General features: G+C 47.1%; 1 protein-coding gene and 1 long non-coding RNA gene across 7 annotated transcripts in view; both read left to right on the top strand.

Moving 5' to 3' along the window:
* The window catches only part of LOC124959025 (uncharacterized), a 17,165-nt gene extending 1,994 nt beyond the window's left edge, over positions 1–15,171 (top strand). The window contains exons 2-7 of one of the 2 annotated variants that reach the window (XR_007103959.1): positions 2,316–2,398; positions 2,496–2,593; positions 2,845–3,050; positions 3,155–3,278; positions 3,714–3,822; positions 10,962–15,171. This is a non-coding gene — a long non-coding RNA (uncharacterized LOC124959025). Of the gene's footprint in view, positions 1–2,315; positions 2,399–2,495; positions 2,594–2,844; positions 3,055–3,154; positions 3,279–3,713; positions 3,823–10,961 lie in introns of both variants that reach the window. The other variant, XR_007103960.1, reaches the window with a different exon arrangement.
* Positions 15,172–46,613: 31,442 nt separating this feature from the next.
* On the top strand, positions 46,614–273,117 carry Ldlrad3 (low density lipoprotein receptor class A domain containing 3). 5 transcript variants are annotated; one of them, XM_047519352.1, is made up of 7 exons: positions 69,017–69,041; positions 116,116–116,262; positions 153,010–153,135; positions 159,538–159,645; positions 165,022–165,156; positions 268,955–269,300; positions 270,195–273,117. In XM_047519352.1, exons 1-7 carry the CDS (start codon positions 69,032–69,034, stop codon positions 270,433–270,435), a joined length of 1,113 nt encoding a protein of 370 aa, XP_047375308.1. In that variant the 5' UTR covers positions 69,017–69,031; the 3' UTR covers positions 270,436–273,117. The 5 variants fall into 5 exon arrangements, with proteins under 5 accessions (XP_047375312.1, XP_047375311.1, XP_047375308.1 ...); XM_047519351.1 differs by lacking the exon at positions 69,017–69,041 and adding an exon at positions 71,753–71,835; XM_047519353.1 differs by lacking the exon at positions 69,017–69,041 and adding an exon at positions 89,577–89,666.
* Positions 273,118–287,765: the final 14,648 nt, after the last annotated feature.

The raw sequence follows: 287,765 nt of genomic DNA, 5'->3' as shown, positions 1-287,765 counted from the left end.
TGGGATCTATTCCCTGTGCTGCCATTTAGAAAGTGTCACCGGCAGAAAGCAAGATTGAGGGTGCAGCTTGCCTCATGTGTTTCCTTTGCTCAAGATTCACTGGCTATATTTTTGTAAATTTTTACAAGCACTGAGCAAAACTCTTGGCACATAATAGGCGCTTAGTAAGATGTTTTTAAAGGAGGATCTTGTGATGAATTTGGCTCATTTAAGTCTAACTTCTGGAAATACCCACAAGGCTATTCAAATGACCTATTCAGAGAATCAATCTCCATCTCCCTTACCCACACCCAGCTTCCCCTCAGGGGTAACCAATTTTCCCTTCCGAAGCTGGTAAGCAGCTGTGTATGTGTGTGTATGTGTGTGCGCGCGCTCGAGAGAGAGAGCATTCAAGTGACTCAGTTTGTAAAGCGTTGAGCACTTAGAGAATGATCAGAATTACATTCATCCACAGTTAAGATGCACACTGTTCTCTGGGGGATTTGATACACTTTTTCCAAATCAGCTAAATGCTCTCTGGAAGAATTATCGCTGGGGAGGGGAGGCTGTGGACAACTTAGCATAAATCACCATTCAGAACGGATTCTAGAAACCCTGCATATAGATTTTCATGTTGCCAAGAAAAGAGCCTCTGAAAACTGTTTGAAGTGGGAGGAGGAAGGGGCCATGGGGAGGGAAGTCCCCCCAGAAGGGAAGGCTCCAGGCTGAGGATGTTCTTAGGAGGAAGAAACCCCAGTGAATACCTCCTGGCTGCAGGCATTCACCTCAAACAACCGCTAGGACTTATCTTCCTGTGGCCCATTTTCTGGGCCAGTGAACACAATGAAAGATAGGCCATTTTCTTTTGTTTTCGCCTTGACTGGGAAGAGCAGGTCTCCAAAGGAAGGATTACTTCAAGCCTGCTTTGGAGATTACGTTGGGATTTTTCACACTTTGCCATTATCTATTGACTCCCTCATCTCTAACACACACACACACACACACACACACACACACACACATCAATACCATCCTCTCTGCTGTGAAAGATGTATCATTTGGCTTTGTGGCCCAATAACACTATTCTTTCTTTCTTTCTTTTCTTTTTTTTTTTTTTATACTGGGAATTGAACACAAGGGCGCTTTACCGCTGAGCCGATCTCCAGCACTTTTGTATATTTTATTTAAAGACAGGGTCTCACTGAGTTGCTTAGGGCCTTGCCAAGTTGCTGAGGTTGACCTTGAACTCACAATTCTCCTGACCCAGGCTCCTGAGCTGCTGGGATGACAGGTGTGCCCCACCATGCTTGGGACCCCCCATTCTTGTCTGAGAAACTCTGAGTGGGAGATTTGAGTTCGGAATCCCTAGAGTTTTGCCACGGGGACTAACCCTCCAGCTGAGACTTCCTCTTGATGCACAAGCACTTTTCTCCCCTGCTTGCATTTTGGTTCAAAAGCTCTAGACAAACAAGGGATTGAAAAGACTAAATATGTGAGCATTTTAATTTTCCTCTGGGGGGTGGGGGGAGACAAGTTATGATTTTCTTCCAAGCAAACAAACTGTTTTCCATATGTCTCCAAGAGAAAACTGCTTTTCTGTTTCTCTGCGCGTTCCACGGATAATTCCAGTGGGGAGATCCTAGGAAGCAGCACGTTTCGTGTCTTGCAGGGAAAATGTGTTTTTTGACTCATGGAATAGTCTCTAAGCTCTCGTAATTGGACTTGGGAGCCCACCCCAGCTCCATGCCTGAAAGGGCGCCAGGGAACACGGAGGAGCAAGGGGTGCTTGCTGGGCGGTGTGTGGGTGGGAGGAGGGCAGTGAGGCCTGGCCTCCTGGCCTGAGAAGGTGCTGCTCACACTCCCACCTCTGCCCCCCAAAGAGAGCACCCGCCCCTCCCCAGGGGATGGGAGTTGGGGTTGTGCACTGTGCAGCTGGTGGTTCAGAAACAACTTGTGCGGGGTTGCCTTCTAGATTCTGACTCCTGGGGACCAGAAGTCCCTGCTCTCAGACCTTGGAGGGGGAGCCTCAAGAAGTGTTCACGACTCTCAAACGCCCTGGGTCCTCCTTGGGGCTGTGGTGCTGCTCCTGGGCTGTAAATGGTATCCGGGCTCCTCTCCACACTCCAGCTGGGCCTCACTCCCACTGGAGGCTGTGGCGGGCACCCTCCTCCTGTGCCACCATTTGCTTTGCTGTACTTACCTCGTTAGGATTCTTCACCCACTTATTGTGGATAAGTTCTGGGAAGCATGGGAACCGACTGTAGCGGGTGAAGTGAAGACCACCTCATCCTGTTTCATTGTGACTTCCTCTTCCTGCCTCTCTCCACATTAGATAGCAAGCTCCTCCAGAGCTGAGATTTGGGTCATCTCCTCTTCACTTCTAGAGCCCAGCTGGGGCCTCGCCTGTGGAAGGCATTTGGTGAGAGTTTGCCCTAGGAAGCATAACTATTTTTTGTTTTTTTTCTGGCCCTATTTTCAACTAGGCTGGAAATTTGAAATTTCAAATCTCTTTCCAGGAGGGATCAACTGGGTAATCAAAGGGACAGAAAAAACAAAGACCCTGGCTCATCTGGGAATCGAACTCCTTTCCTAACCTATGGAGAATCTATCACTGGTATGGCAATACGATGGTTTTAAAATAAGTCCCAGATTCTTTGACAACACTCCCCCAAAAGAGGTAGCCTACTTCTCCTCCCCTTGAGTGTGGGTTGGTCTTAATGGCTAGCTTCCAGAGAACAGAATGTTGCAGGAATGATGATGTGTTAATTTTGAGGCTAGGTTGTAAAAGACAAATATACTGTCGCTTCTGCTGCTCTTCCATCTTGCTCTGGGGGAAGCCAGCACCATGCTGTATGGCTCTTCCAGCAACCTACAGAGAGACCCACACAGTCAGGGGCAGAGGCTTCCTGCCTGCAGACAAATGAGCCATTGTCCTGGGAATGGCTCCATTGGCCCCATTAAGTCTTCAGATGACCGCAGCCCCAGTCAAAACCCTGGCCGCCGTCTCCTGAGACAGCGAAGCCATGGCCACCGGGCCGAGCTCTTCCCAGACTCCTGAGTCCCAGAAATCGGTAGGTAATAAATGTTTTGTTTTAAACCACTAAGTTTTGAGGGTCATTTATTAGGTAGCAGTAGATAATTAATATAATTTGTCTGCACAATTGAATTTATGTAGGAAAAAAAGGAAGTAAGCAGGGACTCCTCTGGAAAAAAAAGGCTCCTTCATTCCAGAGAGGAGGGGAGACTTGTCTGCAACCAGAAGATCATGGCCCGGACTGGAAGTCTGTGTCTCAAAATGCGTATGTTTAAATTCAATCCCCAATGCAGGGACATTGAGAGGTGGAGCCTTGGAGGGCGGGAGGGTTGTGTTTAGGACCTAAGGGTGGAGTCCTCGTGAATGAGGTTTACTGTCCCTTTTCTTCTTCTTCTTCCTCCTCCTCCTCCTCCTTTTCCTCCTCCTTCTTCTCCTCCTTCTCCTTCTTCTGCTCCTCCTCCTCCTTCTGCTCCTCTTCCTCCTTCTGCTCCTTCTCTTCCTCCTTCTTTTGCTTCTTCTCTTCCTCCTCCTCCTCCTTCTCCTCCTTCTTGTCCTCCTTCTCCTCCTTCTCCTCCTTTTTTTTGGTGCTGGGGGTCGAATCTAGGGTCCCTGGCATGCTAAGCAAGTGATCTACCAGTGAGCTGCACCCCCAGCCCTGGGGGATTAGGGCCATTATAAGAGGAACCCTCCTTCCCATCAGAGCTCTCTTGTGAAGACACAGAAACAGCAGGCAGTCTGCAGCTGGAAAGGATCCTCACCAGAAGCAATCATGCTGGCACCCTGATCATGGACTTGCTGCCTTACAGCAGGTAAGAAATGGATTTCCATTGTTTGTAAGCCACCCCGTCTAGGGCACTTTGTTACAGCAGCACAAACTTGGAGAGAAGTTGCTTGTTTTGCCTGCTAGGACAGTGGACCAGTCTTGGGAATCCCACGTTTCCGACCTCCTCTTAACTCTCCGGTGGCTCTAAATGAGCATGAACATAAGTTGGCATGTCATAGACCATTCCTGTTTCTTGAAAACTGTCTGTGTGCTTCACATTGTTCTCTGCACCTGGCAGAAGTTACCTCACTGAATCCTCATAACCCCCCTGAGAGATCCTGTTACTGTCCTGCTTTACAGATGAGGAAACTGAGACACTGAGCAATGAGATAACTTGCCTAGCCGATTTTTCCTATTAGGAGAACGGCCATGATACAAATGAAGGCCTATTATGTACCGTGATTTGAACAGCGACTGTTTTCTTTAATACACAAACACAAACCTGCAAAGAATAGATCAAAGCCTCTTCTTTTAAAGATAACAAAAGAAAGGCTCAGGGAGGTTAAGTGACCTGCCCACAGTGGCACAAGGAGTGGCAGGCATGGGTTCTAGGCCACTGCTCCCAAAGCCTGCTTCCCACCGTGCTCAGCTCCCTCCCTGTTCCCACCAGCCTCTCGCTGCTCTCAGCTTCACATGTGTGTTTGGCAAATTCAGAAAAATCGTCCAGGTGCTGGCCAGCTGCCTAAATGAGGAACGGAGTGATAGCCCTGAACTCTCGTGTCCCCGGGCACCTCTCGGCAGCTGTTACCTGCGCGAGTCTGTGTCACTGTGCTCTACTGGCAGCAGGAAGAGTGAGGGAGCATGTGGGGAACAGGCAGGATAAACGGGATGCAGGAGACCCAGCTGGCCGGCTTAGAGGCAGGAGTTCAGTAAATCCAGAGGCACCGGAGCCGCCCGTGACATTCCTGAGGCCAAAGCCGCCTCTGGTCTTGGCTCTACTTCATGGGATGCAGCACAAATTCAGAGTGGGAGAAAGATCTCTGACTGCCAGGAGAGGAAAGGACCCCAGTAGATGAAGTCGGAGGGGGAAACCCCAGGACAATTTGCGAAATGAAAAAAAATGTATGTTGTGTCCCATCATCCCGTCCGTCTCTTCTATGTGGCTGGAGAAGAATCTTGTCTGTGTTAACCATCTCCTTTCCAGACACACTAAGCCCAGGTGGCTTCCTGGTGAGCTACGAATGCTTGGTTCTCCCTGCATTTCTCTGAGAAAGTGGCTGGGGATTGCGTTTTGGTTCTTGGGATGATCAAGCTTTGCCGTAATTCAAAGGAGAGGAGAGAGCGGTGTGGTTCCAACCCCTAGGACTGAGGGACCACTTGGAGAGCAGGTTAGAAATACAGACACAGTTTTACACCAGCTATCCTGATTCATTAGGTGCCCCCCCAATGGATCTGTATTTGTAAGTCATTTTTTGCACACTTAGGGAAACTCTGGGTTAACAGTTTCTCCAGGCACAGTCAAGAAAAGCATCCCACATCCATCTCCCCTGAAAATTACTGACTCTGGTTATGATGGTTACCTTAAGGAGTGGGTAGTGATTGAAGTGTGTAGGACAGGGCTTCAGAGGTGCTGGTTGCCGGGGGTGTACAGTATGTAAAAATACATCACACCGTGCCCTTAACAACTTGTACATTTTCTCTTCGTATATTATACTGCAATAAAAGTTTACAAAAATCAGTTCCTGGGAGATAGATAAATATGACTAGCAACTAACAAGACTGACAACTTCTTGAGTAACATAACCAACTGACATGTTGGGAAAAGAAAAGAACTTTGGAAAATAAGATACTGGTTATATATTGTAAAGCTAATGGCAAAAGAACTATGGAAATATTATACTCTAGTGAAGTTAAGTTGCTTTTCATAAAGGGCATGGGTTGGCAATTCTGAAATTATTTTTATGTGTACACTAAGTTTGTGCAAATAAATACATTGTAGATAATGAAGTCAGTTTTTTCACTATCAAAGAAAGAAGATAAAAAATGTTGGTAATGGAAGAACCAAAGGAGCTCTGCAGTATTAGGTTAAAGAATAAAGTGTGACTTCATGACTTTTATTTTATTTATTTTTTATGACTTATTTATTTATCAATATACATTCATACAGAATGCATAGGTGTAGAAATAAATGTGTGTGTGTTGCACATCCTCACACATACTCCATATACTGCCTAGTTTTCCCTCTTCAGAAGCCTAGAAACAATGACATCCCCATAGCAATGAGCACACTTAGCCCAAGATATTGGTTTCTATTACCATCCTGTGATGAAAATTGGGGATTCTTGAGAAAATGATTGACTCCAGGTCCTGGAGAGGGAAAATACAAAATGAACCTGGAAAACCTTGTGAGACCAGAATGTAAGGAAGATGATAGATGATGTTGATAGGCATCAACCTGAAACAGCAGCTAATGGTTAAATATATCTGGGACAAGTTGAACAACAAAATAAATACGAAAGAAGTAGGTCATAAACCATAAAATAAAGTAAATGCCCATGAGTCCATATTGATATAAGGGAATAAATAAACAAGAGCAAAAGGATAGCACTTCCTCAGAGCAGAATTCCAATTAACACACTTGGGAGGAGTTACAGTTACAGAAAATCATCACTAGGCAAACAATGGAGTAATAATTATTGCAGGCAAGAATCACCAAGAGATGCTAAAATTAATGTGTGAAACTATAATGAGAAATAGGATATTTGTATAGTCTCAAAGAATCTCCCTGCAGGGTATTATTACTTATTAGTTGCAAAGGTAAAAAATAGTAACTTTGCTATAGAGAATTCTAGTACACATTACCTTAATCAAAATATTGAAGTTTACCAGACCAGTAATACTATTAATATTATATACACTCTGATATGATGCACTAAAAGCAAAATGTCACATTGATGGTTTTCTTGTCAAAAACAAAAAACAAAACAAAACAAAAATAACCTCGATCTATTCATGAAAGAACCCCAGCAGTATCAAGTGCTGACAAGGATATGGAACAACTAGAATTCTCACATATTGCTGATGAGAATGCTAAAGGGCATGGCCACTTTGAAAAATGGTTTGGCAATTGTTTGTACATATAGTTAAATGTGCACTTAGTTATGTGATCTAGCAATTCCATGCCTACGTGTTTACCGGACATCTGTGAAACCTTCTGTCTGTCTACACAAAAAACTGTGTACACACTGCTATGGTGCTTGATTCATATTTGCCTGAAGCTGGAAACAATTCAAAAGCCCATCAACTGGTGAATGAAGAAACAAACTGTGGTACCTCCATGCATAGAAGACATCTTAGCATTAAAAAAATCTTAGTATTAAAAAAAAAAACTGATAGAACAATAGGAATGTACCTCAAATGTACATATGTTAAGTGAAAGAAGTCATACTCAAAAGGTTCTATATTCTGTGACTCTTTATGGCAATACTGAACCAAAACAAAACAAAACACATAAAAACAAAAAACCTAGATGAATTAAAAATAGGCAGTTGCCAAGGGGTAGATCTTGGTTGTAGTTGCATAAATGTAAATGTTTGCCAAAATTCAGAACTGTAAGTTGCAAATTTTACAACATCTGACTTAAAAAGAAAAACTCAGTAAGCCAGAACTTCATGTTTATTGTTACTAATGATTGGAAGAGTGTTGATAATCATGAGAAAACATCAGATAAACCTAAATTAAGGAACATCCTACAAAATCACTATTCAAAAGGGTTAAGGTTCTCAAAGACAAAGACTGAAGAACCGTCCCCAATTAGAAGAGCCTAAGGACACATGACAATCTAAAGCAAAGTAGGAGTCCTAGATCGAGTCCCGAACTGTAAAAAAGACATGTGGATTAGGTCACAATATTGTGAAAAAATTAATTTTCTGGTTTCAATAAGGTACTATGGTTATGTAATGTGTTACTGTTAGAGGAAGCTAGGTAAAGGGTAGGTAGGAATTCTCTGCATTATATTTCTAAGTCTAAAATTCTTTCAAATTTTTTGTTTGCCAAAGACTCTTTGACAGTGTAAAAAGGCAATTTACTGAGGGGAAGAAAGTATTTTCAATACATATAAACAACAAAAAACTCATTCCCATAAAATATAAAGAAATTTTACAAATTAATAAGATATATATATATATGTATGTGTGTATGTGCGTGTGTACAAATATATATAATATATATATTATATATATATATATCACTTGACAGCAAAAGGCAAAAATTGTTCAAGGCACTTCATAGAAGACGATATCTGAATGCCAATAAACCTAAAAGATACATGCAGTTTCATTGATCATCAGAAATATGCAAAATAAGACCACAATGAGAAACTGTAACACACTTAACACAACTGCTGTAATTAAAAGAGAATAATACCAAGTGCTGGCAAGGATGTGGATTAATAGAGGACTTTCATATGCCTTTGGTGGAAGTGTAAATTGGGACCATCTGCCAATGGTGATAAGCAGAGCTAACCCCCACCCCACCCCCTGTAATTCTGCTTCTAGGTGCACATAACTGAGAAAAAAACGCAGACACATATTCACCAGAAGACACATAGAGAAACGTGGTACCCGTGCTATGTGTAATCATCCCAGGTGTGTATGGACCAAATGGCAATCGATCTAAATTGTGATGTATTCATGAGACAGAATAGCATGTCACAGTAATGGTGAAGAAACTACCAGCACACGACAACACTACTGAATCAGACAGACACAGCAGCCAGCAAAGAGGCACAGTTCATCCCAATGCCTTCTAAGCCAGAACAGTGCTTATCTTTGGGAAGAGGCAGGAAGTGACAGGGAGGGAGCATGAGGGACAATACTTACACAGGCATGTTCAATTTCTGCAAATGCATTGAGCTGCATATGTGTATCTGCATATGTGGTATTCTTACAAGAGAACTTACTTTTTTAGAAATATTTTTAGTTGTCCATGAACCTTTTGATTTAATTTATTTATTTATATGAGGTGCTGAGAATCAAACCCAGTGCCTTACACATGCTAGACAAGCGCTCTACCACTGAGTCACAACCCCAGTCCCAGTATTTACTTTTAAAAAGCCTTCTGGGGCTGGGGAGATAGCTCAGTTGGTAGAGTGCTTGCCTCATAAGCACAAGGCCCTGGGTTCGATCCCCAGCACCGAAAAAAAAAAAAAAAAAAAAAAAAAAAAAGGTCTGGAAGGTGGAGAATAGAGATATAGAAGCATTTTCATTAAAAAAAAATTCAAAAGTCCCTTTGTTTTATTTTTTATTTTTTTCCCTTTGTTTTAAAGAGAACGTAGTTGTTTTCTGTGTGGAACACTTCCCTGTATGGGGGAAGAAAAACACCTAGGATAGCCCTTTAAACATAGATATGCTATAAAGTCCAAGACTTCTCTCTGCTGAAATAGTAAGAACAACATAACTAAAACCAAAAGGAGGCAGACAGCAAATTAGAAAAGAAACTAACCATACACACCTGGAGATCTAAAAGTAAGCAAACAAACAAACAAAAAAACAGCTTCCAACAAATCAAACTGGAGGCGTGAAAATACATGCTGTACAGCGTAATCAAACCCCCATGCCCGTGGTGATTTGGGGAATCTGCCTTCTCAGGGTGAAAGTCACGGGTTACTTTAAGGAGCAAGGATAAGGCACAGAAAAGCTACACTGCATAATGAAAAGGGCATCAGAATGAATAGAAGATAATTCCCTTGGACATGAAATGCAATCAAGTCAAGACCTATATTTTATCTCTGCTGAAGGCAGTCTTATTTGTTAGTAAAGTACTGGGATAATCAACCATTGTTCTCCCTGCCAAGACTGTCAAAACAAATACAAGCTTCTTTGCTCAGTGCTAAAAATGTCTAGGCCTTTGGAGAACAGCTGGGCAGAAAGCAATCTTGTTCAATTTCAGCACATTTTTCCCCAAGTATTAGGCTGTCCGAACGCAGCCCACATCAAAGCATCCCAGGCACCCACTGCGGGGACAGACCTGTCACGAGAACACATCTTATCAAACTCAAGCAAGCAGAACGCACAATGAAACCACTTTAAACTTGCCCAACTCCCTGTCGAAAGGGGTAAGGACTTTGAAGCATTAAAAAAAAAGCTACTCTAAACAGATAATTCCTTGGAGGTGCTTCTTATAAATATTAAAAAAAAAATAAGGTTGCTGTACTTGCAAAATGCTACGTATTGATAAGCCTCTGGGGATGTGAGAAGTGATTTGTGATCTCTTGGTTACCAATATCAATGGTGCCAAAGGGACATCTTCTCTTAAGCATTTGCAGGATTATTCTCCTGCTATTAAGTCGACTCTCATTAAAGCATGTCTTACTTGTGCCTTCATAATGTGTATTAATTAGGAGGTGTGTCAGTTATGATGTCTAGGGAATACAAGTAGCTAAAAGTTAATAATCAGCTCAACTGCCTTGAACAATAAGAACATGTCTTTCAATCAAAGAGCAAGAATCCTGCAGGTAAATCGATCTGAGGTGGGTCAGCACCCTAAGTCGCTCAAATGATGCTGTTGGGTACTTAAATTCTGTCATCTTTCGGCTCTTGAATCCTCATGCTGAGTTCCTCCTTGGTCGTAAGATCCTGGCATCATTCCCACGCACAAAAGCATCTAGAAGAGGAAAAGTGTTCCTGAGGGTTTCTTTTCATGTAAGGGGAAAAAAATCTTTGCCCTGCCCAAGAACTCTCAGCAAATTCCCCACCATGTTTTACTGGTCAGAATTGTGTCACATGCCAATCACTAGAAAGGCAAATGGGGCCACAATGCAGCCATTGGACTCATTCACTTCTCAACACAGGATTGGGGTCCTCCTGCTATGATAGGATGGAGCAAGACACTTGAATAAATGTGGAGCCCTGCCAGCTAGGAAGGGGAACAGGCTGCTAGGTGGGGAATCTTCTGTGTCTGCTACAATTGAGATGCAGGGGGAAGTAAGTTTGAAATTTTGCCTAACTGTGGGATATGTGAAAATTCTTTTAGTTTGTTCCCCTGGTTTTTGAAAACTACTATGAAATGTATTAACTCACTTTCTTTCCTACTATGGAAAGTGGAATGATTCCTTTGGCGTGTCTATGTCTAATGATGCCTCCCTCCCCCATCCTCAGAAAACTCTTCCTTTATCTGCATCCTCAGGACCCCAGGAGGAAGCCTGCAGCAGCCATATTTGTAGAATGGGATCCTGTCCCCCTGGCCAAAGCTGACTGGAGCTGAGGTGGTGGTGCGCCCATCAGGTTCTCGCCTCTTCTGGGGAATTTGGAAGGGGGGCAACAGCTGCCTGCACCAGGCTCTTCATGTGATTGGGCTGGTAACGTCACCTCTAGAATTGTGGGACAGTTGTTTTTCTATCTTTCAAGAAGCGAAGAAAAAGCTGGTGTTTGGGAAAGTAAAAATGAAATAAATACAAAGAAAGAAGCAGACATGAGTTTTGGCTTCAGAAGACACATCGAACGTCCCCCTTATCGCGCATGCGCACACCCAAGCCAGCTCGAGGTAGTCTCTATAACAAGCAACAAGAATCTAACCAACACATGAGAACACAGTGTCCCTTTTCAGACACGACTGAGGATCTTGCGGAATGTTAGGGTCTCCGTTAAGAACGTTTAGTTCTTATTATTCAGAAGGCTGTGGAGAGACCAAAACCAGTCACCCCTGTCATAAGTTCCCTCCAGAGCCCGCTCTAAAAGTTGCCTTTGCTCACTTTCAGTCTTCACCATTGGTTCAGCTTCTAACGCTTCAACTCTTTCTCCTAAGCAGCACTCAAGGAAGAACCCGCAGTGAGCACAGATCACTGTGTGCTGTGTGTGTGCGTTGTTGTGTCTGGGAGAGTAGGTGGTGGGACCCACATACATTGAGTTCCAACTGCTTGCCTTTCCTGGATGGTTTACTTTCACCTCTACCACGTACTGGTGGTACTCATGATAAAACCATTCTATGGTTGAAAAAGCTGCGTCTCAGAGAAGCATGTGAATTTTGTTAAGGTCACATGGTTAGAAAGCCATAGAAGATTTCACACTCAGGTTCAGTTCTCCCAGGTCCGTGGACAACCAAAGTTGGTGCTATTTTCAATATTTCATGTTATTACACACACACACACACACACACACACACACACACACACAGTTCCTTGATTGGATGTCCTGTTAGGTAGGTTCTGGTTCACTGGCATCTGACTCTGACTCTTAGATTTGCACAATATAGGAGATTCTTGACCTTGGGGGAAAGAGACAGGGACAGAAAGATCTCTCAGCACCAGAAATACTAGGGATATTTCTGCATATTCTAAATAAAACATTGCTATATCCAGTAAGAACTGGGATAGCAATTTTTAGCACCTTATTTATAAAGGTGGGAAAAACAAAAGCCAAAGAAAGTAAATGAGGAACACAAGATCTTCAGACAGACCCAGGAGCCCACTGCAGCCTTCTGACTCTGCCTGTCTCAGCAGGAGAACATTCTGGAGTGGTTGGTCTTTCTTGACTAATTAAAGGTGATTGGAGTTTTAGTGTTGGCGTGGCTTTTGCCTCCCGCTGTTCCCCATCTTTCTCATCCTTGGACGCCATACTGTCTGCAGGTTGTCAGTTACCAAGAAGTCCGGGAAGAGGTGGTGCTAGCTGAAATCGGTTCGGACAGAATGAGATTAGGGAGATTCAGGCAAAACCCTGGACCTCAATGTGGTTTGACCTTAGCAAAAAAAAAAATCATGCAAGTGCTTAAATCAGACTCTGCAAGCGCCTCAAAACTGACATGGCTGCACAGCATAAAGCTCCCGTCTGGAATAAGCAAATCAGAACCAAACTTATGTCTTCTGATGCTCTCAATTCTTCTCAACCTATTCAATGTTTTTGTTTTATTTAGGTTTTTAAAAAAAAAAAACCCTCACAGTTGATTTATCACAATGGAATGTTGTATGCTTATTTTAATGCATTCCAACATTACCAAGGTAAAATGCAGAAAGGGAACATTTGGAGTTGAGTTTGAAATACCATCAGTAGCCCTTCCTGTAAACCCTGCCAATGTCAAGAACATGTTAAAGAATGTAAGCTACAGGAAAACTCCAATTAGTCAAAATGTCCAGGGAATGGGAGATTCCAGGTTATTTCTGAGAAAATCTTTTTCACATCAACTCTTGACGTTGGAAATCTTACCAAAAAGTATGAGTTGGGTTTCCTGTCTTAAGAAGCACAGTTTATTCCAGAAGTAATTTAATGTTTGTCTGACAGTTGAGGGTCAGGCTGTATCTCAGGTTAAACATTCTGGACCCCAATTCCCATTGTCCAGGAAAAAAAAAAAGCAGCTAAACAGGAGATTGGGGAGACTTTGTACGCCACCCTAGGACATGTTTTTGATGTCTCTGAAATGAGACTTTTCCTTTTGTATTTTGCTCCTTTCTCCTTGTACGGGAGGCGGGGGGAACATCTGCTAGACTTGGTGCTTTGCCTGCATAAATTCCAGCTAAATCAAGATTTCCCCATACTTACAGTTTTGCATTTTGTCCTTATAAAATGTAAAAATATAAATGCCTTGGCCATCAGCAATTGGAAGCCATCCTTCCTCTGGTCTGTACAGGAGGACTTGGAGAAGTGAGCCCACCTGCTGCCCTTCCCCCCACCAGTGGAGAGCAGATCAGCAGAATTCGATCATGTCTTCCCAGATCACTTGTCACTGTCGGGACCAGGCTCCTCAACCTTAGCATCCATGACATTTCGGGTTGGGTGATTCTTTGTTGAAGGAAGCTCTGCTGTGCGTTGTAGGACCAGGACTGTCTCTGCCCCAGCTGCCTGGAGGCCAGTGACACTTCCCCATCTTCTTAGCTGTGACCACCAAAAATCTCTCCAGACATTGCCAGATGTCCCCCGAGGGGCAGAGTTGCCCCCAGTTGAGAATTACTGGTCTAGACACGGGCTCAGTTATTCCTTTTCTTCCTCTTCCCCTGTCATCAAGATTATGTGTTTTCTTGACCTTGGCAAGTAATTTCATAACATATTTCCTGCTCTATTTCATGGAGAATAAAAATAATTCTCTGATGAAAGTCATATTTTGACTTGAATTGCATGAGGCAGGCCTTGTTAAAACCCAACCGCAGGCTCCTCGTTGTTTTTGGAAGGCAGCAAATTTGTTTTCCGCTTCGATCCTGATTTTGATTTTTAAATACTGACTTTTCCTACTCTACTCCGTTTCCCTGGAGGTCACTGTCATTATGGACGTCAAATCGATGTCTCAGATAGTCTCTCTCAATTTCATTTTTGCATCTGTCTCAGAATTATTTTTGCTACTGTGTCTGCTTCCTAATGTTTAATAGATTTTTTTTTTCACCCACTATTCCTTTAAGTCCATTATTCCCTTTTTCCAGTGAGTTAAGTTTAAATTTTATGTTCTTGGAGAATATTTCGTGGACTTTGAAAATCTGCTACGTGTGTTAAATCCAGGTGGCAATTTATAGATGCCCGACTTCAGTCGACAGTCATATTTCCGCCATAGAAAGAGGGAGTTGTTGAAATTGTTTGGGAGAAGCAGATTTTGTGATTAGGAGAGTTACCTGTATATGTTGATTATCAAATGTCAAACAATTTAATTATGCTACAGTTTGGATTTGGAATGTCCCCCCCAAGGCTTGGTCTTTAGTGTGGTCCTGTTGGAAGGTGGTGGGAACTTTGAGAGGTAGGGGCTGCTGGGAAGTGGGGCCACTGGGATTGTGCTCTTGAAGGGGATTGTGGGGGCCCAGTTCCTCTCTCTCCCTCTCTTTTACCTCCTGGTCACCAAGAGGTGAATGGTTTTGCTCCCCTCTGTATTCCCTACCAAGAATTCTGCCTCACCATAGGCCCCAAAGTACTGGGTACAACTGACCAAGGACTGGAACCTCCAAAACTGGGACCCCAAATAAACCCTCTATCTTTGTAAACTGGTTATATCAGGTATTTGTTATGTTAACTCAAAACTGACTCACACAAATTAATGACTCATATATCTATTTTGGACTAAATAAGTGTATGCACACTCAGAATTTTCCAGATTCATCAGAGGTTTTGCATTTGTATTATTTTACTTAGATTGTAAAACATGGAACACAAAACTGTGATGATCTCCAACTACATAAAAATATTTCCAGGTTGAGACCGTAACTCAGTGGTAGAGTGCTTTCCTAGCATATGTGAGGCCCTGGATTCAATCCTCAGGGCTGAAAAAAAAATTTCATGTACATAAGCAAAGGTTAGCATATGAAAGTTAGCATTTAAATTAGCTAGAGATGATGAACATTTTTTCATATGTTTGTTGATTGATTGTATTTCTTCTTTTGTGAAGTGTCTATCCAGTTCCTTAGCCCATTTATTGATTGGGTTATTTGGGGGAGGGTTGGTGTTAAGTTTTTTGAGTTCTTTGTATATCCTGGAGATTAGTGCTCTATCTGAGGTGCATCATCTCTAGCAATTACAGAAATGCAAATCAAAACTACTGTAAGATTTCATCTCACTCCATTCCAAATGGCAATGATCAAGAACACAAGCAATAATAATAGTTGACGAGGATGTGGGGGAAAAGGTACACTCATACATTGCTGGTGGGATTGCAAATCGGTGCAACTACTATGGAAAGCAGTGTGGAGATTCCTCAGAAAACTTGGAATGGAACCACCATTTGATCCAACTATCCCACTTCTCTGTGTATACCCAAAGGACTTAAAATCAACATACTACAGTGATGCAGCCACGCCAATGTTTATAGCAGCTCAATTCACAATAGCTAAACTGTGGAACCAACCCAGGTGCCCTTCAACGGATGAATAGAAAAAAGAATGTGATATATATATATATACACAATAGAATATTACCTGGCTTTAAACAAGAATGAACTTATGGCAAATTATTACAGGTAAACGGATGGAATTGGAGAATATAATACTAAGCGAAATAAGCCAATCACCAAAAAAAACAAAGGCCAAATGTTTTCTCTGATAAGCGGATACTGATCCATAGTTGGGGGGCAGGGTGGAGAGGGAAGAATGAAGGAACTTTGGATTGTGCAGAAGGGGGTGAGAGAAGGGGTGGAGTTGTGGGGACGTGAAGGACAGTAGAATGAGACACATTATTACCTTGTATACATGTATGATTACACGACTGTGTGACCATACCATGTACAGTCAGAGAAAAGAGAAGTCATGCTCCATTTGTGTACAATGTGTCCAAATGCATTCTACTGTCATATATACCTAATTAGAACAAATTAAAAAATTGATCAATGTAAAACAGAAAAAAATTAAATAAAAATAAATTTTAAAATGTTATTTAATAGTTGTATTGATTATAGCAGATCCTTTCCTCCTTTCAAAGTTTTCAATGGATTATTGTTTACATAAAATTTAAATAGTACATATTTATTTCTTATTACCTGAGGAAGTTTCTCACTCAAAATACAAAACAGTGAACTGATGATAAATTACTTGAGGTATCATCACCCAGTTACAGTCACTATCAACAGTTAGTCTCTTTTTCCTTTTACAAAACAGATGCACCCTATATAAATAGTTCCTTATCCTGCTTTTAAAATCGTAGTGAGTGTGAATATAAATATACAGCTATCTATTGGTATCTGAGGGGGATTGGCCACAAGTCCAAGTGTAACAAGTACAATGTTATAGTATTTACCTGTAACCTACACACATCCTCCCTATACTTTAAATCATCTCTAGATGACTTATAATACCCAATACCATATAAATGCTATGTGAATATCGTTTTATTGTGTTGTGCAGGGAATAATGATAAGAAAAAAAGGCTATATATTTAATACAGATGCAATCATCCTAGGTCAACTACATCTCTGATCTGTGGTTGGTGGGATTCATGGATATGGAACCCACAGATAGGGAGGGGCAACTATTAACATGTGTATTTCTGCCTCATATTATGGAACTTTTGAAGGTTTCCAGTTTCTCCCCATTATATATATTAGGCTGCAAAGAAGGTCTCCATACATAAATCTTGCACACATTTGAGTAACTCTAGCAGCTAAAACTATAGCAGACAAATACTGGGTCAAAGGGTAAGAATTGCCAAGACTTGATCCATATTTTTAAATTATCTCTGGAAAGTTGTTCCCACTTTCCATCTTTCCTTATTGTCAATTGTCTCGAAGGGTCTCCATCTTGTTCTGTCAGCCTTCAGGCCTGTGCAGACATTTCCCACGAGAATTCTTCAGATATGTCAATGTAATAAGATCCATTGCAAGATATCTGTCAACAGCCTGCCTGGACCCATCTCACACCATCTGTCAGTGGCAACTCTAATATATTTTGGGAAGATGCTCACGCGGTTGCCAAAAACAAGTTTGCAATTGAATCAGGTTTTCTTCCAATCGGTTAGGTTGCAGAATTGAACTGTGTTAACGACATGTAACAAGCTTATTACAATATCCAGAGACTCCATGTAGGAAGGTGTCTTTCTGAATTTAAGGGCAGGCTGCATGATGGGGAAGGTGGATTGCCTTTCACATGAGTTCCACAGAGCTCACACAATCACAACTGTAGTGCAAACTTGGCAGCAAGAATCGATAGCCAAGTCTTAGCTCTAGGCAAGACTGGGTAGAAAAATATCACTGAGATGCTGAGCTTTATCACCTAGAAAGGCAGAGTGATAGTCTGACTATCACACAAACAACTGGTGCCTTGCAGTGGGTTTGAATTCCATGCTACCGAGTGACCTTTGATCAAGACAAACAAGAATGCTAACTTGTGTACTCCCAAGAATTGCAGAGGACCGGTCTTAGTATAGTATGTGAAAATGTTTTGGAAATTAAAAAGCACTGCACATGTGAGTTTATTATTGTTGTCATTGTATTTTTTTTACAGGTTCTGAACTCTTAGATTCAGGTTTTAAAATACCTGAGATCTCATCCCTCTTATTTTGGAGGCACAAAACTGTGTCAGGAATTGCTTAGTGTCATGCCCTCGCCAGACCCTTCCTGGCCATTTGACCCCCATAAAGAATCATGGAGCCCATGTGAACCTTTCATTTTCACTGGTGTGTATCTCCAGTGTAGAAGTGGTGAGTTGCCTCTGCTGTCAATGTTCACAGGTTCTCCAAGGTTAATTGAGTTACTTTCTGAAGTCCACGGACACATGAACTCCCCAGGTACACAGGCTGCTCCTTAGCTCACTGGACCTTATCATTTCCTTGGAATTGAGTCTGACTGACACGGACCACTGAAGCCAGAGCAGACAGAAACCACAAAGAACACGTAACAGACAGAGGTCAAAACTTACCACCTTGTCAATGCGACAGACTTGGAAGGCAGGTCTTCCTGAGCTGCTTCTCCCTAGAAACAGCTCTAATAAGAATGGATTGTCCTTAACTCAAAGCATCTTGTTTGTGTCTCCTGCATGTGGACTGTTGGCAATGTTAAGAATGCCCTGATTTCTTTCTGTCATTGTGCTGAAGCCCAAACTCATCCAAACAGCATTCTCCTGGAAAGGAGACCAGAACTGCATTTATTTCATCTGCACGTATTCTATGGGTTTATTCCCATACTGAGGATAGAAAGAGAAAAGAAGGGATTAGAAGTACTCACATTCTTAAAACACTTTTACCTATTTAATTGCCTGCAGTTGTCCCATTAATTCTGCAAGCCAGGACTTATTTCTTTCAAAGAAGAAGAAACTGAGGCCCAGAGAGGTTAAGTATCTATCCCTAAGTCACACAGGAGAAGAATGGCAAAACCAGAACAAGAAGCTCAAACTGTCTGATTTCAAGCTCTCTGTTCTCTCCATGATAGTATAGAGGAAGTCTCAGGTAGGCCCAACCCTTCTGAATTGACATCTGAGTGACCTTGTGTCTATGACACAATATTCCATCTCAGATGTTGGAGATAAGTAAATGGGAAGGAAGTGAGTCACAGAGAGATCTAGTCACAAAATAACTCAAAATACTCCATCACTTTCATGAAACATTACTATTACAAGGCACGTTTGATTGCTAATACATTTGTGCAATTTTTATGGGTTCATTCTTCTACCTGAATGACCCCAATCTATTCTATAGCACTGTAAATAATTTGTGTGTCTTCTGTCAGATTTCGCTAAGTTCCAATCTCCCAAGGCTGGGAGCCCTGACCATCTGCGACATACCTAGAGTTTAGCATGGCCTTTCCTTTACCTTCAACTCTGATTCAGAGTGGAGTTCAGGGTTAGCTGCACAACTTGAGAAAGCATGTTTGTTGAAGAAACCGGCTGCCCAGCCAGGGCCACTTTTCCAGCCCTCTCTGCATCTCGCTGGGCTCATGTCTATAGATATTGCTAAAAGACTGTGAGGTCATTTCCGGCCCAAGGTGTGAAGAAACGCGTGTGCTCCTTCATGCTTCCTCTTTTCCCTTCTACCTGGATGCAGAAACTTTGGGACATAAGATCTCAAACTAGAACATGCATCGGAATTAACTGGAAGACTGTTGAAATACATGCAGGGCTCCATCCCCAGAGTTCTTACACAGAAGATCTGGGTGGGGGAACCTGAGAAGGTGCATGCAGATGATGCTGACATCCTGGCCTGGGGACCACATTTTGGGAAACACTGCCCTGAAGCAGCACCCCTGAGCAATACAAGCTGCACTCCGGATACTTCTTGAGGTTTTTCCAACATCCCTATTCTCAGGCTCTGATTCAAGCCAACATATCATAATTTTTTGGGGGTGGTGCCTTTGTGTTAGAATAAAGCTCCTCAGAAAATTATGAAGTTCAGGTAAAGATGCAAACCATTACTTTAAGAGGAAGTCTCTTAAAAATATTTTAAAATTTTTAATCGACACATAATAGTTGTACATAGTTATGGGGTGCATCGTGATATTTGAATTCATGTATACAATGTATAATGATCAGATCAGGGTAGTTGGCCTGTCCATCACTTCAAACATTTAACATTTCTTTCTCTTGTGTATCCTTCAAAGTCCTGTCTACTAGCTGCTTTGAGACACATAATTAAATTTCATCAACCATAGTTACCCTGCCATACTGTAGAGCACTAGAGGACATTCCGCCATCCATCTGCACCTCTATACCATCAACCATGCTCTCTCCATTCCCCTAGATGGAGTCTGAAGGTGTAAGAAACATGGGTGTTAAATAGGAAGTACTCACCTTGCATTATTATATGAACAAGAAATCAACTTTTATTGAGTTCGGCTGCTGAAAGACTAGCCTTATCTTAACTGATGCTACAATGTTGACTAAGAAGAGCTGGCTCTCCCTCTCTAGCTTCTCCTCTTACTCCCTTCCTTCTCTGATCAGAGAGCGCTGATCTGATTGGTCAGATTCCAAGACACCTATGGACTCACAGTTTCTAGAGGTGGAACTTTCAACAGAAATAAGGTGAACAGCACAGGTAGCATAGGCAGGGTCCTTTTTCTCTCTTCTTCCTTGGTGTCCAGAAGGGCAGGCAGTTTACTCTCTTCCCTTTCCTTATCCTGTGACCTTCTCCCTCCTGGACACATATTCATCTTTTCACCAGGAAGCAGGTTTCTCATTCTTAACTGAGCCTGAAGGGATTCTGGTAGCCACCACTGGGCAAAGATGGCCTTCCCTGAGACATGTTAAAAACACAAATGAAAATCAACCTAAACCAAAGAACAACAATAAAAATCCCAATCCACTACATACCAGCTGGTGCCAGAGGATATGGAACCGGAAGGACAAACTGTCATATCTGAGAATTGGGTTTGAGCATGAGAGGAAGATCAGTGAGGTCCACTCCAGCTTGAATTTGCATTCTGGATTTGCAATAACACTCTCTTTAAAAATAAAGCACGGGGGCTGGGCTTGTGCCTCAGTGGTAGAGTGCTTGCCTAGCACGTGTGAGGCACTGGGTTCGATTCTCAGCCCCACATAAAAATAAATAAACAAATAAAGGTTAAAAAAAAAGAAGGCTTTAAATTTTTAAAAAAAAAAAATAAAGAACAGTTATTGCCCCTCTGGGGGCATCTGCTGAAAGAGGTTTAGTGGACCAGGGGCAGGATTCAGGGATTTCTGGGTCCGTTAGCCAAGGGTCCTCCTACACCATCCCTCAGTTGAAACGAATGTAATTTAGGTAACATCATAAGCACTTAAAAGTCAGGGTGACCAAAAACAGACACAGATGGCTTCTACTGAGGAATCAACCTGTGTCTGTGTTCACTTTAAGACATACCCAGTCATCACTTAAATAATAAATTGGACAGATTCCCCCCGCCGTAAAAATGTCAGTTTAGACAGGAAATGGAAAAGCTATTGGCTCTAAAAGCACATGTTTCAGTTTCTGTCTTTTCATGATAAATGTAAAGGGACAATAGCCTCAGGTGAGAATCGCTTTCCAGGTAGAAGGTCTGTGAACTGCCCTTCCGCTCCTGTCCTTAGAGCTTCCCCTCAACCTTCCCAAGGGGCAAATAGTTCTTGCCTTGCAAGAAAGAGGAAATCCACCCCAAGTAGTGCTTGAAGGAAATTTACTGAAAAACATAAATGTGTGTCTGGAAGCAAGACTTGCTGCAGACCTGATTCAGATGCTCAGCACTGTGCCCAAGATCCAAGGTCCCCATTGTCCCCTTACTGGCTTGACTGCATCCTCTGACTAGTGCTCCCTGCGGGCAGTGGGATGGCCACAGCAGCTCCGACCTCTCACCTCTCAAGTCCAACCAGGATGGAGCCAGCCTCCTTCCCAGAATTCCAAGTAAAATCTCACTGCTCTTCTGATTGGCTCTTTCATATAACTCCCAATGAGCCAATCACAGGAGGCCGAGGAAACGGAAGGCCCTGATCGGGTTAGGTCTAACTCACATTCTCAACCTCTGAACCAGGCTGTGGTTCTGTGGGAATCAAATGGCTGAGGAAGAGGATCAGATGGTAGAAGAGTCGAAAGAAGGGATATTCGATTCTGGACACCCCAAAACTACAGATGTCCTGCATAGTACAGGTTGGGTATTCCTACTCTGAAAATCTGAAATCTAAAATGTTCCACAATCCAAACGTTTTTGAGTGCCGACGTGACGTCACGTTTCTGATGATTCAATGTGCACAAACTTGATTTTGAGTATACAATTATTAAAAAATGTAGTATAAAATTATCTTCAAGGTATGTGTATAAGGTGAATATGAAACATTAATGACTTTTGGGTTTAGACTTGGGTCTCATCCCCAAGATATCTCATTATGTAAATGCAAACATTCCAAAATCTGAAATCATTTCTGGTCCCAGGCATTTTAGATGAGGGAGATTCAACCCTTGTCCCCCTAACTTCCAGAGCAGTTCCAGAAAAATTCTTCAATTGTACTGATGAAGAGGCAGTTCAGCTGGCAGGTCAATACAGATTTTTCAATGAGCCAGAATAGAAGATGGAGATAAGAATAAGAATGAAGAAAGAACAAAACTCATGGACAAAGAACTCACCCCCACAAAAAGGGAAGACTGAGACTTCTGGATGGAGACTTGTTATCCCATCTGGACATCATGGTTTCCCCCAGCAGAGCAAATCACCCACACAGGAACTGGATCCCCAGTGTTGACACAGTACTCTCCTAGGGATCCGGGGCTGCTTCCTCCCCAGCGTGCCCTGGCCTGCTTCTCTCCCTCCACTCTGGACACACACACATAGATCCTCTTATGATGCTGCATGGAAACCAGAGATGGAATGAATCAAAAGTGGTGGTCAGAGGAAGCATTGTTCTCCCTTGTAAAATAACCAAACCCTTGTTAATCTGTTGCCAGTCTTACATTTCTCCCAGAGAGATCCCCATTGGATGGAGACTGTAAACAGGAAACTTGAAACCCTCAGTCGTCTTTTGTATGACTTATTGTTTATGGGCAGCTGCAGGAGATTTGCCATCACAGAGCTTGTGCCCGAGTTTGGCTTCTAATGGGGAGAAGAGCAGTATGCATTTCTAAGATGGAGCACACAGAGGAGAAAATACACCTTTTCAAATTGAGAGCAGAAATGAGGCTCAGAGATGGGCTGAGGGTCATTTTTAAATAGGTGACAGATTTGCAAGACTGGTAAAATCTCTCATAGTTTTACTTTGTGTGCCATCAGCATAACCACCCACAGTGGCCATAGGAAAATGTAAAAAAAATTTCAGTTCTTGTAGTCTAAATGAAGATGGATTATCACTATTGACGTTACTGATGCTTTGGGGTAATAGGAGTAAATTGCGAGGCATAACTCAGAACTGCCTCCAGATGTGACTGGCGCCCACGCTCACAGGATCTCTTTTTGCAAAGACCGTACTCCGTGAGGGTTAGGAGCTAGGACTCAGAGTGTCTGGGTGTGGCTCTCGAAGCTCTGACATTCACTAACTGGGACTTAGGGGAAGTCCCTGCACATTTCTCTGCCTCAGTTTTCTCATCTGCAATTGGGGGAATAACAGTAGAACCTACCTCACTGAGTTACGGTGGCATTATGTAAAGTATCCTGGGTAAAGCACTCAGGGCAATGACTAAGTGCTAAATACAGCAAGTGCTTGTGTGTTAGCTGTCTTTATATTACTAAAGAACGACTCCCATCAGTACTGTGTAGTTCTCAGAATAGGGGTTGTTCTCCTTCCATTACAATGTGAACCCTGTGAGGTTGGGGACCTTGGGTTTTTGTTCACCAGTGTATCTCTGTCTAGAGCTGGGTAGCCACTGCATTTGTTTGTTGAGTGAATAAATAGATCAAATCAGACTCAAGTCACATGTGGGACACCAAGGTGTCAGTCCAGGTTGTATTTTTCTCAGCTTCATTTCAAACCTCAGAAGGGACTGGTGTGTGGTGAAGCTCAGACCTGTGCAAACTTTCTGCAGCCCTCTTGGGTCTCCACTCCATAATTTCTGGAAGCTAGCCACCCCTCATCACCTCACAAGTCCAGAAAAACAAATGAAAGGGCTGCGCATATGGATCAGAGGCCCTGGGTTGGATCCCCAGCACCACAAAACAAAACAAAACAGAACAAAACAAATCAAAGTACAGTCTAAATCCATGCAGTGGAAAAATAAAAAGACCTCTTTAAATAAATAAAAATGAATAAAGCAATATTGTTTGTCAAATAGGCGCTTTACCAAATAAAACATTCCTTACTGTATGGAAGGACTTTGAAATGGACCAAATAAATTACTTTAATTCAATGGAAATCGAGGTGTTATCTTGGGCACCCTTCCAGGTCATTTGATTCTGTGGACTCTCTGCTCCTTTTGTGGCCTTGAGCTATTTACAACTTTGTAAGTTGTAACTAACTGGTGCCTTGCAATGCAAAAATTATTCTCAATGGACAAATGTACTCATTTTCTACTATTGTTTAACAACCACAAACTTAGCGACTTAATATAACATGTACCTATGATCTTATATTTTCTCTGCATCTGGGATCCGGGCACAGTTTCCCTGGGTATTCTGCCTGGGGTCTCAGCAGAAGAAACCAGGGTGTTGGCCCTGGTGGCCGTCTCATCTGGAGCTGGGTTCCTCTGCCAAGATCGCCGTGGACCAACTTCATCTCGAAGTCTCCGGGTGGAGGGCCAGGATCTCTCGTCCCTCCTGGCTGTCTAGAGCCTGCCTGACATTCCCCGCCAGGTCTCCCTCACCAGAGCTTGCTTTTCAAAGCCCTGCCAAAGTCTTCCTGCTTCAAATCGCTTCCTTGATGAGGTCAGACCCATTCAGGATAATCTCCCTTTTGATTAATTTGTCTTAAAGATTTAATTACACCTTCAAATCCCTTCACCTGTGTCATCTAATGTTTCCTGATCATGACAATGAAATCCATTGTGTCCCCAGTGCCGCCTCCCTCAGGGCCTGCACACTGGGGGGGCAGGAACTTCAGAAATCAATGACATGTGAATGAATTAAAAAATTGTCCCCACTATCCTCCTTCGAAGGGGGTTTGCATCTATTCAAGCAGATTTTTGTCAGTATTCTTGATTGCCCACATACCTATGTATCTGCTTTTTTAATTTGCCCTTGAACCTGTCGTAACATCTTATTGGTTCCCTCATTCATTAACAAGTTAAATAAAATCTTGACACGTATTCACTTCATATTTGTGAGTCATGATTTTGCTTTTAAAAGAAGTACTGGCCTGGGGTTGTGGCTCAGTGGTAGAGCGCCTGCCTAGCACATGTGAGGCACTGGGTTTAATCCTCAGCACCACATAAAAATAAATCAATAAAGATATTGTGTCCATCTACAACTAAAATATTTTTTTAAAAAAAGAATTACCTTATAATATCAAGTTTTATATGAATATTTGTTTCATACTTTTCCTTAAAAATAATGGGTGCATTGCTAATTTTTTATATGCAAAACTAAAGGATCTTTTCCTTTTTCCATTAATTGCCCCAAAGAAGAATTTGACTTCCAGCTCTTAAGACATAATATTATTTTTTGCTTTGAAAGGATGATGCTTCTGACTTTTACTGGTCCCATCTTAAGTGAGTTAATCCTGAGACTCAGTTACATAACTACCATCACATTGGCATTAGAGACACCCATTCTTAGATTAATCGTCTTTGTTGTGAATGAATAATATTGAAGTTTCCTGATGACATTTCCTCTTGGAATCCTGAGATTCCAGGATATTGCTACGAGGGTGAGTAGAGAATTTTCTTCTCTCCATGTCCAAAATGCACTTTTCTAATCACTAACAGCACCTTGCCAGAAACAAATGTCAATAAAATTAGGCCCTGTGCCTAGCACGGGACCTGGTACATAGTGGGTCTATCCCCTGCCCAGCCACACTAGGGGGACTGAAAAGAGGAGGCCTGGAATGGTTCCCAGATCCCCTGCCTCTCCCCCAGGATCATGGAGCTCTCTGAAAGCAGAGCCAGCCCTTCGGTGTGTGTAGCCATGCACAGTCCGCTCTGGATCCCCTCCCTAGCAGAGTGTTCTCCTGCCAGAGAAGCAAATGAAAGCTTAATACCAGTTAAATAACACATCATTGTGAGATCGTTATCCTGTCCCCTCCCAGTCGGCTGACTCTGTGATGTGTAAACGTCATGGGGTGGATAATTTCAAACAGCGAGGACTCCTAGAGAGGGAAAGGAATGATTCTGACCAGCTAGCCTGGTGACACACAAGGCCAGAGGAATGGTACTCTGCTTCCCCTTTCCAGTCGGGAGCCACGCTGACCTCCTGGACAATCATCGCAGGACACCTTTTCCTCCAAATCTGCTGGCCTCCTGACCACCACCCTAGGGCTCCCCTCTCTCTGCTTTCCAAAGCAAAGACTCTGCAGTTACAGCTTTACTTCCAAAGCCATTAGCAAATATTGAGCATGTTTCTTTAGCAAGGTGTGTCCTGCAGACCCAGAAAACCCACACGGCTGCTTTGATCCATTTTTCATTGCAGTGCAATTAAGAATGAAACAACAAACTAATTTAGAAAGAGCAGTAAAGAGGGGCCGGAAGATGGGGGAGGAAGTATAGTTTGCAATGTAAAACTCCAAAAGGCAATCAAATGCAAGCCATGCAAATTGTGGGAATTGTTTCCGAATCTACTCTTACGATTACATTCTCAGCTGGCTGTATTGATTGCTTTTATGTAATTTATTTGTTAGAATTTCTGCTAATGGACACTTTGGGATCATCTTTTGCATTTAATGTAGCTAACATTCATTGATCAGGTTATTGGCTTATTGGTTACACACTTAGCTGCCAGATGATTCTCTATGATCACTTTTTTTTTTATTACACATTTTTCTTACAGGAGTGGCTTCTATTGTGTTCCATTACACTAATGGAAATTATTGATATGGAAATTACTAGACAGTGAGCTCAAGAATGCTGTGATACACAACCTCATCGTTTCTTCAAGATGTAGATGTTCTTGTATAATTAGCAGTAAATATTGACATGTTGGTGAAATGAGGGAATTAATTTAATTGAAAGCGAAAGAACAGGAAACAAGGAAACACCAAATATTTTGCAGAGCTATGTAGACTTCAATAAAAATGAATACAGTGACTTTCCTGTTTAGCACTTTGCATTAACATTATTTAGCTCAAGTGTTCTTGACCTTTGTTGTTCTAAGGATGCCCATGTCCAGAAGTTCCATCTGTAACATAGACGGGAGAGTTAGCCCTAGCGTGGCTGCTATCTTGGTAGTGTTGTTTACATCTTAGCCAATATCTACCTGGGGGGCTGTTGAACCCTTGAAATATGGCGAGTCCAAATTTTGAGGACCTCAGTATGAAAAAGTAGGAATGTCAACTATCTCAATATTTGTACTGATCACGTGTTGAAATGATAATATTTTGACTAGTCAATAATAAAATATATTATTGTAATTAATCACAACTCTTTATTGTGACTACTAAAAAAACTTACATTACCTATGAGGCTCACAGAATATTTCTGTTGCATAGCCCTGGCCTGAGTGGGTAATTGTCCAGCATTTCACTGTCCAACAAAGAAGCAACCAGCCACATAGGGCAAGTATGCTTAAATGTAAATTATTTAAAATTAAACACAGTATAAAATGTAGTTCCTTAGACGTACCAGTACTCATTTCAAGTGCTACAGGTGGACATCCCTAATGTGAAAATCCAAAAGGCTCCAAAATCCAAACCTATTTGAATGTTGAGTGATATCACAAATGGAAAATTCCACACCTAATCTCACGTGACCTGTCACAATCAAACAAACACAAGTGCACTGAAAAGAATGTATAAAATCACTGCCAAGCTACATGTGTGAGTTGTGTGGGACCCGTGAATGAATTTTGCGTTTAGACTTGGGTTCCATCCCCACAATATCTCATGATACATATGCAAAACTTCCAAAATCTTAAAAGTTCTTAAATCTCAAACGCTTCTGGTCCCAAGCAATTTGGATAAGGAATTCTCAGCCTGTATTGCTACATGGGGCTAGTAGCCACCCTACAGATAAGAAGATACAAGATTCACACCTGGAAAGTTCTACTGGAAAGTGCTAGTCTGACACATCACTGGGCAAGCACGGGACCCAGAATTCCTCTCCACTGAGCCATTGTCCAGGGAGACTAAAGGGAAATGGCATGAAAATAAATGTCACATCAAAGGTAAAACTGTGCAAACAGCGATAACGAGGTTGGCAGGGATTGTTATTAAATCAAGTATGTGCCCTTGGAAATTCTAATCTCTAAGTACTGCTTAGAATATAGCTTCAGAGATGGTATTTACCCATTGGGTGACCACTTAATTTTGATGGACAGAAAAGATGCAAATCAGGCAGGAAAAACTTAATGGTATTTTAATAAGTTGTAGTAAGAACTTCCATTTCGGGGCTGGATAGTTGTGCCAGAGAGGAGGTACTTAGCAAGTGCAAGGTCCTGGGCTCCATCCAGCCTCAGCACCACTGAGTGACACCAAAAAGAATTTCCATCTCAGTTCCAATCCCCTCAGATGGGACCTGGTCTCTGTGGTCTGGAGTTACAGGATGAAATGGGACCTGTGGTCCAGCAGGCAGAGTACAAGTCAGAGTGCTTCTTCCTTGGAACCTCGCTGTCTCCAGAAACACGCAGAGAGCGGCATGTTTCTTTAGGGGTTCAGAGGCCATGGGACAGGGAGGCCACAGGTTTTAAAGCATTACGGGAACTTTTCTATAAAGTCAAGAGTCAAAATTATCCACCAGGAGTTTCTCACTTTCTTTCTTTGGCACACTCTTTTTTTGTGGGGGTGGTGCGTGTGTGTCTAAACAGATTTATTTGGAAATATATATATATAAATAGCTGGGATGGCGTGCGTGTGTGTGTGGGGTGTGTGTGTGTGTGTGTGTGTGTGTGTGTATTACTTTTGTTACCTTTATTCTCTTTGTCCAGAAGTGCGCATATCAAGATTTCCCCCTACTGTCCACCTGTATGTTACTGTCCCTAGTTTTCAGAGGAGGAAGCTAAGGGTCCCAGTGGTTAAGTCTGTTGTTCAAGGTCACCAGCAGGTTAATAGCTAAACTGGGATTTAAACACAGGTCTTCTGTGAAACCAAACTCTGATTTACATGGAAATAGCTCTCTTGGCACCTGAGCTGGGGCCCAGTGGGATTCCCTGCCAGGAGCATTAATGTGGGTATAAACGAGTTAATACGCATATTACTTCTGAGAGCAGGATTTAGCTTGAGAGAGTCTCCATGGACTCTGAGTACAGAAGCTCAGGATTTTCGTTTTGTCACTGATAAATGGTCTGTTCATCCTGATCCCATATTCCCCATTTGTAAAGCTGTGGGCATATTTGCCCTGAACAGATCACTCTCTGCCAGCTTAGCTTCCCATGGCACTTTGGGATAATTTTTTTTTTTTCTTTAAGATTTTATAAAGCTGAGTGTAAAATGGGAATGTTTTCATAAACGCTTAAGCATCTTTAGTGAAGCTAATTTATAGAATTTAAATGTTCCTCTCTGGCAGTTTAAACCCAAATTCCACAGCAGTGGGGGGTTGGGGCTGAGAAACAGGAAATGGCTCCATTTCATTGTTCATGCTGAACAATAAAAAATTAACCGGCCTAAAAAGTGCAAGCCAGAGTGAATTTTTCAGACATTCTCTCCTCTGAATTTGAGAGATGGCAATGAAATCAAAAATTGGGTTCTTGTCTTTTCCCTCCTCTTCCCTTGCCCCACCCCGCCCATGCACGGGAACCACACCTGGCAGCCTGCAGCGCCCTGGACCTCAGGGAACTTGCCCGCAGTGCCCAATGCTAGGCACATACTTAGCGTTGCTCCAGTCACCTGGGCCAGCAGCTTCCCTCCCAGATCCTCCCTCCCCTGGGAGCACACCAGAGAGCTCAGCTAACAGAGTCTGCAGCCGGTTCCCCTGGCAAGTTTGTTTATTTGTTTTCTTTTCAACTGCTTTCTTTTTAACTTTATATCCCCACCCTTGTTTTAGCATCTGTTTTCGCTTCGAAGCAAAGATGGCCTGAAGTCTGACCCCCTCCTTATTCTCACACGGAAGCAGGTGGTATAGAAATACGTAGATATTTATCAGAAGGGAGATCTTTCACCTCACTTCTCTTCTATGGCTTTAAGAACTCAAGACCCTCTTGGTGCCCTTTACCCCTCAACAGGAACTGCAACCGGATGTGCTGATCCATTTTTTAAAAATTGGGCATAGTTGACATCTTCCTAGCCTGCAGTTCAGAGATGAGGACTGCAAAGGAACAGAACTAATACAGCAAGCAGCGTCTAGTGTGACCGTGCTGTATCCTCTGCCACAAAGGAGACGAGACACCTCATCTCATTTATTTCTCACAACAATACTGAGATGATAAGCACCATAAGTACCATCCCATTTTACAGAGAAGAAAACTGAGTCTGTAATTCCTCCGGAGTCATATTACTTGCAAGTGGAACATCAGGGTGGCACTCTGCTCTGTGTCATGTGTGTCTCATGTGCCTCAGGAAGCAGAATCTCAGCCTTCCAGATCTCCCATAATGAAAAAGGAAAGCACTCCCCAGACTGACCTCCAGGCCAAGAGAGCAGAAGACAGGGTAAATCAGGCCCCATCTCAACACCTACTGGAAAATCATTGTGTTAGTTCAGGATATGGTGGTCTACCCTGCAGTAGTAAACAGCTGAACTACTGGTCACTTAGCAGAGTGAAGGTTTATATTTCACTCAGGCAAAATCTACTGTGGCCATGGCCATGGCCCCAGGCAGATGGAGGGGGATGTCAGAACTTCATGACAGTCCCACAGAGTTCAGTCCCACTCCCAGTCTTCCCAGGTACCAGGTTCGTGAAGAAAGAAACCTCCAGATGTTTCCTGCCGCTAAATTTCAAGTCACCTCAGCTATTCATGCTACTGAAGACTGGATGTTTGTGTCTCCACTAACCCAAAGCAGTGGTATTTGGAGATGAGGTCTCTGAGGGAGGATTCAAGTTAGATAAAGCCACGAGGGGGACCCTGATGCAAAAGGACAGCTCCTTTATAAGAAGAGCCAGCGGAGAACTCACTTGCTCTCTCTCTTTCCCAAATAGGAGGACACAGCCAGAGGGGCTTTATGCAAGCCAGGAAGAGAGCCCTCACCAGGAACCGAGTTGGTTGGGCCCTTGGTCGTGGACTTCCCAGACTCCAGAATAGTGAGAAAATAAAGTGCTATTGTTTAAGTAAAGCTGGTGTTTAGGTTTTGGTATTTTGTTATGGTGGCAAGAGTTGACTAAAACACAGTTTTCCAACTGAGGCCTCAGACATCATGGAGCAAGACAAGGGTTCCACGGGGTCCTGCCCCAAGTCCTGGCTCACGGGATGCACAAGCCTGTTGAAATGGATGCTGTTTGAGGGTGACTGTTTAGGAAATCATAGATAACTAAACACACTGCTGTCGTTTAGATCTCAAATGTTCCCCAGAGGGCTGTGTGATAAAGACTTGGTCCCCAGGGCCATGCTGTTGGGAGAGAAGTTGGAGACTTGTAGAGGACCTTAGGTCCTTGGTAGTGAGCTTCTGAAAGGGATAGTGGGACCCTGGTCCCTTTCTCTTTCTCTCTCTTTGTTTTTGTTTTGTTTTGTTTCCTGGTTGATAAGATGAGTGGTTTTACTTGACCATGTGCCCCTGCCCCCACTACAATGCGCTGTTTTGCCACAGGCCCAAAACCCTGGCCAATCTATCAAGGATCAGAACTCCCAAAACTGTGAGCCAAAATAACCTTTCTCTCTTTTAAGTTAATTATTTCAGGTATTTCATTATAGTGATGGAAACTGACTAATATACACACATATAACAAATTTGCACTGCCACTGGGCATAACTTTCAGACATTCAACAAATATTTACTGAGCACATATTGAGAGCCAGATGCTATTCTGGCATTCCCCAAAGAACAAAGCAGATGAAGACTTCTGTCCTCATAGTGCTTATATTCTACAGGGACAAACATTGCTGTCTTAAAAAAAAATCATTTTTCTAGTTACAAAAGTAATACTGAATAAACTTTGAGAAATAGACGAACTGTATTTAAAAACACCAAAAACAACCACAGAAAACAATACTCATCAGGCAGAAATAATACCTTACTACTGTTACATTGCATTATTTTATAGTCTTTTCTCCACACTGGAGTCATATGTATATTCAGTTTTATATCCTGCTTTTTTTCCATTTAGAGTTAATGCAAAATTTTTCTCATATCATTTAAGTATGATTTTTAATGGTTGCATATTGTTCCAGCTGGTAGCGATACCAATTACGGAACCATTCCGCAACTATTTTACATTTCAGTTGATTCCAATTTTTCACTGTGATAAGCAATGTCTTGAAGAACAACTTTGTACATGAATCTTTGGCTGCACCTCTGATTAGGTCCTTAGAATATAATCAGAGCAGTGGGGTTAGAGGTTCACAGGGTATGCAAATGTTCAAGTTCTTGATAAATATTACCAGATTGCTTTCCAGAATGAGAGTACCGATTAACATCCTCACCTGTATTTTATGGGATGCCTCTCTGGTGTTCTTGCCAATATGTAGCATTAGAATGTTTCTAATCATTGCTAATTTGTTACATTGAAGAATAGCATTTCATTTCAAGATTGGTTTGCTGCCTATGTTGCTGAATAATGATTGGGATTTGCCTAAACTTGAGTATTTTAACCTCAGTTCTGGCACCTTCTAACAAAATGTGCTATCTCACCAAGCCTCAGTCTTCTTTCCTGTCTAATGGTGCCATTTTTTCTGATTTCTTGCGGGGGAGCTGATTGGATTAAATACATTCAAGTTTATAGAGTATTTAACATAGTGCCTGTCACAGAATGAATACATGGTAGCAATTATCAACAGCTGTGACAATTCAAAAATTATCAACATGTGAATAGTTCCTGACTTCTTTCCTTCCTGTGTGTTAAAGATCCTGATTTGGGGGGCTGGGGCTGTAGCTTAGTGGCAGAGTTCTTGCCTAGTATGTGTGAGGCACTGGGTTTGATCCTTAGCATCACATAAAAATAAATAAATAAAAATAAAATAAGTTTTTAAAAAAGATTCTGATTTTGCTTTATCTTTTTTCTCTCCCTTCTTTCTCCTCTGAGACTACCATTTTGGCAGCATTCGTGAATTAGAATGAGGAGGAATGAGAGAGGAAAAGAATAGGGCATGCATTGGCCAGGGACAGACCACCCAACACCAACGGGCTAACAACACAGTTTATTCTTCCACATGTGGGTCTGCTGTTGGCTGCAATGGGTCTGATGGCCCAGGCTGGGCTGAGTGGTTCTGCCCCATCCTGTGGGTTGACCTGGCTTGGCTCCAGGCAACGAATGGGTTCAGATGGGTTCCTTGTGTGCTCGACATGGGGTTCCTGTTGATAGAGCAGAAAATACTCAGAACATATTCTCATGGTAGATCACTGGAGCACAGGAAGTCAAGCCAAAAATCACCAGCAAACTTAAGACCTGTGCATCTATTCCATCTCTGATACTGAGAGAGACCTAGAAGGACTGAGGCAGCCCGGGCAAGATGGCGGGGAGGAGGTCAGGGCCAGAACAAGGAGCATGGACAGGGTCTTACAGTGAGGTCAACTTCCTGCCTGATGAAATTGCTTGTGGACACAAGTCAGGGACCCGAAGAGACTTCTGTACTTGTGCTCCTAAGAGGGCGATCCAATAGAAAAACTGAAACAGACGTGTGGACAGAGGAGCACCAATCAATAACAGTGAGGAGTGGGTGGACAGGGGAGGAGATAAGGAAAGGAAGAAATTCCAGAGACCATAAAAAGAACAGGCCACAACTCCCCCAATGGATTCCCAGCCCTGTGGTCTCTTCTTTTTGGAGAAGAGTCTGTATCTCTGTCACCTTTGCAATAAACCTGCTGCTTGCTTGCTGTCTCTGTGTCCTGTTCTGCAATTCTTTGTTGAATGGAGACAATGAACCCAGCACCCTAGACAGTAACTATACTCTGTTGGCCAAAGTGAATGCCAAGGAGCAGCCCACCAGTGGTCCGGGAAGCCTCCTCTTCCTACAATGGGAGGGGGAAAGAATGAAAATTTGTTGAACAAATAATCATAATGAGTGTGTCCAGGAATTTGCAAGAAGAGGATACTCAACAGGACAATGTAAGAAAAGGGAGAGGGGAAAAAGTGACGGACACACGCTGGGTATGAGCGAGAGTGTACAGATCAGGTTCTTCTTAATTTCAATAAGACTCCAATTAAGAACTCCTTGTAAATTGCTTTTTGTCTGTTTGGACTGGGCTTTATTAAATGTGACTTCCCTTGGGACTGGCCTTATGATGTAATGGCTTCAACAGGGTTGCATGAGGGGAGGAATAATACTATTTTTTCTACGGCTCCAACCCCATGCAGTTCTTCCTCTTTGGTATTTTAGGCCTTTGAAGCATTTCTAATGGTTCTATTTCTTTTTCTTCCACTAGGAGAGCCGCTTTCTAAGTGTGATTTGCCAAGCCAAGGCACAGACTCCACAGGAAATGTATCAGATGTCCCACCGTCACCTCATTTAAAGTAGGACAGACACCAAACTTGAGAAAAGTTGGACAGAAGGGCCCAGAGGGAGAGAATGAGAGCAACCAACTGGGTCCCAGGCATGTTTCCAAGCTCCAAATTCACTTACAGAAACTTCTAGCGAAATCAAATCGATGGTGCGCTCAGGGCACAGCACTGATCAGATGGGGCCAAAAGAGATCTAATAAGAGGAACCATGTCATTTCAGTGGCCTTAATCCTCCCTGAAAGAGCTTCCTCTTGCCTCCTCGGAGACTGTTGGTTTGGAACTCTATGGGAGACTGAGGCTCTGATGGTTGCCTGACTCTGCAGGTGATTGGGACATCACCTACAGATCATTGCCTGCCTCTCTAGCCATGCGATAGTCTGTTAATGAGTCCATGCCCACATTTTGATTCTCACTCACCTTGATTGTAGATAGACCAGCTGAATGGTGAACTGATCAGTTCTGTTTATCTCTAAATGTTGTCGGTCTTTAACTTCCTCCAAACCCTTTTTTTTTTTTTTTTTTTTTTGCTTTAGAGAAAGCAAGAGTCTCAACATCTCAAAAATCCAAGCCAGGAAGAATTACAGTATAAGAATTTTGCTACATATTTGGCCCTCAGCCCTCCTGGAACTGTGGCATGGATGTAAGTGGTCTCAGTATCTACTGGGTTTTTATTGGAATAATGGGTAACACATGGGCTCTTAAAAATACACTTTGAGTGTTTGGAGGAGGGAATTGTTTGTGATTCTGTCTCAAGTCATTACCAGATATTTTTCCAAAGTTTTTTTTCTCCCTTAATCTATAGCCAGATTGGTCATCTCGGTGTTTCCACAAATAGGAAGGGTAAATGCACATAAGCTTCCCTGATACTGTCTCTTCCTCAATCCCATGATGTCCCAAAATGGTTCTTTCTGTTTGTTTCTTTCTTTTCTAATGTCCTGGCGTATTGTAACACGGCTCAAAGCCTAGACAGGATCTGGACAACACGGGCTGAATCTTCAGCCATCTCCTGTCTCTTCAGTGAGGTTCTTTACCTCCCCGAGTCTCAGTTGAGGGAATTACTAGGGCCTACCTCTGCAACGTGTGACACCTGCCTATTGGGAGCCCCATGCTTGGCTTGGGTGGGACTTGGTGGCTGCAGGGGACAGGTTCCCCTCGCTGTGACCCAGTCCCACCTCCTGCGCCTGAGCTGTCTCTCAGCTTTTCTACCTTAGGGTCTTATCCAAAGTGGGCAACCAGGAACGTGCAGAGATTCAATGCTTAATCAAAGGGTGGGAGTTGGGGCCTATGGATAAAGCTCTTCCCCAGCCCCTACTTCAGAGGGATAATCTGAGATGTCTTCTACACAGATCCTGGAGTGTCCACAATAGTCGTGAGTCTCTGTGGCCTGCAGTATTAACCTGTCCAACCAATGCATCTTTCACTGACTCTTCTCCTGTTATTGTTCCACCATCTCCACTCCCTCATTTCTGCCTCCTGGGATCACCTCACAATAAACTATCTGCACCCATGTCCTTGACCCAAGCTCTTTTCAGGGGAACCCAAATGGAGAAAATGCTCGGTAAACATTTGCTCTTATTATTTTCAAGGGAGAACTTCTTTATTCCTAGGAAGACTCATTTTGGAAATGAAATGCAAAACACTTTATTTAAATGTAAAAACATACAAGAAACATTGCCTCAATGAGTTATTCATTCAACAAATCCCATTAAATCACACTGACCTCAAGCTGGAAACTCAGGGTTTTGTACCTCTGTGTCTTTCCTGCCACATCTCAGATCTTGAGCTGTTGATACATACAGAGTTACTCTTTGTCCCATTTCTCTGGGAGATGGCAAGATCTGAGTCTGATTTGTTTTCCTTGCCTCTCTGCATACAAGGCCTAGGACCCTGCATACAAGAGGTACTTAATAAATATTTGTTTACTGAATGAATGATGCATGGATGAAAGGATTGCTGAGACCGCCTCCCCCCCAAAACCTTCTGCTTAAATCCTCCCACCTGGGGGGGTCAATTGATCTCTCTACACTTCTCTGAATGAGTTTGTACATACCAGTTGCATTAGTTCATCTTGCATTTCAAAATACCTGCGACTGGGTAACTTCACAAGAAAAGAGGCTCATATTTATGAAGATCCAAGGCCAATGAGCTGCATCTAGTGGTGGCTTTCTTGCTAGCAGAGTTCCAAGGTGATGCAGGGCATCACACGGTAAGGGAAGGGGAACACACGTTTCTCCCCTGGTTTCTCTCTCCTTGTTTTGTCTCCTCATAAAGGCACCAGGATTCAATCACTGAGGCTCCACCCTGATGATCTTATCTAATCCCAATCACCTCCTAAAGACCCATCTTTTAACAACATGGTTGGATCAATTTTCCACCTTCTCAATACCTCCCCGTAGGATTAAACACTGCTGACATGAGTTTAGGAGGATAAATTATATTCAAGCCATAGCATCAGTCTATAGATCAAGAAGACCCTTTTTCCACATGAAAACCACACTATTGATCTGCTATTAATGTGACAGGTGCCCCAATAAAGAATCATTGAGTGAATGATTAATTGAATGAATGCAGGTTATTTGCTGTTTTCTAGTAGTTGCAATCACAAAGGATATCCAAAGGGCAGGGCATCAACTTACTAGAACCTGGTGCCCTGCAGTCACCCAATCACGGGATCTTTGAGCTGGGCAGATGGGGTGACAGGGAAGGCACTCAGCGGTCTCAGCCCTATTAGCCAACTGGTCTGAAGTGTTTTATTATTTTGATGTGTTGTTCTGTGCTGTCTGCATGTCATGCCTGCTTGTCAAGATGAGCTTTAGATACTGTTTGCCCGACACATCACTGAAGGAAGGTTCTGCTCATCCAGTCACCATAGAACTTTTTCTTCCATAGTGCAAGGCCAGCTGGCCCGCACCACCATCAGCCTCACAGGCCCTATGCTGTGAGGCCTGAGCCAACTGGTCTACGTGGGCAGCTTCTAGTGTTTCTCCAGCCAGATCTCTTCCACCTTGGAAGTCTTCATTGTAATTACTCTGGATTTTTGCTGTGATCAGACCTGTGGTTATAAGGCAGAGATCTGATAGTTGCTGGGCAAGTTGGCACACCTCTTCAGATTGGACTAACAGGGGCAAATGTTCTCCTTCCAGCACTCTTTTGATCTGATCACCCCTCTGGCTTGGCCGTGAGGGACAAGCTTTGGCAGGGGTCTTTATTGTGTGTATCCTGGAGCATGTTCCCTTCTGTGTGTGTAGCTCTGTTTCCTGGAATTACTGTTTCTGGTAGGATCAGGGCTGATTTCTGGCTACTTATAATTTTTCCAGCTAAAATTTTTTATTCCTTTACTTCAACATTTCATGAGACTTTGTGAAAATACCCACAGAGAGACTTATAAGTTTTACAAACAGATAAAAGCGAGGTGTTACAAGCTGATGTGGGAAGGGGAATCTTGATCTCATAACTGTGCCCGACGCACAGGGGTCTTAACTTCCTTTTTATGGTGTAAGCAACTGGGTCAGAAAGATTGAGTAACTTGCTCAAGGACACACAGCCAGGTAGCATGGTCAGCTTTCAAGTATGATTCCAGATCCCTTGCTTTTAACCAATATTCTAATCTGTTCACGCCATGTCCCTGCTTGAACCTGACCATTTGTGACTTCGTAGCTCATAGGATAGTGACTGAACTCTTTAACATGCCCAACTGTCCTGCCTGCCCCTCTGGCTTCACTCTTCAGTCCCTTCTCTGTTCCCATTGCCATGAAGCTCATGGAGAACGTACTCAGTTAAGAAATCTGAACTGTTCTTATGGGCAATAGGGAGTGATAGAGGCTTTAGGCAGACCTGAGAAGGTCTGTTAAGAGGTGTTTGAAGCAACGGAGACACAGGGCATGGGTGATGGAACTTGGGGAGAGACAGGAGGGAAGGAGGGGGTGAAATGGATTCAAGAGACATGATGCAGGTGGAGCCTACAAATCATGGTGACCGATGATGTGGGGAGTCAAGGGGAGCAATGACTCTAGATTTACAGCCAGATTCCTGGCTTGCACAACATACAGAGCGCACAGCTGCTATTTTTAAGTAATTTCTGTGAATGCCGAATAGAAGCAAAGAGGGCTGATCGCGCTACTGTGTTTTCTTTCCTTGCTTGTGGAAGGCCCTGGAAAAGGCAGCATGACTTCCTTTCCTTGTCCCTTGCCTGCACTCCCTTGCACACTGGGTGTGGCAATTCACTGAAAGCTTCCCCAAGTCAACTACAAACCCACACAGTGTCAGTCCCTGATTAGACAATGAAACAGCTCCTGGAATTAAGCTTTTAAACGTTAAGATCAATCAAGCCCAGAGAATTCAACTTGAAATGAAGAGGTGTTTAAAAGAAGTAGGCTGAGGTACACCGAGAAAAACAACTTAAATTATTAAAGTGGAGTTTTCACGGTGCGGGGGAAATGTTCCAATAATGTCAGATTAAAAATGTAAATCTATTTACCTTCCATCTGGGATTCGAGAGTGCTTGGATCAGGGCCTCCTGCTTACCTGTTCGTTTATGAACAACTGGTTACCTGGGAAGGGACCAGGCCAGGCATGCTGGGTCCATTCTCCTGCATGTGTCACCAGTAGAATATCACTTGTGATTTCTGATTTGCTAATTAGGGTATAAGTTTCCCCCACTGATCTTATTCAGTGTTGTGCTCTTTCTGAATCCAAGTGCTACATTGTCTAGAAAAGATGGCTTCTTTGTTCCCAATTCATTTTGCTCTTCCCACTCCTTGGTGCATTTGTAATACAGAAATTATGACATTCAAATCACTTTCATATCACTGGACTTGGATGTCTAGAGTACCAGGGCAAGTGGGCTTCAAGAAGAATTAGACAGATGGAGTAACAGGGAGGAAAACAAAGTTGACTTACTTCAACTATGACATAAGGCACTCCAAAGAGTCATGGATTCACTCACAAAATAGAATATCGTCTGTAACAGTGCTGTTCCATGGAAATGTGCTGTGAGCCCCATATGCAAGCCACATACTGAAATGTAATATTTTTCCTAGCAACTACATTAAAAAAATCAAAAAGAAACCAGTGGTATTAATTTAATATTTAGCCTCGGGTATCTGGATATATTTTAACAAGTGATCTATGTAAATGCTATTGAGATCTTCTGCATTTTTTTTTTTTACTAATTAATTTTTATTTTTAAAATTTCTTTTGGTACCAGGGATTAAACACAGGGGCACTTAACCACTGAGCCACATCCCAAGCCCTTTTTTGTATTTTATTTAGAGAAGGGTCTCACTAAGTTGATGAGGGCCTCACTAAGTTACTGAGGCTGGCTTTGAACTCCTGATCCTCCTGCCTCAGCCTCCCAAGCACTGTACCTGGCTTGTTCTAATTCTTTGAAAGCAGTTTATGTGTTGTACTTAGGGCATGTCCCTATTCAGAACAGTTACACTTCAAACCAGAGGTAACTCCTGGTTTCAGACACAGCAGATCTATGCAGTTCAATGACAATTTCCCCATCAATTTGGTAGACAAATAGGAGGTTTTTTCCCTCTCTAATTGAGAAAATAAAAGAAATGCAGACCTGGGGTTGTGGTTCAGTGGTAGAGCACTTGCCTAGCGTGTGTGAGGCACTGGGTTCGATCCTCAGCATCACATAAAAATAAATGAATAAAACAAAGGTCTATCAACATCTAAAAAATTAAAAAAAAAGAAAAGAAATGCAGTTGTGGTAATACAAAACAAAACAACAAAAACTGGTCAAATGGCTTTCCTGATAAACTGCAGGTTAGATTCTTTATGTGATTGCTTCTTGGTTTTTAAGACTAGTCACGTGAGAAATCACCCTTTTAAAGGAATAGACAACTTCATTCAAGGGGCTATAAAATGGAGGCATTAAAATAAATAACAAACTGCACATTTTAAAAGATAAGGGGTAAAACCATCAACATTTCAGGTGGTGCAAAATTTTCATTAATAACTGTCGGCAGATCTCTCTTCTGCAAAGCTTGTGAGCACATTAAACATGAATTACAAGAACTCTGTTGGTTTCAGCAATATTAGTCTGACAATTTAAAAATATATATATACATTTGGCAGCTCTGGGATGACTTTAATTTCTAACTAGGAGAACTGTCATGCTCAGCATTTTTTGGGGGGTGGAGATCGTAACAACTAATGCATCCAGAAAACTTTTCTGAGAGTTGAATTGCATTACACAGTAAACCAAGTTCTGTCTGTCACCCTGAGCATCTTTAGTGTTGCAACCTAGTGAATGTATTATCTTTCCAGCTGCAGATACACTCTGTGTTCCACGAAGTGGAGATTGATGTGCTGTAGTAGGTGACATGATTTGATATGGTACTGTGGGAATCTTTGGGAATCAGAAGGATTTGGCTTCAAGTCTCAGTTATTCACTGGGTTTGCTGAGTCAGCCACTTAAATACTCTGAGAATCAATGTACTAGAGACCACAGTACCTAGCTCAGAGATTGTTGTGGAGATTAAACTTGATCATAAATGCACGATGCTCAAAGTAGGCGCTTGATTCATCTCTGTTTCCCATACTGCCTGCTTCAGCTGACTGGTAAAAGATTCAGAGAGGTTAAGTGTCCACCAAGTCAAGGTTTGCTGTAAGCCTTTGGATTACCTGTTGTATACTATGCATACTTGTTGCAATGTAACAAATTATTAAAGACTTAGTGGCTTAAAAATGGACATATACAATCTTACATTTTTTTTTCTCCGTCAGGAGAAGGGACAGAGTTTAGCTGGAGCAATTGCTTAAGGTCTCTCTTGAGGTTGCAGTCAAGTTGCCACCAGGCTCTGGTCTCAGCTGCAGGCTTGGCTAGGGAAGATCTGTTCCCAGGCTCACATGAGTGGTTGTTGATAGGTTCATCTCTTTGTGGGCTATTGGATTGAAGGTCTTGACTCCTCACTGGCTGTTGGTTGGAGGTCTTTATAGTTCTTTGCCACATGAACGTTTCCATAGGGCAGTTTACAACACGGGAGCTGTCAGGTGTGTGTGTGGGGGGGGGCATGTGTGTGCGTGTGCGCAAGGATAGGAGCCCAAGTCTTCTTGAAACCTAATTTTAGAAGTGATGTCACATCACCTTTGCCATATTCTATTAGCTAGAACTGAGTTCCTGGGTTGGGTAACACTCGAGGAGGGCATTGCTTAATGGGGGAGATATCTGAAGACTAGGGTCGGGGTCGTAGTGAGCCATCTTGGAGGTTGTTGGCTTCTCCTGCAGCTTTGACTTCCATATTTCCTGGCATCACTCTCACATGTAAGTGCTAAGTCTGTTATTAAAAAAAATGGAAACTATCAGAACTCTGCTAAATGGTTCACATGGTCCCCATGAAATCACATGCTATTATGACCTTACATGACATCATCATTGGTTAATGTGATATTTGTCCACCTTTCTAATTAGACTCTGAGGACAGGGAACTGGTTTTGTTCAAGCCAATCCAGAGCCTACAATAGTGGCAGAGAGTCAATTCTGAATAAATGTTCATCAAATACATAAAAAAACGAGAAAGCGTCTTTTTGCTTTACCTAGTGTTATGGTTTAGATGTGGTGTCCCCCAAAAGCTCATGTGTGAGACAATGCAAGAAGGTTTGGAGGAGAAATGATTGGGCTTTAGCATTAACCTAATCAGTGAATTAATTCCTGGTGGTATTAACTGAGTGGTAATTGGAGGCAGGTAGGGTGTGACTGGAGGAAGTGATTCATTGGGGGTGTGCCTTTGGGGTATATATTTTGTATCTGATGAGTGGTGTCTCTCTCTGCTTTCTGATCACCATGTGAGCTGCTTCCCTCTGCCATACTCTTTCGCCATGATGTTCAACCTCTCCTTGAGTTCTGAGGAATGTAGCCTGCTGTCTATGGATTGAGACCTCTGAAACTGTGAGCCCTTAAGTAAACGTTTCCTCCTCTACAGTTACGATGGTATGGTCTTTCAGTCACAGGCGTGAAAAGCTGACTGAAACCTCTAGGATGTGGTACCATCTCACAGGAAACAGAGATGCTGTGACAAAGTGACTTTCTCGGCCTCAGGCAGCTAGTAAGTAGTGGGACTCAGGAGCCCAGGTGTGTGGAGCCACCTCCAAGCCCACCATTTTCTTCGTCACTTGATTCTGTGGTCCCCTGGTAATATGTTGGGGGTAGAAAGGGCGGGTGTTGGGAGGGATTTGGTAATGGGCCATTGGGCAGCAGACTCTCAGAATGAAAACCCAATAGAGGAAAGAGGAAGCCTGGGGCGAGGGTTATGGGCCCTGAGATCTGGGGGTAACAGGAGTGCCCCGGGGAGCTGACCTTGTGCTCTCTCTCCGCCTGCTCTTCATGAAGCAAATGAAGTTCTGGTAATTGTTTTTAATAACATTTTTGTAATTTTTTTTTTCTGGATCCTTTTAGTGTCCTCAACCCTTTGACTCTTTCATTAGTTCCAATATGTTTCTTTTCTTTTTCAAGTTTAAAATGTTTTTGTTTGAAAGTTTGAAAGGTCTGGGTTTTAGGTGCTTAGAAGAGAGGAAATGATAGTAACAAAACTAACATCTATTGAGTGCTTACTATGTACCAGGGAAACGTCTAAGTGTTTCCCATTTATTAACTAATTTAAAAGGTTCTGTGAACCATGAAGTCAGCCCTATGGATGACCTAAAGGCAGATTTACTAGTGAGCTTCTGCTGCATGGAGAATTACCCTGAAAATTAGTGGCCTAAAACAACAGTGAGCATTTATTATCTCAGTCAGTTTCTGTGGGTCAAGAATTTGAACTGGATGGGGGTTCCATTCAATTCACAGGAAGGTCAGTTAGAGGTTGGCGGAGGGTAGTTATCTGAAGGCTGGACTGGGTGCAGGATCTGCTGCCCAGATGGTTCACTCCGATGGCTGGCAAGCTGGCGGGAAGCTTAATTTCTTCTCACACGGACCCGTGCACAGGGCTGCTTGAGCATCCCCATTGCATGGTGGCTGGTTTCTCTCAAAGCAAGTGATCAAAGAGATCAAGGAAGAAATTGTCATGTCCTTTGCGACTCAGCTGTAGGAGTTACCCACTGTTACTTCCACAATGTGTATTGGTCACATAGGACAGTTGCATTCAGCATGCGAAGGTCTTTGAGAGCCATCTTGGAAGCTGCCTACCAGGGTGGGGTTTCTGGCAGGGTGAACCACACCACAATAACAGCTAACTTCTCTTGAGCAATTCCTGTGTACAAGGCACCGTGCCAAAGACGTTACATACCTTATCTCTCTTTATCTTGATAGCACCCCTTAGGGGCCAGGTGTTCTCGTTATTTTTATTTTACAGGTAAGGAAACCAGGGCTCAGAGAGGCTAGTCATTTGCTTAAAATCACACAACTAGTATGTGGCAAGTGAAATGAGCAAAAGAACTTGTCTCAAAGACAAGTTCAATTCCATCTTGTGCCATTTTCACTTGTGGTATGACTGGGGCTGCTGTGAAGAAAAAGATGAGAAAATATAGGGAACCACAGAGCATTGTATTGAAGACTATAGAGAGACAAAATTCTTCCTCCCCTCCTTTGTTACGGTAGAGCTGTTGGAAGTTCATAGTCAAGGTTTTTGTGTCTGCCTTTTGGTAAATAAGACACATGATGCATTCTGCTTTTGGTTTTTATTAAGCCAACCTTATAAAAAGATGGTGACTGGCTCAAAGGACCTGAACAATTAGCACTGGAACCTCTGACATCCCTGGACACTGTGTGTCTTGTGCTTCTGATGGACTTCCAAAGACCCGGGGAAGAAGAGAGAGGAGAGGAATAAAGACCAAGTCGACAGGGTGTATTCGAAATGCTTGGGACCACAAATGTTTGGGATTCAGAATTTTTTAGATTTTGGAATATTTTCACATCCATAATGAGATATCTTGGGGATACGATCCAAGTTTAAACATGAAATTCTCTTGTTTCATATATACTTTCTACGCAGAGCCCACAGGTTATTTTATATAATACTTTTAAAATAATTTGTGGAATTTTCCACTGGCGATATCACGGTCAGCACACAAAAAATTTTGGCTTTTGGAGCATTTCAGATTTTAATTTTCATGTTGGGGATACTCAACCTGTAAAAAGAATGGTTTCAAATGATAATTTACTGTATGTGTGTTTTTAAAAAGCTAGAAGAAGGAATTTTGAATATTTTCACCACAAAGAAATGATCATTGTTTGAGGAGCTTGATATGTTTGCCCTGAGTTACATACTACACAATGTGAATGCCTATCAAAGTATCGCACGGGACTCTGTCAGTATATATGATTTCTATATATCAGTTAAAAAGTAAAAAAAATTAAACTGTAAATTTGATATAAAATGAATAATAGTCATATCTCCTATCAGGTTTACATGGTGAGAAGGTTGGGAATGATTTAGTATAAAAATAACAATTGAACTTGAAGAGGGCTTTACACTTGTCTAAATGATTTCAAAGATATTAGTATATTTAAAAGAAGTGTAGCATGTGTGTGTGTGTGCACAAAAGAGAGAGGAGAAAGAGAGAAAGAGAGAGAGAAATAGAGAGAGAGGCAGAGAGGGAGAAAGACAGAGGAGGGATGGGGAGGAGTCTGTGGAGACAGGCCCACTAACTTGTTCCCAGAGTTCATGTGCTCAGAGGAACCTAAGGAAGCAAGAATAGATCTGAGTCAGGTCCACTGACTTTGTGTTCCTAATGTTAGCAGGCAAATCAGCAGCTACAGGAGAAATTACTTGCCTTCTTGGGTATTGTTATCAAAGGTAGGGGGCCTCCTCTCAATATGCTTTCTGGAAAAAGGCAAATGTCCACATATGCTGGAAAATTTGCATAAAATTCCCTGAAACCCACAGGATGGTCTTAGTGTTCACCAGTCCCTGGATAAAACATCTGAAGGCTAAAGCTTTTGGAAAATTTGTCTTTCCTATGTGACAGATGACTTTGTAAAATGAAACTTGCTGAATTTTCCCACATCACATCACATTTTCTTGTTACCTTGAGCTATTGTTGATATTTTAAAATTTTGATCTGATCCACGTTTGCCTTCACATTTCCAGACTACAACAGGTAATTAAAATTAAAAGTCATTGAATCTCAGTATCCTTGAAGCTGTCTCTAGTGCAAAGGATGCAGGCATCCTTTATAAGCCTCTCATAAGTGATCAATAAGCCCCAGCACACACACCTTCCTGACTCCTCCAGAGAGGAACAATTTATACACAATAAATTTCACCCTTTTTAGGGGTACAATTTAGGCATGCAGTTATACAAGTTTTCACAAATGTATAGACATGGAACAGTCACACGGTCCCTTTGTACTCCCCTCTCTCCCCACCTTACTGGTAACTATTGTTCTGATTTTGGTACTCCAAGTTTTGTGTTCCTTCGGCCCCCCACATGCAACTTATAGGATGCAACCCTTTGTGGCTGGATTCTTAGCATCTTTTGCAATTCAACCATATTGCTGAATTAAATGATATACTACAATTTATTACTCCATTCACTTTGGGGTTAAGGGACATTTGGGTTGTTTTTCAGTTTTCGGCAATTACAGTATTTGCATTAGTTTTTCTTTTGTTTTTCTTTTTGTTTTTTGTTTGTTTTTTTCTCTTTTTGAGGTTGGGAGTAGGCTGGAGCACAAAAGTGTCCTATTCATTCTTGTCATCTAAATCCTTTGGGATTTTTCACCAGTGCTATTTGAAAGCTCCAACTGCTTGAAGCAGCTAATCTTTTTGCATCTGTGTTGTTTGCCTTTACATTTACCTTCCTTTTCTGCAAATTCGGGCCCAAACGTTCCGCTGGTCAAGGTGGACACCCTGCAGGTGAAATACCCACGAGGCCACGGTGTGTACACACGGTGTTAGCTTCTCACTCCCCCTGCGGTTCCGGCACCATCCGCCTCTGAATCACTTGGGAGCTTATTAGAAAAGCAGAATCTCAGACCCTACATCAGACCTACACAACCAGAGTCAGCATTTTAACTAAGTGTGTCTGATGCACCTTAAAGTTTGAGAAGCACTGGTTGTATTCTACACCCGCTACATATTTTCTCACAAGCATTGGCTCTTTGTTCCAACTTTTTCTTTCCCTCCCTGGAGTACACTTCTTTTGTAGTTAATAAAGAACTCAAGTTGAGGGTCTGGGGAGATGGCGAGCGCCGCATCCTCGGAAGATATAGGAAAAAGGAGGAGGAAAGGGGGAGAAACCCAAGCAGAGTGCAGAGCCAGGGCAGTTACGCGGTCTCCGCAGCCAGATGGCGGAGGCAGCGACCAGCCGAGAGGTCGGACCCTCCGCGGCCCCCTCCGCGGCCCCTTGGAGTCGCGACACAGTGCAGGACGCGGACGGCGACGCGCAGTCGGGCGCTTGCAAAACTTCGCGGAGCCGGGCCGGCGGGGCGGGGGGCGGGCCGGCGGAGGGCGGGGCCGGCGCGAGGGGCGGGGTCAGCGCCGAGGCCGCGGGGGCAGCGACTGCGCCGGGCAGCGGGAGCGGCGGCCACGCCATGTGGCTGCTGGGGCCGCTGTGCCTGCTGCTGAGCAGCGCCGCGGGTGAGTTGCGGGGCGCGCGGCGAAGTTGCCGCGGGGCGCGGGCCCGTGGCCGGCTGCGATCGCGCCGCCTCCCCACGCGCGGGCCGTGGCTGCGGGCGTGGGTGTGCGCGGAGGGCGGACCCCGGCGCCGCGCTGGCCCGGACCCCGTGGAGGGGCCGCGCGGGGTGCGCGCGGTGCTATTGTGTGGGCGAGCGCGCCGGGTGGTGTGTGTCGGCTGTGCGCGGGCGGGGCTTTGTGTGCAGCCCTGCTCGCGGAGCCCGGCGGCCGCCCGGGCTGGGCGTAGCTCGAGTGCGTCTGAGTGTGTTGTGTGTGTTGGGGAGGGGAGGGGAGGGGAGCACTCTTCCCTGATCGCGTCTTCCCAGACGCCTGGCACTCGGTGCCGCACTGCCCTCCCCAGGGCCTCTTCCGGAGTCTGGGGCGCGAACCATGTGCCTCAGTCTCCCCACTTGCACTGTGCGCGGGCTGGGTAGCATCGCCGCTTCCCCCATCTGCTCCCTGGGACTGTGTTTGGTTTGGGCATAGTGAGATGAAGCAGGGCCTGGCCTGGGAATTATTAGTTTTCTCCACCAATCCTGGGCACCCGACCTGTATTTAAGTCATCTGCTGCGGGCGCCCAGGCCTAGGAGGGGCCCTGGACGAGGGCCAGGGTCTTCCTCTGACGGCCTTTGAGCTAGCATCACACAGCCTGTGCATCCTGGGGGCCGGGAGAGCAGCGAGCCTTCTTTCCTCCCTAGAACGCATGATGTTCGCAGGAACTTTTCTCCTGATGTGGGCCCGCTCCGAATTCCAGTTTGGAGCCTTCCTTCTCTGCGCCTGCCTGCCCTCCTCAGCTGTCAGCCGCCCCTCCTCGCCCCCCACCCGCCTTTGGCCCCCTGGTGTTTATTTCTGGGCCGCTGGTGCCCAGAAAGTGGGCGACAGGGTCCGGGCAGTTTTCTGAAGCAGAAACGTGCTTGCCCGGCAGTTGTGCATCCACATATCTGATTTATGTCAGATTTTACCAAATGTTGCTAGCAACTTGCCTGTTGAGGTGTCTTTGGTGATGTGTTGGTTGGGGAAGTAGGGACATTCCATTTTGAGCTGTCCCTTGGAGATGTGAGCGCTTTAAAGGGAAGTCTCTCCCTTTCCTAGAAGTCCTAGTCCCTGAGCATCATCAGAATCCACCGGTCAGCTCTCGCACACCTATGACATCATCCCCACTCCTCTGAGACTCCATTTAGACATCTGTGGGTTTATTCTTCTTTCAATGAGGGGCTAGGCCTCCTGTGGCTGCTGTGGGTTAAACCCAGATCTGGGTCAATTTGCCATTTTTTCCTGAGCTATTGGGCCACTCTGGGAAAAGAATTCTGAGGGGTTTTGGGCACCCACCAGCAGGTGTGAATTATTTCGAGACCATTAGATCAGGCCCACTTCCAGGGCATCTCGGATACTGAAGATAGGCCTGGATTCATATTCTTGATTCTCACAACTGTGACATATCCCCTGACAGTCTGGACTCTCCTGTGTGTACAGCTACTTGTGGGTCAGTGGACCCTGTTATTTGTTGCCTCTCCAGTTGATCCTGGGTGGCTTGGGTTGAATCTTCTTCTCTAGAAAGATTGTGAAGGTAATCGTGTCCCTCCCTGGGCAGCAAGGATTATTTAGTATGTGTGTGTACATATAGCACAGAGCTAAAATAAATAACATAGTCATAGTGGGAGGGTAGTAGGGGGAGGGGAGGAACAGCCCAACTGTCCCTGGTGGAGGTTGTCCATTATCTGTGGGCTTTGCATTACCTGTGTGGTTGCTGTTTTACAAGAAATGTCTAGATGGGTTGGAGTGTGCATTTTTCATGTTACATTAAGCATCATCTTTTAAACATGAGTTCCATTTTGACCCACGTGTTGCTGGGAACAGGGCTGGTCATTTTTCCCAATACTGGGGTTCACAGCCAGACCAGATACCCTAACCTGTTCCACATCCTACACTTCAGTACACTTCTAGGAATTTGATAAAACAAGAGAGATTGTAAAAGCCAGACTTTGGATTTTTATCTCCTTTTGATAGTCTGTAAAAGAAAGTTGGGGTCAAAGTTGATCTCTAGTCTGAGCCCTGGGTCTTTGTGGGGCCAGAAGGCCACAGGCATTCTAGGAGCAATTTGGAAGCCTTTGTTGTTCAGGAACCTTCTCAGACACTTTCATATGTGTGTGTGTGTGTGTGTGTGTGTGTGTGTGTGTGTGTTTCTTCCTTTGTTTTTATTGTTTGTGTTAGGGAAGTGAAACATTGATTTTGGTTATTATATTTTAATGTATCCTGCTAGAGAGCTCAGCCCCAGTCTGATGTCCAATTTTCCTGCATGTGTGTGGATATGGTCGGTTTAAGCATGTGCCTTGAGCCATTTCTAATGGTGGCCATGCCAGATGGATGGGTGGCCTCCTCCTGGGTGACCTTTGCCAAGTCTCTCTGACACTCCCCTTCTGTCGTGAAAAGTCTCCATTTCCCCTGTTCTACTTCTGGGAGTGTGGGTGTTGACCTTTTCTCCTGGAAGGATCTGCTTAATGGCATGAGGGGTCAGTTTGATTTATTTTTTAACTAGCTAAGTAGTGGCACAGCCCAGCACAGCCCAGTCCGGGTAGATGATACTGTGCACCCAAAGTACAAATAAACACACCTTGCTGCTTTTCATCTTCAAAGAGGTGCCACAGGGCCTCCCTTTGGGGTGTGAGGTGTTTTTTTTCCTGATAGCCCACTGGGCTATTTGCTGTGGCATAGGTGGGGGAGGGACAGGGATGTGCATAGAAGAGGGTGGGATGGTTAATTCTGGCTTGGGACAGAATAAGTTGACAGTGGGCTTGTATTGTCACCTTCGTGAAACATCTTGGAGACTTTGGGGCATCAGGAATATTTATGATGAAATAACTTCACAGGAAAATCCTGGCTTTTACAACTTTGCCAAATTGCATGGGCAAGGGAGGAAAGGGATTTGTGGCTCATCTCCTGTGTGTGAGAAGCTTTGCCTACCACTGAAAACACACTATCTTGTTGAGTTTTTGCAGCAAGGTCACATAACAGGACTATGGTATATGGTTCTGGAGTGATTAATAACTCCCAGAGCACCATGGGAAGGTGAGTACTGAGTTAGATTCTAACTCGACTTCTCTGGGCCCCACCTGGTCTTTGCCTGCTGTTCCTGGGCTTCCAGCATGGTGCTGCTGGCCTGTTCTTCCAGAGGCCTTTGTGAATTAACACAGTCCACGGGCTTGTTCCCACCTTCCCCCCAAACTTTTCATTTTGAGGTCTCTGCTCTGCATATATTCAACAGAGGCATAAGCTTTCTCTGGAGGACATAGTGGTGTGTCTGGCAAATACATAAAATAAGTCTCAGTCCTTGAGTGATGCTGCATACCAAGGTTCCCTTGCGGGACCTCAGTGGTTCTTCCACAGGGGTTCATTTTTATTCATTGAACTCTCTATTGGTATTTCTCCTTTTGTTGTGTGTTTATTACATTTTATAAATAAAAAATAAGAGATAACTGTATGCCGTGGAAGCATCTTAGGGCATTGGAACTGTTTTTAGCTATGGGATAGCTCCAGGGACAAATCTATTTTTGGTTGTCGAGTTTTCTTACCCTCTTTTTTTTTTCCTTTCTCTCTTTGAAATATTTTGGAGCTGCCTGGGCCATCCTAACTGTAGTTCCATTTATTTGTTTATTTATTTTTGGTCAGTGCCTTTACCTGACAACCAGGGAGTTTTTTTGTTTTTGTTTTTTTTTAAGATGGTGGCTTCTGTGTGTGTGTGTGTGTGTGTGTGACTTGTGGCTCCCCTTTCTTCCACTGAAATCATAAAAGAATCTACTCACATGTTGTATTGAGGAGTATCCTGAATGAATTTGCTGGGAGATGGGCCGGGTACCTTGAAGATAGTGCTTGATGTTTAATATTGCTTCTCAGAAGTGGACTTTTGGGGTAAGGTAACTGCTTAATCAGGGGGACAGCAAATTATTATTTTTTTCTTTCTTTTCTTTTTTTGAGGTAGGATTGTTGGATTTGCTTTGGTGCTGGCAGGAGTGGGGTTAGTCTAGTGTAGGGTTTCTCAGTGTGGGAACTGCTGATGTTTAGGTAAACAGCTCCTGCTGTGGGGGCCAGCCTGGGCATTGTAGGATTTTCTCCAGTGTCACTGGTTCTAGATTCCAATAGCAATCCCCACTTCCCTGCAGTTTGGACCACTAAAATTGTCCCCAGGTAGTGCCATCTTACCTCCAGTTGAGAATTCCTTGTCTAGTGGGAGCAAGCCTCCTTGCTGTTCATTATTGCGACCTAAAAATGCCTTCTGGGTGCAGTGGGTCAACATATCATCCCATTTCCCAGGGGGCCATGAGGCCTCTGCTTTATGTTTCTGCAGCCACACAAGTTCAGGGGGAAAACACATTCTTAACTAGAAATGTCCTCAGCACCTGCCCTCCCCTCTCCCTTCCCCCTCGTACTGTAGTGAAAACTTCTGGAATTTTCGACTGTGGTTTGGTTCCCTTGAGAGAGACATGTGCTGGGAATGAGGTAACAGGCAAGTGACCACTGACATCAGAAGCCACCTGGCTCCCGAATGTTAAGCCTGGGAAGTTCTCAGGGCCTGAGGACCAGAGCAGAACAAGCTGCCCCAGAGTTTGCCCTGGAGTGGAGTGTTGTAATCTCTCCCTGGAAGTCCCCCTTCCTCCGCACTACAGAGCAGTGATTGTTCTCTTTCCCTCCCTGATTCCTTCTCCAGGCCACCAGAAGGCTGCAGGAGGTGAGTGGGTTCTGCAGGTGGTGGGGGAAATCGTCCCTGGTTTCTCAAAGTTTTCCTCTTCCAGTCTCTTCTCTAAAGTCTCTTTGAAGTTCGGTCCTGTGTTGTTTTGTAACACTTGAGTTCCTTGCAGACGCTGGGCCCTCCAGCTGTCATTTGTCTTTGTTCTCTCCCAGCTTCCTTGAGTTTTTTTTTTTTTTTTCCTCCTCTGTTGTCTGCTGCCTTCATCTTTGGGCACGAATTTGCAGGACAACCAAAGGCAGGACCCAGAGGAGGGTGTTGAGCTTCATGGGAAGAGGGGCACATGGTCTCAGTTCAGGTGCCTTTGCCTCTGTCATTCCCTCTTCCAAAAGCCTTCTCCGGGGAGGAACTCTGGCTTCCCAAGCATGTGGTCATCATTGTCCTTTTTGTCTTTGAGTAACTAGAAAATTCTTCTTAAACCCTTTGCCTTCTGTGTTGTGCTCTAGGAGTGCACAGCCATGCAGAACCTGCTCTTTGCCCTTGAAGAGCCCAGCAGTCCACTGATGGGCGTGAGATGGCGTATTGTTAGCTGGGGATTGTAGAGGTGTTCCCCGCCCGCGCCTCCATGGTACCTTCAAGGCATTTCTAAATGTGAGAATCTTGGACCTTCATGGGAACAGAGCTGCACAGATGTCACAGTGCCCCAGCAAATGGACCCCTGGTCTTTCAATCCATATGTCGCTTTTGAACAGTTTCCAGAGCTGATAACACATATTCTAGCTTGCTTCTTTAACTTTGCAGATAAAATATCCAGGTATGTGTGTTGGCATTCTGAAAGTCTTCTGACTTGAGGCTTCTGAGATTTGAGTAATTTCTTCTGATGCCTTTGGACAACTGTCTTTAGCTTATGTTATGTAGGTATGTATACGGTCACCACCCATTATCCTTGGGAATGGGTTCCAGTATCTCCCTCTGATACAGAATCCACATCTGTCTGCAGTCTGTTGTATAAAGTGATACAGTATTTGCATATAACCTAGGTGCATTATCTCATATACTTTAAATCCTCACTACATTACTCTGTGATATTTAACATAGCATAAATGCTATGTATAAACACTTCATCGTTTAGGGAAATATGACAAGAAAAATCTGTACATGTTCGGTACAGATGAAGTTTTTCCCCAAATAATTTTGATCAGTGGTTGGTTGAATCCACAGGTGTGTAACCTGCAGGTCGATGTTGACTATATTACCTTAGTTTTACACACACACACACACACACACACACACACAGAATCTCACCTCTGTTAGTGCTGATCCTACACGATTGTGCACACATTGGGGGCTGGGATCCTGTGTTCAATGTATGTGTCACATTTCTCGCTGTTTCTGTTGTATCTAGAAAAGTAAGAACGGCTCCCATTTGATGAAGGTTTGCTCTGCCTGGCAGGGTGCCAAGCACTGTACAGGTATTATTTTGTTGTAATCTTCTCAAATTAAAAACACTACCAAAATAGAGCATACCAGGTACCTGCTCATTGTACAGAATTGGAACAAAATAGAAGTATTGATGATAAAACATTAAAATCTTCCTTAGTCTTCCTTTTACATTTCTCTCCTCTTCCCTTAGTAACTGCTATAAATTGATACATGTATCACTTCAGCCTTGGGATGGATGGAGATGTAAATACGCATGCTCAGGCAGAGGGACATAAGTTAGCTCTTACCTGTCCACAGGGGTAGTTTTTTTTTTCTTGTTTTTTTACTGAATGACTGTATTTTAACCGTTGTGCTTTGAGCCGCGTGGCTGGGTCACCTGCCTCTGTTATTCAGATGTCTCTGTTGCTCCAGAGCGTTTAGCAGTTTCTCTCACCTTTGCTTGTTCTGCTGGGCTCATGGACAGTGTGCCTTTTGTCTCTATCTCAGTGCCCGGTTTCTGAGATATGGAATAGCTGTGCTACAGCATAGCTCTTTGTATCTTTCTCTTTTCGGTCTCTTGCAGAGCTTGGCTCTTGCTTTGCAAGAAAAGATGGAGTTGTAGTCATCCAGTCAGAGATATTTGCTTCACTATTATCAAATTTACCATTTTCCTACTCAATGATTTTTCATTTCAATGCCATATTTAAGCATCATCTTTGAAAAGACATTCTAAATAGCAGTGCATCCAGCCAGGGCAGCCAACAATGTTCGGAACTTGACAGAAGTGACAACACAGAAATGGCTGTGACCAGGTCCACCCAAGCCCCACAAGTGACCAGTAACTCAGCTTCTGCCTACCCTGTGCTGGCAGAAGATGCAGGGCCATCAGGCACATCCAGATGTGGGCTATGTTAATGTCAAAGCTGCTTTTCAGCTTTTCTGTATCTACCTCGTTTTTGAAAGCAGCTTTAATAACATCTTTCTGGTATACATAGTTTACCATCTTACAGGTGAGGAAACTCAAAGGTGAAGTCATTTTCCCTAAGCCCTCAGCAAGTACTAGTGGTTTCATAATTGGCATGTGCATCTGCACAACCTGAAACCTGTGCTCTTAACTGCTGGCTCTGTTGCTTTCTTGTTTCTTCTTTGTTGGAAGAGGAAGTATATTGTCTGGCTTGTGCTAGAGAATTCCATCAGTGATACTGCTGTGATTATTGATGTATCGCGTTGGATGCAGTGATCTATTAGGAACCATTGGAGTAGGGGGTTCCCAAGTTGATTTTATTCCAATGACCTATCTTTGGTAGATTGAGAATGGTTTTCTGCCATTCCCCCTATGTGGAGAACTTATCCTTATGGGCATTTAAATTGGCCTTTGCAGAGGCTTGATTTATTAAAAGAAACAGTAACATCAATAAACAAATTATTTAGTACCATGAGAATTGTTTTTGAATATATTAATGATGGAGAGACTATTCTTCCCCTTTCATGGAAATATTTTGTTGGAATGACAAATCAAAAGCAATTTCTTTATAGTCAGCCTGTTTCTCAAATAGTACTGGGTGCTATAGGGAAGGACCCACTGTTTCAAAACTCTAGAAATAGATTTTTAAAGCAAAATTAGAGTACTGATGATAATGCCTCATATGAAAAGAGAAATTTAAGTCTTTTAAAATGTTCTTTTCTGACCTTGAGCTTGCATGGGGTAACTTTTTGTGACCTGATGGTATTTATTGGGGCAGGGAAAAATTTAATGCAGAGCTTCAGGGGCTGGGGAGATAGCTCAGTCAGTAGAGTGCTCGCCTTGCAAGCACAAGGCCCTGGGTTCGATCCCCAGCACCGCAAAAAAAAGCTTCAGGAAGATACTAGGATTCATGTCCCTGTCTTGATACCTCAGAGCAAAGAGCTCTTGCGGGCAGTGGTGTCTGGTGAGAGAGCATTATTCTAAATTCAGCAAGTGTAATTCACCATGGGCATACTGGAGCGAACCCCGGGATCTCTCCAGAGAGCTGAGAACTAGACTCTCCTTTTCATGAGTCCCCATGATATCAAGAGACTGGTCATAAGTTGGGCGCATTTGCTGGCACCCAAGTCCAAGTGTGATTTTTGACAGTGTAGTGTGCAGACCAGGCTGTCTCCTTCCTGGAGAGTGGCCACAAAGACGGAGAGCAGCCTTTTAGCTTACTCTGGAACAGGCCTTTGGCATCCGGGAGCCGGAGGGATGTGGAATTTATGAATAACTTGATTTAGAAGACTTGCAAACCCCAGGTGCGGGTGTTCCAGGTGGCAGTGGGACACTAGTGTGTGTGTTGGCATAGAGAAATGAAAGCACAAAGGGTGTTTAATTTTATTGAGTTAAAAATCCCGGCTCCTTATTATAACGTCCAGTGAGGTTCGCGCTGGGGGTGTCAGAGGCGCATTGTCTTTGATGGCGTTGTTGGAGCGTTTTCCTTTGGCCTTAGCCTTGAATCAGAGCAGTGTTCTCCGGGAGTCGTTAAACTAATTGGAAATGGCTGAAAAATGAACCCTGGTCACACTTGAAATTCCATAGTCAGAGAAGCCTCTTGATGGTTTGGAAAGTTCTAAATTTAACTTTTTTTTTTTTTTTTAACTATAAAAATAAGATGAGGGAGTTTGGGGACGATGGAAGAGTAACTAACAACACAGGGTTTTCATTTCATCACAACTGAAGCCATAAAAATGGTTGCTGCTAAGAGAAACCAGAACAAAACTGAGTAGGGGGTTTCAAAAACATGTTTATAAAGGCATCATCATAAGTGTGATTAACAAGTGTGATACTAACATGTGAGCCCAGCTGGCAGGGAGTGGGGAACCCCAACTGCTAAGAATTGATGCTAACTCCTGTCAAGGGGATAACACTGGAAAGAATGACTTTTGCACCAGGGATATTCTGTGTCAATGAAAGAGGGAACTCATCTTGCAAATGTTATTGAGAGACTGTAAATGTTGGTGGAGTCCGTGGAAGGCAGCAATGATGTGGTAGGATAAAGATCTGCGTTTTCAAAATGCATTTGTGTGACTCAAGTCAATGGTAACGACCATGCAAGAAAAGGAAAAGGATGTTGAATATATAAAGAGTTTGTTCATTTTTTTAAAAACTGAACATATCAGTACAAAGAGATGATCAAAAGTTGGAATATATATATTCAGGGGAAAGATCACCTCCCAGAAATGACGGGCCATTTCAGTATCTTTTTAAAGGACCCATGAAGCGTGGGACTTGGCAACAATCCTGGACAGAAAAAGGCACTCTTCTTTCCCTTCCGAGGAAAGTTCCTGACGCAGGTGGGGTCTGTTGTGTTCTTTGATGTCTGCCTTGTCACCTGATTTAGTGTTTGGCATCGTGTCAGCCACACAATAGGGTTTCCTGGAGGAAGCAATGGAGGGGTCACTACTCCTGGGACGATGACTTTGAAGAAGAATTGAAATTGAGGGCAGAGTCACACAGAGCCAGGGTGAATGAAATTTACCTGACCTAAGTTCACTTTGCCCTTGGGTGACAAATCGTTTTGGTACTTCTAGATTTTGGAACAGTCTCATTGATCTTCAAAGACCTGTAAAGATCTTTACAAGAGACATGCTTGGCTTAAAAAGACAAAGAAAAAGAGGCCCTTGAGAGGGAAATGGATTATAGCAATTTCAAATGGGGTGATAAATTAGATAGGTCCATTATGAAGCTAGCATGTGGCATATAAAGAAGGTTTCTGACAGGTTAATGAAAACAGCTGAGCACCTTGATTCCACTTGAAGGGAGTTTACATAGTTGACCAAATGAATGGGAGAACTTACTAGGAGGAAAAATGAAAATAGTTCTGTTTCATAAAATATCAGCATTAAGACATTAAGTAGTAATAAACTTATTCTTCTGGTCTAGTTTAAAAGGAAATAAAAATTTGCTGGTGTACCCGCAGAAATGGATTCCAGGAAGGAAGCACATCAATAAATACAATCTTTGAGGGAAATGGAGGGTGTTATAAATACATCAATTGTAAGACTAAATGCAAAACAGAATATCACTAAACCTTATTTAAAAAAAAAGAAAAAGAAAGAAACCCACTGATCTGTTTCTTAGGGGAGACATAGTAAAAACCAAGAGACATAAAGAAAATGCAAAGTTAGGGAAATTCAATCTATTATACAAGGGCTACTTTCATGGGACCAGATAAGTTATTGCAAATGGCAAAATGTTCATTAGACAACAAATATCTGATCATCCCACATAAGAGACAGGAAGAACCATGAACCCAATGAAAGTGTTGAAGTTTCTCTTAAGTGTACAGTTAACTAATGCTTGGAAGTTTGAAACTAGCCTTCCAAGAACAGGGAAATGCTGGGACCTAAAGGGAACTAAAGTGTCTGTGTTTGGGAGTGGAGAGGGGAACTGACTGGTTCCTCTGTGAGACCCCAGGGGCCTTTCCCCCTTGCTCCTGCTCCCTGGATCTGTAGAAGAGTTGGCTCAGGGAAGCTTTGGGGATAAAATCCTCCCTGCTAACGAGATGAGAAGGTTGATGAAGCTTCCAGTTGGGCTTGGTGAGCTGGTGGCTACCCAGGGGTGTGTCTGCTAGTGGGAATTGGCAGGAGCCCTCTGGACCTGTCATATGGTTGGGAAAGTAGGGTCTGGGGGTCCTAAGAAGGAAATTCTGTTTTCATTTTTCTCTATTATTAAGCATTTACATTATCAAATTTTTAGGAATCATTTTCCTGGCCGAGTCAAATGATTTTTTTCAGTATTATGGAGTGTGGATTTTGGTGGAGAGCTTTGCTACTCAACGGTGTGGTCTAGGGACTGGGGTTGTGGCTCAGTGGTAGGGTGCTTGCCTAGCATGTGTGAGGCACTGGGTTCAATTCTCAGCATCATTTATAAATAAATAAACATAATAGAGGTCCATCAGCAACTTAAAAGAAAAAAGAAAAAGATGTAGTCTACCCATCAGCAGCGTCAGCATCTCCTGAATCAGAATCCGCACTTTAACAAGATCCCCAAGTGACCCGAGCACAGAAAAGTTGGAGATGGACGTGGTGGCTGAAAACAGAGGCTTCAGCATAGACCAGGCAGGCTTCTGATCCCAGCTCTCGCCTTGACCTTGGGCAGGTTTCTCAAGCATTTTCAGTCCTCTTAAGTCTTTATTGGTCAGTAGGGATAATCATTGTCCTTACCACGTAGAGCTGTTTTAAATGTGATACTGCATGTGAGCCACTTGGCATTTATCATTGCTCACTAAATGCTAGTCACTTATTAGTAGTAATTAGATGTATAGTAAAAAATTAGATAAAAGAATCACACACCCTTGTAGTAGTACAATGTAGAGGTTGTTCACACGTTGAGTGATGGTTGTATTTGGTTTTGTATAGTTTTGAGAATACATGGGCTATAATTTCATGTCTGGCTTTTTTCACTTATGAATATAACATGAGCACTTTTCCATGTTCAACTAATCTGGGAGAACAACTAGAGACCTGCGTTGCTCCCTGACAGGGTGAGTTCTGAGAAGGTCTTGGTTAGTTGGTTGCATGCGAATATCACGGAGAGCTTGCTGAAGCCAGAAGGTGAGGCAGTCAAGAACTTGGCAACTTGAATCGTGGGAGGTTGCTGTGAATATAACACCGCATATGCTTTTACAGAAAAGTATTGTAATACTTAAAGAGAAGGGGAACACTTAAACACTGGTTAAAAAGTATAGTAGAGTCATGTGCTGCATGGTGAGATTTCAGTCAACGGTGGGCCCCATAGGTGACAGTGGCCCTCTCAGTGATATCACCTAGTGGCATCTTAGCCATCTTGGTTTGTGTAAGTACACTCTGATGTTCATGGAACGACAGAATCACCCAACAACATGTTCCTCAGCCCGTACCCCTGTCGTTAAGCAATGTGACTGTTTTGTAATGTAGGCGTTGATTGACTGGCATCATCAGGGATTACCTGTTGTACTTGATTGTGTATCTGCCATACTCTATGTGAGTGGCAGGCCAGTAGGTTCGTTTACACCCGCATCACCTCAGAGAGGTGAGTGGCGAGTTGCACTCTGTCTGTCACTGGGCTCTGGAAATCTCTCAGCTCCCTCATGGTCTTGTGGAACCACCTTTGTGTATGTGGTTTGTCATTAACTGAAACTAAGCCAACCCAACCAAGCCAGGGGCAAGCGTTCCCATGCATCATTTCCTTGCCTGTACCCTGGGGGTGCTGTTACCTGGCCCGTCTTGTCATGAGGGTAGTCACGAGGACCCGGTGACAATCATGTATGTGGAAACGGCTGGTAGAAGGCAGAATGCTGTCCCCTTCGGTCATTAAGAGCAGATTGTATTAAAATGTAGGAAGAACCTAATGACATATTTACCTATCAACTCCATGACTTCACTTCCAGCACTGGACCCTAAGGAAGTAGTTTAGGGGTGCATACAGAGGTTCAGCTGTGAGGATCTTTGTGGTGGCGTTGTTTTGAGTGGTGGATCATGGGGTGCTAACGACACTTTCACTCCTGGGGTGAACTGCCTCACGATGTCCTGAGATGCTAAGCACACCGTGAGAGGGGTTTGCAGACCTGTGCTCTCTAAGACGGTGCTCATATCCACCTGTGGCTACTTAAACTTAGTTCAGATGAAATAAAATCAAAACTTCAGTTTCTCAGCCACATCAGGCCCATTTCAGGTGCTCAAGAGCCCCAGCTGGCCCTCGGCTACCATATTGGATAGCATAGATGGAGAGCTAGTCCATCCTTGCAGAAGGGTCTAGCAGACAGAATTGCCCTAGAAGACTAAATCGTACGTGGAAAGAGGATTCTTAGGAGACGGAATGTTTCAGATTTGTAGTGTGTATGTAGTATAAATTGTGCCATGGGACTTGTGATACAGCATGCCGTTTCTTTATTTTTCTAAATTCAGTCAAATCTGGCTGTAGGGGTCCCCACTCACCATGAGCTAGAGGTTTGGGGTCAGCCTGCCGTTGAGTCCCCTCCTTCTCCTTGGGTTTTATCAGGACTCCTGGGTGCCAGGTTGGTTGTTGGTGTTATTGCCTTTTTTTCCCCCCCCCAAAGCCCATCACCTAGAGTTGGCTCTTATATCTCCAAAACTCTTTAATCCACCTCTTGCCATCAGTTAACTTTCCTCTGAATTTTACAGCAATGATTTTCAAGGGTTGGTGGAGAAGAAGCCACTCTACCCTCTCCCTCTTCTGTGTGGTTGGGAAGCGAGGTGGATAGAGGTTGGAAACCAAACTACCCAGACTCCTCCCATCCATTTGCCAGTGTGTGCAGACCCTGTTGGGTGTTGTAAGAGGGCGTCATGGCAACCTGCCCCTCCTCCCCATCAGGCCTCCAGCACCCAACCTGCCAGCCTGGCCAATGACACAAATAAAGATGGTGTCCAGCCAGAGAGGCCCCCGGCCTCCTGTTGGATTTTTAGCAAACGATTCTGGCCAGCTGGTCTGGGAAGGAATGCTCTCGCCCAGCCCCTGCCCTTCCCCACAGCTAAATGCAGCCTTTGGGATGTGTTTGCCGTCTGGCTGTGTCTGTAGACAGTTTCTCAGGAGAGCTTCCTATTCACCCTTCAAAACCCAGCTAGTGAGTCTCCTTTTCTAAAAACAGCCCTTCCATATTCAGCTCCTAGTACAGAATGAATCTCAGCTTTTAAACAGCTGCCTCTGCCTTCTGTTTGTTCGTGTTGAATGTAACAGCCAGTTTGGCCATTATTTATTCTTGTTCCCTGCGTTTGAATGGCCATTAAACCTAAATGACCATAAAAGTAACCTAAAATCTAAGTGCTTTAAAATATATATGTTTTAATTACTTTAAATTCTGGGATCTTTCAAGCGTCACGCAAGAACTGAGAATATTGTAACAAACATGAATGAGCCTCACACAGATGCACCAGGTTTTTAACATAGGCTACTTAAACTCAGATTTGTTTTTTAAAAGAAAAATGTATTGCTGATGCCACCAAAGACTGGCCGTCATCCTGTTACTTTCTGTCCCACTCAGAGGTCACCACTGAGTCCCCAGGCTGGTTTGTATCCTTTCTGTCCATGTTTTTAACCTTTTACCACGTGTGTGAGCACCTGTTTCCAATGCATAGCATTTTAATCGTGATGCCGTAAAAGCAGCCTAACGTGCTGCCTGTATTTTTGCAACTGACTTTTCATTTGGTTTTACAGTCTTGAGGTCTGTCGTGTTGCCACATAGAGATGTGGTTTATTTTGACTGTTGAAGAGGATTCCGCTGTGTGGATGTACCTCAGTCAGGCAGTTAGGTTATCAGAGCCACATGACAGTGAAAACCCTCCTCATGGTGGCAGAACTTTCTCTATGATAATTATCACTGTCTAAGTAGATTCGCTGATCAAAGGTTTGCAGGTTCTCAACCTGAGCTGGCGCTGTCATGCTCTCTAGGAGGAGGTCCTACCCACTGGTGCTGCCGTCCTCTGCTGGTTTACGAGAACACCCATCTCCCTGCGTCTCTTTCAACCTTGGGAACTGGTGTTCTAATTTAGTTTCCCCAAGGTGTACACCGGTCATTTGCTGGGGTTTTAGCTTTTGCCTCCGCTGGATTTCTAACTGAGGCCAGGCTTGTCCCAGAAGTGGATATGGATGGAGAAACGGAGACCACGGGGCACAGACAGGTTAGAGGTGGCAGTCGCCGTGTGGGCCATGCCAGCATTTCCAGGCCTGAACGCTGGAATTTAGGGCTGGGAGATAAGGTTTCCTTTTACCTGGATCCTGGTGCCCCGGCTCAACACAAGGTGCGAGTTGTGGTTCTGTGTCCCTCCATTGTGGTGGGTGTCGCACCCTGTGAGGCCTGTGGGAGCCCCGCTTCTGGGCTTTCCTTCCAGTGGAGGTTTTGGGCAGTGATGTTTCAGGCCAGACTGAGGATCTGGAGGCCTGGCTGAGTGACCCTGTGCCTGTTGCAGAGGCCAGAGGCTCAGGAGCTCTTTCCTTGTAAAAGGAGGTTAAGTCTAATCCCAGGCTCATTGCATTTTTAGGGAGAGGAGATGAGATCACACGTGCAGGATGCTTTGCCCAGTGCTGACACTTTGTGAACACTTGATGTGTGCTTAAAAATCCGTGTTCTGAGACTGGGTTTGAGGGTTAGGCGTGGCATTGATTTCAGAATCCCCAGTGCGTCAACGGAGTGGGTACTTGGAAAAGGATTGTTGAATGACTCTGTGAGTTTCTACTCACTGACTCTTCAGTTGGCTCAGTTTGTACAGCTGGCTGTTACCTTTTCAGTTTCATTTTAAGAGCACTGAGAATTTGGGAGGCTGAGGCAGGAGGATTGTGAGTTCAAAGCTAACCTCAGCAATTAAGTGAGGTCCTAAGCAACTTAGTGAGACCCTGACTCTAAGTAAAATATTAAAAAGCTCAGTGGTTAAGTGCACCTGGGTTCAGCCCCAATACCAAAAAAAAAAAAAAAAAAAGCCCTTAGAACATTTTTAATGAGGAACTACTGTGGTCTTAAAGCAGAGATGAAGACTGTTGATCTACTTGAAAATTTCAGTCTTAAAATTTTTTTTTTTCCTGGGTACCAGGGATTGAACTCAGGGACTCTCAACTCCTGAACCACATTCCTAGCCCTATTGTGTATTTTATTTAGAGACAGGGGCTCACTGAGTTGCTTTATAGAGCCTCACTTTCGCTGAGGCTGACTTCGAACTTGCGATCCTTCTACCTCGGTTTCCCGAGCTGCTGGGATTATGGGTATGCACCACCAAGTTCGGCTAGTCTTGAAATTTCTAATCACTAGCCATGAACTTGAAATTAGATTTTTTTTGTGTGTGTGACTCTTCATTTTCCATGAAGTTTTAAAAAATGTTTTTTTCCTATTTTCTCCTCCCTGAAATGTTCTTCTCTCTACCTTCTAGATCTTTTTGAAATATTTTCAAATAGCCTTTCTCTTTGGTGACTCTGAAATCCCCAAGGATTTGACTTTGAACTTGAGCTTGTCTCTTAGCTCTAGGGACCTTCCCCTTCATGACCTCGGACTGACCGCAGGGCTGGGGCCAGGTAAGATTCCAGAAGCAGAGCCTGAGAATTTCTGATATATTTTGCTTTTGCTGCTCTTTCCAGCAGCTCCTCTCAGTCCATTTCTGTCTCTACAGACAGGACCTTTTTTCTTTCCACACTTGGGATGGAGGGGGGCATTCCCAACCTGTGGGCCACTGTGAGGACTCAGTGTCTCATGATCATTTAGCGTATGTGACTGTGTGTGGCTCCTAGGGTTTGAGCAGCCGCTCTGGGAGGCTCTGGAAACATCCTGGGGTCTCTGGGGTGCCTCCCATTGTGGAGCCTCAGAGATTAGCCCTAGAAGTGCCCCTTCTCCAAGGATATTTAGGAGAAGACACTGAAGGTTCCCTTTCCTGTGTCAGTTTTACACATTGGAGACGTGGAGAGTGGGAGCAGAATGGAGAGACATGAACATGTCTTTAGACTTGAGTTATTTGCATCCCCAGGACACCACAGGAAGGACAGCGAGTGGATTAAGAGCTCAACATGGGTGGGGAACCAAACAGGGGAGAAGCTGGGTTTATAAAATGAGTAAGAACCCGATGCCTCTCAGAAATGGTGCTCTGCTCTGCGTGAAGATATGGAAATAATGTAGCAAAGACTCAACCGAAAGAAGGCTTCATCAAAAAATACCTCGTCGCAGGGGAGAAGAGAGTGGAGTCATACACTGGCAGGTGGTCAGCACCCTAGGGGGAAGAAAGCCAGCATCCAAGGACAATGGACTGAAATCCCATTTGGAATCCATTTTTAAATTACTGTCCCCTTGCATTGCCTGAGATTTGGGGATGAAGGTGTGTGTGTGTGTGTGTGTGTGTGTGTGTGTGTGTACACATACCTACATACACACATTGCTTTCCTTGGTCCTAGGAAGAAATTCAACACTGGGAGAGGTCCTCACACTGTACTGTCCTATCTGGAAGCATGTCACTGTTTTTTAAGAACATCTACTGTTCAATCTTGTGTAAGGTGATGTGGTAGGTGTGGTTGCATATCCAGAGTTTCCCCCTGACCTTAAGTAATTAAGAGTTTGTCAAGAGACGGGAAATGAGGGCACAGGTCTCAGAGCTGGGTGCTTTATATGGTAGTTGCTGAGCTCAGTGGATTCCAGGATGGCTTGGGCCGGTCCCGGGGCTGGGCAGGTATACATTTGACAGCATATTAGTTTTGCTGGAGTCTTCCAGAACAGAAGGAGGCAAAGGTAGAAAGACAACATACTCTACTGTGAATACTTTTCCTATTAATGGTGTTTCCTATTATTAGGCACTTTCTGTATCCCAGGCCTGGTTTTGTCCAACCCCTTCCAGATCCATAAAAGGTAGGGACTCTTGACATCATAACTTGACCCCGTAGGAGACTGAGGGTCAGAGAGATGGAGCAACTTACTGGGATTTGGGCAGAGACTGGGCTTTGAGCCCTTTGCTTTTCCAGCTCCCAGCAGCCCCTGCTCTGGGCTGGGTTTGGGTGAGGTTGGCCTCCTCTGGGGAGGCTGAGTGAACAAGGGCCTGGCCTGGTCTGTCCCACGTAGGCTGGAGTCAGGCGTGGCCTGGATCTGGAGACCTTTGAGAGCAGTTTCACTTGAAGGGCTAGAGCAGAAGCTGGGGATGTAAGTGAGCGTTGAGAAATGGAGCTGGGGAGGAAGTGGAGGCAGCTAGGCGAAACTGAGTCCCAGGGCCCTGCGGTTCCCAGGCTTGGTTATTGTGGACCCGTAACCTAATGAAAAATGAAAACAAGAGAAATAAAAAGAGTCGGGCTCCTGATGTTGGGTCACTTATTTTATCCAATGAGGCCATGAGAAAAATATTATTCTCTGTTAGAACATCACCGCTTGATGAAAGAAATCACCTTTTAATAGGAAAATGGAGCAGTAGCTCATCCTCAGAAAACAAGGTGTGGGACACAGTTGGTCCTAGGAAACGCTCACGCTCACCGTCCCTTGGTTCTCTACCCTTGTCGCTGACCAGTGAAGGCGTCGTTGTGGATGGGGTGTTCTTGTAGGACTCGTTTGGACATCGCTGGTGGAGACCGTTCTGTCTGGAGGCTGATGCGAGAGAGGGGGCGCTGGCAGGTGGGGGGATGTGGGTAATTGGTGTTCAGGTCTGTGGGTGGTTAGGATTCAGGGAACGGATTTCTGGAGCAGGGCGGCTTCGCTATGTGCTGAGGAACTGGGGAGACCTTCGCGAAGACTGAAGGAAAAACGTCCGAGAAAGGAGAGGGGAAACAGAGGCAAGGAGTGGACCTAATTTTTTTTTTTATTTTTAAAGCACCTGCCAGGTGTGCCTTAGGAGAGAGGAAGCACTGAATCCTCCTAGAGTGGCTTTTGGGGCAGGGACAGCACTACTCCATTTCACAGAGGGGGAACCTTGAGCTCTGGGTGTGTTACGTTTCTGTGTCTCCTCATAACCAGGCCACAGTGTCGGGGTTCAGACCGAGTCTGGCACATCTGTCTCTTGTCTACCTGGACCCTAACCCTGGGATGGCACTGACTTGCTCTCCTGGAGCTTTTTTTCACCAACGTTAATTTATTCAGGGTAACAGTAGTGACATGTCCGGGCACTCTGGTATTTCCCTTTGAAACTCAAGCAGTTGGTTGTCTTGTGATGATGTCAGGGGGTCCCGTTCCTGACCTGTGGCCTCGGCATTGGGTAAGAGGCAGAGTGGTCTATCATATGTGGATCTGCCTTTTATGAGCCATCCTTCCCAGAGTGCATGCCGAGTGTACCCTGGGTGTCCCCAACCCCGCTGCACAATCTTAGACTTCTGTCTGCATGTGGAGTCTGCAGCTCGCAGGAGGGCTTAGACCCTGGGGAAACCCAGGCTCGGAGAGAGGGCAGCAGATCCCCCGTGCCAGCTGTGGCCAGGCTCCTACCCCTGGCCCCGGCCTCCTCAGCCAAGGCTCTTCCTGCCCCCGCCACAGATGTGCAGCTCAGGTTGGCGTGAACCCCACGGGGCTTCCCTGAACACTCATAATGGAAGCTTTGAACAGCTGCCCAAGGACGGTTTTCAGATTTTCGGCCGTTTTTCTCTTCTAATGGAAGCTCTGACTGACTAGCTGGTAAATGGGTCCCAGGTTCTCCCAGGCCACTTAACTTCCTAATTTTCAAGCATTATCCGTGGAGAAAATCCACTCTGCAGAAGCTTATGTATGACTTAATGAGCTCAGTCAAAGTCATCCTCAAGTTGTGGGCAGCGGCTCTGATCGCTGCGCGGGGGGTTTGGTCTCCACAGTGGCGGGGACGGGAAAGGCTTTGCCCATGATTTATTAATCACTTCCTTGGCTGAGCTGGCTGGCCTGACTCCCTTGGGAGCCCGGGGTGGAGGCTGCTCAGGATTAGCCTCGGGAGGGCTGCTAGTCTCAGGGTACCCTGCACTGCTTCCAGGCCTTTGTTTCTGGAAGCTTCTGCTCTGGCAGGCAGCTGTGTGCTGGACCAGGGGCGCTCACCCAGAGCAAACCCTTCCTGCTTTCAGAGCAGCCCATGGGGCTCTTCCTTGGCAGAACCAGCTCCTGCAGGGAGGGGATGTGTGGGCCACGTGCGTGTGTGGGGGTTTCTCCGAGAGACCCGCTGATAAGATATGGACATCACTGACTTGGTACCGAGTAAGTCCTGGTTGGTTTGTTTTAAAAGTCTTAACAACACATCAGCCATGAGGATGCCGGCTTGTTGGCTTTTGGTTTCTTGCTTGTGGTTTTTGTTTTTACGAAGAGCAAAGGGGTAAGCCTGCTCTTCTGGGAGGGAAGTGGCTGTGCAGGGAATACCATTCTGTGTGTGGGAAGTGCTAACGGCAGGTGACTCAGGGCCCCAGGCGCTGGCCTGGTTGCCTTCCTGCCAGCATCTCCTGAGTCCTCTCAGGTAGGGGTAGTACTTGTAATTGTGTCCCCCCAAAATATACATGCAAACCCTTGTCCCTAGCACCTTTGAATGCCACCCAACCTAGGTGTGGGGTCTTTTTGGGTGTCATTGGTTAAGATGATCATTCTGCGTGAGGGTGACCCTAACGTGACCGACATCTTTTTTTTTTTTTTTTTTGGGTACTGGGGATTAAACTCAGGGCACTCCACCACTGAGCTACATCCCCAGCCCTATTTTGTATTGTATTTAGAGACAGGGTCTCACTGAGTTGCTTGGTGCCTCGCTTTTGCTGAGGCTGGCTTTGAACTCGTGATCCTCCTGCCCCAGCCTCCCAAGCCGCTGGGATTACAGGTGTGTGCCACAGCACCTGGCTACAACTGGCATCATGCTAGTGAGAGCAGCCATAGAGACACACACATGGGGGAGACGCCACATGAAGGCAGAGGCAGAGTCCCGAGTGCTGTATGCACAGGTCAAGGGATGCCAAGAATCGCCTGCAACCCCAAGCTGGAGAGGCAAGGAACCATTTTCTCCCAGAACTCCCATAGGGAGAGTGGTCCTGCCAACCTTGATTTTACACTCCTACCCTCCAGAACTGCAAAATCGTGGATTTCTGTTAAGACGCTCAGCTGGTGGAAATTATTATGGCAGCTCTTGGAAATAACACAGATGAACAAGATAAAGGGGCATATTAACCCCATTTTACAGATGTGCAAATCAGGGCTCAGAGGGGCTAGGCTTCCTGCCCCAGTTCTTAGCTCCTGTGTGGAGACAGGTCATGCCGCCACCACCACGTCTGTGCTCTCATCGGTTCCGCTGAGCAGGCGAGGTGGAAACTTTCTGAGGCTGGTTATCTAGGACACCTTAATGAGCAGCGTCGCCTCCCGGGGAGGTCGCCCAGCTGCAAGGTAGATCTCTGCCGTTTCCTGGGTTTGCTCAGAAGTTTCCCTGAGTGACCTGGAGAGCATTTGGTTTCCCTGAAGGGGCACAGAAAGCTGCTTTCTGTCCAGCGGGTCTAAGTGTGGGGTGGAGATTTGATGCCGTTCTCTCCCTGTCATGTCAGTGAGGACTGGGGGTGACCCAGGACCACCCCCATGCTGGAGAAGTCAGCCTGCCTGCCCCAAGTCTGTAGTTGCAGAAGGTGATAACAAAAGGAAGCCATTTCGTATTCATCTCTCTGCTCCTGCCCCTACCTTCCCCCCATAGCTGGGAGGAACGGTAAGCAGGGGTCAGGTTTTGAAAAGGGCACTCTTCTAAGGGCCTTGGGACACTGAGGGAGGACTTTACTGAGGGCAGTGACATCACCTGTTGGAAATGTTCTAGGCTTAGTTATGTCCCCCAGAATTATTTGCTGAAGCCCAGTACATCAGAATGCGGTTCTGTTTGGAGATAGAGCCTTTTAGAGGCTGTTATGGATGGGTGCAGTGGTGGACGCTTGTCAACCCAGCAACTCGGGAGGCTGAAGCAGGAGGCCCGCAAGTTCCAGGCCTGCCTCAGTAACTTAGCAAAACCCTGTCTCAAAATAAAAAGGGCTGGGGATGTGGCTCAGGAGTAGAGCACCCCTGGGATCAATCCCCAGTATGGGTGGTAGAGGTTATTCAGGTAAAATGAGGTCACGTGGGTGGACTCTAATCCAGTGTAACTGGTGTTCTTCTGAGAAGAGGGAAATTGGGCACTGACACCGGGGGTGCTCCCCACAGAGCAAAGACTGTGTGAGGACACAGCATGAAGGTGGCCATCCAGGCCAAGCAGACAGGGCTCAGGAGAAATCAGCCCTGCCCACATCTTGATCTTGGACTTCCAGTCTACTGTGGCATTTTAGGGCAGCCCTGGGGAGCCAATACGGACTCTCAAAAGGTGAATCTAGCAGCAGGGGCGTGGCATGGTGGGCATTAGTGCAGCGGGGTCCCCCAGGGTGTAGAGCAGATGGGGCCTTGAAATCGGTTAGTGGAGCGGGCTGGGGAAGCAGTCTAGGAGGACCCAGGTTCCTGCCTGATGTGGCTGCCCACACTGGGGGTCAGGGATGCGGGTGGAGCTGCAGGCTGGGGAGGAAGACAGGGAGTGGTGGGTGGGAAGCCTGGAGCAGCGGGATTGTGACAGGAGCCGGGAGGAGAGATCTGGCAGGGTGGAGATCTGGCCAGCTCCAGTGTCTTGGTGACAGGTGGGTCATGGGCACCAGGGAGAGTGTGTGGGGGACAGGTGAGCTTTGTTGAGCTCGGCACAGCTCAGGTAGTAAGGGAAGGTGCTGCTGAGGGAGACTAAGGAGAAGACAGAGCAGAGCACTGAACTGAGAGCCCAGGGAAGTGATCGAAGATGCCATCTGGTCAGGGCTGGGCAGAGGCGAAGGGCTGGGGCCCATCAGCCTGGGAGGCGGGATTCCCGGGGAGAGTGGAGGCCTGGGAGCCACAAGGGCTCGAGTATTTTTTTAATGGTTGGTTTTGAAATTGGTGGTAGATACAATGTTATGAAATTTGAAAGGAAACAGGGAAGAAATACCTCCCTTCTTCCTTCCTGCTGGTGAGCAGTTACCAGCTCAGAGGAAACTGCCCTCCGATGCTCACCTGGTTCCTGTGGTAGCTGTTCATGTGTGTGTGTGTGTGTGTGTGTGTGTGTGTGTGTGTAAATAGGTAGTCTGAATTTAACTTGGCAGAATTTCTAGCATAGCATGCAGGCTGTTCTATAAGTAAATGTGTTTATTAATTGGAATTTTTATTATTCTGAAAAAGAAATACACCAGATGGTTCAGTATTTAAAATGTCCACAAAGAGCACAGAAGGAAAAGTCCTCCTTTCACTCTGATCCGGTCTCCCCAGTGTCCTCCCTGGAGGCACCTCCGCTTTGTTTTGTTTGGGTTATTGTTTGTTTACTAAATGGATTTCAGAGATCTCTCAGAAGGGAGAGAGAGTCCTCATTCTGTTTTTACAGTTCTTGGTATTCTGTTAAAGGGATGTACCATAAATCATCGCTCCAGTCTCCTATTGATAGACAGGTGGTTCATATCTTTGCTGTGGCACCAAACACTATTTTGTTTGATAGCTTTATAGGTATGTCATTCTAAATATCCACAGAGGCAGAATTGTTGATTCGAGGAGTCAAGTGCGTTTGTAATTTGGATAATTGCTGCCTGATTGTTCTCTAGAGAGACTGTATAAATTTACTCCCCACCAGCAGTACTTTTTCATGCCGATTTCCAACCCATTGTGTTATCACACATTTTGATCCTACTAGGTAACTGTTGTGTTCCTCTTATAGCAAGTGAGCATCTTTTCAGAAGAATAAGAACCACTGTAGTTTCTTTTCTAAAAGCTGCTTATATCCTTTCTTTTTCTCCTACTGAGGAATTAATCATATTCTTATTGATTGTAGGAGCTACTTACATATTAAGGAAATCAACTCTTTGTGATACAAGTTGCAGATGCTATTTTCCCTGTATCAGATTTATTAGTCCTTTCTTTCAGGGCTTCTGGGCTTCACGTCACAGTTAGGAAGGCCTTCCTCACTCCAAAATTACATATGAAGAAACAACTTTGATTTATTTTTCCTATTTAAGTCTTAAGCCCATCTGGAATTATTTTGGTTTCATGTGTGAGTAAGGGACCCAGTGAAATATATTTTTTCCAGGTGGCTATTCTGTTATTGTGATCATTTGTTGAATGACCCATTCTTGCTCACTGACTTGACCTGTATTCATTTGCTCTTGTGTAACAATATTGTCACAAACTTCATGTCTTAAGGCAGCACACATTGATCATCGCAGTCTCTGGTCAGGAGTCTGAGCCCTGCTCAGCAGGCTCTCTGGAGGCTGAGATCAAGGTGTCCCAGGGAAGGACTCACTTCCAGCCCCCTGTGGTTGCTGGCAGAGTCGATTTCCTTGCAGGCAGCTAGGCTAGGGGCCTCCTTGTCTTGCTGGCTGTTGGCTGGAGGCTGCTCTAGCGCCTTGTCATGTGGGTCCCCAACAGGGCCTTTCGTTTCGTCAAGTCAGCAAGAGAGAGAAAAGACTCCATCATGGCAGGAACCACAGTATGGCCATCTGGTCATGTTTTTCTTATCCTGTCGATTAGAAGGAGGTCACAGTCCCTCCACATGCAGGGTAAGAGGATCACATGTGGGCATGATGCCGGGAGGGGAGACCGTGCCGCGACCTTGAGGGTCAGCCTGCAGCCCTGCCTTAATTAGGCTTTACATCTCTACGTGCGCTCCAGCCTGTCTGTCGGCTACGGAGGAGCGAGTGAGGAAGAGAGGCCCGCTGGGAGGTGGGAAGTTGGTGCCATGGAGCTGAGCGTGTCCTTCCGAGTCCCTGGCCTTGGAGCCTCGCCCTGGCTGGCTGTGGACCTCATTTCATTGAGGCCCTTTGGCTTCAATCCTTGTCTGAACCTGACACAAAGGCTCTGTGTCTCAGGCTGAGAGAACCTAGGAACTGCTTGGGCGAAGCGGAAGCTCGCGGCCTCGCTTCTGTGCACTTGGCCTTGAAGTTCCGTGCTTTATTAGGGATCAGGCTCGTATGGACGAATCCGGTTTTCTGGATGCAGCACCGATGTCACTGAAGGCGGGTGTGCCGTTCCACTTGGGCACGCCGTCCTGGTGGGATGCGGCAGGTCTCGAGGGGAGCAGGGGTTGTTTTGAGGTGCTGATGAGCAGCGCAGCCACCTCCTGGAAGGAGGGAGGCTGGAGATTCTGGCAGCTGCGTCCTCTCCATTATTTCTGTTTTCTCCACATTTCCATAAGTCAATTTTGTTGCCCACAGTTTGCAGCCAAAGAAAGAAAGCCCCCACTGTTCCCTTTCCCAAAAGTCTTTATGGATTGATTGGCCTGCTGAGTGGAGAGAATTTAAACTGGAATTTAAAAGGGATGAGTTAAAGAAAGTTAAAACAAACCGCAGCAAGCCTAGTGCTGTGGTGTCTGCTTGGCTCTGTAGGGAAGGACAGTGTCCTGATTCCTGATGGAAGGATGCAGGAGGGGCGGAGCCAGAGAGCTGGCCAGGAAGACAGCCCCAGGGGAGCGTCAGAACCCTGGAAGGATGTGGAGCCTAGGAGGAGCATTTTGGTGGCGTCGGGCTGTGCTGGGGCAGTCCATGAAGAGGGGCCCTTTCTGGAACCAGGCAGCGGGGGAGCTGGCAGGTGCTGGTGGAGCGTCTGTTTTCCCTGGGAGTGTAGGGTGCCAGAAGGGGGAAACTGGGACCATGTCCTGAAGCAGATATGGGTGGTCTCAGTCGGGGGGCTGCCTGGTGGCGGGAGGTGATCTTGGCCAACACCTGCCAGGTGGTTATTTAAACTTGTTATGAGTGACCACAGGGTCGAATTTGAACATGGGGGTGTATGCAGTTAGATCCATGTCCCTGTGCCATCCAGGTAGATAAGTTCTGTGTGTCCAGCTCTTTCTGGATAAAGAGTCAGTGTCCTGGGGAGAAGAAGGGGGCAGGGACTTTGGCTGGCAGGAGCTGGGAGCTGGCTGGGGGCAGACGGGGCTCAGGAGGAGATTGTGCAGGGGAGGAGGATGAGGGGTGGGGGTCTCCCTGGGAATGTGGACAGTCAGCTGGGAGGCATTGGTGTATCCTGCATACTCACTTCCCTGTCTTCTGGGCCAGTGGATGAGTTTGGTTTCATTTATATCCAGCTTACTGAGTTCCGGGTTGTGTTAGGCCCTTGGGGTTTCTAGGGTGAGTAACAGACTCTTCTCTCCAGGAACTCATTTTAATTGGGGTGGAGAAGAATACCTCCAAGTATCTGAGGTGATGTTGGAATAAATGAGATTTCCTTTCACAAAGAGTCAGTTTTAGCTGAATTGTGTTGTGTGGTAACTGAGGTATGTGGGCACGTGTGTGGGTGTGTACTGCTTTGCCTTTTTGTTTTTATTGGTGTCTTGGGAACCTGCATACTTAGAACTGATTTGTAAACTTTTCTGGGGGGTGTTATTGGTCTGTTGAAATTCAGGTGAAATTTAGCACTTCATGAGACAGGAGGATCACAAGTTCAAAGCCAGCCTCAGAACTTAGCAAGGACCTAAGCAACTTAGTGAGACCCTGTTCTAAATAAAATATGAAAAGGGCTGGGGATGTGACTCAGTGATTAAGTGCCCCTGGGTTCAGTCCCCTGTACCAAACGAACAAACAAACAAACAAGAAAACTGTATCACTGAAGCACATGTATGGTTGTTGAGTGACTTTCAGAAAGTGCTGGAAGTAGTTCGACATTGGTGATTCAGGCTCCGTTTCTTATGTGCTTCTCTGCAACCTCATCACCCAAGATGACTGCTTGAGTACCAGCCATGGCATCTGAATTCCAGCTGGAGGAAGGCAATAGGAAGGATCTTTCTTGGAACACTCAAGCAGAACTTCTACTCAATTCCATTGACCAAAAGTTAGTCTCATGACCACAGTTTGTTGTAAACTTGATGGGGGAATGTGCTCTTAGTAATTAGTAATTTACATAATATGGGGGGAGGGGTTTGCATGTTCACAACTCAATTTGGAAGGGGACAGGATCAAACAGAAGTTTACTTCTGCAAACCTGTTTTCAGGAAACTGGTTTAGAGGGTATAGTGGTGAGTTAAAGAAAATATGTGTTACCCTCCCAAGTGACTTCAATAGGGAAGTAAGTGGTACCCTGGCAGCAGCCAGGCAGGTAGATACTCAGTTATGTTCCTGTCTTCGTCAGTTTGGTTGCTATAACAAAATACCTTAGACGGGTAATTTATCAACAACGGAAGTTTACTGCTCACAGATCTGAAGGCTAGGAGGTCCAAATCAAGGTACCAGCAGATCTGATGTCTGATGAGGGCCCTGTGCCATAGATGGTGCCTTCTTGCTGTGTCCTCACATGGTGGAAGGGGAAAAAGCTCCTTCAAGCCTCTTATTTATAAGGCCCAAGTCCCATTAGAGTCCTCTTTACCTAATGAGCTGCCAGAGGCCCTGCCTGTTAATAGGATCACCCCAGGAAGTAGATTCAACACTTGAGTTTTGGGGTGACGTGAACATCCAGTCCTCGGCTGGGCTCTGGTTAGAGAAAACGGGTGGTGTTTCAGGCCAGACCCGCATGTCACCGGTCACTGTGGGTGGCACCTGGCTTGTGGATGTGGATTTGTGTGGGAGACTCTGTGGGACATGCCATGGAAGGAGATGACTTGGGGGGGTCTTTATTGATTTCACGGTGGCTGTGATTCTATAGAATGATGCAGGCTGAGCCAGCTAGACAGGAATAACTAAGTGCTCTCACATTTTGGGGGAGGAAGGAATTGGCTCTGAAGGGTGTCCCCCTTTGCATCAAAGGCAGCGTGGAAACCGTAGCCCTCTGAGTCCTGCCTGACCCCTGCCTGACCCCAGCCTCATTCTCCCAGGGGTTTGAGTGCCTGCACTTCTGAGCCACAGAGCTAGCACCTGCTTGGGAGGCCAGTGGTCCTGGGCAGAGCAGCCTATCGCTGGCAAGGTCCTTGGACCCTGTAATGCCGTGGTGAAGTGTCTCTCTGAGCACCTGTCAGCTCTCCTGGTGCACAGGCCCCGGGGTTCAGGGTGGGACTGCTGCCACATCCCCAGCTCTGCTGTGCTCGGGCCTGTGGTCTTCCCCAGTGTGCAGCCGGCAGGGCCCCTATGCCCAGCATTCTGCCAGCATTTCCTGTCCTCTGAGGCTGGAGGTCTCACCTAAGCAGGAAGCATCGGAAGCATCCCTCTTCCTAGAAATGATTATGGAGCTGGAAAAGCCAGTTAAAAGGTAAATCGATCACCAGCTGAGTCCAGGAGCATCCCCAACCTGATAACATTTAAATTTTAAACACCCACAGGTCTCTAATGGCCGGGTGCTCTGAGTTGGGAGAGGGGGAGTCAGTCTCGCTTATACTTCATGCAGCTTATACTTCAAGAGGCATGGTGATGAGTATATTGCTTCCCTAAACTTGGGCTCATTTGATTTGTTGGGTGTTTTTTACACATTTCTCCTTTACTAATAAATGCTAGAATCTCAAATTGGAAGAGGGCTTTTTAATAAGGCGGACTGACTTTCAGCCATGTTCTGGCATCTTCCTCTCATCATCGAGCTGTTTTTCTTCCCACACATTGAAGAAAGCCCCACTCCAGGTCTGGGGTGGTAGCTGGGGTGTTGCCTTCTTAGCCACGAGGAGGAAAGACAGGAATGAGGAGGCCCAGGCTGTACAGACCGACCTGGCAGTGCCCCTAGTAATGGCCCCCCAGATGGGATGATGTGGTTTCTGCTCTGAGTGCTCTGGTTGGTGGATAGCACTGGGTTAGAGTTGATCACAGGACAGCCCAGGCAGGGGGACATTCTGAGAGGCGTTTGCAAGGAAACACCCAGCTTTAACAGTTCCTTAGTTTGCTGCTTGATTGTCTTGGGCTCCACCAACCTGTGACCTCTCTGACCTTGGGAACTGAAGTTGCATTTTTTGGCAACTTCCTAGGATGTGAACATGTGGACATGTGTGTGGCATGATGTCGTGCCCTCTCAGGGTGGCCTTGGTCTGCTCCTCCAGGCAGGGCTGGGTGTAGAGTTGAGGTACCCTGGACCTTGTGGTTCTGTGCTGAGGCATGTGGTGTTGATGTCCTACTGGGGCAAGTTTGATGGACTAGTGGCTCCTTCCCACGAAGATGCTTCTGGCTCTCGGCTTCAGCCTGACTTGCAACTGTTCTCTGAGGCACATCCTCTTCCATTCTCCTTGGCCACCTGTTTATCAGTGCCAAACTTCATCCAGAATTTTAGAGAAAGGGGCTGTTATCCCTCCACTGGAAATATTTAAAGCCCTCCTGTCTTTAAAATAACAGGGCGATGGAAAGTTTTAAGAAATGGAGTCTCTTAATTGAGCCTTAATTTCCATTGAAGTATTTTTATAAGATTTACAACTGTGTTTAGTAGCTCTTTAATGATATCGTCAATTTGCATGATGCTGATTATCCAGGCAATTCTAAGTCATTTATAGCTACGTGTTCATTACCAGGTGGCAGATATTATCCCCATTTCATTGCTGGGGAAATTGAGGCTTTTTATAGAGAAATAAATGACCCGTAGATGATCAGGTTGCAGGATTCCCTAGCATACTTTGTGCCTTTACGCCTTGACTGTGTTAGGATGGGCGGGCCCTTGTCAGGGGACTGGTCCACTGGCTGCCTGGTTGGTGAGTTAATTGATTTGAGTTATTCCTTTTGGAAATGGGATTTCTGTTTCTCTTTGTACATCTAAAATGGAAATTGTAGTCCATTTAGCTCCCCCACTGTGAAGGTTAATGAATGAACGTGAACTCTGTTGAACAGTCAGGGAGAAGGACACTATGAGAAATGGTTTTTATTAATGATAAACTGGAGCTCAGCTATGAGCCTCATGAAAATGTGCAGTTTTCCAAACGTGGATGGCAGGGGCTGATGAGGCTTTGTCTACTTACTCCCCATCCAGATCCAGCCGGGTTCAGGACTTCTTTTATCATATTTTTCCCATGAAAGCAGGTGTTTTGAAATAGCCTGTTACCAAATCACAGTTATTAACCGTTCACTATTATATTTACAAGGCAGGTTTCCACTGGAAGTAAGTAGTTATCGCTACCACACGTATGTGTTTTGGTTTCAGCCAAGGAGAAAGATTTGACATGTTGGTTGTTTAACATTTAGGCAAATGGACAATTTGGGCTGCTGCTTTTGAACTAGTCTTGGGAGTTTTGGCACCTCCAGTCGCTTGGGAACCCCAGTTTGGAAATTATTATTGTAAACCCTTGGGAAATTGCTGACCTCCAGTGGAGTTAGAGTGTTACTCAATGTAGATTTTGGTTTTCTTATTGACTAGGAGAAATCTCATATGTAGTAGTCTCCCCTCATCTAAGAAGGATCTGTTCCAAAATCCTCAGCGAATGCCGGACACTGCAGATAATATCAAACCCTTTGTATGAATGAAATGGTTGCTAAGTGACTATTGGGCAGGTAGTGTATACAGCATGGATACGCTGGACACAAGGATGATTTACAATCCAGGCAGGAGGGAGTGAACTGGTGCAAGATTTGATCATGGTACCCAGGACAATGTAAGATGTAAAACTTATACTTTTTTGTTTGTTTCTGGACATTTTTATTTAATATTTTCAGATGGCAGTTGACCTCAGCTTACTAATACTTTAGAAAGTGAAATCAAGGATCATGGGGACCTATTGTACAAGAAAAAAAAAAAGAATGTGGAAAATGTTCGTGTCTGGGATTGTGGTCTACTTGGAACTATGACTGGGCGCTTTCAGTTCTCCGTGGTCATGGTCACTAGGTCACATTTTGGGGAAATACAGAGGGCAGCGAGGAGGTGGGGTCTGGGGAAGGCAGGGTTATGGTGAGAACAAGGGCTCACACGCGAGCGTCAGGGGACCAGAGCTGTGTGACCTTGCCCATGTCGTGTAACCTTTCTGGTCTCAATGTCTTCGTAAGACGGAGGCAGTAACTACCTTAGTGAGTGTTTTTGAGGCTTAAATGGAATGTTTGATTTTTTAAAAAGTAGAATTCCATAAAATAACTCCCGGGGATCCCAGACCCTGGTGGTTGAGGAGATTTGTTTTCAGATCCTCATGTTTTGAGAGTACGCGTCTCTGATGTCCATTTAGGTGGTCCTGTTGCTGTGACTGCCACCCCTCTCTTTGGGGATGGAAATTAACTCAGAGGTCCTCTCTGCCTGCAGTCCACCAAAACCACCCTGAGGTCAACAGCCCCCCTGGCAGATTGGCCTTGGACACCCCCGGGTGCTTGGCCTCTCTTGCAGAGCCGGCCAGGAGCCCGCTGTAGCCCTGCCCAGCCCCGACTGTGACACGGGCTGCGTGGGGGTGTTCCAGGCATACTTCCCTTGGGTCAGACAGCAGCATGTTCTACTCATGGTTCTCCCGCTCGAAGCTGAGTAAACTCATGGACTGGGAACTGGAGCAACTTGCGCCTTGTCACCAGTGGTGTCTCGCGGCTGTCCTGGGCTGCAGTAGGCAGCGCCACGAGCAGGGTCGCGCCGTGTCCACACCGAGGCCCAGGCTGCACACAGCCAGCTCCCAGGAGAGTTTCCTGTGGATGTGGGTTTTCCTGTTGACTGGGGGCATCTCCGGAACAGTTGTCTTTCCTTATCCGAGGGGGACGTGTTCCAAGATCCCTGGTGGCTTCAACAGTAGAAGTTTTGTGTCCTTCAGTTCTGGGGGCCTGGGATCAAGGTTGGTGCCTGTTGGGGGCCCTGAGGGCGACTCTGCTCCCTGCCTGTCCGTAGCGTCAGGGTGACTCCAGGCAGCCTCTGGCGTGCTTGGGTGGTGGAAGCCTCCTTTGGTCTTGCCTGCATCTTCTGGTGTTCTTCCTGTGTCTCCACATGGCCTTCCCTGCGTCTGACCTGTCTGTGTCCTATTCCCCTCTTCTTCCCTAATGACCTCATTTTTATTTGATTGACTATGTAAGGACCTTGTCTCATCGATAGCAACACACCGAGGTACTGAGGCTTAGGACTCCAGCCTATTGCTCTCAGGAGACATGTTTCAACCTGCAACAGGCATGTTTTGCTAATTTTCACAAAGGCACCTGCTACTTTCCAAGCCATGCTGGACATGACCAGAGGGGCTCCTTTGACACATTCACCTGAGGGCATGTGTGGGTAGTTGCCACCTGCCCAGGGGGCTGTCTTCCTCCTTCCCCTTTTCCTGTCCACGTCCAAGTGCAGCCTGAAGACAGCTCGACTCCTCCCCGTAGCACATCTGGCGATCCTCTTCCTCTCTCAAGGCTATTACTCTGGTACACCTTGTGACGTTTCTGGTTGCTCCTTTGAATTCGTCCTGAGTGTTGCTTGAGTGTTCCATCTATTTGGACCTTATTTCCTTACCTCTTTTGTAAGCACTTTGAAGACAAGAACCATATCTGCTCTATTGTAGGTATGTTGGGCTAAATATATCACAAAATTAATTTTACCTCTCTTTTATGTATATATATATATTTTGGTTGTGGATGAACCTTTATTGTATTTATTTATTTCTATGTGGGTGCTGAGGATCGAACCCAGTGCCTCACACATGCTAGGCAAGCGCTCTACCACTGAACCCCAACCCCAGCCCTAATTTACCTCTTTTAATTAATTTATTTTTTAATAATGTGGCAACTGGAAGCTTTTAAGTAAATAGGGGTTTGCACTGTATTTCTTTCGGATAGGCCTGGTTCCTGCTCACTCCCTGTATTCCATAGAACAAAGTGCAAGAACTTGCCTGGGCTTGAGGCTGGTTGAGGGTCGCCTGTCAGAGTACCTCATGCAATGCTTGACCCCCTGCAGAGCTGTGTGGTGGGTTGAAGGATGGCTCCCCCTAAAGGTATGTCCATCCAGAGCCTGTGAGTCTGACCTTATGTGGAAAAAGCACAATGAAGTTGAGCATCTTGATATGAGATCATCCTGGATCATCCAGGTGGGCCCCAAAGTCAGTGACAAATGTCCTTTAAGAAGAGAAGTGCAGATAGAGGAGAAGACAGTGTGAAGATGGAGACAGGGATTGGAGTAATCGTGTGATGGTCCTGCACCAAGGACAGCTGGCCACCCACCACCAGAAGCTAGGAGAGAGGCATGGGATGGCTTCTCCTTCGGAGCTTCCAGGAGGAGCCAGCCTTGCTGACAAAATTAATTTTACCTCTCTTTTATGTATATATATATATATATATATATATATATATATATATATATATTTGGTTGTGTATGAACCTTTATTGTATTTATTTATTTATTTATGTATTTATTTATTGTATTTATTGTATTTATTTATTTATTTATGGCGCTCAGACGTCTCTCTTCCAGAACAGTGAGAGAATAAGCGAACTGTTGTTTTAGGTGACCCTGTCTCTAGTCATTTGTTGTGACAGCCCTAGGAAGCCAGCATCTGGGGAAATGGGAGTGGCAAGCTCACCAGGCTTGATGACAAGGAGAGAGGAGTTCTCTGAAAGGACCAGAGGAAGCCCACACTGAAAGGCCTGGCCATCGCGGACCACTGCCCTGCCTGAAGATCATTCTAGAAAGCACAAGTGAGGGTGTATATGAAGTATCTGCAAACTTCCCACAGTGAAGGAAGTTTTCCTTATGACCTTGGAAGGTGCCGGGCCTCTGCCCTTAGCCTTGAAGATGAAGTGGAGGCAGTATTCCTTTGTGCCAGTCATTATGGCCATCTCAAGATGCTTGGTGTCTAGGCCTTGGGAGATGATCCACCAGGGTTTCGGTTATTGTCTCTGTTCATATTGTTGGCTAAGGAAAGAAGAGGAACAGTTTGTTCATTCTGAGGGTTTTTTCTGCTTGAGGAGAAAACTTGTGTCTTCTTGGGGCTCATTAAATACTTGCTGAACTGGATCACTCCATTTTGGGGAAAACAGCTTGACTTGCTGCTTTACCTAGCGATTTTGGGTTCCTATCAACAATTTTAGAAAGAGACCTCACACAACTAACCGTAAAGTAAACATCTTTAGCCCGTGTACAGCAGACTTCTTGGCCGGTATTTTTATTTACAGGGAAGAGAAAAAGACATTTGTGGATTGTTTATAGTGCATCAGGGGTTTTTGCATAATCGTTGAAGTTAATCCTCAGGCCAGGCCTGTGAAGTACTCTTATTGCTCTGATTTATAGACAGGGATCCCGTCTCTGAGAAGTGAATTGATTTGTCTGGGGGCACACAGTAAGTGGGAGAGTGGAGCCCCACCCAACCAAGCCATTGTCAGAACCAAGGGTTTTTTTCTCTAAGGAAATGTTTACATCCAAGCTGAATGTTTGAGCCAGGTGATCTGGGCTGCTTTGGTTGGGTGGGGTGAGTTGGGTGCGGCCAGCTCATCCCCTCCGCCTGGCCCCTCCCAGCACGGCCACATCTTTTGAACATCTCTGTTTTACTTGGTTCCTCCCCCACTCTCCCTCTCTCTGTGAATTTTCCTTCGATTTGTGGCTTGAGTTATTAACTCTCGAGTGTTCTCAACTTTTCAAGTTGGGAACTGTAGTGAACACCATGGGAGACGGTATCTCTGCAGATCCCATGAGGTAGCCTTCCTTGCTAGAGGTGAGACTTTCTGGAATTTGGGATGAAACTCTGCCCGGGGACCTTTTAGCACTTGGTGCTGGTCAGTCTCGGAGGAAGGCAGAAGTGAGTTACTCTGGTAGAGTTCAAGTTATGGTGTGAGAAAGGATAGAAGGTAGGCTGGGAGGGGCCTGAAGAGAGGGACAGGGAGCAGTATACCCTGCTGTCACTCTCTGGAGGGTTGGTAATTGACAGGAGAGGTAGACTGATGAGTCTGGGCAAGAATGCTTCCCTTTTCATGAGAAATGGTCATATACTAAACATTTGCCAGGTCCAGGATGGTCCAGGCCCTCACAGGCAAAGGATCACAGAGGTGAAACAGTTTCTCCTCCTCATAGAGCCTTTCCGGGTGTAACTTGAGGACACTTATTTAGCTTTAGGAAGAGGCTCAATTCTGGAGACAGTTTCTACATGTAATGCCTTGAATGGGTTATTGGAAAGATAATTCATTTCAGTTTCTAAAGTGTCCTTTGGTATAGAGGCAAAGAAATCATTTGAACAGAACTCGTATAATGTATTGTAAATTCTTCACCAGAATATTCTTGATGTTCAGGGTCAAAGAATTACTTAGTTTTATCTTGGAATTCAACTGTTCTTTATAGTGATAGGCATGTGTAAGAATGTGTGTTAGATCATGTGTTAGTCAGGATAGCATAGGTCTATGCTGCCATAACAAATTTCCCCCAAACTTTGTTGGTGTAACACATAGAAGTTCAATTTTCACTTACCTGAAGGCCCTGCCGGTTGAATGGCAGGTGCGGGGAGGGGATTCTACTTCTCATAATTGCTTTGACCTTGCTGTTGGAGGGTCTGCTGCCTGGAATGTTGTCACAACAGGGGAAGAGATCTGAGTAGCCACCCTGTGCTGGTTTTCTGTTCCTCGCCCTGTTGGTGATGTCATCTTTCCCTGCATTCTACTGATTTAGATTACTTAACGTGACCTGGCCTAACCTGGGAGCTAGGGGACAGTGCAGTTGGACTTTGAGATGAGTGATTCTCTGCCAGAGATAACACACAGTTCCCCCGGTGGTGAGGAGCTCCCTGAATCTGACTGAAACTTAGACTGGAGTAGTGTTGGGGTCATTGACTGGGTGACGAGATGAACCCTGGAGCTCCTCAAAGCCAGGGATGGTCTCTGTCTCACTGGACTGTCAGCCTCACACTTTCTCAGCACTCATCCGATGCTGGTCGAGTTGAGTGCTATGAGCCATTTAAAATCTGTTCTGGGTTTTGGTCTGATTTGCAGGGCAGCCTGCCTTACAGAAGTCTTGCTATTGTGGCCATCTGCTTAGTGAATGTTCCTGCCACCTGTCTTGGAGGTGGGTCAAATACCAGTTATGGCAGGTTCCAGTATTTTACCACCAGAGTCTCTGCATGTTTTAGGGGTCATCTCCTTAAAGACCTTCTCATAGGGAACCTTTTCCACACATAGTGGCAGAATTCAGTGCTTGCTAGCTGGTAGTGAGGTGCGGGTGTTGGAGTTAGACCACCTTGGCCTGAATTCTAGTTCTTCCACTTGATCTTTAGGTGACTTTCAACTAGTTAATCTTCTTGAGCCTTAGTTTTCCCATCTATTAAGTGGGTGGGAGGGAGAGATGAGGATAAGAACACCTGCGTGTTTTCAAGGGTTCTATTCATAGATTGGTTTGCCATAACAAATTCTTACAAGCTGGCTGCCTAAAACAACAGGAGGTTTATTCTCTCAGAGTTCTGGAGGACACAGACCTGAAATCAAGGTGTTCCAGGGTTGTTCCTTCTGGAGACTCTGAGAGAATCCATTCCAGATCCTTCTCCTGGCTACTGCGGGCTGCAGGCACCCCTTGGCATTCCTTGCTGTGCACCTGACCGACTCGAATCTCCATGTTCATGTGACTTCTTCCCTAGGGGAGTGTCTGGTTCCTTCTTATGAAGATACCAGCCATTGCATTAGGACCCACCCTGATCCAGTGTGACCTCTTCTTAACTAGACTATTTCTCCAAAGACCCTCTTCCCAAGCAAGCTTACATCCACAGGTATTGGAGGTGAGGCCTTGAACATGCCTTTTGGGGAACTCAGTTCTACTCACTCAATGGCTTGATAAAGTACTAGCGCAGCTCCCCACGTCACAGGCCTTCCGTAAATGGTACTTTTCATTACCCTTCTGTGTCGAGTGTTTGGGAAAGCCTTCGTGGAACTTTCTAACTGAATTTTGCTGTTTTTTTCAGAGACCTTTGAGGTTATTGTACAAATAAAACTGGAGTGATTTCTGTTGCTCTTTGGTAATTCACAGCTTTTAGTTGCAGTATGTGTTCTTCTAGGATGTGTGTGGAGCTGCCATGCATCTCAATTACAGAAGACGCTTGGCATTCGGATTTTGAGCGACTTGAGCCGGGTGCTGTCATGGTTTCCTTCTGGCACTTTTGTCTTGCTTAACGATGCAAAACAGAAAATGCACACAAATGGTTCCCCAAAATGAGGCCTGTCGTTATTGCTTCTTTTACCTCCGGGGCCCCAAACTGCAGAAGCTTATTCACTGCAAAGGAATGAGGGCTCTAAATCTCCTGCCTTCATATATTACATTCCGAATTACAGTCGAACATGGCGAAATTAATTGTGGCCAAGGCAGGGAAGACAGGAAAGAAACCTATAATGGTTTATCATATTTAGTAGGCTTTGTGAGGGCTGTAAATTGGAGGTATATAGGAATTGTATTTATTCCTTAGATTTTGCAAATGTCTCATGTTTCCTTTTCCTTGACGGTGGCAGGTTCTTCCAGACCAAAGGGTCTCTGCTGTTGAAGTGGCAAAGGGGGCATCCTAGAGATGCAGACCCCTACGGAGCTGTCCCTCTCATGCTTTGGTTAGTTGGCTGTTAATAGCTAAATTATTAATGCAGGTTTGCAGCTGGAGGGAGCTGCTTTTGACCCGTGCCTCTCATTTTACGCCAGCTCTGTAGTAGCAGCAATTGTAGGGGTCCCATTCCGTGTGGAGTGGTTCAGAGATTGAATAGTTTATGTGTGTGTGCACAGCAGGGCAGGGCAGGCCTCTGGCTGCATGGCTCTGTTTGTAAGCGCCCTTTGTCTGCAAGCTTGTGATGCAGGAATTTCTTGGAGTGGGAGCTGGCTTAAGGAAGGACATTTACCCATGTGACCAGGTTGTCCTGAGAGTTCAACAACTTTTATCACCCGCATGGAAGCACCCCTCATCTCAGTCTGTTGGACAAAGAAGATGCATATTTCAGAAGTTGACATTCTCAGACGTGATCTGTTCTTCACGATGATAGTGAAGCAGTTTTGGCCACGGAGATTCCCAGGTGGCTGCATGAACCTGGGAATGCAACCTTGGTTTGATGGTCTTTATTCCCTTTTCCAAAGTGAAAGGCATGAATTGGCTTTTAAAATGTCACAGAATGGTGTCACTATTTGTCCCCCATCCTGTAGCTCACAGGCTTTCAACTTCGTTGATAGTGACACACAGAAGCACATTCACATGTCCACACAAAAATTTTGTACAAAAATGGGTCGGGGCAGCACCAAAAATGAAAGTGTCCAGCAGTGGAGAAAGGGTGCACCCATGCAGTGGAGTATTGTTCAGCCATAGGAAAGGACAGAGTATTGGCACCTACTTGCAATGTGGGTGAACCTTGAAAACATATGCTTAGTGAAGGAAGTCAGTTATGTAAGGTGATACCACTTATGGGAAATATCCAGCATTGGCAAATTCGTGGAGAGAGTCAGGGAACTGGGGTTGCCTATGACTGGGTGGGACGTGGAGGAAATGGAGAAGGGGGTTTCTCTCTGGGGGTGATGAAATGTTCTAAATTGGATTGTGGTGGTGGTTGCACAACTCTGTGAATATGCTAAAAGCCCCTGAGTTGTGTACTCTAAATGGGTGACTTGTATGTGAATTTTATCTCAATAAAGCTGTGAAAAAGTCACATTTACATTGCAAATTAGAACATGTATATATATAAAGTTGAATCAAAACCTACTCTTCCTGTGCCTAATACATTCTGATTTATTCTAATCTATTCCTATCCACATCTTTAAAAAGTTTCCAGGCCATATTTTTAAAGAGTTGCTGGACATGTACCCATCATGCTGAATCTAGAATCCATACTTTGATAGATTTTACAGATGGAAAACTGAGTCCCAGAGCTTAAGAATGTGGGTACAAGATTACCCGATTTATTAGTCGTTGATTGGAGAAATGGGGTCTTCTGACTCCTGTGTCACCATTGTACCAAGAGGCTGGATATTGTTTTTAAAAGATGGAGTGAATGCTGAGATTAAGAAAAGGTGCTGGTAGTAACTGGCCTCCATGTCAGTGGATTCTGTTGGGGCTGGGGTGGTCATGCTGTGCCTGACTTTGCATGCAGTACCCAGTGCTTGGCATGTCTCAAGATCCCAGCGAGGAAAGGAGGCCCCATTTTAATTTTATTTCTCAGGCCAAGATGCTGTTTTCTCAGCACTTCAGAGTAAAAACATTCAAAATTTCTAGCTGTCTCTTGTTTGGGCAATCTTGGGTATAACCTTTCCGCTGAAAGTAAAGTCTGAGGCACAGGATAATAGAAAATGAGGAAACATATACAGGAGATTAGATGGAAAGAGGACCTGGTGTTTCCCTGCTGCCGGTGAATTAGCCCAGTGGGATCTATTATTGTGCCCTGACTACTCAGCCCTGGCCTGAGATGCAAAGAAAGGAGAACCTTTTCCTGGAGAGGACAGGAATGGTATTAGGATTGGGGTTGAGGTACCAAAAGGGTCCTGGGTTGTCCAGAGGTGTGCATTTTTAAAAAAATTATTTACTTATTTTTAAATTTTTTACAGACTGCATTTCGATTCATTGTACACAAATGGGGTACATCATTTTGTTTCTGTGATTGGACACAATGTAGATTCATACCATTCCTGTAATCATACATGTGCCCAGGGTAGTGATGTCTGTCTCACGCCACCATTTTTCATTTTCTGTCATTTCCTTCTACATAATCCAAATTTCCTCCATTCTTCTCTCACCCCCAACTCCCACCCCCCATTACATATCATCATCCACTTATCAGAGAAAACATTTGGCCTTTGTTTTTTTGGAAGAGGTGTGCATTTTTAACAGGGAGAGGGCTCCTTTCTGGGGATGTCTGAGTGGATTCTCACCTGCTGCTTCCTGCTAGTGTCTAAGAGGCCATTCGTGGCCAGGGCTGGGTTCCTGGCCAGGACTGTCCACCCCACTGCCCCACCAAGTTTAGCTCAGTGTTTAGAAGAACATTGTACCTCCTGAGTTAATTTGGTACATAATATTTACTTCTTCCCAGTGGGATCATTTCCTGTGCTAAAAAAGACTCATGTGGACTTAAAGGTTTTCATTTCTCTCCCTTTTTATGAATTTAGTGCTGGTAAAAGGTGCCCCTCTCAGAGACAGAAAACCTCTGGTTGGTTAGGGGCCTGAGTGGAGGCTTACAGGAGGAGGTATTCTTCAGCTTGTTCAACAGTGCTGGCCTTCCTCTGGGTTCCAGGTTCTCCTTGGTGACTCGGAAGGAAACGTGCCATTGGCTGGTTTTCATGACGATAAATAGAGTCTACTATGTTTCAGGATCAGTGGGAGGTCTCTTCCTTGGGTCAAGACTTTACGTCCTTCCCTATCTGATGAAAGGGCCAGAACAAGCAGTGCACTGCAGGGAATCAAGACAGCAAATATAAACAACAGTGATGAGACAATGTGGTTAACCATTTCTGGTGGAAAGTGCCAGCCCCCTTGTAAAGTGCATGGTCTCATTCCAACACTCCCAGCCTCTTGGCACAGCCACCCACATGCTTTTGAACTTGGGCAGGTCTGGCCCACGTCCTTGCCCCTCCACGCAAACCTCGTGCCTTCGGGAATACCAGTGCCTGTTTCCTCCATCTGTCCAACGAGGATCATGGTGGTGATCCTGGGGTGACCAGCAATGGCAAATAGGGTAATACATGCACAGTACTGGGCACACTGAGTGGCCCCTAATGGGTCCTTAAAAAATGATTACTATTTTTATGATTAGGTGGAAACTTTTCTTATTCCCGTTTTATGGATCGTGATACTGAGGTTCAAACAGGTTCTTTCCTTTGCTCAAGACTTACAACCAGGACTGGTAGTGTCAGGACTTAGGTCTGTCTGACTCTGAACCTCAAGTGTCTACTGCTGTCCTCTTTGCTCACCCTCTGAGCTGTCATGAGTAGAGAGGACACATGGTGAGGGTGTGGACCCATGTGGCCTTTTCAGATTTGATGGTCTTCTCTCCAGGGGAGCTAACTCATCCAGGTGACGTCAAGGAGCAGGATTAGTGTTCGCTGGAGGAGGGAGTTCACAAGTACATTCACATGGACAGAATTGCCCAAACAGCTATCTTTGGTCCACGTTTCCTCTAACCTAGAATTAGCCAGGTGGAGGAGGTAGATTCCATCTCTGTGTTGAAGACCTCGGAGCCGAGTTATTCCTTTGTTACCCAGTTTGAATACGTGTCTGATTTTTGTTCCTTTTGTCTGTTCAAGATTACAATCCGTCGTGGCAGATAAAGGCCCTTTCCCTCCTCCTCCATCCTGAGACTTGGAAGAACTCCCAGGGTGCATTGGATGCACCTAAGAACTAGAATACGCACATTTAATATGCGAGTGATTCTCTGAGGCCTTCATCCTGTCTCCTTTCAACCATGGCAGATCCTCTCTTTATCAGGCTTGTGTTCTCAGCTGTGTGGAATGACGCAGAGCCTGCAGAGCAGGCGGATTCAAAAAACCCCAAATCCAAAACCCCAAACCAAAAAAACCAACCTAGAACGAACCTCTGAAGAGGATCATCCTGGATTCCTTTGGAAAAGACCCTCTGTGAATCCAGGGAGGTCAGCGATGTGAGTCGAGGGGTCTGTGGTTTGTAAAGGCTACAGTCATCTAATTGGGGCCTTGGTCTAGTGGCTCCAGGAATCTTTGGACTCGTAGTAGTAGTAATAGCAATTTAAAGTGGACTCATTACTGGAGCAGTTATTGCTTTTGTTCAGAATGGCCCATCCAAGTCAGGCCCTATTAAATACAGCAATTCAGCTGACACTTAGCATCTTTAGGGAGATGAATTATCCTTTGGCCTGGTCACCTCGGCTTAGAAATCTGTTCACCGGGATGAGCCCTGGGAGAGCAGTTCAGGCAGATGCATTTGTTCCTGTGGCCCCGTTGCAGTCATTCATTCAGGACACGTTTAATGGGACCAACTGGGTACCCGACTCTGTGAAGCTCTGATCTATGTTAAAAATGAAGCCGACAGGGGCCCTGCATTTAGGGAGTGCACAGCTTTTATTCAGTCATGAAAATGGATTGGGCACCTACTGTGTGCAAAGCCCTGTGCTTGGCATTGTCCAAGAGTGATTAATGGCAGGATGTTGCCACAGGGCCCTTGCGGTGTGCTGTGGAGTAGACTATGGTTGGTTACCTGGGCCCAGCCTTAGCTGGATGTGGGTCCTGAGACACAAGGGAATGCAGGCACGGGGGAGGGAAAGAGTCCCTCAGGGGGCTGGACCTGAGGAGCTTTGTGGTGGAGGCAGCTTTAACAATGATCCTTGAGGGCTGTGGCCTGGGCAGAGTGGATAAGGGACGGAGCCTGCAGAGGAGGGAATGAATTAGAGCCCCAGGAAGTGGAAGGACCTGGGAAGGTGGGATGTGCATGATCACATTGTCAAGGGAATATTCGCTGTTGAAGTGGTAGAACTGGTTTACCCAGGCCTGGAGGGCTGTGTGTTCTAGATGATTAGTGGTACTTCCTCCAGCAGAAAACTACCAGGAAAGGCAGATGACAGTTGGGAAGAGAGCTTGGGGGGCAAAAAATGACTCTGAGCCCAAGGTGGTCATTTCCCTCAGTCTGAGTGGTGAGGTGTAAGTCTGTATTCCTTTTTTAAAAATTTTCAGTTGCCAATGGACCTTTATTTTTATTTATTTATATGTGGTGCCAAGAATCCAATCCAGGGCCTCACACAGGGTAGACAAGTGCTCCACCACTGAGCCACAACTCCAGTCCCAAGTCTGTATTCTTGATGTCTAAAAATACTGATATATTTTTAAATCACAAATTAGGTTGACACCTGAAAATTCTGTGGAGGAATTCTTCTAACATCATGCTTCATGTTTGCATCCCTGGGCAGTTTCTTTATCAAATCGTAGCTTCTCATTTAATAATTAGGAGGCAGCGTGATCCCCAAAAGCTCCACCTGCTTTGACCAGTAATCTAACTGGGGACATCTGTGATGTATTGGTATTCTTATTGTTAGTTGTTTACAAAATATATTTAAACAGAAAGAAGAAAACAAAAATCACCAGTAATCCTACCACTCAGAAAAATTTTGGCATATAAGCCTTTCAGTCATATCCTGGATGTATGCGTGTAAATAGTTTTTTTTGTGTGTGTGTGTGTGTGTATAGTTTTTAATTCCTTTTTCCATTTTCCACATGGTGACCATTTTTCTATTCATTGAACAACTTCCATTTTAAGTTTTTCTTTGGTCTTCTTTACCCCAACCTCTTGGTCAATTAAATTTTCCCTGGCTTTATTTTCTGCAGTCTGCATTGTGTAAACAGTTGGTTTTTAAGTTGTCTCCCAATCCGGAGCTCTATTCTAATACTAACTCATTTTCCCAAACCACACAGTGCATCTCCCAAGCGGGCTGTCCTTCTCTCAGAGGGGTTGCTTCACTTTCTCTTCCAAGCCTGTTTTAATGACTGTATTGAATTTGGTCCAGTAGATGTTTCATAATTTATTTAACCACTCCCTAATTTGGGGCATTTATGTTTTGGTTATTATAGGGATGGCTCTGGATGGCATGTTTGTGGCTATTCCTAGTGTATGCTTGTAGTTCTAGAAGCTCCACATCCATCTGTGGCCCCAGAGTTGAATGGTTTGGAAGAGTGACGGCCGCAGGGCTGGAGCCTGTAGCTGACCGCATTGTGTAAGTTCTCACTTCTTCCCGTGCATCCTTCTCATGACTTCCACAGCTAGTGTGGCGCTGGCATGCTGTTCTCTTCCTGTTGCTGCCCTGCCAGGAGAGGAGCACTGATCGTTCAGAGGTCTCCACTGGTACCCTCAGTCAGTGTCATCTGCTCCAGGTGCTTTTTCTGTAGTACCTCATGTTTAAGAGAGTGGGTTCTCGAATCAGACAGACCTGGTTCCCCAACTCTTTGGCTGTGTGATCTTGGGTAAGTTATTTAGCTCTGAGCCTTTGTTTCCTCTTCTGCAAACTTAGCACTGGTTCTTCTTTTTCTTGGATGGTGTTGTGGGTAATCCTATGAAGATGCTGGTGGTGGGTACTTAGCTCACTCCCTAGCACATGGACATCACTCAGTTATCATTACTTGGGGTGAAATCCCTTAAGGGACTCAACGTCTTAACTTTAATTGTCTTAGCAGCCTCCCTGAGTGCCATTGGGTCTCCATCAATGCCCCCAGCTCCCCAACTGGAAAGGGTCCACTGGAATCTCACCTGACTCTAGGGTAGTGAGCACAGGCAAGGTACCAGGAATTAAGAAATCCAGATGAGTGTCTTTCAAACGATTTTTATCTTGGCATGCCCAGCTGTGGCCAGGACCCCAACAACATTCCTACCCCAATGCTTCCCAGTCTCTAGTAGAAAAGAATTAGAGAGGATCTGCCTAAATTATGGGGTGGTATTTATGTCACAGAAGTTCACAGGCACCTTACATATTTATTATTTAAGAACAGTCATTTCCTCTACAGTGGTGCCAACTTTATTCATTGGTTTTCGGGTACACAGTGACCCTGATGTGCTATTAGGTTACTATCACATTTTTGTTGGGTAAAACCATACACATTTCCAATTAAGACAGAGAATGAGCAATTTCCTGAAGCCAGGATTGAGGTCATAACCTTGAGTGCTTCAGAATTCCAAGTATAATTAATCCACCGAGTTATGATCGTAGAGAGGAAATGCTCTACCAGTATCAGATGTGAAGGCCACACATACCGCAGCCCACCTGGCTGGTCCAGGTAATGTCTCCCGGCAGGGAGTGTGTGCCTCCTCTGGGAGCCACTGGGTGCTCTTCCAATTCCCTTTTTCTGTTTAGGTGTGGAATGCCCACAGATTTGGTGTTGTGAGCATGACGTGTTGCTTTTCTTCCGTATTTTCTGTCCTTCTTCCTCGATTTCCTGCTGAAGTCTAAGCTCTTTCTGTCAGGATGCCTGGGGGCTTTCTAAACTGAGCAGGGACAGAGAGAAAGAATGTTGATTCCGTCTTAAAGGGAACAGAGTCCTGCCACATCCTGCTTCTTGGGAGGAATGGAATGTTCTCAATGTCTTTGTCCCTGTTCTATAGAGTCACAGTCCAGGGATGGAGCATCCTATCAGTTCAGCTTAGATCACGTGGCTTGCACTTGACTAGGGAGGGTAGGAACCCTGACTGTCGTTTCATTACATTATAGCTCTTCAGAGGTGGTTCCAATAAAGTAATAGGCAAAATGTGCACCCTCTAGATGTGACCAGAAAATGGCCTGCTCTCTCCCCATCCTGCTGGAAGTGGAACCTTGCAGGAACCTTGCAGATGGCACCATTGGATATTCCTGTCTAGCTCCAGGGATTTGGATCTGTTTAATCCATTGCCCCCCTAAGTTGTTCAGGCTCCGCAGCTATGCGAATTACAGTTAACTCATAGATTTGGGGCAAAAGCCATGAATTCAGAAGGCATATATGGTTGGGCTAACCTTTGCTCTGCTACTCTCTGGCTGGCTGATCTTACCTTTTCTCAGCCTTGGTTTTCTCATGGAGGCAATTGAGGGGATGAGACAGCTCCCAGCATTTTCCCCAGAGTTATTGGGCAACCTCAGTAACAGCCCTCAGCTGTAGGCCAGGGTTGAAGGAGGTAGGAGGTGTTGAATGTCTGTGTGGTGGTGTTTTCTCCCTTCCTGAGCCCTGTGGGGCGCCTCTGTTGTCTGCCCCTCAGCGGATGCTGTAGCACCTCATGTTTAAGAGAGTGGGTTCTCGAATCAGACAGACCTGGTTCCCCAACTCTTTGGCTGTGTGATCTTGGGTAAGTTATTTAGCTCTGAGCCTTTGTTTCCTCTTCTGCAAACTTAGCACTAGTTCTTCTTTTTCTTGGATGGTGTTGTGGGTAATCCTATGAAGATGCTGGTGGTGGGTACTTAGCTCACTCCCTGGCACGTGGACATCACTCAGTTATCATTACTTGGGGTGAAATCCCTTAAGGGACTCAAGCCTGTGGATCCAGACCTCGCTTCTGGCTGCATCTGCCCTGCTCCAGCTGGCAGCCATTTGCCTTCTTGCAGGAAAAGCAGAACTTGTAACTCAAGAGGGAGGAAGTTGCTCCCGTTGTGACCACCACGCTCGTTGAGGTTTTCAGCTATAGGGGACCTCTATTTGTTGCTCGATTTGGGTCAGTCTGTCCTCAACCCCACACATGGTGCCTCAGCAACTCAGTCTATAAGGAGAACGTTAACAATTCCAATTGCAAGAGCTTTGGAAAAGACCCACCCACTCAGCAGTCATTATCTATTTATGCTTTAATCTTTGTAGACCTGAGTCACCTGATGCTCTCCAGAAAGCCCCCAGCAAGTGGAAGTTGTACATGCACCTGAAGTAATTAATGCACTTTCTACGAGCGAGGGAACATGTAATTTGCAGGAATGTGTGTCAAGACCCACCCTGCTAAATTTATACCCTGTAATTTGCAACGTTTGCTGGCACCTATTCGGCAGATTGGTGAGACTGGCTTACCTGCTTTGCAATTATATCTGTTGGCTGTATTGAGTAACTGGGGAGAGGGGAGATTGCAATCACTTAAGTAAATTAGAAGCAGCTCCAGGATCCATCTGAGATCACCCTCTGGTAGGGGAGTCCAGTTAATCATGTTTCCTTAGTGGAAACCTGAGAGCTGATTGGACCAGGAGGGAAGAAACCGAGGACACCCAGCCCGAGGCCTTTCTGGGAGTGGATGGCCCTGGGGCTTGGGAAGAAGTTTCTGCCGCATTCTCCCCTCAGACAGCCCTCTGGAAAAGGGAAACACAGGACTAATATAACAGAAATGGTTTTATGGTCTGTTTTATGAGCTGCATCAGCCCTAATAATTGACTCTGGGGAGACTCTTGTTAGTTTTTAAAACTGGAAGTCACTTTGTAGCATCTGCAGACCAGTGATTTTTATAAAATCCTCATAAATTTTCTTTTCTGGGAAACCTGCAGGAGAAGCTTATAGGCTGCAGTACAGCCTTCTGGGTCTGTCGAGCTAGGAAGAGGGTGTGACACGGGTTTGCCCACGGTTTCGTTTTTTTGTGGTGGATGAAAGAATCCAGCGTAGACAAAATGATGTTGAGGCCAATCCTGCCCTCAGACCCTCAGTTTATGCCGAGTGACCTTGGGCAGACTGTCTAACCTTGCTGAGCAGCATGTCTGTGAAATGGAGCTAATGATTCCTTTGGTTAAATCTTTTATAAATATTAGAGGTTTGTTGAGGCACTTGGTGCGTGGACCCCCAGTAGGGCGCATTATTTAGCGGATGTAAAGAATGCTTGGCTGTAAAATCGGGTAAAATGGGTAAACAGGTGGGGTAGAGTCCTATATTCTTTTGAAAATCCGTTTGTGAACCCAGAGGCCTGGGAATGTGGATTAGACCCAGGTGGGGCTGTCGCTTGGAGCAGGTCATAGCCAAAGAAAAGCTTTCACCACCCTGACTCCAGGGTTCATGGAACAGGGTGGCTTTCTTCTTTGGTCCTGGGACCTCCTCAAGAGTTGGAGAATTAAAAAAAAAAAAAATTATCTAGAATCTGGGGAGAGAGGGCCTTTCTCCGAGGTATTTGTTGTGACCAAAGACTGTAGTTTGAAATGCGTCACTGCGAGTGGGGGTCTGAGATCTGGGGATAATTCCATGACTGTCCCAGACTTGAGGGAGAAGGAATGAGTGTTTTCTGTGTGTGCACACGCGCCTGAGTTTACTCCTCCTGAATATTTATGGGCTGGCAGACAGCAACCGGGAAAGGCCCACGTTTAACTGGCTAAATATTAATAAGCATATTTAAGAGAATCGAGGCCTTTGTTTTGTCTTTTTAAGAAATGAATCCTTTCTTATTCACGGTGTTTCTGCAGGAAATGGCACCGCGCGAGGAAGAAGCGCTGCCTTGTTTTCCTTGAAGGTTTTCCAGCTTGGACTTGGATTTCCACTGAGACCTTATTTTTAAAAACATGTTTTTACAGCGGTGTTACCACTGTGAAGATTAGAGCAATCTCTCACAACTTCAGTTATGAAAATAATATATGCTGTGCTCTTATTTCTTTTCATTGACCACTCTCTTTCCTTACCTTTTCTCCAGATGGGGACAGTGCCAGATACTCCCTCCTTTGTCTTTTCCTGCCTTCTCCAGCCCTCTGAGATCAGGGCCCTGTGCATACCTTCGCTCTGTCCTTGCTTTCTGGTGCTCACTGATTGGACTGGAGACTGTCCCAATGTCCATCCTTTCCCCAGTTGCCATCTCTGGCTCCTCTACCTTTTTTTCTTCCTGGAACTTTCTGGTTGAGTTTATTTCCTTATCTTGGCAGCGTTTTCCAGGAAACCCCTTTTCTGCTGAGATGGGCCCATTTGTTTCATGCAATCAAATGCTTCCCAGTGGGGTGGGAGTGCGAGAGTCCCTGGGCTGGGAGCCATCATCACAGGCAGGGCCTCAGAGGACCCTCTGTGCAGAAGGGCCGTCCTGGTTGGCTGGCTGCTGCTCACCAGGGTGTGAAGAAGCCAAGGAAAAAAGTACAGAAGAGAGTCCTGGGTTACTTACCACTTACATAACTGACAACCTGGTTTCCAGCAGAATGAAGAGGGATTCTTCCCTGCCACAGGGTTATGTTCAAAGATGTGAAGTGGAATCAGGAAGAAGGAATTAAACTCCTCCAGGGTGAGTGGGCCTCCCACCTTCATGGCTGTCTCTGGGGTCCTCACAGGTGGGTTTGCTGCCCCCCCTGTCATGCAGGTGCTACTTGCTCAGGTAGTGATGTGCTTACACAGAGTTGCAGACACCTAATCTGTGCAATAAAGTCTATGGTCACTTCACTTCCTGTAATCGCTTTATTATTATTATTATTATTATTATTATTATTGTTGCTACTCTAGAAAGGAGCACATCAGAGAGGTAGGTCAGGAAAACCTGGTGTTCAAAAAGATTGTTTGATTTGTCTTAACCCTTTATGTCCCAGTATCCTACATATAGGACACCTCTAACAACTTAAATTGGGTAATAAAGTTAATTTGTTGCAAAATTAATTAGTTGCTCAATTTTAATTTTTAGAGGTGTCCTATATATAGGATACGGAGACATAATAGTTTAATAATAACTTTTCCCCAGAAATCCGGAACCACCCGTCAGGAATTTTCCAGCTTTGCATACATAGCCACATATTACCATCTGATTTTTTTTTCCTCTTATTTTCTTCTGGGTTTTAAAGATTTGCAGGCAACTGATCAGAATTTTTAATAGAGTGGTGACCTCAAAAATTGTCAATTTGAATGGAAAGGAGAGCTTTTAATATTGACATGTCTTAATACAGAGATTAAAAATTAAAAAAAAAAGTCAACATAGGAGATTGAAGAATATAACCTCCTCTTTTTGTATTTACATCTGGATTATCTGAATGCTAAAATTCGAAGCCCAGATTAGCAGCTTCCTGTATTGCTCGCTATGTTTTGGGACTGCCTGCCCCTTGCTCTGATGATGCCGAAGAAATGCAAACAAAGTACAGCATTAGTCTGAGCAAAACATAACTAGGACAGCGGATCCCTTGCCAGAAATACCATCTGCTGTTTTCCAAAGCCAAAGATTGATGACTTGAGTTGTCTCTGCCTTCAGCAAATAGTCAAAGAGACTAAATATATTTATTTAAGTTCGACCGGCCTTTCATAATATTTCTCGTTAGAAGAGGAATATATGTTGGAATTATTAAAGGAAACCCTACTCTTTGATTCCAAAATAGATGCTTATAAATTTCTAGTAGCTTCGAGTTTTGCTTTCTTCTCGTTTCGTTTCCCAAGTCTCTTTGTGCAGAGTGTGGCTGGGTTAACCTACCTGAGCTTTCATCTCAAGTCACATCCCTGCCCCTCAAAAACTGATGGTGTTGATTTTTCACTGAGCAAGCCCAGAATCCACAGCCCGGCTTTGAAAGCTCTCCCCCAGCCTCGCAGCCCTCTTTACAACCATTTGCTGTGGTGCTTCCATTTATCTCAATGTTTCGTTTGAAATCTAGGTCTACATTTCACCCAGTCTGCAAAACCATCCTGGTTGACAATAATTCCAGGAAGCACTGAATGATGCTTTGCCTTCAATAGGTTTCTTCCTCTGAGCAACTCCTACATCTTAGTTCTTAGCCCATTTCCTGACATCTGTAACCTCCTGCTTTTCCATTACAGTGACTTAGTGCTCAACCCTCTCTGCTGGTCACCGTGGCTTTTCCTTGTTCTCCTACCTGGTATTCCCTACAACCTTGAGTAACTGGATGTTCCACCAGTTCTTCCTGTGTGATGCGTGAATCAGCTAGTTGAGTGAATGCACGTGATAGACAGGAGGCACACCTTAAATGTAACTATGTTGTTCTGTGAACCCAATGTCATTGTCGAGCGGAGGGTCAGCTCGGGTGTGTTAGCAGCCAGACCAAGTGGTGGCCAGTGTGATCCAGCTTTGCATTTGAACGGTCCCTGTCACCCAGTACTTCAGATGTGTGATTAAGTCAGGATTTGTGCATCAGAAGCTCTGCTGTCTCCATGACACTCAAATTGTGATTCTGGTGGGTTGGACCATAAGCAACTGTAGTGTTGTGTTCTTCCTAACAGGGGGGTCTTGTTGTTTTGGGGTCACAGAGGTGGTCGAGAGGAAAAAGTGCTTTGTGGAGTCGGATAGATCTTGATTTGCTTCCTAGTTCTCCATGACTGTTTTGCCATCTTGAACCCCAACTTCTTCATCTGTGAAATGGGCATGATAGCTACGCATTAGGGATGCAGTGTGGACTAAATAACATACGCCAAGTCCCAGCAGGCCCTCACACTCGGTGGGCCCTCCATAGAGGTAGACGTCACTTCTAAGGGAAGTTTGAGTGCTGGCCTGTCACCGGCATCGTTAGCATTATGATGCTGTAGTCTGATTGTGTAACTATGGGAGAAGAAGGCAGGTAGGGCCACAGTTGTTTTTAATTTGAAATGTAATAGTGTCGTCTTCCTTTTTTTTTTTTTTTTTGGTTTTCGCTCTTGTCTTTAAATATGGTTCCTTACTATTGATTTTAATTAGTCAACTTAGATTGCCTTCCTTCCTTACTCTAAAGTTGCTAGAAGTTAGGAATTCCAAGTAATAGGTCTCTCTTTCAAGATGTGAACCTCTGGGTATTTTGAAAGATACTGGATGGAAAAAATGGAAAGAAACAAACCCTGGTTTTGGGGGCCAGCGTTGGAAATTCTCTGTGTTTCCATTCCAGTCTCTGTTGTGGTTCTGGAGGTCCGAGTTAGTGTTGGTATGTAAAAACCCTGTTCTGTGTAGATTGGCTTGCCCAAGACCAGTGCCGCTGGCGCACTTGGCAGCGCTGTTCTCATTGGTTTGGACGCTCATTCTGAGGAATATTTTGTCTTCTCCACATTTCCAAGCGTTCTGACCGTTGTCCTTCAAGCGCTGCTGGGGACAATACCTGATTCACAGGGGGACTTGGGTAAGGGTGCGCTTTTCTAGAATCATGCTCTTAGCAGGCCCTCCCAGCCTCTTGGAAGCCTGTTTGCAGAAGGGGCTTGGAGGGACTGAGGTCCATTTCGGGGCGTGATGTTTTACACCATGTAGCTCCTTTTCTCCTTAGGGCTTTGTAGCCCCAAGGGGAGTCTGCGGAGGTTTTCCTTCTGTGCAGGAGTTGGGGTAACTGACTGGCCCTTGCTGATGCCTGACATTACTGTGCCTCCTCCTTCAGCTCCTCCTGTCCTTCTGTTTGTCTGCGAGGGTGGGAAGTCCGGCAGGAGGGTGGGGCCCAGGCTGGGGGTGCTGGCACCCTCTCCCCGTTAACAAAGACTCTTTTTAGAAGGCCTTTGGCTGGCTCCTGCTCCTTAAAGTTTTCCTGTGTGATCTTTGGAACCTGACCTGCTTTGGGCCCCGTGAGTGTGATCTGAGGTGCTCTCTCCACACCTCGTCACCTCCCCTGTGGTCTTTGGGTGACCTTTCCATGGGATTTTTACTGGGGTGGGAGAGATGTCTAGAGATTGAGTTGCTCTGGGCGGAAGTTTGAACAGAAGCTGTTTGTCTTGTGGGAAAACAGAAGACGCCCCGAGGAAAGGAGACAGACAGGTGTTTGACAGGAATGTACCTGTGTACAGTGGTCTCCTGCTCTCATCCACGATTTCACTTTCTGTGGTTTCAGTTACCTGTAGTCAACAGAGAGGCCTGAAAATAGCAAGTGGAAAATTCCAGAAATGAGCAGTTCATAGGTTTTGAATGGTGAGTAGCGTGACGTAATCTCACGCTGTCCTGCTCCATCCTGCCCGGGGGACATGAATCATGCATTTGTCCAGCATACTGTATTGGAGAAAGAACTTTCTCTTCCTTTCTGGAGGTTTGATCAACTGGGTTGGCTGAATGAGCCGGCGATAGAAGCAACAGAAGAAACACTGGGGTTGTTTTCTGTGTCCTGGGGGCCAGTGCAGGAGCGCTAAGCGAGCACCCAGTAGCCCAGAGAGATGCTTAAGTATCGTCTTCATAGGGGAGATGGAGGTAGTGGCCATAGGCAGATTTAGGAGGGTTAGCAAATGATTTTTAGGAGAGATGAACTGGCCCAAGAAGCAGATGATAGCCTGGGTCAGAGTTCCTCTGGGCTCTGGGTGTGGTGTCAGCACTGATGTCTCTTCTGTGATCAGCATTGGTCTCCCCTGGCTGGGGAGGTGGCGGGGGAGGGGCTCACAACAATCATATCCACTGGAGGATCCAGCCTTTAAGGTACTTGGGGAATTTCAGAGAAAGCCCCTCCCTGCACTTGCTGCTCCCCAGGGACCCTCAGTGGGGAGTCCATTGCGCATATTCTGGAGTGCCTTCTTCTGAGCCCCAGCAGCCTCTGCGCTGTGTACACCACTCAGTTGCCAGATCTGCTGTGGCTTTGTGGCGCCTGTGTACAAGGCTTGGTGCTATCCATGGTTTCAGGCATCCACTGGGGGGTCTTGGAAGGTGTCCTTTGGGATAAGCGGGGACCTCCAGGCTGAATACAGATGGATGGTGGTGTGCACCAACCTGGCCTTGAAGGGGAAGTGCTGACCTCGGTTGTGCGAAGGAGCAGAAGTGACTGGGAGGGTGAGTGGTGCCTGTGGGGGTGCCCAGCGTGCTCCCAGGTCACAGGCTCCTCTTGGTTGGGTAGCCCTCGTTGCCTGCCCCCTCCTCTCCTGTGTGCTGTCCATCTGGAGTTGGTAGAAGCCTTGCTGGGGAGCCGAAGACCAGCTCTCCTATCCTGGAGTTGAGCCGTCTCGCCCTGAACATCTGGGCAGTGGTAACTTGGCAGTGCCTTTTTGAAAGAGCTCTGAAGGCAGGGGCCAGGGGAGAGGGAGAGGCAGACTGAGACATTTCACTGGGCTTCAGACAGAAATCAGGGCTGAACTGCCCAATCTGTGGGTTCCCTCAATATAAATAAATATGGATTGCTTTTCTCTCTAGAGTTTGCTGTGAACTTGACATTTTTCTTTTTTACCAGAAACAACAAAAAAACCTTTTATTGAACAAAAGAAGAGGGAACCTCCAAACTAGCCCTATGGAAAAGTTTAGTGAAGACCTTCCCCCAAGATCTCTGATAGCCAAGAATAACCCCAGGAGCATTTGAGGAGCGAGCTCGATGGTAACCAGAGATGGAGCTGGCTTCTCGAAGGGAATCCCCACCTGTGGTTCAGACCCACTTTGGAACGAAACAAGAGCAGTCACGCCAACCCTTCCAAAAGCAGCTCTGGGTCTAGTTCTTCAGCCAGCTTCAGGAGATGTGACCACAGAGCCTCGCGCCAGGCTTGAGCAGTCTGCGTGCTTGGGGTTTATCAGGGTGTGGCTGATGCCATTTTGGGCATTTGAGAAAAGAGGTAGGGCTGTTTTGAGTATTAGGGGAAAATGACCGAATCAATTAAAAATAAACCCTGGACATGCCATTCTCCCCTCCTCACGCTGCCCACCCCGCCGGACTGTTGCACCATGAGCTGCTGGACATACGTGACTCTGACCAGGGAGGGGTTTGCTGGTGGCTGAGGCTGTGGATGGAAGGAAGAGGGAGTCAGTGCTTGTAAGCCAGCAGTGCCCCTAGAAAATGCGTTCTTTAATTTTTTTCAGTAAGTAAACTTTTTATAGGAATTTAACACACCTACCGAAGGTGCACAGATGTTAAGTGGGGCACTCTCTGCATTCCGTGAAGTAAACACACCTGGGGAACCAGTGCTCAGATTAACCCCTAGAGCGTTGCCACCCCTCCCAGAGAGCGCCCCCGGGAGCAGGCCCGCACTCCCACCCCCTGCTGCCCTGGCTTCTAGCGTCACTGATTCCTTTGTCCTCCTGTTGAACTGGAGAGACTGCCTGACTCCTTTTCTCAACATTAAGATCATCTCGTTTCCATCTCCTTTTCCAGGATGACCTTCCACGCACTTGGGTTTCGAGGACAGTCCTCAAACCTTGGCGACCAGACGCCCCATCAGCCTTGGGCTCCAGGCTGGCGTTCCTGCTCCGGGCGCCCTTGAATGAGCTCTTGTGTCTTCCAGCAGGAATCATGGCCTGGTGCCACCTGGAAGACCCAGTAGCATGGAAACAGGAGTCCACAACAGGCTATCATTTCGGGCTCACAGACTTGGAGAGACATGTTGCATTTCCCACTGGGGACGAATCAAATGTACAGCCCTTCATCAGGGACCCCTGGCACTCCTGCCCCACCGCAGCCACCAAGGTCTGGCGGGCCTCTTGTGGGGCTGGGCAGAAGGGAGGGGAGCCCTGTGGCCAGGTCGGTTCACAAGCTCATGTAGACTCTGCTTGTGTTCTAAAAGGGGACATGGCTCCTGGGTCATTTCCCACAATAACCCATTAAGGGGCAGCCATCCTAGGGCTCCTCCAAACATTCTCACTTCCCCTTTTTAGTTTGAGCCAGTACTGGGGACTGTTGGTTTCATTACCATGTCAAATACTCTTCTCCCAAACAACTTCCATCTCCCAAGTTTTAAGGTTTTGTTGTTGTTGTTGTTGTTTTTGTCTTTTTTTTGCAATTTGATGAATAGGCTGACCTTTTCTGTTTGGCTTTTGTTTCTTAAGGTTAAGGGAGCTCTGTGTGTGTGTGCGCGCATGCACGCACACATGTGTGATTTATGAACAGTGCCGTTTAGCTCCCCCCCCCACTCATCTTGGATGCTCTCCTACACTCTCCAGGTATATTTACCATAGTGATAGTTCAAGGAATTTTTGTTGAAGAAAAAATGCCAGGGGAAAATATATCCACATCTTTCAATTCTTTGTCCTGTGAGTATATACTCCAAGATACAAGTATGAAGACAGGTACACACACATTAAAAGGCACATCCGTAGAGATGAATAGCCTGGGCTTATGCTACGCATACTGTTCTGCAGCTGGCTTTTCCCTCTGTCTGTGTTGTAGATATTTTTCCACGTCAGTGCATCCTGGCTTCTAAGTTCTTTTTAAAGGCCTTCTTGTGGGTGCTAGCATGGGTGGACTATCCATATCATCTTCCCATCTCCCTCATGGTGGATGTTTAAGTTCTTTGTAAGTTTTGAGCTTTTAAAATAATTCCATAAAGAAAACAAAACAACACTACTTTCTGCGTGCTTCTGTCTGCATGTATATGTTCCTAAGAGTAGATTCCCGGATATGGAGTTGCTGGGTCCAGAGGTGAATTCATAGTAGATGGTCCTGGATATGCATTTATTGCCAGATGGCCCCAGGGAGGTTGAACCAATTTATACCCCCACCAGCAGGGCAGGAGAGCCCAGTTTCCTCACACCCATGCCAACTCCTGGATTATCCACCTTTTTAACTTTTGCCGAACATATTGTTTTAAAGAAATGATAATTTCATTTACCTCTGTTTAATGACTAGTGAGGTTCTGCATCTTTTCATTTGCTTATTAGCATCTTATTTTTTGTGCCACAGCCGATCATTTCCTTTATCCATTTTTCTCTTGGTGCATGCAGTTTTCTTATTTATTTTTAAGGAGTTCTAATTAGGGACCCAGAAGATTGTTTTAAAAGATGCATTTAGGGGGAAAAAAAAAAAATCATTGGCACTCTTGACTCTAAAGCTCCATAAAAGATCAAGTTGCTCTTCTTCTTTTTGGCACTAGTTGAAGGCTTTGGTTTTCTGCTTTGTTTTTATTTAATTAGGTGAAATTTTCCTTCTGGCTGGAGAGTCCTGGCTGTCTGTAAATGCATTATCGCTTGTGCAGCACGGGGTGGATCCTGGCGTGAGGTGGCAAGTGAGCCATGCCAGGCGGGGGCAGGAGCCTGTTGGAGCTGATTATCGCAGGCATACAGCAAGGCGCTGGATGCCTTGCCCGGTGTCCCTTATAAACTGTGGTCTCTTGTGCGGTTAGTGCAAAAGCACACGATCCACCTAAGCAGAGGTCGGGAGAGGCTCTGGGCTGCGCTGGCAGCTCTGCCTCAGTGTGGCTCTTCATTCTGCTGGCCTCGGTTTTGCCCTCTCCCTTTTCCTGGCAGGAGCACGTGCAGCCGGGATTCTTCTCCTCACATCCAGAGCCTGTGGAGTGTTGCCACCTTCCATACTGGTAAACAACCTGGCTGTGAGTTCCGAGGACGCCAGGGCTGCCAGGAATGGGGGTAGCCGGGGCCATGACCATGCATGTCACACGCAAGCTCTTGACCGAGCCCCTTGAGGTCCCTTCATTCCTGGCAGGCCACTCTCAGCGCCTCAAGTAGCAAAGGGCTTGCTTCTTTGCTGCTCTGGATGAGAGTCCCAACCCCAAATGCCACTGGCCTGCAGCTGTCTCTACTCCCTGGATACAGAAAAAAACAAATAAAAGCCAAGGGAAGGGTGCTGATGGCTTGGGATGTACCATGGGGAGAGGGGAAACCAAGCCCTCTGAGGGTGGAGGCCTGTAAGCTGCGGAGGGGCGTTCTCAGTCGCAGGAGCACCTGGGCCTGGCCCTTCTCCCGATCACATGTGTCCAACCTTGACTTCTCCTGAACTGGCTCTGTGACAGTGGATCAGCCCAGAAGGTCGCATTTGTCTCCTGGGCGGCCGTGTCAGGCCACGCTGACAGTGCAAGTCATCATATACCAAGACATGAGTTCTGCCCAAGAGTTCTGGAGCCTGCGGAGGTTGCTGTGTGAATCTGGGCTACATTCGAATTTTTACTTTGACCCATGAAGAATCATTGGTTTACACTCAAGCTAATCCAGAGGTGAAGGTTGCTTTGTAGAAACCCCCAGTGTCTGTGGACTTCTTAAGAAAGAGAAGAATAACATGAATTTAAAATAGTTTTGATTCCTGCCCCTCCCCCTATTTTTCTTATTAAGCAAGTTTGGATGGGATCATTATCTCAACATGAAGAAACATGTTTCAGTTCCGCAAATCTTAAACTGTTCACAAGTGTGGACTCTGCATAGGATTGAGGACTAATCCTAACTTGCAGGAATAATCCACAAAATGTTTGTTGGCATGCTTTTCATAACATCATAGCACAAGGAAGCAACCACCCATATCCATCCGCCCACCCCCACACTCCCCGTCCCTCCCTCCCTCTCTCCTTCCTTGCAGCACACATTTTGTCTGGGCCCTGGGCTGCGTTAGGGTGCATTCCCTCCTTTGGTGTAAAAACTGCTCTTGGGGTTGTGGGGGAAACAGGCACAACAGTAGAAGCTTATGGAGCCTTAGTAAGTGGGGAGATGAGATTTGCATAAGTTATGTTGAAAGGTCGAAGGGGGGCATATAAACTGTCCTGTGGGGTGCGGGAGGAAACCCCCGGGGATCCGGGATTACTTGTCCACACAGACCCTCCAGCACAGATCCAAGGACCTCCGGCCGCATCCTTCATTGGGTGGGAAGCTACGGGAAGATTAGAAACAGTGGGTGCCATGATCAGATTGGCTCTATGAAGCTCTGTGAAGGATGCCTCTCATGGGCGGGGGTTGGCAGAAAGGCCACTGAGGTTGCTGTTTTGTGCAAAACAAGTGGGAGAGAAGTATCTGCACCAGGGGCATGAGTGACATGGAAGAAGAGGAAGGGTGGATGTGAGAAGTAGTGACCACCTGTTGCTCGATGTGGAAGGGGGTGATGGTCGGTGGTTCTGCCAGTGGAAATACCCGACGCCGGAGGAGCAGGCATAGAAGAACCGAGAGTTCTATTTCAGATGTGCTGAGTTTGTGCTAGGGAGGGAAGCATCTTGGCCAGCAGAAGAGGGAAGCTGTGGGTGGAGGATTCAGTTGACAGGAAGAGAGCTTAGTGGAGGCATCAATGGGGGGATATTGCCATGAGGGTTGAACCTAGTAGTGGATGAAGTGGCACGTCCAAGGTAGATGTCCCTTGATTGTGCAGACAGGAGCAGAACTTGGGGATCATTGAGGGGTGGGTGGAGGAAGGGGCCTCCAAGGTGATCAAGCAGGAATTTGCAGAGAACCCGGTGTGTAGGGGAAGCAGGGGCACAGAGAGGCATGTCAGGGAGACCAAGGGGTTGACCTTTAAAGAGGGAGTCACCCAGCTGGTCCATTGCAGCAGAACTGTGCCTAAGGTAAAGTACGAAAAGTAAGCTTTGGCTTTAACAACTGGGAGGTCTGGGAGGCCATTGGTGACATTGCAAGGACAGATTCAGGAAAGTAATGGGCGTGGGGCCCAGATGGACACCTCAGCGTTCACCAACCAAGCCTTTGACTCCTGGCCAGGGTCGTGGTATTGAATGCTCCCCATCAGCAGAGAGCAGTGCAGTAACAGGAAGACCTGGAGCCACACCATAGGACACGTTGTTTAATTTATTGAAAAATCATTTCTTAATGAACAACTCCCGTCTGCTCTCTCATCTCACCTGGTATGATTCTATTGTATTAAATTCGGGGTGGATCCTTTTACATTTCAGATCACCCTTCCTCTAATTATTAATCATGTAGCTACATTATAATGGTATGCTTTGCAAAATGACATGTTATGTATCTACATTACATCTAGTTTTTATATAACAGTGACTTTAATAGTGAATAATGGAACCTTTAAGAAACGAGCCCTGGTTAATCTTATGGCCTCTTTGTGCCGTTAGAAAGTGTGTGAAAAATCTTCACGCTTTCACTGAATTCGTAGTATTTTTTTTTTTTTTTCTCGAGAGGTTTTCTGGTGTGTGTGATACTCAGTGGGGGTTCTAATGTTTCAGGCTGTGACTAGGTGGCTCTGAGGCCCAGGTGGACAAAGTGCACCTTATCACCCTGGAGCTTGCTGAGGCTGTGTTCGGTTGTTTCCATTTTTCTAGATGAGTAAACAGAGGCACCAAGGATTCATTCAGATCATCCCGTGATCATGAGTGGAATTTGAATTCAGAGTCCCAGGGCTTCAACTCTACAATTCCACTTTAGTTTTTAAATTTGCTTTAGTTTTTAAATTTTCTGGACAGTCATGAACTACCCTTTGCATTCTGGAAAACCCAAACAGGGTTACTCGAAGTTTCGGTCCTTTGATTTACTGAATCTGATGATCCACTTGCAGAGGTAAATCGCTTGCTCTGGAGCTCTGAAAGTTGCAGTTATTTGAACATACATGCCCAAGTGAGGACTCCACCAGCAAATACTCCTGACTCTGTCCCTTGCTAGATGTACCAACAGTGTTTGCTGAAGAAGTCAGCTAATTCCTTCTGATGGAGGGCCTGTTGTCGGCTCAGCGTGGAGGGAGGGTGCCTGCGTGAGCAGATTGCAGGAGCAGTTGGGATGGTTTAATGGATTAAGCTACTTAAGGAAATTTAAAAAGACGCACCAGTTAATATGCATCCCCCCTGGCTTGGCGGTAGCAGGCTGGCGTTTTTTATTTCCCTGGCAGAGTTCCTGTCCTAATCGGAAGTGATAAGCCAAACAATTGTTCATTTGCCAAGACATGATGGAAGACTGTGGATAATTGAAGTGAACCCAAGAGGCCCTGGAATCCACAGGGTGTGGGAGGCGGGTCTGATTCCTGGCCCTTTGGAGATATTTTCTCCTATTGCAGGGGAGCAGGGGACCAGCCACCTCCCAGTGGACGGCAGAGTGGATCAGAATTCTAAAATGCAGAGGCCAGAGTTGAGGCTCATCAGGGGCCTGAAACCTGGCTTCTTTGGTCAACTTCTAGTCTGCCCTTTGACAGGCTGGTCCTTCCCCGGCTCCTTGTCTCTCTGTGTTTAAGGAGGAAGGATCTTCAGTCCCTCCTGGCAGGGTGTTTTCTGTTCTGTAGGGGAGGACCTCAAATATAGACCCCAGGCATTATTTTCAAATGCTGACGAACGTGGCCAGGACAGGCGGGTGATGTGTGCTTGCCTGCTGTGGGGACCTGGTTTGTGTGCAAGGAAACAAGGAATGAGCAAGCTGATAATTGAAGAGGAATTTGGCCGCCATCTCCCAGTGCCCTGTTTGACACATAGGGAAACTGAGACCTGGGTGGTGAAGTAGTTCCCCACCGGTCCCAGGGCGAGTCCCACAAGTTTCTCTTGCGATTTCCTTCATAACCACATTGTTTGGAAGAGTCAGTTCCTATGTGTGTTTTGGCTGTTATTAGAGAGCCCAAGGATGACCAAAGAGGGTGAATTGTATTTTAGGAACTGGTGAGCTGAGGCGATCATGTGCTAGAAGACACAGCCAGGGTTTTTACTGTGAGCTCCTTAACTGTGTCCTTAACCTGACGTCTGTCCCTGAGGTTTGCATTTCTGGACCTAAGTGACCTCCGGGTCCCAGCCCCGCAACCCCAACTCCAGCTGGCTTTGCATCTGTGCCGGCTGTGCCCTTCCTAGACAGGCCGGGAGAGGAAAGGGACTCAGCCTCCCCTGAGTACCACTAACAGCAACAGAGCTATGGACAACCAGTGAGAAGGAGGAGTTACAGATACTGGTACTAATTATTACACTCCAAGTGTATACCACTACTCTCTCTCTGTATATATATACTCAATCCATCTGTTCATGTTAGTTTGTGTCTGTCTATTATCCTTCTGTCCCTCAGTGACACTGGCAGTGAAGTGGTGTGACTCAGTTTAATACATGGAGAATTGAGGCTCAGAGAGAGTAACTCACTTGTCTGGAGTTAGACAGTGAAGATCTGGCGACTCCTGAGTGCATGCTCTTTGCATTTTAATATATGATTTCCCGGTCAAAGGGAAGGACAAGGTAAAGGTTGTGATTTACAGTCTGGTTTCCTTGTTTCCCCGACTCCACATGGAACCTCCTCTGTGCTCCTTAGTGGCAAAAGTCAGGGGTCCTACTTACCAAATCGCAGCCCCTCGGTGAGGGTCAGGAGGCAGATGGCAGGGCTGTGGCCAGGAGGACAGCCTCCCTGTGGTTTTCCCACCCTGACTTCTTGGGAGTCAGTGTTTAAAGAACCTCCCACTTGCTGGCCAGGCCTTGCTATTTTTATTTCTGGAATGTCATGGCTTAATAATTCGGGTGGATAAATCTATCCTATATGTTTATTTTTTTCCGCTACAATTGGCGTTTATCCTGCAACTGTTGCTGCTTTTCATAAAATGAAAAAGTTCATAACAGACAGACTCTCCCAGATGGACATTCTGCATCTGCTCTTTCTTTTCCAGTGGGAACACTGGTTGTCTTAGATGCTCATTCCTTTATAGTCAAGGGGGAGTTTTGAAGCTAAGAGTACTAATGGTAAATGATTCCATTTGTCTTTCATAGGTTTTTTTTCCCCTCAAACATTAGTGATATTTTTATTCTTTATAATGAATTTCATTAACACAACATGTTTTAAAGGGCAGAGAAAAGTTGCCAAGAATAACACCAAGCAAGTTTGTGTGCCAGCCTCCTGGCACCTCTGTAGTCTAATATTTGGCCATGCTGGTTCCTGATTGTTTAAAGAAAGACATCTTGCAGTTGAAGTTCATTGGCACCTTCTCTGATCCCATTTGCCAGAGGTGACCACTGTCCTGAATTTGGTCTTTACATTTCCTGTACATTTAAACGACACCTTTCCATTTTATGCACCCATTAAAATATCATGTTTTTGAGCTTGCTGTAGGTGATATTCTGCAGATTGTATTGGTGACTTAGTATTCAGTTTCTCAGAATTATCCATGTTGATTCATGACGCTGGTGTATGTTCACTTGAAGCCTGGGTACTGTTCCATTGTGTGAGCATACTCTGCTTTTGATGAACAGTGAGTTTGTCCTACAGTTTCCTGTTATGGCACTGGTCACAGAGCGCATTTTCTTATTGTTGTCCTGTGCAAGTCCGTGTCTGTCCCCAGCCTAGGGTGAGGACCGGAAGAGGATCGGCCGGGTCAGCGTGTGTGAGCATCTCCAGCTTCCTTAGGAGCTTCCAAATTGCTCTCCAGAGTTCCTCCACCACGCGCACTGTGTGAATTCCTGTCATTCCTCGTCTTCTCCCCACTTGAGAATGTCAGACTCACATTTTTGCAAGTCTGATGGGCGTGAAAGAGAGCTTCCGTGTTCCATTCATCATTCTTTGATTAGAAGTGAAGCTGAGTACTCATGAAGTGCCTACTGGAGTTTCCTCATCAGTGGAAGTACCCGTTCTTAAGCTTTGTCCATTTTCCTATTGGACTGCTTGTGTTGTCTTCCTAGTTCTGTAAGAAGATTCTAGATTCTGACACTTTGTAGGTCTTCTCCCAGCGAGTCGCTTTTCTTCTAACTCTGTTTTCAGTAGCTGTTGATGATTAGGAGTTTCACATTTTAATGCAGTCATATTTATCAGTCTTTTCATTTATGTTGTCTATGCTGTTTAGAGCCTTATTTTCAGAAATCTTTTTCTTATTCTGAGCTCATAAAAATATGCTTTTGGGCTTAAATAAAGATCGTTTTGCTTTTCTGGCCTTGTTCCCTGGTTGGCGTTGCTATTTTGCCCACCCTGCCTGGGGGCATGAGTGTGGCCTGCAGAATGGTTCCCAGTGACCATGGAAATGGTCACATTTGTCCTGGGGCACAGGAGGCTGAACTTGGGACTGGAGCACAACCCTTCTTCTGGACCCCATGCCTGTTTCTGAGAGCTGCTGTCGTGCAGCGTCGATTGGCCCTCTCTTGCTGGCCTGGTAAAATTGATCCCCTGTCCCTTCTCTCAGTTTAGCTTCACTGCCTCTGCTGCAAGCTGAAAATGCGGAAGGTCTGCGCGGTGGCTTCAGCTTGTGGCCCTTACTCATGTCCAATATCCAGTCGTCCTTGATGAGCTGAGCAAAAACAGTGCTCTGAGGCTTGGGAAGCTCTTCGCTTCTCTTCCTGGGAGCGTCCAAGCATTCTGCAGACCCCACCTCACTGAGCATTGTATTTTGCACAGCAAAGCATAAATGGGTTCAAGTCAAGTTCAGATATTCACAAAACTTACGAGTGTCCAAACTGGGAAGGATTCTCTGGGGGCCACAGCTTCTGTTTCTCACCCATTTAGTCAACAGTTTTTTATGGAGTGTCTGCTGACTGCCTGGTCTCGGTAGTTGCTGAGGAAGCAGTGACGCCAGGGTGGCCGAGGTCCCTTTCATGGAGGGGAGAGCAGCCAGTAAACACTGGGCCTGTTTCAGAGTCTGGGCGTGAGGGGACGGTGAGGAAGCACCTCGAGACTGGACCCCTTTGTGATTTCTTATTTTACATAGATCTGTTTTCTTATGGCATAAAAGTTGGTTGGTAAGTGGGCCAAAGCCAGCCCAGCACCTGTTTTTAGACACTCCCTGAGCTAAGAATGGCTTTTACATGTTTAAATGGTTGGAGGAAAAAAAGAAAAATCAAACATTTGCAAGAGATTTTGATGGGAAGGAACACTTACTATGAACCTCAGTTGAGTGAAATGTTAACTCTCCCCCTCCCTAAAGAATTCCATACTCCTTGGTAGACATACATTATGGAAAATGGTACTTGGTGATTATGACAATACTTTGAACTCCATCCATAAGAATTTTGTGGAATCTTGCTTTCTTTCTTATGCAGATACCTACATAGCATTCATAATTTGGCCTCTTGGTCTGCACAGCTGAAACAAGACTGGTCTAGTGCTGTGACTTTGGTCAGGTTACTTCCTCAGGCTCAGTTTCTTCATCTGCAGAATGGGTAGGGTACCTAAGTCACAGGGCTATTGTAAGAAATAGAAAAGAACTGATGTTCAACTCCTGCCATGTTTAAGTGCTTCAGTAGATGTTAGATTGACCCTAGTGAAAAGTCAGTAAGAATCAACTTCCTTTGGGCTGTTAAAGGGAGCCCAAGGAGGGGTGGGGACCAAGCTGGGGTGGGGCTCAGGGCTCACCTTGCAAGTTGGGTCATGACGAACAGCATGCTCTAGTGTTGCCATTAGGCCCCAGAACTGTGGCCCCCAGACCCCACAAAAGCTGCATCCCATGACTCCGAAGACCCCCATTCCATTAATGCCATTGCAGTATAATTTTCCTTGTGAAATGCAATGAAGCATAACTTAAAAAATGTAAGTAACAGCTTCAGGCCCTTAATGAGGCTATAAATACAGGAGAAAAATAATTTATAAAGCTCTTTCTGGTGAAAAACTCTCCTTTCCCTAGACTCCTCCACGTTCTCTTTGCTTGCCTTGTTAATACTACCCATTGGCTTTCTTTGCTTAAACTCGTTTTTATAAGAAGGAAACAAAACTTTATCATTTTGGAATGCATGCATCTTTGTACTTTGTGGGAGAAACAGACCATAAGGCTGCAGACCTGGGTGGACAGCTAGGCTCCCTCACTGTCCGGGGGACCTGCTCCAGCCACAAGTTTTTCCTGTGGCAAAATTACATAGGATCTTCCTTCAGGGTCTTGGGCAGTGTTACTGTGACATCTGTGAATGCCGAGGGTGAGCAGTCCGGGACTGAACCCAGGGTCATTGTATATTTTCAGCAATTTCTCTTTGTCTTCCTTGAGCAGATGGGGAAACTGAGGCTGGGACTCGCAGGTTGAACTCCCAGGGCAGAGTGGTGTGCAAGGTCTGGACTCCGCTCTACGGAGACCTGGCTGGGCTCAGGTTCTTGGAGCCAGAGGTACATCCTCGTCCCAGACTCAGATGTCCTACATGATTGCTCCCTTCTTGGCGACAGCCAGAGTGCCCCTCCACAGCCAAATTCCAGCATAGGTAGTTTGTTCGATGAGAACTGAATGGCTTTGGGAAATTCTCAGGACAGATGTCTTTGTTCTGTCTGAGAGTGAAGTCACCATTCAGAGCATTCAGGAGTGGAAGAGACCTTTAGAATTTTCTAGGCACCTTCGCTGTTCACAGACAAATCACCCCAGACCAGCTCACTTGGTGGCTTTACCTGTGCCCATGTGTGGATGTGTGTGTGTACATGTGTGCACGCATGTGTGCATATGCCTCGAGACGCAAGTCACAGGGAAGACAGACGGTTCCTTTCAGTGGTCTCATAACACTGTGTTTGTTGGCACCAGGCAGTTGGAAGAGGTTGTTAATTCTCTGGGGAGGTTTTAGGGAAGATCTGTTGGAGATCTGCAAAATTGAATGCTAAGCTGCATGTGCGTCTGCACATATGTATGTTTTTGCATCTTGCTTTGCTGTTGGTTGAGGCTACAGACGCAGACCGTCGGGAAGTGAAGGATGGGAATGAGAACCGTAGAGCAGAAAGCAGAAAGCAGGGCCTGCGGATGGTTTGCAGATGTCAACTCTGCACTGCACCATGATGGGGGTAGCCCTAGGGAGAGAAGATGAGCAGAGAGAGAGGAGAGAATCCAGAGGATCCAGCTGGTGGAATAGAACTCCCATTTCTCAGCCGGAAAGGTTAACATCACTAACTGCGTGTTCTGGAACGATCCTGGTGGAATGCAGCAGCTGTTGGAGTTTGTGTGGTTGCCCCAGCCTGGGCCCCTTGTCAAGTGTAAATCTGTGGAAGAAGCTGCTGGAGCCCAATGGGGGAGGACTTGGATTTCTTTTCCTTTCCCCCATTCTTGGTACAGATGGTGGAGTTATTTTAAGTAAGTGATGTGCTGCGGTGAAAATGGGCAACTCTTTTTCATTTTTCAGCGTAATGAAAAAAAGAAAAGGGAGGAGGAGAAACCCCAGCTAGCCAGCTCCGTGCTAATGCTTGTCTTTTTTGGATTCTAAATGTGTCCCAAGATACTGAGATGGGATAAATATTTCAGCCACTAGAAAGTCCTGCGTCGGGCTGAAAAGATTTCTAGCCTCTTTTAAAGTGGACAGGGTAGTGATTTACTGGGGTAAGTCTAGACATGCCCACATCCCCTATTTAACTATCTGTGTACAGATCCCACTCACATACCGGGGAAATGGTGCAAGGAGGGGCTGGAACTTTCCAAGGAGTGAGGGAGATGGGAAAGGAGGTAGTGATGCCGCACTTGGTTTTCTTAGAGTGGTCACAGATATTCACTGGGGTCCTGTGGAGTGGCAGTGCCTGGACTGAGGGGTTGAGTGACATGGTGTCCCTCTGCCTATAGGAGTGTTCGTCTGGTGGGGGGTTAGTGGAAATGCCTCCATAATCCCAGGTTGGGAGAACTCAGGACAAGACCAGAGAGAAAAGCAGGTCCAGCGGTATTTTGTGGAACCTCCTGACTTGTGACTTAGGCTAAGGTCTGAGGGGTAAACACCAGGAGTCTGCTGTTTGGATAGGACTGCAGAGGCTTCCATGATATAGAGGGGCTTAAACAACAGGAGTTCCTTGTCTCTCAGTTCTGGAGGCTGGAAACCTGAGGTCAAGGTGCAGGGCCAGCCTCTTCTGAGGCCTCCCTCCTTGGCGGGTGGGTGACTGTCTTCTCCTTGTGACTTCACAGGTTCTCTCTGTCCTGATCTCTTCTTCCCATGAGGACACTGGTCATATTGAGTTAGGGCCCGCTTTAGAGACCTCATTTCAACTCCATTGTCTCTTTAAAGACCCTATCTTTAAATACAGTCACCCTGAGGTATTAGGAGTTAGGGCTTCAACATATACATTTTTAGGAACAAAATTTGGACCCTAACACCAGGTTAAAGGGGGGCTGAAGTGTCTCTGGGATCAACAGCCAGCATGCCTGAGGCTTCTCAGCAGGGAAGACATTGGTGTGATCAAGGGAAGGGTTGGAAAGGAAGATCCAGAAGTGGGCAGGGTGACATCTTGCTGGGCTTTGTAAACCTGGCAGGAGTTTCGGATTCATCCTAAGGCACAGAGAAATCATCAATTGCATTTAAAATCTCACTCTGTGAAGAGAAGGAACTGGAGGGCATGAGAAGTGGCATTTGGCAGCTTAGCTTAAACCAGGGTTTCTCTGGCTCAGCATGATTGGCATTTCTGGCTGGAAATGATTTTGCTCTGGGAGGTTGTGTTCTGGGCACTGCTGGAGGCTTAGCAGCACTCCTGGCCTTTACCTGCTAAATGCCAATTGTACCCGCCCCTAGTCCTGACAGCCCCCCCAAAAAATGTACTCAGACACTAACATTTGTTCCCTGGGGGAACAAAATTGCCCCCTATCCAGAACCACTGGTTGAAAGTGGGACAAGAGACAGTGGTGGCTTGCTTTGGGTGGTGCCAGGTTGGTGAGCCAGATTGGGTGGGTTTGAGGAAGGTTTTGAAGAGAGAATTTGACTTTTCTTTGCTTTGATTTCTACTTGTGCCAAGTTTGAGGCTGTCACTTCCCTGGAGCACTGGCTGTGTGTCCCCTGCATGCACAGTGGAGAGGCACAGAGATGTGGCTCTGTCTTATCCTTCACCAGGCCTGGGAGCCCGAGGCTGGCAGGGCCACCTGTGGATAACGGCTGTGGTATTTCGTCTCTGCATCCACCCATTCATTTGTCAAGTCCATGTGGAAACAGATTTATTGACTCTTATTGCAAGCACTTTGGAATTTTATCTGGCTAATTTTCTGGTTGTGGAAATCTGTTGATCAGAACAAGATTTCACAGTTGTCGTGACTTTTCCAGGGGACTTGCCTTTGAGGAGCGACCTCTACAAAAGCAAGTTTAAGTGAATTCCAAACCAAACAGAATGACAGTTCTGCATTGCAGAGCCCCAAAGAGCTCTCTGCTTGCTGAGAAGCCTGTAGCAGTGGTTGGGAAACAGCTGGATGTGTCAGGTTTCTGGTTTGAGCATTTGGTGTCTGGCAAGGATCCAGCCCTGGATGCCCTCCTAGGTTCCTCCCTATCACACCCCCTCACAGTGAATCGGTTTCATGTTATTCTTGGGGTTGATGATAACTTTTTGGAGTTGTCTTCAGAGGGAGTCCATTGAGCCTGGGCTCAATGGGACAGAGTGTGTTGATTGATTAGTGATGTCTGATTGGGTAGTAGAACGTGAGAACTAGTAGCACAATACATTTGCAAGTCCTAGCAGCCAGAGCTGTGTGCTTTTTTATTCCAGACCTTTCTGTGCCCTGGGCTGCCCCTTCCTGCACCGTGTCTTTGCTGGTGCTGTTCTCTAGGCCTGGAGATCTCTTATTTTAAATGTCTGTGTATCCATCAACATCCACTGTAAATGCCACCTCTTTGCAGGATTCTTTCTTGAGTCCCCTGAATTTTGACTAAAGAGACTAGGGAGCTCTTTGGTGACTTTTACAGTAAAGAAATGTGTAGAAAGATCCTTCTGGGCACAGAAAGGAGAATAGATTGGAGAGAGGCAAGGTGGGAGGCAGGGAGGCCAGGCTGGGAGATTATGGCAGGCAGAAATCCCAGAAAGAGAAGGTGGCCTCTTGGACTGGAGTGGCGACCGTGACATTGGTGGCTTGGTGATGGGTCATCTGTGTGGGCAGTGGAATGAGGAAGGGACAGGCAAGATTTCTAGGTTCTGATGTGGGTAGCTGGGCAGAGCAAACCCCTGCTCTAGCTTCTCGTCTGGATCTTTCCACAGGGAGACAGGGTGTGCAGTATTGGCCCAGGTGGCAGATGGTCTCCGAGGGAATGTCCATACTTGGTGCCGTAGCTCACGTGGTGCTGCTGGCTTGTGGCTGTGTCCTTTCCAATTGGTTGTTGTCTGCTTCTTCCTGTTATAAAATATTTTTAGTGTCATCCCCAGAGCAGCATAACCAGAAAACCGGGGAAGCGCTTATCTGTGCTTGGAGAAGCCAGGGTCGCTTCAGAAGGAAGGCTGCCCAGGAGGTGCCTGCTAAAGGGTGTGCCAGGAGACCGGGGGTAGAGGGCATTCCAGTAAAGACAGCAGCACCTCGAGAGGGGAGAGGCACTGCAGGAGGATGTGAAGAGGCATCCCGAATGGAATATGGAAGCCCGGGGAGGCAAAGCCTGGAAAGTGCACCCTGGGCCCTCTTTCCTCCTCTCACCGCCAGGCATAAAGGCCACGTTCTTATTACAGTGTGCCTGTGTGCCTGTCCAGCCTGTGGCCTTGGGTCTTTGTCTTTGGGACGCAGCACAAGTCTGGGACATTGTGCCCAGTAAGTGCTCATTGAATGACTCAGGAGGGAGCCCTGGAGCTATGGGAGAGCTGAGGGAATGGTCTGTTTTTCCTCCTAACCCCCAAGACTCTTTCACTTCCAGATGGCTCCTGTCCATCAGTCATTGATCACACTGGCTGGGACTGATCAGATTGATCAGATCCTGGCCCCTGGGAAATCCGCCTTCAGGGTTCACTGTGGAATGAGTTCCTGGGCTCCCCCACTGCCATGGTAACGCCTTCTCTGTTTGCTTTCTTGCCTAAGGGTGGTTTCGGGTGGAGACCTTGGCACTTTATGACTCTATTCAGTGGAGTTGAACCTGAACCTCAGGGCTTGGTTCTGAGCCTCTGGTAACACTTGGCAGGTAGTGTAGTGACCAGCATAGCCTCTTGGGGGTGAGAAGGCCTGAGTTCAAGTTTCCTCTTGGCCTTTCCTCCCTATTAGATCTCAGGCAGGTTGGTTTGTAGATCTGAGCATCTTATTTCCTAGAGTGAATCGAGTCCCCGGTATTCTTGCCAACTTGGCCCAAGTTCAAGGACTGCGACTGTTGGGGCTGCGGAGTCTGAGGCCTGGAAGGATCCTACTCTTCCTGCTGTTGGAGATAACCCGGAGTCCAGTGTGCTCCTATCTGGGGCTTTAATTTTTGTTGCTGCTGCTGGCTACAAAGGAACATTTGGGTTTTACAAGCTGTCTTTTGAGTGGAGAGGGAGAAGGAAGTCAGTCAGCAACGATTTTGTGGCCAGACATCCAAATGCTTTTCCCATAATTCTCCTTGTAACCCTTTTGCCATCCTCGATCCGATCGCAAGCACGGAAACCAAGGCCCGGGTGGTGGTGGGCGGAGACATCTCCCGGAGGCCTCAACTGTGCTGCTGCCGCGTGCCCTCTGACCCCGCCCCTCTCGCCCACAGATAGCCAGCTGCTGCCCGGGAACAACTTCACCAACGAGTGCAACATTCCAGGCAACTTCATGTGCGGCAACGGGCGGTGCATCCCGGGCGCCTGGCAGTGCGACGGGCTGCCCGACTGCTTCGACAAGAGTGACGAGAAGGAGTGCCGTGAGTGGCCCTGCCCTGGGCTGCAGGTGGGGGTGGGTGGGCGGACTCTGGGGCCCAGAGGAGGAGCCTCTGATCCGACGTCCCCCCTACACCCTGTTCGCGGCAGCCTGGTGGGGCCAGGGCTCTGGCTGGCTGTCCCGTCTGTCCCTGTGTCTCATAGCAGCACGGTCTGTGCAGAAACGGGGGTCATGATGGCGGTGGAGCCCCTGCTCGGACGAGCTGAACGTTCTCCCGGGATGCTCTGGATGAGGAGGCGGGACCCGGGTGATGCTGTCGCCTTCACTTTCCATACCAGCCCTTGAGAATCCGGGAGTTGATGTCGCTGCTGTGTCTCTTGCTGGAAGCAGCAGCTCTGGCATTGGAGCCCAGGGCTCTCCTTGCCCACAGGACACTGTGCAGTTTTCTCGATGAGTCTGGGAGGTGTAAGGTCATGCAGGTGCCCAGCTGGAGTGGGCACTGACTTGGGAGTCCTTGGCTCTCTTGCCCCTTCTCTCTGCTCGTGGGTACAGCCTGCGCCTTCACGGGGGCCATCACCTTTAGCTGGGCGCTGCCAGGATCTGGTGGTCCTTGTGATCCTCCCCACCCGCCTCCTCATTCAGCCTCTTACTATTTTGTGTTCCTGGATCATGTGCGATTTGAGTTGGGGATAATCTACAAGAAAGGAGGCAGGAGGCTCAGGGTGTCCAGTGGTCATGCTCTGGGCCTGGCAGAGTCGGTTCCTCTTTCTTCTCCAAGTTTGTCTCTGCAGGGTGAGCGTGGCTGTGGCTCACCCTTCTGGACACCCTGTTAGGGGTGGGCACAGGCTTGTCAGAGGGGGACTGCCCTGGGGCCGCCAAGTGGACAGTGGTTCTTGGCTCTTTCACGGGCTTCGGGAACCAGGCCATGTGGCCTCTGACAGGAGAACTGTGTGTTCTGGCTCTGGACCTGCTGTCTGTCTGGAAGCCAACTGAGGAAGTGGCCAAGGATGGGATAACAACGTGAACTTTTAGCATAGCTCTAACTGGGACATGAGGCCCCGTCCGACACACAGGAAGAGCCTTGGATTTGGAGCCCACCTCAGGGGGCCTAGGGATGTGCTTGGAGACCAGCCCCTCACCTGGCAAAGGGGTCTGGTGTCCCCCATGCCTGAGCCTGCTCTTCTGAGAAGTTTTAGAGAGGAAAAATTGGGCCAGTGATTTTGGGGAGAATGTTTGTGATTTTTCTGAATGAATCATTAGTCCTAATGCTTTCCCCCACCCCTCCATTGCTTTTGAAAAGTATCACCTCTATTTCAATGTTTCCCTATATCTAGCACGGCTTCAAACTGCTAGAAATGTAACATTTAGTAATTTGAGTTTGGAGTGAGATTGGGTGTGTGAGCTCTATCCTCCTCTAGTTTTAAGGATTGTTGAACATGATACAAGTATGTGGAATTGCCACTTCCGGACAAGGGGGTGTTTTGAACTCCCGTGAATGCAGATTGTCATTCGCTAGCTGGGGGTATCTGGCACACAAGAAGTTTGTGAAGAGATGCAAGATTAGGAATCAGATTTAAGCTTCATTACCAGCTTTGTCGGTAGAAGCTGTGTGATATTGGTAACTTCTAGAATATTCTGTGCCCTCTGTGGGTATAGCTCCATGATTTTAGAATTCGTGCTCAAACTGGACGAGAAGGTGGACAGAGAATGTTTTTATTTTATTTTACTTTATTTTTAAATGGTTCCAGCAGCTGCGTGGAGCTGCCTGGTTTGGTTTGGGATAGGCTTATTCATGGCTACCTCTATCCGGCCCTTCGTGTGGTGGAGACGTGACTGGCTTTTATTTAGTCTTTTGATCAAAACATAATTAGAAAACCATATACACAAACACACACATTAGCCTCTCCTCTGTTGCCCTCCCCTCCTTTTGCTTTAAATTGCAAAAACAGAACCCTAGAAAGTTTAGACAATAGGCAAAATGCCCCCTTTTATAACAGACATTCAACTCTCATTTTAAATTTCTTACATATTCCCTTCCAGTCTAGGTGTTGCGGGCATGAGCTTTGGAGAAAGATGATGGATATCCAAAGTCCAGTCCTTTCTCTTTTCTTAGGGGGCCATGTAATCCTCCAAAAGTTTCCAGAATGTTCTAAACCATAGCCATAGGGAGGAATACAGAAAATTCTTTACTCTCTTAGAGCCTCAATTTCCTGCTGTCCAAAATGGGCAAGAAGACTTATAATACTTAGCCTTGCTGTGAAATTTCGACCTGCGTGAGGCACGCAGTGAAGTGCCTGCTTGCAGTAAGTGGCCCATAAACGTTAACTGTTATTGGTCAGTCTGCACAAACTGTTATATGGTCATCATTATGGGGACGTCTGATGGAATCACTTGCTTTTTTCTCCTTACCATCAGGACCTTGACCATGTGACTGTATTTCATATTCAGTTGTTTTGTGCGGTTGGTTCAAATTCCATCACATAGATGCACTGGAACTTAATCATCCCTTTCTTGTTTAAATCGCTATTGCTTTTTTACTTCTACCAAGCAACATATTTAGAATCACTTAAAGAATTTATCCCTATCCAGATGACAGAAATACAGGCCGGTTCCAGGCTGAGCCCAGGTGGCAGGGCCCAGGTCTATGGGAGGACCAGCTGCCTCGCCTTCTGAAGGACGGACGCCCTGATGCAGAATTCTCACGGCCTTCCTCCAGGGCAGGACTGGGCTCTGGGCCTTCTTCAGGAGAAGAAACCCTTTCTCTGATTGTGTGGAATGACTAGAGAGGGGAGTGAAGGGGGCCATGTTCTCATCTCGGGGGTGATGGCCTCACATTTAGTACTGACAAAACAATGTGCTTAAAAGAAGAGAGAGAGAATGCTTGTCCATTCTAGAGGGCAGGGCAGGACCTGGAGAGGGGTTTTGTGGTGGGGTGTGGGCCAGTGAGCAGCTATATTGTATCCACAGCAGAGGGAAAGATTTCCAGAGGACAGGAAGAATGTTTATTAGAAAGGTAATAAAATCACATATTCTAAAACCTGAGAGGAAGGCGAGGCGAAAAACAAAGATATCCCACCTGGGGTCTGTATTCCCAGCAGACCCTCTCTGAGCACCCTAAAGCTTCCAACCGGGCTCCCCGCCACCCATGGTCACCATGGATATTCAATTACACACTTCCATTTCTCCCTGTAAAACATTTCAGCATGTTAACATTTTTCTGGGTTTTTCATATTGCTCTTTATCATTTTTAATGCCTAATTTCCATTAATGGTATCATATAACGTACCTCGCATTCTTAGCCTCTCATTGATTATATAGTATTTTTATTTTTTATTTTTTTGCAGTGCTGGGATTGGAACCCGGGGCCTCCTGGCACATCCAGGCAAGAGCTCTCCCACTGAGCCACACCCCGGTCCCCACACTAACCTCATGCTGTCTTCCACTATTGGAAATGGTGCTCGCTATTGTGAGCGTGAGGCTGGGCATGACTTCCCCCCCCCCGTTTTGAAAAACTGCTGAAGGCTGGATTCTCAGAAATGAAATCGCTGGGCTGAAGGGTGGGAGCTTTTTCTGGCTTGCACATAGACTGGGCCCTTGTTTTGCTAAAGCTCTGCACCAGTCTGCTCTCCCTGGCAAGACATGAAAACTGGAACTTTATTTGAGTCTTGGCAGCATTAAGCAATATCTTTAAAAAACATTTTTTTTTTCTGGTTAATTTAATAGCTGAAAACAGTTCATATATTTTAATTCTTTGTTTTTTTTTTTTTAAACTAACAAGGTTGAAGTTTTTCCCATACCTCTATTTACTAGCTGTATTTCCTTGTGAAATGTCTATTAATGAACGAAAATGAATGTCCAACTGGGTGAACACTTTACCTTTTCTACCTTGTGCTTCTGGAGAACCTCTCTCAGAGTTTTGAGAATAGGCTCATTTGGGGACACTTGGCGTGTATTTCTGTTCTTGGTTAGTGGGTTGTCCTAAGTGATCATTTTGTTCAAATCTTTTTTTCTTCTCTTTGCTTGGAATGAAAGGAATAGGGGTACATTTGAGGAAAGCATGGAGGTTCTGTGAAGACCCTGGCTGTAGAGGAGCCATAGTGTGTTCTGGTTGGAGCCTCCTCTGGGCCACACTGTCCCAGGAACTTGGTGTTTTATGAAATCATTAGATGGTCACAGAAGCCTTAGTGGGAAGGAACTGTTGTCATCTCCAGATGAGAAAAGCCCAGGCACCGATAGCTTTGTTACCCAGAGCTTGCCTGTTGGCCTGGAAAATAAGTCACTGTACCCTTCCCTCCCCTGGAGACCCACAGGGTCTTTTTTCTTTGTGTACAGGCAGCTGTTACCTGCTGAACAGGATCATGTGGGTTGAATGGCTTCATGGCAGAATCGTGACTGTGTCAGTCAGCTTTCTGTTACTCTAACTAATACCTGAGATAATCAACTTACAAAGAGAAAAGGGTTTCTCTGGCTCACAGATTTGGAGATTTCATCCATGATCTGTTGGACCTGCTGCTTTGGGCCTGTGGCAAGGAAGCACATCATCATAGCAGGAATGCATAGTATAGCAAAATTTCTTACCTCATAGCTGTAAAGAAAGAGAGAAAGAGAGAAAGAAGAAGAAAGAAGCCAGGTCCAGCTACTCAGGAGGCTGATGCAAGAGGATCACAAATCCAAGGCCAGCTTTGCCAAATTAGTGAGACTTTGTTTCAAAATAAAAAAATTTAAAAAGGCTAAGGATGTAGCTCAGGTAAAGCACCTCTGGGTTCAGTCTTCAGGGACCCTTCCAAAAAAGGGAAAAGTCTGGGATGGCCTCCTCCCCTTCTAGGGCACACCACTGTAGACCCCCCACTGGGCCCCATGTCTTTTTGTTGGTTTTGCAGTGCTGGAGATCAAGCCCAGAGCCTGGCAAGTGCTGTACAACTGAGCTCCACTCCCAGCCCTAAGCCTTCTCTCTTAAAGGCTCCATCACATACCAGTAGTGCCACTCTGGGGATCAGATTGTCCACACATGGGCCTTTAGAGAAACTGAAGATCCAGACTATCGCGATGACTAACTTGCTTTTAAAAAGTTTTAGAGATGCCAGTAGTATTTTTCTATGTTGATGATTTTTAAATTGGCCTTCAGTCCTGTGAGTCTCTGAAATGTCCTGGATGAGGGTGTACTTTAGCCACTGCCACTCCTTATAATGAACACTTCTAGAATGTGCACGTGACCTGGAATTGAGTAACTTAAGATCTCCTTCCACTTCATTTTGGATTTTGATACCATTTCTCTGTATCGTGATTGCTTGGGATCCTCCTACAAGTAATTTTCTGCTCCTTTAGAAAATTGTATTAATTAAATTGTGTTAATCTCTGGCTGGGAATGTGTGGACTTCTAAAATCTCGGGACCCTTTATGGTTTCTGTGTGTGTGCAAGTGCATGGGTGTGCATGTGCACACATGTTTGTGTTTGGTGGGAGACCAAGGGGGGAATAAATTTGAAAACCTTGTCAAATGATAAAATTTAAATGAATCGCCAAATCCAGAGACATGGGGAAATATTTGCAAAAACAGAATTTGAATTTTATTTGTTTTTACCGTTCCCAACTATAGCTTACATGCACATGTCTTCTCCTGGCTCTGATCTGCTGGCAGAAATCCATGAGATAGGACCGGAAGGGCAAGTTTGGGGTAATAATCACCTCCTGTAAAGGGGAAGAAATCCCCTTCCTCTTTCCTCTGTCATCTTCCTCATCTGCCTCTAGGTGGCGCCACATGTAATGATTTCTTTAAACCTGGTGCTGTTGACTGGATTCTGAGTTACCTTCCTTACCAAGCTTAATGGTGATTCAGTTATGGCACCTGAGGCCTTCAGGAAGATTCAGAAAGAGCCTTCCCTTGAGACCTTCAGAAGGAGCCAACTCTGGTGAAACCTTGATTTTGGATTTCTGTCTTCCAGGATTATGAGAAGAAATGTCTGCTGTTTAAACCACCCAGCGTGGTACTTTGGTACAGCTGCCTTGGTAAAGGAATACAGCCCTGGTCTCCTCACTGTTGCATTTTAAAATTGTCACCCAGTGAGTGACGCTTGTCCTGCACCTGTGTGACAGGATGGTTTCCACAGACATCCTACTTCTTGTTCCAACGATGTGGAAGTCGGAGTCTTACTGCAGTGGGGTGAATTGTGTCCCCCTGCAGCATGTGGAAGTCCTAACTCTTGGGATCTCAGAAGGTAGCCTTATTTGGAAACAGGGTCGCTGCAGATGTAATTAGTCAAGATGAGGTTGTCCTGGAGCAGGGAGCCCTTAATTCAATCCGAATGCTCTCCTTATAAGAAGATGGCATGAAGGTCTGAGGGAAGAACGCCATGTGACAGTAGGGACAGGGGTTGGAGTGAGGTAGCCACAAACCAGGGGGCACTGAGGGTCGGCGGCTGCCCCCAGAAGCCAGGGAGTGGCAAGGAAGCATTCTGCCCAGAGTCCAGAGGGACCGCAGCCCAGCTAAGACCTGATTCCAGACTCTGGTCTCCAGAATGTGAGAGTAGCTTTCTGCTGTGGGCCACTCGGTTCACGGAACTTCACGATGGCAGCCCCTTACTTCCCAGGGTCCACTGAAGCCAGCTGGGGTCCTGTGAGCCAGGAGACGTGGGCCTTCTTTTCCTGCTGCCTGGCCTCCCTGTTGCTGCTTGGGTGCGTGCCTCGTGCTGGGAGTGAAGTTTCCCTTTTCCTGCAGGTCGTGGTTCTTCCTGGCAAGCCATTTTGAAGTGCTGAACTCCAGATGCCCTCTGGAAACAAAACCAGCCCTTCGAAGAGTCTAGATAGAGAGGATCACTGTGTTTTAACACTGTCCGTCAAACCCTTTCGAATGAAAAGACCCACCCATTCCCAGCGCTCACGGTCAGGAGGAAATCTGAGACCTGGGTGCGTGCGTGTACCTGTGTGTTGCCTCCTTTCTAAAGGAGTCTTTTTTAAAGGTCTCGGTCACTCCAGGCGTACCCCTACTCCCATCTCACTTAATTTCTTCTGTCTTCACCTCAAATTCCAGACCATAAATCCTGTGGGGAAGAATAAAGGGTTTGGGGCCAGACCATGCTGGATTCTCCCCAGCCTTGTTTTATGATCTGAGGCACCTGTTTCCTCAGCTGTAAAATGGGATCATAACTGCACTGACTCCAGGGGTCTTGAAAACATGTACTAAGTGGTGGGTCCAGGCCACAGCCTGTGATCTTGCACATCAGTGTTGTTTGCGGGGGTGACCCTTTCCTGGAGGCCACTCCACGCTTCCTAAAGGAGCGAATGCCTGCGTGCGAGGCCTGTGGCTGGTGCTGGCTTCGGTGGCGCATTCAGTAAATGCTAACTGCAGAGGTCCCTCAGACCCAGGCCTGCTGGTGACAGCCCCGCCCAGTGCTCCCCATGGACCCCCTGTTTGCTGGTCAGTATCTTCTTTTCCCGTGAGCGGGTCCTGGGTTCTGGGGAATCTCCTTTGGCTTCTGGCTTTGGGGAGCCAGCCCAATGCCCAAGCTGCTGCAAAAGAGGAGGAAATGAGTATTTCAAGGCCGGAGGGGAGCCAGGCTCTTGAGATTGCAGGGAAGGACGTCTGGAGGTGACTTTGCTTTTACTTGGGCAACCTCTGCCGTGGTGGACCTGCAGGCAGCCCCTACCCACTGGAGGGGCCCATGCTGGCTTGGTCTCAGCTCTGCTGGGGCTCATGCTGTTAGGTGCCAAGCCGGTCTTAGTGGTGGTGTTCTGCTTCGTTACCTCCTGTCTTGCTCAGCCTCCATGGTGGACAGTCCCTGCCACCCTCACTACACTGACCTGAAGCCAGCATGGTTCCCTCTGGCCTTCACTGCAGGTATAGAACTTGTAGAATAACCTGTCTTCCCGATCCCTCTTTTTACCCTAGATGTGCTCTTCAGGCCTCAGGGGCCATGTGAGGGGGACTTTCAGTTCTGATGTTGGCATCATTAATTCCCAGTTAGGCTCCTGTCTGTACTTACATGGGTGTGATTCCAGATTCTCAGGCTACACTTGACTTAATGTGAACCTGGTCTTACGCCAACTTTTCTAAAAGTTCCCTGATAGATTTTCTTTTTTTTTTTTTTTTAAAGACGACAGTAATTTTGCACTGAATAGAGAAAGTCAGAATGCACCCAGGCCCTCTAGGTGTATTAGTATCTTAAGGCTGCTGTAACAAAATATCACAAACTGGATGGCATAACACAACAGAAACGCATTCCCTCACCATTCTGTTAGATTCAGCGGGGCCATCCTTCCTCTGAGGCTCTGGAGAAGGCCCTTCCCTCTTCCTGGCTTCTGGTGGTCACAGGCAATGCTTGTGTTCTTTGACTAACTGTGGTCACATGGTCTTCTCCCTGTTGCCTGTGTCTGTGCTTCTATCCACATTTCCTTCTCCTTATGAGGACACTGGTCATAGAATTAGGGTTCACCTCACTATGGGATGACGCAATAAAGTCTTCAGAGACACTGTTTCCAAAAAGTTTCCCTCCCCAGATGCTAGGAATGATTCAGCCTCACACACTGGGTAGACATGGAGATGGTAGAGCACCCAGGGACCAGCAGCTACTACAGGACAGGACAAGGCCTTCGCTCATGTGAGGCTCCTTGGTGAACCCTGGGCTGCGAGGATTCTTGCAGCCTGTGCTGGGGCATCTTTCACTGTTACTCCTTCTCTTCTGCCTTTTTAGCCTGGTGGTTATGGAGTAGGACCATGTGTGTCTGTAGCTGGGGAGTGGTTTGGAAGGAAGCCTAAGAAGAGCGATGTCCAGGAGGAAGTAAATAGATTTTTTAAAAGCTGGCTACATGTGCTCTTTCTTCTGTCACCTGGAGCCTTGATCTGGCCACTTCCACAATGAAAATGTGTTCTGAACACCACTGTGTGTGGCCCCCTGGGAAAGTGTCGTGCCTCTCATGGCCCCTGGGGTGGGCAGAGTGGACTGAGACAGTGCCCTGGCCTTCTACCCTCGGCCTTGCCTGGCAGCTGGGAGGCCTCGGCTGGGGGACCCAGCCACTTTGGGTGCAATCACGTCACTTGACCCGTGCCAGACTTAAACATATGTGTTCATTGCCAATGTTTATGGACTGGAAAACTGGAAATCTGCACATGCAATTTGGGATTACTGAGTTGTCTTCAAAAATCAGATTTGACAGTAGAACGCTTTGTGCACCTGGAGAGAACCTGGTCTACTCTGCTTCTGTCACCCACGTCGCCACGTCACTCATGCTGAGGCTGCTGGGGTCTCTTCGGTTCTGAGATGCGTGTTTTCCCCACACTGCCCGATGGGCCAAGGCAGCTAGTGTCCTGGCAGAATTGGCAGAGCTGTTTTGTTCTTGTACATAAAATAGTGGCACGCTTTGCCATTGCTGGCATCTTGGATTCATGAAATGCAGTAATTTTCTCTGATTGCTAGCATATGAGGTTTCAACCCAGGGTGCTGAACATTTCCAAACAAAGACATGCACCATGTGTGTCTGTTTTCCTTAGGGTGCTGGGCTGGCAGGATAGGAGGCTGGGTGCCTGGTAGGAACGACCTGGCTCTGGAGCCACATGGGATCAAATCCTGCCTCCCTCCCGTGGGAGCTGTGTCCTGGGCCAGTCACCTCATAACTCCCATGGGATTTTTGGGGAGGACTTAATAAGCTAAAACCCTGAACACCATTCAAGCAGCAGCTGGCTCATAGTAAACACTCGGTAAACATCGGCTGTGCTCTTATTGGCAGAGGAGTTCTATTTCTGAATTTGATCCCAGATCTACCACTGGCTACTCACCTCTTAGAGCCTTGGTTTCTTCCTCTGTGAAATGGGAGCAGGTGTGGGAAGCGGGCAGGGTGAGAATATATCCATGTAAAGGTGCTGGTGTTTGGTACCTAGCTGGCACCTAGTAAAATACATGTCCCCCTCTTCTCCCTTCTGCAGGGTGCATAGTGCCCTGTAAGGGGGTCTCCAGGGTTGCCAGAGGGTTTGGATCCAGGCTCCCTCGGGCTCCTTTAGGCATCTCCGATGGACTGGATAATCCCAGAGATTCTGCTTTTCTCCAGGTTGTTTGAGCTAAGGAAGGTGACCTGCCTGACCTGTATCAGAAGTGCCGTGGCTGTCCAGGTTGGCAGATTGGCCCAAACTAGCATCTCCCCTCTTTTAGGAGCCTGAGCCCGAGATGCCAGCTCTGCAGGGTGGAGTGTGGGTCAGTCTTAGGTTGGGGTCCCCCCCACCAGCTGCACTGCCCTCAGCTCCCACTGATCCCTCCTCACTGCCACCCAGAAGTGAGAAGAGTAGGGCTCTACCAGAGGCCCTGGTGCTTCTTCCCTTGGAGTTGGGACAGAAGCCCCCAGGCTGTGGTTGGGGAAGAAGTTGAGTCAAGACTGTGGATATATAAGCTTCCTGGACCCTCGAGAAAAGCCAGGCAGAACTTACCTGGTTTAATGTCTTTCTGGAGAAGAGCAGCTTCCTCATTTCAGGGGCCACCGAGTCTCCCAGTTCTTGGAGATTGCATTTGTTACTCAGTGAAATCTGCCTGTCACTCATCCCTGCTGGGGCCATTCTAGGGAGCCTCGTTGGCCCATCCCAGGATCATGCCGAGCCCCTCCATCTCTCCTGGGTGGCAGCTACAGTTTGGGACCAGACTCTGCTGTCACTTGCTTGAAACTACCAATTTCAATGCCAGTGGTGTCGTTGGCCAAGAACTTGGTGTCATGGAGTCGTCTTTGAAGTCAGCTCTGCACATCAGCCTCAGTCCCTCCCAGCCGTCCTATCTGTCACTTCCAGCGAGTCCCACATTAGCAGCACTGTGGCTGCCTTTTCCTGCCTGCAAGAGGAGGATCTTATTGGAACTGCTCTTAGCTGGGGGAGGTTCATGTTCCTGTGCTTCAGGAATAAATGTGCCTGGGTCCACTTGGGCCCCCGTCATTCCACACTCCCTCATTGCCAGGACTTGACTGTAACTGCAAGATGTAGTCAGTGGTACCAGGCACGGTAATTGCTAATAAAATTTAAATGGCTGCAAAATCACAGAACATCAAAAAAAAAAAATAGTTTCCTGGCACATCCAGACAAATCTTGCTGATCCAAGTTAGGCTGTGACCGTGCAGCCTTTTTATTTTGTTTTTTTATGCAGACTTGCATTTTCATCGGCAACACAGCTAGTGTACAGTCACTTAATGGCTTTTTTAAAAAATCCAGAGACAGATGAGAAAGTAATAATTAAAAAAGAGATTGTGGTGCATTCCTATAATGCAGACACATAACCAGAGAGATTGTTTCACTGGTAGCGCTCAAAGATAAGTTTTCTGGAAATTGAGAGTGGTAGGGACTGGAGGTGGGTTCCTGCAGGTCCCAGGGTAACAGTGTACCCCTCTGTAGAAAGCATTTCAGGAAAGGTGGGGAGGGTCTTGGGTACAAAAGTCTGTCGTGTTTTCTAGAACCAGTGTTGGAGAAAAGGGACTGAAACAGGTTCCCTGCAGGTATCCTGTGTTCCACGACGTGGCAGAGCTTCAGGTTGATTCCTAATTAAAATACGATCTGACTCCCTTAGGAATGTGTCGTTTGCACGCACCTGAGCTTATTTGTCACTGGTGCTCTTTATTTCTGGAGGATGAGGGAGGCAGACAACCAGTGTCCTAAAGACTCTGTGGACCTGGAGTCTGCAGGTCTGAAGACCGTCTTGGCCCCTCCTGTCTCTTGGCCGGTGAATGGGTTGTTTGCTTCTCCTGCTCTTTTGGGATCCAGCGCTGAAGCCAGGATGTTCACTGACCCTCAGTGAGGGAGGCGAGGAGGACAGAGCTGAGTGTGTGTGTCTTGGAGGAAGGTGGGAGAGGCCACCCCTTGCCACCGGGAGTTGTCAGAACCTGCAGTGGGAGCCTCAACAGGAGTCAGACCCTGTTGGAGGAGCGTGACTCATGGTGAGGAGGCTCTGTCATTTCTTCGTTCTTCTTGACCATTCTGGACATTTTGGCCGTGACAGGTGATCCTGAAGCAGGCCCTGCCAAGACTGCCTCTGCTCCTGAGCCTGTGTGCCCGTTACCGTGACTCTGCTGTGTGTCTCAGACCTTGACCTTGAGCCCCGGCACCGCCGGCTCCTTGATGCTCACACCACTTTGTCCCATGTCCTGCTGCCCGTGGGTCGGGCAGCCTGATGGGCAGCTGAGTGAAGCTGCCAGCTGACAGGGAGCAGGTGGTCTTGATGCGGGACTGCCCAGTGTCTGCTGCCCAGTGTCTGAATCTCCAAGCCGGGGTTCCCTGGTGAGGAACCCCTGGCCAGCCTGGTGCTGTGTCTGAGCCCACTCCCAATAAGATAGCAAAGTACCAGAGACTGTGGGGCTTAAGCGACAAAAACCATTTCTGACGGTTCTGGGGACCGAAGTCCAAGTTGGGGTTGCCCGTGTGAGCTGGTGGGCAGAGGGCCTCATATGGCTGCTGAAGTGCGGACTTTCCGCGCATCCTCATGGGGCAGAAGCCAGGGGCCAGAGCTCTCTGTCCACTTTGCATAAAGCCCCTTGTGTGGGCTCCGCCCTCATGACCTAATTGCTCCCCAGTGCGCGACCCCAGTGGGGTTAGGGTGTCCACTAGTGGATTTTGAAACATTGAGCCCATTGCAGGGTGAGAGAACATTGGAGGGAAGAAAAAGCCCAAGTACAGCCCAGAGAGTGGATGGAGATGGAGCCTCTCTAGGCCTGTCGGAAGCGATGCCTCGGGCTGGAGCGGAGGAAGGCAGAGGCTTTCAGGGCATGCTTAGAGGAGCCTGTGGCAGGTTGGCCCTGCAGGGCCTAGTGAGTCACTTCCTAGCTGTGTGATCCTAAGCAAGTTACTTGACCTCTCTGTACCTCAGCTGTCACATCTATAAAATGGGATCAGAACAGTTCCTATATCATGGGCTTCTGAAGAGTAAGTGACTCCCTCTAAAGCTCTTAGGGCAGCGCCTGTCACATGTCAGCATTCAGTACATGTTAGTTTCAGTTCCTGTCACAATCTCGCTCTCTAAATTCTCCTTTGCTCGCCTGCTGTCATCTGAGCCTCTGGACTAACCCTAATGACAGACTAATACATTTTCTGAATGAATGAAAGGATATTGTTGTGTTACTTTGATGGCTCCCCACGAAGCCGTTCAACACGATGTCACCAAAAATAGAACAAGAAAAAGCCAAGTTTTCTTTGAGTTTCCCCCTGTCCACCACCCGCGGCCCTCCTGCTCTTAGTGACAGCCCCAGCCAGGATTTCTTCAGGTGTGCTTGGCAGGTGCCCGGAATCAGCCCTTGATGCAGACTTGGACATGACTCAAAGCCAAAAGCCGTGGGGCCGGGAATCCGCGCCTTAATCGCAGCCCAGGTGAGCCTAGTGCCCTCTGCCTCCCGAGCCCACTCGTCCCAAGTAGAAAAGCAGCTCGGTGAGCGGGACGCTGCATGGGCAGACCTGACCTCGCCAGCGTCCCTCCAGACGTGGGTACAGGAATGCCCGACAGCATGGCTGCCGTGTGTCCCTGCAGGTGAGAGGCCTCCCAGCTAAGGTACTGGCCCCAGAAGCAAACCGTTGTGAACGGAGCGCTAAGTGACTTGATGGCAGACAGAGGCGGTTTGGCGCTGTTTGGCTTCCAGGCTTCCTTCACACGTTATTATCTCCTAAAGAAATCGGATGGTTCACAGGTGCCCTCGTGGTGATACCTGGGAGAGAAAATGACTTTATTTGAGTCAGAAATGAAATTCCCAGCAAGAGGTGCCTGGCCTTTGGAAATCTCAACAAGTAATGCCAACAAGATTATATCCCGTTAACAGTGGGCCTCCCCGGGAGGTGGGATAATGGCTAGTTGTTCTCTTCTAACTTCTTATTATTTTTGCACGGGAGGTGTGTGGAGGGCCTGAGACTACACACACCTGGCACAGGCTGGCCTGGGTTTCTCCTGGTTCCTTTGCCTGCTGGTTACGTTATTTACTGTCTCAGCACCTCAGTTTCCTCATCTGTTAAATGGGAAAATAACAAAGTAGTAGCTATTTTATATCTTACCTGTGAAGTATGTAGGACAATGCTTGATCCTTACTTAGCTCTTGAAAAGAATTAGTTCGTTTGCATTAATAATAACATCATCATTTTTAAGTACCTGCAATGACTTGTCTGTGGATGATAAAGAAAAATGCCAATGTGAAGGCACAGCCCACCGGATCCTGGAGGTGAATGGGTGCAGGCTGAGGACAGCCGTCCTGAGGAGGGACAGGGATCTGCAGGGATCCAGTCCTCTGACCTGGGCTTATTCTCCATCTCCATTGTGGAGAAGAACTCTGACCAGTGTGTTTGAAACTGTGCCTCTTGGCATGCCAGGGGCCAGTGCCACAGAGGGAGGGGTGCCCACAGAGCTGCGGGGCCTCCAGCTCGGACCCCTCTCCTTGCTGAATGCAAAAGCAGCTACTGGACTATTTTTTAAAAATATCCATTGGGCTTCCCATGCAGTTCTGTTTTCACCGAAGGTTCTGCGGTAAACGGAAGGGGTTGGGGCTCGGGGGACCTGGTCCCTGAGCAGCCTTTTCTTCTTTAATCTCTCCTGGACATCTGCAAAGCCAGGACGACCCCCCGTTGTCCTTTCCCGAGCCGAGCTCCCGCCAACCCCCACCGCACGGGTGCACGCAGACATTTATTTCTTATAATGAGCCCACGTCAGCTCCAGAGGTGGCAGTGGGGTGTCGTGGTGCTAACGAGTTCCCTTATTAGAAGCGTGGGCTCGTGATGAGTTCAGGTCCCAGCGTCACTTGTGTTGGCTGCGTGACTGGGTCAGTCTCGCTGCCGGTCGGAGGAGCAAACGTGGGGCCTTAAGCACAGCGCTCAGCAGTGTGCGTGGTGTCAGTGTTAGCTGCTGTCAGCAGCAGCAGAGCCACTGTTCTGACAGTCAGAGGGACTGGCCAACATCTGCTAGGAGTCCTCTTCCTGAGATTCTGAAGAGTGGCCAGGCCCGGCCTGCCCTTGTTGCAGATGGTTTCCAAGTGACGCCAGTAAGGTCTCTTCAGTTCCCTTGACCCTGGGCTTAGGGGACCCAGCCTTTTACAATGGCTGGAGGTGCTCCCTGGAAACCTGGCGCGAACTCCTCAGAGAAGCCGTGGATCCCTCTTTGTAGGGAATCATCCTAAGGCCAACAGTTACCTACACCCAAACGAGGCGATGGACAGGATTCCTGTAGGACGTGTAGGGTGTGTTCCAGAGCACACACGATGGGTTGTATAATCGCACCCGATGCAAACCAAACTTTGGCAAGTGTGAACGACTATGAAGACCATACCCACGTGAAACCCTTCCCCAGGCTCCCTGCTTAATGTTCTAGGTATTGTGCCAGCCCCTGTCCCCCGCCCCCTCTCCGCCATGTTTTGCATCTCAAAAATACCTTGTTTTTTGTTTCAGACAGTGAGTGTGCAAAGGCAGATTTATGTCACCACTTAATTTGTTAATTCTGCCAGACTTTTTCTCCTGCCCATCAACAGTTCTCCTTGAAGGCTGATATTAAGGTTGGCCTTGAGGAAAATTACCGAGGAGCAGCATCCTATTTACCCTGTGTATGACTGCAGAGGACATGCGTAAAATCAAAACAAAGCCGTTTAAAAAACAGTGCAGTGCCTCTGGAGGGAATTCTGGGCAGGCTGGGGTGGCACTGGGGAGCAGGAGCTGGGGAGCAGGAGCAGGGAGGAGGCCGTCTGTTCTTGACCCTGCATGGAACTTAGAGCACCCGCTTTACTTTACTGAACTTCCTTTTCTTCTGAGCAGAACCTGCCCTCTGGCATCTTCCCAGAAATAATGATTGTTTACAGGATTGACGTCACTCTGTTCTTGGACTTCTCAGTTGGTGGAAGCACAGAACTGTGAAACACCAGTATGTGGCTGCTTAAAAAGAATGTGGATAGATGGATGGATGGATGGATAGGAGGGCAGATGGGTGGGTGGCTGGATGAATGGATGGATGGATGGATGATGGGTGGATTATTGGATAGGTAGGTTGATGGATGGGTAGGTGGTTGGGTAGATGGATGGATGGATGACCAGGTGGGTAGATGGATGGGTGGGTGTTTGGTTGAATGGGTGGATGAGTGGGTAAATGTGTGGATGGTTGAATGGGTAGTGGGTGGATGAATGAATGGATAGAGGGGTGGATGAATGATGGGTCAAGGGATGGATGAATGGATGGATAGGTGGGTGGGTCAATGGATAGGTGGGTGGATTGATGGATAGGTGGGTGGATTGATGGATAGGTGGGTGGGTCGATGGATAGGTGGGTGAGTTGATGGATAGGTGGGTGGGTCGATGGATGGATATATGGGGGGTGGATTGATGGATGATTGGGTGGGTCGATGGATGGATGGATGGGGGGTAGATCGATGGATGCGTAGGGGAGTCAGTGAATGAGTGGGTGGATGGACAGATGGATGGATGGGCAGAATCAATAGAGCTATAGTGTAATGAATAAAACCAGGGGCTTCTCACCCTACCACCGCACCCACTCCTAGGAACTTCTCCTCCTCTTCTCACAGGCTGGATAGACGTCTTTTCCCTGCTCCTGCAGCACTGCCCTTCTCTGCCTGTGAATTGTACACGGGCAGCCGTGGTGAAGCCCCCGGGTACCTTCCCTCAAGCAGCTTTAGAAGCTGCAGGCCTGCCTGAAGGGGCCTGCGTGCATCTTGTTCTTGGTTATCCCACACCGCACATCAGCTTCTGGCACGTGGGCATGCTTGGTGCACATTTGTTGAAGGACCCAGTGAGGGAACATGACTATTTACAGGCTTGTGGGCGCAAACGCCTGCCTGCTTTCTTGTATTCCTTTCTCTTGCTGCTGCTGCTGCTGCCTCAGAGCTGATTCCTCTTACCGAGGAGCCAGATGGGATTACTAAGTGGGAACAGAATCTCTCCCACCTGCAACATACTGCGTGCACGCGCTCACACACACACACACACACTCTCTCTCTCTCTCTCTCTCTCTCTCTTTCTTGACTTTTAAGGGTCACCTGATAGTTTGACTTTAAACACTCTGTCCTCATATCCTCTTTTCCCACCTCCTCCCAACCCCAATTCCTGCTTGTTAATTAATTATTTCTTTGAAAATAAATATTCTTCCAGATTCTCTCCTTTTTCCGTGGGGTCCCCCCTGGTGTGAGCTCTGGGAAAGCCCTGCTCTCCTGTCTTCCTCAGCCTTTGCAAACACACCTGTTATCATTGACGCCATCATCGTATCCTGATGTTTTGCTTGGACTTAAAAGACAGAGGCAGGGGCTAATGAGGGACTTTCGTGCTCAGGAACGTCGGGCACTGGGCAGCTTTGGTGGCTTTTGCACTTAATACCAGGTTTGTAGGGCTTCTGGCTGTGTTTAGCAGACAGCCCTGCCCAGCTCTGTTATTGCCAGCCCGGCCTTGTGCAGGGGAGAAGCCAGAACACTGAATGCTGCTCACCTCTGGTTTTCTTTGCGTATTTTGGTGTAAAGGGTGTAAAGAACTAACCTGATGTGGGTGAGCACTCTGGCTTTTCTAGGTCTTAGTTCCCCCATCTGGAAAGTGCCTCGATCATCTCCAGTCACTTAAAACTACAGATGTTGTACTTATTTAAATGGAATGCCCTCCTCCATGTGAAAATACACAGTGGCTCTCTGGTGTGTGGACATCCACGTGTAGCAGTGAATTTAGGTAGGTTTAGGGTTATGCAAAATGGTGAGAACCAAAGTGGGCATATAGTATGGGGGTCTGGGTTCAGACTGCCTGGGTGTGAACACACGGAAGCTCTGAGAATCAGGCATGATGCATGGATGATCTCATTCAGTCCTCACACCACCTACAAAGTCAGCCCAACTAGAATCCCCTTAATGCAGGTGCAGAATTGAGGCTTAGAGAGGTTACGTGGCCAGCTGAGGCGCTTGGGTGGCAGACCAGGTTTTGAAGGCAGCCGGCCTGGCTAGAGGGAGCCTGACCCACTTGCCGTGCTGCCCCCTGCAGGTAGGTGTGTGACATGGCAGGTCTGCACGAAGAAGGTGTTGAGGGCTGCCTTTCATCCTGGGGACTGCACATTGATGTCCTATACAACACTTTCCTCTCTGCAAAGAGAGATTGCGTTTCATGTGACTGAAGTTGTGCCTGACTTTGCTTCTCAGTCCTGGAGGGTGCAGCAGGGACCTGAAACATTGGAACCTCAGTGGGAGTTGCTTTCAGGGGTCCTTTGCTGTTTCCTATAAAGTCGACCGCAGGCACATCCCAGGACACTCTGTACTAAAAATGTGTGATAGGTTCCCAGTACCTCACCCCCGTCCCCAAGATCCTTCCTACATTGTGGTCCAGAGCGTCCCAAACTTTATGTGTATTCAGAAGGCATGGGGGCTCTGTAAAATGCAAATGCCAACTCAGTTGGTGTGGGGCAAGGCTGATCCAGTGTCTCACTGAGCCCTAGGTGACTGCTGATACTGCTGGGTCTACAGTTCGTAGGGGACTGAGCTACCTGTATCACAGTGACCTCAAGTCCTTGGTAATCAGCTTTCCAGAACCTTTCCAAGAGATTCCAGTCATTAGGCCACTGATGGGCCCCAGGAAGCTGCAGATGTTCCAAGCATCTCACTGTGAGAAATACTACCCTGCTCAGTGGCTTCTGTGATTGAGTTCTGTGGATTGAGGCCAGCTTGGGACCTAGGACGGGGCGGGGCTTCCTCGTATCCTGTTTCCCTGAATGAATGTGATACACGCTCAGGATTAGGAATTCCTACTGAAACTCTTTGTTCCCTTATCTGCATTCTCTCTCTGATCTCAGACTGTCTCCCAAACCAGAATCCTCCCAGCTCTTGCCCCGTCTCCCTTGCTGCAGCCTCAATCTTGCATCCATCACAGTAGGGAATTTGCTCTGGAGATTTCCAGAAATTTCTTAACTGTCTGATTCAGCAGGTATGGAGTCATCCGGACTTGGCGTCTGAGCTCTGCTGGACACGGTTGGCCAGCTTCCTTTTCCCTCCTTTGTGTGCTGGGATTCCTCCCCACCTCCTGGCTGCCCTTCTGCCCTCTAGTCTCTTCTCCTCTGTCACCATCCTCCTGCTCACCACCTGGGTGCTCTGCTTCAGCCATCCTGCTCCTTCTTTCTGAGCCACGTACTTGCCAGGCTTCGGATGTGCTCTTGAGATGTTCTCTCTGCCGGGGCTGTTCTCCCTCTTGCTAGGATGGAGTCTCCTTGTCTTTTAGATCTTCTGTAACTACTTTTTACCTTAGTCACTTCTTTTCCTCATCAGTCAGATTAGCCATACAGTTTCAATCCATCTCCCTATAGCACCGCCTAGCTCCTAGAATGGCCAAATGACTTTTTATGGGCTTGTGTTTTCTTTTGCTCCCTCTGCTACAGCTCTGTGAGAAAAAGACCTCTCTTGCCCCATGCAGGGCTCTGTCCACCCGTGCTTGGACCAATGCCTAGCCACATAGTCAGTTATCCACAGACAGTGACAGAAGTAGGACTCATGTTAATAGCTTACACTTAACATCGTGGAGTCTAAGAACTGCGCTGAATGTTTCATTTACATTTAATCTCCACAGGAGCTTTGTGACTTGGGTACCTTGATATCTCCATTTGCAGGTGAGGCATCTGCGGTACCAGAAGTTATATGACTTTGGAAGATCATGTGGCTACCAAGTGGCAGAGCTGAGATTTGAACATGAGCAGTCTAAGTGCAGAGTTGATTCTCTTACTCACTCTACCACACTATTGTTGAGGAAATGAACATGGAATATGAATGAAGAACTCACATTCATCCTTTGAGTCTATGCAGGATCCATCCCATTATAGGATTGGGATTTAGTGTGATCTGAATTCAAATTCTTAACTGCCTCACATTTTTGTGATTTTCATACTTGTGTCTTAGGTTTATGGCCAGGGAGTACTAGAAATCTCTAGTCTCATAAAAAAAGTTAGGATCTAATGTTCTGTAGACCTTTCTCCTCCCTCTTGATTGGTCACATTTTCTTTGTTGCTTTAGCCACTAGGAAACTCACACTAAAATTTGAGCCATTATTAGGTACAGTGGTACATGCCCTGTAATCCTGGTGACTTGGGAGGCTGAGGTAGGAGGACCACAAAGTTCAAGGCCAGCCTGGGAAACTTAGCAAGACCCTCTCTCAAAATATAAAAATCAAAGAGCTGTGGTGGATGTAGGTCAGTGGTAGAGTGCCCCTTCGTTCAATCTGGAAAATTATTAAAAAAAAAAAAAAAAAAAAAAAAGGAAAGAAATTGAGTGCTGATCTAGTAATCATATAATAGTTTATGGGATGTATTTTGTCTGCATCCACCTTTCTTCTACTCCCCCCCATAACATCCTATTTTCCTTGTGTTTTTGATTTCTTCATTTTTAACTGATTTCTTTCCCTAAGCCAACTCAAAAATGATGAAAATAAATTATGACTTTGTAACAAATAACTGTGTATATCAAGTGTGTCCCTGGGACAGGTCTCTCTCAGATTTTCAGAGTCTTCCATACACCATACAGTGTTGGAACATTCTTGCCCCTGAGGGTTTTGGCAGAGCCTAAGGGGGCAGAGTCCACGAAAGCACCGGGTACATAATGAACCTTTAGTCAATGCTGGTTTCTTTCCTTTTCCCTCATTTTTGGTGAGGATGAGGGATCCTGTTCTAGCACCCCAGTGGGGGTGTGGGGAGGTGTTTTACTGTCTCAGTGAGCCACTCCTATGCACTGCTAACTAGTGAGCTCCATTACAAAGGCCCACAGCAAATGACTGGCTGTCATCTTGTCTTGTTTTTGGTGGCAATTTCGACTACAGCAAATTGGATTTTGAGCAGCAGAATAATATTAGGTTTAGTAAGTATAAGAGATTGTACCACAGCGCAGGGAATTTTGTGCACAGAGCTCAGCCTGACAAATAGAAAGCATTGCCAGAAAGAAAATGAATCAGACTCACAGAAGCTTTCACTACTATGGCAACTGGGTATTTGGTCAGTCCCTCTTCAGCTTGGTTGTGTTGTTGTAGTGACAAATGTCAACCGTTGTATCTCAGTTGCTCATGAAATGTCCTAGTGTACATACTAATTGTTACTAGATAGAATAATCCTATTTTAGGATGACCTAGTCACCCATTTCCTGGTACTAAGCCCCACTGGTAGCTTTAAAAAAAAAAAAAAAAAAAAGGAAACAGTAGTAATAATAATGAAAGTTCTTAGCCCTTGTGAATGCCCGGGATCTTCTCGTTTAATCTTCACAATCGCTTTGTAAAGTCCTGTCTATCATTCCATTTTACAAGCAAGAGAGTAAAACCCCAGGCAGTTTGGTAACTTTATCAAGGATGTGACTGTAGCCTGAGTGGATCCAGAATTTGGACCTAGGTCTGTCTGACTCCTAACACTTTCTTTTTTATTGGAGTTTTATAGTTATGCGTAGTAGTTGGGTTCATCCAGACAGACTCACACTTGCATGGAAATAGATTTCAATTCATGATTCCCCTTTCCCTCCCGCCCTCCCTCCCCTCCCATTCTCCTGTGCTCTACTAGACTTCCTTTCACGTGTCTCTTGATTTATATTTGATTGGTTCTTTATGTTATATGGTCTTTCCCTCCTCCTTTCCTTTATTTCACTCTAGCTTTTGCATATGAGAGAAAACATTTGACCTTTCAGTCTCTGAGTTTGGCTTATTTCACTTAAGCATGATATTCTCCATTTCCATCCATTTACTGGCAAGTGCCACAATTTCATTCTTTTTTATGGCCGAGTAGATCTCCACTGTGTGCTTGTATATATATATACTACAGCACCTTAATCCATTCATCTGTTGATGGGCATCTGGGTTGATTCCATAATTTAGCTATTGCTAACACTTTGATCTTAACCATTAATATATATAATTTTTAACCAGTAAAGGCAAAAAAAAAAATAGTCAAGAATATTGACCTTGCCTTAGTACAGGTTCTTCAATCTCAAAAGAGTTGATAGAGGTGACTTTCTTCTGTGGGGCTTCCTGTCCATTTTGAGCTGCTTAGCAGCATCCCTGGTTTGGCTACTAGATGCCAGTCAGGTGATCACCCACCCTGTCCAAGCACTACCAGGAAATGAGCCAGAAGAACTGGGGAGGAGTTGGGTGGTGTTAGCACCTAGCAACTCTTTAATTTCTGATGTCACCCATCTTCTCAGATCTCAGAAGTTCCTGTAAAGTTTTGTTTCTTTATTTGGTTCCATCAGATAGCTGTGCAGTGACTGACCCTCTCTACTTTGAGAACATGTTCATCACCCCAAGAAGAAACCCACTACCCATCAGCAGTCACTACTGATTCCTTCATCCCCTGGCCCCTGGGAACCACCAGCTTCATCCCGTTTCTATGTATTTGCCTTTTCTGGACTCTTCATAGAAGTGAAATTCTAATTTGTAGCCCTTTACATTATTTGGCATAATGTTTTCAAGGTACAAGTGAAATTCTAATTTGTAGCCCTTTACATTATTTGGCATAATGTTTTCAAGGTACAACTGTGAGGTGTACTATATCAGTACTTCATTCCTTTTTATCACAAAGCAGTATTCTATCATATGGAATGCAGAGGTCCCCGTTCATTCTTTTGCATGTGAATTTCCAGTTGTTCCATTGTTCCAGCTGTTTGTTGAAAAGACTAACCTTTTTTTCAGTGAATTTTCTTGGCGTTCTTGTAAAAAAATCAATTAACTGTAAAGGATTCAATTTTATTCTGTTGATTACTAGCTTTGTGTAGTACAGTTTGAAAGAGAGAAGTGTTAGTTGTTCCAACGTGTGTTCTGTTTAAATATGATTTGGTCTATTCTGAGTCTCTTGCATTCCCTTATGAATTTATCAACTTGTTGGTTTCTGCAAATGAGCCAGCCAAGATCTTGGTAGGGATCCCACTGAATCTGTAGAAAAGTTTGGACAGTATTGCTGTCTTACAAATGTTAGGTGTTCCAATCCATGAACATGGGATGTCTTTCTGTTTACTAGAGTCTTTAATTTCTTTCAGTTATGTTTATAGTTTTCAGTGGATAAGTCTTACATTTCTTTTGTTAAATTTATTCCTAAGTATTTTATTATTTTTGTGCCAAAGGTAATGGCATTTTTTTCTTAAATTTAGTTTTGGATCTCTTGCTAGTATATGGAAAAACAACTGCTTTTGGTATATCCCTCCTGTATCTTTTAGCCTTGCTGAACTTACTTGTTAGTTTCAATAGTTTTTGTGGGATGGAGATCTTTCTTCTATTTTCATGTAGTAATTATAGCTATAAATTTCCCTCTCAGCCCTGCTTTATGTATATGCCATTAAGTTTTGGTACTTGTATTTTTGTTTTATTCATTTCAAAGTGTCTTTTAATTTTTATTTGTGCTTTCTTCTTTTTAAAATTATTTATATATACTTGGTACTGGAGATTGAACCCAGGGCCACTTAACCACTGAGCCACATCCCCAACCTTTTGTATTTTTTATTTTTAAACAGGCTCTCTCTAAGTTAGTTAGGGCCTTCCTAAGTTGCTGAGGCTGGTTTTGAGCTTGCAATCCTCCTACCTCAGCCTCCTGAGCTGCTAGGATTACAGGTGCATGCCACTGCACCCAGCTGTACTTTCTCCTTTGACCATGAATTATTTAAGAGTATGTTATTTAATATCCAGATATTTGTGAGTCACAGATTTCCTTTGGTTCTTGATTTCTAATTTCATTCTATTATGCTTGGAATACACATATTAAATGATTTCTTTCCTTTTAAATTTATGGAGATTTGTTTCATGGCCTATGAGTGTGTTGTGTACAGAAGAGAAGAGTGTCTAATTCCTGCTGGGTGGAGAGTTGTGGAGATGTCTGTTAGGTCTAGTTTATTTATGGCTCTGTTCATGTCTTCTTGTAATCTTCAGCCTCGTTATTTTATCCATTTCTGAAAGTACCAAGGTCTCCAACTCTTATTGTTTATTTGTCTGTTTCTCCCTTTATTTCAGACAGTTTTTGTTTGCAGACTCTGCTTTTAAGGTGCCCCTGATTGTGTCTTCTAGCTGGATTAACCATTGTTTCACGAAAGCCCTACTTTTTCTCCAGGAACATCGTCTGTCTTCTGTTTTGGCTGGTGTTAGTCTAGCCACTCCAGCTCTGTTGATTTCAATTTTTCTTGTTTTTCAAGTCTCCCAGCGTATGTGCAGCCAGGAACGAGAGTCACTTCTCTTTTAGGATAAGTTAGAGGCTGAGGATTGCTGCTTTGTCTTTCAAGTTGGCCCACAGCTACCAAGAGAGCATAACTGTGGGATTATCTGATTCCTGTGACTGGTGTTGACAGCATCATAGAAAATTCTAGATGCCTTGGTGAAAACCTTTCCTGGACAAGATTTGTGGTGGACTAAAGTTGTTTCCTGAGAGATCTTTTCCAGTTACCTCATGACAGTCAGAAAATATACAGCCCCAGAGGAGCTAGAGAGACCACGTCTGTGTGCTGTGCTCTGGGGACACTTCCCCCATGTCTTGTGAGTGGCGGTCCCTGCCCCCGTGAGGTCATAGTGACTTCATCCTCACATCTCCGGCCTTTCTCTGTGGGCCTTGCAGGCACTCCAGAGATAGTCACAGAGACAACTCTGAGCTCCAGGGTCCTGCTCTTGTGGAGTGGGATGGGGTTGGGGGTAAACCAGACAGCAGTAACTCTGAGAGCCCCTGGCAACTCAGAAGCCAGCTTCCGCTTCAGGAATCTGAAGGCAAAGAATATGCAGGGAAGTGAGAGCGTTTTTCAGAAGAAAAACCTCAAAGATTGCCAGAGGCCAGGGGAATCAGAGAGTGGAAGCTCAGAAAAAAAATAAACCCTTTTTAACCAAGATGACCCTCATTGCCCAGCGAGATGGAAAATCCTCTAGAATGATTCCTCTCTATTTGAATTTATTCAGATGTAGAAACTATCTTTGATCCCACACTCCCCCTACCCATTTCCCTCCTCCCATCCATCCTTTGCCCCCTCCCCCACTTCTTTCTTCTTTTCTTTCTCTGTGGCTCTGGGAATTGAACCCAGGGTCGCACTTGCGAAGCAAGCAGCTCTACCTTGAGCACCCGCTTTTCCTTTTCTCATCCTCTGCACTTCTGAGGAGTTGTCCCTTGGATATCGCCTTTCATGGCGTCTTTGTGTGAAGTTCTCTCTTGAAGGTGGGAATGATTTTTGTTGGAGCCACATCTCTGCTGCCACATCTGCTCTTAATCCCAGGGATTCAGATCCACTGTCAGTAAGTTTTTCCACCAAGTGGTGAAAAGCCTCTAAAGGTTGAGTTATCGCACCCGTATTTATTTATTATCCTTTTGATCTTTTTATCCCTTCAAGACTTGTCTGTAGAAACATCAGTTGGGAGTGCCTTAGTTTCTGCTTATAGAAGAGTCTCTGGAATTTTCACTCCAATACATTTGCATACAAACACACCCTCACACACGTATGTGCGTTATAAATAGCCGAAACAAACAGCCTGCTAAAACACTCTAGATTATGATTTCCTAATGCCAAACTTACCTGGTGAGTTTTCCTTGTCATTCTTAATAATAATATTATTTTAAAAAATATTTTTAGTTGTAGATGGACACAATATCTTTATTTAATTTATTCTTTTTTAATGTGGTGCTGAGAATTGAACCCAGTGCCTCACATGTGCCAGGCAAGTGCTCTACCACTGAGCCACAACCCCAGCCTGATAATCATAGTATTTTAAAGGACAATGGCAATCACTTTGCATTCTCTGTGATCTATAGTACCTTTTCCTCTAAAATTCCAAAAAATACTGTAGACTTGCCTCTCTTCAGTTCCTAAAGGGCTTTTCAGAAGGTATAGAAGATATTTCTTTGACTTATATGGCCTTATAATATCTTGTGAGTTTATGAACATTTCTTCATAAAATAACAAACTTGGCACATCACTTTTTTTTGTTAAAAATGTCCACTGGCTCCCAGGAGAAGTGCAGACTCCTGTCTGCCTATCTCCCAGATTTACCTTGTGCCACACACTCTGTGTTCCAGGTACCCCAACGTCTCTCAGACCTCTCAGTGAGACCTGACCTGCCTCAGCTGTGAGCTTGTGTTGGTGCCGTTCCTCCTGCCCTGAGTGCCCTTCTCTCTCCTAGTTCACCAGCGTGCTCCTAATGGCATTTCATACCCAACTAAAATAGCCATGCTTCATGACGTGCTCCCAGGCTTTCCCAGGCTGAGCAAGTCACATCCTGTTTTGAATCCTTTTGCACTTAAACCATTTGCCATTCATTGATTGAGCAATCCCTACTGGGTGGAAACTGAAAATCATAATAATAAGTCATAATCATAATAGTGAATACTGTGTCATAGTACTGTAGAATATGTAGTATCAATATTACAAAATACTATATTTTATCAAGTGGAATATCAAATAATAATAACTTCTGTGGGGTACAGTAGCTAATATAGTGCTTGCCACCATAGCTCATACTGTGTTCCAGAGAAGTTCTAAGCAGTGATCATATTGTCTCATTTAATCCCCATACAACTCAGCAAGGTAGGTCGTGCTAATATTTCCATGACCTGGTGAGGAGATTGAGACACAGAGAGGCTAGCTGAGTAACCATAAATCATACAACAGGAAGTGGTGGAGCCAGTTTTGAACCCAGGTAGGCTGACTCCCATCCCTCCATTCCTAAGTGCTGTAGTTAACTGTTGAAAGGCAATTGTTCCTTCGTTCCTAGAGCATTTATTACATCTCATTGCAGCGATCTGTTTATGGTCCTTTTCTTTTTCTTGACCTGGTATTCCTTAGCTTGGGTCTCACAGCTAGCAGAAATTATTTTCCTCACAACCCCCGTGCTGGGTCAGATGTGTGACCTACAGGGACTCAGAGTGAATGCTAGTTAAATGGATAACTGAACAAGCAAGACCTTGCTTGGACTGTCTGAAGATCGCCGTGTCTCCTTGTTTTTCTCAGTGCCAGCTGTCTGTCTGAAGAACATGTGTGAATCATGCCGGCAGCGGAGGGTATGATTGAACCCTGCTAGATAGGCTGCCTTCTCTACGTACAAAATCTCACTTGATTTTCACGACTCTTGAGGTCTGTGTTTTCTTTGTCTCCTTTTTCACGTCAAGTGCCTTGTCTGAGGTCTCAGCTATTAATTATGTGGCAGAACTGGGACAGGACACAAATACAGACCTTAGGAACCCTGTCCCCTTCTGATATCTTAGCCCCAGGTGATAGAACTTCTGTTCTAGGCCTGAAGCAGATGTGTGGAAAGAATCCTCCATGACCGAATCTTCTGGTAAAGCTGTTTGGACTGCGTGCCTTCTTTCCATATTTTATTTCCCATCGGTTTGTGTTTGTTGCTGTTTCACTCCTGTGTTAGTTAACTGTTCGTCACTGTGACCAAAATACCCGACAAGAACAACAGAGAGGAAGAAAGATTTGTTTGACTCACAGCTTCAGAAATCGCAATCCAGGCTTGGCCAGCTGCATGGCAGCAGCATCGTGGCGGAAGGGCATAGTGGAGGAAAGCCACTCAACCTAGGGCATCCAGGAAAGGGGGGCAGAGAAAGAACACAAGAGGGAGGAAGGTCATCCCTTGCAGTACACACCCTGGGTGACAAGCTTCCTGCAAGTAGGTCCCACTGCCCAGTGGTCCACTTGATGGGTTAATCCACTGATGAGGTCAAAGTCCTCATGATACATATCATTGCCTGAAAGCCCCTCCTCTCAACCTCGCTGCCTCGGGAACCATACTTCCTACACATGAACTTTGGGGGACACTGCAGATCTAAACCATGACATCTCTCCAGTGTGCCTGTCTGATATATCCAGCTGATACGTTGTTTTAGGGAGAAATAATACATGGTCATATCCAACCAAAAACACTTGGGGTCTGCTCCAGTAGACACGTGGAGTTGAGCTGGGCCTTTTGCTCAAGCAAAATGAATTTGCAGAGGCTTGAATTCTAGGAGTCTGTTTGACTCTCTGGGCTGTTTGTCGTCTGCTCTGGGGCCACAGTGAAAGAACATCCCCTCCTTCCTCCTGACTTCTTGGAGAATCCAGGCAGATTGCTTTTTAAAAGTCTGTTATTTTTATAAGTCTCTCTTTGCTTTCTTGCTCCCAACCATGAAGTCATTTTTGACTTTTAGAAGGAACCACAGTTTGGCTTTTTAGAAAATGAACTGGTAGAATGAATGTATTAGCAATTTCAGATACATTGCTCTTTGCAGTTTTCAGCCTGTGATGGCTACGTATGGGTATTCTTTTGAGACGAGTGCATGGTGGTTTATATTATGTGAATCACATAATTTATTTTTTCTAATTTATACTTTTGTATACCATCGTTCTACCAACTTTAGGATGAATTGAATCGCAACTGGCTCATGACACTTTTTGAATGAGAAATAGGGTTTTAAATTTTTAAATTAAAGGTGCTGAGTACTTTTACTGACATGAGAAAACACATTCATACTCACCTCTTTTCTGTTCCTCCATTTCTGTGTTGTTCCTACCTCTGGACCTTTGCACATGCTATTCTTGCTTCTTGGAACATTCTTCAGTCTATGATTCGATGAATACTGAAGTTTCAAACGTGGCCTAGCTATCTCTTGAGTATCCTCATTTTTGCAGGTTATGATACTGAGTCTGTTAATTAGTATTAGTGAAATGAATAATTGAATGAGTCAGGCCTCATTCAATATTATTGGTTTCCACCTTGGCTCAGTATCTCAGTTGAGGCAGACCTTCCATGGAGAAAGCAGAAACCTTTCTTTCCTGACAGTAGTAGCCTCCACCTGGTTGAGATTAGGCATCTCATAGCTCCCTCTTCAGGGCATTCATTGCATTGCACCCGGAGGGTCATCTGTCCTGGGCTGTCAGAGCTCCTGTCTTCACTGTTCAACCCCCACAGCTGACTCAGTGCCTGCCAAATGGAAGGATGCTCAGGAACATTGTGCTATTAGCCAGAAAGGGGATGCTCCCCCGCAAAAACCTATTTTGTATTATGCGCAGGTAAAGTATAAATCCTTACAGAATTGATTAAGAGTTTTAAAATGCTAAAAGGGCTTCTTTTGCTAGGACATGACCATTTCTATGTGAATGTACAACTTGTATATAAAGCATTTTATTCCTTGTGCATAAATGTGGAGGAAGAGAAAACTTGTTGAAATGGAGGAAGACCAGGAAGTGTCCTGTAGTTTCCATGTGGGTGTTCTTCCTCTGATTACTCCTCAGTTGGGGATGTCATTGTTAGACTTAAGGGAGTGAGGTCAGAATTGGTCCCACATTGTCCCCATAGCCATGATTCTTGTAGTGACTGCTGGTTGGTAGAGTGGCACCACCAGAAAGAAAGGAATAATGAGGTCATTCTCTGAGGGTGTAAGACTTAAGCAGAATCTCTTGAGTAGAATTGTATTAGTCTGTTTTGTGATTGCTGTAATAAAATATTCAAGACCAGATAGCTTTACAAAGAAAAGAGGTTTATTTCGGCTTATGATTTTGAAGGTGCAAGATCCAGGGGCTGCATTTGATGATAGCCTTCTTGCTGGCACAGTCTCGAGGGGATCGATCTAGGGCATTGTGTGGCAGGAGATGGGGAACCCATTAATCTGTGTCTCTTCTGGTTCCTCTCCCTCTCCTTATAAAGCCACCAGGGTTCAATTATGAGCCCCACTCTGATGACTTTATTTAATCCTCATCCCCTCCGAAAGACTTCACCTTTAAACACCACAGTTGGACTAAGTTTCCACCTCAGGATGGGGATTAAATTTCAACACAAATTCTTGGGGGACACACTCAAATCATATGTAGACTTTAGCAAGGATGTTCATTGGAATCCTTGGTCTTGCTTAATAAAAATGCAGATTCGCCTAAGGGAGCGGCCCAGGAACCTGCGTTTTCAGAAGCATCCCTGGGGATTGGGCTGCAGTGGATCACTAAGTTGCTTTTTGCAGAATTGCCTTATGGAACGTGGACTTCTGGAGAAACCCTGGCGAGGAGGGCAGTCCTGGGAGTGAGACCCTGCCCTTTGTGGGTACCCTTAGGCAAGAGGGTGCATGCAGCCCAGGAAGTCAACTCAAGGACCAGCTCCCAGGAACAGAGACACTCTGCATTAGCCTGTGATTAGTGCAACCCAGGCCAACCAATTCCAGCAAAGGTTGATGCCCTGCACCAGGTCTGAATTTAGAAAGATAAAAAGAAGAGTCACAGTTTCCTTGACCAGACAGTAATGTCCCTGCTCTGCAGAGTAATGAAATACACAGATGTTAAAATGAAAAGAGACAGAGATGGATGGAGAATAATAGAGCGTGGCAGCAGTTAAGGACCGACTTCACAAAAACACAGAGGAGCTGTGAGTTCTTCTCAACCTTTGCACTTCCAGGAATATCATTGCCAGCAGGGGAGAATTGGTCCATCTTCCGTGACCTTGGGTGGGAAGGCTTTTCTCTTAGCCATCTGTGGCTAAAAGCATACCAGTTCCTCAGGGAGAGGCAGTGAAAGATCAAAAATATACCAGATGTGGACCATGCATGTCCCTTGATCTGGCAGTGGGACCTCAAGGAGATGTGGTATCAGTTGGAAAAACCATGTCAGCATCTGGGTGCACGTTGCTTATTGAAAACACCCCAGCTGTCCTTCAGTATTGAACCCTGTGACTTATGAGGATACAGAGGCAGTGAAGTTACCCTTCATTGAAAATGGCCACGTGGACCAGTACTTATTGACATGCAAAGATGTCATAATATGTTAAAGTGGCCAAAGCACGTTTCAGAATACCACGTATTTTATGGTGGCATTTAAGTCAAACTGCTTATTAATTCAGTCAGTAATTATTGAGCAGCCTGTACGCAGGGCACTTTCGTAGGCATTGGAGATACAGCAGTGAGCGAGGCCGTGGCCCTTTGCTGTTCTGCAGTATCGTGCTCCGAGCCAGCAGCAATGCCCAGGTACTGAGCACCATAGGCTGATTGCCGAACCTCCTAGGGTCCACTTGGAAGGGTGGCTTTGGCCATTGTCCAGAATCTGAATTTTGGGAGCATTCCCAATAACTGTTCAGGGTGGCTCCCTGTTCCTAGATTGGCCGTGCAAGCCAGCAGCTTGGTTGTCCTCTTTGCCTGTTGGGCTCTGGAAACTTGTGGACTGAGAACAACCATGTGATCAGCTCCCAGGAAACCCCTGGCACCGACTGTAATGTGCTTCCCTAGGTGACAGCATTTCCCCAGTGTTGTCACTACTTGCTGCTCTGCGACTGCTGGGAGGGGACCTGGGTGCTCGCATCTGGTTTGCTCTGGGCTGTACCTCAGTTCCTTTTCTTTTGACTGATTTTGCTTTGTGTCCTTTTGCTGCTATACCTAAATCTTAGCAGTGAGTAGGACTCCATGCTGCATCCCGAGTCCTCCAGTGAATCGCTGAACCTGGGGGTGGGCTTTGGGACCCCACCATTGTTGTAATGACTTATCACAATGAGCATGTGTTTCTGAAGTGTTTTGTGAGAAAATGGGTTTTTGTTTTAAAGTCTGGCCCATGGTAAAATATTTAATGAAACAGCTCCCTGACATATAATATATTTGGTGAAAACTGTTCAAACCCTGGATCCCCTTTTCCAGTAATGTGGCCTAAGAATATTATTTGAAATTTAGGTCAGTTTTTATGTACAAAGGTGTTCTTTACTGTATAATTTATAATGCTGAAAATTTGCTTAGAAGTGTATCAGTCTGTTTTCTGTTGCTGTAATAAGATGTCAAAGGCTAGGTAATTTGTAAAGGAAAGAGGTTTATTTAGCTCACATTTTTGGAGGTTGGAGAGTTTGGCATTGACACCTGCTCAGCTCTGGTGAGTGGTCCCTTGGCTGTGTCACATGGAAGATGACATCCTGGCAGGAATGTTTGTGTGTAGGTGGAGGGAGGGAGCTATCATATGGCAAAGTAGGAAGCCCGAGAGTGAATCAGGGTCAGACTTGCTCTTTTGTAACAATCCGCTCTCACAGGAACTTAATTCCCTCTGTGAGACCAGCATTAACTTGTTCCGATAACAGTGGCCTCAGTGACCTAATTACTTTGCACTGGGCACCACCTCTTAATACCACCCTACTGGGGACCAGGCTTCCAACACAGGAACCTGTGGCAGATAAACCGCATCTAGATCATAAACATACCGAGTGCCCAGTGTGGAGGAAATGATAAAAATAACCTTGTTTACCAATATGATGAAATATTTGTGTGGCCCTAACAAACTCTGGAAAATATTTAGTGTTGTTGCTCTAAAGGGAATTAATCTACAAAATTATGTGATGCGTTTTCTCCAGACACTTTTGCCAGATGCAAAAAACAAGCCATTCCCCAAAGGTTGTACCATGTGCAATTCCACTTATGTAACATTCTTGAAGCGACAAAATTGTAGAAAAAGAGAACAGATTCTTGGTCATCGGGGGCTTTACGGAAAAGTGGAAGTGGGATGCTGTTGGTCCTGGCTGTTCGAGGGTCACCGAGGGCTCTTTGTGGCGATGGAGGTGCTCTGTGTCTCAATGTGTCAACATCAGCGTCCTGGTTGAGAGGTTGTCCTACATTTTTTTATGAGAAGTTACTATTGGGGGAAAGTAGGAAATGGTACATGGGATCTTTCTTAGAACTGCATATAAATCTACACGTTTCTCAAAATAAAAAATTTCATTAAAAAAAATCCTGGGACATTAAAAAAAATCATATGCATAAAGATGTCAACTGCTTTAGAAGAATGCTAATTTTGGGTGCTTCAGAGTGGAGGATTATAGGTAATGTTCTTTCTTGCTCTGTACTTTATTTTTATGTATTCCACAGTGAGCATGATCGTAGGGTTTTTTTTTTTTTTTTTCTTTTTCCGAAATAATTTTAGACCTACAGAAAAGTGGCAAAAATAGTACAGAGCGTTCTCAGACTCTTGGTCCACTGTCCACTAATATGATTAACATCTGAGGTAGCCAGATCAGCCCTGGTGCAGGGCCACCAGCTGTATCACGGGGCTTCTTTGGGACTCCGCCCATCTGTCCACGCCTTCTAGTCTAGGATCCCACACTGCATTTAGTCTCTGGGCCTCAGTCTACTGCAGAGCATGCAAATGCCTTGGCCTTTCCTGGCCTTGGAGGTTACTGGTTGGTCACCAGTAGAAGGTACTTCCCTTTGGGCGTGTCTGATGTTTGCTCATGATCACCTTGAATTATGCGTTTTTGGCAGGTAGAGAACAGAGGTGATGTGGCGGCCTCTGTTCCCCATGCGAGGGGTACCCTGCCGTTGAGGTCTCATGACTCCCCTGTGGGCCGTGGTTAAGGTGGTGCCTGCCAGGTAGCTGTGCTCTCAGTCACTGTTTTTTCCCTTTGTGATTAGTTAAGAATATGGTGAAGATACTTGAGGTTTTGCAAATATCCTGTTTCTCCTCCAGCTTCTGACTTCTCATTTTAGCATCCATTGGTACCTCTCGCCCCTGTAAGTTGTTACTGCACTGTTTGCTTAATAGCGACTTTACTTTCCATTTCCTGCGTCACTTTTACGTTTCCGAATGAGAATTCTACCTGGAAGAACTGGCCCTCCCTTTTGCTGATGTAGTCAACCAATTTGGGTATCAGTGTGACCTCAGAGGTGTTTCTTTTATCTTCTGGTTTACAGTTCAATGCCATCAGCGTGTACGTTGTTGCTCAGATTGTTCCAGCTTTGGTTCTTGGGGGTTCAGATGCACTCCTCTGTCCTTCAACATGTCCCCGTGGCATTTTGAGCACCTCTTTATATTCTGGCAATATAAGAGACTTGAGGTTCAGCCTGAATGTCCCCTGTGAAATCAGCCACTTCTCAAGGAGCCTGGTTTCCTGTACTGGTTGAATGGTATTTAGATACCATGATCTGGGTGGCGGATGTGCTTGTTGCTGTTGGGACGTGTTTGTTTCTAGTCCCTGTCAACAAACAGACCCCCCCGACACACCCTTCTGTACCCACAAACCAATATTTATTTTATTATTTGAACCAATATTTCTTTTATTATTTGTTTCTCTGTCTCTTCATCTAGTAAACGTGTCTATCTACCTAATTTTTAGAAACATCCAGTTCATAGCGATGCCTTCAATTCCACCCCCAAAACCCAGGGTTGGTTTTACCTCCCTACTTTCCTCAGGAGCAATCCTTCTGACAGCCAGACATCTCACTTATACAGTTGACAGAATATTTACTTACTTGTTCAACCCTTGTGTTCACAAGTGGTAGTTTCAGAATTGCTACTCCATGCCCCTATGCGAGATAAAATATAATCGTAGTGCAGTCTTTATGTAAAGTTTCCCACCCTTTAACCGTATGGAAATCCAGTCAGAATGGTGTTTCACAGAGTGACTTGGGCTAGCCTTTCAGCTCTCTCACTTTAGTGGTGGTGTTCTGCATGGGCCATAAGGTTGTGTTCACTTGTTACTGTTTAAATCCCATTTTGAGTTCTCCAACATGTGATTGATTTTACTTGTTTGTTTTTGGAATGTTATCATCACGGCTCTAAGACATACCCTCCTCTGGGTATATCTATACAAACATAAAGTGAAATAGGTGGGTATACAGATAGAGATACTGAAAATAAACTAAGATAGATGGTCTGTAGACAGATATACTGAATGTGAAGTGAGATAGATGGGTAGATAGGTGGATAGACCAAAGATACCTGTGCAGATAGATACGCTCAGAGAAGCATGCTCCTTTCTCGTCCTTATGACCTGATTCTGTTCCTAGTTCCCCATTCTTCCCATTCCTTTCTTAGCTATCTGTGGTTGGTGACCAGTGTTCAGTTTCTGATTTATGCTTCCTGTATCTCTTTTGCATGGATAAACCAACACATGGTTTTTTTTTTTTTTTTTAGATCCCCTTCTCTTCCTCTATGAAGGACAAAGTACTCTAGATCTTCCCTTGCCCTTTTCTTTCACTTAACAGTGTATTGTGGAAATCATTTCATGTCAGTTCATGGAGCCCTTCCGTAATGGGCTTTTAAAACTCTGGTAATCAGAAAAAAAAAAAAAAAAGTTTTAGTAGCTGAAGAATCAGCTTTAAAATTCTAGAGATGATGATAAATGGCACAATCATTCCATTAATTGAGCATCTGCTGTATGCCATGCTCTGTACTAAGCGCTTAATGTAGGTCATCTTGTGCAGTGCGTACCAGAGCCCTATGAAATAGATGTCATCTGCAATTTTTGGATGAAGAAACAGGTTCAACAATATTTAGAAACTTGCTCAAGGACATAAAAGCAGTCAGAATCTGCATGCAGGGCTCTCTGGGGTTTGTGCCTTGAGAAGGGTATACCAACACCATTACAGTTCTTCCAGGTGGAAACAGGGCCATGTGAGTTTTTAAAACCTGGACATGTCCCAGGCCTTCTTCACACCCCATTGATTGTGAATCAGCTGCTGCCAAAGTGGGCATGTTACAAAGGGCAGGAACATGGAGGAGATTTATGGCCTGTTTGTTCCAAAGAAATGGCCCTTCCTTCTGGGAGGACCGTGGGTCCTTATAAGACAGGAAGCAAGAGAGCTGCTCAGTGGAGCCTGCTACCTGGATGTGGCCACAGATCCGATCTTAACACCCCCCGATCACCAGCCGAAGCAGCCGAGCACCATTAACAAGAAAGTGCATTACCCCACAGAGCCGTTTGGTTTAGCAGACACTCAATCAAGCCCAAGTTACAGCCATTTCTGTCCAGACTGTTTGTGTGGCAGGAGTGCAAGATGAATTTCTTCAGAGCAGGAGTCTGGCTTCTTTTGTGAAGAGTGACAGCCTTGGGCAGGGAAGCAGGGCCATTGAGTTGATTGGGATCATGGCTTCTGGAGTGTGTGCCCAGGGCCTCACCCCAGTACCATGTGACACTGGGCAAGCCACTTGATCCTTAGAGTGCCTCCATGCAGTGGGGATAAGAACCTGGTCTCTGTGTTGGGGGTCCCCAAGGCCACGCCCGGTTCAGCAGTTTTCCACGATTCACACAACCCAGTGTGTGGTCGTCCTTTGTCCATGATTTCTTTCAGTGAAAAGGTACAAAGTAGAATCAATGGGGGTAACGGGGTGGAGTGGAGTCTGGAGCAGACCAGGCCCCATGGATTCACTCAATTTCGTAGCAGTGGGTTGTAACGCGTGTGAAGTGGTGTCTACCAGGGATGCGCGTTAGAGAGTCAGTGTCCAGAGTTTTAATCCAGGACGGCCACATTAGCCCTTTCTGTCTCGCGTGTCCCCAAAGTCCAGACTCCCAAAAGGAAAGTTTAACTGTTCAGCATGAACTGTTCAGCACAGGAAGCCGCTCTGTTCAGTTAGGGTGGTGGGAACCCTCCCCCAGTCCAAGGTCCCTGACTCCAGCCAAGCAGGAGGCACCCTTGCAAGCAGGCCTTTGTGAGGACAGCAGTGTCCAGGGTTGCTTTAGGTCTTCTGCATGCCTTCCGTTGGGTGGCTGCTGGGTGGATTAGAGGAGATAATCCATGCAAAGCACTTGGCCCACCGCCTGGTACAGTGAGCACTTGCTAAATGTCAACTATGATTACACTGACACCCCGGGAATGAATTTCAATGGATTCTTCAGCATCCTGAGAAGCGAGCTCCCTCCATCGCCCATTGGCTCACCCGTTCACCTAGTCCTTCCTTTGGGTGGCACACCTTGGGTGCCTGGGTGGTGCGGCACCTGTGTGGGGCAGGATTGGCCACTCCCTTCCCAGAGGATGCTGGGTGCCTGAGCTTGCTGGGCGTCTGGGGTGGGTGGTGGTGGTGAGCATCCTTTGGGGGACCTCCAGGTAGACCTACAAGGACACACTGCACATTCCGAGTGGGCAGGAGGAGGAAGAAGGTGGCCTTAGGTCTTGCCCTCCTGATTGACGTCTCGCTGTTTGTTGGTCTTCTTTTTCCCTCTGCAGCCAAAGCTAAATCCAAGTGTGGCCCCACGTTCTTCCCCTGCGCCAGCGGCGTCCACTGCATCATTGGCCGCTTCCGGTGCAACGGGTTTGAGGACTGTCCTGACGGCAGCGACGAGGAGAACTGCAGTAAGTGCCGAGGACTAGGACCCTGCGCTCCCCGCTCTTTCCAGCAGCCAGATTGTCCCTCCGGCCGCTCATCCCTGCGCTTCTCCCGCATAGCTGGGCTTTCTCTGCGCTCACCCACATCCTGTTCTTTGCTGCTGCTTTGTTATGTTTATCTGTAAATGCTTGGCTACAACTTATCAAGGGTCTTATTAGGTGCACTGTGCCTGAGCCTTTCCAGCAGTCGGCCCCGCGAACACAGGTGTCTTGTCCCAGTGAGCAGCCGAGGAGCCTCGAGTCAGGAAGTGCCTTAACTTACTCAGGCCCAGACAGCTCATCAATAGCAGAGCCATGTCCAGGTTCATTCAGACTCTCACCCGATTGATTCTGTTCATGTTCTTGCTTGCTTTCCTTCTTTCTTTGAACTCTTTTTAAAATGCTTATTATACATACTGTACGAATATGTTGTTGAAAAAATTATGAATAGTACAAAGTCCTTGACTGTGTCTACCCGTTCCTTTTTCCTGGTGCATAGTCCATGGTATCAGCATGTGGACAGACAGATGTGCGCGCGCGCGCGCACACACACACACACACACACACACACACACACATCCTCCTGCCTGCTGTACACTCCTTGCCTAGAGGCAGTCTTGCTGATGGACCTGGATACATGCAGCCCCCTCCTTGCGAGTATTCCCGTGTCCATAGTGACTTCACACTGCAGCCTCTGTGACCTTCAGGTGTCTCCTCCCCACCTTTAATGTCATTCTAGCTCTCCCAGCAAGGGCTTCGTCCCTGCTGGTCACTCTGGTCACCATTCCTGCTTCCCTTTCTCCCTACCTATTAGACTACTTGAGACTTTGTAACCATCATGGGAACTGAGCAGATGTACTCATTTATTTTCTCTACTTATGGTTTTTAAGCAATTTTAGGTTTTAGCCAAACCAAGAGGAAGGTACAGGGGTGCCCATATACCCTGCCTCCCCTGAGCCTGCCAGCGTCTGCACCCCGACCAGAGGGCATCCGTTACAGTTGGTGACCCTGCATTCACAAGCCGCCACCTCTGTCCATTGTCCATGTTAGGGTTTGCTCCTGTGGGTTTGCAGAGACGTACAGTGACACGTACCCACCACCCTAGCCTCCTGCAGAATCTGCAGTGCCTAGGAGTCCCCAGTCACTGCCCCCTCATCCCTCTCTGCCCACCTGCCCACCACTCACATAGTTTTGTAAGATTCTTCTCTTCTAATTATGGTAAAGAATGGCGAAATCAATTATAACAAAGAAACCAAACAGCCTGTGATCCCATAAATTCAAGTGAAATGCTATTAATGTGTGAGCCATTTGGCACCAGTCTCTCTCTTTCCACGTATGTATGTGTATGTGTGTATGTATATGTACATGAACACACTCAGCTTAGGACACAGACACAGACAGACACACACACTCCTATAATGTACCCAATTGTGATGTGCTCTTCATTGTGACCATTTTCTGGTGTTATTCATTTTTTTCTAAAACCTAAGTTTTAGTGACTTCAGGGATGGTTTTGATAGACTGATCTTCTTTCCCTGGTCTTTGGGTCCCATTTTAAGTCCCTGGAGTGGAGGAAGCTTTGTCCTATGCTATTCGGGCAGTTCCAGGGAGCCGTCCGTCACAGTGTCTCCTCCACGTAGGAACACAGGACGTTTCCCCCACGTGCCTTCTTCTGTTGCTCTGTCATCTCTGGCTCTCAGATGGCAGAGGCCTGGTACAGTCAGTAGACTGCCATGTGGGTGGTAGAGTGTTGGACCCCTGTATGGGCAGGGGTCACGCAGGTCACTGACAGGAGCTAGAGGTGGGCGTGGGTAGAATCTACTGCAGGTGGTTTCCTGGTCTCTCAACCGGGGTGCTTTCCCAGGGTGGTCATGAGAATTAGATGACATAGTATTTAAGAAGTACTTAGACTTATGGCTGGCCCAGAGTCATTGATTTAAAAACAATAGTGATCTAAAACAAAAGTGCAAGTGACTAAAGAGAAAACCATATTATTAGGATTTTGCCTTTGACTTGGGCTCTCCAAGGACATACTTCTTTTATATTTATATATTTTATTTAGTCCTTTAGGAAGTGAGGACAGCTTGGCTTCAGCTTCCTACTGTCATGAGATCTTGTAATCTAAGCTGGACATGCTACACTCACACACACACACACACACACACACACACACACACACGAGTGATCCAGTGGCAATAAAAAGCAAGTGTGACTTCTTATACTGTGGATATTCAAAAATGATTGTGTTGTCCTTGTGCCCCTTGCCAGAGTTAAGGGCACTGTAAAACTCCCATGTTTGGATATTGGTCTTCAGTTGTCCAAGTGAGTCCATTAATGCCCATTCCAGATTGTCTCAGTGGGGATTAAGCCAGCATCTTTCTCTCTCACATCTACCCTTTAAAATTTGTGGTTCTAACTCTCTCTTTTGAAGACTGGAAAATAAAAGACTCAAACACTTATCTTACTTTTCTTGTACGCATTGCACCTTCGAGTAACCAGATGGAGGACTTAAGAAAGTTCTTTTTTATGCAGGAATGCAAACTGATAAAAGAATAACCAAAAAGCATGTATTTCTGTTTCCTAACCCCTAATGAAGCATGGATCCCGTTAATGGGCATCAATGGCAGCTGAGACCCTTGGGTGAAAAATTGATGTGGAACTTTATATTGATGGATCAGGCTGAAAACTCCTGAAACCGCCAGCTGATCTTTCAGACAGCTTTGAATCGTTATCGCACCACTTCAAATGGAATGTGGAAACTTGACTCTATAGGCCTCGTGTCGTTATAGATGCCGCATCGCCCATCTACATTCATTAAAGAAAACCACAAGATGGTGTTCTAATTTTTGCTTCAAAGTTTCAAGTGTATTTTAAGGGATTCTTGAGAAGAAGAGAATATCATATTTACCCAGTAAATTACCATTTGGGTTCCTTCCCTCATTCCTGATGTTCCAAGTCTCCTTCTGGCATCTTTACATTTCTGTCTGAAGAACTTCCTTTAGCAAGTCTTTTAAAGCAAGTCTTCTGGCAACAAATTCTCTCAGTTTTCATTCTGATAATGTCTTTATTTCACCTTCATTCCTGAAGGATATTTTTATGGTGTTGGAAATTCTGGGTTAATAATTCTTTTCTCTAAGTACTTCAGATGTGCCTCTTCCAAATGGCTTCTCTGGTTTCCAAAGAGAAATGTATAGTTTCCCCAAGGTTATGCATTGCAGGTTTTTTTTTTTTTTTTTTTTTTTTTTCTCCTCTCTCTAGTTTTCAGCATTTAGATCATGGTTTTGACTCTGTGTGTGTGGATTTCCTTCAGTTCATTCTATTCAGGGTTCCCTGAGCTATTTGAGTCTGTTGGTTTGGTCTTTTGGTATACTTTGTACATTTCAACTGTTACATGTTTTTAAAGTCCTGTCCTCTTTTTTCTTTCTTCATGGGATTCTGATGACAACGATGTCAGATCCTCTATCATTGTCCCACGAGTCCCTGAGACTCTGTTCATTGTCTTTTAGTCATTTTGCTTCTTCTTGTTTAGATTGGATTATTTTGATTACTCCATCAAGTTCCTTAATTCTTTCCGAATTCTTTCCTTTGTCATCTGTCTACTTTCAAGCTTATCCGGTGATGGATTTTGCTTTAAGTTCAGTTGCTGTATTTTTCCCTTGCAAAATTGCCTTTTGGTTCTTCCGTCTTCCGTCTCTTCGCTGAGACTGTGTTTCTCCCTTTGTTTCAGACGTGTTTGGGATTGCTTGTTAGAGCCTTCCTAAAATAGCTGCTTTAAAATCTTCATCATCTAATTCTGACATCCGTGTGATCTGGTGTCAGCATCAGTTGGTTGTCTTTGTTATCCTGGTTCTCCAGGTGGCAGGCGATTTCAGATTATATTCTGGGTATTTTGTTTGTTATATATGACATTCTGGATCCTGTTTAAATCCCATGGAGAATGCTTATATTTTTGTTTTAGTAGGCAGATGACTGGTTGGGTCAGACTACATGTTTCTACCCTCTGTGGGTTGTGGTTTTAATAGTTTTCAAACTGTTTTTGCAGTACGATGTGGCTCTTCCCTGCATGAGCACCCGCAGTGGTCTGTCTGTGAGTTCATTCTCAACATCTTTGGTGCACTTATTAGGACCAGATCCACTCTTGTGCAGCTTGGGGATCAGTCTAGGAGTTCATAAGCATCTTTACGGGGTGACCCTCAAGATCCTCTCTCTTTTTGTTCTGTCTGTGGTTCTTTCCAGTTTCTGAGACTCCAAGGACACTGGGAAAGGATGGTAAATTCACGACCGTTTTGCTGATAATTCAAATTGTGGTCTTTTCCCCCAATTGGCCTGCTCCAAATACAGTCTACAGATAGCTGCTGCATGCATCCCGGCCTGGCTTCTAAAGCTGCATTCAGAAGGAGAGCCAGAGGGAGGTGAGATTCCTGTCTCTGACCTGTCACAGGAATCTCCCCAAAGCCAGTTTTAGCAGCAAAAAGAGAGAGACCCCTGGGCGTTATTTTCCTTCGGATAGAAGGCAGCTGGCGCACACATCACCACCGTGAGGTACTCCTGCCAACAGCATCCCAGCTGAATCTGCCTGAGCCTCTAAATCTAACCATTAGTTTAAAGGAAATTCAGGGATAGAGGAACACGTTAATGATCCCAGGGGGAGGCAAACTGCCAGATCCACCATGTGGGGAATTCTTCAGGGGCCCAGTTTCATCCATAAGTAAATTCTAAGAAGAAACATAGAGGAAGGGAGGGACCATGGATTCAAAGAGGCGAGGAGATAAATTCACCGAGTGCAGTCTGTGGATCATGTTTGAATCCTAATTCCAAGTAAACCAAGTGTTCAAAAAAAAAGTGAAAGTAATTGGTGATTTTTGAGTTGTGGTTGGATATTTGATGATATTAAAGCATTGTTAATTTTTTAAGTTTGAGAATGGTATTGCGACTGTTTTTTGAAAAAACTGTACCTTTGAGAAATATGTATTGAAGTATATAAAGATTCAATTACGTGTTGTCTGGGTGTGTTTTGAGCCAGCCCCACCAGGGGAGCGGGGGCCAGCAGGGGTAGGACTGGAACAATCTGTCTGCGAGTTGATAATTGTGGTAGCCAGGTGATCAGCACCTGGGGTTCATCAAACCAGCCTCTATTTTTGCATGTGTTGGAAAAATCCCCTAATAAGATGGCAAATGAAAGATAAAGGAATGGTACTGCTGGGAGACTTTTGACTTTAACAGGTAACTTCCAGAGTCCCAGTTTCAGCGTTCCACTGAACAGCCCTGGGTTTTCCAGCGTTTGCATTTCTTTTGCTCTCAGGACTAGGGATTGGCAGGACCAGGGTTTCCTTCTGGAGTCTCACAGTGCTGAGGGTCTCCTCTCCCTTCTCTTCCGTTCTCCCTCTGCTGTGTCTGCCTTTTCTTCTCCATTGTGCTTGGACCTTCCCCGCTGGAGTGAGGGCCCAAGTCCGCTGCCAGCATGGCTCTTAGGATCCTTGTTCAGTGAGGGTGGGGATGCTAGCCGTGAACCGGGACAGCAGAGTGCCTGTGACCACCATAGCGAATTCATGCCCTGGACTTACCTCTTCACTGGGGGTGGATTTGCCTGAGCCCTCAGCCCAGCAGGCTGGTCTCCTCCGTCTGCCTGTTTTGTCGTTCACAGAACCCACAGTGCTGGTGCAAGCTCTGTGATGTCAAGGTCAGGGCCTACCTTTTCTCTTCACCCCTCAGCCTGGCCTGGGCAAGCTGGGAATCTGGATGGGAGAACGTTTCCCCCCGGGGCTCCGAAGCGGCATCATTGAGTCTCCTTAAGACTCCGGGATTGCCAGGGCTGGCCTGGGTCATCCAGTGCGTTCCCACCTGAACCTGAGCCTTCCTGAGGCAAAGGGCACCTGGAGGGGGTGCCTGCCTTGACCCCCGTGTGAGAAATAACTCTGCACTCTGCATCCTGTGCTTTGCTCTCCTCCACTCTCGGCACGGTTGATTCTGAGATGGTGCTGTGTTCCAGCCAGGCATGCTGCAGGCTCAACCTTAGCAGGCAGTAAATCGCATACAATAAATAGGACTTCTCTTGCTTTATCTCCATGCCCTATTGACTTGCCTCCCTGTCTCGATTGGAAGCTCTTTAAGAACAGGGATGGGGTCATGCTTTATCTCCAGTGTCTAGTAGAGTGCTTTATTTTAAGGAAATAATCAATACCTGATTGTTGAATGAATGCATCAAGTAACTAATCAAATAAAGGGCTGAGCAAGAAAGACAGGCCGACTTGGTGGCCTCCCTTCCCCACCACAGTCAGGATGTGTTCTTAAAATGTGGACGTCTCAACCCTCTTGTGGGTGCCGGTGTGCACCCAGAGAGTGGATTTGGCCTTACGTTGCTCACTAACCCCAGCTCCTACCTTCTTTCAGATTCTCATCCTCTTTCCACAATCTCTGTGCCAGACACCACGCAAGATGCTGCAGGGAACACAAAGATGGGTCAGACAGAGACCCTGACATCCTTGAGCTTATTCTCAAGTAAGAGATGCAAACATCCTCATCTGCGCCGGTGATAACGTGGAGCTGACAGTGGGGAGTGCCGTGGGACTCAGGGATGGGGGACTTTCTTTCCCTCTGGGCTCCTTAGTCAGGGTTGTTGGAGGAAATGAGCTTAGGGGGATGGGAACCATTTAAAATACAGTCCATGGGGAGTTCCAGGATGAGGACCCAGGCAAGGCTGGGAGATGTGCATGCTGCCCGGGCCATATGAACCACCAGTGGCACTTATTGAGTACCTACTGTGTACCCCTTTCCATATGCTTTATGCAGATAACTTCATTGTCGGTAGGTGGTATTGTCGTCCCCCTTTCTACATAAGGAAATGGAGATGTGGAAAGGTGAAACAGCTTGTCATGGTCACATAATTGGGACACATTGGGATATCAACCCAGAGTCTGAACTCAGTCACTACACTGATGCACATTAATAAGCACATAGTGAGCACCTACTCAGGGTGCCTTGGGCTGGGCACCCTCGGTCCTGGAGAAGAGGAAAACTTGGTGTAGCACCATCTCCCCAATTGTGTGGTTTGCAGGGCAGTTGGGGTTGGGGGGACAAACTTCCCAGAGAGGCAGGCAGTTACCAGTTGAGAGTCAACCCCTGCTGAACAGAGGAGCAGGTGGGACTTTGGGGGGATAGTGACGAGGAGTTTTCCATTTATGTAATGAAAGAGGACTTACTGTGCCCTGCTGGAGACAGAGTGCCTCATTTCCTGTCTTGAAACTGCTCAGCTGCTTTTGGGTGACCACAGTGGTCCCTTGGTCCGCTCCTCTAGATGTGGTCCAAGTAGATGCACCAGTTTAATTAACCACTAAGTGGTTCCCTTAACTCACACCTCCCTCCCTCTCTCTTTCCTGCATATTGTGGGCTGGGAAATAGACCATTAGAGCCCTGTATTTCTTGTGCTAATAATACCCAAGGAGCTTCGGAGCCTACAATTGAGTTTTTAAGTTGACTCCACAGACCATTTTCTCTACCTCTGGTGAAATAAATACAGTGGGATAACAATGTTCCTCTCCCTAGTTAACTGAGTAAAATGATACATTTTTTTCAATGACTAGTAAGCCGTACTTAGCAAGGACAAAGAAAGCATAAACATTTGGAGCACATTAAATATTACTAAAGATTCTGGACCATAACATCCTATAGAATGCAGTGTCTCCTCTCTGTTCATTGAGCAGTTACTGTTTGCAGGTCCTGGGAGTCCCCACGGGCCACAGAAACCCCTGAGCCTAGAGCCCTGGTCACCAAAGCCTCCAAGGTTGGTCCATTGAGGTGCCATATGCCCTGGTGCCCGTCTAGCTAAGCCTGGACAGACATGTAAGGATGCTTGAATTATCTGGGGTTTTGGGGGGAGATCTGCCCCTCTGGTTAAGTGAATCTGCCTAGAAACTAAGCTTTGTGTGTTTGAATCCTGTCATTGACAAGAGTCTCTTGTCCATGTTTGCCTCTTTTGCTGGCAGCTCAGGGTCACCCTTAGGAACATTTTATTTAGACCAGGCTATGACACCAGGTAGGGGGAGTGGAGAAGGTTGCCTTTGACTCCTTTGTAGAACTTTCCAGTCGCCTTTAAAGCTGTGCTAGGCTTTTGGAATTCTTGGGTTGCCTCTTGAAGGCTTTATGTCCCCACCGAGAGTTGTCAGCTTTTCTTTCTTGCTGCCAGTTTGCCTGCAGGGTGGCAAGCAGCCTCCCCTCTCCCTTCTCCTCTGCTTTGTCCTTGGGAACTGGGAGTGGAGGCTTGGTGGGACCTACGTCAATGGAGAATCAATAGGTGCGGCGGGAGGTGGAGGCCGGAGCGCTCTTTGTGAACTCCTGGCGGTTTGAAGACATGAACCTGGGTTTTGACGGGAGCCCTCCTTGTCTGGCTAGCTGCTGCGTTTGGGGTGTACTTCTCTGCCCTTCTCTCCCTCTGTTCCTCTACCCTGCAGTGGGGTGGGGAACAAGACTCAAGTCTTAGGGCTTTCTGTGGCCTGTGGAGTCACAGAGGAGAGACCCCGGGTGGAGCCCAGGTGTGGCACTTTCCAAGGGTGCACCTGTGTCTTTTGTCAAAATCCTCAGGCAGCTGTTGGTGGACTAGAGGAAAGGAGACCAAGGGAACCGAAGTCCAGTGCTCGCGGAAAAGATGAGACTCCTAAGAACTTTAGCAAAACTTTTAAAAGTAAAATAAAAGGAGCACCTATATCTCCAACACCCTGTTTCGAGAAGCATGCTGCATGTTGCGGTCTTGGCTTCAGATTTTAAAAATGTTACCAAACATAAATAGAAGTCTGCAGTGGGCCCCTCTCGGATCCATCAGACTCCCTTCTCTCCAAAGGCATCTACTGCCCTGAACTTGGTGGTGTTTGTGGCATTTGAGTTTGCATTGTTTCACTGTATGTTTTGTTTCTTTCAATAACAAATGACGTTTCTTGTTTGCACGGGTAACTTCATATAAATGGTACAGCACTATATATATTATATTCATTGCTTTCCCTACTTACTATAGTATTTATGAGATTTATCCACCGTGGTACTGGTTCATTCTATTTTTTCACTGCTGTACAACAGTGGTTGACACACTAAGGACTGTGGACCTCATTTGGCCTAGTGTCTGTGTTTGTAAATAAAGTTTTATTGGAACATGGCCCTTTGTTTATGAGTTATCTCTGACTGCTTTGCTCTCCAGTGACCAAGTTGAGTCATTTAGAACACAGACAAATCAGTGACTAGCAAAACCCTAAAATATTTACTGTCTGTCCCTTTACAGAGAAAGAGCCAACTCAGGCTTTAGACTATTCCATGGTACAATGTGGCACATTGCATCTATTCTCTTATTGATGAACATTTGGGTCATTTCTCTTTTTTTTGTTTTACAAATAGTGGCTTCAGCAAACATCTTTGTTCAAGGACTCTAGAGTGTGTAATAGCCGAAAGTGAAATTACTGAGTTGTAGGGTGTACACATCTTAACTTTACTAGATATTACTAAATTAGTGGTCCTGCCAATTTTCACTCCCACTCAGAGTCCACGAGACTTCCTCTTTGCCAACAACCTATATTGTAAGCCCTTAAATCTGTTCGGTCCCAGGTGTGTGAAGTGCCACTTCATTACTGGTGACAGTACACATTTTTTTCCCAAGTTTTTATTGACCATTTGCCATTCTTCTTACTACGAATTGCCTGGTTGAATCCTTTGCCTGTTTTTCTATTGAGTGGTCTTCTCTTTCTGATGAATAGTTCTTCACATATTCTGGCTACTATTCCCTTTTGGTTATATGCATTCAAACTAGTCTGTGACTTGGTTTTCAAACATATACACATATGTAGTATGTCTGTATACATATGAAGACACACACACATCTGACGTCTTTTCCTGTGGGAAAGCTCGTGAGGTTGAAAGAGTCTAAGACTAAAGGGAAAGAAGCTGGGCTTCATACTAGGGTGTTTACACAGACTTGATGGCCCACCTTGGAGTGATTAGGTGCCTTCCCAAGGCTGTCCTTGATGAGCTGCTTGTTCCTGATTCCTTGGCTACATAGATGTGACCCACAAGGTACCAGAGATTCTGAAGGCCACCATGGTGGTACTGATGGATGGAAGGGTTTGGAGCGCTGCCTTGGACCAAAACCCAATGTGATCTGTGGTTCTGGGCTTCCCCATTTGGGTTTGGCTGAAGTCAGACATTGGTTTCAGCCTGATCAAGTGGAGCCATTCTTGGCTCCACGGCAACTTAATAATCCAATCTTCCATTTTCGAGTTGAACTAAGGTTGTCTGGCTTAAGGTTGGTTGAGCATCCTCAAAACCTCAAGCTCCATCTTTCCCCATCCTCTGCTTCCTCGAACCTTCCAAATCAAACTTCTTATGTCAAGTGTGAAAAAAATAAAAAGAGGCTACAGTGCTTCGAGCGTACCCAGGCCCGTTAAGTCCACCAAGTCTTTGGAGCTGTGATCTGTGTGCTACCCAACAGTAGCTCAGTGGAACTTACTGCAGAGAGATGACAGCTGCCCCCGCGCACTGGAGGACCTTGCAGGGGCACTAGTGCTGATGTACTGAGCCCATAGCAGTTCCCAGGACTGGGCCTGGCCTCTGCTCTATGCTGGGCTTGCCACATGCAGTTTCAGGTACAGGCTGAGTTCACTACCTGAGGCCAGGCTGAACCCTCTTCACCATTACCCCTGTCCCTCTTGTAGGAGGTCATGTCCTGTGTGCCTAAGACACACAACCACGGGGACAGCATACCCTTGCCTGAGCTGGTGCTGCGTGCCCGTCTTGGCCCTATGCTTTATCTTGTAGATACCATTTGATGCTCAAGTGCTGTAGCATTGTCAGAGCCATGGGTCTGCGACTCCTGGAGTCACACAGGGCCAGTGGTTAGGCCACGCCTGCCTTTGTACTCTGCGCTCACTGTCACAAAGGTTTATAATGATTTTCGAATAGCAAGTCCCCCGTTTTCAGTTTGCTCTGCATCCGTCAAGTGATGCAGCCAGTCCTGTCTATAGACAAAGCATCCAAGGCTCAGAGAGGTGAAGTGATTTGCCCAAGATTGCACAGTGAATACATAGCAGAGCTGGGTTGGAGTCATTTATGTGCCACTCCTTCACTGATTGAAACAGAGCCCTGCAGTGAGCCCTGTGTGACCTGCACTGTGAGGAACAGGGAAGCAAGGTGTCCTGGGCTGTAGAGATACGGTCTGCCTGTGCGCATTTGCTTATGCTTGTTAAGTAGTTTTGTGTCGACCTCACACTGACCATTTACCACCCGTTAGCTTGAAGGCAGAGCTCAGAGCTGTCACTTCTTTTTAAAGTCCCTGAAAGTACCTAGAACAGGGAGCCTCATGGAGGAGCTTTTGGGAAATGGTCACTGACCTACTGGGCCCATGGGCTTTTTTGGCAGCAAGGAAAAAAATCAAGACCACTGGGTTTACATTAGTGAGTCCTAAAGAATAAATGAGGCATTAACGGACTGGTCTACAGTGAAGGAACCAGAAGGATCCTGCTAGCTCTTGGGCCTGATCATGTGATCTCTTCCTAGGGACCTCTGACCTCTGACCTCTGGCTCAGTTACTTCTTCCAGCTTTGCTTTTCTCTCTGAGTTTCCTATCATTGACTGTTCCACTCTCGAGTCCCCAGGGAAGAGTCCATGGATCCAGGTTCTGCAGGCCAGCCTAGGGGTTGACATTCCGGGTGAACCACTGACCTCAGGTCACATTGGTTGGTCTCAGGCAGCAGCACGGTGACCTGGGGTGGGGAATGCTTGCAAGGTGGCAGAGCGAGCCTTGTCCTGTCTTGGCCGTTGGCTGGCTGGAGGAGGCTCGGGGTTCCCCGGGGGTGGGACGTGCTGGCCTCCCTGGTGACCTGCCCTCTTTTCCCTCCACAGCAGCAAACCCCCTGCTCTGCTCCACCGCCCGCTTCCACTGCAGGAACGGCCTCTGCATCGACAAGAGCTTCCTCTGCGACGGGCAGAATAACTGTCAGGACAACAGTGACGAGGAGAGCTGCGAAAGTTCTCAAGGTAGGCGCCCGGGAGCGCCGGGCAGCGGCCCCAGCGCCGCGTGGCCGTCACAGAGGCCCACCCACGTGGCACGGGAGGACGCCCCCATGCCGGCCTCCAAGTACCGCCAGGGCAGCTTTTGCTCACGGGGCCCTGCAGACCTGGTGCGGTAGGTGCGAGTGAACCGGGTCTTCACCATGCCGTGCCCACCGCTCCGTGGATTCACGTGTTGAATGTCGCTCCTACCTTTCCTCTTCAGAATTGCAGCTGGCCAGCTGTGTGACACCCTGCCCCGCTCTGCTGTGGTTTTCTGAGTTGCTGCATTGTTGGGGGCCCTTCTTCCCATTGAACGATGTCTTCAGGATGAATTCTGCAGAGTGGGCCGCCTGGCGGGTCCTGGCTACCTTTCGCCATCAGCTGTCTGATTTTGTTCAAGTGTACGTTGCTGCTGGCACCACTTGCACCTGTCAGTTGTACCGTAGTATCACAGACATTTGCTGCTGCTGGGTTTTTTTGTTTGTTTGTTTCCCCCCTCTTACTAGGCATGGGATGAGCGCCTCCCCAAACACTGTGGTCTGCATCTCTCTGATTATGGCTGAGTTAACTCAGTCCCCACCCCCTTGTCTGTTTACTACTTTGTTCCCTCTTGTGTAAAGGGCCCGCTGCACATCAAGCCCTTTGATTTCAGAGTTGTGTTGTGGAAACAAAAGGGTGCAGCTGGGGCTGGAAACGGGATTTGGGTCAGGGAACCTGAGAGGCACCTGGGGGATGAGGCTGTAGCCTCCGCTAAGACTGACTGGGTGCCTTTCTTACTTACTGACCCTTGTTCAGTGAGCATGTATTTCTTTAGTGATTAGAAAAGACAAGACAAAATGGTATCAGCAGACTTTGCCAGGATTTGTGTGGGGAACAGCTAAGGAGGTGAGTCTTGGTAGAGCGGGAAGCTGCCTGGAAAAGCCCTTCCTGGGTCTCCCCTTCCCAGTGGTTTTCTCCGGGTGTAACCCTCGGTCCAGTGGCAGCTGCTCCATGGGGGGCTCTTTGGAAAGGCAGGCACTGGAGCTCCACTCCTGACCAACTGAATCCCCCCTGGAGGATGTGCCCAGCTGTCTGTGTTTTGTTTTAACAAATGTTCCAGATGATGCTAATGCACGCTAAGTCTGAGAATCACTGTCCTACACTAACCTTGGAGAGGATTTTAATCTTGCCATTTGTCTAGGAATTTCTAACCTTCTGGATATTGCTAGTCTTGACACAAAGTCAAATTTTTATAAAATGAAATCAAAACAGATGCCAGAGTCTAGCTGGTGCTAGGTCCCAAATGGGGACCCACATCACAAAGTCAAATACATATTAGCATTGATGAGGGGGTTGAGGACATTTTTCTATAAATACTGTTTCTCCCCTAGTGTCCTATGTGTCTATGTATCTTAGCTCTCCTGTGCACAGCACCCCTAGGTGTTAGGCAGAAGGGCTCCCAAGACAGACTTGGCGGTGAGGGATGCTCATGGTTTGGCAACATCCTCCTGTCCAAGGGTTTTACTGAGGAACTTTTTCTTTCCCCTTGGGAGGAATGACTGGTCCCTGCCTAGGTTGATTTAAGCTACCTTTTATAAATTCTGTTTCTTTCTCCTTATTCCATTCTTACAAATATGAGATTTATAGAAAAAGTTGATGGTACCTAGGAAGCCCAACCCTTGACAAATATGTAATATGGAACATCCTTCCTTAGAATCTCAGCTTTGTGCCTTTTGAACCCAAATGACATTCCCTTAGACAACAAGCCCTGGGTTGGTGCTCCCCTTGGGCAGTTGGTAATGTCCTGAGGTGCCATCAGCATATCAGCCTCCACTCCAGGTGACCCTGGTGGAAGGCATCCCCTTTGACTACTTAGGGACACTCATTGTGACCTTGAATTCTGCAGAACCTGCCTAGTAGCATGGTGCCCTGCACACCAGGGGTTCAGTAAATGCTGAAGAATAGAAAAGATTTCTCATATCCTCACCCCGTTTAATTTACACACTGTGGTATTACACCACCTACCTGGCTAAGTTATGTGAGATCAAGTATTCATACTTTATTAAAATAATAATGCTATGATCTTTGTTTTAATCAAGTAGTAGCTTCTGTTGTTCCTTCAGTGGGATCTTGCCCCTCGGTGAGCCCAAGACAGCAGGGCTGCAGCCCCAGGCCAGCCTGCAGTTCTGCACTGGGTATGACTCTGGTATTTAAGGCTGTGCTTCGTGCAGACATCGTAGCCTCTAAATGCAAAGCTACCTGCCTCTCTTACTGCTTGAGCAAAGACGCCCGGGTGCTGTGGGAGAATCTGACCCATGCTGGGCTTTTGGGAGACCACTCTCTGTGCAGTGGCTTCCTGAAGAGTCTCAATGGCGTCTTGACTGGACAGAATACGGTCTTGCGCCACATGGAATTGTCAGACCTTACGGTGTACCAGGTACGCCCCACTCAGCACCTCTGTGCATGAGCTCATTGAGTCCAAATATGTCCTAATTGCTTCCTCTGGGCTTCTAAGCCCTTGAAAAATGCATCTTGGCTTTTTGTTGATGTGGAAAAAGGAAATTATATTTTATGATATTTATTTTGAGGCGGTGGAGAAAACTGGTCTCAAGACAAGGAAATATGGTGCTTGGAATGTTTCTTCTCTGATTCGGGGACTCTGTAAGAGGAGACTTTCCAGCCTCTCTTCCACTGCCGCCTTTATCTCTGGCCTTGACAGTCAGTGCCAGGCTCCGTCAGGACTCGGCGCTGGGATGGGCCTGAGAAGCTGTAGCCACTGTTGTGTCTCAGCCTTCCTGTGGGACAGCACAGGATGCTGGGGTGGGACTGACTTGACTGGGACTTCCTTGGTTGGAAAGGTCCCTGTTTACAAGACACTCTGAACTGTATCGCTGTGCAGCAGGCTTGCTCTGGCTTTCTGTGGCTTCAGAGCTCTCCCTGGGGGGAGCCCACCTGCGAGTTAGCAGGGGCCACCATGCACGTGTTGGGGGTGACCACCATGCGGGTGACCTTAAAAATGTCCCCCGAATGTGGCAGCAGCTTCCAGTGGTGCCCACCTCCTGTCATCCATGCCCTGGTATGATCCATCCCTGTGAGTGTGATCTGGACCTGCACTCTCTCTGTGTGTGTGTGTGTGTGTGTGTGTGTGTGTGAACAAAATACCCATAACATAAAATTGATTACCATGACCGAGTTTTGTAGCGTTAAGTATATTCACATTGCTGTGCTTCCGATCTCCAGAACTTTTTGACATTTTGCATCTCTGACACTCTGAACCCATTCAACAACAACTCCCCATGACCCTTCCCCCAGCCCTGGCAGCCACCAGTCTGTTTTCCATCTTGATTAATTTGATAATTCCAACTAGGTACCTCATATTGGTAGAATCAGATGGTATTTGTCATTTTGCGACTAACTCAGCTCACTTAGTGTGATGTCCTCAAGGCTCATCCACATTGCACACGTCACCATTGCCTTTCTTTTTAAGGCTGAATACTACTCCACAGTGTGGACATACCACATTTTGTTTCTCCAGTCATCAATTCATGAACACTTGGATTGCTTCCACCTTTTGACTCCTGGGAACAATGCTGTTGTGAACATAAGTGTGCAAATTGTGATTCACTTTTAACAAAGTAAAGGAAACAAAAGACGTGGGTTGTCAGTTCAAGACTTTTCTTCCACTGCTGTCTCTTGCTGACTCTCTTGCTCTCGCTGGTGGAAGCCAACTGTCCTGTTAGGAGCTGCCCTCTCAGAGGCCCTTGTGGTGTGGAGCCCAGTGAGGGCTCAGACCAGAGGCCAACCAGGAGCTGGGGCAGCAGCCACCTGGGTGAGACTAGAGGTGGGTTCGTCCAGGGGTGGATCCCCGCAGCCCATCTTGACATCTTAGTTGTAGTCTCCCAAGAGACCCTGAGCCAGGGCCAAGCCACTCGTGGGTTTCTGACCCACAGGAACTGTGACATGGCAAATTTTGTTTTGTTAGACCTCTAGGACTTGGGATAATCAGATAACCAATCCTCTCTCAGGGGCCCCAGTCCTCACAGTCCCGGGAGCTTCCAAGGACTCTGGTCATGGAGGTGGGCCAGCCCTTCAGGAGGATACCATGCGGGGGTTTATAGCGGGTGCTGGGACACAGATGCCAGGTGCCTTCCTCCAGGAAAACTTGTGTTTTCCTATGTCATTGTCACAACAGGCCTGAGGGTCGGAGCTATAATCACCTCCAGTTTCTGGATGGAGAAACTGAGGAACCCTGAGATTTTTTTCCTTGGTCTAGTCTACACGGCAAGCCAGTGGTAGGTGCAGGACAGGAACTCAAGTCACCTGAGGTGGGAAGGATGCTCTTCATCGTCCTGTGATGCTGCGGACTTGTGTCACTGACCTGGGCTCAGTGCTCCAGGAGTCCACCCGGCTCTTGTGGATGCTGGAGGGGAGATGGAGCGTGACAACAGCAGGTGTCCCTCTTCCTCCTCACAAGAATGATGCGCCGTCCTCATTCCTACCTCGTGGTGGTGGGGCTGTGCCGGGAAGGTGGCCTCTTCAGGAAAGCCCCCGGTGCTGCGAGGCCGTGGAGCGTTTTGGCAATCGGGCTGCAGTTTCTTTATCTCTCTTGCTGTGTCCTGGTGATAAGGCTTCGGGAGGATTTGGGAGGCTGGCTGTGGGGCCTCGCACCTCCCCAGAAGCGAACAGTGACAGCTTTGTTCTGTTTCTTCTGCAGAAGTGGGTGTGCGAGAGAGGACAGAGGTTTTGAGAGCATGCATTAGGGTGGACGTTTTTGTCAGCGGGTAACAAGAAGGTGCCTGCCATGGTCCGGGCCCTGTGACACATGCAGGGAATAGAAGCCACCTTGGCCCCTTGTTGAATGGTGTTCCTCCCTCCCAGAATTCATAGGCTGAAGTTCTGATCCACCGTACCTCAGAATGTGACCTTATTTGGAAATTTGATGATTGCAGATGTGAGTTCATACTGGAGAAGAGTGGGTCTCTCATCTCATAGGACCAGTGTTCTTATATAAAGTGAAATTTGAACAGTCACATCATGCATGGAGGGACAATGTCATGAGATCATTAAGATAAAAATTGAGATGATTCTTGTACCGACAAGGGCTACTCAACCATGAGAATCCATAAGAGAAGCAAGGGACAGATTCTCCCACATGACCCTCAGAAGGAACCACCTCTGCTGACACCTCGTCCTTGGACTTGAAGCCTCCACAACCATGAGAAAATACATTTCTATTGTTTAAGCCACCCAGACTTTGGTATTTTGTTACAGCAACCCTCACATACTAATACAGTTCCCAGGAAATGACACCTGAAGTGGGCACAGCCACATCTCAGTGCTGCTGTAGAAATACGAGCAGAGATATGAAATTGCTGGAGATGATCAAAGCATGGAAGCAAAGTGAAGGGAGACATTGAAATGCTTGGTGCATTGTGGGAATTGTAGGAGTTGAGAAGATCCCTCTCCAGGAGAGTCGCTGGTCTGCCTGCCGTGTGGGGATTGGTAGAGCCATCCTGGGCTAGCGGGGCACCTCCTAGCTTGCATTTCAGGTGTTCATCTTCTGCGCTTGGTGCCCACCTCATTAATCCTGTCTTCACAACAGCCCTGAATCAGGAATCAGCAGAGGCAGTAGCCCTCAGTACTCACCCGCACCTCTGCTTTCCAGGTCACTTGGACACTGGACTTGGGTCTTCCATCCTCCAATCCTAGTGTCCCAGCTGACCTACAATAGCCAGTGACCATCCTAGTGTCTCACTGGGACCTGGACTAAAAGTGAATAAGTATATAGTTAGCTGATAGAACCCATGAGAAGGGTCCTTATGGCTGCAGGGCAGAGGGGTCGCCAATTCTGGCCACCACTGCTAACTCTGGACTCTGTGCCCTTCACCCGTTGCAGCCAGGAGCATGTTATATGTGGTTCATTGAGGGAAGCATCCTTTAGCTACTGCTGAAATCTCTTGAAAGCCAGAGTCTAGTGTTCCTTTCCGTGCACCACCCTGCTCCTCCACCATGCCGGGATGGATCCTCATGCTCAGTTCTTCATGCTATCCCTCTGCGCTATGGCCTGATAGACTGGCCAGAGGAAACATCCCTGTCCCATGGATGCCAGACTTGCCTTAATCAATGGCTTGTTGACAGACCATCAATAGAATCAGGGCTGGAAACATGCTTGCAGTTTTGATGATATGTCACAAGAAGAACCTGCTCTGCAGAGCCACTGGTTCCAGGAGAACGTGGAGGTAGGTGGGCCAGACCTGAATTCACCCCATATCCCAGAAAGTGTCCCCACTGAGGCCAGCAGGGCTATAGCCACCCTGCAGATCCATGAGAAAACCATATATTTTTGCTGAAATGTTAGGGTATGTTTCTTATGTAGCAAAAACTAATATTGGAGCCTCAGAAAATGTCTGCAGGGCTGTGTGTATTTAATAGATATTTATTGATTGCTTCTATAAGCTAGACCCTATTCCCAGGAGATACAGGGACATACCAAATTTTGTTAAACCTTAAGATATCACTGATGATTTTGTAAACAGATTTGTTACAGGGTGACCTATTCTCTAGCCGTGATCTTACCACTTCAAATGGATATAATTTGAATGTATCTTGTATGGTAAAAGATCAATAAAATGATTTTTTAAGAGTTAAAAGAAAAAGATGCCAAGTATAAGATCCACTGTTGTTTTGTTGAGAAAGAAACAGTGCTGACCATTAAATTGTGACACACCATTGATTCCGAGATGCATCCCAGTTTCCAAATGTTAAAATGTGAAAAAAAAATGTGCATCCTAGAATTAAAGAGTGGTCACAGGGAGCAAGACAGGCACCATGTCTGCTCTGATGGAATGTGTTCCCCAGGAAAGACGAGCATCGTGTTGCTCATGGGGGTGGAGAATGTGTTGCAGAGCAAACTCAGGACGCTCTGAAGGCAGAGGGCAGGGCCATCTGCAGGGTGCTGAGGACTTCCTGAGAGAGCAGTAGCAAACTTGAATCCAGAAGGATGGGAGGAGTGGACTGGTTAGACCAGAAGGGAAGGGGGAAGAGGACCCTCCAGGCAGAGGGGACAGCAGGTAAGCAGACGCAGAGGTGAGAAGCAGTGAGGTGCATTCCAGGAACAAAGATCCACATGGCTGCCCTGCAGTGGCATCAGAACTGGATGGTAGCTGAGCAGTAAAAGCAGATTTTATGTAGAAAAACCATTGCAATGCTGTGTTAGCCAGTTTTCTTGTTGCTATGACCAAAGTACCCAACAAGAACAACTTTGAGAAGGAAAAGTTTATTTTGGCTCATGGTTTCAGAGGTTCAGTCTGTGGTCGGCCGACTCCATTGCTTTGGGCCTGCGGTGAGGCAGAACATCATAGCCAAAAGCCTTGGTGGAGTAAAGCTACTCAGCTTATGGTGGCCAGGAAGCAGAGAGAGTGGGGAAGGGGACACAGGGAAGATGCACCCCCAGGGACCCACCTCCTCCAGCCATGCCTCACCTGCCCACAGTTACCACCCAGTTAGTCCATTCAAACTAAGGTGAGCTGATTAGGTCACAGTGGTCACAATCCGGTCGTTGCACCCATCTCTGAAAATTCCTGCATTAACACAGAGCTTTGGGGGGACAGCTCATATCTAAACCATAACAAGTAGGAGAGAAAATAACTTAGTACAGCTATCCACAGGTATCCACGGGGAATTGGTTCAGAACACCTCGAGGATACCAAAATCTGCAGATGCTGGCGTCCTTTTCATAAAAGGACATAAAATCCCTGTGAAGGGATGGGGTCCTGCTGATCTGACTTAGCAGGAGTCTTGCTAGAATTGAACTGTGAAGAGAGGTACGTGGAAGCCCAAATGTCTGGCCCAGTTGAGAAGAGTCCAGAAGAGCCTCAGTTGACTTTGGTCATGGAGAAAAACTTCCTCATGAACTGGAAGGGAGTAACCTGGGAGTGGGCCGCAGTGGCCTGTCTGTGGATTGATGGCCCAGGAGACCACACGGAGGACTTGGAAGTTTCTTCTCTAGGTGGTGGGAGGTTATGGAAAAAATATAGGAAAGCCGTGAGAGTGGGAACAGCCGAGCCAAGGCATTGGGAAGTGTTTGAGGCTAGAATTGCCAGGATTTGATGATGAATGGGAAATGGGTAGCAGGGGCGAATCACAACGCGGACACTAATTTTGTGGAACTGGAAGTTCTGCTGAGTTACTTTCCAGCCACACTTGCGTTTTGCTCTGCTGCTGCAAGCCCCCCACTAGCCTGTGTAATTGAGAGTAAAAAGAGCTTATGCTTTTGGAATAGACCTTTGCTTTCTGTTGCCAAACAGATCCAAGTGACTGAGCAGCTACAGATAATTTCTACAGAAATCACAGAGGGCATTTGATGGGGGAAGTGCTGGTTTTTCATCTCATGCTGTTTTTTTTTTTTTTTTCCTATCTATGGATAGAAAAGAGCTTTATATGAAAACATAGTCTGTGTTTAGGGGACTAACGTCACAACCTAGAATTTGCTGGGTGGTAAATATTTACTTCAAGACTTGTGGTTGCCCACTGATGTCAAGATCTTCATTAGACAAGCCTTAGAAAGAATCATCACCCTTTAAAGAATCCACTTAGTTTTACTTAGAATAAAACTGCTGGAGGTCCATTTAACAGGAGGAATGGGAAGGCCTTTTTTTTTTTTTGCTTTTAATTTAAGAATTTGAAAGCCCAGCTGGGCCAGAAAAGACAAAAATGCCGACTTCATTGGAAGGAACAGAAGGAGATTGGGAGAGGTTGATTGCTGTCTTCTGTACCCATGGGGTTTTCTTCTTAGTAATTGAGTGTTTGCATCCGGAAACTTCCTTTTCTTTAACCACTGCAGCAGGAGTTTGAAGATCTCTGAAATGCCCCTCATTTAGAAACAAATCAGAATGATTCTACACTCGTGGAAGTAATTGCTTCCTGGGCTCCTGCCCACCGCGGTAATCTGCAGAGCGGCTGCTTTAGTTTCCCCCATTCCTGTCTTGTGCAGATCATCTTTTCTCTTTCTGCTCCTGGTCCCTGCCTAACCTGGGGAATGTTCAGTCCCGACTGGTCAGCTGGCAGAGCAGAGCATTCCTCTTCCCAAGGGAGATGGATCCCAGGGCCGTGGGATCAGGGTGGAGTTTCTGTCTCTCTCCAAGTCTATTCTGCAGATTTTTAGAGACTAAGACTGCTGGGCTGTAGTACTTGATCATGCAGGGAGGGACATTTACCTGCCCACCAATGGACTATTTATGGCCCTCAGGGACAGGCCCTCCCTGTCCCCCAGCAACACCCTGTACTCTCTTGACCCTTTCTGAGATTTGTTCCTGTCCTTGCCATTTGCAGCATGTCTGTTATGACCCAGTCCCACCCCAGTACTGGAAGAAATGCAAAACCAGATCAGATCCAAGTTGTTCACCATCTTGCAGGGAAGACATATAATACCTGACTGATAATTAACCCAAAGTGTGATAAATGCTGTAAGAGAAGAATGGGCAGCATGCTGTGGGAGCACGGGGCAGGCGAAGAATGACAGTTTTTCCTAGAGGGGGATATGGCAGGGCTTCAGAGAAATGAAATCTCTGCCTGGTCATTAAGGATAAATAAAAATGGACTCAGATGTAAGCATGGGACCAGGCGTCTAGCCAGAGGGAACCGCATATTCAAAAACTAAATCTGTATGACCGGAGCAAAGTATGCATTTGTATGTGTGTGACGTGGGGAGACGTGAAACCTTTGGGCTGCCTCGAGGCTGGCTTCTGGAGGACCCTCTCTATGTGCTCCAGAGGGAAGATGGAGCCAGAGGAAATGAGCTGTCCAGCCCTGGCAAAGGTGGCGTGTTGTCACTGCATGCAGTGAGACTTTCTGATGATCTGCGGATATTACTGAGCTCAGCTGTTGCACTGGGTGGATGAGCTGGGGATAAGAGATCCTGTGAATTCCTCTGCTTGGGAACATTTTGATCACCATGGGCTGGAGAGCCTTTTTTCCTGCCTTCAGTGCGTGGCTGGGAAAACTGTCTTGGTTATACAATCTAGTGAATTCTCCCAGTGTGGCAACATATAGTTTTGTGGTCTGTGAAAGGTGGAAATGTGTTCTTTGTTGCATATGACAATCTTGCCACATCCCTGACATGCTCCCAACAGCTCCTTCTTATTCTCTCCTTGTTTCTGGAAACTGACCAGGTTATCAGTTCGATTGATCTTTGGTTCTTTTTGTGGGATGCCACAAAATGACACTTCCCCATTTTCTTCTTCAATGAATTCTCCTCCTTGAGATCTTGTACCCTTTGTAATATGCATGTTGCTCAAATTTGCCTCCGTAGGTCAGCTTTAACTGAAGATCTCCTTTTTACAGAGCAGATTGCTAGGTGCTGAGAAATCGAGACAATTCCTAGGAGCTGCTCTATTGTCTAGTGGTTCTTTTCTTTTGTTATCAATATTATTACTTGTGGTTCTGGACATCAAACCCAGGGCACTTTATCACTGAGCTACATCCCCAGTCCTTTTTATTTTTTATTTTGAGATAGGGTCTCACTAAGTTGCCCAGACTGGACTCAAACTTGAGCTCCACCTGCCTCAGCCTCCCCTGTCACTGGGATTACAGTGTGTGCCTCCATTGCCTGCTTTATTTTTCCATTTGTAGAGGAAGACCAGAAATACACAACCACCCTTTTGACATAACCAACTTGAGAAACATAGAATAAAACCTTATTTGAAAGTGTACATTATTTCCCTGGATGTCCTGGGTGCCAAGGTACATTAGCCATGCTGGCTTGTCCTCAGGAACTTCCAGAACATGTTCTCCACTCAGGACCTTTGGAAGCAGCAGCTCTCTACTCTCTAAGACCCTTCCAACCGCATCAGCCACTGTTGACCAAATCACAGGTAGCACCTAACCCAAGTCCAGTCAGTTCATACACTGGTCAGCAGCAAGTCAGAGTGTGTCTCAGACAAACACTCAGAGCTAAATCAGCATTAGGTGGCTAAACAAACGCTTATGTGGGGCTGGGACACAGCCATGTGGAAGCCCCATCAGGGAAAGGCAGAAGTCACAGAGTACTGGTCTACCTAGGCACATCTGAGAGACCAGAGGTCCTTCCCTCTGCCCCCAGGAGAGGTGGAGATAGTATTTGCTTTTGTCCTAGATGGCTTCCCAAGACCCAGCCTAGGGTCTTTCCAGATAGCCCAACATCTCAGCTTGTCAGCAGGGCCTTTGTGTTCTAGAGGAAACCTTTCTTTTCACTCAAAGTGACGTGAGCGGGTGTTAAGCTAATGTTGAGTGGTCAGTGTCAGTCATTCATGGATTCAGGGAAGACCCGCTGTGTCCCTCAGACAAACAAGAGGGAGTGGGAAGACAGAGGGAAGGTCCAGAAAAGATACATATGTGCATGTCCTTTGGGGAACCTGCAGGGTCTGGTTTCTGGGGCTTCTTCCATGCTTCTTTCTAACTTTGGGTTCTTAGTTTGGAAGCCTCGAGGTGGCTCTGGGACTGCACGTTAGTTAGGATAGAGGCGAAGCTGCTGTAACAAAGAGACCCCATCATATAATAGCGAAAGTAAGATGGAGGTTGTATCTTAAATAAGTGCCTTCAGTAAGATAGTCTCTCACATGAATACCCCAGAGGTGAGCAGTCTAGATCAAGGGGGTGTCCTGTCCTCATCAGGGCTCCCCAGACTCCTCCAGTAGTTACAGTTTTCCAGACCCCAGGAAAGAAGGAAGAAGGGCAGCTTTATCTGTAAGAGGGTGAACCAGGAATCACATATATCACTTTTACTCCTGATCTAGTGGCTCGAACCTAGTTCTGTGACTATACCGAGCTGCAAGGGAGGGTGAGAGATGTATTCTTTCCCATGGTGGGGTCTTCCATGCCCAGCCCAGACTCTAGAGTTTATATTGTGAGATGGGATAGATACTGGGATCAGTTAGCCACAGCCTCTACCATGGACCTTTTGAACTGTGTGAATATTTCAAAGGTTAGTGTGTGCCAATGGCACATCCACAGACTTCTAGGATTGTCGCTGTTCTGAGTGACCTTAATTCACCCAGACTGAGAGAGGACCCTTAGCACCTATGCTGTCTCTGAGAGCTCTAGCAAGCCACCTGGGCTGGAGCTGGAGTGCTGTGCAGGGCAACCCTGGAGAAGCCTGCTTATTGGTGCCTGGGACACAGCCATGATTGACCGCCCCCTCCCTCGGCCCAGGTCTCACGTGCAAGAAGCATTTTACATATTTGTTTCTCCCTTTGGGCTCACTGATTGTAAAGCCGTTGTGACCCTTGGAGAGTCAAGCTTTTATCTTGATTTTGGAGTGAGAGCAAGGTTATAGTTTTTCTTCAGATGACAGGAACCTGACTCTGGTGTTGCTGTTTTCACAGAGGTCAGTGGGCCTCCAATTTGGGTCATTTTGCATCTGAAGGAATCTCCAAGGACAGACACTTAGTCCTTATTAACTGGTTTGTCAGGCAGTCTTTACCAGGTGACTCAAGACCTTTTATGGATTTTTTTTCCTCAAATACATGTTGATTTGCTAGTGCCTTTTTCCCTTCTGGAAATGCAGAAAATTTGCAGGGAAATGACTCTGGTGCCTCCCACGTCTCAGAATGTGCCCTCTCCCCCATCTGAAGCCCTGTGACTTCTGTCTTTCCTCCAGCCTCAGTGTGGCAATCTTAAAATACGTCCACAGAGTCTTTGGTGCACCTCCCTTCAAGCTGAACATCTGTCCCCTCTCCTGGCAACTGGCCTGGCTTTTGTGACTGATCAATAGAATATAGCAGAACAAGGCTCCTCTGCTCTTCCTTGCTATCCCCAAAACACCCTCTTCAGAGATTCACTGCCTTGTATACATGGTGCCCAGAGGCAGCCATATTGTTAGGAAGCCCCAACTGGTTTACACCAAGAGGCCACAGAGAGTGAGATGACTGGGCCCCCACCTGCTTCAGCCTGCTGTTGTCACCAGCTTCAGCCTCTGACTGCAACAACTTGAAGACCCCAAACCAGAACTGCCACTCCAGAATCCTAAACCACCAGATTTGGGGATGCTTTGTTATTCAGTATCAGCTGCTTAGAAACAGTCAAAAACTATCTCCCTATGACATTAACGTACTTCCCTAAAGAGCTGATTGGGCTCACTCTCCAGGGGCAGCCCTTCACTGGGTCCCTCATGTCCCAAGAGAGTCTTCATGTGACCCTTGGGTCCTGAGTTCTCTCAAAGATGACCATCCCCGGGGTCTCACACATGGGCCAGAAAGGCTGCTGATCCCCAGGCCCTGCTGTGTCATGTCTTGATCACTCAGAGCCATCCTGATCCCCTCAAGGCCACCCCCCACCCCAGGTGAGTCCCCATCCCACCTCACTCCAGGTGGGATTCACGGCCTGAGCCCCTGACATGTCCTTCCTCAGCTTGCTGCTGGAACCTGGGATAGCTCTGTTCCTTCTGTGCCAGTCCTGTTCTGGGAATGGAGGATACAGAGAAGAGGTTAGAGGCAAGAAAAAACAAACAGGCTTTGGAGACTCATTTAAGGACAGGCTGACTCTGCAAGACCTTCCCCTTCCACTCACTAGCAGCTCTATTAGCGTATTCATAGCATAATGCCTTAATTATACCTTGGACTTTGGGAGGAGCCAGCTGGTAGCTCTATTCGTTAGTAACTTTGTCCTTAGGCAAGTTACTCTGCCACTCTGAGCCTTTCCAACACAAAGGCAACCAGTCTTGCCTTTAGGATTGCTGGGAGAAAAAGTGACAGAAGGCCGTAGAGCAGTTAGCAGACACTTGTAAACATGGGTGTCATTTCCATGGGCTGATGAGAGTTGTCTCCTTCCTACCTACCTCCTAGGAGTCAGGACCCGGAATTGGTTCCATCTGGCATCTTGCTTCCTGGCCTTACAAAAGTGGAAGTACTAGTGGAACATTCCAGAGTGTGAGCTTGCAGATACAGCAGGGTGGAAGGACCACTTCCTGGAAGGCAGGGTTGAGGGATGCTCAGAAGGAGCCTCTTGTCTTTGGTGCTGGCTGTCCTACCTCCTCCAGGTACTTCCTCAGAGCAGCTGTATTATTGATGGTGACAGGTGCACCTCATGCTATCTTTGGTTCATGCAGTAGCTACTACTGGGGGTCAGGCACTTGGGACGTGTCATTGAACAAGAGAGACCCCTGGCATTGCACGGCTCTCTCCACATGTAGAGACTGGCACCAGTGTAAAAGCCACATGTAAGTTGTGATTCATTTGGAGGAAATTTCTGAGAAGAGTGAAGACTTTTTGCCTTCTCATTGGAAGAGGAATCTTTTGGAGCAAAAACTGTGAGCTAGAATCTGGAAGGAAAGGGAGGGGGAAAAAAGTCTCTGGAGTCACTGATCCATTCTAGACGATCACACTTAGAGACATTTGGAAAAGACAAGTCACCTCAGACTTAATTTATGACGTGTTTGCCATTAGAATTGCAAAATCTTCCTAGTTGGAAGGTGTTAAAATATGACTTTGTGTTGCATTTAATACATACTATATTTAAAAGTGGTATGTGAACTGAAACAGGCAGCAAAACCCAGGAGGAGCTAAACTAATTTGCTGAATTCTAAACTCATCTTGGTTCTGCTGTTGTTTTTATTTCAACCACGGTTACTTATTGGATTGCATTCAGGTATTTTGGATCTGAACCATACCATGAATTTTCAGAATTATTCGACCAGAGTAGACATGAATCATCAGGATGGCCCAGCAGAGCTGAGACTGAACCAGCAGCTGTCTGAGTCGACCTGAGCGTGCGGCAGGCACCTGATGGCTGTGGGTCTGTGGGTCCGTGGGATGGAGGGGCTACCTTGGCTCTGCTCCAGGGTCAGGGGCAGTGTCCATGTGCTGGAAATGCCTTTGATGGGGGAGTCTCTGCTTTGTCAACCCTAATCTGGTAGTAAAATTCAGATGGTTCTGTAAGATATTTGTATCCTGGGTGCGAAAGTCTGGAAGTGGAAGTGAGTGTGATCAGAGTTGGTGGAGGCAGAATTAGTCATTCAGAGAGAAGCAACCTGGGCCACTCAAGGACTGTTAGGGCCAGAGTAGTCACCTGGAGAATATCTAGTTACAGTCACATACCTTGGAAATGCAAGGCTGGGAGGAGGCCCTCTTTCCATCCTGCTCTTTGAAAGGGGAAGAAAATAACGTGAGGCTTCGTCACTAGAGGGGGAGGCCAGCATGGTGGGGGCCGTGTTGGCACGCTACACAGTTGGGCACACGCATCTCCAAACAGAAGCAGTTCAACGGAGGGTATGGATGTACCTCACTTTCTGCTGAGGGGAGCCCCTAAACTGAACTCTGCATTCAGTGTGGGGGTCTTGAGCACCACTACCGAAGGTGTCAGTCAGGAAGTACATGGTTTTGGTTTTGTAAGTAGCTTTGTTGAGCTGTTATCCCAGTTATTGATTCTTGCTTTTATTTCTTGTGCTATGGGAGTCCTGTTGAGGAAGTCTGGTCCTAAGCCGACATGTTGAAGCTCTGGACCTACTTTTTCTTCTATAAGATGCAAGGTCTCTGGTCTGATTCCGAGATCCTTAATCCATTTTGAGTTTAGTTTCATGCATGGTGAGAGATAGGGGTTTAATTTCATTCTGTTGCATATGGTTTTCCAGTTTTCCCAGCACCATTTGTTGAAGAGGCTATCGTTTCTCCATTGCATATTTTTGGCCCCTTTGTCTAGTATGAGAAAATTGTATTTATTTGGGTTTGTGTCCATGTCCTCTATTCTGTACCATCGATCCACCTTTCTATTTTGGTACCAATATCATGCCGTTTTTGTTACTATTGCTTTGTAGTAGAGTTGAAGATCTGGTATTGCGATACCCCCTGCTTCACTCTTTCTGCCAAGGATTGCTTTAGCTATTCTGGGTTTTTTATTCTTTCAGATGAATTTCATAATTGCTTGCTCTATTTCTGTAAGGTACATCATTGGGATTTTAATTGGAATTGCATTGAATCTGTATAGCACTTTTGGTAGTATGGCCATTTTGACAATATTAATTCTGCCTATCCAAGAACATGGGAGATCTTTCCATCTTCTAAGGAGCTATCATTTGCATACCATATAGTTCACCCACGTCAAATGCACAGTTCAGTGTTTTTTAGTATACACATTGGACAACCATCAGCACTCATTTTAAAACATTTGTCAGAATTTTAAAACATTGCGTCAGAAGCAGCCACCCCTCACAAACTCCCTGCAGCCTCTGTCCACGCTGCAGCCCCGCTCTGTTTTGGTCTGTATGGAGTCACCTGTCCTAGATATTCCATAGGAACCCAGTCACATAATAATCTGTGGTCTTTTGTGACGGGCTGCTTCTCCTAGCATAGCGTTACTGAGGTTCATCTAGGCTGTAGTACGCATTGGTTCTTTATTTCTTTTTATTGCTGAATAATAAATAGTCCTTTGGATGGGGACGCATCCTACGTCTGGTCTGTATGTCAGTCGATGAACATTCTAGTTGTTTTCAGTTTTCCTTTATCATGAGTGAGGCTGCTGTGAGCTTTTGCGTGGGGGTGTGTATGTGCTCATTTCTGCTGGGTATGTTTTGGGAGAATTGCAAGCTAAAGTCTGTGCTTAACCTTTTGAGGAACTGATGGACTATTTTCCAAAGCGGCTCCACCATTGGCTGATTTTTGAACCTAGCCCTCCTAGTGGTGTGCAAAGTCATTGCAGTTTTGATTTGCCTTTTCCTAGTGGCAGAGCCTGGGGAGCATCTTTTTGTGTTACCATTTGTATGCTTTCTTTTGAGAACTGTCTGTGCAGATCCTTTGCCCATTTTTACATTGGGTTGTCTTTTTACTGTTGAGTTATAAGGATTCTTTATGTATCCTTCAAGCAAGTTCTTTATCAGGTATATGATTTGCAGATATTTTCTCCCATTCTGTGAGCTGTCTTTTCACTTTCTGGACAGTTCTTTCTTGCAGCAGAAAAGTTTAATTTGGATGAAGTTGATGAATCTGATTTTTTCTTTTGTTACATGTGCTTTGGTGTCTTAGCTCATAAACCTTGCCTGATTCAAGGTGCCAAAGAATACTCCTGTTTCCTCTTAGAGTTTTGTCCGTTTAGGTCTTTTGGGTAGGTCTGTGGTCCATTTTAAGTTCATTTTCACATACAGTGTGAGATGGACGTCTATTCTTTTGCACATGGATATCAAGCTGTGTCAGCCACCTTTGTTCAAAAGGTGATTCTCCCCCACCCCTCGAATCATCCTGGCACCCTGTCTTCCTGTCCTCATTAGACACACTACATAGACTCCCTCGGCTCTATTACCAGCCTGGAGACAAGTGATACAAGTTGTGTGTGACTGTCCCCCGCCCCTTTAGGGGATTTAAATTCAGTTAGGCCACGTTGGAAACAAACATGAAGGAAGCCAGGGCAGGAGATGCACATGAATATCCTTCCTTCCCTGTGGTCAGATCCCTTCCTCCTTGGTGGCTGATCTCACCCATGGGACTGTCCTTTGCAGAACCAGCGGCAGTCTCCCCGCTGGAAGAGTATCACCTTTTACCGCATGGGTGGTGTCAGTCATGGTAGGAGTCGGGCTCATTGGACACGTCATGAGCTTTTGCCATGCGCCTGTCACTTTCCTGAGCTCTTTCTATACATCAATCATTTGAACTTTACAAGAACCCCATGCACCAGAAACTACTGTCGGCATTTTGCTGAAGAAAACAAGGCCTAGAGACGCTAGTTAATTGACCCGGGGATCAGCTAATAGGTGAAGGGGCCAGACTGGCACCCAGCAGTGCAGCTGCAGATGCCCCCTGTACTTTGCACAGTGAGTCTACACAGCCTCGTAGGGTCTGAATGCTGTGTCCCTCAGATTCACATGATAGTGTGAGGAGGTGGGTCTTAGGGAGGGATCAGGTCATGAGGATGGGGCCCTCACCTCATGCTGGGATTAGTGCCCTAATTGAAGTGACCCAAGGAAGCTCGTTTACCTCCTCCACCATGTGAGGACACAGCGGGAAGGCGCCATAGGTGAACCAGGAAACAGGTCCTCTGCAGACTCCTAGTCGGCCAGCATCTTGAATCCTGGCCTCCCACCCGGTTCATGGTGTCTTGCTGCAGCAACCAGAACTGGACGCCGCCTCTCTGGTCCACTCTTCTCTCCTTAGATAGTGCACATAGTTGGCACTCAGTACCCACTGCTGAATACACAGCGGGTTGAAATGCATAAGCCATTAGCGGAACAATCCAGACAGAACAGCAGCAACCCGGGGAAAGCAGGGTTGATTTGTGGGAGAAAATTAGAAGAGTGAAGTCCGTGGGTAGATTTTGCCAAAGTGAGAACCTTGACGAAGCCTGAGTGCCGGGGAGAGGGTTGTGGGACGCGGCAGGAGAGGACGGGGTGGGGAGCCTCGGGTGGTGGCATGCGGAGCCCAGGTTGGACATAAATGAGAACCTCAGAGCTTGCAGAGCAGCTGTGGAGCAGCCTGCGGGGAGACTGGAGGAGCCCTGGTGGTCCACGTGCAGCGGGGCTCGCCGCCCAGACTCTGCCACACCTGGGGGGCTGCCCGAGGGGCCTGGGTCTGCGGGTGCAGGGCAGCCACGAGGGCCCCCCGGGGACTGGTGAGCCTCCGAGGGCTCTGGGGAGAGGCTGCAGCAGGCTTATGACATTATCATTGTGCCAGAATGATGAGCTTGCTGGGATTAAGGAGCGGCGTCTCTGAAGAGGGCTGTTCACAGACGTGTTCAGGCCGCTCAGCACGTTTTTGTGAGCAGGGCCATCGAGGGGGTCTCCACCGGGAGCCTGAAGCCTCTCCGCTTCTCTCACCGTGTGTAAGAACAGCAGGTCTCCACCGGCGAGGCCCAGCCAGGGGAAGGCAGGCGGTGCTGTGAGGCCATCTTCCCCGCAAACCCAGTGCCTGCCGCCTGCCCCTGGCAGAGGGAGAGCGAGAGACGGTAGGTTTCTCACCAGCTCAGACCCTCTGAGGAGCTCCCTCCTGTTACATGATCCCACCTGACAGGGGAGGAAAAGGAGCCTCAGGGACATGTTGGGACTGGCGTGAGGCCATCCGCAAAAGGCGGAGCCAGGATTCGAACCTGCACCCTGGTGGCTCAGGACCTAGGCGCTTCACTCCCTCTGTCTCAGGAGGCAAGCTGCGTCCACCCCAGCGCTGTCCAGTTTGGTCTGGGTGACCGAGGGAGCACACAGAAAACCACAAGAACGACTGTGGACTCAGTACCGGGGCGAGGGCAGGTTGAGGGATGGGTAGACGCCATCCAGGACGCAGCAGCGGGGCCGAGCAGAGGGGACACGGCATGGGGAGGGAGGCAGAAGGCTCAGGCCCTGCCTGTGAGGGCTGAGAGCTAACGAGGGACCCTGCCCAAGGCTCAGTGTTCTCATCTGAGCAGTGGGTACAAGACCCAGGCTGTGCCTCATGGTGACTGGTCATTGGAATGCTGCCCAGGGCCCAGCGCTTGGGCAGTGTCCTGTGAGAAGCCATTGCAGTGGTCCATTGCTGGTGGGTTTTGCTCTTAGAATTACTGTTACTACTTTAGGTACCTGGAGACCAAGAGGAGTAAGACCTAGCCCAGCCACCGAGAAGCTAGTGGTCTGGCAGGAGATGACCTTGGGAACAGGTGGCTTCCAGCTAACAGCTGTCTGCCTCTCTGTCACGCCCCGCCCCTGATAGAAGGCAGGGTATGCAGCAAGTGCTCAGCAGAGAGTGTCAGCCACTTGCTGTGGCCGTGTGCTTTGAATGTGGTTCTCCGTGTGCAGCGCGAGAGTTGAACCCCATCTGTGGTTGGGCCCATGGAGGCCAAGCTTGGCTCCATCCCCGGGGGCTCCAGGTGTGCTCCGCCTCTGTCTTGCCTTGGAGAGCAATGAGCTCCCTACCCACGGCATGGCTTCCTTGTCACGGTGTCCCAGGGACAGGAGTCCGAGCCCCATGGCACAAGCACATTTTAAGCTCCCATTATCCCAATGCAAGTCACGTGGCCAAGCCCAGGATCAGCGGGTGGGCCGGGAAACTTGCTGTACCTCTCGAGGTGCCGTCTGCCATGTGGCGTGGCCCAGGGCAGGGCCGGGAAGGGTGAGGAATCGGGAATACTTGTGCATCTTCACTGTGACATTCGCAGGGGCGGGAGGCCCGAGCCACGACGTCTCCCGCTTGGCCAGTGGATGTCTTGACTTCCAGGAGGCCAGCCAGGCCGGGCACCGTGCTAACCCCTGATACCTTCCTCTGGGGGCCTGTGTTCACCACCGAGGCTCCCGGAGGCCTGCTGGGGCTGTGGAGGCCGACTGGACTCTGGCCAGCGCGGCCTTGGATTGAGTCTGCCTCCGACTCATTGTTTACATAGATTGTAAAACAAAGCTTAACTCCAAACTGCCGTAAGTCAGAGCATCCGAGTGAGGCCGGCAGCTGGCCCTTCACCCTGGAAAGCAGACTAAATAAAAGAGGGAGGGAGAAAAGAGGGAGGGTGCAAACAGGACCTCAGGGGCTGCTTTGTTCCATAAAGGGGAAGCGTCTCCTGCAGAACTGCGCAGGGCCGGTGGCAGCAGCTGGCTGGCGGGAAGCTGGGCGTCAGCTCCACTGATGTGTTTATCTGGTGCCTGTCACCGTAATGGCTACAAGCAGTATTGATCGCAAATTAATTTTGCCTCGTTCCTTCTGTTTCTTGGCTCTGCCCTTATCAGTCTCATCTCCTCCACTAAAATAGGGAACCGTTGGATGCTTGGCAGAACTTGGAGTTTCAGAGGGGAGTCTCTCTACAAGTTCCAAAGGAGCAAGCTCTGTGTGCTAGGCAGTAGCCGAGGCATTTTTTAAATGTGTAATGGGCTTGTCTGATACAACACTTCTGTAAAGTAGGCATCATTCTTGTTACTCCTCTTTTACAAATGAGGGTACTGAGGCTCAGAGAGGTTAAGTATCTTAACAAAAGTCACACAGCTTGGGATAGCTGTGGCTTTCCTGATTGGGCTGTGCAAAGTGGAACTCTGAATTCTTTCACGGCACTTATCGTGAAGTCTGAACTCTTTGGTAAGCACCACACACCCTCCTGTGTGTTCCAGCTCCCAGCTTGTCTTTGGCCATATCTCCCGACATTCTCCACCTTGACAGGCATGCTGGTCTCCTTTCTGTTTCTTAGACATGCAGGTGCTGTTACCTCTCTCTAGCTCTCTGTCCCCGTAAGGGTCACAGCTACTGTGATGACCTTCTCTAGTATGCTGTCCTCCCTCCCCTCAGGATCCTCCGTCACAGCAGTGATCGGGATTAGTGATTGTAGCCTTGTGTGCCCCGAGCAAGCAGGGGCAAGACTTACTTTGCACTGGTGTGTGCTTCTCCATCCCGGTGCAGAGGCAGCAGGGCACTTCAAGAACGTGGGCTCTGGAAGCCAAAGCCAGGGTTCAAATCCCAGCTCTCCCACTGAAATTGACCTTGTGACCTTGGGCAGGTGACTTCCTCCGTCCTTCGCTTCTCCATGTAAAATAGAAATGGTGATGATCCCTTAGGTGAAAGGCGTCAACTGACTCATCAGAGTGCGGGGGGAAGTGTGTGGGACAGCCGGCCTTCAGTGAGCGCTCTCCTTATTAGCACGCATTAGATCGTTGCTGCTTACCCAACGGCTGGACGATTCCGTTATGGAGGTCTCGGTGGGCTGATGGGAAAGTCCGTAGGCTCTTCCCCTGATCCAGCTGGGCGAGGCTGCTCCTCTGAGGTGACACGGTACGACAGGGTCCTTCTGTCATCCAGCATGGGACACCATGCCCAGTCCCAGGGCTGCTGTGTGGAGTAGGCAGGCCGGGCCACCCTCACGTTCCACAGTCCTGGTGGGAGCTGGGTGGGTGGTCTTAGTGGAGGATGGAGTTTCCTTCTGCTGCACAGGATGAGGTGCTTCCAAGCCTGGTGGACTGTGTGGCTGGCCAGCCGTGCCATCCAGTCCCGGGCCCTCTGATGGCCCCCAGCCTGGTCTGTCCTGGAAGGCCTGGGGCAGATACAGATGCCGTAGCATGGCAGGGGCCCAACCAGGGACCAACAGGTTGACGTGGAGCCTCTGTGGAAGCAGCTTGGCGTGTGCCTGGGGACGTCCACGTGCGCGGCTTCCGGCCCCTCATGGAGAGACTCCTTCAGAGGCCCCGGCCTCCCTCTGCTCCCCAGGACCGCAGCAGGCTCCCCAGGAAGCCCCAGCCCTCCACCCCTGCTCTTCCCTCGCTCCCGCCTTCTGCGGGTGGGCTGGCCTCCCCGGGCCGCGTAGCTCCTGGGCGTGGATCTTTTCCTGGGACGCCACTTCCCTCAGCCAACCTTGTTCCCTGCCCCTTAGCCCAGCTGACACCCCTGAGCTGCTTCATCCCAGCGTAGAGGCCCCAAGGTGACCCCAAGGCTCAGCCCTCTTATTGAAGAGAGGGTTCCCTGAAAGGCCCCAGGCCCACTGCACCCCAACCATTTCCAGCGTGCAGAAAAGGGTCAGTGGCTCTCGGTGTGGTCAGAACAGGAGGTCGGTCCCCAGAAGCAACCAGCTATGGGCTGGGCCTTCACGGGGAGGCCTGGCACCTGGTCCAGGGCGACTCCAGCTCTGTTTGGGTTTCTTCCTTGGAAGTCCCTGTGTACCCGGGAACGCCTGTGGCTGAGCTGAGTTGCCCTCTGTTGTTTTCTAGTCTCTGTGACTCCAGCGTTCCTGGGATTCTTGGGCACACATGTGACTTGAATTTCCTTTTTAATTTCTGTTGAAAGGGAGAACGATCTCTGTGGAGTTGTGATCCACAGTTCTACCCCTGTCGGAAGGCCAGTGGTGTCTTGAACGGCTCAGTGGGCTAAGCCCACCGCCGGGGGAGCGACTCCCTAAACAAAACCCTGCAGGAACCGCTCAGAGGAACGGTCCCCAGGATGTGCCGTTCGTTGGTCATCCCTGGTGGTGGATCCTTAGAGAATTTCATTTGATTTTATGCATTTCCCATTTTTATTCACCCTGAGCAACATTACTTTTATATCTTGAAAGAAATATATATTAAAAATAAATAACACCCGTACTCCTGCTGAACCACCTGCTGAGCCAACTAAGAAGACTGGAGAATGACGATGAGCTGCTAAATAGATAGGTTTTAAGGAATACCTTTATTTTATGATTTATTTATGATCACTAAATATTAATATAATAAAGCAGCAGGTTGGCATAGGGGAGTGGGGGTTGGCCGAACAGAGGTTTGAGAGAACATCCGTTGTGAATAGTTGATTATAAGAGTCAGGAAATAAAACAGGACTAGACAGGGAGGTGTCACGGTTTAGATATTAGGGATCCCTCTAAAGCTCAGGTGTGAGATGATGCAAGGAAGTTCAGAGGTGAAGTGATTGGGTTATGAGAGCCTTAACCTGGTTAGTGCATTAACCCCCCCTCCCCCGTAGGGATTAACTAGGTGGTGCCTGCAGGCAGGAGGGGTGGGTCATGGGGTGACCTCTGGGGTACATATTTTGTCTCTGGAGAGCAGAAGCACTCCCTCTGCTTCCTGGTGCCCATGTCCTGAGCCACTTTCCTCCACCAGACCCTCCCACCATGATGTTCCACCTCATCTTGGACCCAAAGCAACAGAGTTGGCCATCTGTGGACTGAGACCTTTGAAACCATGAGCCCCAAGTAATTTTCTCCTCCTCTACAATTGTTCTTGTCAGGTTTTGGTCACAGTGGCAAAAAAAAAAAAAAAAAAAAAAAAAAACTGACAAAAACAGAAGGGGTTTTTACACTTGTATTTTTGAATCTATGTGGTATGTGCTGTTCAATCCTGGGCCCGTTCCTTTGTCTCTCTGTGCTTTCATTTCTCCATTTATGGAATAGGGGTAAAATAGCACCTGCCCAGAAATGACTAATATTCAGGAAGTTGGTAGAATGGGGCTGGCGTACAGTAGCTGGGAGGCTCCTAACTCAGCTGTGGCATATTGATGACAGAGGTGTTGTTCTGTTTTATTAAGAGAGATGAAGAGCAATTACGTGACTTGCGATTACACTCAGAACGGGAATTGAAAGATGAAGGATAAATTTCCTGTTTGTTCCTAGTACAGTGTCTAGGCAAGCCGTTAATTAGCACCTGTACAAATACCCGCCCATAGGTGCTGGACCCTCAAGAGGGGCCTCCTCCTTCCCTCTTAGCTGGGGAGTGCTGGTCCTCTCACCTGGTTAGCAGCAACTCTGCTCGGCTCAGTGCTGGTGTTTGACAAATGACGATTGCTCATCCGTGGTGCAGGACCCTCCTCCTGGGGCCTCGGTAGAGAGGCCAGGGGGCTCCACAGTGAAGGGCTGGAGAAGCTTGTGGGCCATAGAAATGACTGTTCTCCAGAGCAGGAGGCAGCCCGAGTGCAGAGGCACAGTCAGATCTGCACGCAGCACGCCTGTTCCTGCTGCGGTGAGGGGCAGAGGCCAGGGCTGACCCTACCCTGACAGGCCCCGGCTGGAGGTACCGTGTGGCCGAAGGAAGGACGGACAGTGGAGGTCTTCCCCGTCGGATAGAGGAAGTGGACGGGTTCAAGAGGCATTGGGGGTGGAAGTGGCAGGACTCAATCCTGGATCTGATTTGGGGGAGCAGAGAAGGGACGATGGCCGGGAAGCCTGCCCCTGCCTCCTGCTTGGAGGACTTAAGGGGCCTTCCCGGATACAAAGGCTCAGGCTAGAGGGCTTATGACGAGTGTGTGGCGGCAGTTCTCTGCCCACTTCAGAGCAGACTGGGAAGTTCCTCTTTCTTTTTCTCTTATGAGCAGAACGTCCACAGAGGGGCCCGGTGTGCGGACGTCTGCGCCAGAGGCCGCGGCGGTCGGAACTGGTGCCTTGCTGGTTCTAGCACAGAACGGAGCAGAGAAGCTCCTGGTCTGGGATTCCTGGTCACGTCCTTGCGGCTCTCGTTTCCAATAGGCTCTAACAACCTGCAAGCCAGTCTGAAGGGAGAGGGTCGGCTGGGAATGGCCTTTTCCGCCTTCCTTCAGGGGAGGGGAGGCAAGTCGGAGCTGGCTGCAGATCCCACTGGGGGTTCTGGGCTCAGATCTCGCAGATCCTCCTCTAGGTCAAGTCCTTTCCCAGGGCTGCCAGAGCCCCTCAGCCCTTGTGGGGGTGGATGTAGGCCTGGATTCGGGAAGCATTGACAGACAGCTGCTGGGACACAGAGAAACCATACAGCTGGCTTCACTGTGAGGCAGTCAGAGGACTGGAAAAGAGGCCACCTTGCTGGTCCTACTACCTGCCTGGAATGTCCTTACCCCCTGATTCACCCACCTCCTCTGGGTCTTTGTTCAGTGGGCCCTTCCCTGACCACCCTCTGCCACCGCCTTTCCCCTCGATGGCTTTGTCCAGCAGATTGACTGGTCACCTTCTTTGTTCACCTGCCCCCTTAAGATCTCAGCTGCAGCGGGGAGCTTCTGTTTGTTTGTGGCTCAGTCTGTCCCCTCCAACTCAGGGGGCCCATTGTTTCTGTGGAGTGGACAGTGGCAGCTTTGCCCAACTCATAGCCCAGGCTCCTCTGGGGTGCTGTGGAGAGCCAGGTACATGGGAGCTGAGCGGTGGACTCCAGCTTGGCAGTTCCCATAAAGGAAAGCCCAGGGCACCACAGGAGCAAGGTGGACTTCCCTGAGGAAGGGCCCTCAGCCGAGGCCTGGGGGACAAGGAGTCCGAGGAGTTTGCCAGGTGGAAGGAATAGCATGTGTGAGGGCATGAGGTGATGAGACCGCAGCCCAAGGGACAGACCCACAAACGAGGAGGAGGAGTGGGGAGTCTCCTATCTGAATGTCCCCTGAGTGGGGAAGAGGGGGGCGACTGGACTTAGAAACAGTAAGATCCCAGCCAGCGCCAGCCTATCCACAGCGAGGACCACAGACTGCTGTGACAGACCTGGGGGCTCCCCTTCAGGTCCCCGTGCTCCTCTGTTGTTCCCCGTCCTTCTCCAGCCCAGTCAGAGTGCCGACTCCATGCCAGGCATCCTGTGAAGGTCAAGACCTTCATACAAATGAATCTGGGACCAGCTGGGTCCAGAGCTTCTGTCCTCTGTATTCCCACTCTGCAGTGTGGCGCCGAGACTCAGAGACCTGCCCAGCTTCGCTCTTTCTGGATGCCATCGGCTCAGGAATGGAATCCAGCTCTCCAAGGGCTCTCCAACTCCAAGTTCAGGGCACATGGTCTCGTTCCCTTCTGTCCCAAGCATGGGATTCCCTGTGCTTGGGATTCCAGGGTCTTCGTCCAGCCCTTTGTGGGCCAGAAACCTCCACCTGTGCCCACCCCAGCAGACTGGGCAGGTCTCAGCCAGCTTCGGAGAGGCCAGGGGAGCAGCTCTCCCACTCAGTGTCCCCACCCCATCCTCCTGGCTCCCGCTCCACCACCCACAATGGTGTTTGGATGTAGTCTCTAACCTGTCACCAGATGAATTGCTGACAGTGAAATCAGAGGCAAGAGCAGGTTCAGGGCAAGGGGCCTTTCTCTCTGTGTAACCTGCTCTGCAGCCTTCTCAAAGTGGGCAGGAAAAAACCCTAGAGGGCTAGGTTTTCATAATAAATTAGAGCTGTGAGCTGCCTGGCAGTGTCCTGGAACCAGCCAGTTTGTAAGAGGGCTGCTTTTATGGTTGCTTTGGAACTGGAGGACATTATCCCAAAGCAGGAGATGATATCTGGTGCATTTTTGTGCTTCTTTTTAGGAACCAGAATATCGTTCCTATTACTAGAGATGATTTGCCCTTTCCTAAAAATGAAATAATTGTGGTAAGGTAGACATCACTTGAAATCTACCTTCCTAACCAGGTTTAAGTGTACAATTAGTAGTGTTAAGTATTCTCACATGGTTGAATGATGTGTATTTTGAAATCCAGAAAAGAATGCTTTGAGTGTATTTTGTCCAGAGAGGTCGAAACAAGCATTTGATGTCATTTTTGTGAGTACTGTTTATAACTGTATTGTTTGGATTGCTTATTCTGGTTTGCATGGTGTGTACCACACACTGTCCCTAGTGAACCACGTGGGCCTGGGCCAGTGGCTGAAGCAAGGCAGGAGGCGGGTTGGGTGGTCTGTTTCCAGCGTGTTCTAGCGCCATCTAGTGTCTGTGGGTCCTCCTTGTAGCCGGCTGAGGCTTAGATTTCCCAGCCTTGGGCGGCGGCTAAAACCCAGAAGGCTTTAAAAGAGCACCAGGGAGATGTTTGTCTTTTTAGATCAGCTGGTTTTTTTTTTTTTTTTTTTTTTTTTTTACAGCTCTGATCCCACAGAAATTTGCAACTGAAATTCGTTTCATTAACAGTCAGAACAGTTTGTCCCTTTGAAGCTCAGACGGGGTGAGATTAATATGAACCCAATATTAAGCTATTAAGCATCAATTTGGTGAACCTATTTATAAAGGAGAGCTGCAGACAGAAAGTAGAGAAATAGAGAAGCTGCATGAAGAGGCCCCTTAGCCAAATCCACTCTCTCTTCTGGGAGACGTGACTGAGGGAATGGTTTTTATGTGTGGGTGGGGGGGAGGCGGGGTGCCTGAACCCTCCGTTGATGGCGAGAGCTTGCTCCAGAGCAGCTGTGTGCCCCACATGGATGTCGTGGTCACCCACAGACTGTGTGTAGAATAGAGATTTCGTATAATTATCAAGGAGCTGAAAAAGTCCTGCCACCCAGGACGTGTGCACGGTGACTTCCAGCGCATAATAATGGTGATCCACAGCTGTGCCGCTGGTTTATGTGTACTGTACTGCACTGGGGTGGTTATTTCAGAGTGTATTCCTTGCACCTACAAGGAATAAAACCACACTGTAAAACCACGTGGCAAGGTGACGGCAGCCTCACACATCTTCTGTATATACACGGTGTCACACGATGGCATCGTTTTCTCTTGTGCTTGGTTTGAGCTCTTGTCCTTTGGTTCCTCATGGCCCTGGGAGCATAGACTGTGCCCTCCCCCCACACGTGCCCTGGAGCCTGGGTGTGTAGTCCCCGCTGTCTGGGTGTGTACAGGTGCACTCTGGTGTTCACACTGCAGTGAATCCCGGCCTAACCTGCTCCTAGCACAAATCCCCAAGCAAGGCAGTGGTAAGAATCACGGCCCACAGCTAAACTGTCACCTGGTGTTGGCCAGTGCCCTACCCTGTTCTAACTGCTGTACATTTCACACTTTTTGATCCATGCAACAACTCAAAAGGAGTAGATGTCCTTATTATTGAGGAAATTGAGGCACAGAGCAGTTAAGGAGTTTGCTGGAGGTCACAAAGCCGTTGGTAAGTCCGAGGCCCTGGGAACACCTGGACATTACTTAGGCTTCTGGGCCGGGTGGGTTTGCCTCTGCGGCCCTGGGCTGTCAGCTCAACCCGAACACCCACCAGCCCTATTCAGGGAAGCCCCACATCCTGCTTGATGAGCGGGTGGAGCAGTTTTGCGCCCTGCTGGCGTTTGCCTGTTTTGAGGAGCTGCTGAGGACAAGGGAGTGGGGGCAGCAGCTCAGCCACAGCAGGTCTGAGTTCTGGCCTCCGTCCCTGACCTTCCCACCTGGGGACTGTGGGTGAGTGACTCCCCCTCCCTTCCCTCTATCCCTCCATTTTGGGATAATAAAATGACTTTTTTTTCTTTCTTTTTTTTTTTTTTTTATGAGAGGGTGAACGAGGTAACGATTATGAGAGCTCTTTGTCCAGCATCTGGCACGTAGTAAGTGCTCATTGAATTTCACCTCCTTCTACTCTTGATCTGGGAAGGTGAACTTCCTTTAGCTCACCATTCACATTCTCCAGCATCTCGTTCAGCGACAGTGCATCTTCCCTGTGGCTGAGTAGGCTGAGCCCATTTTCTATGTAGAAGGATAGGAAAGTGCAGCTCTGGGTGGACATGGGTTCTCATTGGGAGAACCGAAAGCTGAGAATGTTTGGCTATGTCACCTCTTCCCTTTTTCCAGACTTCCGTGTTTACACCTAACACGGGCGCCTGCCTGTGTGTCGACCTGGGTAATTTTGTTTCAGGTGGAATAGTGATAACATCAGACATTTGGATGGATGAGCAGACACTGGGGAGAAAATTATGTTAGTCGTACGTGACTGCCTGCGATGCAGAATGATCATATCAGCCTCTCGTGGAAACTGTGAGGAGAGAGATCCTGAGAAATTTCCAGCGCTTGGGGGATAATAGATTGCCCTGCATTGTACGGTCCTCATTATGGCAATTTAGGATGTGTCAGGTGTCACTGAGAGTCTCCCTAATAGGCGGCGTGTGTTGCTGCTAAGTGAACTAACAACGGTAACAGGCACTTCCATCGGTTCCTGTAGAAATGTGGTTCTCCTAATCCTGACTTTCCCATCACGTCTCAGCCTGCTCCATCAGACACGCTCACTCCGGGGGCCTTGGTATTTGCATGTCTGAGGGAAGTGATTTCTTAATCCGAAGGTATGGAGCTCTGAGAGGGAACTTTGCATATAATCTCAACACTGCTGTGGGAAATGAGCTGCGGGCTGGGGTCCTGAGGGGACGCAGTGGTGTCCCTGGTGCAAGCAGGAGCCTGGACTTACTTCCAGGGAAAGGTTGGGGGCGTTGGTGCAGCAGCTGTGCTAACCTTGAGAGATGGAGTCATCCCTTCCCTCTTGGGCTCATTCAGTTCCAGTTATGCTTACCTGCTCCTGGGAACCTCCTCTCTTGCTGGAAAATCTGTCGTTTGATCTGGCGCAGGAAGGCTAGCTCAGAGGCAAGATGGTGGTGGGAATGCCATCTTGGGCTTGCCCTGCAGGAGCCCTTTGCCCAGCACGGGAGGGTGTCCGGTGCTGCAGAACAGTGATCACTTCTTCCGGCTCTCTTGGCCTCTGCTCCCGTGTCTGTCTTCCTGCCTGGTCCCTCTCTGTCCCCAGTCCCCCACTCCCAGCACCCTCCTTCCTCCTTGCTCTCCCTGTTTCCTTTCTTCACTGTTCGAGAAGCCGCAGAACGGGAGGCGATGTTTGGTGGAGACGGGATTCTCGAGCTTCCGCCTTCTTTTGACCCAGCCAGATAGGCAGGCAGCCTCTGCTTTTCCAGGTAAATCATTTAAAAGTAAGGTTTAATTAGCCCAGAGTTTTGCTGTGGCTCATCCCCTTTCATGTCCAAGCCAAGAGTCTAGGAAAACTACCCGGGAAAGCCCTGTGTGTACATCCAGTTCTTTGCCAGCTGATTCCTGGAAGATTCATTGGTAGCTCTGTCCCTTTGCCCCTGAGTGGGGTTTGGGGAGATCACAGAAAGTTACCTTTCTGTCCCTTGAGCCTGGGAGGTGACAGCAATGCTGACCTTCCACTCCTTCCTCCTGCCTTCTGTTCCCATGGTGGGCCTTTGCATTAACCCGAGTGTTTAAAAACCTGAGCGAGAAAATTTTCATGTCCTCCCCTTCCCACCCACAGGCAGCTCTGTGCCTTCAGCAGTGTGGGGACACTGGGTAAGACAAGGGGCAACAGGTTTCCTGCTTGGCAACTGCTACGAGTCTTGGAAGCACTTAGGTGCATTAGGAGTCCCTAATCGTATCTGACCTTTCCACAAAGCACCCAGCAGCAGAATGACTCCTTCACCTTCAGTCTCACAGGTCAGTCTTTCCAACAGCCCAGCTCCCAGCACTTGCTAGAACACGCCTGCAGGAGAAGGTGCTCCTTCCCGTAACCCATTCATCCTCACGCGCTTTGCACCTGTGCACGTCCAGCCCCTGTCCTGTGCCGATCTGCCTTGGTGAAGGTGCGTTGCAGTGGGAAGCTCACCTGTCTCCGGGGCTTGAGATGAAGCACAAAAACCCGGGCGCCTGCCATGCAGCAAGTATGTCACATGTATCGTCCCATGTAGACCTACAGGAAAGACTTATCATCCCAACTTCACAGAGAGACTGTCTGTGAAAAGAGGAGTCAGTTACCCAAACCCCTGCCACCAGCAAGCAGCAGAATTCAGTCTGAAGAAGAGCAAAGGTCCACGGAGCCTCAGTCGGCCACACTCAGTCTCTGCTCGGGAACCCCTGTGAGTCTTGGAAGCACTGAGTGTATTAGGAATTCCCAAGTGAGGGGAATTATATCTGGCATTTCCTCAAAGTACCCAATCACATAACTATTTCTTTAAGTTATATCTCTCTGGTTAATAATACCAACAGTGTGTCTCTTTGAGACTCCTCAGGTTGGTGACCAGTGACCTGAACTTTGCCAGAAAGCAGAGACTTGGGGCCACTCTCATGCCGGCTGTGTGTTTGAATAAGGTATGTCTTTCCTGCTGCTGCAGTCAGGACACCTGTATCCTCCGGACCTGAGTACCTTTTAAAATGCAGTCTTCTTTTCAAATCCCTGCAAGTTCCTCTTGTGTCCACCTGACTTCTAATGACATAGCCACAGGAGTTCATTTTATCTATACTTCTCTGCCAGAATTAGCAGATCTTGGACAATTTGGAAAAATCCAGGGGAAAGATTCCGAAGGTCCAGCAGCCCCCATGGAAGCAGTTAATAGCAGCTGCTCCTCCTCTGCAGCCAGCCAGGATCACTTAAATTGGTTTCCAGGAGGCTTTAAGGTTATGAGAGCAGTCGGCAGAGCTAAGCTGGTATTAATAAGCGCCTTGTGCCCATGGACAACATTGTAGATCAATACAATGCATGCTCCAAATTCAGATGATAAATGAGCTCCATTATGACCTAATTAGCAAGCCTCATATTTTGAATGGATAAATAATAATTCCACCACATAATCCTAAACCACTTCTTGAAAAATGCCCTTAACGCTGCTCTTGCGTGCTGCAGAGACGAAGGCAGAGGGAGCTGAGGCAAAGGCAACCATTTACATATTTATCTGCCTCTGTTATGGGTAACTGTTGCGTCTGTATTCACACACTTCTCTCGCTCAGCTGTGCTCATTATTTTTTAAGGAAAGAAAACAGAAGCATTCCTTTTCCTTTTAAACTCAAACCGCCCCTTGAATGTGGAGTTGACTTGACTGTACATAACTCAGGGCTGCACCCTTGACCTTTAATCTGATGCATTTGCAAAACACCAGCCTGAGGACTGGACTGAAGATCAGGGGACTGGTTCAGGCTGGCTGGCTACCCACTGCAAAAGGACTGTCCATCACCTCATGTCAAGAACTGGACTCTGGCATCAGAGACCCAGGTTCAAATCCTGACTTCCTTAACTTTGTGAACTTGATCCTTCTGAACATGTGAACTTGACCCTTCTGAAGAGGGTGTGACAACAGTACTTACTTCCTGGGGTGCCTGGGAGGATTAAATGAACGAATGCACGTCGGGAGTTTGCACAGTGCCCGGCACACAATGCGGGATGAGATCAGTGTCAGTTTTTACTGTTTGCATCTTTATCATTTCTAAAGTGAAGCAGTTCAGAGATTCCCTAACTGGGGTCTTCCAATTCCTAGGGTTTCATAAACATAGCTATGGGGGTGACCTGCAGGCTATTTACAGTCTTAATTAGAAATTCCCAGTGTCTTTGCTTTGGGTTGGATTCCTTTCAGCTTTAGAGTGTCACGCGTTATCTCGTACTGATCGGAGGCTCGGCTTGGCAGTGACATTAATTTATGATTCATTTAAAAATGGGAATCAGATTAATTAGAGCTTCATAATTGCAGTTTTTGACAGATGTCGTAACCAGAATGCCCTGACAGATCTGACTTGAGAAACGCCTCTGGTTCAGAAGACAGCGATGGTCGGAGCCTGATCCGTGGGGGAGCTAGGGCTGGATGGACAGTAGAGAGGGCTTGTGGTGCTGAAGACCCTTGGGACCCTTGGTCTGCGTGGAGTTTTCCAGTGACCCCTCCCCGCTGATTCCTTGAGTCCAGCCTCGAGGTCACAGTGTCGTGGGCCAGTCCAGGCAATCCTCTCTCTCAGATGGTTTTGTTTGATAGGAACCACGGCTGCTCACCTGCTCACACCTGGCCTGCCCCCTCCCTGACCTGTGTGTGGCCTTGGCTTAAGCCAGATGCAGGTCCTTGTGATTTCAGGAAAAGGCCACTCACTCCTGGTCCCCCTGTCCCTTGCGCTCCCAGCCTGGCCTAGAAGGCTCTCCTCTCTCAGGTGACCCCATGTAGGGTTCCTCTGTCCAGGGAACGTTGCCTTCTGGACTGGCTAATCCTTCGTTACCTTGTAGAATGTTCAGTAGCATCTCTGACCTCTGTCTGTAGATAACAGGAGCAGCCCTGTCCCCGGGGTTGCAACAACCATAAATGTCCCTCAGGCATTTCCAGCTGTCCCTGGAGGCCAGACCCAGCTTACCATCCCCCTTCTCCATGGAGATTCCATTCCAGCCCAGAGTGCTCCTCAGGCATTAGGGATGCTTCTGACTTTGGTCTCTGTGTGTGTGTTTCCCCCTGCCCATGGATCTGGATTGCGTCTCAACTACTCTGTCTCTTGACTTGCAGTTCATTACCGTGAATTGAATGCTTAATATTTTCACTCTGGGCATATTTCCTTTAATTCTTTACAACAACCCTCATCTAAACTGGAAAGGTATCAGAGGCTCAGAGAGGGTAGGTGACTTACTTATAGTCACACAGTGGATGAATGCAAACCTGTGTCCATTAAACCTTTCCACTAAACCACCGGCCCTTCCAATTTGGGGAAGACGGTGAAGAGGCAGCTGTTGTCTCTTAGTCTGGATTTTAGTCCCGTGTGGCTCGTGTTTAAATTGTCTCTAAGAGACAAGGGCATAGGAAGAGCTGCAGAGTCCCTTGAGGATGGACGTTGGGGAGATGTGGTATGGAGAGCCTTCCTCTGGGATGCTCAGTGGCAGGAAGCTGGCAGAAGTGAGTGCTCCGTGGTTGCTTGGTCCTGGTGGGTCATCATGTCACAGGCCTGAGGCTGTGTTGAGCGTGCCCCGTGACATCTTGAGAGTGCTCTGGAAGATGACATCTCTTATTGGGCGAATTGCCATGCCTGAGGAGAGTAAATATTTCCTCTGGCAGCTGCGAAAAGAACAGTCAGCCGTGATGAGAAGAAGGGAAGCGGTTACTTTTGCCTTGGGAAACTGCTTGTCACCTCCGACTGGGGCTTGCTTGTTCTTAACAAATGCTGACCGGGGCGGCAGACGGAAGAGGAGCAGTGAACCCAGAGCTGAGGAAGAGGTGTTCGTCCTTCCTGGGAGTCAGGACATGAAAGCAGGAAGGGCCTCTTCTCAGGCTGGAGAAAACCTTGCTGTGTGCAGAGGAGGATCCGGTCAGGATATCCATGCCTTTGTTGTGAGAGGTGATGAGAAAATCCCGCACGATGTAGATGTCCACCGTAGGGGTTAGACAGGTCAGGCCATGGGGTGAGGCGTTGTGCAGAGCTTGAGGAGGGAAAGCGGGTAACAGGTGTGAATAGCCTTCTGGACCATGATGCAGTGCAAATGCAGGAAAGTGTTTATTTAATAAGAATAACCGCCTATCGGGCTTTTCTTTGGTCCTCGGCTAAGTAGCATTTGTAGCCTTTGGAGTCCTGGGAGAGTTTGCAGTGATTTACACTCTCCATACCTTGAAGTTCACGTTCGTTTGTTTTGTAAAAACTCCCCAGAGCACACAGCAGAGATAAAAGTAAAGAGAAAACTGGGATGGAATTTTTATGTGGGTCTTGGAAGCCTGGGGAGGATGTGGGAGCGGATGCTTCCCTCCAGGAAAACGGAGACAGCTGCCAGATTGGAAACCTCAGCCCCATCCCTGTCCTCAGGTCCATAGTTTGATCTCCGTGACAGTCAAGTTTTGGGGAGCAGATCTGTAAACTTCGGCGTCTGCCCGCTGGCTCATGGGGTCGACCGTGCCCAGAGCAGGAGAATTTGGAGCAGGGGAGGTGGGTAGGAGTCAGTCTGTAAAGTGAGATGATGGGAATGGAGGGGGAGGGATGTCCGCTAAGCAGTGTAAGTGAAGGTCATGTTCAGATAGTTGTTTCCATGACAACATGAGGACTGAGCCAGGTGCCCCCAGCTGGAGGAGACAGGCGCGCTCTGCACAGAGTGCTCTCCGTCACTTGAAGAGGTGACGTTACCTGCTCCAGCTGGCCAAGCATGAGCAATCGGGGCCACTGGAAGTCGGTGGAATCGTTGTTGGGTGGAGAGCAGGCCGAAACAGCCTCATCTGCATTTCTGAAGGCAATAAATTCTCATTTAAGCTGCAACATTGATCGACTCTGTGAAATTGCAGATTCAGTGATTTTTTTTTTTTTTTTTAAAGCCATACAATTGGGACCTTTCCTGAATCTCAGATAGGGTATATGGCAGCTAATTTGTTCCGTTTTCTGAGGAAAATAAAGCTCCGTTGCTCATTTCTATTCCCCACCTGCTTCTTTGCTTTTGGGAGACACCATCAGTGGTAGCCGGGGGTCTTGGACTGAGGGTCCCTGTTCTTGGCAGCCCCTATGACCTTCTGTCTGGGACACTCTGAACTTGGAAACACAGTGGGGTTCACCGCTCAGTTTGTGACCTCTCTCTGGTGACTGTAGTCTAACGAGAGGATGGACTGCAGGCTAGACCTGCTAAAGACATCCCCACTGTATTTATTAGGTGAGTTGAAGAAGAGGTTCACTTGGGAATCTCCACTGGTGCCCGCTGTTCTCCACTTTCTGTTGGTGATTGTAACTGTCAATCACCAGTTTGCTGCTGGTGAAGGTTGAGGTGGAATTCTTCAGAGTATAACCTGCTCACTGCGTGCCTTTCACGTGGCCCATGATGAACTCCCATCTAGTCTTCAGGACATCCCAGCCCTTCAGTCAAAGCTGATGACATTCAGTTCCTTGGTCTGTAGGGCCCCCTGGGCCCGCTGTCTGGTTACTGTGACCTCCTTACCCCAGTTTTGAGTCGTGAGACAAATGTCTGAAAGAAGTCAGGCAGGTGGGTAATGGAGTCGCTATGAGGTGAGACCCAGGCTTGTCCAAAGGCACAGGCTGCGTGAAAGGGAAGCCCTCACCTGGTTCCAGCTGGGTCCTGCCATGGAGGAGGGCACTGTCCATATGACCAGCTGACACTAAGGAGCCAGACATTGGAACTTCTGCATGAAAGCTCTTCACTTTTAAAATATGGGGAAGAAATTCAAAACCTAAGATGCTTTATCGTCACACAAAGACTAACTCCCAGGCTCGTGTCACCCAGGGATGGCATCCAGACTACCCCAGCGGGATAGGTTGAAAAGGGAGTTCGCTGTCATGGCCTTTTCCTTGGCATACGTAAGGGACATTGGCTAAGCCTTGCAGGGTGGGGCACATCCGAGGTGCTTGGCCTTGGGAACGCATACCCACAGGGAGGGGAGGGCAACAGCTTCCCTTTACAGATTTACCGATGAGGACACTGAATGTCCGCTTGGCGAGGCAGAAGGCCGTTGGCTTGGGGTCACCCAGGAGAGCTCAGCAGTGTCTGAACCCAGTGCTCTCCCAGAGCCAGGGCCCCAGCCACCACCCACCGCCTCCTGCAGCCTGGCTTCCCCCATCTGAAAGTCACAAAGAACCCCTGACCCTAAAGCAAGCCCAGGCCTGGTGTCCCCCACCCCCTCCCTCATGGTGCGGACTCTAAGTGACCAGAAGAGGCTGGCACCTCAGGTGAGGGTGCCTTGGGCCACTCTTTCTGCCCGTGGGGGTGGGCAAGCCTTCTCCAGAGGACGGAGTTGACCCATTCTTGGCTGTTGTGGTCGTTAGCCCAGTAATGACCTCATGGGGCAGGAGAAACCTGTGACGTGGAATCGTGCACTTTCCTGCTTCCTCTTTGAGCCCAGGACAGGGCACAGGAATAGGGGAAGAAGGAACGAAGACTCCAGGTCCAGCTGTCCTCTAAGAGTCTTAGCTTGGGTTGCTGTTTCAGAACACACAGACCAGGAGGTGTAGCACACAGATTTTCATTTTCCTGGTCTGCGACCTGGGAGTCCAAGATGGAGGTGTTGGCGGGACTGGTTTCTCCTGAGGCCACCTTCTCTCTGGACCCTCAGATGGTCTCTGATCTTCTTACAAGGGCACCAGTCTGTTTGGACAGGGCCACCCTAAAGTCCCCCGTTATAATACTTAATCCCCATTTTAAAGACCTCCCCTCCTGTTGGGTTGTGTTCTGAGCGTTGGGGGTTAGGACTTTAGCGTGGAATGTAGAGGCAGGCGCGGTTCCGCCGTAGCCCTGAGTCAGTAGCCCCAGGATGGGAGCTGGGGAGACACGCTGAGGACACAGACTTGTTCAGTGTCAGCCGCCAGCTCTGCCTCTTCGTCACGTTGCAGCTAAAGTTGCTCATCTGTAAAATCAGAAGATGTTCCCCCTGCTCTCACCTCCCCAAATTATTTTGAAGATCCAATGTCTGGCGAAAGAGAGAACGCTACAAGGCAGCTCGGTTGTGCTGGTAACTGATCCGTCAGCGGGAAGATGGCACCTGTGGAAGTAATGCCTGCCCTTGGTTCATCCTCGCTGTGTAATTGAGGCATCCTGTGAAGAGTCACAGGAGCTGATTCTACTTATCATAGTGTATGGGTTTCCCAGGGCTGCCAAAATTTACCACAAGCTCGGTGGCTTAATACAACAGAAATTAATTCCCTCACATTCTGGAGGATAGGGGTCCAACATGGAGGTGCCTGCAGGGTTGGCTCCTGTGGGAGACTCGGAGTGAGAGTTCATTCTCTACCTCTGTCCTGGCTGCTGGACACAGAGGTCTTTGGCTTGTAGATGTATCACTCCAATCTCGGCTTCCTCTTCATCTGGCCTTCTCTCCTATGGGCCTCCGTGTCCCAAATCTCCATATTTTTACTCTCATAAGGACACTAGTCATTGGACATCAAAGATGATCTCATCTGAAGATCCTCAACTCAGTTCCATCTACAAAGACTCCATTTCCAATGAAAATCACATTCGCACCAGGCGTGGTGGCGCACACCTATAATCCCAGCAGCTTGGGATGCTGAGGCAGGAGAACCATGAGTTCAAAGCCAGCCTCACCAAAACCAAGGCACTCAGCAACTCAGTGAGAACTGTCTCTAAATAAAATACAAAATAGGTCTGGGGATGTGGCTCAGTGGTTGAGTGCCTCTGAGTTCAATCCCTGTACTCCACCCTGAAGAAAAAGTTCAAATTTGCAGGTACCCGGGTGAGGGATTGGATTTAACCTTGGTTTAGAAGGTCCCAGTTCAACCCACTACACATGGTGTGGTGTGAATTTTCTCAAGTCATTAAGAGTTCCTAGAACCCATGACACCTGTCATGTGCCTCGTGTCTATCAGTTCACTTCTCACCTGTGGTTCTGACACCCCCGTCACTGAAAGCAACACCTGGTTTTCCACCCTGTGGTGTTGCCAAGGTGGCCACCAGCTTGGGTCCAAAGTTCCTGGTCATTTATTTCTTTCCAATAGAATTTTTACTGTTATTTTCTTATTATCAAAATGATGCATAGTATAGAAGTTTTTTAATAATATAGAAAAACAAAAAGAAAACCCGAGATTGGGAATCAGTGAGGATACCCCCCTGTTCTTCACCCCGGTCTGCCTTAACGTCTCCCCGTCCCTTCAGGGATCTGGGAGCAGGAGGGAGGTGTCAGTGGCTGCCTGTCGACCGTCTTGATACACTGTTCTTGATAGTGGACTGCATTTTCTGCAGTGATTCTTGGGCGTCGCAGTTCATTTAGAGCCAGATCCAGCTTTTCTGCTTCCTTGTGGGGATTCTGCTGCCTTTATTATTTTTTCTCTTGCTGCTTGCTTTTGGGGGAATTCTGACAGTTTTATTTGCCAGTGGTCAGAGGGAGAGCTTCAATCTAACAGTGGTTCTCAGGAGGAATGTGTAGGTGCTGGGCTTGCCAGAGGTTTACCAGGGGTCTCAGTGGGGGACCGGAAGTGGGAGGAGAGTCGGTTGTTCTGAGATTTTCTGCTCACTTGGATCCTGGCTCTTTGGTTGACCCTCAGGCGCATGTAGCAGCCAAGGACCTGAGCCAGGACTGCCCCATCCCAGCAAGACCAAACTAGAGCCTTGGAGTTCTGAGGGACCAGAAGCTTCTACCACCCACAGACTACCAGCTCCCAGAAGCAGGCATCCCAGGGTTGGGTGGGCAGAAAGTGTCGGTGAGGAACTGAAACAGCATTTCATCTTGAAGCTTTCCTGCTGGATCGTGGTAGCCTCTACTCAAGGGCAGGTTATAATATAGAGGCAGACCCCTCTTTAGTCTGCTTGGTCCTGCCATCCAGTGAGCCAGCTGTGCTGGTGTCCACTGTGGACCAGGTCCCTGCTGCTCCCTGAGATGGTGAAGGGAAAGGGGATCAGGACCACACACTCCAGAGACCCGAAGTCCAAGAAGAGGACCAGACCCAGGGCCCACTGATGAGCTGTCTTCGATCTGAGTCCATTCGGCAGAGCCAGAGAAGGCAGCCTTTCTGCACGGGTCTTGGAGATGAGCAGGAACCCAAGATGAGGACATCGGAATCGCTCTAATCAAACTACAGAGCAGCGGGTAGCAGCAGCAAAGGCAGAGACCGCCCTGGAGAAAATCAAGTTGGTAACAAGCAAGAGGAAGAAAAAAAGGCGTCAGCATATAGTCAGGATCAGACAAAATGACCCAATTTGGAAGGCTCTGGAAAGACAAATGATTCAGGAGATACCAACAGGGGCTCAGAGGCCAACCTTGCATAGCTGTGTCCCTTGGCTGGAGGGACGAGAGTGAGTTTGCTCCTGTTGACTTATGGAAATGTCTAAGCTGTGTATCTGCCTCTGAGCTGGTGGGCAGGGGTCCGTGGCCCCCTATCCTGCTTCCTTCATCCTTGACACTAATTGGGAAGAAAATCGTGGACTGGGCTCAGCACAGCACAGGGGCTTCTGGAAGCACAGGGCCCTGATGGAGGCTCTGCACCTGTGACCCCACCCCCTGCTGACTGCTCTGCGTCCCCCCCAGCATCGCTTCTCTGTCCAGTGGGTGGTGGGGGGAGTGTGGTCAGATGAGCTGGAAGGTAGGGGTCCTTTTTCATTCCCAGAAACAGCTTTCTTGCACTGTTCCACAGACTGCAGGTGGGTGTCATTACCTGGGGCCCGTGTGGCGTTCTTGCCTCCAGGTGAGAACTCTGTGGCCTCCTTTGGCTGTGTCTGGCTGCGACACCACGCATCACAGAACCCAGGGAGTTATCTGTTGAGTGGCCAAGAAGTGATTCCCGTGAAGCTGAATGCCTGGGCTCAGTTCTGGTCTCTTACCTTCCTAATGAGGCTCCCCCCGCCCCCTTCCTGCCCCCGGCCCCTTCTCCTCAAGTCCAGTCCTCACTGACTTGCCCCCTTTGCTCAAAACCAAGATGGCACCCCATTGTCAACAGCATGAGGCCAACTTTGGACTGGATATTGAAGGTCCTCCAAGATCTGATCTGTACACACCCCTGGGTTCCCCTTTTTCCTTCTATCTGCAGGGCCTTCCCTCGGTCTCAGCTAGGCAGAGATTTTCCAGTTCAAATTCTAATTCAGACGGCTGCTCTCAGGGAACACCTGAGACCACATCTGGGAACTCACAGCTTCTGAACTCAGAGCCTATACCCTCTGAGACACGTACCACAGCAACACCACAATGTCAGTAACAGTGGCTACCGTGACTGAGCACTTATTCCGTGCGGATGATCAGGCTGCCACATCGCACCATCCCAAGGGTGCCATTCATGTTGAACACTGGACGAGGCCCCGCTGGCCCTTCGTACAGATGATCTCAGCCCTAAAAGGAGGTGCTGTGTCTTCCACTTTACAGATGAGGAAACCGCAGTGACAGATGTTAAGTTCCTTGCCCAAAGCCGCATAACCAACACCTGCTGGGGCTGACTGCAGTCAATGCAGGTCTGTTCTGAAGCCCGTGTTATTTCCACAGTGTCCTGCGACCTCCCTGGTAGGGCAGAGGCCCAGGCCTGACTTTACTGAGCTTGATGAATCTTATTGGTTAGAGGCACTAAAACTGTTAAGTGCCAGTCACAGGCTGGGCTTGTGATGCTCTGGCATTAGCAGGTGAGGCCAGTGAGAGATACAGTTCCTCTCCAGGCCAGTAAGGATTGGATCTCTCGGTGTCACCACAGGGGTACCTGGGACTTCCTTAGATTTGACCTGTCACCTGTAACTGGGTGACACTCTGGGATATGCACCCCAGAGTGTCTGCAGTGCCTCCCAGGCTACCACCTCTCTTCCCCAGCCAGCCCACCAGATGCCTTCCTTCCGAGCGAGGCTCACACTGGGAGAACCAGGGCAGGCTGCATTTCCCAGGGCTCCTCCCCAGCCCCCTTTCCTAAAGCTAAGGAATCCACGAGTATGTCTCGTGCTGTGATTCATGTGTTCCCCAAAGCTGTGTGGAACGTGGTTCATATTCTAAATGCATAGGGAATCTCCCCATTCAAAAGAAGTTTCTCATGCATTATGAAACCAGATGGATTCAGAGACTAAAAGAACCTTAGAGGTTATTGAGTTCTGCTTCCTCATTTCACTTTACAGATGAGAAAACCAGAGAGGCTAAGTGACTTAGCCAAGGTCACCCAGCTCTTTACAGATGGGAAATGACCTTCAGTCAAACCCAACCTTAGGTCCTCTGATGCTGGTTCGAATGCTCTTTCCTCTCCAAAGCTCCTTTATAATAAAATCACCAGCCCCTCCCCATGTCCCTGTATACTCCTTCCCCATAAGATTCCCACCATAATCTGTGCTATGAATTTGACAGTTGTTGGATCAGAGAGGGTTTCTTGTGGACCTCTGGTTCCATGTTTCCAGCTTCCTTTGCCTGTTGGGTGGATCACCTCATCTGAGAGCACAAGGGTGGGTAGAGGAAAGAACACAGCCGGCCTGGAACTGTTTATCCTTAGAAAGCCCCGTTTGCAAGGTTGTCCTCTGGCTGGCATCTGGAACTGGGTTTTGGGGAGACTCCCACCACCCCCTCTGATGAGGACGTAACCTGTACAGGTAAGGTGGTTTGTGCCAAAGGCCTGCTTTCCTTCTGGAAGTCTGGACTTTGGGCAGGTACCAGCAGACCATGCCCATGTGACCAGTGTCCAAGAAAACCCTGGACCCTGAGATTCCTGGTGATCAGTCTTCCATGTCATCACCCATTATTGGCAGGGGAACTAAGTACGTCCTTGGGACTCCGCTGGGAAGGGCCTCTCGTGCCTGGTTTCCCCTGGACTTCACCCCAGGCACGGTTCCCTACTCATTTTGCTTTGGGTCTTTCTGCTCCCATGAGTTGTGCTGGTTAGTTCAACTCTGCTGAGTCCGTGAGCCCTCCTGGCACATCGGCACATCTCAGGGGTGGTCTTCACCTGCTTAACAAGTGGGGAAAGGACTTTCAGTTGAGAACACAATCCGACCCTCAGTTAAGTGGGACAGGGATGGTCAGGGCTTATGGATGAAGAGGACTCTGGGGTCCTGCTCGCCTGGGTTCCGGGAGGCATGTTATTTGCTGACTCTGAGCCTTAGAACCCCCAAGAAGGGGCTTTGGGTTCATGAAGGCTCCTGGCTGCTCCTGGCAGGGAGGAGCTTCTTGCCCGCTGCCTGCTGGGTGAGTGGAAGGGCTCTGTGTTTTCAGTGTTGTGCTCCACTTCTGAGAACAGGGCCTCCTGGCAGGTCACTGGCCCATGCAAATATTAGATGAATTCATGCACCGAGAGTGAGCAAATGCCACCTGGCGTTGCCCTGGGAAGCACTTGGGAGGCACACGGTCCAGGAGGGACCAGGGGTTACGTCAATCATAGTGAGTAAATTCCACACCAGTTTCCATCTGAGTGGACGCTGACATGCGGTTGCCATTGGGAGAGGACCTTCCATCCAGTGCTGTGGGTTATCTCGCCTCACTCAGCCCTGCTGCTGGGTCTGCCGCCTCTTCTGCGGAGACTTCAGAGAATAGCTGTGTGCAGAGCCCAGCAGAAGAGCGTTTGTATAGCACACGCCCTGAGTTCAAATCCCAGCACCCCTCTCCACAAAAAAATGTGAAGAAAAAGTAATTTGAGAATCATCAGTCTAGATGATCCTGAAGATTTCTGTTGGGTGTGGTGGTGCACATCTGTAATCCCAGAGACGGGCATGCTAAGGTAGGAGGCCTGCAAATTTCAAGGCCAGCCTTGGCAACTTAGCAAGATCCTGTCTCTAAATTTAAAAAAAAAAAAAAAAGCGTTGAGCAGGTAGCTCAGGGTAGAGCACCTGCCTAGCACGTGCGAGGCCCTGGGTTCCATCTCCAGCCCCACAAAAAAAGGGAAAAAGGAAGGTGAGCACCTCGGGCTCCCGAGGACTCTGAGGCTTCTCTCTGATGACCTTGGTCCATTTCTGGATCTGTCTGTGACGTCGTTGTAAATTTAGAGCCTACGATCAAGTGCAAGACACGCTTGGCGTGGTGAAGTGGGACTTCTTTACCATCCCCAGAACTCCTTTCCCATGTGCTCCTTTTTTCCCTCCGCTTCTTGAACAAAGGAGGAGGGAGGGAAAGAGCCCTGTGCATGTTTATTTGCTCCAGTGGTGGTGGTGGGGGTGGGCAGCGGTTTACCTTCCCTCCCTAGGGGGTCTCTCCAGCTTGCTTTGCTTGTTGATGTTTCCTTTATAGAATAAATAATGCGAAAGTGTCACGGTAGTAGGCCAGCCATGGGGAGGTGGGGTTGATTGCCTCTCCCATAGCGGGAGGACATGGGTCCTTCCGCATTTGTTGGAGCTGCACCTTCTGCAGGAGGTGAGGACTGCCTGGCTCAACCACGGAGCTGACCCCAGGACTTTGGCTTATGCCATTCCATTTCCTTGGCCCCTGTTCCTCTTCTATAAAGCCAGAAGTTGATCTGGAATCATCTCTGGCATTCTTTCAGAGTGTCAGTCAGCAAGGAGTCCAGATTTTGATCTGTCAGAATGTCACGCCCACTGAAAATCAGTCACACTTCACCGGCCAGGTGGGCTAAGGGGCAAGAACGCGCCTGTTCTCTCCCTGCTGCCACCACTGGTGTCTGCAAACTGAGGGTGAGGCTAGACTGGTACACTGTGACCACAGCCAGGGGACGCTTGGACCCAGGGATTCCTTTTCATCCATCCTTTGTCTTCCCAAAGGCATGTTCCTTGGGGGTCTCAAATCAGCTCCACCTGCAGCGGCCGAATTCCTGAATTCGGCAGACCCCATTCGAGTCTTAGAAATTGCAACAGTGGTTCGGAGAGGTGTTACTGAAAAGAAATGTGCTTATTCTTAAATCTGTTTCCTGAATTTAACGGCCCAGAGCTCTGTCAGTCCCTCATTTCCATACAACCTGCACCCTCCTGGCCAAGTGGCACCACAAGCAGAGGCTGCGGTCAGCCAGGTCACTTAACCCAGCATCGGCCCATCTCACCATGGAGCCCCTGTGGGTTGATTTTCTTGGAGCCTATGCTAGCCGGATGCCCGTGTCCATCCCAGGGAGTGACCTCATTTGGGACAAGTGTTACCAGGTGAGCCCAAGCAGCCATGCCCGGGCTCCCACCCCAGGTCCAGCTTGAGGGGAACCCATCCATCTGCCAGTCACCCTGTCCTCTCGGCTGTGGGCTCTGTCGCATCTGGTCTGTTGCTCTGATGAAACGCCCTGAGGCCGGGTACTCTATTAAAAAGAAGACGCTTCTTTAGCTTCGAGGGCTTGGCACCCGCATGGACTTGACTCTGAAGAAGGCTTCCGGGTGGATGGCATGTTAATGGGGAGAGCCTGTGAGAGAGGAATGGAGCGCGAGACCAGAGAGGCTGGGCCCACGACAGGGAGCAGGGGCACCTTAAGCGCTTCCAAGGGCAGCGTCCCCTGTGACCCACCGACCTTCCGCCAGGCCTCACCTCTTATAGGTCCCCCCAGCTCCTAACATGGCAGCACTGAGCACCGAGCCCCCAACACGTGAACCCTTGGGGAGCAAGCTACATCCAGACCCCGGCAGGCCACTCCTGTTCTTCCCAGCGTCGCCATTCTTCATCCTCTGCGACCCCCACTCCAAGTGTGGACTCTGCTGGGAAGGCGCTGACCTTTGACCTCCAGCCCTTCCAGGTTCAGCCTGGTTTACTTGCTATCCTTTGGTTTCGCCTTGATTGGGAATCAATCTGTGGCCGATGGGCTCCCCAGAGTGGATCTCGGCTGTCCAGGAAATCTGCTGATCTGGAGGGATTTTCGGATGTTGTTAACAGCCCTGGGAGCCTGCTGTCACCCGCCTGCTGTTTTCAGCCCACGATGCAGCCACTCTGCTGTGTCCTCTTGGTGACATTCATTACTTACTCAGAGCCTTTGAAGCTCTGCCCCAGAACGTCGTCAAGGATTCTAAATGACTCGATTTTCTTCCTCTTTTTCAAGAATTTTCACTGAAAACTTTATTCGGAGGCAGCCCCGTCGTTATGTGGCAGTTATCGTGACTTATGCCTCTGCCCTCTGGTTCACTTCGCTGCCTGTTTCCCCCTCGTATGGCTCTGATGTTGGAGCAAGTCAAGCTTTTGTCACTTCTTAGCTCTGTGACCTTGAGCACCCTGCTTTATATTTCTGAGCCTCCTTGATGACATCTTCTTTAAAATGGGCAAAATTCTACCTACCTCACAGGTTGGTGGTAAGGATTAACAAGAGAATGCAAAGTGCTCAGCACAGCCCAGGGACATGAGTAGACATCACTTGAAGAGAAGATGACAGGGGCCCTAACTCACTCCTGAGTTCCAGGGATGCCTGGCTCATCATAGATACCCAGCAAACCCAGCAAAAATTTTAAAATGCAAAATAAAGGAGTGGGTTACAGAAATCTTTGATTAGCTTTAGTCTAGGTCTTCAAAAGTTCTGGGCCACCTTCGTAGCCAGGAGGTCACTTACAGGGCTCTGTTGAGGAAAGAGCTTTGTGCAGGGAGATTGTCTTTCTAGGTAAGTCACTTTCTGCCTTTCTAGTCCCTTAGTGGTTCTCACCCCTAGTGCACATTCCAATATCAACGACAGGCCTGTCCCCGGAGAACTGCCTCTGCTGGTGTGGAGTGAGGCCTTGTGCTACTGATGTGCAGCCAGGGTCAAAAGTCCTGTGCTTTGGGGCTGGGGTTGTGGCTCAGTGGTAGCACTTGCCTAGCATGTGTGAGGCACTGGGTTCAATTTTCAGCACCACATATAAATAAATGAATAAAATAAAGGTCGATCAACACCTTAAAAAAAATATGTTAAGAAAAGTCCTGTGCTTTAGTGGAAGAGAATTTACTAAGTGGTGGAGATTGCATAACCTCCTTGGTGGCTAAGCACTGAAAGGGTACAAAAGAACTCTTAATAGTTTGCAGTCTTATCTGGGGCTTCAGGACTGAACCAGGAACAGTTGCTTATCCCTATGAGGTGACACCACCCCCAGTTGAACAGCAGTTTGTATATACACATTGTCACTGCAGACTCAAAGCCCAGGTTTGTTCCTGCAGCCAGCTCCACCCTGCAGGACCCTGGGTAGGGCCAGGTGTCTTGGCAGGAGCCCTTGGAAGAAGCCACCACATCTGTCATCATCGGAATGAGCCGAAGGAAGTTGGGTGTCTGCATTCAATAGCAGCTTTCGGAAGACCTGCCTCTTTAAATGTACACAGTGAGTTTGGTTTGTTTACCCACAAGAGCCTGAAGGAAGCAGGTGGCATTATTTGGGAACAATGACTTGCTCCTCTGCTACTCCCCCTCCCCCCATGCCACCCACACAACTGGTGGAAAATGACAGAAGGTTTGTGTTCATCATCTTCAGCAAGATAGGTTTCAGAGATTTCTAGCATTTGATGTCTAATGTTTACACAAGGCAGCATAAATCATGTTGCTGATTTGTGTCTGTGTGTGTGTGTGTTTTTAGAGAGAGAGAAAAAAAGGGAGAGTCTGAATCCACTGGGGAGAACATGTGTGACAGTCACAGCCTCCTTGGATCTGCCTGAAATGCTGCAAATATTTTTCTCCACACAGAGTGCATTCAGGTTGTGTTGATGATGTCGCTGTTAGTACAGATCTCCTCGGGGGCTCTGAGTCACTCTGGCAGGAGGGTGGGAAATAGAGCGAGGGCTGTAATTTTCAGCCTGGAATAGAAGCAGCAATTTTAGGCAATTTAAAAAATTCTATTAAGGGCAATTGGTGGGTCTCCTGCTGGAAAGCGAAGACCCCGTTCGGAATGCTCATGGTGAGGGGCCCACGGGGTCTCCAGATTTTGCATGGTCTCCTGCACCCCTAGAGCCATCCTGCAGGACCCCCGCCTGGCCCTTCTGCCCTGCCCCCCACATCTTCACATGGGAACATTAAGAATTTCCTGTTTGGTGCAGGATGTATCTCCAAAACTAGAAATGAGTTGTCCGGACAAAGCGAGACCTCTGGGGTCTGCCGGACATGCTTGGTCTTGTGAGAATAGAAAACATGGGTTGACTGAAGAGTCTCCCACGTTGCAGCTGGTGAGCAGCTCTCTTGCACTTTTGTTGATGTTTTAAATTTTCTTTTTGTTTAGTTGTCATTTTTTACAGTCCGAGGTGAGCCATGGGTTCTTGGCCAAAAGAGCAGAAGAGTTATTAGTTAGGCCTGGGAGTTTTTTCCCAACAAACTACCCAGGAGCTGATCTTCCTCTCAGGAGGGGATGTCAGGCTGAGAAAAGGGACCATTGTGAGTGTCTGAAAATTCCAGTGGTGGAACCCTAGGGGCCGGCAGGTAAGGGTGGCCAGATCCCATGGGCAGGAAGCAAATGCATTTGACCCTCCACATCTTCAGGCCATGCCTTCAAGGATTCAACCAACTGCTGATCAGATATATTTGGGGAAAAAAAAAATGCATTTGTGCTGTGATTTTCTCATCCTTGTTTTCTGAACAGCACACTATTACAGCTGTTTACATAGCATTTGCATTGTGTGAAGTAATGAATAAATCAATAATCTAGAGATGATTTAAAGAATACGGAAGGCTGTGTGTGGCTTATATGCAAATCCCACACCATTTTCTATAAGGGACTTGAGGATCCTCAGATTTGGGTGTTCACAGGGGGTCCTAGAACCAATCTCTGAGGATGACATTTTTATATACAGCACCCTGTTATCTTTAATGTGTTCTATTTCCTTCTTTATTTTTTCTCTCCCTGGTCCACTATGGTAATTTTCTCTCGCTACTATTTGGCAGAGATCCAGTGTTTAAAAACATTGCAGTAGGGTTTTCTTCAAGGAGGGACTCAGCACAGCTTGAAGAATTCTAGAAAAGTCACTGCCCCTATCCATTCCCCTTATGTTCTTGCAATTTTATAGAACAATCCCCTTTGCTGTTCCTGAAACACACCAGGGACTCTCCCTCCCCAGGACCTTTGAACCTGCTGCCCCTTCTACTTCAGGCACGCCTCTTCCATCTTCAGTTCCTTACCAGGTGTTACCTTCTTAGTGGGCCTCCCCCATCACTTGCTTTGCCCTGTTTCAAACTGCAACCTTCCCCCACCCCTCACCCACCCATTCTTCCTTTTGGTCCCTGGCTCGGAGCTTTTTGTTGGTTGCTTTTGGGCACAGCACTTCCGGCCTACTCACTGCTTCTCTGTTTATCACCCGTCTTCCCTGCTAGCATGTCAGTCTGTGAGGGCAGAGGTTTTTATTTTGTAAACCAAGGTATCTGAGTCAGCCAGGAATGTGCCTGTTACAGGATAGATGCGCACTTGAGGCTTTATTGAATGAATGAACAATTTTTAAATGACAGCCCTATTGCAGTTTTCTTGCAAGAAAATCGAGGCGATTGCAGGACGGGCTGAGGTCTCACGTGGGTTGGAATAAAAACGAGGAAGATGAGGAAGAACCGTGGGGTCCCCATTCTCCATGGCCAGGGGCGGGGCGCACAGGACACGATGCCGTCAAGTCTTCACCCTCAGAGCGCCCAGCGCACGGAGCCTGCTCCAGCCTGGTAGCTGCTTGGCAGCACCAGAACGGGGCTTTCGCGGGGACCCCTTGCAAGCACCGGGCCCCACGTCTGCGCGCCTTGCTCGGGGTTGATAAGACCGTCGCGGGAGAATTTATAAATCCGTGGCTGTGAGTGAAGCAGATAAGCGGCGCTCTGACAAAAAGAAAAGCATCTTTCCCCTTCCCGCTGCCTGCCGGAGACACAAAGAACAAACCTGGATCCGAGTGGCGACGGCACCTTCTGGGGAAAATGATAAAAGTCGCTTGCGCTGCTTTATGGGAAATATCGCAAGCCACCCAGGCTTTGTTCTGGGACCCTCTAGGCTCCGTGTAGGCGGCCTCGAGGCCTGTGCCCCCCCGAAACCTGCAGGAAAATCGCACACGCAGAGAGCCAGCGCGATTTCCCAGCCAGGGCAGATAAGGCGGAGGGGAAGCAGATTTCCACATAGCCATCGGTTGGGCCAAATCCTCCTTGAAATATTTAATTATAAGATACATGAATGCATATCCCAGTAGTTCTTTTTTTCTCTTAGCGCATATTTAGCTTTGCAAGAAAAAAAAAATGTCTTCTTTTAATTATTTTCTCAGTGGTCATTTTCTTATTTTTTTTTCCCCCTTCAAATGTTTTTATTAGCTCGTTGTTCAAACCAGGAACTCTGCTTGTCCAAGGAGAGGATCTTTGAATAACATAATGCTGATTCCCTTTATAATCATAGTTGATCTTCTATACTGCTATTCCATTTTAAAAAGTATTTCCACAAGATATACAACTGGCTAATAGATGAAAAAGTGTTCAACATCATTCGCAATCAGGAAAATGCAAATCAAAAACTACATTGAGACTGACCTGGTGGTGCACACCTGTAATCCCAGTGACTCTCGAGGCTGAGGCAGGAGGATCTAGAGTTCAAAACCAGCCTCAGCCACTTAGAAAGGCCCTAAGGAACTCAGAGAAACCGTGTCTCTAAATAAAATATTAAAAAGGATTGGGGATGCGGCTCAGCGGTTAAATACCCTAGATTTAATCTGCAATACCAAAACAAAACAAAACTACACTGAGATTTTATCTCAGACCAACCAGAAAAGTGGTCATAAAGAATTCAACAATAATACATGCTGGAAAGGATGTGGAGGAAAAGGAACACTTTTACACAGTTGATGGGATTATAAATTATTATGACTATGGAAATCAGTATGGAGGTTCCTCAAAAGACCAGGCATGGAAAACCACGTGACCCAGCTATACCACTCCTTGGTATTTATCCTGAAGAATTAAAGTTAGCTTTCTATATTGATACATGCATACTCATATTTAGAGCAGCATGAGTCATAATAGCCAAACTACGAAACCAATCAGGTATTCATCAGTGATGGATGGATAAACAAAGTGTAGTATATATACACAATGGAGTTTCATTCAGCCATAAAGAAAAATGAAATTATGGCATTTGCAGGAAAATGGATGGCACTTGAGACCACTATGTTATATAAGTCAAACTCAGAAGGTCAAGGGTCGTGTGTTTTCTTTCATGTGTGGAAGCTAGAAAAGAAAGGTGGGAGTGGATCTCCTGGAAAGGGAGGGGTCAGTTGAGAAAAGGGACCAAAAGGTGGGCAGCAGGGAGGGAGGGAGGGGGGAGTGTTGGGGAGGGATATTGGCCAATTTATATTGTTACATTGTGTGCATGTGTAGATATGTAACAACAAGTCCCATCATTATGCACAAATGTAATGTTCCCGTAAAAAAGGTGAAAGGTGAAAAGACCAAAAAAAGAAAAAGTATTTCCCCAGAGAAGAAATCAGGACGAAAAGGCATCACTGACCTGCCCGAAGTCCTAGAGCAACTTGTGAGGACCCAAGATGGAAGCCAGATCCATGAGGTCCACAAGGCCCTCTCTGCCATTTACCCAGAGGGGACTTCCTAGCTCTCTGGTTTCTCTTTCTGCTTGGAAAGAGGGGACACTAGGTGACATTTTTCAAGAGCCTTTTAGGTGTCAGGCTCTGGGCGTCGTCCCCCCAGGAATCCTGCGGAACCGATGACGTTATCTGCGTTTTCTCATCGAGGAAATGGAAGTTCTGTTCGAAGCAGAAATCAGACGTTGGCATCTGAGCCCCTGTAAGAGGGTGAGTCATACACTTCCACAAATGGCAGAGAGGACACCGATCTGTAGATATATTTATAAACGGGGGAGGGAGGGCAGACAGAAATCCTGTCCTTGGATCCTGCACTTTGTTGCTGGTTCATTCTGAGTGATGGACAGAGGGATGGATGGAAAGAGGGATGGAGGGATGGAGGGATGGAGGATTGGATCCAGTGGTCTCAGAGGCCAGCTCCATTTCCCTTCCAAGAACAGCCAGCCCCTCTTGCTGAAGGACTAAAACAGAAGCCTTGGTGGACATGTACAATTGGGCTTCAGACCAGGGAAGTTTTATTTTGCTAGTAAATTTAGTCACTGTGGCAACCCATCTTCTGATTCACAGGATGATGAGGACCAGTGTGAGTTCTTTGAGGACACAAGCCCATGCCTTAACCAGCGCCTGTCCTACTATGCTTAATGTTTCACAGGGGCTCATTAAACATTTAAATGAATGAAATGTGTCAGTTATCACAAGACTCTCTGAGAATGAATTAACATCTATCAAGAGTTATGCAGTCTGCAGACTTGGAAATATCCAAAAATAATCACCCCTGGAGAGATCTCTGTAAATCAGCAATGAAAGAGCTAAAGGAAAACTATAAATCATTCCATTACAGTTTCATACATTTACAAGTAAGTGGTCTTGGAAGCAGGATTGGTGTAGAAGCTGTATTTAGCCTTGGTGTGCGAAACAAATTTGAACCGAATATAAATCTTGGCGTGGTATTTTTAAGCCCTGGAGGGGGGCAGGGTGCTGGGGAAGAAGGAGAGTTGGAGGAGTATCAGAGCTATTTTGGAAAGTTTAATCTGCATTTTTAGAAAGATGCATTTTTGAAGAATTGGAATATCAATCACCTCCCACCGGCAGGATTCTTCATCAAGGGGGAAATGGCAGCGTGTCCGATTTTCCTCGAGTCTTTCCAGAGTGCATTATTAAGTGGGTTTTGTCACTATGCGCCATGTGTGAGAAGAAACTCTTTCTTGGCTCCCCTCCCTGTCCCTTGTCTCCTTATTTACAGCTTGCAACAGACTTGTTGAGTGTGAAGCAAGAACCCAGACAGAATGTTAATGCAGAGAAATGACATGGGAGTCAGGGACGCCCTGGGCCTCAAGTGCATATGACTGACGGGAGGCCCAGGCAATGAGTCTGCTCCTGCTAGACACTGCATGAGGAAGGAAGTGGAGCCTCATCTGTGAGCCCCTCTGGCAGGAGCCGAACCCTGGCCCCTAAGTCTATAGTTTCCCACCCAAGACTGACTGAATTCGCCAGTGAATGCTTGCTTTGCAATGGAAATTTACAATTTGGCATGAAGTCTGCAGTTTTCAAGCGCATTGGCCAACTTTGCAGCTCTTCCCCACCCCCTCCTCATGACAAGCCTTCCTTTCTGGAATATTTCAAATGTGAGGGATGAAACTGGGTTGTCATTAGAACTGGATCCTGTCTACAGGAGCTCAGCAGTTGTGATATTCAGCAGGACAGATTCAGACCCCAGAGGCCAAACAGCTTCTTCCTCCCCAGGTAATTAAAACAAAGACCTTTGCTCTGTCTTGTCCACGTGTGTGTGCAGGGGTGTTTGATGGCGAGGTAAATTCCAGGGGCTAAATCTAGGGGCAGAGAAAGCCATGCACATGCATTAGGCCAGGAGCCAGGGCGGATCCATTGAAGGTCTGGAATCCTGAAGAGTGGGAGATAAGCAGTTCTGGGTAGCTTCCAGCAAGGGTAGTTGCCTCTTTCATGTCTGGATAAGAACTTGCTTGTGATTGGTAGATGGATTACTTGGATGTAAATGGAGCCTGAGAAGAATCTGTTCCCTTCCAGCAACTGAACGTTCTCCCTGCTTCCTCCACTCTGGCCCTTCAGCAGACCCTTTCTTCCGAGACACCACCCGGTGGCACTTTGCAGCCCAGCCTGGTTTGAATTAGCCCACGAGGTCCACATCAGTGAAGTTTGACTTTCCTTTCCTGCATAGGCTCTGTGGCGAGGTCAAGTGGGGTACCCAGTGTGGGTGGGTGGATTTGGAGGATGCTGATGTCAGATACCTACCAACCAGAGGTGGGGATCCTTTGAAATGCACTTCCCTCCGATGGCCTCCTTTTCTGGCCCATCAGTGCCACACACATTTGACAACTCACTTGAGTACTTTCAATAGTTTTTCAGAGGATTTGTGCAGTTGATTCTTTGGGCGTCGAGTAGATATTTTTTTACACTAAAAAAAAGTTCTGTATTTAACCTGTAGGTCAACAGGGGATCATGTCTGTAATATAAATCAACATGCATCCATTGGGGGGATATTGTCCGAAAAAAGGTATCGATAAAGTTGGTTGCAGTCCACTGGTTGAGAGCATTGAACGAGGCGCCTGAACCTAGCGCCCCTTTTCTGCTCTGTCAGTATTGCTGAGTAGCTTCACCCTTACTGCTTTGATCCATGTCCTGCCTGACTGGATTACAAAAATAGAGACGCAGAGCTTCCAGTGAGAGGCAGTCGGTGACACGGCTGAATTAAGACATCTCTCCTACCTCCTGCCACTGCCCTTAGCGATCCTCTGGGTCACTCCAGAGCCATCATCATGACTGAGTCTGTGGACCTCTGCCACGCTCCATCCACAGGCTTCACGGACAAGCTTTGCACAGATGCCATACATGAAGCACATGGGCATGGAGTGGGTTGCCCATGGCAAGCAGCCTGCTGCTGCTGCTGCTGAATCTGTTTATGTAACCCAAGAGTTGATTTACTTAAAATTGAACAAGTCAGCCACTTAGAAGAAATATCAATAAGCCCATCACTCCAATGACATCGTTCCCCTACTCCCGCACCTTGCATCTGGCCTTAAATCGCTCCTCATTTCCAGAGACAGATGGCCTGCTTCAAAAATTTTTGCTTGAATGGGGTCAAAAAGCCGGAGAGGAGAGCTGTCAAGTGCACAGACTTGCCAGGGAAAGAACACACTGCAACTAGGGATGATCACTGGCAAGGAACGGCGTCCAATCCAATCTCTGACTGTCCATGCATCTGCTCTGCAGCCTGCATGGCAGAGCCCCTTCCCGTGAATGAACTTCAGCAAATGGAGTGCCCATGACAGCCGCCTGACTCACGCCGGAGCCAGTGGGTTACAGCTGACAGCTCTGACTCTTCTGTAACTTCTTAAGCATAGTATTTTGAATTGGATAGAGATGCTTTTCAAACAGGCAGCCAGCCAGCTTCTTCAGGGCCCCAGATCTGGATGTTAGATTAGAAAATCTGATATTTACAAACCAGCTTCACCTCGAATTAGCCGTGACTCATTGGTTATTGTCTATGGAAGGGGGCATCTTTTAAAATCTTACTCATACAACTGACTTGCACAGTGCAGTCCTGTTGTCATTATTAAAATGCCCACTGAAATAAAGGATGTTTGGAAAATGTAGCAGAGGGGAATGGACACCTTTATTTCCTGACCCCATAAATAATTGTTATTAGCAATTGGTGTAGTTCCTTCCATTTTTTTTCTATGCATAGGTAATGGAGGCTCTTTTTTCTTATAATTATGGTATTATTTATTAGTTTGCATCCGACATTTTCTTACTTGTGTTAAGTATTTTCCCATGTTGTTATAAACTCTTAATAAGCATTCTTAATGGTTGCATAATTTTTTTCCGAAAGGATGCACCTTATTTTACTTAGCCATTTGCTTATTGGTGAACATTTAGATTTTGCCAGTGAGTTACTACAGACAAAGCTATTGTGGTCGTTAAAGCTATTTTTATATTTTGGATTACTTCCTTAGGGCAACTTTCCATAGGATTTATATCAGATCTGAACACTCTTAGGGCTCCCTGCACTTATATTACTAAATTGTGTTCCAAATGGACTGTATCTATTTACACCCCCACGGGCATTTAGATAGACCCCTTTTTTTCCATATCCTTGCCAACATAGGAAATTATCATTTAAAAAAAAAATCCTTCCTGCATTGCTAGGTAACAAATGGTATCTGTCTTTAGTATCACTGCTTCTTTTAAGTATTGATTGAGATTTTATTTAGGAATACTCTGCTGTATTTTTCGTAGTTCGTGAAAATTCTAGGGAAGTACTCTTGAAAAAAGGAAGTCATTTTTTCTCATTCTACTTTTTTCAAAACTCTCATCTTGTATTTACCCCACTTTTAAGGCATCTTATTTAAAAAAAAAAAAATGTACTGCCAAATGACAAGAGCAAAGATTTAATGCCCCTCAGATTCTGGATATTCAGATGACCACCCTGTTTTCAGGCAATAAAGAACTTTACCTAAATTTTGATTTTTTTTTTTTTGACCTATAATTTTTAGTCAGTAACTATTGAGTGCCTACTGTTTACAGTCCTCAAAGTTTGTTTTATTTCCTTCCTTCCTTCCTTCCTTCCTTCCTTCCTTCCTTCCTTCCTTCCTTCCCTCCTTCCTTCCCCCATTCTGTCTTCCCCTCCATCCTCTCTCCGTCCTCTGACAGCTCAGGTGAAGGTCTGATAGAGGGAAATGAACTGGCTAATCCATGTGCAGCATCCCCTGGTTCTCGCTTCCCTTCCTGCCGAACGTGATTTATGGTTCTGGCAGAAGGTCAAAATCTGATGCCGGAGAGTGGGGGTGGAGGGGGAAATATTTGATTTCTTTGACACAGTTCATTAAGAATTCATACATATGGATCTGAAAATGAAACATTTCTTCACGTCAACATGAGTTTCAGTGGGAGCCTAGAGCAAGATTGGGGTATTCAAGTGCAACACAGTCACCGAGTAATCACAGCAGCCTAGCAGCGCCTCTCAATGGGGCCAGAAGTGGGGAGGGCAGTCTGGACTCAGAGGGTGGAAATGGAGGCTGTCTCCTGTGCCTTGGGGCTTTCCTTGTGAACAGAAGCCAGTTCAGTAGAGAGCTTCTTTATCTTGAAGAGCCCACTGTCTTCATTTGTCCATTTGTTCGACAAATACGTATCTGGCCTCAGCTCTTGAAGTGTATGTGATCATTGATTAAGAAGAGAGAGGACTTCTTTCAAAACTCCCTGCTGGTTCTTTCTGAGCTCCTCTTCCTTGACCCTTACGTGTCATCTGACTTTTACTGTGTCTAGACGCCAAGCCTTTTATTACAAACACCGTAAACAACTGGAAACATGATCTTCTAGCCTCATGCTTCTCAAACTGTCACGCACACGTGGATCTTGGGGCTCTGTGAGAGTGAGGATTCAGATGCAGCAGGTCCGGGAGGGCCCAAGAGACAGCTTCTCTGCCTGCTCTCGGAAGTGCTGCCCTGAGATTGCAGCACCAAGTTTGGAAATTGAGGCTGTAGTCCACCGTATCCACACTGGGTTGAATAGCGTCCTCCAAGAATTTACGTCCACCCAGGACCTCTGAGTGTGACCTTATTTGGAATGAAGTTGAGTGTCTAGTCAGGTTCTCCAGGGAATCCAGAAAGTAGGAGAGAGAAATTGATTGGTTTTAAGGGACTAGCTCACGCAAGTACACAATCAGCAGGATAGGCCAGGAGGCTGGAGACCTGGGAAAGAGTTCATGTTGCAGCTGTGAGTCAGAGGCAGACTGGAGGCAGAATTCCTTCTTACTCCAGAGACCTCAGTATTTTCTCCTAAGACCTTCAACTGATTGGATGAGGCCCACCCACACCACTTACTCAGTCAGATGATTTAGATGTGAATCACATTTAAAGAAATACCTTCACTGCAACATCTAGACTGGTAGTTTGAGTAAGAGCTGGGTATCATAGCCTAGCCAGGTTGACACATAAAATTAACCGTCTCAGGCTGGGATTATGGCTTAGTGACAGAGCACTTGTCTAGGACATGCAAGACTCTGGGTCTGATCCCCAGCACCACACACACACAAAATAAAGACCATCTTAATGAAATCATACTGTGTTCAGGTGGGCCCTACATCCAACGGGATCCTTAAAAAAAAGGAAATTTGGACACAAAGACAGATGCACGGGACCACATGAAGACAGAAACAGAGGTTGAATGGTTCATCCCCAGGCAAGGACTGTCAGCAGCCATCAGGAGCTAGAAAGAGTCCAGGACTCTCCTCCAGAGCCTGCAGAGGGAGCCTGGTCCTGCTGGCACTTTGCTTTTGAACTTCTGGTCTCCAGAACTGTGAGAGAATACACTTCTGTTGTTTTAGGCTACCGGTTTGTGGTGCTTTGTAATGGCAGCCCTAGGCAACTAAGACAGTGTCCTATGATAGGCCAATGTCAAGGCTAAGGACATCACCACAAACCTACAATATTTGTCCTGCCTGGTCATCTGCTGCCTTGAAAGATGGACCCAGAGTCTAGGAAGTGCATCAGCTCAAATGTTTCATCACAGAAGAGCAGTCCAGAGCCAGCATGGCTGGGAATGACTTGATCAGTGGCCCCGCCCCTCTCCCGGACCCTCAGGTTGGTGTCGGAAGGCATCTCTGGCCTCCTCTGCTTCCTCCTCTCACCCTGCCTTCAGGTTACAGGGCAGCCTGGTGACAGATGAGGAGGAGTTAAATTTGCTTTCCTTTGAACAAACTATACTAATTAAAATGTACCCCCACCGGGATTGTCGTTTGCCATAAGTTATGCATATTTCATTAACATTTGCTTTAAAAACCAACAAGATCATAAAGTTAAGATTGCTTTAGCCTAAATGCCGGCCAGATTTAATATGCATGATATAACCTCCCAGCATCGCAAGAAGCTTGAGCAGGCAATTTTTGGTGTCTTGCTGATACTTGTTTGTAACAGGAAGAGAATCGATACCAAGTGAGGGTTGGACTAACGACCTGAGCCATCATGAACCAAAGCAATAATTAAAGTTATAATATTAACCAGGCAGTGTGGTTGTAGGAGAATAGATGAATTTATTCTTCTTCTTCTTCTTCTTTTTTTTTTTTTTTTTTTTTTTGCCCCTTCCTTGGGCACATTTGTTGGCATTTTCAGAGGAGATAGAATCGGGAGGCATTTTTCTGCTAGGAAATGTTGAAGTAAATGTCAGTTGTGATCAATAGGGTAGCTCCACAAGGAAAGCCAAGCTGGAAATGTCACTCATTCTCTTTTTCAGCAACAGTCGTGTGTGTTTGGCATAGAGCTGAAGTCCGAAACCACTGACTTCAACTTTAGCCAGAAGCACCAACCAAAACTGGTGGTAAGGAAGTAAAATCTCCCTGGAAAAGTTGAGTTCCTCTTAACAGCAGTAGCGTGGAAAGATCAAATTTCCTGCTAGGGTAATTTCTCAACTCTAATTTGTCAAGTTATGATGACTCTCGGGGCTGCCTGGAGATGATCTCAGACAGAGCACAGCTATGTCATCCTTGGAACTTGAGGATGATACTTTTGCAAGAGTTTTGACATGTAGGTTGAGGTGTGGTCAGAAAGGACATACGTAGCCACACACCACATCAGGCTGCTTCAGGTCCCTGAGGGATCATATGTAGACAGGGGTCCTATAAATTATAATACAACTGAAAATTTTCTGTTGCCTAGTGATGCTGCAGTCATAATGGAGGCTGGTACATAATGTACTGTGCTGTGGTTATATGGTTATATAAATGTACGGTACATGCTGTTATATATAGTGCATAACAGTTGAAATAATAATAAGTAACTGTTACTGGATTACTATATATTTTTTTCTTGTACTGGGGATTGAACCCAGAGGTCTTAACCACTGCACCACATCCCCAGCCCTTTCTATTTTTATTTATTTATGTATGTATGTGTGTATGCATGTATGTATGTATTTTGAGTCAGGGTTTCTCTGAGTGGCTTAGAGCCTCACTAAGTTGCTAAGACTGGCCTTGAACTTATGATCCTCCTATGTCAGCCTCCTGAGCTTCTGGGATTATAGGCATGCCCTGCTGTACCCAGCTAGCTATTTTGGAATGTACTCCTTCTACTTAACTAAAACATTTGCAGTAAGGCAACATGCTGTGTTATGTCAGCAGCCATGTCACATATCTCGTTTGTCTTGATTGCATCTAGAGGCCACGTTCACGGGTTCACCTGGGCCATCTAGGTCTGCATGATGGAGAAGTCATCTGACATCATGTCTATGAGAACGCATCCCGTGGCTCAGGGGCATGACTGTGATGAGGATCTCTGGGATCCTGGTGTAGAACTCGCCCTGCTACGTGACTTCCCTGGAACAGCCTTGCTAATTCCTGATTTGGATCGGTGCAGACTTGTTATCCAACATTAACTGGACCTGACTAGAACTAGAGCAAAACAGATCCTTCTTATGGACCTTCAAGGATTTGATGACCCATTTACAACCACAGTTTTAAAGCATCCTGTTCTCAGTCCCTGTCCCCAACGTAGAGAAACCCATGTGCGTCCCACTTGGTGGAGAAGGTCAGGTCTCCCAGCGTGAGTTTCTTTGGTTCCTTCAAACCACAGGGTCACACTGCCTGGTGATTCGTGGGCTGATTCTCCCTTCTAAGCCGGTCTCTTCCTCCCCTGTGAAGGACCCTCTCCTGGAACTTGAACTCCAGGGTTCATCTGCCCACCATTCCCACCTCCTCTTTTGTCCTCAGTCCAGTCCATCCCTCCGACTCTCAGCGTCAGACTGATTTTTCTCAGCCTCACCTTACGTGTTAACTCCCTCACTCAAACTTCTTCCAAAAGTCCCTCTTGCCCTATAGATTAAGAGTAGCCCACTGTCCTCGGTGGTCACAGCTGTGCGTGTGACTCTGGTAGACTTTACTTCCTCACCTCCTGCCCCAGCAAAACTGGATTGTTTGTGATGCTTCCAAACAGATCTTGCAACTTCATACTTTCCTCTGGTCAATGCTGTTCCCCTTGAATGGAACATTCTCCCCTGCTCCTGCCTCTGAATATCCACAGCATTTAATTTGCACTGCTTCTTCAACACGTATGTTGAACACGTGCATACATTGCTGACTCTGCTTCCCTTTATGTCTCCAGCTGTGGGGATTTCTCAGCCACATCCCACATGGATGAGAAAAGGGTTAACTGCCAGAGGATGATGTTGGCTATAAATCAATCAGTTACCCAAAAGCTTATCTAATCAATAAACAAACAAGAGCCAATACTCTTTTTAACTCATTTAAAAATCATCATGTCCTCTCATAGGGAGCATGATGGGATCAGGCCATACCAGATCTGGCCTCTAAAAACATGGAGTAGCCCAACTCTCTTATTTATAATCACACAGGTAAAGGGGCCCAGAATGGAAGGAGCAGGATGGGGTGGAGTTAGGGGAGCCATTTTCTCAGGGGAGCTATCGCAAAACCAGGCAGGGAACCACTCCCACAGTCCTACATAACCCCTGGCAATCTGGGACAGACCTCCGTGTGTACCAGTTCCCAGAAGTCAGACCCCTGTGTCTTGAGGCTCAACCTCATCTGAGTCTGCTAGCTAAGGATGGCTTCCACATCCAGCTGTTTGATTGTAAGCTTCTTGAAGTCAAGACAAGTTAGAGAGTACCATGTCACCACACTGTGGCCATCTGCCTCAGCCGCCATGACCTCCCCCCCTTTATTGTGAGCTGGATTGAACTCTCAACAGGGCAAGGCCTCGCTCTGTTTGTAGAGTAGGAAAGCTCAAACTCTCCCTATGAAGCTTTCATGATTGAATCTGCTGAAGCAAACACTTAGTAGGCAGATTAGCAGAAGCATACCAATTTGTTAACATGCATATGTGCACAGGAGCCACCCAAATATGAAACTCGGAGAAGGGCCAGATGGTTGAGACTTAAATACTTTCGTCACAGGGGAGAGAGAAGGAAAGTGGGGAGGGGGGGCTTCAGGCAAATATAGAGGGGGATAAATGACTTTGAGGTAAGAAAATGAGCCTGAGGAACAGACAATGGCCTGGGACAAAATTCCTGTGAGCGCTAGGTGTGGTATTTGATTCTCAGTCTTCTCCTCTGTGATAGGAGTTTAATCTTCCTTGGTTAATGAAATTTCAGTAAGAAGATTGAAGGCCATTGTGCTCCTCTTTGGCAGACCCAGTCATTAGGCAAGCAAGGGAACTTCAGAGAAAGCCCTTCCCTGCATCTGCAGCTCCACGGGGGACTCTCAGTTTGAAGTCCAAAGCAGCATATTTTGGATTATCATTTTCTGAGCCCCGACATCAGTTGAATTTTTATTTTTTTGTCTGACTTGAAGAACAATGGAGAAGGGAAGCAGGGTGCTTTGGCTGATCTGGGAATCTCAGGGCATTCACGAAGCACAGATTCTCAGGCTCCATCCCTGGGGATTCTGAATCAAAGAGCAGAGTCCAGACATCTGTAATTTTAACAGGCAGCTCAGAAGTTCATTGCAGCTTGGACACCTCTGGGGAACCACTGGCACAATGACCATATGGATCTGAGTTTGAATCCAGTTCTGCAGTTTTCCGGTTCTGCAGACCTGAGCAACCTTTCAACCGTAAAATGAGATCCTAGTTACCTTTTTAAGCTCTGACAAAGATTAAATAAAAAGCATGTGTAAAACAGTCAGTCCAAGGCTTAGGTCAGAGGGGCTGGGGAAATAGCTCAGTTGGTAGAGTGCTTGCTTTGCAAGCACAAAGCCCTGGGTTCGAACCCCAGCACCAAAAAAAAAAAAATAACAACCAAGGCTTAGGTCAGAATAGATAAACTGCAGTTCTTACAGGACTAAGGTCAGTTTCCTTCCCAAAGTGCCACATCCAGTTCTGCCTCCTGGTTCCTTGGGGAGTGGGGGGCTCCCTTTCCTCAGTGTCCCTCATTTCCTGTGTCCGCAGCGTTATTTCCGTCCTATACCTGCAACTCTTCTTCAGCTGGGATTTGTCTGCCTCTTCGTCCATTTCTTCTGCTTGTGGCCCAGAGGACTGAAGGAGCAGAGGCCACTCCAAGCAGTGCTGGTCATCTTAGAATACCTGTTCCTTGGTGCCATGTAGTCAGCACCTGCTTGTCGAGTGTCTGGTCCAAGGCCCACTGCAGTGCACAATGTGAGCAGAGAGTCCTGAGAGGCTAGAGCAGAGTGAGGGGGAAGTCGTGGGAGCTGAGGACAGACAGGGGAAGCGGAAACCACATGCGGAAATTTCCTGAAACAGAAGGAACTTTGGCTTCTATGCCAGATAAGGGGAGCCAGGGGAGGGTCTTGAGCAGAGAAGTGATGCGATCTGACTGAGTTTTTCTGATTCCCCCGGCTGCTGTGTTGGGAGTGGTCTGTAGGGGGCGGTGGTGGGAGCCAGGAAGCAGTGGGGAGGCTCTTGCAGTAAGCCCTTCACTGAGTGGTAAAGTACCCACGGCCAGATGGAAAGAGGGGGCGGTGAGAAGTGGTCGATAAAGACTGTGCTTTGAAAGTGGGGTCGGCTGGAATTGCTTGAGGATTTGATGGAGAGTGTGAGAGAACTGTCAAGGTTAATGCCAAGGGTTTTGGCCTGAAGAATTGGAAGGATGGAGCGACCCATAACAGATGGGGGAGGGACATGTTGCAAAAGGAGCAGATTAGGAACTCAGCCTCTTAATTCAGTGTGGCCTCGGGTAGCACATCTCTGGGAGAGATTGGAAGGGAAACTCTCATCCTCATTTGGAGTTCAATTTTTTTTTTTTTTTTTGAGATAGGGTCTTGCCTACCATGTTGCCTAAGCTGGCCTCAAACTCCGGGACCCAAGCAATCCCCCCATGGCAGGCTCCTGAGTATGGGGGACTGCATGTGCGCATCACAGTCCAGCTTACTATTAATTTTTTTAACATAATCAGGAACCTCCCCTTAAGATGTACCCCCCAATCCAGTGTGCTAACTTCTGGCAACTCTTAAAGCTCTTTGAAATAACTAGTTTGCTTTTAACTATAGAAGTAATGTATTCTCATGGTTTTTTAAAAAAAGAAAAGGATTTCTAAGAATTACAGGACTAAGGTGAAAAATAAATCTTCCTTGCTCCCCTGCTCCTCTGGGGTAATTATTGTTTAAATTGCTTTTTTGGTTTTTTGAAGCTAACATTTTTCCATATGTTACTGTGTACTGGGCCCTGAGCTAATAAGTGCTGGATAAGCATCACCTTACTGTATCCTCTTACAAATCTTTGAAATGTAGTAGCTCATTCTCCACAGTTGCAGATCAGGAAATGGATCAGGAGAAGTGACTTAACAGAGCCACAGGCTAGGGAGGGTAGCAACCCAAGCGCAGGTCTCCAGACTGCAGGGTCTCAGCATACATGGGACTGGGGTCCTGGGAGCAGCACCATATGGCAGCACAGGCTCTGAGGGAGCCTTCTGAAACTTCTCTGGCATCTCCTGCTGTGGGGTTGGATACAAACTGGTTTATGGAGACCCAACCTAAATCAAATTAAAGTGAATTAATTAAATGTGGCCTCTTTGAATAGTGTGCCATATTTCTAATTACAGCTTTCCTTTCTCCTGAGAAGGCAGCCCAACATTGTTTTGAAAAGTTGCTCAATTATTAATGGTTGGATAACATTCTGAAAATGTAAAGTGTCATTAAGTTGTTAATAAGAAGGCCAGGGGGGGGATGGGAGTTGTCCCCCCCCCCCCCTTCTCTCTCTCTCTCTCTCTCTCTCACACACACACACACATACACACACACACACACACACACACACACACACACACACACACACACCATTCTTAGCTCAGAGATGACCCAAAGCACTGGAAAGAAAATGTCAGACTGATCTTAGGTGCTAGGAAACAGCTTATCCTGCCTCCTTTCCTTCCTCTCTGACTTTGGCCTTGACACTGATCTGTGCCTGCAGATAGCAGAAAGGAGGGGCTTATCTAGACTGGAGGAGGGGAAATAACTGGCAACAAAGGGAGGCAGAGAAGATGACCAAGGAAGAACAATTGATCAGCTTTAAACAAGGGGCGACTCCACATTCCTCCTCTTAGAAAGGATCCCGGGGATGCAGTCACATTGTGGGTATCAGGTTGTTGACTGCAATCCACTTGCTGATGGAATACATGAGATTGGAATGCACATAAGGCTAACAACGGAGCAGTGCAAAGATTTGTGGGTTTCACAGCTGAAACACACACACAGTAACATCAAGACTCAGGAAGTAGGGAAATGTGGGCATAAGTACAATGGTTCTGAGATATCTTCTGAATTTGGCCCCCCAGGCTCAAAATGTTGACATCATTTCAAGAAGTTTTTTCCTATCCCCCGTTCTCCTTGACCCCAGTCAGCTCTCCTTCAAGAAGACGGAGTGGATGTCAGTCTTGGTGCGGCGGCTGCTTTCTCAATGTATTTGCAGTCCTGGGAGACTTGCTCCATTTGGCTTTAGAAGTCGCCGTCCCTCATTCACTCCCCCTGGAGTGGGGACTCTGCACCACTGCCAGCCACCTTCAGTTCCCTGCCGAAGCTCTTCCAGACCCTGACACAGTGCATGACACCGTTCTGTATTGAAGGACATGACAGCGAGTCACCACGGCTTTCCCCTCCACCCGTCATCTTCTGCATGACACTGGGAATGACCAGGAGCCATGTGTTTCAGTTAAATAATGACAGCTTTTATTTTTTTGTCAGATACAAGTGGAACCTGACATGAAGCATCAAGCAAAGGAGCCAGACTAAGACAGTCATGTCAAGAAGTTGCCATCTTTAAAGAAAGACAAGGGATTTGGAGGGATAAGAAAACAAGAGGGTGTATAACATTAGGGTCACAATTTAAGAAATGGATCCATTGCTTACTAGTAATGGCTTTTGGTTTTTAACACTTCAGCTGTAACGGGCCCAGTGCTGAGCACATACATGCTACACTGAGGACCATGCATTCAGCACATGAGATTTTGAGGGACACTCCGGATCTGAATCATAACACCCCATCTTGGAACTTACTTCCCACCACCTCACTTTGTGTCTGTTCACCTCACATCTCTATTTTCTGTCTTTTTGTGTCTCTCCATGCTACCTTCCTGCAATAATTCCTCCTGAGCTTTCTTTCAGTTCATTTATTCTCTTTTCATCTGTGTCTAATCTACTATTAAACTGGTCCGTCGAGTGTTTCAATTTACATAAAATATTTCTCACTGCTCCATGTTCCATTCTGTTCTTTTTTCAAATACATGTCATTGTTTTATCAATAACTTATTCTCCCCTGCAGATAGATATATTCAGGCTCTTATTTGTTCCTTAATAGCCTAGTAACATGTTTATGATTTGGCCTGATCATTTTAGTGTCTGAAGTCTTCCTGTGTCTCTTTCTGGTCTATTCATGGTGACTTGATTCCCCATGTATTGAATATTTTTGACAGTATTCCACTCACTCTTTATGAGAAATTATTTGTGGGGATTTGTTGGGGACCAGGGTACAGATAGCTTCCTCCAGAGGGATTTAGCTTAGCTTCTGCTTGGTGCCTAGGAGTACTGCCAATTTAGTACCATTTCAAACCAAGTTTATGAGTTTCCCTTGACCTCTAAGTAATGCAAGCCCAAGATATGCAGTATGTGAGAGGACCAGCCAGGCTGACAGAGGCTTCCACACCTCCCCTGTACCTGTTGCAAAGGCACCCTTCCCCATAGTCTCCTGGGCAATGAGGAGAGCTATGTTCACTTCTGATACCTTTTTGCCCTGAGAGGTAGCTCTTTGGGGCCCAAACATAAAAGAGGCTCCCTTAGCCTGCCTACTTCAGGAAGGCTCTGCATCTTGATTTTTTTTTTTTTTTTTTTTAAAACATGGTGCTGAGTATCAAACCCAGGGCCTCGCACATGCCAGGCAAGCGCTCTACCTCTGAGCCACAACTCCAGCCCCGGCATCTTTACTTCTGTTCCGCTTTTATCTCCACCACAATGGAAAGCCAAGTTGGTCCAACTTCTATTGCCTTTGGGGAAAAGTAGCCTCTTTCCCTTTTCCTCTTTGTCACCTCTTCAATGTCTCATTAGGATACTTGTGAAAATATATTTTACTCCAGAATTACAAGTTATAATTTTGGTAGGTGACGAGTTTGGTCCTGTTGCCAGAACGGAAAATCTCTGTGCTGGCGTTTGAGCAACGTTCCTCTCTCGGCTCCACCCCACAGGATTTGAGGGATAGAACAAAAACTGTAGTCTGGCCTGCTGTTGGGGACAACACTGGACTGGCCTTTACACAGATCCTGCATCTGTTCTCTATAGGATTTCTCCAGGTAAACAAGCTGGCCCAAGTCTCAAAGCAACAGTTAGTAATGCAATAAAAAGATCAAATTGTATCTTTAGAAAGAGACAAAAGGGATGCCATAAAGGTGGGAAATTGTTACAGGCTGAGATCTGGGGCGCGGCTGGGCAGATGTGCTCAGGCCTGGATGGCCGTGTGCCTCCGGCAGCAGATGGAGTGTGATTAATGCCGTGGCACAAGGTGGCTTGTGTTCACCGCAGACTGATGAACGCGGCTCCAAAGTGCCCCAGTCGCCGTCACTGAAGAGTGGGTAGACAGCCTGTAGCAGGCTCTGTCACTCTCCTCATTATGGCTTCAAATGGATTAATTGGCCTCTTGAGGGTAGATTGCCACTGGTTCTGAAGGATGCTTCTCTTTGCCACATTATTGCTTGCCCTTCTCTCGGCTCCTGAAAGTCACTCTTGAAAACACACATTCCTCTCCACCTGTGAAGCCCGATTTATCAGCCAGCTCCTCAGAGAAGAAACAACAAGATAAAAACCTCTGGCTATAAAACATGGTTATGCAATATGTTTTGTTGGTTTTGTGTCTAGACAGAACCAATGGACCCCTCTGTGGCCCTCGCCATACCTAGAGATGATTGAATATTGACCTCTTTAGAAGAAGGTGGACTTGACATTTTTATATAGCGGAAACCACCGAGTCTGGCAGAGAAAGCAATAGCCAGGAAGTCAGGAGGCGATACTTTTCCTGTCCTTTAAACCTTAGAGCACCTGGGCCTTCCCTGAACGGTACTAGTACAGTCTTGCCGGCAGGAGAGACTTAAGTCCAGTCTTCACACTGTCACTTGTTAATTCTGCGACCTTGGGCAAGTAACTCACGTCTCTGCCTGAGTTCCCCATCAATGAAGTGGAGATAATAGTACCTATCTCGTGGTGGTGTTTCAGAGATAAATCATGAGAAGTGCTTGTGGCATACAGTAAACCCTCAGTCCATGTGAGCCGTTATGATTATTGTAGTAGCCTAGACAGACTGAACGTAGGTACTGGCAACACCTGGGAATCACTCTCCTATTCCGTGAGTCACGGGAACTAACAGCTCTAATTTGGAAAGGGGAAACTGACAGCAGTGGGTGGCATATTTGAGAAAGTTGGTCCACTTCCAAGGATCTCTTCAGCCCTGTATATTCTTGCCAGACTGATTGCATGTGTGGTCTAGGATTATCATGTTCACTGCCAAGAAATATGCAGGCCACTGAGCCAGGAGACAGCCAAATTAGGAGTATACAAAATCAGAAAGTCCCTGGGAAATGCAGGGAGAAAACCCAGTACCACCAGGTAGGTCCTGATTCAGATGGGTGGGGTTTGAAGCCCCCACCCAGCACACTCTCATGCATTTGCCCCTGACTCAGGGAGCTGTCTCTCACAGATCCACACACCTGCATCAGGACAGGAGATTTTCTTTTAAATAAATGCCCCTTATGAGTCACCTGGGTATATGCATTTATGCATGTTTCAGAAGTCATTGATTGTGCACTCAAGATGTGTACATCTTTCTCTGTGGAAATTGCACTTTAAAAAATATGTGAAGTTGTCCCCTTACATGGATAGTGGGGCTTGCGTGGAAGCACAGAGGTTGTCACGGGCCAAAGGGACCCATTTGTTATTACCAGTTGGATGGAAATACGCCTCCCCGTGTGTCTCTAGCACAGGTGTGCAACCCACCTGTCTCAGCATGGTGTGTGACCTGCCCCGGGCCCTTCTCTGCCTCTTGGCCATCTGTTCTTTGCCTGGCTTCTTATTACCTCTACTTTAAAAGTGGGTAGACATTCTCCCAGATTTGATTTTCCGTCTTACTCTTTTAACAGACATCTAGTCTTTCCTTTCCAGAAGTGACATGCACATCTTATGAGCACAATCAGACTGCGCAGAGTGGTGTGCAATACAAGGCACAAGTCCTTTAACCCCCATCCTGTTTTCCAGAAGCGACCGCCATGCTTGGTGAGAGTGGACTCACTTCTATTGTCTGTGCGTGTCTCTGTCTCTGTAATACAAACATGTACACCTGTAGGTAAATGCTTCATGTGCACAGGGGTTTGCTGTTTTGTTATAGGGAAGAAATCACGTTTGTGGTCCCACATCTTGTTTTTATCACTTAACGTACAGCGGGTATCCATCTCTTTCCCCAGTACCTTCTCTTTCCCTCTCTTCCTTCCTCTCTCATCTACTCTATGATCTCCCTTCTATTGCTATTATTAATTATTATTTTACTTTGTGCATTATAATTACATGGAGAAACAGGATTTGTTGTGATGTATTTGTACTTGACATAATTTGGCATTTCATTCTCCAGTACTTTCCTGTGCCTTTCCCTCCTCCTCCCTCCCAATCCCCTTCCTCTACGCTGTTGGTCTCCCTTTTTCCTGCCTTTCTGACCTCCCTCAAGAGGGACATGAGTTCAGTTGAAAAACAGACCCCCTGTGAAGGGGGATTCTGAGACAAGAGCTGGGTCTCCTGCACCCTTCTCAGGATATGGTCTGAGATTCTGGGTGTGTGTTTGGGTGATGTGAAAGCTGGCTGCCTTTGGCAACTAACAGGACAATCTCAGTCGGGTAAGAAACACTGTCCTGTGTCACATGTCTGTGTACCAGAGGATATTCTTTTGAATGCCACAAGGGTGATTCTTGTGATTATTAGAGACAAGCATTTCTCCTGAAGATAACCTCAGATTGAATTTCAGGAGATGAAAGTGAGGTTTTTAAGTAAGAGCAAAGCCTTGTGTTTCTGTAGTACTTTATGCTTTTTGAAGTGCTTTCAGTCATTATCCTGTTTGATCCTACTAAGAACCTGAGAGCAATTGGGCTGGTGGTTATTATCCTAAGGCTACCAATGAGACCAAGGATCAAAATGAGTAGGAGCCAGAGCTGACATTAACTCTTTTCCTGATGGTGGCCCTGTGTTCTTTTCATTCCACACCCAGAGCAGATCAGACTCCACAACCCAGACACATAGAATCCCATTAGTGTCACTTACCTGAAAATCCAGGTGCCCTACATAATTGAGGGAAGTAAATGGTAGGACTCAGGGGAGTAGAAGATTTGGCTACCTTCCTGCAGGACTTCTGGCTTTAAAGGGCAACTTGAACACACACACTGACCTCTGATTCTCCTAAAAATCAACTAAAATGGTTTTTGCAAGGTAAACCCATAAGGAAAAAAAAAGAAGGGGAGAAAAATAGCAATATAAATGTGGATGCTGGAGAGTAGGCAGATGACTACTCTTAGTGGACTCAGAATATAGAATCTGCTCTGCACGCCTGTAAGCAACTCAGGAGGCTGAGGCAGGAGGATTGCAAGTTCAAAGCCAGCCTCAGCAAAAGCAAGGCACTAAGCAACTCAGTGAGACCCTGTTTCTAAATAAAATACAAAATAGTGGCTCAGTGTTCAAGTTCAATCCCCGGAAACCCCCCCAAAAATAAAGAACATAGAATCTTCAGTGCCTGGCATAAGGAAACCAAGCAGCAACCACACTGACCTCCAGAATACCTGGGAAGCAGCAGCGTGAGCAGGCTGTGGAAGCAGAGGTGACAACTTGCGAGCAGAGGGAAGATGGGGTGAAATGTCATTAAGACGCTATTGCACTTTCAGATCCCCTCCCTGCCTGACACAGCCAGATGGTGACCCACTCACACCCAGGCAAGCTGAGATTTCTTCTCTGAAGCGGGTGAAGTGGAAGGTCTCTGAGCACCAGATGTCAGGCCCAGCGGGGGAAGCAGGTTTCTCTCTGAAAACAGGAGTTTAATGCAAGTTGACAATGTAATGAATTGGAACTACTGCCCTTTTCCCTTAAGTTAGTTCCCAGAACATGGTCAGCCAGGGTCAGGGTCCAGGACTTCAGAAGAGTTCTGGGGGAAACTCATCCCTTTAAGGGATTGAATGGCCCCAGGGAAATGGCCTGGCTGAGTCTCAGTATGAAGAAGCCTGCAGTCAACAGGCCCATGACCAAAGGCTTTTAAATACCCCACATGTAAAAATGAATGATCGGCCAAGGATCACCAGGCACCTAGAGAAAACCTTGAATGTAAAAGACGGAACACACATGTACATGCACACATTCTTACAGAGAGAGAGAGAGAGAGAGAGAGAGAGAGAGAGAGAGGGAGGGGGAGACAGAGACAGAGAAAGAAGCACCTTGGAGGAAACAGGATACATAAAGAGAAGAAAATTTCAAATAAAATAAAACAAAAAAATCCTGAAAGATAACCCAATATTTTGCATTCTTGAAGTAAAAGCAGAATGACCCCCCCCCCATTTTAAGAGAAATAAACAGGAAAGAACTCATAGAAATTTAACATTTAAAAATGTTGGGACATAAATTTGAGGCTATATCCCAGATAACAGAACACAAACGAATAGAAAATAAGAGAACGGATAAGAAAAACCAAGGACCCTGGTAGGAGATTTACATCCAAATAATAGAGATTCTAGACAGAAAAGAGAAAATGGAGAAATTGAAGACAATTTCCCCTGAGCTAAAAGAACTAGGGTTTTCGGATAGAAAGGGACTCATCTAATATCCTGTCACCAAATGACAGCGAAGCACACCAAGAACACCATCATCACATTTCAGAGCCCTGGATGAAAAAGAGACCCTACAAGTTTCTAGAAAGGGCATTAAAAAACAGGTGCACAGGGGTTGGGGTTGTGGCTCAGTGGTCGAGCACTTGCCTAGCATGTGTGAGGCACTGGGTTCGATTCTCAGCACCACATATAAATAAATGAATAAAGTAAAGGTCCATCAGCAACTAAAAAAAATAAGTAAAAAAGTACATAAATAAAAACAGGTCTTCATAAAGAGTCAAGAATCAAAATAGCAGGAGTCTTCTTAGTAACATCAGGCATAAGAAGACAATCCTGAAGCAAGTAATTTCTACTCACGCTTCCTACCCTCAGGAGATGTTCAGAAATTATTAAAACCTTACCTCCATACGGCCCTGTCGGGGAGCTAGTAATAAATATGCTTTACTGAAACCAAGGGAGTGAACTAAGGAAAAGAAAGGCACCAGATAGGAGAATGGGGACCCAGGCTAATGAGACTGTGCAGGACGAGGGTGCAGGGCTGTCCCGGGGGGCTGTAGGCCTCTGGAGACTCCGAGGGAGAGATTCCTGTGTGAAGAAACTGAAAAAGCTCTCCCTGGATTTAAATGCATCCGGAGGAGATTGACAAAGCTGGAGAAGCCTCTGGATCAGTGAGGAACGTATGAAACACTAAATGAATGGGTGGGGGGACAGGCTGTATTAACTCCAGGGACAAGAAGTCTTCCTAGGAAAAATAGTGTTCAAGTCAAAATATCCTATGCTGTTGATCTGTGAATGGCATTTTCTTGATCCAGATAACAAAAACATTGACTGTCTAAAATTGCTGTGGAACCAGGAAGGCTTGAACAGGGTCATGTGTGGGGCGATGGCAGAGATATTGTTGATACTAGAGAGCCAAATCCTCATCTTCCAGAGTGGGCAAACAGCAGATCATCCCCCAAACCCAGAAATCAAGAAGTAGGCATGTTATTTAGAGATCTGGAGGTAACCTATAAAAAGACCCGACTTAAATAGCAGGAAATGATGGTTTCTGGGAGACAAGGGTCAAAGAATGCGAATTCTTTTATCAACCTTCAAACAACTACTGGACTCTTTAAACCGTGTGCACAAGTGGCTCCGCAGAAATGAAAGTGGAATTTCAAGAATGTGCCGGTGGGAGCAAGTGGGCTGCAGCTGCGCTTGCCCTTCAGAAGCGAGCCACATGCCAGAGAAAAACCTCTTTCAACTATCTGCCGCTTTGCAGCAGATGGCCTGGGCAGGCAGGACGGACGCCTCTGTGTCCCTCTCTCCTTCTTGGATCCACCTTAATGATGGAAGCACAGATGTGGGGTGACGTTTCAGAAGCTTGTGACCTGACTCTTTTGTCTGCAGGATCACTGCAGGATAAGTGATCTATTGAAAAATCCAATTCTGGGTATTTGGGTCTATCACAAACCAGTGGAGGTAGCAGAGGTGCCATCTAAATGGGTTTGGGTCACACACAAAGTATCCTAAGGTCCTTTTGTGGGGTAAATTATATATAATGCTATCCTAGTCTTCAAAGGAAGCCAGGACTCCTGGATTCATGTTCCTCCTACTCCCAGGAGGCCTAGATTAGGTCCGAGGGGTGGTTGGGGACACCGTTCTCTACAAGTTCCAAATGCAGAATGTGTTTTGAAGCCTCCACCTTCCTGGCACCCTTTGTCTGAGAGACTGTGGCTGCTTTTCTGAGACGAGGCCCTCCCACGGGCTCCCCGGCAGGTGGCCGCCCAGTCAGCCGCCCGCTGTCCTGGGGCCGTGGTTCAGAGCATGGACAGTGGAGCCCAGCCAAACTGAGTCAAGTCTTGACCTTGCTCCTCACCAGCTGGCGTGACCTGAGGCAATCACCTCTCCTCCTGAGCCTCCATTATTTCTTCTGCAGAATGGGGCTAATTGTAGTGTCGGGGTTCAGGAATTAAAGAAGACCTGAGACGCGCTCTCAAAACAGCACCTACGAGCTGTGTTACCAGTGTCCTCCTGGGAAAGCCAGGGCCTCTCTGAGTCTCATTTTCCTCTTTTTGTAAAATGGGGACCCTGCTGGGTCCCTGAGGTTGCTCTCGAATACTCTGAAATGATGGGAACAAATCACTTGGCCCAGCCTGTGGCAGCTAGCGAGACCTCAGCTCCTGGAGCTGGCAGTCACCTGGCTCTCCATGTCCATAGCCTCTGTCCACATTGGGCCTACGTCCCTTCCTCCCGGCACCCAGCCAGCACCCTGACCTCCCTGCGTCTCTCTCCCTCGTTCTGCCGAAGCTCTTCCTGCAGTTGCCAGAGCAATCTTTCACAAACACTACTTTCAACACTGCCCGCCCCTGCAGAGAGGCCCTCTGTGGTTATGAGACCAAAGTGCTCCAGCCTGTTATTTAAAGCCTGGCATGACTGCCTCCTGTTTTTCCTGTTTTCTGTCCAGGTGGCCACCTCAATCCACCTGTGTGACTAGGGCCTCTGTGTGCTGTGCAATGTCACAGGTTCCTCCTCAACTTATCTCTTAAAAGCATCACTCATTTTAAAAATCAATTTGAAATGAAACCTTCCTCCTTCAAGAAGCCTCCCCAACACCCTTGCCCCGTTCACCCCTTCACGCCTTGGCAGCAGCTCTGGTCTCCAGCAATTCTGAGTGTCACTGGCCAGGAAAGCCGCTCTGTGAAAGGGGTGTGTTAGCCAGCTTTGCTTCTCTGTGACCAAAATACCTGACAAGAACAACTTGGAGGAGGAAAAGGTTGTTTGGGCTCATGGTCCCAGAGGCTCAGTCCACAGTCAGCTGACTCCGTTGCTCTGGGCTGATATGAGGCAGAACATCATGGTGGAGGAGTGTGGTGGAGGGAAGATACTCAGCCCCTGGCAGCCAGGAAGGAGAGAGAGGAGAGAAAGCCAGGGACAAAATGTAAACCCTAAAGGTAGGCCCCTAGTGACCTACTTCCTCCAGCCCCACCCTGCCTGCCTGTAGTTATCACCCAGCACAATTGTCCTTTCAAATTATTAATCTGTCAAATGGATTAATCCATTGGTTAGTGTCAGCTTTCACAATTTCATCATGTCATCTCCAAATTTAACGATGAGAAGGAGTTTGAGATGCTAGAGATCCGACAGACGTGATTCACTTCCTAGCTGAGAGACCTTGGGAATGTTTTTTTGCTCAGTGTCCTCACCTATGGAAAGGGAACTTGTAACCTGGGAATAGTGACATTGAGATTATTATGATATTCTTTATATAAATCTCTTAGTATCATATCTGGCATCTAGTTGCTTGCATATTAATTCTCTTCCCTCTGTTGTTCCCTAAGTGCATGGTTTGTTGTTTTGCTACATTATAAGCTCAGGTGCAGAGCACGGATGTTTTATTTGTGTTGCCTACCCCTCTGTATCAGTCAGTGTGTGCTTGGTCATGCTGTGGTAACAGATGGGCCCAAGTCTCAGCAGTTTTAAATATCAGAGATTTCTCTTGCTTACCCTGCAAGTCCCTTGTGGATTCGTAGAGCAAGTTCTTCTCATTTTAGTTACCCAGGGAGCTGACCCACTCACATTTCACTGACCAAACACGTCATGTTGCCAAGTCAAGCTTTTAATAGGCAGAGAAGTCTAATCCTACTGTGTACATAGAAGGAGAGATTCAGGAACCGTTGTCAACCACCTTAACACCCACTGTATCTTCCAGGTGGCTTCATACCCAAAGATGCCTGTATAAAACCTGGTGTCCCTGCCGGGTGTGCAGATCTTTCCCAGGCACTTAGAATCTTGCTGATTGGATACAGTCCTGTTCTGCATGGGTCCAGGGTTCCCCAACTCAGTCCGCAGTCCTTGCCAGAAAACTAGCATGAGTCCTGTTGTTTCATACCATGCTGCTAAGCAGTAAGACACTTAAAGGAGGAGGCTTCTTCTTGTCTGAAATTGGGACCCATGTTCAGGAGGCCCAGATCTCAACTTTTGTCAGCCTGGACCCTCTGATTCATTTATTCATTCATGCACTGGACAGCTAATAATATCTATCAGGATTTGCCCTATGAGAAGCACTGTTTCATTCATAGTAAGTGATAATGGAGACAGAACTGCTTGCTTAGATTTGCCGATCAGGTGGAGAAGTCAGTAAAGTGTCAGAAGAATAGACTGTGAAGTAAACTCACCATAACTGGGCTTGCCTCACTTCTAGCAGCCTTGGGCAAATTCCCCTCTGTGCCTCTGTCTTACCATCTATAAAGTGGGAGCAATTACAGTATTTCTGTTGTAGAGCTGTGCTAAAGAGGAAATGAGATAGATGGTCCGTATAAAACGTTTCATACATCATGGCACTTGCCAGTAAATGGATGGAACCAGAGACTATCGTGCTAAGTGAAATAAGCCAATCCCAAAAAACCAGAGGCCAAATGTTCTCTCTGAGATGCCAACACACAGCGGGTGGTGTTGCGGGATGGGGATTCACTGATTGAATAGCAGGGAGTCGGGGGAAAGGAGGGGAATGGGAATGGGAAGAACTCTCCTGTGTGCATATATGAATACTCCAGCAGTGAAACTCCACATCATGTACTGCCACAAGAATGGGAAGTTAGACTCCATGTGTGTCTGAGATGTCAAAAGACATTCTACTGTCATGTGTAACTAAAAAGGACAAATTTTAAAAATTAAAATGTTTCATAAAGATGTTGCATTTGGAAAGGCTCCACCAGTCTCAGCTGCAGCTGCTGTCACCTTCGCTACCCCCATTAGTGGCAGTGATAGTGGGAATTAGGAGGCGTGGTGTTAGGAATGGCAAGCCAACCAGGAAGGTTTTGTATTTTCCTACAAGAATCATATGAAAAAGAGTTGTTCATGTTGTGCGTTATTCATGAAACCCTGTTTCTCGTGGACCAGAGCACACTGTGAATGCCAATTACAGTCACACCCCACCACTGCTTATTACAGGGCAGGGTCCACATAATCCCCTGTTATTGGCCATTTATGTTGTTCCCACTGATCCTCTATTGTCCCCTGAAGTCTCACCGTCTAATCCCTTTTGAACATTCAAGTAGCTTTTCATTATTAAGGACTCAGAGTATGGAATGAATAACTGAATAGAAATCGAACATTTTAAAACAGGGAGAAAATGACTGAGAATTCTCAAAGCCAGACCAAAGAGCTGTGCACACAGTCCCCAGATCCAGCAGACCAGCACCTGGGTATATTTGCTTTGTCCAGATCTTGGGTCCCTGTCCTTAAGGAAAAATATATTCTCTGTCTCTCCAAGACTCTCCACCTCAGCCACCCAGGACAGACACCTGGCCAGGCAGTGATATGGTGGGTTTGGCCTGGGGACAGGAAGGTCAGGAGAGCCAGCAACATACCTGTGAATTCCCGGGTCTGTATCTACTTGTGTTTAGGATCAGCAGGTAAAGAAAAGGAAGTTACCCCCACCAGACCAGAATCAAGGGTGTACCTCTGCGACTCTGCCCATCCAAAAAACTGGCCTAATTAAATCCTGACAGATTGTGGCTCTGTTTTCCCGACTGCCTGGTAGCTGGACCTGCTTCTAAGCTCTGGCAAGAGTAGGATACATCTGGCTTCACTGAGTTATTTAATATCTTTGGCACAAGTCAAGAATGGTAGAAATGGTAGAAAACGTGTTCTTTTCTTATCCTAAGTCACAGAAGAACTGGGAAAAAAGACAGTTTTTTTTTCTTTCTGATTTTAAAAGTGATCTGAAGGAGAGACAGAGGGTAAGATTATCAACAGCCAGTGGAGTGTACTTTTTCATCCCATTTGTAGGACAAGTTGCCAGTGTAGGGTTTGGAATGGGGTGGCTGTTTAACCATATCAAATGCTTAATGAAGTGAGGCCTCATCTCATCCGTATTCAGGCGGGTGCTGACATTACATACGCTAATCCTGAAACAATGAGCTATGAGGAGAGGCAGCTTTCTTGGTTGGAAATGAATGGAGCAGCCTGAATGATTCCAGTTTTATCTCCTGCCTTAACCTGGAACGATGCCAGCATGTTGAGTTCTACCCTGGGGACTTCCTATCATGTGAAAAACCTAAATCAGGTCTGTCTGCCAGTGCGTGAGGTCCTAATCCGTTAAATATTTCTAGCTAGTAATGCACACGGGGCCCTTTAGCTCCACCGACAGTCGTGTTCTGCTAAGACCATGCAAATATAACTGCTTGTGCCTGCTTATTTAGGGAGGAATTGGTAATCCCCCACGCCGACGTGGTTTTACCCAAATCCCTCCTGCTACATGCAAGGCGCCTGGCCCGCCTTAACCTTTGTGGTATTTTCCCGCCATCCTCTGGGGCCCAGTGCCCTTTCTGTGTGCTCAGGAAGGTTTCAAATGAAGCCTTGGCTTTCTCTTTGATTAGCTACTTAAGAGCAACCAGAACCCTTGGCTTTATCAGCTATAGGAACTTGAGCCCAGAGACTCGGCTGTGGACTGTCTAAAGAGAACGGCATTGAACCCTGTCAGTCCCTATACCCTTCTGCATTCAGGAAAATGAAAACATGAGGAATTGAGTGCTCTTTGAGGCATTTCTCTTTATAGTCAAGCACTGCTGTCTGCAAAGGAAAATTTCTTTCTAAAAACTCTATTTTTTTTTTTTTTCCAAAACTACCTCTTTTATCCTCCTGGTTCATTCCTTAGGGGAGTGGCTTTTTATTTCCCTTCATCCCAAAAATGGAAGTAACTTTTTCAGGATTATAAAAAGGAATGCACGAGCCATCTTTTTGTTGCTGCCGTTGTTCTAATTAGTTATACCCGACAGTAGATGTGCCATCTTTTATTTGACACATATTTGTCAGGCTTCCTGTGCACCAAGTTGAACTCTGGGTAAAGGACAAGGTGGCAGAGTGAGGAGCTGCCTGATGTGAATCCGGTCGGCCAACCTTTGTAGCTGTACACGGTTGTGCTGGGGACTCAGCCTGGCTCTGTCGTGGTTGCTCCTTCACTAACATGGGGATGTCAGTCATGCCTACTCATCCTGAAGCCCTCGGAATCTGGCACCAAGCAAGGACTGAGGGTTAGCGGCCACCACTGCCATCTTTGCTATTGCCCCTGTTGTCAATGTCCTTATCATTATGATCATTATTGTTATGAACCTAAGTTGTCCCCAAACAGAACGAAACTACACCCACCTTTCTGTGTCAGCATGGGGACTGACTTCCTGAGAGCCAAGACCATGGTGAATTTCCACCTCAGTTACGTGTCTCGCTTGCACCCATTGCCCCCACGAAGCAGGATGGTTCTGCTCTCAGAACTGGGCTTCTTTCCATCTGCAAGGCTACCTGGCGGCACCCCGGCTCCCTGCAGCATGCTCTCCCTGTGACCATGTCTGAGTACCTCATTTAGATTTGCAACCAAAGTTTATGCACTTAGCTGGAATGGAAGCCTGTATTTGCACAATTTCAGAAAAACTGACACACCCGTGCATCACCGAACTTCCTAAATGACCCTTCACGTTTCTGTAGCCTGAACTCTGAAGGAGCCCTGTTAAGTAATTTGCTCCTCAAGTCATAAGAAAGCTCCGAATCTTATGAGTCTCTTGGAGGATGAGTTGTTTATCTTATGAGTCTCTTGGAGGATGAGTCTTTTGTCCTGAAATTGCTGAAGACTCAGGTTGCTAAAGTCACCTTTAAAGGAAATACTTTTATGGACTCAAAAAAAAAAAAAAAAATCAATGGCTTTGTGCTGTGTGAATTGGTTCCCACCCCTTCTCCTCCCCAGCCACTCAGTAACAGGCTAATTCATTCTTCTGCTCCGGGAAGACGTAGCCAATCTCTCAGTCTAGATGAGGACCCTTAGTGTATTATTAGGAGTTGCAGGGAGCTTTGGTTCCTACCATGTGTGCACGCTCTGGCGCATTCCAGGTGGGAATTTCAGGTTATCATGCACTAACTTACCTCAGCCTTTTAACAGGAACCCTCCCCACATCCTCGGTGTCACTAAGATGTCTCCCTCTTGATGTGGTTTCCACCTGCCTTTGCCTTTATGCTCTCACAGCTCACCCTTGCATCAGTCCATAAGGCACGAGGTTCGTAATCAAGGTAACTCAGTTAAACTGCAGAGCAGTCTTGCAGCAGGAAATGAGGATCGCGACACTGAGTTCTGGAAGCAATGCTATTAGTGGCGCCACAACCCAGAGGGATAATTCCTGAAGCCTGAGCCCCAGGCATAGCAGGGATTTTACTTGTGTACATAAGCAAGTTTTGGGTACATCAAGGCAAGAGAGGTGATGCAATTCTATTGGAGGGTACATTCTGCATTCCTTATGTGAGTATAAGCTTGTCAACAGCCCAGGGACTCTTGGCTCATACATCGTAGGTGCTTTTACTGCACTAAGCCCAAAGGGGAATTGTTCTGTCCCCACTGCATTATTTCCTTCTTCTGCTATGGCTGTTATCTTTTGTATATATATATATTTTTAAGTTGTCAATAGACCTTTATTTTATTTTTTTATTTATATGCAGTGCTGAGGATCGAACCCAGGGCCTCACACATGCCAGACAAGTGCTCTACCACTGAGCCACAACCCCAGCCCCCTACCACTATCTTTACAGGTACCTGTTAGCCACTGCAAGCCTCTACGGCTAAATGTCAGTAAGCAGAGCTGCTGTGTGTCATTGTGTAAAATCACAGCCTGTCAGCCCTAAAGTTCCTGTTTCAGTCAGCTATTTCACCGCTGTGGCTAAAGGATCTGATTAGACAGTCATAGAAGAGGAAAAATTTATTTGGGGGCTCATGGTTTCAGAGATCTCAGTCCATGGACAGCTGGCTCCAGCTCCATTCCTGAGGACTCAAGGTGAGGCAGGACATCGTGGTGGAAGAGTGTGGCAGAGGGAAACAGCTCATATGGTGACCAGGAAGCAGAGAGAGAGACTCTACTCACCAGAGACAAATATATACCCCATAGCCACACCACAGTGCATCACTTCCTCCAGCCACACCCCTCCTGCCTGCAGTTACCACTCAGTTAACCCCATCAGGGGGATGAATTCACTGATTGGGTTAAGATTCTCACAACCCAACCAGTTCTCCTCTGAACCTTCTTGCATCGTCTACCACGTGAGATTCTGGGGGACACCTCACATCCAAACCATAACAGTTCCCATGTTGCTCTACCCCAGTCTTAGTCTGCTGAGACTGCCTTGACCAAACACCTGGGCCAGGTGCTTAAACAGCAGAGATTTATTTCTCATATTCTGGAAGCTGGAAGTCCAAGATCAAGGTGTCTGTCAGCTAGATTCCTGGGGAGGTGGTGAGGCTTGCCACCTTCTTACTGCGTCCCCATGTGGAAAGAGGACAGGCCCCCTCATAGGGCCCGACCCTCGTGAACTCAACCAGCTCTGCCTCCCAAGTCCCATCGCCTCGTAAGAATTGTGAGAATATAAACAGTCCGTCCATAATAAGCTGGTTTCAGGACTGAGGGTCGAGAAGAGAATGTTACCAAGGGACCAGGGCGGGCAGGAGATAAAAGCTGAGTTGTCAGAAGGGTAGGAAAGCAGGAGGGTGCTGGAGAGGCAGCACGGGGTGGTGGAAAGAGAACGTCTGGCACCAGGTGCCAGCTCTGCCACTTGCTGGGATGTTCTTAAGCTCTCTTGCTTTTCCCTCTCTGGTTGCTGTGTGGCAGGCACTGTGTTAGGGGCACAAATTCAGCAAAACTCATGCCGACACCCAAAGCCAAGAACAGGCAGGGACACCTCCTAGGCAGTGATGTGTGCCATGCCAAGGCTCCAAGGAGGCTAGACACTTGAACATTAAAATAGCACTTGAGAAAAATGGCCCTGGTGACTGCCTGCTTTTGGTGTATTTTGGGGGCTGTTTGTGTTATGGTTTGCTTGTCTCCTCCCAAAATCCTTATGTTGAAGCCCTACCCCACAGCATGGTGGCATTCGAGATGGGCCTGAGGGAACCTGTTGGGGTTGGATGAGGTCATGAGCATGGGATCGGGATTCTTCTAAGAGAGGTACTCCAGAGATATTTTCTTCCTGGTCCCAAGCAGATCAGTGGGACTAACTCCAAGATCTGTGGAAACCCAGTGCAATGAGAGAATGAGGAGAAAGAACTGTTTTCTATTGTTTAGCTAAGCAGGAAAGCGAGGCTTCTCACAGGCCAGTCTGCAGTTAGGCCCTGAGAATGTGTCCTTGAGATATTTAGGGGTAGAAGTGAGATGCAGTGATAATGGAAACCACATACGGGTTTCCTCCTCCGGGGGCCGGAAATGCAATTGCTGAATCCTAACGTGATAAGCCAGCAACTAGAAGAGGGTCAGAGCCTGGTCAGGCCTCCCCAACCGTCACGGGTCTCCATTGCTCTGTGGTAAAAAGGTAGAGGTGTGACTTCTGAGATGACCTTTGATTATAGCTTGGGGTGCACAACCCCTGCATTCAGGTTGGAGTTATCACATGGCATGTTTAAATCTGAGAGACCAGCTTTGCCTTAATGGCCGGTAATGGAGTTTTTGTTGTGTTGTTTTTTTTTTTTTTTTCCTTTTGGTATCTTTTAAGTTAATTTTCAATTAAGTTTTGAAAGGACAAAGTATAAAATTAACTAACTTGCAATTAATTTCAACAGTAATTATGCAAAAATTCTAGGCATGTGAAAGATGGGGAGCATGGAATAATTAGTTGTGGAATTTTTCACTACCATAATTATAGTGATGAATATGCATGAGGCCGTTTGGGAAAGGAACTCACAGCCAGCAATTGTATGTAATTACACTTTTAGCTGGCTGCCTTGTGTGATAGTCTCCTCAAACTGTTAGCAAAGTCTCCCCAAACAAATAGCCCCCCAACATACAAATGAGGTAGCCACTAGTAACACTTTTCTGAACTCTTAATTTTGCAAATTTCTAACTTCCTGCACCTTTGGTATGACATGCGTGGTTGTCCAGGTTGTGGCCTGACCAACAATACCTTGGAGTATTTTATTTGGGTGAAGAAGCACAGCTCAAATTTAGTGCAGATGCCTCCTTGTTTCAGTTCAGCCTTGTGTCCAAGACCCCTCCCTGCTGGGCATTTCTTAGGGCATCCTCCTCCGGGTTGCATCCTAGCTGTAGAATCTTGGTCGCAGCCCCTCCTGTGGTTAGCTGTCACTGGGAGCCCGCCGGTGTGCTCGCCATTGACATGCATTATTCTCTTTCATCCTCCCTGCCACTGGGTCTTGAGATTTGAGGAACTTGCTCAGAATCACTTGCAGATGGAGATTTGGACCCAGATCTTTTTGATCTTAAGTCCTGTGCTATTTGCCACTCATCCTCTGTCGTATTTCTTAAGACTTGGGGGGCGGGGAAAGGAAATCAGTTTCCATTGCTTTACTGAGGTTACCTTGGGTAGATGTCCCAGGGTGCCCAGTCAGTAACGCACGGCCCCGACAAGGAGCTGTGGGAAACGTGTTGGTGGTACTGGCAGCACCGGCAGCCAGGCTCTGTTGAGCCCTTGGGCTGCAGCCAGCCACATCTGATCTTCACAGACGTCCCTGAGACGGCTGCTTCTGCCCCCCAGTTTGCAGATAAGGAAAACGAAGGCTGGTAAATGTGACTTGCCAGGGTGACCGAGCGACTCCATGGTTAAGCCAGGATGCAGACTGGTGGCCTGTGTGGGACATCTGCATCATCTGTCCCTCTGTCAGTGTCCACAGGATGCCACCCTCCAGGTGAGAAACGTGGCCAGTGGAGACAGTCCTCATTCCTGTGCTTGGTGGTAAGAGCCAGAATCTGCAGGTTGGAAATCCTGGAAATGTCCCTTGACAACACAGGAGGTGACGTTGAGATGCTTGCAAAGCCCTTTCTAGATTCTCCATAGTCAAGAAGGAGAGAAGGGCAGATGGCGTCTTGGTGTAATTGTTCTGGGGTCTCGTTTTTGTTTAACACAGAGCATTTAGTTTGAGGCTTCCATTTCCAAATGCAGGGCCTGGAGAAGGCTTCTCACCTTTGCCTTCTCTACCTGGTCATTGTCCCTTACAGTGGCTTCTTTCCATGTGTGAAACACTCCTGTGGTGGTCAGCAGCTACCTTTTGGACCACAGTGTGGTTTCTGGAGGCAGCTTCAGCTCACCAGAGCTGGGAAGGGCCCCAGAGAATGCTGGTTCTACACGCTTTTTGCATTCTCATTAAGCTCAGTGGTTTTTAGTAAAAAAAAAAAGAAAGAAGGAAAGAAAGAAAAAAAAATCTCATCACAGACGCACATACCAGACTGCCATTAGCAGAACTGGGAAGAGCCTTCCGCCAAGTGAAGCAATTTCCTCATTCTGTAATTAAAGCAATTTGGGGGCTGAATGTATTTATGAGCAAACTTGCTGAAGTGAGACAGAAGCATTTTACAACATGCGTATCGGAGGAAAATCAGAGGCCCTGGGCAGCACCCCCTGGATCTTTCCATCATAAAGATGGCGTCGCAAGTGGGTCCTGTCCGAGCCGTCTCTTCCTGCTGGGTCAGGGGCAGCATAAAGAGATGAGGAAACTGAGGCACAGAACAATGAGCAGTTTGCCCCAAGAAGGAGAGCGAGCCGGCCGGTGGCCCAGCCTGTGCAGGCCGCGTCCTCCCTCTGCTCCTGCCTCCCCCACCCCCAACTCAGCCACACGCGCCCTTGTCACTTGGGGTCTACTCGTTGTCACTGGAGTTTTTTTTTTGACAGTTTCAGTCACCTCTGATGCTTACATTTAGGAAGTTTTCCATGAGGGTCGCTCCAGTATTTGAACATTCCTGCTCCTGCCGGTCAGCACTTAGGACATTATGTCAGCTTCTGCCAAGTCCCTTGAGAGGGAAGGGCTCCAGGCTGGAGCAGCCCGCCTGCAGCCCCCCAGCCCCACCGCACAGCCCCATCTCCCCTCAGGCCCCCCAGGTCTTCTTTCTCTTCATTCACGAGTGACCTGAAATCACTGCCAAGCTCTGCTGGGACTCAAGATCAATATCCTGTTCATTTTGATTTCCCTTTTCTTAATTCTAACGAAACCCCTGGATTTAGAACAAGTCAACAAAGCCCTGGTCCCTTTGGTGGTCCCCAGGGGCCTTGAGATTCCTGCCTTCAGCAGGACCCGCTCCTCAGTGGACTGTCCTCAGCCTCATCCCCAAGGCAGCTCACTGCTGGTCCCCTCGAAGAGCAGGACCCCAGTATTCCCATTCCTTCCACTCCTCTGCTTTCCTCTGCTCCTTGAAAAGTGATTTCTGAGGAGCGAGACAGTCACAGGCCTCCCAGGGCTCACACTGTCATCGTCTGGGCCTCCAGTGGTGTCCTTGTTGACAGGCTGTTTCCACAGCACCTTTTATCCATCTTTTATCCCCAGGGAGAACCAGGGTGGTAAAATCGACGGAATCTTTCACTTAGGGCTCGGAGCAGAAGGTCCTTCTGAACCTAAGGAAGCAGGACAGTTTGCAGCATCTCCTCTTATTCCCCCAGAATCTGTCAAGATCGAAAAAGAGTTAAAGAGCTTGTTGATCTGCCAGCCAACAAGATGCTTCAGAACAGCTCCTGTTCAGGCTTGTCCTGTTGAGACCACAGGGAAGTTTGTAATCATGACTGATGATGAGTTTTCCTCTGCTGAAGCGAGTGAAAAATACAATTAGCAGAGTTTCCCCTTATCGCCCTCATTTGTGTGTTCAATTAGTGCAATTGGACATAGATACTGTTGCAAGAAGAGCTTTGCAGAGAAGGAGAGGTGGCCTGCAAACTCTCAAAAACACGAGTGGAATGTCAATCAATGTGAATCTTGTTCTGCTCCTGCCTGGGAGTCCCTGTTCCCTGCCTCTTCGGTACAGGACTTGGGTTGGTGTATAGCAGTCTCCCTGCTGTTCTGACCCCCGAAGGAACACTTGATATATAGAAGCTACAGAGTTCAGCTAGAGACCCTCGACTTTTGGTCAAGAGTTATTTCTTATTTCCTCCAACTTGGAGATTCTAAAATTGGAGAGGGAGCTCATGGGGAGTCAGAAAATTAAATCCTTGTTAGAGAGGGGAACATTCATTCATGAAGTATTGAGTGGTGCTAATGATACTAATAATAGCTAATACTGCGTGTGTAAGCACCAGGCTGCTGGCAGATCCCAAACCCATAATTTAAGGCTTATTATTACTGATTGGCTTTACAGATATTATAGCATGCCTAATGTATATGTGTAAAGCTGAGCCTCGTACTTAGGAGTGAGAGGGACAGTTTATAAACATGACCAAGAGGAGAATTCAACCCTCAAGAGGCTCCAGGTTTCTCTATGCGAAAAAAGCTGTTTCAGTAACTCCACAAGAAAGAGAGAAAGACCCGCGGGGATCTGGATCTGGTGACAGGCTGTGGGAAGCTCTAGCAGAGTTTGGACAGCTCAGGGGAATCAAAGACAGAGGTTCCATGGCCCTTTGAGTCCTAGAGGGTAGCCAGGACATTGGCAGGGGCTCACAGAAGGACGTGCCAGGCCAGAGGAGCAGCGATCCTAGGAAGGAAGGACTCCAAGAAAGATGTGGTGGTAGAGTTCTGTAACCAGTAAGAGCACCACCACCCCTGGCTGTTCTTAAACATGACTTTACACTTTGTCCACGGATCCTCTGGCTCAAGGTCTCCTGAGGTCAAGGGCCTACCCTCGACCAGACTGCAGTCTCACCCAAGTGCTCCACTGGGGGAGGACCTGCCGCCACGCTCGCTCATGCAGCTGTTGGCAGAATTGGGTTCCTTGCGGGGGCTCTGCTGGAGCAACAGCCTCAGTTCCTCACTGACTGGCTGGGGGCTGGACGCCTCCCTTGGTTCCTTGCCACAGGACGTCTCTGTAAGGCAGCTTCCACCATGACCTTTAAGGCAGGCAAGCGAGGAATCGGGAAGCAAAGGAGAACAAGCCCCTGAGAACAGAAGCCACGGCCTTTTATAACCTAGAATTGGAGTGACACCTTATAATTGCTGCCAAATTCCATTTGTCAGAGTGAGAAATACTCCCATCCCCACTCCCAGGAAAGGGTCTCCACAGGGCATGAATCCCAGGAGGCAAGAGTCAGAGACCACCTTAGAGGCCACCCACCACCCAGAACCCTGGGGACAAGGGAAAGACCCTCAGGAGCTGAGGTCAGAGAGGTGGCATGGGGTCTGCTCCAGAGGCCTCACAGGTCTTTGTCCAGGTAACAGTACCTCACGTGCGAAGTGACCCATCTGTGAGGATTTTTACTGTAGAAGATCAGAACAAAAAAAGATTGGAAGTAGTACCCACCTGCCCATCAGTTGAGTCTGGTTATAAATGATGGCACATTCTACAAGTGCCAAGCTCATTCTGCAGCTATCATAAGAGTTAAGAGTGAATTCCATCCTTGGGGCTGGGAAATACAAGATAAGCATCTTCTACCAGACATCAAGCAAGAAGTTCATAAAGCATACAAAACAAAGGCATGGGAATGTGTCGAAAGCCTACGGAAGCCAACCTGAAAGAGCTCCCTGTGACCAAAGTTGGTACAACTTGAGCAACAGAATAAGTGATAATGTCTTAGTCTGTTTCATGCTGCTGTAACAAAAATACCTAGACTAGGACATTTACTAAGAACAGAAATTTATTTTCTCACCACTTTGGAAACTAGAAGTTCAAGAAGGTCAAGCCACTTTAGTGACACCCGCTTTCTGCTTCCAAGATGGTGCCCTAGTGCTGTGTCATCTGCAGGGGACAAACCTATGTCCTCACATGACAGGAGGCAGAAGGGCAAACTCACCAAACACTGCATGAAACCGCCTTCCTCAGGGTCCTGTTCCCATCCACTCGCGAGGCACCCTCCTGGACCAGTCATGGAAAACATCATCATGAGAACAACGTCGTAACGGCACAGGCAGGATCCATGATGAAGGCCGAAGTCGGCAGGCCACTGAAGCAGGGACGAGGCATTTGCATGACTTCAGTGGGTCTCCTCCAAGGTATTTATTAAATACTGGGGGAGAATTGGAATTTTGACGATACCACCTTCACCGAGTGATCAAGATTAACCTCATCAGTCAATGCACACCAGGCTTCCCCAGTGGGATTCCCTGAATATAGTCTGATATTCTTTTCTATAATAGAATCCTCTCAATGGTGAAATGGCTTCAGAAAAGCCCCAATTGAGGCCATTCTTCCAGATAACTTCCCAGCCCTCTTCAAAGCATTAAAGCTGTGGGACACAAGGAAATACTGAGAAGCAGGCAGAGAAGGGAGGAAATAAATGCAGTGTGGGATCCTGGGCTGGATGCCGGGACAGAAAAGGACATTAGTGGGAAATATGGCAAACTCTGAATAAATTCTCTGCAACTTGGTTAATATAATTGTTTCACGGTTAGTTCTTAGATTTGGCAATTGTTTCTCTGGTTGGGTAAGAGATTAGCATTAGGGGAGAATGGATGAAGGGAACTCTACTATTTTTGCGATTTTCCTCTAAATCTAAACTTATCCCAAAATAAGAAGTTATTTTAAAATGGAGAGCCTGGAACCTAGTCAGTGCTCTATAGTAACTGCTAAACAAGTATTTAATAGACAAATAGGTATCAACATGCTTCTTTAAGTGAAAGAATTAAAGTGTTGTCATGTGTGCTGAAAATTCCAGATGTTGCCAAGTGCGGTGGCGCATGCCTGTAGTCCCAGTGGCTCAGGAGGCTGAGGCCGGAGGATCATGAGTGCAAAGCTGGTCTCAGCAAAAGCAGGGTGCTAAGCAACTCAGTGAGAGTCTGTCCTTAAATAAAATTTATAAAAGAGCTGGGAATGTGGCTCAGTTGTGAGTGCCCTGAGTTCAATCCCTAGTACAAAAAAATAAAAATAAAAAGAGTTCCAGATGTTTGCTAATACATGACTGTTCTGTTTTTGGAAACCTATGGAGAAAGAAAAAAAAAATGGGTAGAGGGGAAGCTGGTGACTAGGAGACAAGTGTAAGGAGCGGCTTACCTTTCCCTGCAAATTCTTTACCTTTTAGATTTTGAAGCATGCATATTGCCTACTCAAAAGATAAATTTTAAATAAGCACCATGTAGCCCTGAGGTTCACAGAGTTTTCTGTCTGTTCCCGATAACTCCCACCCAATAACAGTGAGTGAGCGCCTTTTGACGCCCTGGCTGCGCTGGGTGAATGTTTAATGCATGAGCAGGTTTCTGTCTGCTGGCCCTCCCCGGGATTCATCTTTGTATCACATTGATCCAGTGGATCTTCCTATTCCTTTACCTCAGGAGACCAGCGCGGGCCCTCTGTTAGCAACTGAAGGCTTTGATTCTTCCCTTGCTTGTTTTAACACAGCCTCATCAATGTTTAAAATACTTGCTTGAACTCTCCAGCCCGTCTTCCAGGTCTCCAGAGCTTTCAGCAGGGACTTGTAGATTCTAAAGTGGTCCTGGGGGAAACTTGGTTATTAATTTTTTCCTCAAGGATGGAGCAGGTAGCTTCAAATCCTCCACGACCCCAGACCCTGTAGTTACTCATCTATTATGGAATAGCAGTTTCCTTCACCCCCAGCTTGGGAGGCTCATGTCTCAGAGTGGAGCCTCCAGCACCTTGTCTTGAGGGACATTAAAATATTCCATGAGCCTGCATCTTGAGAGGCATAAATACAAGACACCCAAGCACCTCTCAGAAGACACGGTGACAGAGGTAGGCATCATTAGTCTTCCGCCCAGGAAGGTCATGGTGACAGACTGTTCATCTTTCAAGTCCTTCACATCTAAGATTGAGACCAAGCTCACTGTGTTGTGTAGGAACGTTTGAGTAGTCTGCCTCTGCAGACAATAGTGGGGAAGAGGATGCTTGATTTCTCTTCATTTCTTCATGTCTTCATTTGTTTTCAGTAGCAGTGAGTCTCCTTGTCATGAAGGCTGCATTTGTGTGCTAGAGTAACTTTCCAAAATTGGCCCATGGTGAGCCAATCAATATTTTAGACTCTGTGGGTCTTAGAGTCACTATCACAACTGTACAACTCTGTCATTGCAGCATGAAAGCAGCCAAAGGCACTACATAAATGAACGAGAATGACAGTGTACCAATAAAACTTTATTTATAAAAACAGCGACCAAACTTCAGCCATCCCTGGGCTGGAGCACAGGATACTAAAAGGAAAATGACTCAAAATTCAGGTTGTAGAAGACTCGAGGACCAGGTTACAGAGTCCTTTCTAGGTCATTGTTAGGAATTTAGATTTTGAGTAGTGAGCAGCCCTCAAAGGGTACAAAGCAAGGAGTATGCCATGGTCTTAAATCCTAAAAAGAACTTTCTGGATAGTGTGTGGAGAATGTGGAAAGAAATCAGGAGACCACCTAAGAGTAATGATATGGTAATTCATGAAGCGTATGGTGGTCACTTGTCCCATATTTTGGAAGCAGAATAAGCACAACCTGCCTCTGAGTTGGACATAAATGGAAAAGGAAAGGAAGGGACCAGGGCTAATGCCCGAGGCCTTGAGCTCCCGGAAATTGGCTGGGGTGCTAATGTAGGATATAATTGATATTTGGTGATGATATTTGTTTTCTCAGCTTTCACAAATGAGGTTTTATTTGCATTGACAATGGCAGGGCTGAAGTCGATTTTTCTCTCCCCAGCGTTTAGGGTTAGCTTTGCCCTGCATTGCTATTTGCGGGTAATTACACCACACTAGCCAACTGATCAGAGTATCCCGCTTGAGTTAGCAGTATTCCGCTCTGGCTGCTGACAGGGCAGGCTCAATAAACCATTGTATTGTAATGTGCCAAGCCTTATTACCAGACCAGAAGCCAACTGACCATTGAGCTTAAAGAATGTCTGCTAAGCATTTAATTTTGCAGCTTCCACCAAATACGCCAGGTAAATAGATACAGTAAGCAATAGAAATAGTCATTCTTTATAGCCCTCCTTATTCAGCAGATTGCAGGAGGCACGTATATTCATTTTAAGCACGTTGCTTGCAGAAACAGCTCAGGATGGCCTGTGCCGGGACCTGGGTTTGCTGATGCCTCTGTGCACAGGAGAGAGATGCTTTGGAGGTCTCCCCTGTGATGTTGGCATGCGTAGAACATTGATCCCAATACATGAACTCATTTCCAAGTCCAGCACCTCTCCCGCGCTGTCTCTCATTGACATTCGCTTTTTTGTGCTGCAGGAGGAGAGGTAGCAAAGAGCTCCTGCTCTCCACAGCGCTCTTCTGTTGGCATTTCTTAAGCAATTACACAGTTGAGCAGAGTTCTAAAAAGGCCACCCAGGCCCTAACTCCCAATTACCCTCATCGCTGAGTTTGGGTAGAAATCTGCATTCCTATTTTTAAAAAAATGCCCTTTTCTACCTAACGTAGCCAATTAAGTGCCTCACCCTCGGCCAGTCCAGTAACTGCCCCGGGCCTGTTTCTTAGCAAAGCCATTAACCAGCCAACCGCTGGGTTGACACTGGGCACTTCCTCCTCAGGGCAGAGATCAGTCTCCCAGGATGTACAGCATCTCTTAGCGGGCTTTGGGGTCTCCAGTTTTCCCTCGATTCTGAGCAACTCTTCTGGGTAAGCATCTTAGAACTTAGGGGCCACAGGTGTCAATTGGTGGTAGCAATGACACTTGTTGAAAGGCTGGAGCGTATGGTTTCTGGAGACTGCTGCCCCCATCTGCCCAGGAGCAGGCCCAGGAGGAAGTAGAGAAGGCAGGAAGCCTGGTCTTTTAGAATAAAAACTGAAAATGCCCAGGGAGACAGTCTCCTCATTCTGTCTTCAGGCTTAGGACTTCCTTTCCCTCCCCCTCCCCTTCCCTTCCTCAGTTTTGAGTTTGATCTTACTGTACACGTCTCCTGACTCTCCTGGTCCTCGAGTCCTGCTTCCTTCTTGGCAGAAGGATCTGCTCTCTGATTCCCCTCTGGCTCTGGGCCTGGATGGCCCTGCTGTGCTCCATCTGAGGCTGGGCAGCTTGGGTTTTCCCATCACCCCCCTTTGGGTTAATTTTAGCAACTTGAGTTGCCATGGTAATGGTTCAGTAGGGTTTTCGTGGTTCTCTTTTGATTCAGTCATTTGCTGGTCTGCCCTTTAAATTAAGCTTTTTCAATCCGCATCTAAATTGTACCGGAGATGTGCTCGGAATAGAGATCCATCCGCAAAGACCCCCAAGCCCCGCGGGATGTTTGTGTTAAACAGGAAAATCAGGGTGAATGTGAGGATGCTCTTGGTTTACGGTGGCCACGACAGTGTCTGGAAGCTTCCAGGCTTGTGAGGATGCGGCCGCAGGCTGGTGGAGGCCTTCCTGGGAGTGTTGAGTGAAAGGCCCCCAGGGCCACTTCCCAGCTGAGAGGTTGTGTCTTTGTTTCTGAATTCAGTGCTGAGCTCAGGTCAGCCCAGGATCTGGGCCCCTGGGTGGGGTGAATGCTTATGGCCCCAGCTGGACTCCCCCAACTTCATCCTCCTCACAACCTTTGGAGGCAGTAGCTCCATGTTCCAGAGAATTCCTGCTGTGCCTTCCTGCTTCCTGCCTTGGAAGTATTTCCTCTTCCTGGCCATTCTGCAGGCCCTTTTTAATCAGGTGTGAAGGGGTCAGGGTCTGTGTACAATGGCAAGCTCGCCATTGGTTCACTTGGCTGGAACTTTAAAAAGCGGTCATTAACGTTCATCTCAAGTCTGTGTTGGCTACAGGTTCTTAATGCTGATTTTACAAATGAGATTTAGAAAGGTGGAATCAATTGCCTTAAGTCACTCATGTAGTCCTTGGCAAAAGCAAACCCTACACCTGTTCACTTTCCTCTTTTTAATTAGAGAGACCTCTCCTTGTTTATTCTTAGGCCTGGCTTCCATATGTAAATAGGTCTGTTGAACTTGAGCGGCTCACTTGTACATGCATCAGTTCGACCCTCATGGTGGCTCTTCAAGGCAGCTGTCCGTTATCCCTGCTTTACAGTCGAGTGTTGGGCTTGCCCCTGGTGTCCCAGAAACTCAAAGCAGAAGTGGGATCTGGACCACTTGGGGAGCTGGGCTGGGTCATCAGTGAGAGAGTGAATCCACAGACAACAGGCAGCCCTTGTGCGAAGGAGAACTCTGACCCACAGCCCACAGGAGCCCAGCCTGCTGTGCCACAGACTGGTCAGAAGTGAGATCTCCATTTCTAGTAACAATCCAGGAACACAAGCAAGCAGTAGTCCCTGTAGCGGTCAGCCCAAAAACGTTAATTAGTAATTGACAACTATCCTCATTTTCGTCCCTGTTTCCAATTTTGAACCAAGAAAGCCAAACATGCTTCCCTCACCAGTTGCCTGGGATGCCCTGCCTCGGGTTCGGCCAGCCCCAGCTTCCCCTACCAGCAGACAACAGCCTTCCTTGCCCTGACAAACCTTTCCTGCCCTCCTCCCGCCTTCGTGTCCACCAGAACGCAGGTGACGGTGGCTGGCTTCATTGCCGTGGCAAACTCTGAAGACACTGCTTTGCTTTTCTTGTTCGGGTGGTCTTGGTTTATTTCCGCCTTGGGGTGAAGAGGGTGTGGCCTGCTCTGAAGGAAGCCTCTTGCCTTGGCAGGGCCCTGAGCGTGGCCTGCAGCCCTGACCAGCCCTGGACAAGGTGGCCGGCAGGTTGCACCATCGCACCTGAAGCCCCTCACCTCCAGCACGCCAGTGGATGCTGGTGTGAAGCACGCTGCCATTAGGGGAAAGGTGATATGGGGGGAGGGCACAGCAAGGTGTCACGAAGTCCTCAGAGGGGACAGTGGAAGGCTTTGTGAAAGTGGCAGGTTGAGCTGAGGTGGGAGGACTGTGGGAGGTGTCGGGCTGAGGCAGGGAGTGGGTTGAGGTCCCACAGAGGGTCAGGAACCTGTGCTGGCTGTTCTCAGTGGCTCTGGCTGCTCCCAGACTCCATGTGCCTGTCCCCCACTTGGGGCCTGGCCTCCCTGGGCCACAGTGACTAGCTACCAATGGGTTTGTCCAACGGTGAGCACCAGCAGGAGGTCGGAGGTGGTAAGGGACAGAGGCCAGAATAGTTGCACCTGGAGGTGGCTGCCTGCTTCCAGTAGAGACCCAGCGCCTGGCAGGTCTCTGGGGTCCCAGAAGATTCCAGAAGCTATATCCTAAACCCTTCAGACCTGGGCTGGAAACAGCTTCCCACTATCTCTTCATTAAGTCTTTTTGTCTCATCTTGTAAACCAGGAGGCTGAGGGACCCACCCCTGCAGGCATCAGGGACTTGGTGGGTAAGTGGGGTGCCTGTCCTGGAAGTCTGGTGCTGCCGTGTTGCAGGCTGGTGTGGCCAGCACAGTGAGCACTGGAGAAGGACATAGTGAGAGAGGGGAGGAGGAGGAGGGAGCCCAGCATGAGGAGCTTGAGCACCATGATGAGGAGCCGGGTTTCACGATTGGGAGAGAGAAGGTTCTGGAAAGGTTGGGGAAGGGTGGAGCCAGATCCAGGCCTCAGGTTCTCTCAGTTGGCCTGGAATAACCATTACAGGGAGCCCTGTTGGCCACTCTGGGAGGGAAGATTACCTGGGCCAGCTCCACACTCCCAGCCCTGTGGTAGATGTCTGGGTGATTCCAGGAAAGGGTTTCATTACCACCATCCAATTTGTGAGAAGGAATGTTCTGGAAGAGCAAACTGTGATACATAAAAGTGTCTCTGTGATCCTCACGTGGCTTCTGCCTACCAACCAGCATGGATATGTCAGCCATGGCGGTTTTCCCTCCCTGGAACAGAGCTCCAGGAAAGACCGTCCTCACACCACGTGTCTGGGTGTTGATGAGACTGACCTGGGTTCCAGCTGTGGCTCTGTCACCTCCTGGCCTTGTGACCTGAGGCAGTGACCTCGCTGTCTGGGACGTGGGTTTCTCACCTGTGAGCCTAAAGGAAGCCACTGAGCGCACATCGGGACAGGGGACTTAGTCTCCTGCAAAAGACGCAAGTGCTGAATGTCACCGGGTTTCAGGGTTAGAGACCCTGTGTCCCCCAGCACGCTGTTTCAGTTTAGGGCCTCCCAGGTGATAAGCAAGCAGAATCCCACTCAGCCCTGTGGAGGTGCAGTTCCCTGGGAAAGGGAGACGGTGCAATACGGAGGCAGCATAGGTGACTGCCAGGTGCCGGGACAGCTGGCGAAGGGATGGAGACGGGCTGGCCACCGCGGAGTAGTCTGCAGATTAGGGTGTGAGCCATGTAGAGGTCGGGAAGGTCGTGCTTACAGAGGGCACAGAGGGGCAGAGGCCCAGGACAGGCCCCAGGTCAAAGGAGGCCAGAGGATGCTCAGTGGCAGGAGGGCAGGAGTGGAGGCCAGAGGGAGGCCGGGTACAAGACGAGATAGGACCTAGAGGACAGGGTGGACTTTGGCTTGATGCTCAGCACATGGGAAGCTGCTGCAGGGTTTTGAGCAGAGGAGCCACTTGAGCAAATGAATTTATGGTGCAGAAGGATCGCCCTGCAGCTGCGTTGAAAGACTGCGGAGAGCCGAGGGGGGTGAGGCGGCAGGGGCTGCGGAGGCGGGATCGGAGGCATGGGCCCTGGGACCTCGTGCAGGTCCCGACTGTCATCAGGTGTCCCTTGGCATCCTGTCCTGCTGGCCCTGGGACCGGAGCAAAATGAACAACCCTGCCCTCGGCGCCATGGGGCCCTGGGTCAGCATGGTCAGACCTGAAATCGCAAGAAGCCCTGTCCATGGTCAGTAAAGGCCCCTGGGGACCCCCCCAGGTGCAATGCTTCCATTACCAGCACAGTTTTCTGTGCGCAGAGGCTGCACGTGTGCTTGCTCAGCGTCCACCAGGTAATGAGGTTTCACGGGTGGCAGTGGCTCCCGTGAACTGATTATTCCAGGGCCTCGAGGTTTCTGGATCCGAGGGCACAGCAGCCAGGCCGCCTCGGGCTCCTCGTGAGTGTCTCAGGACAGGTTCCTGCTGCCACCTGCGGTCACCCTGTTCACGTGGGCAGCACTCCCTGCCTCAGCCTCCGCTCCCTCCAGGGCCCTGCCGGCTCCTGTCAGTGACGGTCACCGTGAACTTTAACTGGGGTGGCCAGGGAGGTGCTTCTCGCAGCACGGGAGGGAAGGGGCCGAGATGAAATGGTTAATTTGTCTGATTATTTTTTCACTCCTGTGTGACGACAGTACCCTTATGAAACATCCGCTTGCCATCCCATAGAAAACAGTTCAGATAAGTCCGAGTCTACGATCGAGGCTCTACTGGAGTTCCTTCCCCCCACACAGCTGTTAAAAGTGTTTAATTAGTATTGTTTCTGTATTTAAAAATGTGACTTTTGGTCTTTACTTTTTTACAGTTTTTACTCGTAGGTTATCATTATACAAAATAGTGGCTTCACCGTGACGTGTTCATACATGCACGTAGCATAATTTGGTCAATCTCCTTCCCCAGTACCTCCCAGTCTTCTCCCCTTCTCCCTCCCCTGACCCCCTTCTTTTACCAGTCTTTCTTCAATTGTCATTACTGTTTTTAAAATTACCTACTGGAGTTCTTAGGAGAGGGACCCCAATGCAAGAGCAGTAAGGTGGGGCGACAGATGGACAGAAGAAATGGGGAACGGAGAGAGGAAACAGAGCTGCCCAGCACAGTATGACAGTTTCTGACTTTAGACTCCTAGACTCCAATGCTAGTTGCACCCCTTGTATACTCTGTGACCTTCAATAAGTTACTTTACCTCTCTGAGCTTCGTTTTTGCCATCTGTAAATTTGGGAGAGTAATATGCAACCACAGTCCACAGGGTGGTTGTAGGGACAGAATGAAATGGTGCCTAGCAAAGGAGGGTCAGAAGCAGCAGGTGGGGGGTTCGCGTCTCAGCTTCAAGAATAAGGAAGGCTCCTCATCAAAGCCTTCCTTCCTGTAGCCTGGACTCTCTGTGAGGAGGCTGTGAATTACCACTCAGTTGTGTTTCAAAGTTAGTTTACAGATGTCAAAAAATACTTGTGGAGTACTTCCTGTATTTACAAGGCAGCCAGTGGCCCTCACAGGCACCCCAAGAAGGAGCCTTTAAGCCACCAAGAGTTTGTCTTAGTGGCGAGATAGACACCCTTGGAAGCGTAATGGGACCGCAGGGTCAGAGTGCTGATTCTGGAAGCAGATGACGCGGGTCCCTCAGCTCCGCTGCGAGCTGGCTCTGGCAGTCACGGTCAGTGGCTCCTCAGGTGTGTGGAGGACGTCCCTTCCTCAACCTCCCAGGCGCCCAGCACCTCACCTCAGTGGCTACTGCGTGGCAGGCATGGGCGTTTCCAGAAGGTGCCGTGTCAGTCACCACGGCTTGGCGATTTGGTGTGGCAGAAATTTGTTTATCACCGTTAGAGAGGCCACAAGTCTGAGATACTGGTGGTGGTTTCCTAGAGGTTCTGAGAGAGCCGTTCCATGCTGCCTCTGGCTTCCAAGGGCTGCCAGCGGTCCTGGGCTTGGGGCTGCGGGTCCCCATGTCTGCCTCCGACCTCACCTGGCTGCTTCCCTGTCTGTGTCTGTCTTCTCCTTTTCTGTCCCTCATAAGGACACTTATCATTGGATTCAGGGCCCTCCCTGATTCTGCCCGAGACCTGTACCTTCCTTATACCTGCAAAGGTCCTTATTCCAAACGAGGTCATGTTCTGAGGTTCTGGGTGGGCTTGTTTTTTGGGGGGACTCCATTCTCAATCCCTATGGATTGTGTAAAGATTAAAAGAGTGAATATGTGTCAAACACACACACAGGATGTTGTCAGGATAGGGTATGAGCCGCTAGGATCATTCTATCACCATCATCATCATTATTATTATCCCTTCATTTTTTAGTTCAAAGGTAACATGAGTGTCTATGGGGAGGTTGTTGCCATTAGTTTGGTTGTTTTAGTTGGAATTGGGAATGGGGATATGTCACAAAGCAAATGGTGTTCCCGATTCTAACTCCTCTTTTCCCTGCACCCTCTCAGGATCACATTGGGAAGCCAGGCAGAGGGAAAGCTGTGGTCTCAATGCCTGGCCAAGGGGTGACATGAACCTCAGAGAGACTTTAGCCTGAAGAGTCACATAGCAGCAGCAGTGGGTGTTGTTCAAACTGGTGGGATGCTCAGAAAGGCCCGGTTCCAAGAGGCCAAAGGTGTAAGACCCACATGGAGGCCTCCCTGCCTGACCTGGCCGAGGCCATGAGAATCAAGACAGATAAAGGAGCGTGGGAAGACACTGCCCAGCAGAACTGAACACGCTTGGTGGCTCAGTGTGGACAGAGAAAAGGAGAGGGTTCAGTGCTCAAACCCAGAAGGTCCAGGAATCTACCCTGAGAAATCATGGCACCAGTGACCAAAGACAACTCATGCATTCAGCATCTGTGTCGGAACCACCTTAGACCCTTCTGTGCTGCTGTGACACAACGCCACAGACGGGGTACTTTATAAAGCATGGAGATGTATTTCTTACAGTCGTGGAGACGGGGAAGGCCAAGAGCTAGCGGCTGCCTCTGGGGAGGGCCTTCCTGCTGCATCACAACATGGTGGAAGACATCCTATAGGAGAGAGAAAGAGACCTTGGCTTTGATCCATTGATCACCTCTGAAAGTGCTCAGCACTGATGCATTGGGGTGGTGGGCCCAGGAAGCTGGCTCTCCCCTCGTGGCTCGTACACATTGGTCTGATCTGCCTGAGTGTCAGTGTGTTGCTGATAATAGTAGAAAAGGAAGTGTTGTGGAGGTACTGCCATAAAGGGGGTTGAGTATAGCGTGTGCAGCCATGTGGCAGGATGCCCCACGGCGGTGGGGGGGGTATTTGGTGCAGGACCGTCTGTGTAGCACAGAGAGGTTCATGTCTGTGTGCGAGCGTGGAGACCGAGTCTGGGGCTGCGTGCTGGGGGTCTGCACGCTGAAGCCAGGGCGCCCAGCCCCACTGCCCCTGGGTTTCAGGTAAGCTTTGGCCTGGCGTGGCACCCTCATTCACAGACATACTGTCCTTGGCTGTTCTAATCTCCAGGGCAGAGCTGAGTCGTGTGGCTGAAACGATAATCCACGGAGCATGAAATACGTACTCTCCGGCCTTTGATGGTGTTGACCAACCAGGCTCCACACAAAACTGTGCACTGTGTTTTTACCTAGTGGGATTGTAGGAGGGATGGGAAGGGAAGAGGCGTCTTGTCTGCCTTGAACAGTACTGTACTACTTTAATTCTGATCATTAGCCTGGATTTTTATAATCAAAAATTATAAAAATTATAAAAAAATTTGGAAGGGGGAAAAAGGTATGCAGGACTCACAGTCCCTGGTTTTGAGGTTCAGCTGTGGGGTGATAGTTACCAACATAGCCATTGGCATAAAGAGAGGTAGCTAGCTCACTCGAACAGAAAAGTCTAGATACTTCCCCAGACTTGTATGGTTCACTGATTTGCAAGAAAGGTGTCAAGGTAATTCCATAGGAAAGAACAGGCTTTTCAACAAAGGGTGCTAAAGAAAAAATTGGACATCTAAATGGAGAGATAAAAAGAACCTTGACCTTTTCCTTACCATAAACAGAAATTAACTTGCAGTGGATCCTGATGTAAATGGAGGTGCTAAAGCTATAAAACTCCTTCTAGAAAAAGATTTAGAGAAGATTCCTTGAAGAGCGTATAAAAGGCACACACCATTAAGAAAGAATTGATGCAATGGACTTCATAACATTTTTTAAAAAAGAAAGACAAAGAAAAACTTCTCTTAAAAAACACCAAAGAAAGTGAAAAGTTCAGCCGCGCCTGGGAGGCTATTTACAAAATATGTTTGTGATGAAGGACCTGCATCCGGGAGCACAGGAAGTACTCGTACGACCCACCAGTGAATCCAGCAATCCAGTTTAAAGGTGGGCCACACTTCGCCAGAGGCCATGTGCAGTGGCAGGGAGCGCGTGAGCAGGCGCTCAACCCTGTGGGTCCCGAGGAAACGCCAAGTGAACCCTCAGTGAGTCGCCGCTGTGCACCTCCCGGGGTGGCTGAAATGAAAACAGTGGCACATACTAAGTGCTGATGGGGGTGCGGGGCAATGGGATCTCACGCGTGCATGCTGGTGGGGTGCATTCGCCTCTGCTGCTGTGCAGAACAGTGGGACAGTGCTTCTCACGTCGAATCCACGCTCCTCAGTGACCCAACCGTCTTGATGTGCCCAAGAAATGTGAAAATGTGTGTCCCCACAGAGACCTGCATCCTCGAAACTGGGAGCAAGCGGGTGGGTCCCTGCCCTCAGCTGGGCAGTCGACACAGTCGGTGGTGCTTCTGCTGCCCAATGCTACTCAGGGAAACCTGGGTGGACCTCAGGCAGTGAGCTGAGGAAGGAGCCAGACGTGAAAGGCTGCATCTGCTCAGTTCCACCCATGGCTCTGGAAAAGGAGATTAGGTCCAGGTGAACAGGAACAGACCAGTGGTTCCCAGGGCTGCAACTGAGAGGAGGAGTCCGACGGCAGAGGAGCCGGAAGGACTGTGGAGACAAGGAAGGGCCTAGGAGGCTCCAGGAGCTGGTCACGCAACTGCGGCTCGTTTTTTACAGCAGATATTCCCGAACAGGAATCCTGACTCAAGAGGTCAGGCTCAGGCCTGGGGGCCGACCTCCAGGAGTTTCTCATCAGCAAGGGGTCTCCCTGTGACCATGGCCTGGGAGGCATGAGCCCCAGGACACCTCTACTGGAGAAAAGGAAGGGAAACAGGGACTTGCAGCCCAGGCAGAGTGGAAGGAAGAGACGCTGTGTTTATTTTTCTTAGTAGATAATACAGTACAAAGGGTGCAAGTAGAGAAGGCTGAGCTGTGAGACGTTTGTCTTCCTCTTGCCTCATCCTGCCAGCATCTGTTCCCCTTTCTAGAAGCTTCCAGCACCATTGTTTCTGTGTATTCCTTCCAGAAATATGCTTCCATTCTTTGATTAGTCTGTTTTGCGTCACTATAATGAAATACATGAGGCTAGGTAACTTTATAAAGTGCTTTATTTGGCTCACGGTTTTGGAAGTTCAGGGGTCTGCCTCTGGTGAGGACTTTCTTGCTGGCAGAATCCTGAGGGGGTGCAGGATACCGCATGACTCTTGTCTCCTCCATTCTCTCCCTTTTCTTATAAAGCCACCAGGATTCAGTCACCGGGGGGCTACCCCCTGATGACCCTGTCTAAACTCACCTCCCGAAATCCCCTTCTCACCACCATCATTTCCACCCTCTTAGTCCCTCATAATGGGGATTAGATTTCCACACATGAAAATCCGGGGAACACACCTTTAAGCAATATCCAAACATAGCAGCTCTCTAGTGAACTTTGCTTTTTTTACTTACCAGCTTGTCTTTCAAGCCATTCCTCATCAGTGATGTAGCACTGCTATAGGTTTTTAATAGAAATGATATGGTATGGATACACCATACTTTATTAAGCCAGGCGGCAATGATGAGCATGTAGATGGTTTCAGGTATATTTTACCATTACAAACAATGCTTTTGTGAATACATGTGTTAAGCTGTTTCTGTGCTGGAATTCTGGCTCAATCGTAGAGCATTCGCCTAGCATTTGTGATGCCCTGGGTTTGATCCCAAGCACGAAAAAAAAAAAGTTATTAATTACTTTGTGAAAGTGTGTATCCATTAGATTCTTAAGAGAGGGGTTGCCGTGTCAAAGAATATGCATATTTTTATTTATTTTTAAATTTTATTTATTTATTTATACTGGAGATTGAACTCAGGGGCACTCTACTACTGAGCCACCTCCCCAGCCCCATTTTGTATTTTATTTAGAAACAGAGTCTTACTGAGATGCTTCGCACCTCACCACTGCTGAGGCTGACTTTGAACTTGCGATCCTCCTGCCTCAGCCTCCCCAGCCACTGGGATTTCAGGTGTGCACCACGGCACCCGACTGTATTTTTATTTTAATGTGTATTAATTCCTTAGTATCCACAGGCAATTGGTTCCAGGATACTAAAACCCAGAGACACCAAGTCCCAGTGCAAAATGGCACAGTGTTTGCATATAATCTCTGCACCTCCTCTTGAACCATCTCTGGATTTCTTACGATGCCTGATACAGTGTGAGTGCCGTGTAACAAGTTGTTTTACTGCCTTGTGTGTGGAGTAATGACAAGGAGAAAATACAGACTAAAATTTTTTTTCTTCCGAATACATTTGATCTGTGGTTGCTGGGATCCAGGGATGCGGATCCCACAAGGGACACTCGTGCACTGGGAGGGCAGACTGTGGGTGGCAGCCCTCCCCACCTGCCTGGCTTTCTACCAGTTCACCCTCCCACTCACCTGCTTGCTTCTATACCAGGCACGGAGGCACCTGGTTTTCCCAAGACCTGGCCAGCAAAATGTGAGCTCAGACTTGGCCTTTGCCAATTTGATTGATAGACAGAGAATCATGTCCTGTAGGAAACTGAGTTTGCATCTGAAGGAAGCAATGCTGCAGAAGGAAGGGAACACCAAGTCACGAGTGCCAGCTGCCATGGCGCCTCTGCCCATCCAGCCAGCGCCTCTGAGTGCATGAGTGAGGCGCCCGCTCCTCAGGACGCCCCGCTGCCATCTGCTAGGAGACTGGCGTGCCAACTGCACAAACGTGTGACGACTTGAGGTGAAGAGACCCGGGGGTCGTGCAAACCCAGCCCGTGTCACCGGGAGCTGTCACTGGGGCGACAGCCGTTTAGAGAGTGCAGAGGCCCCTGGGTGGTAGCAGACTGCCTGGAATCGAAGCAGTGGAGCGCAGGCGCAGGACGGGGATCCGGTGTTTGACAGCGGGCACGAGGGCATTAGCTTGAGGGACAGCCGGCAAAAATGGAAACTTCATTATCCATGGATTACACACTCGGAACGTAGGGCCCAGGCAACTCTGATATCACTAATTTGGCCAGCAGGCTCATTAAGCTCTTAAGAAAAGTGGGTCTAGTTAATGAATTAATACGAGATGACATTTTACACACAGAGCAAAAATGAGACCCGGCACCACTGAGTTATACAACATCATAATTTCTCAACCAGAGTGATTGCAGCCTCTCGTCTGCCAAAGCAAGGGAGATCATTTTGATCCCAAAGCATTTCCTTTTCATTCATTTTAAAGGGTTCCCCATTTCTTCCTCCTCCTCCGCCCCCTCTTTCCCTCCTCCTTTTCCTTCTCCTCCTCCTCTTTTTTTACTCTGCAGTACTTAAGAATCAAACCCAGGGGTGCTCCACAACCAAGCTATATCCCCAGCCCATTTTATTTTGTAATTTGAAACATAGTCTCCCTAAGTTGACGAGGTTGGCCTCCAACTTCCCATCCTCCTGCCCTAGCCTCCCGAGTCGCAGGAACTACAGGCGTGCACCATCACGCCATCACACCCCACTTGTATCCTAAATCCTGCACATGGTTACACAGAAGTCAGCATTTAAAAACTTCTGGACCCATTCATCTTCCATGTGAAAATCTACCCCATGCCACCTGCCCAAGGGGATGCTCTCCCTTTTTTGTGGCTGGTCCAGAGAAGTAGTTGCAGATAACGCTGAGAGCTGGGACTCACTAGTGAGAGCTGCTGGAAAATTCTGAAGATGGAGTCTAGAGATGGTTGTACAGCACTATGGATGTGCCTCGTGCCTTCAGCCACATGATCAGAAAGTGTTTGGATGCTCTGTATATTTTATCATCATCATGATTTTTTAATGATAACTTTTTAAATGAACTCGCATGACTGAGTGCAAACCCTTGTTGGGCACTGTGCTCAGCCGTCGTGTATATATCGCACCCCCATAATCCAGGGAGATGTGTGCCCTTATTACATGGCACTGCTGTCTCTTTAAAAATGAGGCACTGGGGCTTAGGGAACTTAAATAACTTCTTGAACTCAAGCAGCCAGTCATGATGGCTGCAGGGTAGCACCCCAAGGCTCTGCGACTTTGTAGCTCTGTCTGGAAGGTATTTTAAGCCTGAATTCTGAAACACACACACACACACACACACACACACACACACACACACGGAGGCCCCCATCCAGCTTTTAAGTAAGCTGAGATGACAGTGACAGCTAATTGTCTCCAGAAAAATCACCTCTTTCCCTTAACCGTGTGGCAGAATGCTCCCGCTTTTCACCCAGAGTTATCGTTACGTCTTTCTGCACAATTAAAATCTGTAATGCACGTTAAAATGATCACCGCCAGGAACTTGGAGCATCTTGGAAGCTTTGGGTCCGTGTTTAGGTAGGTGTGGTTGGAAAGAAAAATTAACAGAGAGATGGAAGTTTGAGAGGGAAGGTCTTCTTTTGTCTCAGATTAGAATTATTTGGGGATATAAGAAATCTCTATATCAGTAAAGGGGAGAAGAGTGTGGTTTTTTCTGAAGGAGAAATGTCTGGGTTCCAGCCCTGGTTTGTCTGAGACTGCTTAGGTGACCTTGGATGAGTCAGTTCACCTCTCTGAGCCAGTTTGCTCATCTGAAAAATAGAAATAATGGTAGCACCTGATTTACCAGCATGTATAAATGAACAGATTTTTCCCTTGAGTTGTGTGTATTAATTGAGTGCCTTTTGTGTGCTGGCATTGTCCTATACCCTGGGGATACAGTGGTGAGTGATATAGACACACAGCTCCTGTTGAGGGTCCAATCAAGTTGTCAGCGCTAATATCACTTCAGGGCTATATTTTGGCCCCTGGAGATACACGAGAACCTCCTCACTGCTTCACAGTGGGGCAAGCACAGTGCTGTGGTCACCACCTCTGCTCACTGGGGCTGCCTTTGGATTATTGCTCCAGCGTGGCTGTGGACTTTGCACAGGCAGGGGTCCCCAGCAGCTGAGGAGGGCTGCTCTGGTGTCCTGTGCCTGCCTGGACCTTCCCCTGGTGGCCAGGTGTGCCCCGCAGGCTGGGAAGCCTCTTCATGAGCATTTGAAGTGTCAAGAGGTGTCTTGTTTTAAAAGCTTGATCATTGTTGACATGCCATGCTCTAGAAGCCCAGAGAACACCTGTCCCCATTTGGCAGCCCTGGGCAGGTAGCCCTGTTCCAAGTGCTTACTTGCTGTGTGACACCAGAGTCCATGCCACCAGCCTGTGCCATGCTGGCACTCAGTCTAGAAAGCGTGACCTGGGCCCTGGCATAAAACAAATGTGCTGCAGACGCAAGGAGCCCAGACACGCCTCGCGCTGCCCCTGTGGTTCTGTTACCAGCTTCCAGCGGCGGACCAGTTCCTGCCGCGAGAACCGGCGCTGCAGTTCCCTGGCTGTTCGTCGCGTTTCCTGGGGCTGACTTCGCAGACAGCTGCATTCAGGCCTCATTTACAAGAACAGAATTCTCCCCAGCCAAGTGTGGGGTTCAGCGATCTTTCATGATCTTCCCGTCTTGTAGGACCATTGTCGTGATCTGGTTTTAAACTTTCCCACCACCCCAGCAAGATCCCTCGTGGCCGTTTTCAGATAATCCCCATTGCCTCCCCAGCCCCAGGTGTCCACTGTCCCCAGGTTCACCCGTCCTGGACTTTGCATAGAAGCAGTCACGGGTGATCTTTGGGGTCTGGTACCGTGGTTCTGGAGCGTGTCAGCACTGGCCGGGGCCAGATGACAACTCGTTGCGTGGACATAGTCCTGCTCACCGGTGGCCGGAGCTGTGAAGGGTGCCCCTGTGAGCGTCGCGTGTGGGTCCTGGGGCCGACGGGTAACCCCTCTCCTTGTCTCTCAGAGCCAGGCAGCGGACAGGTGTTCGTGACCTCGGAGAACCAGCTGGTGTACTACCCGAGCGTCACCTACGCCATCGTCGGCAGCTCCGTCATCTTCGTGCTGGTGGTGGCCCTGCTGGCTCTGGTTCTGCATCACCAGCGAAAGAGGAATAACCTCATGACGCTGCCCGTGCACCGGCTGCAGCACCCCGTGCTGCTGTCCCGCCTGGTGGTCCTGGACCACCCCCACCACTGCAACGTCACCTACAACGTCAACAACGGCATCCAGTACGTGGCCAGCCAGGCCGAGCAGAACGCCTCGGAAGTGGGCTCCCCGCCCTCCTACTCCGAGGCCCTGCTGGACCAAAGGTGCGTGCTGGGCCATAGGCCCTGGGGGAGGGGCCTGTCTGCACTCATCCGGGGTCCTCAGTCCGTCCCAGAGCCTGGGGTGGGTGGCTGTAGGCAGGAGCACTGACTGGTGACATTCACCGGTGACACCACAGTATCATCACTGCTGAACTTGAAGGCAGGGTGCCTGGGTTGAATCCCAGCACTGCTGCCCACTGGTTGTTCATGGTCACCAGCAAGCCGTATCCCGTTCCCATGCCTCAGTTTCCCCACCAGTACAATGAGTACAGAAGTAGTGCCCAGCCCCTTTGTGGGTATTAAGGGAGGGGACAGGAGGTGCACAGTACCCGACTCCAGCAAGCCTTCAGTAACAGGAGCTAAGAAAACAAGTGTCTTTTCTGCTGAGTGATTTCATTTCAAGCAAGGTACAGATAAGGAGATAGAAATGCTGACAGAGTGTCCTCTTACTCAAGTCCACAGCAAGAGTCGGCTCTGGTGAGAACCCCAAATTCTGAGGCCCGTCGAAGGCTCGGCTCAGCTGCCAGCCCAGCCCCTGGGCCACAGAGCTCGCAGCTAGGAGCAGAGCAGCTCTGCCATACCACCCACGGTGAGCTTGGCATCCTCACTGTGGGTCCATGCAGAGGACGTGGTATTGGCCCTGCCCCGAGGACACGAACCAGCCAAAACACACTGACCTTTCTGTTTTCTTTCTCTGGTTTCACACCACTGGTTTTCCTGGTCCTTGAGTTGCCTTTGTAGTTTCAGGGAAGGTCATTCCTCACTTGAAGCATCAGCTCAGAGATGGACTAATGTTGGCAAGGGATCCTTGTCACCGGCTGTCTCAGCACTAACCTGTTCTCTTCTCTCCCCTCCCTCCACCATCCCTGCCACCCCAACCTGCTTTCTCCATTGCAGACCTGCGTGGTACGACCTTCCTCCACCACCCTACTCTTCTGACACCGAGTCCCTGAACCAAGCTGACCTGCCTCCTTACCGCTCACGGTCGGGGAGTGCAGACAGCGCCAGTTCCCAAGCAGCCAGCAGCCTCCTAAGCGTAGAAGATGTCACCAGCCACAGCCCAGGGCAGCCTGGCCCTGCAGAGGGCACCACTCAGCCCAGGGACTCTGTGCCCAGTGAGGGCACTGAACAAGTATAAATCCAGCGGTTCCAAAGTCCACATGGGCTCATCGGCTCCAGCTTGTTACATTCTAGCAACTTGTGCCTATGAGAAGCTCTTCAAGCTCCTTTAAGGGTGTCTCAAGTTGAAGTTTGGGGTGTCAGCTGCCTCTTGGTTCCTCTCCTTCCCCACATTTCAGGAATGTCCTTTGGAGGGAGACCTGGCATTATTCAGGCCTCTCAGTTGCCCTGAAACATTGCCACCTTTCGTGTGAGGTCCCTCTTCCTCTGGGGCCCACCACCACGGCCTCCCACTGCACACGTTGTGTTAATGTTGGAATCGCTCTGAGTAGCAGATGGAAATGTGCAGCAGCAGGATGCAGTGGTATTTCAGCAGTCTGAGAAAGCGGTGTTTCTGTGCTGTGTTGTGTGTCCAGAAGGGCCGAAGACACTGGACCCAATTCTCTGCTGGGCTACAACCTTCTTAGCTCCACTTGAGGATCTGGGATGGGTGGTCCTACCAGGAGGCCATCCCTGGCTGGTCACCCTAAAATGCGTCCAGGTGCATCATCCTAAGCTTTGCTCTCGCTTCAGCAGAGGCAGTGGCCAAAGAAAACTTTGACACGAGGATACCCTTTGACTCTCAGCAGGGTCATTTTGGTTTTGTGAAGGACCATCCACCCCAGTTAGGTTCTGGCTTTAGAAATCTTCCCCAGAATCCTTGTTGGGAGAGCTTGTTCCAGCAGCATGGCTCATCCACCTCGACTCAGAATCAGCAGAGAGGTGCCTTCTGTGAGTCTGATCAAGTTCTTCACTCCTAACATGCTGCCAGAACCTGGTCCTGCTGTGGCCCCACAGTCCCCTCCCCTTCCAGCTGACCTGCTGTAGCCCAAGGATGAGGACCCAACTGGAGTTAGCCAATAATCTGATCTGGCCCTTTTTCCCAGTAGACCGCACCAGCCTGTCTTGCTCAGCTTTGACCCTTGACTCTTCAGTTCCCTCAACACCCCAGAGTCTTATTTTCCCTGTGCATTTGGACCTGACGACATAAAAGCCATACTCAGTACCTCCCCTGAGAGCTCCCAGCAACCTGTGCAGCGCACGCCCTCCCTCCCAACGTCCAGGACCAGCACCCCAAGTTAGGGTTAGGGTTTGGGTCGGGTCCCTCCTCACATCCCAGTAGAATTTCTCCTCTGAGACACATGGGCAGTAGACAGTTTGGAGTCAAGATTTTCCATTTGGATTTTTAAAAATCTCTTAGAAATGCATTTGAAACAGTGTGTTTGTTTTTTTCCCTTCTAGTTAAGGGACTATTTATATGTGTATAGAAAAGCCGTCTCTTTGTTTTGTTTTGTTTTTTTCTTTAGTAAGGTCCAAAGAAAAATGCAAAATGATAAGTCACCCCTGGCTGACCCGTGTGCCCAAGCATCTGCGCGTTGCCACACTTGAAGGTTATTATTTATGGAGTTCTTGATGGATGCAGAGAGAGATGCGTCCTTCAGGTCTAGTCTATATTTATGCTTGTTTTCCTTTTTCTCTCTTGTCTAACCAGCCACAGGGCCCACCCTGTGAGGGAGACATGGGTAAAAACTTAAGCATTGTTTGGCCAGAAACCGCCCCAAGGAGGGACAAAACTGGAACCAGGTGGAGCCACTCTGGGCAGCTGTCACCCATTCAAGCCTTCTTTCCACAGCAGAAGAAATTGTCAGTAACCTATTTGACGCTAATTAAAACAGAGCCTGCGGGAAGCAGGTGAAGAAGTGGCTTTCAGGACTCTTTCTGTAGACTTTGCTTTTTTTTTTAACCAAATCCAAAGTACATTACAGGAAAGCTAGCCACTGGGTTTTGTTTGTTTTGTTTTGTTGGTTTTTTTTTTTTTTTTTTTTAAGTAAAGGAACCTGCTTGCTTGTGTCTTTCATTTTTAAAATAGCACTTGAGTTATTTCCTGAATAATCCCATAAAAATAACTTGGATGGCAGACAGTGTCTGGCTGCACATGCCATCTCCTGTGAGTCAGAGTGGCTTTATTTTGTCCCTTTGATGGGCCCCTGCTTCTTTCTGGTGCTCTGGAAGATGTTTAGAGGAAAGGATTCTAATTTTAATTAATTGTGCGCTGAGTTAATCTCACCCGCTTTTCTGCTTCCAGGCATCTTAGAAAAAACAAATGGTTTTAGGAGATAAGGGGAGCCTATTAATGCTGTTTTTAAAAACAAACACAGGGACATTTTATTACAGATTTGAGTTTTAATGGATTTTTTATTTAAAAAAAAATATATATATATATATATAAATAAGACACCAAAGCTGCAGGATTTTGAATCCCCCACCACCCCAGTCAAGATGTCAAATAAGTGGCCAGCAATATTTTTTAACTCATTCCAACCAGGATTATGTTTTTACATACACATTGCCTAAATCTACACCAACCAGAAAACGATCCCTCCTTTCTTTTCTCAGATGAGATCAGTGTTTATTTTAGCATTAAGATAGTTTCACTGTGATTGCTAGCTTATTGCCTGACTGTACTTCCTCTACCTTAAAATTGATGTTTTTTTTTTTTTTTTTTAATGTAACTAAGTGGTTAATAAATAATGTGTGATGTTCAGAGTTAATGTAAACTGGAAAGGTTGTGTTTGGTTGCTTTTTGTCTTTTAATTAGGCTTGGTTTTGGTTTTTTAAAAAATTTTTATACTTTCAAATAAACTTACAGTTTCATTCTTTCTATTGGTTGAATGGTTCTTGACCCACTTTTCTGCATTATAGTGATCTAAAGAGTGGACAGTCACTTTTTGTTTTGCTTCTGCAATTAATTTATGCCATAATAAAATGGGGGAAAGAAAGAATATATTGATGGGACCTCAAAATGTGACGAATGCTTAGGATTTCACAGCCAGTATGATTGGGGGTCAGAGGTGAAGCTGTGGGCACTAGTTAGTATCCTGGGCCCTGGGAAGTCAGTTTGGAAGAAGGGTGCTAGCTCCCTGGCCTCCAGCATTGTTCAAGGGGAGAGGGACATGGCTGTAATAACGACTGCAGATACTGACTACATATACAGAGGCACAATACAGCTCTTATACCAGAGTGCTGTAATGAGTTTCAAACCAAAAATGACTCAGATTGACCCAGTGGGACATCTTTTTGTGTTTTTAAGTCTATTCTTGAAGCCAATGTTGAATTATACAGCAGGGATATTTGCATGGGCAGTCAGGTTACTCAGTAAATCCATGAGCAGGAAAAGTAACCAGCCTTGGCCAAAGTTGAAATCCACATGGAATCCAAAGGCAAGACCTACAGAACCAAGATTTAGATCATGTATTACTCCTCAGTTCTCTCAAGAAAATGGAGCTATCCTTCAGGGGTGTCCCTAGTATGTGTTGTGTCATACTCTGCCCCAAGTGGTCTAGAGTGATCTTTCCATGCAGCATGCCCCAAAGGATTGTTAAGGTGCTCATTTCTTGATTCCTTAGGATGCCTTATGGATATCTTTTTTTGCTGGATCTCAGGATGTGGAAACAATCATAAAGCTGTAATCTAGAATAGGACTTGGCAGAAAATATGTTTGGCTATATGGCCCTATGGTCTCTGTAGCAACTAAAAATGAACCCATAGGTGATATATTAATGAATAGTCATGGCTGTCTTCCAGTAAAACTACTTACAAAACTAGGCAACTGACTGGATTTGACCTGTGGGCTTTAGTTTGTCAATCCTTGATCTAAAGGATCATGCCCATATTGGGTTCATGAATCTAAAGCTAAGGGCACTGTAGAACAGAAACAGTGCTTTTAATGGAACAGACAAAGGCCCTTTGAAATGAATAGGAAATGCTCCTATTACCTCTTTTCCCATGAATAAGAAAATACAGGATTAAAATGAATAGAGTCTTTCTTAATGTGGTCCTAAATGGTTGAGTTGAACCCAAAGATCCTAGTGGAGAAACTACTCCCAATGAGTTCTTCAAGGTCATGAACTCAGACAAAAGTCTCTTAGAGAAAGTCCATGGGAATGCATGACCTGGAAAGTATTGTTCATCTTCATTTAGCTTGCATCACACAAGCAAGGCAGTGCATCAAAAGGTAAACCAAATAAGAGAGCCATTCATGTGATTCTATGGAAGAATAATATGTATACATAAAGAAAAGATATACAGGAATGAGACCCTCAAGAGGACGGTCAGTGAGAAAAATAGACTGACTCACTTGCCATCTTATAGCTCATGGGACATTAATTAGAATTTCCACTTATAAGTAATAGCCAACCTATATGAGATTAATCACATTAAATTTCACAAAGTGAATAATACAACCAATCCAAGAGTATGGAACTGCTGGTTTCAAGCAGGGCTGGATCCAATTGCTAGCAGCTATATTAGGAATCAGTTTCTCCCTCATCAGTTTCTCAGCCCTGATTTGTGTGGCAGTTGACTTCATGGAAAAGAGAGAGTCAGAGAATCCAGATTCATGATTTCAGAAGAGACACTCTCTTCCAGAATCTACAAAAACTCCTTCTAACTGACTCATGCTTGACCATCCTTGGTCATGTGACCACTAAGTGGGCTGGACTCAGCCCCTTGATTGACAGCCCCACCTGAATTATGTGGAGTAGAAAGATGGGCAATTACATGGAAGGTCTAGTAGTAAAGGATCAAAATATCTACTATAGAACCTCACCAAGGAAGGGGACTCACAACTGGTTGGCACAATTTTTAATATATACAAGAAAATAGCTTCAGGTAACATTGATAGGCATTAAATGTTTTGAAAGAAGCAGATTCAATGTTGCACTGAATATTTTAGGAGATTTAATAGCCTTTTTTTAAACCTAGGAGGCAAGGTCAGCTTCAAGTTGCATACATATTAGACTTGGGTCACATGTTCTTTCAAGAGATGGTCACATGGGTTTAGTCCAACAGACATGAATAAAGCCACATGGAAGGAGTTATTTCTTAAAAATACCTGAAATAACTTGTGGGCTCCAAGACTTTCCCCAAACCACTGAAAAGTGCTGAAATGGGGCAATTATCCCGCCAAGAGTTCTCTCTACATGGTATTTTTAAGGTGATAGATCAGAGGTATGTTCTTATTTATCACCTTGGTCAAGCTACCCAAGACCTAGACATTCATTAATATACTGTTAACTAGGTTTTCCATAGTTAACCCTTTTACTACACCTAAGAGGTAGAATGCACCAGTATCTGGAGAATCACCCCTTGGAAATTTGGGCCAGCAGGTGTCACAGGGGCTGAGGGGGCTGAATTCCCGTTGAAGTTGAAGGCCTAACCATGAGGGATGGGAATGTGATATTGGGGGAATTGTGTGTGTTTAAATATGATCCATGCCTCAGATGAGCTGTGTTTATAGTTTGAGCAAGGATGATTCACTTCATAGTTCCAATACCAAGCTGTATTTGACTTTACATGACTTCCAAGTTCACCTGTTGAGTCGTCCAGTGAGCCTGGAGAGGGAAAGGCACACCAAGGCAGTGTTCATGGGCAGACCTGGAAGCAGCACGCACACCACCATTACATTCCACTGCTCACAGGAGGTCAGTCCCATAGGCACGCTTACCTTCAACAGAGGCCGAGAAAGTGGATTAACGTGTATCCAGGAAAAACCAGAAGATTTTGGTGTTGGTCAACAAATATATGTTTACTTTCTTGTTTTTACACACACAATGCCCTTACTATCCTCCTGAAAGAAGACTCCCAACCCTCCCATCTAATCAAAGTCCAGGATCTGGTAAAAATTTCTGAGTCACATGCAAATGTGAGTCCTTCGGAAAGTTTCTCAACCCCACACCTCTTAGCCTCTTCCCTAGATTGCCTCCCTTCAGCCTGTCCTCGAAATCTTTGAATAACATTCAACTCACTCAAGATAAAAGTCAAAATGGTGGTCTACAGGACCTTATGCCATCTAGCTTCCCATGAAATATCTAGCCTTATCTATTCCTCTCCCTCTTTTTTTACTCTGCTCCAGCAGTCTTAAAACACCAGATACATTCCTGGCCAGGACTTTTGTTCTTGTCATTTCCTCTACTAAAAGAACAGTGCTTCTCTGGATATCTAGAATATTCTTCCCCATCGGGAACCACATCTATTTGGAATTTTGATATTAATGTCTTTAGGATGTCAGCTGCGGCCACACTGAGTCTTGTGAAGAGATAAATACCAAACCAAGACATAGCTACCACTCCAATGATTTTGAAAAATTCCTGATCAAAGTGGTACTTGGGAACCTGGAAGGTGCATTGGGAAATGTGCTCATTAACATGTCTACGTAAATCTTATCTGGACCAATGTTAACATGATCAGGAGGTGAGCCAATTTCAGAAATACCTTGAAATTAGAAATAGTACATCAGAATGGGCAAAATAGGACCTAGAAATTGAAGTGGTACCCAAACACATGCCCATCTGGGGTCCCTGCGTAAGGTGTGACTTTTTCCCTAGGGAACTTGAACCAGGCCATCATCTTGGAACTGTGTCCCTGGTATAGTAGCCCATGAATCAACCAAAAGCACATGGACATGCCTGGCAATTTACTAGGTATAGGACCACAGACACTGTTTGGAGATGGTAGCATTCCCAATTTGGAGATAAGGAACTAACATCTTGCACAAACACAGAAGAGAGCTAAAGAAATTAGAGAAGGTGGTATTGGTATCCTTGTAAATGAAAAATAAACTGCTTACACAACTCATCCCTCTAGGTAGAATCATTTGCCAGGAAATGACTTGATATGAATATCTTGACCCCACTTGCTGGCTTGGCTTAGCTCTAATAAGTGGTTCTTTCATGAAAATGATGTTTGTACTTGCCTGCTGTATCCACTGGGATCAGTCAGAGCCACTACAACAAGCGTTACAGGAATAAGGGATTTAATATGGAAATTAGGGCTTACACTGATGTGGGAAGAGCTGGTACAGAATGACCTGGAAAGCTACAGCCAGAGGACTGAGACATAGTCCCCAAGGTCACCTGCGGAGTTTGGCAAGGAAGGCCAAGAAGTCACTCTGTTAAGTTCCAAAATGGTCCCCAAACAAGTTAGCTTGTAGGGAGCACTGTGCAGCCGTGTGTCTGACCCCCTCCCATACCTTGAGGACAATGACTTCGGTGGCTCTTCTGCCTCTCAAACCTCACCTGGGCTCCTTTCATCTGTACTCTCGCCCTGGGAACCATAGGGAGAAGGGACTGCAGGAAGCATGGTCCAAGAATGGAGAGGACAGTCATCTCAGTCCACCTGGGGTACCTTGACCTTGGGTCATGCAGGGGTTTCCTGAACAGATACTCCTCCCTCTAGGGACAAGGATTATAATGTAGCAAATTGGAGTCAGGGAGTGTTGGACTTTAATTTCTATGTATTTAATGAGAAAAGTGCACTTCATTTTTTACCTTAAATTTTTCTAAGCATAACCAATAACTGGAGTTCATAATTTTCAAAATTGGGCAGATTCCATTATAAGATAACACAGTATAATCTCTGGTAAATTATTTCATCAATTTGTGCAGGCCTAATCTATACTAGGGAATAGGAAGGCACAGATTTGGAGGTACTTTTATTAATGATGGGTTTAGATTCTTGTTATAGTTTGGATGTGGAACATTCCCCTAAGGCCGTGTGTTAAATACTTGGTCCCCAGCTGGTGGCGCTATCGGGAGGCTGTGGAAATTGTAGGAAGTAGATCCCAGTTGGAGGAAGCTGGTCACTGGAGATGTGTCCTTGAAGGGTATATCTTGTCGCTGGTGGTGGCTCTCCCTCCCTCTCTTCCTGAGCAGCTCTGGTCCTCCATAAGCTCCCTGCCAGGTAAGTGCTAGGTAAGTGCTCTGCCTCACCAAAGCTCCAGAAACAATAGGACCAAGTGTCTAGGGACTGAAACTTTCGAAACTGTGAACCAAAATACATCTTTTCTCCTTAAGGTTAATTTTCTCAGGTGTTTTGGCACAGTGACAGAAAGCAGACTAACACAACCCTGACCAGAACCTTCTACTGTCCACTAAATCCCAGGGAGATTCACAAAGGGACAGTTGTACAGGTTGAGTAAGCAACTTTATGGAGGTGGGAGTAAGTGACTGACTCCTCCCCTGACAGAAATGACCACTAGGTTGACCAGAGGGTGGACCATCATGTCAGATGAGTTGGAAGAGAAAATAATGTTGAACAATAGAAGATTGCGGGCCCCCGTGATTATTCCTTCCTACTTACTGACAACCCATGGGAACAAACTGACTAGGAAAGAGCCAATCAAGTAAAAATATCAATTGGGCCATATGGACCTCAGAACAGATTGCTCAGACAGGGAGCGGGAGTTTCAGAGTTTCCAGGAGAAGACTCAGTCAGCCTTGAAAAGGCAATTCAATTCTGCTGTCTCTCCTGCACACTCTCCCTCTCCTGCCCTCTCCTCTCCACTCCCCATGCCCCCCTTATGTGCTTGATGAGTGGTTAAGACAGGACCGTTTATGCTCCTTGGAGCTATCAGGTTGGCTGAGGGGCCTCAGAGTTTAATCTATGATCCTGATTTCCCCCTCCCTGGACCATCTGAAGGTTGAGATTTGAAAAGCAGCATATACTGGGAGACCTTCATTGTGGTTTTAATTAATAGCCATGTTCTTCTTATCAGCCTTTACTGGGGAGACCTATATTTTGAAAATTATCAGGCACTTAAACATCTTTTATTGAAATTGATATCTTGATTTTCCCTCTGGCCTTGCCTCTGTACTCAAACTTCCAGCCCAATGGTGGTATCCAAACCCACAGATATATTTTAATTGGCTTATAGTCTCTCCGTCCTTTTTTAATCTGTTGCCAACTATTGAAATTCAGGAGAGTTCATATAAATACCTGGATTTCTGGCTCCCAGTAATTTTTTTTTTTTTTTTCAGAACAGAGGATTGAACTCAGCCTCACACATGCTAGGTAAGTGCTCTGCCACTGAGCTACATCCCAGCCCTTGGCTTTATTTTATTTTTCAGACACAGTCTTGTTAAGTGGCTGAGGCTGGTCCTGAACTTGGGATCCTCCTGCTTCAGCCTCCCAAGTAGCTGAGGTCACAGATGTGTGCCACCACGGCCAGCTGATTTCTGACTCCTTTTAAAGAACTAGAAGAACTGATGATGCTGGATCTTTCCACAGCCAAATGTGCCAAGAGCTGAATATCAGCTGAGCTGTCAAATACAGCATTTGTTCTTCAGTTCATCTCGGTCCTGACTTCTCCTCGCCTCATATCCAACCCACTTCACTCCCTTCATGACTTTCCTGGTCCCCAGTCTACTTTCCAGAACCTGGAGGCAGCAGGCCTGGGGAATCGACACCCAAACTTCCGCCACTCACAGTTACTCACTGGAAGGAGCCAGTCCCAGGTGCCAGCTTTGCCACTGATTTGTCTTGTCCTTTCTGTGCCTCCATTTCTCCATCTTTAAAATAAAAGTATTTTCACACCTTGCACCATTATTTTTTTAATTGTTCTAATTAGTTGTACATGACAGTAGAAAGCATTTGTACACTTCGATAAATCATACATCAATGGAGTGTAATTTCACATTTTTCCAATTGTACATGTTGTAGGATCACATGGGTCGTGCAGTCATATATGTAAAATATACATAACAAAACATCTAAGCATTTGTAAGACACAGTTCTGGGGCCTCAAGCACACTCACGTTGTGTGACCATCACCACGGTCCATCTCCAGGACACGTTCATCTTCCCAAACTAAAACTCTTCACCTTAAACACTAACTTCTCATTACCTCCTTCTCCGGCCCCTGGAAATCACTGATCCACAGTTTCTATGGATTTGACTGTTTTAGGTGCCATATGTAGCACAATCATACATTCTTCCTTCTGCATGTGGTTCTTTCACTTAGAAGGTCTTCAGGGTTCACCCATGTTATAGCTTGTTCCATTGTATAGATGCACCACCTTTTTGTCTGGTCATTCATTGGTCACTGGACATTGGGTTCTTCCCAGTTTTATTTACTGTGAAGAATGTTGCTATGAGCATGGGTCTTTCAAATACCTGCTCAACTTCCTGCTTTTATTTTGGGAGTATACATCCAGAAGTAGAGGTGGCCTAACATCTATTTTTGTGGGGAGGGAAACAGGGATTGAACTCAGGGGCACTCCACAACTGAGCCACTATTTTGTATTTTATTTAGAAACAGGGTCTCACTGAGCTGCTTAGTGCCTGGCTTTTGCTAAGGCTGGCTTTGAACATGTGATCCTCCTTCCTCAGCCTCCCCAGCCGCTGGGATTACAGGCGTGTCCCACCACACCCAGCATGACAGTGGCAGTTGCTGGGTTTAGAGGCGGAGAAGGACAAGTCTGCAGAAGCATCACTGTTGGGGTACCACTTTCCTACACGGTCTCCAGCCTGCTCCTCTGATCCTTCCAGAATTTCTCCAGGCCATTTAATGAATTCCTTCCCTGTTCATACCAGCAAAATAGGTTTTATCATTTGCAGTGAAGATCCTGACTAATCTGATATTCAGCACTGGCAGGATATGGGGGACCAAGCCAGGACCAAGAGTCCAAAGATCTGAGATCAAGTCCCAGCTCTACTCCTGAATCGCAGTGTGACTTCACACAAGTCTGTCTGTCCTGCCAAGCTCAGCATCTCATCTGTAAGAGAGTGCTACTAGTCTCTGTTATTTCAAGCAGCAGTGAGAAAGCCACAGAAAATTGCAAAGGGGAGTCCCTTGTGAAGGACAATAGAAATATTAATTGAAAGACATGTCATTGTTCCTTCACTAAGGATCCAAGCTGCCCTTGCCTTGGCATGCTGAGGGATTTGGGAATTTGCATCAAGTAGACCACTTCAGGGCAAAATCTTAAATGTACTTGCCCTCCAGGAGTTTAAGGGAGTCCATTCACTCTCCCATTAGAAAGTAGATGGCAGGAGGAGGGGAAGCAGTTATATACTGGGCTTCACCTAAGAATCCAAATGGTCACAGGCAGAACAGCGATGCTAATGTCACAGTATTAACAATGCTTATGGTCAGTTATCTTGTGCTGAGCCTGTATTAAAATGCAATCCTCTGAACCAGGGTTTGGCCAGTGGTGACCCCCAAGCTAAAGCTGTCTCACCACTTTTTCTTAAAATAAAGGTATCTTAGGACATAGTTGTGTTCGTTCATTTACTGTTTTTATGGCTAATTTTGTGGAAAGTTCTAACACAAAATAGAAACCATATGGCCCAACAAAACCTAGAATGTTTGCTATCTGGTCCTTTCTAAGAAGTATCAAACTCTGCTTAGAATGAACCCTAGAAGAGTGGTACTGTTATTCCACCTCCGTGCAGATCGGAAAACTGAGGGGCAGAGATGGAAGGGGCTTATTCTAGGACCTGGAGCTGGGAAGTTCTCACAGCTTTGAGCTCAAAGGCCAGGCTCCCCTTAGTTCACCGTTATGTGAGTGACGTCCCCTCCCCTTCCTTTCTGGCTGAGGTCTCTGGAGAAACCCGTCTAGGGCAGTCACCCCTTCCACCCTGAAATGGCATCAGGCCTGGGTGGACGTGCCCGCTTCCTGCCTCCCAGCTCTTGATCAGAACTGGATGTTTATTTCCTAGGTGGGATTTGCTGCTTCAAATCTCACAAAAATCAATCAGTTCCCCCAAAGCCGCAATGCTCGCCTCTGTTAAATGGCAGATCTGTACAGGATTTGGAGCCAAATCCAGGGGTCTGGGAGAAATGCAGCTTCTCTCTGGGTCCTGAGTTTGACACCTGTCACTTTGGGGTCCCTGTGCCACACTCCCCACTTCGGGGAGCCCTGGGCCCCAGGCAGTGCTGGGCATTTTACTGTATTCAGCTGAGTCCAAAGCTGACTTTGGGATGGGTTAGTGTCTGACAGTAATCAACCACTGATCTTTAATGGACGCCTGGAGAGGGGCTCTCAGTGGGGACCCCATTCACTGCCTGTCAGGGCTGGACTAAAGAGGGAGGGAATCAGAGGACGGCCGCTTACAGGGGTGAGCATTTCCTGTTCTGCAGTCCCCCTAGTTCAATTGGGGAGTGAACCCAGGAGAACTCTACCACTGAGCTACATCCCCACCCTTTCCATTTTTTCTTTTTTTTATTTTGAGACAGACTTGCACTGAGTTTCTGAGGGTCTTGCTCAATGGCGCAGGCTGGCCTCAAACTTACATCCTACTTCCTCAGCCTCCAGAGCCACAGGGATGATGGGCATGCACCGCGGCGTAAGGCAGCCTATCTGTGACTTTCTTAATAGGCTTTGCCATCTTCTGTCTGGTGTCATAAGACAGTATCAGGGGAAACAGATGGCACAAAGCTGTCTGAGAGCCCCTGACAGGTAGGGCGCCCGAGACAGTGGGTTGGTGGCTGAGTCCTGCTCAGAAGCCTCCCTGACCAGGGCAGAGTGGCACACGCCATAATCCCAGCAACCCGGGAAGCTACAGCAGGAAGATCACAAGTTTGAGGTCAGCCTGGGCAACTTAGTAAGATCCTGTTTCAAAATGAAAAATCAAAAGGACTGGAGATGTAGCTCAGTGGTAGAGCACCCCTGGATCCAATCTGTGGTACCAAAAATTTTAAAAAAAGGAAGAAACGTCTCCCAAGCAAATGAATGCTGACAGAATGAAATGGATTCCCGTGGCCTTTACTACCACCCAGGATTAGCTGGTTTGTCATCTCGGGTGTGCCAGAAAGACACCCTGTTGCATATAATTCCCAAAGGTAGGCAAGTACCTGCTCTCGTGCCTGAGGCCCTCCTCAATGCCTCAGTAACCCAATCTGTAAAATGGGAGAGCAGCCGACCAGCTGCCCAGGAGAACCGTCACCCAGAGAGCCTGGGTCCCAGGAGGCACGGGGGTGCAGCACCTCAGCAGAACTCTGTCTCTGCCCGGGGTGGCGGCGGGTGCTGTAGAGTCTCTCAATCGGCCTTATATCTTGAATAAATTGTGTGTTGGAATTTAATTTGGAACTCCTGCTGCTTCCTTGATGAACACAAACCACACTGCAATTAGAGTGAGGAAGCGGCTGCCGCTCCTGACAAGGTGAGCTGCCTGAGCAGGGCTGGTGGGGACTGGCAGTTGGCAGGTGGCTGGAGAACCCATGCTGGTCAGGTTCCCGCCACTGTGCCGTGGATAAGCCCATCACACACTCCAAGGGCTCGAGACGCAGGGCCTGCAGAGGGTTCAGACTTTCTTGGATCACATCTCACGGCCTTTGCCCCCCTGACGCCTTCTGGGTACACCTGATTCAGCTCGCGACTCAGGCGAGGGACTCTCACCTCCTCCATCATCTCATGACGGAAGGAGGTAAACCCTGACTGAGTGCTTACCATGTGTCAAGTGCTGAGCTAAGTGCTCAGGAGGCCTCCTCTCTTTTCATCCACCCAGCAACCTCACAAGATAGGCCCTCTGGTCACACCCAATTACCAGATGGGAATCCTGTGACGCAGAGAGGTTTTGCACACAAAGTCACACAGCTCGTGAGTGGTGGGGTAGGTCCACTCTGAACACGATGGTCTGGGTCCAAGTTCACCTTCACCTTCCCATAGTCTCTGAGGCCTCAGTCTTTCTGAGACTGAGCTGGTCCCTCTCTCTGATTATCTACCACCTTCCCCAGAGGATCCCCACTCCTCCCATCCCCATCCCCACACCCCATACTGGCCCACTGAAAGGGGAATGGGCCCTCTCTAACCTCCTCACTGGTTCTTCCACACTGCCTTACCTGAGAGGTGCACTTAGGGAGGTAGCCGTTCTTGACCATGTGAGGCAGGTGCAGTGAGCATGCCCTGTGCTGTCGGCCGGCGGCTCCTGGAAGCCTGAGCCAGGTGGCAGGCTCCTGCACCAGTTCCTCCACCTGGGACTAGACAGAAAGGGTCAGCATTGCTGTTTTCCCAGAGAGATGGCAGGGAGAGGGAGAGAGAAAGCCTCATTTTGAACTCAGGTCTGGGCTGCATGCTCTCAAATACTCTGATTTTTTTTTGGGGGGGGGGAGAGGGTTACTGGGGATTGAACCCAAGGGTGCTTAACCACTGAGCCACATCACCACATCCCTGACCCTTTTGTATTTTATTTTGAGACAAGATCTCACTAAGTGCCAAGGCTGGCTTTGAACTCATGATCTTCCCGCCTCAGCCTGCAGAGCTGCTGGGATTCCAGGCACGTGCCAAAGTTGGATTTTCAACCCCACTTTGTTCAGACCTTTATATTGGTAACATTTGGGGCCGGGATTGAGGAAAGGAAGAAAGAGGCTGTCACTTCAAACCTAACCCCAGCTTCCAGGCACTGAAACTAGAGATACTGTTGTTCTCAGGCTGGGGCTGCTGCAGCAGAGGGGATTATTCCAGAAACTGTCCCATGGCACCCAAGCCAGGATGTTTCCTGCTGGAGACAAACAGCAAATATACCTTGGGTCTCAGATTCATCGTTCAGTCTGCAAACACAGAAGAGGCCCACAATGTGCTGACCGTGCTAGGAGACAGGACCTCATCACCGGAGAGGAAAGCTTCTAGTCTCACCAGGTCACCATCAGAGGGAGGGAAGGGCCAGAAAACAATATCACCCACCAATTTTAGCAACAGATGGTCAGTGCCACAAAAGCACAGGCACAGGGACCCAAGTGCAGGCCAGTCTCATCATCTTTAGATTCATCCACAGTCATTAGGAGAGAGGTTTGACTGCTTGACTGAGACCAAAATGACATGTGCCCAGACAAGATCAATGTCTATTTCTCTGTCATAAAACAGGTCATGTGCAAGGCATCAGGAGCTGTTGTGAAGACATCAGGGACTGGACTCCTTCCATCCTTTGTCTCTGCTTCCTTGGGTCTTGCTCTTGTCCACATAGACATAGAGGGTCCACTACCATTCCCACGTGGCCAGCAGGAAAGAGGGAGAGGAGGAAAGGAGGACAGGATCCACCTCACTTCTGCTCACATCCCATTGGCCAGGACTATGTGGCAGGGCCAGGCAGGGCCAGGCAGGGCTGGAAGGAGGCAGGGGAGGTGGCTTTTTCTGGGTAGCCATGTGAAGGGCCAGCTAAGATTCCAGCTTCTGTTGCTCTGTAGGAGAGAGGAGAAAGGGGGTACTGCAAGCCACTGATGCCACGCCTGCTTCCGCTTTTTAAATAACAACTAAAAACAAATAGAGGGACCTTTAAAGGAGGCCCCAAACCGTGGTGTCTGAAGCCAGTGGTAGCAGAGCCCACAGAGAGAAGCACTGTCCAGCAGAAACGGAGCCAAAGAAGAGGTGCAACCACAGCTGGAGCTGTGACCAGGGTGGAGAGAAAGACGGGGAAGTTTCTGGCTCCCCCTCTCCCCACCTTCCCTCGGTGCTGACCATTGGTCAGCGGGAAGCCAGCTGGAAAGAGATTCCTGGAAGTGCAGATGTCTGTGGTGTGGAGCAGGCAGGGGAAGCGTGGTGGATGGATCTGCGCATACACAGGCTGGCACAGACCACAGGGCCCAAAATGCCCACGGGTCAGGCTTCACAGGACACTATCGGAAAATTGTATTTTGCCTAGACTAGATCTAATTAATATAACATAGTGGGCTTTGATTTTTTTTTTTTTTTTTTTTTTTTTTTTTTTTTTTTTTTTTTTGGAATCAGATAGAAGCAGCAAGCTTGATTTCAGATGAGGATAAAGGACAATTCAAAAGTAGAAGGCCCTTATGTTAGTTTCCTGTTGCTGTTGTGACAAATTCACCTAAATATAGTGGCTTAAAACAACCCCGACTTATTATCCTACAGCTCTGGAGGTTAGAAGTACAGAACGGACCTTCATGAGAAGAATCCAAGTGTGGACTCAACTGCAATCCCTCTCCAGTGTTAGGGTTTGGATGTGAGGTGTCCCCCAAAAGCTCAACTGTGAGACAGTGCAAGAAGGTTTGAAGGAGAAATGGCTGGGTTATGAGAGCCTTAGCCTAATCAGCATGTTAATCCCCTGATGGGGGATTACTCTGGCCCAGGTAATGCAGGATAATCTCTCTCAGGATCCTTACCTTAATCATATCTGCAACATCCTCCTATCACGTAAGGAAACGTATTCACTGATTTGGGGGATTTGGATACTATTCTCTTTAGGGAGGCCATTATTCCTGGATGACTCTCATTTCCTTTTCCTGCTAGATACGAATCAAGGTCCCTGAAGATTCTCATCATGCAAAAGCAATGATAGCCAAACTTCTCGGCCCCTTGGTAGGTCTCTGCAGGTCCAGGTGCCCATGGCTGTCCTCTGGAGAGTGACACACATTGTATCTTTGGAGGATGTGCAGAGAGAGTCCATCCGCAACCAGCTTCATTCATGGGGAGGTGACACTGCGTCAGTTAGGAAAGCTTGGGGCTACAAGCTACTGAAAACCTGGCCTAAAGTCTGTTGGGGTTTTTGTTTGTTTTTGTTTTTGTTTTGTTACCAGGGATTGAGCTGAGGGGCACTTAACCCATCCCCAGCCCTTTTAAAATATTTTATTTAAAGACAGGGCCTTGTTAAGTTGCTTATGGCCTTGTTAGATTGCTGAGACTGGCTTTGGACTGGCGATCCTCCTGCCTCAGCCTCCCGAGTCTCGGATTACAGGCGTGCGCACCCAGCTATCATTCGTTCTTGTTGTTGCTTTGTTCTTCTGAGTCACTAAGCTCCATGGGTGCTGCTGGCCTTGGTTCAGTCACCTGTGTCAGACTCTTGACAGTTCCCAATGCCCCACAATCACTAGATGTCTGCCCCAGCTCCCGACATCCTGTCCAAAGTCAAGCCAGGAAGATGAAGGAGATGGGCCAGTGACGGCCCTGTCATTAGAGCAGCAGGTTTTCCCGGCCCTTCTTCAAATTTCCACTTGGGTTTCATTGGCCGAAAACAGTCATGTCACCGTCGTGCTGCAAGTGAGGATAGAAAAGCAAGTATTTGGTATCTCGAGCCTCCAAAGTGAAGTTGGGTGAGGAAGAAGGAGTTAGGGATTGAATTCATCGAACAAGGGCGCCTGTTACATACCTTTCTTGGATTCACCTGGTTCCTCCCACTAAATGTGCTGATGAGATACCGTTGTTTGGACTGATACAGCAGCAACTTATATCTCAGTTTCTGTCTTCTTCTAACTCCCGTGGCAAAGTCAGCTCTTTAGAAAAGTCTATGGCCACTCTGAACATCTGTGGTGAAGCCAGGAGCTCAGTGTGGGACTGTGGTGGGGGCGGGGGGTGCCAGAGACCTGTAGTGTGGATGACAATATGCAGCAGTGGTGGTGATAAAAATAATCATCCGAGGTAAGTTCTGCTGTTATTCCCATTTCACAGGAGAGGTTTGCAACAGTCAAACGACCTATCTCAAAGTGGCACCAGTACTAACCATGTCCTGGAATTTACTCTCCAGGAAAAGGAGAGAAAAAGGCAGAAAGTCTCTCCGGACCACCGAGGCCAGCAGGGGAAT

Source organism: Sciurus carolinensis, chromosome 11 (genome assembly GCF_902686445.1).
Source record: "Sciurus carolinensis chromosome 11, mSciCar1.2, whole genome shotgun sequence".
NCBI classification, from domain to species: domain Eukaryota; kingdom Metazoa; phylum Chordata; class Mammalia; order Rodentia; family Sciuridae; genus Sciurus; species Sciurus carolinensis.
This window is presented reverse-complemented; position numbering and strand designations above follow the sequence as displayed.

Excerpts from the sequence above, each read along its gene's own strand:
- Ldlrad3 (XM_047519351.1), top strand. The coding sequence starts at position 71,790 with ATGAAGAGGGGCCCTTTCTGGAACCAGGCAGCGGGGGAGCTGGCAG. Across the intron at positions 116,263-153,009 it reads GAGTGACGAGAAGGAGTGCC|CCAAAGCTAAATCCAAGTGT; the intron begins GTGAGTGGCCCT and ends TTCCCTCTGCAG. Across the intron at positions 165,157-268,954 it reads GAGCTGCGAAAGTTCTCAAG|AGCCAGGCAGCGGACAGGTG; the intron begins GTAGGCGCCCGG and ends CTTGTCTCTCAG.